The following is a 267,558-nucleotide window of genomic DNA, read 5'->3' as shown; positions in this document are numbered from 1 at the left end:
TTTGAAGCTTGACAAGTTAGGTTTTGCGCCATAACATGACTCAGGGGAGCGGCTATTGGTGGTTGAGATAAACGGTGTCAGTATAAAATTGAAATTGAATGTTGGAATCAAAATCCAACGATTATGATCCAATCAAATAGAATTGTAAATCTGATTTTGACTTCTAAAAATCTTTGCTTGATTTGATACTAATTCTGCAAAAAATATAGATATAATTAATTAATTAAATAAAACTATCTCAAAACCATTTAAATAATAATAATAATAAGACACATATCATCACTTATACCGGTGGGTTATACCCTACATGATTTTTTTTTGAGTAAATATCACTTACCTCCCCTTTTAGCTGGACAAATAGCACTTACACCCCCTCTTAGTTGGATAATAACACTTACCTCCCCTCTTACCTAGCAAATATATCAAGCACCTCCCCTCTGTTAACTTTCTCGGTTAAATTTAACTTTTACCGTTAAATGTTTTTCTAAAGTCCCAAACTACCCTTGGCTAAAAATATTTTTTATTTTAAACCATAAATTATCGTAATCACCCTAACAGTTAAAATACTAAATTGCCTTCAATTAAAATAATAGTTAAAAACCAAACAACATAATTAAACTCAGATTATCTTTAATTATTAAAAGCCCAACATACCCTTTTATAAAAATAAAAAAAAACAAAATTTATCAAACAATTAAAAAAAACCCAAAATAGTAGTATGTGTTAATTTTATCAACATACCCTTTTTTTCAATTGCATTTTAAATTTTACTTGATAGTAGTATGTGTTTTTTTAATTATTTCATCAAATTAAAAAACAAAAAACAAAAAACAAAAAAAGGTATGTTGGGATTTTAATAATTAAAGATAATTTGGTTTTTAATTATGGTGTTTTGGTTTATAATAATTATTTTAATTGAAGGTAATTTAGTATTTTAAATGTTAGGGTGATTAGGTAATTTAGGGTTTAAAATAAAAAATATTTTAACCAAGGGTATTTTGGGGTTTTAGAAAAATATTTAACGGTAAAAGTTAAATTTAACCGAGAAAGTTAACAAAGGGGATGTGTTTGATATATTTGCTAGGTAAGAGGGGAGGTAAGTGATATTATCCAATTAAGAGGGGCTTAAGTGCTATTTGTCCAACTAAATGGGGAGGTAAGTGATATTTACCCTTTTTTTTTTTTTTGTTGAAGATTATAACCTACATGATGTAGCTATGAAAATAAATTTTTCAATAAATCTTTATCATTTTCTGTGGGTAGACCATAATAAGATTCTTCTTCGACACTTTGCTCTCCTAGGTAATAAGGATACGGAAAAATACAAAAGCCCATGGTAAAATTGGATTTAGACAAATGTCGCAAGTTGCTTTCGAACCAGCTTTTTTTTTTTTGTCAATGAAGCGACTGTTCAAAGGACAATAAAGTCCAATAGAAGTTGGTAAAACTGCAATACATACAAAAGAGTCATGGTTTTGATATATTTTTTTCAATGCAAAACCTTGTTGTTTGACATCTTTAATTCTCCTATTGTAAATAAAATTTTAATGTCGGCTTGACTACCTAATTGGCAAACTCTTGAGGAAGAATAAGACTTTCTAACCAAAAAAAAAAAAAATCAAAATCAAAATTTGCAATTTCAAAACCAACATTGAATAATGAATAATCCATAAGGATATAACAAACTTAGATTTAAATATGATAGTTTTAATTTCACATATATTAGAAAAGAATCATATTTTCTTATTTATAACCATCTTGTGTTGAGAGTACTTGAAAGATAACCAAAATTGCACTTGTAATGGAGGCAAAATGGGAAAAAGAAATAACATGGTTTGGTTGAAACTCTCAACTTAGGTCCACAAATAGAACTGTTGTTGTGTTTCTTGTTATTTCAAATTTCAGGTATACAAATACTCTTAGGGTGATGCTCAAGAGGGTTTTACATTGTTACGACTTTGATTTGAATTTAAACTGCTTCGGAAAAGAACTACCATTTTGAATTAATCTAACTGTTGGATTTTTTTTTTTTTTTGGTATTGGTGCTTTTTTAATACTGGAAATATAATGTCGTCCGCATAAATCAAACCCAAGACCTCTCCATTGAAAAGTATGGATCTTTACCACTCCACCAACCCTGCATTGGCGATTGTTCGAATGTTTTGCTTGAGACATAATTCTTCAACTTATGTTCTTGTGATTTGTTGCAATTGAGTTTGTATAGGACTCTAATAGTCTTGTTGTTGTTGAATCCATGTGGGACTCTCATAAATTCATTAGCAAAGAGAATTGAATTTAGTTTCAAGTTTCGAGTTTCAACTCAAGTAATATTCTGAAAATTAAAACAAGATACTCTAGTGATTAGGACATCAAAAAGGGGATTGAAAATTACACTAGAGTAACCATCCAATCGTTTTAAATGATACATCACCAATTTTACAAGTAACTAATCATTGTCACTTTGCCAAACAGGTATGGTCAAAGCTCAGAATTTGTTGGTGGAATCGATCCACAAATCTTATAGATCAGATTTCTCATTGGTTAAATTCAGCAAGAAGAAACAGTTCAGCATTGGAGGAACTCATACAACATTTACTTATGTTGTGGCACATTTGGTTAGCTTTCAATAATGTTGTCTACTCTAGACCAGTGAGTAATCCATATCATATATGGAGATCTGCTCGATCAACAGCTGCAGAGCATCTAGCCCTTCATCAACATAGCAGATCAGGAAACGAGTTCAAAAGCATTAAATGGAGGGCACCTCCTTTGCATTTTATCAAAATTAATGTTGATGGATCTGCAATCAGCAAGGGTTCCAACAACTTCCAGGCTGGATTTGGTAGTATTGCTCGTGATCACTTGGGTCACACTCTCTTCACCTTCTACTGTAAAGGAGGAAACTCACAAGCAATTCAAATGGAAGCTGTTGCAATTCGAAAAGGACTGAAGCTATCTATCTCCTTCAATCTAAAGAAAGTAATTATTGAAAGTGACAATGAAGCTGTTGTTAGTCTGATTAACAACAAGTCAGAGGCTCCACCTTGGAAGATAAGTCATTACATACATGATATCTTCAGTCTTTCCTCTCTGTTTGATGTTTTAATTGTAAATCATACTCATAGAGAAGGCAACTCTGTAGCTGATAGATTAGCTTCTTATGCTGCTGTTTCTCAGGCTTCTTCTTTTTCTTTCTCTCCCCCACCTTTTATTCTTTGGCTTTTGCATTTTGATGTAATTGGTACTTTGTATCCCAGGGGCTTTTCTTTTAAATGAATTCAGCTCTTCACCAAAAAAAAAAAAACTAACTAATGTTTTTTCTTGGTTAAAAAAATAAAGAAAGTGCATCAACTAAAAGAACGTAACAAAATGTTGATTTTCTTAAAGAAAATGAAAAATTAGCTACAAAAGCTTGATAGATTGTTATCATCAAAAAGTTCTATTTAAAAGAACCAACATGAATAATGGGTAATACTGTAGTAATTTATAATACTGTTGTACTGATTGATTTTTCAAGTGATAATGAAGTAACAAGTTATAACTTGTAAGGTATTACTTCTGTGAAGAGAACCGGATATAAAAGAATATGGTACATATACCATTGTAAAAGAGATCTTTGTTAACCAGAAGAAAAAAAAAAGGAAAAAAAAGAGATCTTTGTTTGTTATTTTTAGTTGAAGAAACATCCCTATTATTATAGTTGTTACAGATTTACGTCCTAAAAAATTCACCCCTAACCTTTTGAGAACTACACAATAATAAACAAAAATGTTTTTTACACTCATTTACACTGAGTGAAATTAGTGATCATCCACTATTATGCTTGAGTTTTTGTTGGGGTAATTGTATTACAAATTCTTCAAACACACAAAAATGAAATTACAATACAATTGAGAGATGAAGATCTTTATCCAATCCGGAGAACTTGAAGTTGCAACCGAACGAACCACCGATCAATGAGGTTGAGTCACACCTTGAGTGTTGTCTTTAAGGTAATTGATGCACCCCTACTACCAAGGATTGTTCGTAACACCACCTCCAAGATAAAGCAACATCCAACTAGAATATGAAGTAGTTATTCTAGTCCTTTCAAAGAGTCAAAAGCTAAAGCACAACACTTAGACAAATTCAAAGAAAGAAATTAACTTTGTAACACAAATAATGTGAGAGTGAGGAGTGTTTCAATTGCACACCACATGCAAGAAGGGTTGTGTTTATATAGGCCAAAACCACACCCCCTCACAAGGGGGAGAATCAATTATCCACTAATGGAGAATCAATGGGCTTGTCCCTCCTCCACTAATGTGATAAACCACATTGACCGAACATCCCCACTACTTGAGAAGTAACTCTCATATTCACTTCTTTGGAATGAATTGGATTTAATCTATTAAAAGACCTTAACCCTACTCATGGTATTGGCCATGAATGGTCATGAAGTTGAAATGAGAAATGAAGGTCAAAATTTAGAATTTGAATAAATTCCACCATTCAAGTAAGCACTTCTCATCACCATGACCAAGACCTTTAAGACCCATGACCAATGTCATGAAAAGCCTCATAACCAAGGTTATGAAGGGCCTCCTTTACTCATGGTGCCTCATTACCACCCTTACCTCATGGGTCCCACACACTAACAAAATAAGTAAATAAAAGAAATGCAAAAAACTAATTTTGAAACTTAATATAGATTTTAATAAAAAACCTAACAGTTTTGCTGACGTTTAATAACAAATAAACTACTTAAATGTCCTTACTCTTATTTAAGGTCATTTAAAATAGAGCAAATTGCATTTGCACCTCAAAACGAAGGCCTTAAAGCACTGACATTCCACTTTATGTTTAGAAAGTACAGAGACCCCAAAATTAGATTTTCATTGGATATGGTTGTCCAATTTATCACTGAAAGCCTTTCAAACACTGTTTATTATAGAGATATTTTTTAAATTAACAGTAATTTAACAGCTATTTTCAGTGATAAATTTGACAAATATATCCAACGAAAATCCAATTTTAAGGTCTCAGTGTTTTTTAAACATAAAGTGGAGTGTCAGTGCTTTAAGCCCTCCATTTTGGGGTACCAGTGCAATTTGCTCATCTAGTTTAATTAACAAGTTTAGGTGGATGAGACCAATAATGCCCAACTGGAGAAATCGCAATACATTTGCTTTTAGTTTATGAATAAAGAGATTTTTTTTTTCACTAGTTTCACCCTAATAATAGTAAGTATCGTTTAAAAAACTCAAAACAAAAATTCTTGAGAAGCTGGCTTTTGCTTTTTTTATTTATTGTTGAAACTTATATTTGAGTATTTCACTCTAGAATTCACCAAAAAAAGAAAAGTATTTTACTCTAGAAAAAGTCCAAAGACCATAGCAGCAACCTACTCGGATCTTGACAAGCTCACTTGTAGTTTTTTGGGTAAAACTTGTATTTGAGTATTTCACTCTAGGATGGATTTTAGCAAAGAGAGAAGTATTTCACTTTAGAAAAAGTCCAAGGCCATTGCAGCAAGCTACTGTGATGTTAACCTTTGGTTCTACTTCAACCGGAGACCAAGACGCCACTAGTCTTTCTCGCACCAAACAATACATGATCGTTTCCAATCCAGCGATTCCCTCTCTTCTTGTCCAGAACGAAAAATTTCCTCTACGAGCTCGATTGTTTGCTGTTCTTCCCTGATCGCAAGCTAGGAAGGTGAAGATCAAGAGAGTAGAGGAGTTTCAGCAAAATCTTTTTAATGGGTTCTGCTTCTTTTCCCGTCTTATCCCCATCTAAGCCCAATTCTTCGTCCGCAGAAGAGGAAGACTCAAATAACGCTTCTACTGCTCTTCTTGCCTTTGATACTGACTATTCGCCACCAGATCCACCTCCACAGAAATCTTTCACCACTGTCGGCTTTATTGTTCTTATCGTCATCACCTGTATCTCCCTCGCTTCCTCTGGCGCTTTCGCCTTCTTATTCTTCTCCTCTACTCCTCGCTCTCAGCAACCCTGCACTTCTTCTCACCAAGTTTCCTCATCTCCAGCTTCCCAACCTTCTAAACCAACAGAAATACCAACAGAAACACCAGCAGAAGCAGCTCGACCCCTCACCAAACTCGATCACCCAGTTGTTCTTCTTATTTCTTCAGATGGGTTTCGATTTGGGTATCAGTTCAAAACCCATACCCCAAACATAGGCCGTCTGATCGCCAACGGTACTGAAGCCGAAACTGGTCTCATCTCCGTTTTTCCTACCCTTACTTTCCCCAACCATTACTCGATCGCCACTGGTCTCTACCCTGCCTATCATGGCATCATCAACAATTATTTCGCCGACCCTATCACTGGCGATTGGTTCAACATGGGCAGTCATGAACCCAAATGGTGGCTTGGCGAACCCTTATGGGAAACCGTGGTCAATCATGGATTGAAGGCTTCTACCTATTTTTGGCCTGGCTCTGAGGTACATAAAGGCTCCTGGAATTGCCCTACTAACCTCTGCCAATATTACAATGGTTCTGTGCCTTTCGAGGAACGGGTTGATACTGTTCTCAGCCACTTTGATCTCCCTAATAGTGAGATTCCTGTGTTCATGACTCTGTATTTTGAAGACCCAGATCATCAGGGTCACCAGGTTGGACCTGACGATCCGGAGATCACTGAAGCAGTTGCAGGAATTGATAGAATGATCGGAAGGCTGATTGATGGGCTGGAGAAAAGAGGGGTTTTCGAGGATGTCAACATAATTATGGTTGGTGATCATGGAATGGTTGGTACCTGTGATAAAAAGCTCATCTATCTTCATGATCTCAAGCCCTGGATTGACATTCCGAAGGATTGGGTTCAGTCTTATACTCCTTTGCTTGCGATTCGGCCTCCAGCAGGTGTCTCCACTTCAGATGTTGTAAGCAAGATGATGGATGGTTTGAGCTCTGGGAAGGTTGAGAATGGTAAGAATCTTAAGATTTTTCTTAAGGAGGATCTGCCCGAACGACTTCATTATGTGGGGAGCGATAGAATTTCACCAATAATTGGACTAGTTGCAGAAGGTTTTAAGGTGGAGCAAACCAGATCGAAGCGGAAAGAATGTGGAGGAGCGCATGGATATGACAATGCATTCTTCTCCATGAGAACCATATTCATTGGCCATGGACCTCAGTTTGCTAGAGGTCGCAAGGTCCCATCTTTCGAGAATATCCAGATTTACAATCTAATCACTTCTATCCTTAAGATAAAGGGAGCCCCTAATAATGGGTCCATGTCTTTTCCAGAAACTGTTCTTTTGCCTAGCTCTTGATGCCCAGATATCAAACATGCTTTGGAGGGATGACTGCTACAATTGAATGTGTCAAAACTGTGCTAGCTGAATCTGGAAAATCCCCGTTGCATTGTATCTGATTGTAAGATCTCTGGATATTCCCAGTCCTCATAAATTAAATTATACCGGTTTTGCAGCAATGGAGCAACGTAAGTGGTCATGCAACTCTTCTCAATCTTGTTAATCATTATCAGAATCAGTAAACCCTCATCCCTACAGCTCTTTCCATATATCTTGGTTCTTGCTGGATGTGCAGCAATTGAAATCTAGCACTATATTTGTAAAGAAATTTCTTAGGAAATTATAATAATTGATTTGCTTTATGAACAGAGGTTAGTGGTATTCTTGCATCTCTGCAAGTATGATCTCTCAAATTTGTGATATACTGTCTTTATATTCAGTTCGACATGACCTAGTTCAAAGTATGTGTCTTGCATGATTGAGGTTTTTTGATTTTATGGTGTTCTGATTATTATCGTTTCTTAGTACTCCATTTGGAAAAAAGGATTCTGCAAAAACTGACCAATTTCATGCCTGGATGTCATCTGTTTGCTCTTCCTGACCATTATAATGTGCAAAACAATTGTATAAATTCCTAATTTGCTGAATCTTCAGTTTGTTTACTTTCTCCAATAATATTTTTGCAAAACATTTGAATGGTTTGATACAGCACTGTAAAGGTTTGGTTTCCTGGATGTAGAGATACTGATGAGCAAGAATTTGGCATATATGTAATTTGTCCAGTATAAAGCTAAGAGCCTAAGAATGCTATGAATAAATTTGGAATGCTAAATGCTATGTAAAGAGCAGTAATTAAAAATTTTGACGCATCTATTGATTGCCAGAACGGAGTTAATAAAGTTGTGCTGCCACTTCGTTTCTCATAAATGGTCGTTGCTGCAGCAGAAAAAAATGAAAGGTATGTGAAACATGTATAAAAGAAGCATATTTTGCATATGTGATCATCCTTAGCTAGCATTTAGTAGATACATTGTCCAACCAATAAAAATAATATTCTCATGTTTCCAAAGGTTTTTCATCTTAAAGTGGAGTAACATGAAGTTGTTTGCAGTGTTGAAATCTGCATTCTTAACTTGTGGTCGATAAATAGTGCTTACCTGCGTTATCTTGATATCATATTTTGGCGCCTGTAAGTCTTAACGTTTGTTTAATTATGTCGTATTTGCTAGGACTTAAGTTGTTATTGTAGTTGTTTCTTCTTTTCTCCTTTTCATTAACATGCATTGGATGTTATAGGATGCATTTTTGCCATCAAAAGGTTTAAAAATAATTGAAAATGATATTTACCTCCCCTCTAACCTAGCCTAATGGCATTTATCTCTCCCCTTACCTAAAAACATTGCAACTATACCCAATCTGTTAGCTTTGCTGTTAAGTCATCCTAAGAGACAAATTTACCATTTTGTTCTTTAACCCCTAAAAATGTCCCCATTCGTAACCTCATAGAGGTGGGTGAAGGAGTACTTCCGCCCATCTTGCAGTGCACCGCCAGTTCCTCCCAGCTCCCTGATAGGACCCTCTTAAGCTTTCCCAGGATTCCTGTCTCCTTGCCCCGAATTCTACCAATAACTACTGATTTCAAATAGGAAGAACAGCAAGAACAACAGTAGCATAACAGTTGAATTCATTCAGTGATGCAAGTAAATAACACTAATGGACAGAAACTGATTTCAAATAGCAGATAGTTAATTTAAGATAACAAAAACATCTACGCTACCCTGATAACCAAAACAGCTCCCATACCCAGAACCTCTGCACACCCAGAGCTTCCCCGAGAGGTCTTCCCTCTCCCACAAGCACAGCTTGTTTCTCCTCTTTTCCCTTCTCCCCCTTTCTCTCCCCCTCCCCTCTCCTTACATAGCCCCCTTTCATTCTAACCAACTCTGTCGCATAACAAACTCCTACACATTCATTCAATCAACTCTTGCCACCTGGCTGTCTCTTCTGCTCCTCTGTTCACAGCAGGGTGTTTGCTGCTGTCCATTGGGAGGCTGCCATTTGTATTCTCTATATTCAGATCCCCTGTAACAGCAGTAGGTAATGTTGCATACTCCTTCCTATCGCTTCCCTTGTATACGTTGGATATTAGGGGCTTATCACTCCCCCTTGCCCTGACCCCACCCCCACCACCTCACCTTCAGAACTGTAGCCCCGATCAAAACTCTCCCCTCTGGTTCCAATTTTCACAGTTCAATCCTTTGCCAAGAGGATCCAAAACTTCGATATGGAAACAAACAGTAAACAAGATACAGAGAGAAGGATATCCTGGGTGAGCATTCTCTTTCCTCTCCAGGCTCCAGCTTCTGTCTTTGGCATTGGCAATTTGGCATGGTATGATGGCACCGCACACTTAAGGAAAGGATGATACCATCAATAGGAGACTTCAAAAGTAGCTCTTTTTACTTAATGACTTCTCACATTAAAGTTCATAGCCGACTTGCTTCTTCGATTCTTATAAGTGGGTTTCACTGGATTTGCTTTTCAATAGATAGCTGTCTTCCCTCTCTTGTGGCTTTCTTTGGTAGCACAGCATGAAAGATCCCTTTGACAGGTTTCATACCATTTCAATCTTATTCTTCACCCCTCACCCTACGTTCCACCTTCCGTTGTAATCTCTCTTGCCTCATTGATTTCTGAGCTTTACCCTCATTTTTGCTGTCCACCAACCCAGAAATGGTGATTATGCATTCTGTCTCTTTTCTGACCTTGTCTGTGGGGTCTTGAGGATCTAACTTCTTTGGGGACAATGATCTGCAATGCCATAGAATAATTTTATCTGTTGGATTTTGATTCCATTGGCATTGGGCTATCCTTCCTTCTAATGCTTTTCTCTTCTCTACCACATTATGACCCTCTGAGACCATCAAAACCTAGTAGTCACTAACTGGGATTTCCATATAATTGCTTTCCAAGATTTGGGTTAGGTTTCAGCTTGAGTTAAAATTTCAATCTTCAATAGTTATCTTCAGTTTTTTTTTTTAGGTTTGCATACTTACATTCATGGTTTCTCTCCTTTAGTAGCTTTGATAACCATGTACTTTCCTCAATGTGTACTCACATAACCACTAGTCCCTACAAGCTCAAGTGCTTTTCTTGAACTTATTGAATTCTCCACTTTCTAAAGAGCAGGGGGTAGAGGGGAAAGGGGGTACCGGTGAGGTTGTGTTTGTTAAAAAAAGGAAGAAGTTGGGGTATTCTTCACATACCTCTATGAGATTTTTTTTTTTTTTTTTTTTTTTGGGGGGGGGGGGGTGGGGGAGGGGTTTAAAAGAAGGGTAAATCTGTATTTTTGGATGAATTAAAAGCAAAACTGACAGATTGCTATGATGCAATCTTTTCTAGGTAAGAGGGGAGGTAAATGGCATTTTTTCTGGGAAAATAATATTTACCTGCATTCTTGGACGTGTAACCAAAATTTCCATCACTGATGTTAGTTTTCTAGTGGAGGTTTAGACAAGGGATGTTTCTCACTGGGACTGTAGGGCATTGTTTGAGTTGCAGGCTTGGTTTGGTGCATTGTTGGAGAAATAATGAGTAAATTCAGGTCTGATATCCTCATATCCTCTTGTTGATGTAACTAGGAACCTGGGCAGAATTTGAGAAAATCCTTTGAGAGTATTTTCTATTGTCCCATGTGATGTAGGCCAATATGGTATTTATAATGTGAATCTATTCATCTCATTGATGGACAAGTCCGTTTTGTTCAGGATTCATTAGAGAAGGTGAAGAATGGTAATGTTCTGCTATGTATTCAAAAGTTCCATATTGTTTTGTTGGTTGGAAGATTGTGAATTACTATCCCCTTTTTGTTGCTTCCCAATAAATTGTCTCAGTTTCCTTGATTGGTTTGCCAAGTTTTAAATCAAGGACATCTTCCATGCTTCTTTATTCTACCGGGTGCCTTTTGTGACAACAATGGTGATATTGATGGGCAATCTTTTGTGTACTGTCATTTGGGAAGTTATTTGCATCATGTGTTCTGACGTTCTCTTACTGTGATTCTGCACATTTAGCTGGGTTTTTGGATCTGATGGTGATAGAGGCAAGTTGCAGTTTTCAGGGTAGCACAGTGCCGTTCGGCGTTCACCCGTTGTCACTGTCATTGGGTTGAGTCTCTTCGGAGACATCCCATTAAAATTGGAACGTCATTGGGTTGTAATACATACAAGGCAGATGCAGTGAAAAGTTTCTTCTCAGTGTTCTTGGTGATTTAGATTGTACAAGAACACACATTTACCATGCGATTGAATCTGAACTCTGTCGTGGAATTTGACATCTGAACAGTAACCTATCAGCCTGGCTTACAAAATGGATATTCAAAAGGTTGGTAGAGGTCCTGCTCGGGCAAGGTGCTGGCAGGGTGGACCAGAGTTGATCGTTTAGCCTTTCTACAGTGTTTTGGATGGAGTGGGCGCTCAAGGAATTGAGCCTTTATCATTTGCTGACATCCTGAGCTTTGATTCTCACACCAAAAGACAACCAGTGTCAACGAAGCCATCAGGGAAATCTGTTCTGCACATATGACTTTGTCAATTTTGAGGGTAGTTATCCATAGAACTTACACAAGGACTATAAGCCATAGTTAATTGAAATGGAAATGCAAGACCCAGACCGCAAAATTAGAGGATGCATCTCTTGTGTTGCCTAAATCCAAAAGGTCAGATAAAATTGCTTGCAGCAGATACCATAAGAGTCTTTGTTGCTTGCTATAGATATCTGCACTTGCATTACATTGGAACAAATAAATCCCAATAATCAATAATTCCAAGGACATATTTTAAAAAAAAAAAAACAAACAAACATCATATGCAACGACTTCAATAGGTTTGATTTCTTACCAGAAAATTAAATTACACATATATTTGTAATTTGTCTAACTTCAAGACTGCAACAGCTTTTGAGCTTGAGATCAATAAGGTGGGGGTGGAGATAAGCATGTCATAAGGAACGTGATGTAATTGCTTCTCCAACCTTATCGATTTCTAGCAACTGAGTATAAAAATAGGTGTCCCCCGTGCAAAAAGGAAGGAAGGAAAATAGGTTATCTTTAACCTATGATATGGTGCAATGGTATTTTGATTTTTGTTTTTTTTGGGTACATGGTTTAATGGTAACATTTGCTTTTAATGACTATACAATTCAATCAAAGTTTCCTATTAAGTGGCAACAACAACAAAAATTGATTCCCATACCAATTAGACATAAGGAGTGTTTCTCTTCATGGTGATTTGGAAGAAGAAATTTATATGTAAACTCAACCTGGTGTTACCTTTTCCTTCGTATGTGTTACAAATAAGATATACCCATGTGGACACACACAAGTACATGATCGGATGATCACTCAGCCTATCACCCGGTTTATAGGTTGGGACTAGTCCCGGTTGAATGAAACCAATAAGGAATCCCACATTTACGCTAAGGCAAAAAATGACTGTTAACATGAATGGAAACTCCTAATCAGGGGCTCATCCCAAAAACAGCTAGGCAAGCAAGTATATGGGATTTTGTCGATTCTAAGAAAGGTAACCAACACATTATTTAACAAAGTTCCAATCCTTCGGTAATGACACAAACTTTTTCTGGATCATCTCTGAGCAGACCTTGCTCTAAATCCTAGTCTGATCCCGACTGACTTAGCCATCAGAGACGGTTACCTGGCATCCTAGCCAGCCCAGGTTTAACTTTTTTTGCAATATTCATTCTTCTACAAGTCGGGACATGGATCAGATATAAGACGCAACAATCTTTAGTGCCGTCTGTGGGAAAGAAAAACAAGTCATGACAAAGCGAACGAGCAATGACGGACGAGCTACTCGGCGAAATCCGGTTGCAAGGAATCAAAACCTAAACGATCAAAATCTAAATGGTGGACAAAACTCTCAAGATGATGGAGGTCAGCGTACCACTTGGGATGACACTCGAGCAGTCCCAAACCCTTTTAGGGAGGGTACGTCAGCGCAATCCCAAGGGCCAGCTACCGCCGCAGATTTGAACGAGATTCGGAGAGAGATGCAACACCAAATGCACGAGCTACAGAGAGTGTTACGTGGGCTAATGCACCAGGTAGGAATCCCTCAAGGACCCCCACACAACACCCAAATGGGGAGATTGCAACGAGCTACCCGAGCGACAAGGGGTAGCCGGTCACCGAACACAATCCCGGCTAATGATCAAAGGAATAAGGGGCGTGACACCCAAGCAGATAGAAGACCTGGAGAAGGTACGAGGGTCAGTGCCTTCAATCGACTCTCACACCTCAGGCAAACCCAAAAATTTCCCCCCCCCCAATGAATTAGGTTGACCAAGAGGGAGAGAGTCATCCATAAGGACCCTCAAATGAGTCTTGCTCCACGAAAACCAGATAAAAAATGAGAACATCAATCCCCTGATAGCGTTCAGCTCAGGCAAGTACAGGGTCATCTGGGCAGAACCGGTTGGGCCAGAATTGATTGCGAAGGAGGGGTAGCAGAGGTTGAAAGGAAATTAGAAGACCCGAATCATGATGAGGACTTCTATGTGGTCGATCGGGAACCTTTCTCAGACGAAATAATGAACATGCCAATCCCCGTCAACTTTATTATGCCAACATTCACTTCGTTTGAAGGAAAAACTAACCCGAAAGAACACATAAGTTACTTTAAGTCCGTCATGACCGTCCTAGGTTGCGAAGATGAGTTACTCAATCGTACTTTCTTGGCATCTCTGAAGGGACCGACAATTAAATGGTTCAGTAGTTTGAAGCCCAGCTCCATCAACAACTTCAGAGACTTGGCCAGAAAATTTATAGCCAGGTTCAGGAGTGCGATGGCAACAAGAAGACATCTGATAGCCTATTCGCCATCAGGCAAGGCAAGAACAAGTCCATTCAGGACTATCTGAAGCGCTTTGATGAGGTATCAAAGAATTGGACGATCAAGTAGCGTATAGCGCCCTATGGAGTGGCATCACGCACAAGAGACTCCTAGAGGTCCTGCTGTTGGATAAACAAAAAACTTACGAAACATTGCTTCACAAGTGCCATAAACAAGCAAGCTTGTACGAGGTAATCAACGCCCAAGTAAAAGCCAACAAAGACCGCAAGCCAGACCGTGAGAGAGACGATCACTCCAACGCTCGGGAAAAAGGGACTAAAGGAAAATCGAGAAGAGACTCAGGCCGAAAAGGATACACCCCTCTCAACACCAAGCCTTCGAAAATCCTCATGTGAATTTGAGATCAGAAGTCCTTGAAATGGCTCAGGAAGCTACACTCCCAACCGGAGGATCAAGACATGAGTAAGTATTGTCATTTCCCTAAGGACTATGGCCACCACACAGACGACTGTCGAAGTCTCAGATCCAAAAATAGAGAAATTAATACAATAAGGCAAACTTGGTCAGTTCATTGAAGGCTCGGGACACACTCAAGTCACCCAACAACCTGAAAAGACCCCGATCGTTGAGTCCAAGCAAAACAACGAAAAAAATCCGAGAAGGGAAAGATCGGGAAGAGACTCCCATGTATGTGGTGTTAGGGGGAACTATTGTTGTGTCGATCAAGAAAGCAAAGCAAAAAGCCCGATTTGTGGAGGCCGTGCACTTGCCGAAGAAAAGAAGGAACCAATCTTGTCCCGAGCCAATCACCTTCACTGACAAAGATCTGGATGGGATAGCACTCCTCATGACAACATAATCATCATAAAGCTAAGGTTGGCCAACCGGGAAGTCCACCGCGTCTTAGTAGACACCGGTCTTTAGTCGACTTGCTGTCATTTGAGGCATTCAAGAGGTTAAAACTGGAAGATGAAATGATGACTCCTTGCGCAACCCCCCCTGTATGGGTTCATATGGTCTTCGGCCATAGCAGAGGGAACAATTCAGCTTGATCTAAGGATCAAGACCTCACCCAAGGATGCATCGGTTCGGGCAAACTTCATGGTAGTACGAGACTTGTCAGCGTACAATGTGATACTCGAGCGGCTGACGCTTAACATCTTAGAAGCGATAGTCTCACCCGGACACATGAAGCTCAAGTTCCCGACGAGAGGCGGGAGTAGGAGAATGCAAATCCAATCAGTCTATGTCCTGACAATTTTATGTCAACTACCTGAAGAAAAGGCGGAAATCTGAAGGATCAAGAAGTGCACTTACCATCGAAGTTTGAGATGACTGGGATGAGGAAAACATGCAGAGGGCCGAACTGGTAGAGAAGCTAGAAAGAATCCAATTACACCCTAAGTATCCAGAATGTCGGACGATGATCAGGTTAGAACAACCTGAACTTTTCAAAAAAAGTTGATTGAGTTTTTGAGGGATAACTTAGACATTTTCCCTTGGTCAATAAAATTTATGCTCTGGATTGATAGGAGGGTAGTTGAACACAAACTATTGATTTAGAAGGATGCAATCCTGGTCATCCAAAAGAGACAAAAAATTTCATTGGAAAAGCATGAAGCAATTCGAGTAGAAGTGGATGAACTAGAACGATTGGGCTTCATTGAACTAATCGAGTGCCCACCCTAGCTGGCTAACAGCATAATGATCAAAAAAGAAAACAAGAAATGGAGAATGTGCATTGATTACACTGACCTCAACAAAGCTTGACCGAAAGACTACAACCAATTACCCTGGATAGATGTACTAATCGTCGCAACCGCAGGTCACAAAGTACTCAGTTTCATGGACACTTACTCGGGGTATAACCAAATATTGATGAACTGGGACGATGAGAGGCACACTTAATTTATGATTGATAGGGAGAGCTACTACCACCGGGTGATGCCGTTTGGGTTAAAAAATGCAGGGGCAACCTACCAAAGGGTTGTGAACAAGATCTTCAGAGATCAGATCAGGAAAAACATGGAGGTATACGTCGATGACATGCTCGTGAAAAGCTTGGTTCGAGCGACACATTTGACAAACTTAGAAGAAGCACTCGACATGTTGCGAACCTACCAAATGTGGCTAAACCCAGAAAAGTGTGCATTTGGGGTATCATCCGGGAAGTTCCTCAGGTTTAGGGTATCTCAAAGAGGGATCAGAGAGAACCTTGAAAAGATCAAAGCCTTGGCATAAATGTAGCCCCCAAGGATGATAAAAGATATCCAATGCCTAATCGGGAGAGTGGCTGCACTAAATAGCTTCATCTCCCGGGCAGGAGAAAAATGCAATTCATTTTTTAAAGCTCTGAAAGCCACTTCATAGAAAGAAGAAAACATATGGACCGAAGAATGCCAGATAGCATTCGACGAGTTCAAAAGGACTCTGGGGACAACCCGAGTATTGGCTTGTCCTTCACCTGGCGAGAGTCTCATTGTTTAGCTAGCCATCTCACCAGTTGTGGTAAGTGCAATCTTGGTTAAGAGGGATACAACAAAAAATATGTTCTATTATGTGAGCCACATACTCATTGATGCAGAAACAAGGTACTCAAACATTGACGAGCAAGCTTTGGCCTTGTTGGTAACCTCACGGAAGTTAAGGCCCTACTTCCAAGATCGTTGTGATGACCAACTTCCCGTTGAGAAAGATCTTACATAGACCAGATGTAGCCGGGAGACTAGTCTGCACAGCTGAAAAACGTTGTGAGTGAGACATAATCTTTGGAAGAAAGCAATTAGGGGACTTCTATTAGCAAATAGCAAACAGCAAATTTTTAATATGGTAATGGAAAAAAAAACATATGTTTGGTAATATGGTCTTCATATCAAGAAATTCTACATCGATGACAAGCTTCTATGTTAATAGAGCCTGAATCGGTTCTTTAGTAGCTTGTTTAATGAACCCTGCACTTCCAAGAGACATTAAACATCAAGAAGTAGCTTAGAGTTTATTAGTTTCCTTAGTTGCAACTTGCAAAGCTTATACTTTTTATTCCTTAATGGTGATGAAATCATTCTCTCATTCTTAGGTTGGTAAGTTTCGTTTAAAATATTTTGCCCTACTGAGTTATATGTCGTCTTCTATTAATTTGTGCTGTACCGAGTTATATGTTATTTTTTATTACATTCAGTTCCTTCAACTGCTTTGATTTCTTTGCTTCCATTTTTTTATATTATGTACAACACAAGTGCCTACCATATATTGTCAGCCTTTTCTTTTCCTGTCAAGAAGGGCATATGTTGCATATATTTGTATATTTTTTATTTAGGGATAAGGTTCATCCCTACCACCTCATATTCATGTTTAAATTCATATTATGATTTTCAAAGGAGAAAGAAAAAAGTAAATATTGATAATAACAAGAAGGGAATTTGAAATTAGCTTTACATATTCCATTACATTTTCTTAACGAACATAGTTTCTCACAATTGCTTCCAATCGATCATCTGCTCTTTGAATGCGACTTGTCTCGAGCTGTCTGGTTTGGAATGGGTTTGTTAGGAATCACCGAATCCCAACCTCAGGCTTCCTTGATCCAGATCTTGAATAATTGGAACAAATTTCAATTCCTTGATTCGAAGATGAGCAAAGAGATTTTCGGTCGGTTTGCTTTCACATGCTGGTTCTTCTGGAAGGCAAGGAACGATCTTTGTTTCAATGGTGTATCTTGGAACCCTAAGAAAATCATCGAAGCTTCTTGGAAGGCTTATCAGGAGTTCTGTGATGCTCTGAGTTTGCCTGATGTTCCATCAGAGAAGGTGATTAGGGCTTGGTCTCCACCGGCAGAGCCTTTCTTCAAAATCAATGTTGATTTTTCATTGTCTGCAGATGAAGATCGCGCTGGTATAGGGTTCGTGTTGAGAGACTCTTCTGGTTCCTGCTTGTTCGCAGCCTCTTTTCCTTCTGCCCCTTCTTCCATTATTGCTGGTGAGGCGATGGCGCTCAGGGATGCTATAATTTGGGCAAGTTCTGTCTCCTTGAAGAACGTGGTTTTTGAGAGTGATTCCAAGACCTTGATTCACTGCTTTGATGACCCCTTTCTCCCTGTGGCTTTGGATGCTCATCGTGTGGTTGAGGACATCTGCCATTTTTGTCGCTGGAACCGTCTTGGTCGGTTCAGTTTGTTTCTAGATGGGCTAATTTTGTAGCCGATAATCTAGCTTGGAAGGCCCAGTCCGTGGCAAGTAGGACTCTTTGGCCGCTTTCCACTCCTTGGCTTCTTGAAGTCTGTAATCAGGATGTCTTGGCTTTTGCTTGCCCCCCTTCTAATTGAAAATCAGTTTACCAAAAAAAAAATAATAATAAATAACCCACTTAAATTCTTGATGCTCCATTTAGTCTTGCTAAATGTTTGATTCATAAGTCAATAAGTTCTCGAGGAAGCTTAAAAGTCAGATGATTTCGCATTTAAATATAACTTTCTTTTTTCAAATCATGGATATTTTGTCTAACCTTATTTTGTTTTATAAGTTATATTTATATTTTCATATTTGGCAAGGATAAAATCATACATATCATACTATTACTATATAAAAGGAAAAATTAAAACAGTTGTGGTATGTTTTTTGGTTGACCAAAATACCCATTTTAAATAGACATGTACCCATTCACAAACAACATACCCATCCTCTAATCAAAACAAAGCACTCCCCCAAGCGACATACCCCCTGAATAGATATTTACTCGCTTACAAACAACATACCCCTCCCCTGATCACAAATACCCCATTGAATAGACATGTATCCGTTTACAAAACAACATACCCTTCCCCTAATAAGAACAAAGCACTCCCCCAAGCGACATACTCCCCTGAATAGACGTGTACCCGTTCACCAACAACATACCCTTCCCTTGATCATAACAAAACACTTCCCCAAGCGACATACTCCCTCGCCATGGAACCATGCAAATTTTATATTTTATAAAACCATTGTGAATTTTGATATAAAAATAAAAGGATAATAAATATCAAAACGGTGCAAAACTTATGGTAAAACTTGTATCTATTGCTAATTTATAGCAACTCTAAACGACCGGTAGTCTCATCTATTGGATTTTGATTATTTCATATTCTTAAATCTCATTCTTAATTTAGCATCGACGCCAATGTGGCTAACTTGTTTGCTTGGAAAAATAAAAGGGTTGATAAAAGAATGCATCATCAGTTGATAAAGAGGGAGTTCCAAAAGGAGAAAGAGGAAAACCAAGTGAGAAGAAAGTGACTATCTCAAATTATAGAATTAGAGCTATTTCAATTATTTTTGAAGGGCTTTCATTGGTTGATAATCGATATGTTTAATTTTTTGAGTTCCTTCTATATGCAATATATTCAAAGTATGTCATTTTTAATATCCTACTGTTAGTTTTCTATATAAAAAAATTGCCAAGTATTTTTTGTTTTGTTAGATATTTGGCATTATACACCAACATAATTGAATTAACATATTTTTCTTAGTCGAATTAAAATGATATCTTTTGCCAAGAAGCTCACATTTATAAACTAACTACAACCCTCATTGAAACTGTTTAACAGATGACTCCCAAAAAAAAGAACAAATAAAGAAACTCATTAATTGAGTCAGAATTATCTTAATGTAAATTAATTCACTCATATTCTCCTGTAAACTAGAATTTCTATTAGAAATAAAATAGAGTAGAATTAAAAATTATTTCAACCGAACCATGTATTAATATTAAAAATCAATATTCGATAATCTTCAACCTAATCAAAATATAAGCAAAAACCCACGTGCAACTGCACATGCGTATTTATAACTAGTTATTACAAGTGAACCTTTGTGATGGATTCAAACTAAATATATAGTTCAACCATGGTTTACACTCATGAATTTATTATTTGTTTTGTCCGAAATTTCAATATGCTACACTATGTATAAAATATATATTAAAAAGATTAATAAGTTCGTTTATCAAATGTAACTAAATGTTTGAAAAATATATTTTTCATTTCATGTTGAAGATCACAAATCAGTGCATTTTTACTAGTCATACTATCATATCATACTACTATATAAAAGGAAAACCTCCAACACTTGTGGCACGCATTTTCTTAGACCAAAATACCCCTCCTAAATAGACATGAACCTTCTCAAAAAAACCCGTAATCAAACGACCGCACCCCTTAAAAACGGTTGAAAACTAAGCCCCTACACTCCCATCCGTAGAAAAGTTATAAAAATTAAAAAAAAAAAAAAAAAAAACCCAAGAATGGAAAGTGAACCATCACATGACCTCACTCAAACAACAACAACAAATAATACCTCCCACACATATATAATAAACTGAACCCTCCAACCCTAGATCCACGCATTATCAATCAATTACACATTACACATAGTTAAATATCCAATTACCATCAATTCTTAACTTAACTTTCTTCAAAGTTAAATATTCAAAGACCCAATCCCCAAACACGAGATTCTTAACTTAACTTTCTTCAAAGTTAAATATTAAAAGACCGATTCCCCAAACACGAATTGTATAAACACAAATAGCCACCCACAGAGATAAGTATTGAATTACCACTACCCCAAAGACGAATGAGACAGAAAACTATTAATGAACCACACAGAGTTACAAAATTAATCTTATAAACTACTCATATGGGCTGCTCACCTCAAATTTGGCAAACTGACACCTCTTCAGAAACAGAACGACACAATTGTAACCTGCTGCTCCACGAATCGGCACCTCTAAAACACAGAGCCAACGAAAAGAAGTGATTACCACAAGATGTCCCTAGGGTCCCACGAGCCCACCTGCAAATAAATTAACACATGATGAATGATGCCCAAAGTTTAGACATTACCAACAACTACAACTTCCAAAAGAAATCACTCCCAATACACTCATGGAGACTAACAACAGCACACAGGTATGGGAACTCCACCTATTATTGTACTCACCATGCACAACCAGCAAAAAAACACACTTACTTACAAATCTCCTGCAAGGCTTGACAAACCTGAACAAACTGCAAAACATCAACTCCCTCAAACTTCACCAACAAGAATGGAAACTCAGAGCGACCGTACTACAAAAAAGTTGCATCCACGAATACAACACTGCTAAAGGATTTGGCCGACTACAAAAAACCATACTACTGGATGAAGAGGTCAACAACCCTATCCACTCCTGTTTCCACTCCCCGTCTAAAAGAGCATTCCCTGCACTGGAAACACAACCATTAAAACAATTGCAGATTAAATATACCCACATACCCATCATAGCATAGAAAACATTGAAGAGGCATGGGCTACGTACCAAACCACTGGTGGGAGTGAACACACAACTAAGAGTAAACTGAATCTTCCTTTTAGCTTCTGCTTGACGATTACAAGTTACAGTCAATGTTTCTTTTGTGCTCTGCATTTTTAACTATGCCTGTTCTTCCTAACATGTCAAATTGAGTCCACTAGTTATTCCCAAACAAAATTGTGGAACAGAAAAAAACAACTATGGCTGTAACTAATCCTATATTAACTCTTGACGGACAACAGGGTACTGCCAGAGGAAACAAAAACTAAGTGGAAAAAACCACAACTTGGAAGGCCTGCTTAACGAAAACAAAATTTTAGGAATACAAGAACCAAGGCAAAAATCCACAAGAAGCCCACGGAAATTTCAATGCACAAACAACCCTTCGAACAGAAACTATACTACCATAGTCACCAACAGGCATTTAAACATGCTATCCTAACAACTAAACCTAGAAAATTAGGCAAACATACCCCCAAAAAGGAAACAAAATTTATTTGAAACATAGATATAACAAAAAAACAAAAACATAGCATAAGAACCACAAAATACAGACTGCAACACCCACACAACTAAAACCCAGAAATACCAAAAATCAAAAAACCCGAATGAAGGCATGTCTGAAAAAAAAACATCACAAGCACATAAGCTGCTCATTAGCTAAACCCAATGCACAAGCAACCTTGGTGACAAACACAGCAACTTCAGTGTTGTCCAACTTCTACTGAGTCTCTCTACGATGAGAGACAGATGGGAGTTGAAATTCAGACCACATATCTATCGAATGTGATATGCAATAGAAAGAATACAAGAATACTACAATCCATGATGTCTACCTACATAATATGTTAGGAGTGAAGGATAATAATGAATACACGAAAAACCAAATGGTACGCTCAACTCTGAAGTTGAATTAAAACAGTACTTACGGTCCCCCGATTTTCTCACGATCAATATGTTCGTTTTTCTCCACAGCCAATATGTTCACTAATTAGAAAAGCATGCAATATATGAACAAAGTAGAATAAAGAAGTATAAAAGAGGCACCAAAAATAAAAGAAGAAAGGAAAAGTAATCACATCAAAGTGGAGAAGAATGATATGAAGTAGAAAAGCACAGCAGGGAAGAAATTGTAGAAGGCTGGATAACTATTTGTTGAATAAATCAATGTGAGGATTCATGGATACGTCACTAACCTAATAGGCTCTTGACTCTGTTAACATCTAACCCAATCAACAAGTAAAGAGGAGGACTAAAGTCTGAAACTAAACCTCAAGTTAAACATAGAACTTATGTTCTAATTCTTACCACAACGCAGAGCTTAGGTGTGATGCTCTAAGGGTTTCACCCAGTGATTTATGTAGCCTTAGACTGAATACAAACAGCTAACAGCCAATTCTGCCAAGATATCTAAACAACAACCAACTTCCAAGTTGAGCAACTAAGGTTAGGGATGGAAACATTTGGAACTTATGGTCCAACTGTGGAACTTGGGACTACACCTCAGGTTGAATTCCAATAAAGGGAAATGGGACGTCCTGTCCAGAAACTAGACAGACCTGATGGTTGGATTACATCTGGGGCTAAGGGTTATGTTTAGGAATTCATTAAGAATTTTATGTGCAACCTAATTGCCCATAGTGTACGCCCATAAAAAAAGGGTATTTTATAAAAAACTGTAGGATCAAAGACCCAATTCTTGATTACCTAGCGCAATCAATAGGGAATTTAATTCTAAAATAAAAAGGAATGAGAGTCTACCCTAACTAAAATATTAGGAGATGAACCTGACTGATATAAACCAAAATAAATAAACCAAAATCCAACTGAATAAAAAAAAACCAAATGGACCCAGCTCTCAATCAGTTTGAGTCAACCTATAAATATGCCCCTACATAGCTGAGCCTATCGCATTGTTTACATGAGATGCGTCTATATATAGTGTAGGTGAACGGTAACTAAACAGTACAACTAAAAACAAAGCACTCGAGTAATGTATTAAGATGGATTTCATTTCATGTTAGTCAACCAATTCAAATGAGACAATCAACAATAAATTTAAGATAAAAGAGAGATTCCAAAAGAAGAGACCAGTATGACTGATTGGTTGGGTACCGTATAACTACGCAAATGCAAATGAAGCAAATATGTTTTTGGTTTTTGTTATATGTATATCTCAAATATTGGGTACATTTCATTCAATAATAATCTATAGTTGAAATTGCGTAGTTATACTAGTTCTTTCATTTAATAATCTATATCTTCGTGCTATAATCTTGAATTCAACAATGTGACTGATTGTTGTAGTTACGCTCATTAATTTGTTGCACAAGAAGCCCACTGAAATCTCAATGCACAAACAACCCTTCAAACAAAAACTATACTACCATATTCACCAATAGCTATTTAAACATGCTATCCTAACAACTAAACCCAGAAAAATAGGCAGACATATCCCCAAAAAAAGAAAAAACAAACATATTTGAAACATAGACATAACAAAAACAAAAAACATAGCATGAGAACACAACTGAACAGTACTTACAATCCATGATTCCCTCATAGCAAATATGTTCTCTAATATTTGTATCTCTAGGGACAAACCATCAAACACAACTGAACTAAATTACTGATATTCATACAAGTTTAGGACTACAAAATGGAATGCTTCAGTGAATGAGTGTGAACCAAATGCAGCATGAGTTGCACCATGTTAATTGGGATGTCTGATTGTTTGTTGGTGAATGTTCGTTCATCTATAGCTTCATGTTGTACTCTTGAATTCAACAATGTGACTGATTGTCGTAGTTACGCTAATTAATTTGTTGCACAAGAAGCCCACTGAAATCCCAATGCACAAACAACCCTTCAAACAAAAACTATACTACCATATTCACCAACAGCCATTTAAACATGCTATCCTAATCCTAACAACTAAACCCACAAAAAAGGTAAACATACACCTAAAAAGAAAAAAAACAAACATATTTGAAACATAGACATAACAAATATATATATATACACACACACACACACACACACACACACACTTAGTATGAGAACACAACTAAACAATACTTACAATCCCTGATTTCCTCACAGCAAATATGTTCTCTAATCTTTGTATCTCTAAGGACAAATCATCAAACACAACTGAACTAAATTACTAATATTCATACAAGTTACGTGTTGAATTTGCACCATGTTCGTTTGGGATCTCTATTCCATGGGAGTTGGTTCAGCCGCTCACAAATCTACTTACTTCATTCCCAAGGTACAAAAATCCACATAGTGCTATTCAACGAGACAATTGACAAATTCGAAAACAGCTTGGTTGAAGGGAAAACATATACCATAGCAAGTGGTATGGTCAAGGGTGTGAACACAAAGTACAGGAACATCCATGAAAGGTATGAGTTGTCCCTGAACAACCACACCACAATTGAAGAAGAACGTGCCAACCACACCACATACAACATGAACTACAACTTTGTTGACCTCAAAGACATCACCCAAACCCTCGACCAAGACAAGTCATATGGTAAGAAGTGACAACAACAACCTTCTATACTGCATCATGAAGTCAAAAAACCTTCACCAACAACTCACCATCAACTACTGCCTTGTTCTGCAGATGTGATTGGCGTACTCATACAAGGTGGACAAGCAATCCCACTAAAATCATCCATTGGTGCAGCAAACAAATACAAAAGAGAGATACAATTGGCAAGCCCCAGGCAAGTACTATTGAGACCTAAAACAAGCAGCAACCTACATTATCGTTACATTATGACTTCTACAAACTACCCACTCACTGCATCAAACTGGTTCTTCTGCAGCTGTGACCCAACACTCTTAACACTATGGCGTGATTATGCCACCAACAAAGGACAACAACTAATGAACATACTGCCAAACAAGCCAGTAGTTGCAGTCACTTCAATAATCCTGTCATCATACCAAGGTAAGAACATAAATCAACTACCTTCCACCTATTCTTGACACACCGAACAAACTGTTGCATACCATTACACTAGCATACCAATGACAAATTTTATGTTGTTATAACACAGGGGCATCAATTATGACAACAACTGGTTCAACAGTCCAAATAAACCCACCCATCCAACAAACCCAACAATTGAATCAATGGTAAGGTTAGACCCGAGACACCAACAGCTACACACAACATAATAATTGATACAAAATCTCCCATACCAAAACCATGCAGGACTTAAACTCCAGCGGGAATACAAAGGACATCTCAAACTGTAGCACAGCACATAAAGTACAAAAAGGCAAAGCATGTCTGCATAAGAGATCTAACTTCTAGCCCCTCATCCTCATTCTAGGTAAGCAACTCACGATAGAATGAACCCCCCCCCCCAAATACCACATCCCCCATTATTAAAATGGAATAAAGCTTCCAAAAACTGCATCAAATCCAGGCACCAAATCTGTATGTCGAAGGAGTGATCGAAAATCTAGAGAATGTAGACCCATGCTATAACGCCTGCAAAACATGCAACAAAAAGGTGCAACTAACAGCGCAACAGGCATCATGCAACAAGTGCAACAACACAGACGCTGAGTACATTAAAAAGTACAGCAAATGCCTAATCTCTAGCCCATTTCATGCTATTTGATTCACTGATGTTGTACACAACACTAACCCAATCTCCCATAATTGCAGGTACATGCTACGAATTAGGGTGACAGACACAACGAACACGATAACTATAACACTCTTCGATGGTGTTGAAGACTTAACAGGTTGCACAGCAAACGAGTACTGCAACTCCATCAAAGAGGTAAACTCTAAAACACAATAACTCGACACCCACCTCCCGTATTCCTCTTCAATAAATAAATTTAAAAAAAAAAAAAAAAAACCAACTAACAGTCCTCCTCCTAAAATTGGACTCCCAATAGCATGAAGAAAAGTTGCAGAGCTACATGACCAAAGCATATCGATTCTTCTTCAAGATGAGCCGAGTTAATGAACAAAGCAGGATATCGAAGAAAATAGTGGCGAATCATGTTATAGAAGTCAACAACGAAGCAGCACCCTCTCTGCAAGACACAAAGTAGCAGTCAAGAAAAGAAAGATATTGTGAAATCCCCCAGATTTCTACCCCTTTAACCCGTGGTTTTAAGACCGAGAACCTGGGCCTTGATTCTGCGACAATTGTGGACCATTCAATTCGAGCCCGAAGGATTGGAAATTAAACAAATGTTAGTAGATGATCCTTATAATGACTCAAAAACTCTCCTAAAGTTTAAGTGAAGAGAGAAGATTAGTCTCGATAGTGTAAAAAGGGTAATTTTGGAATATCTGTAGATCAGTGATGGAGAATCCAATTGACGTAAATAAGATATCAAATCGAAGATCGTTGAAAGACCTTTCCAACGAGCCAAAGATCATCAAAATCGGAGTTCGTTTGGGGGTCCAACCATGGACGGAAAGTTGGGCCGGTTGGGTGAACCAATCCCCCACCCTATTTTCTATTTAGGGGCAAAAACGGAATTTCGGATTCTTAAACCCTATTTTATGTTTTAACTCATCCGTAGCCTCATTTTATTTTACAAGAACGACTCTGAGGCTGCGGGAAGAGGAGAAACGAAAGAGGGGGCGATTTCCATTCTTCTGGAGGCATTCTGTGATTCGAATCTTCAAGAAAATTTCAAGAAAGGTTAGTTTTATTTAATTCTTCTATTACTCACAATTTTGTGAGTATTTTCTCTCCTTCCCTTTTGAGGAATCTTGAAACGGAAGCATGTTTAGGTTGATAGCTTATTTCTCAATTTTCTTTTTAATGTCGCTTTCTAATAAATGAGTTATTGGTGCAATCCCATGATAAGGGTGATTCATTTTGACTCTCTAGGTTACCCACGGGTGATTTATGAGAGCCAATTTGGGGGACTTTGATTTAGGTCAAATTAAATCAAATTGAGAACACCCTTGTGATCTCTTTATTTCCAATTAATTTTTCCCCACAATTTCGTTCCATTTCGACTTCAATTAAAGACAAAATTATAACTTTTAGCCGATTTAGGTTAAAAGGGTGAGTTAAAACCTAGAGTTCTATTTGGGGTTGTTACGGGAATATTTTTTTCATATTTTACTAAACCCAAATTAACTCTTATTTTTATTTGGTTAATCCTTTTGCATGATTAGGATAAATTACCCAAAGGTTATTTCCTTGTGGGAAGAGATATTGATCTGTGGAGAAATATCAAAGTAAAAGGTGAGGAATAACCAACCCATTATATTGAATTGATTGTTGTTGTTTTATATCTTTTGATAAATATGAATTGTCATAATATATGTTTATCATTATTACTTATGATGTTGCTTCTTGCTGTGAAATATATTAATGTTGTTATGATATGGAATGTGAATGTATGTGAAGGGAGAAGAGAAATATTATTATTTCTTCTACCTTGTATTATCTGTTTGGGTTGTGGGTTCGCCCATCGCCCTAGTTATGTGATTGCTTAGTTGTGGTTGGAGAATGGGGAATGCCCTTTTGGCATTTCTGCCATAGGATACCAGAGGAGGCGGTATGGGACGCATTCCTATGGTGCCCTTGGCGCTTTCCCTAACTACTGGTTGGCATATTTAGGGCATGTCTAGAAGTGTTGGGCTAGGTGACCTCTTGAGTACTACTACTCTTCCGGCAGGGGTATTGAAGCCGGTTAACCCGTGATGGTAGTGGCTGGGTCCTGTGTCGAGCAGGCCCACTATCATCATTGAGAGGTAGGGTTGCATATAACAGATAAGGGCTCATGGGCACTCAAGACCGGTGAAACGACCCGTGAGAGGACATGGAGATCATCCTGTCTATTATATGTGGATGATCACTGGGTTAAGGGATGTAATCCGACAGATGCCTCCCGTTGAGGATTACATTCATAGGTGGGAAGGTATTGAACCAACAGAGCACTAGGCGTGAGGGGAGATATCCGGACCATTGTAGTACGAGATCAGTATGACCCCGCACTGGGCTTAGGTTTGTCCCTGACACGCGCCAGATCTTATACCAATGGTGATGTGAGAGAGTGGTGACTTAATCCCCAACCATGGCTCGATGAGACTTTACCCAACAACCGCGGAGAACCCAACAGACGTGCTTAAGTGCCGTGAGGGAAGAGTGATGAGAGTCGCCCAAAGAAGACTGGTGTTTGACTTAATGCGTGTCTACCATAGAGACTTCATGATAGAGTTAGGAGCATAATTATTCACATATCATATCATTGTCATTAATTACATTATTGATATTCATGTTATATGTGTGGTGTGAAATCTTGAAAATGAGTGTGTGATATGATGTTGAGTTGACCTCACTGAGTTCTGTTGAACTCATTCCTTTTATATGTCTTTTTCTATTAGATTATACTCAGCAGTTATGAGGACTTCTTCCAAATGGAGGATTCGTTGCTAGTATATCTTCTTGAAGGAGTGACCGAAGAAGAAGTTGACGCACATGGAGCTTCATGCCAGTATCAAGACTATTCTTTTGGGTGGGATTCCATTAGAGAACTAGTATACTTTAGTTTTCCGCTGCGTTGAAAATTACTCTCTTTTCTTTTAAAAACTCTGATGTTATATTTTTATTTTGAAGTAATCGATGATTGTAACCATTATTTCGGTTTTGATAACTTAGTATGATAAACTTGATTTATTCTTGTCCATTTAATTATACTATATCATGTTTTGTATGGATTTGTCACTGAACCTAGATCTTGCGGTGTATCACCCCCACGGGCATTCGGGTATGACCGGATCCGGCTGGGTGGGGTGTGACAGAAAAACATATAATTTATGCAACACACCTTCCAGTGTCATACACCACATTTATAAATGGTTTGCAAATTATAATTTAGAAGCAACTTCAGTGTTGCTTCTACTGAGTCTCTCTTGGGTGGGAGACAGATGGGAGTTGAAATTCAGACCACATATCTATCGAATGTGATATGCAATAGAAAGAATACAAGAATACTACAATCCATGATGTCTACCTACATAATATGTTAGGAGTGAAGCATAATAATGAATACATGAAAACCAGATGGTACGCTCAACCTGAAGTTGAATTAAAACAGTACTTACAGTCCCTGATTTTCTCACAGCCAATATGTTCACTAATTAGAAAAGCATGCAATATATGAACAAAGTAGAATAAAGAAGTATAAAAGAGGAACCAAAAATAAAAGATGAGAGGAAAAGTAATCACCTCAAAGTGGAGAAGAATGATATGAGGTAGAAAAGCAGCAACAGGAAGAAATTGTCAAAGGCTGGATAACTATTTGTTGAATAAATCAATGTGAGGATTAATGGATACATCACTAACCTAATAGGCTCTTGACTCTGTTAACATCTAACCCAATCAACAAGTAAAGAGGAGGACTAAAGTCTGAAACTAAACCTCAAGGTAAACAGTGAACTAATGTTCTGATTCTTACCACAACGCAGAGCTTAGGTGTGATGCTCTAAGGGTTTCACCCAGTGATTTATGTAGCCTTAGACTGAGTATAAACAACTAACAGCCAATTCTGCCAAGATATCTAAACAACAACCAACTTCCAAGTTGAGCAACTAAGGTTAGGGATGGAAAATTATGGAATTTATGGTCTAACTATGGAACTTGGGACTACACCTCAGGTTGAATTCCAATAAAGGGAAATGGGCTGTCCCTGTCCAGAAACTGGACAAACCTGATGGTTGGATTACATCTGGGGCTGAGGGTTATGTCTAGGAATTCATCAAGAACTTTGTATGCAACCTAATCGCCCATAGTGTACGCCCATGAAAAAAGGGTATTTTATAAAAAACTGTAGGATCAAAGACCCAATCCTTGATTTACCTAGCGCAATCAATAGGGAATTTAATTCTAAAATAAAAAGGAATGAGAGTCTACCCTAACTAAAATATTAGGAGATGAACCTGACTGATATAAACCAAAATAAATAAACCCAAATCCAACTGAATAAAAAAACCAAATGGACCCAGTTCTCAATCAGTTTGAGTCAACCTATAAATATGCCCCAGCATAGCTGAGCCTATCGCATTGTTTACATGAGATGCGTCTATATATAGTGTAGGTGAACGGTAAATAAACAGTACAACTAATGACAAAGCACTCAAGTAATGTATTAAGATGGATTTCATTTCATGTTAGTCAACCAATTCAAATGAGACATCAACAATAAATTTAAGATAGAAGAGAAATTCCAAAAGAAGAAACTAGTATGACTGATTGTATGGGGATAATTCTCCATCGCTACCTCCAGGGAAGAAATTTGCTCATGCTTCAATATTAAGCAACTATCACAATCCTCCAAGTGGGAATAATATCTACTTGATCATCAAAGTTCAAATTTATACCATTCAAATAACAGAGAAAAAAAAAAAACAATAAAATGCATACGTAGAAAAAGTAACTCTTATCTTCTCTATTGGCAACACAATGGAAGATAAAATATATATAAGAATGACTTATGTTCTCCACTTACAACAAAGAAATGGAGAATTAATATAAATGAGTAACCCAAGTGTAGAAAGTGATTCCAACTCCAATAGTCAACTATTAAAATTGATCTCACTTCAAGTAGTAGTTTTTTTGGGTCGTATTTGTACTAGACCTGGTGAGGATAATTCTCCATCACTACCTCAACGGAAGAAATTTTCTCATGCTTCATTTAATTGTTGCTCGACAATCTGCCCACCAAGTTTATTTCTTGCAATTGGGTCTGTCTCTAACATTGTAGATCCAATTTCTGAAAGATACCTAATGTCATTCACAAGAATCCTACTTGTCCAAGATGGTGGAATCAAAGAATTGAAAATATCGAGCTATTAGAATCATTGAAAAATCTCGTTGTAAATGATCAACTTCATTCATGGCTAGCATGAAACAACCCTTAGCTGCCTTAACATTGTACCATGTGTTGCCGCTCTTATCTACCGTTGTTCCATGTTCATCTCAAACTCACCTGTTTAAGTTGCTGATGCATTAAAGTTAGTTTTGATAGTACCTCCATCTCCAGGAGACTAGGCAAAACGGCTAAATTGAGGTCTTCCACTCCTCAGCTGGCTTTCACTTAGTGGTGCTTACCATTGCTAATTCGACAAATAAAAAATCAGCAAAAACTAGCGCCGACACCGGAAAGATTGAGACAGTTCCATTGCGCTTGACCTATGCCTTGAACCACCGGATAGCCTGACTCATTCTAAGATTAAGAGCGTACCACCGGTAAGAAAGATGCAAAAAGCCCTAAATCAACAAAAAAGACTAGGTGGAAAAATACTAACAAACTCACAACAGAAGTGAACTGCTAAAAACCCCAAAAATACTAACAAACTCAACATATTGGATGTATTACTGAAACACGAATTAACCTTACCTTGGGCTTACCTTGTTTAAAACACGAACGTTGAAGGAGAGATTCAGGCCGAAGATTACAACACACCACTAACGTGACAAGCTACCGAGCGTGCCCCAACACGACTCCTCAGTAAGCAGCTTGCAACGCTTGCCACAACTGCTAAATTCATGTCTTTCCCTCCTCAACTGGCTTACAATCACGGGTGCTTACCATTGCTTATTCGAAAAATAAAACAACACCAAAACCTAGCGCTGGCACCGGAAAGAGTGAGCAAGATCCATTGCGCTTGACCTACACCATGAATCACCGAATAGCCTGACTCATTCGACGACTAAGAGCCTACCACCGGAAAGAAACATGCAAAAAGCCCTAAATCAACAAAGAAGGCTGAGTGGAAAAGGAAACAACTCATACCCGGTTAAAGTATAACTATCAAACAAAAGAAATAAAAAAACGCAACTCAAGTAATCTCACACTATCACTATCATAGCTCTTTAACCCATGGTACACCATAATTAGAATAAGACAAAGGAATAGAAACAAGAAAGGGAACGTTGCGACCCTAAATAATTAGAAGAAAAAAACACGGAATACCACTAAAGAATAAAATAACACATCTTCAAAGACTAAAGATTAAGTTACAAACTCAAAAAGACCACTACAAAACTAGCAACTGTCACTTCCGATTACATGTAAACCGCCATTAAACAAAACCTGCAACATTTAAGGCCCAAAACGTGAAAGCGGCCATTACGATCTGCAACACTCACTTCCAATTATCTGAAAACCACCATTACTAAATATTATTAAAAGCAAATAGCATACAATCAGGTTAAAGGACTATCAACAACAATAACTTAAAAATTTTAAAAACCAAACACCGAACCCATCAACAATCGTTCATCCGATCGAGTCCACCATAACGGCGCCTCTACAAACGAAGACCAGACACATGCTTATCAAACTGGGAATAACGGCACAAAATGTCACTGATGCACCCACACCCGCAGAGACAAAAACTCGAAGAAAGCAAAAACTTCAGAAGCAAAAAAACGAAAACACCACCAAACCAACGTCTCAGAAGGTATTAACACACAAACAAACTTCTTCCTATGTATGTTGTAGGCTAAATGAACACACACTTTACATCTCACTTTGCAATTACATCTATAATCTATTCATCCATCAATTCATTAAAATTCAATTTTGAGAAATGCATTACAGGTACAACATCTCACAACCCTAGCGGCCTATCCAACAACAGAAGTCAAAAACAAACAAAAGGCACTGGAATTTAAAAGACTTGCTTCAGTAATGCAATTACAAAAATGGAAGACAACAACACACTATAGGTAACAACCAACAACTCACAGTTTACAATAACAATACAGATAGAAATAAAGACTGCTACTCTTGCTGTACACATCAATAAACCACACACTATGCACTACTTGTATAAGTAAATGCAACTACTCTTTCTGCATATGTGAATAAAATAATCATTCTGCACTGCTACCTGTATAACTAAATGCTGCTACTCATTCTGCACACATGAATAAAACACTCATTCTGCACACAGGAGTAGAACAATAGACCAAACCAAAAATGCTCACCAGAACTCTGCTGACAACATCCCAAAAACAAAGGGTTAACGTAAACAGAAGGCGAAGGAGGCAGGAATTACAACAGAGAGGGCAAGGTCTGCAAAACATCAATCAACCACATACAAATGAAGGTTGAACCAATCAATACAATTGTATATTGAATAACAACTTTTTAATGTAGGAAACAAATAAGTAATTAACTCAGTTATTAAAAATAGGTCAACACTCAGGAACTGTGAAGCGCAGGGAAAAGTGGTTGCTTAAAGCTCAGATGACGAAATCCATTAAAGTGCAAACAAACCCGAGGCAAACCACACAACAGCCTATACTAGAAGATAGTAAGGCCAAGAACTATATGAAATGTGTTACTTACATTCCGAACAAAATACTCATAAAGGAAACCAACATATTAACAAACTCTATATTACACTGCAGATATGGAACCTCAATGCTCAGAGTTATATGTGTTACAAACAGTTGAAAAATGCACATATTGGCTCCCAAAAATTAGAACATGAACCACCTTCATTCTGCTGCTCAAATGGGACTATGATTCTACCACCAACAACAGTTCCAGACGAGCTGTTCCAGCTATTCACATTCCAAACTAAAGAAGCCACACAATTCAGAAGATACATACAAGCATACAATAGCATATTTTCATTCACATCCTTTGGGGTACGTCTTGACAAGCAACTAGTAAATGCAAAACAAGGTGTTTACACATTCAGAGCCCAAGGGCAAGTGTACCATGAGCTGCCCCCAATTGCCATTCACAACGACAATAGGCCACATTACTTGCAGCTGTACTTTTATGACATCCATCATGAATTGGGCAACAGAATGAGAATTATAGAATCATCCCATCTCAAAGAGCCAATAGTACCAAAGCTATTGTGGATACTTCATACCAACCCTTTATAGCAAGTTTTTAGAAGCCTCAAGGACGTGCCGTCATTGGAGAGCCATGAGATTATGATCAGAAGCGACATACAAATGGACCAGAGAGTATACAACGCACCAACAATGGACCAAGTTGGAGCAATATGGGAAGAAGGGAACAACCCAAACACACATCAGAAATGCGACATTGTTATCCATGGCCACTCAGGGAAGACACATCAAGTGCGACATTACTATGGTAGTTATGACGCCTAACAATACCCTTTGTTATTCCCAAATGGAGAAGTTGGTTGGCATAGAAAAATCAGGAAAAATTGTCAAACCTATGCAGTAGAAAATGAGATAAGTACAGAAGAAGCATTATTCAATAGCAAAAATGATGACAACGAAGATATGAATTAAAAAGGAGGAAATCCAAAATGACACCAGCTTAAGAGATACAGACTAATAGCTTTCTATTTTGAAATGCAGAATTTAATGAGAATAGAAGAAACATGGTATCACCAAGAGCTTACTATTGCCAAAAGCTACAGATCAATGATGCAAACCATTCAATTCTTTTACATGCGGGGCATCTACTGCATCAATTTGTTGTTGACATGTACATAAAAATAGAAGCAACAAGATTGGATTACTACCGTTTAGGACAAACAAATATTCGGGCTGAACTTTACCAAGGAATTGTAGACAGCATTTTAGTCGGAGAGACAAGAGGAGAACAAGTAGGGAAAAGAATTGTCCTACCAGCATCTTTTATTGGAGGCCCAAGAGATATGTGGAAAAGGTATTTCGACGCGATGGCCTTAGTACAGCAGTTTGGAAAGCCGATCTCTTCATTACTATCACATGCAACCCCGAATGGAAAGAGATATTAGAAGAATTGCACCCAGGACAACTTCCACAAGACCGGCCCGATCTTACAACAAGGGTTTTCAGAGCCAAGCTACAAGACTTCAAAGATCAACTCTTCAAGAAATCAGTGTTGGGGAAAGTCGCAGCACATGTTCATATTATAGAGTTCCAGAAAAGGGGTCTACCACATGCACATATATTAGTGATCCTACAAAAGGATTACAAGCTCACAAGTGCCAATCAATTTGATACAATTGTGTCTATAGAGATACCAGAAAAAGATAGGTACCCAGGCTTATACAATAAAGTCATCGAACACATGATGCACGGCCCATGTGGAGTTCTAAACAACAGGAATGCATGTATGAGAAACGGAGTATGCTGGAACCTGTATCCCCGTCCATTCATAGAGCACACAATCCAAGGACGAGACTCATACCCCATATATAGGAGAAGAAATATTGAGACACGAGAGAGGGTATGCAAGCAAATGTTGGATAATAGGTGGGTAGTCCCCTATAATCCATACCTTCTTACAAGATATGATTGTCACATCAACGTGGAAATCTGCTCTGGACTGAAGGCAATGAAATATCTCTACAAATATGTGTATAAGGATCATGACATAATAGCATTCTCAATGATAAATGAGAATGGGGACAACCAAGTGGATGAAATCAGCCAATTCAGAGATGGAAGATGGGTCTTTGCACAAGAAGCAATATGACGAATCTTTGAGTTCAACCTAAATGAGATGTATCCTCATGTTATGAACTTGCAGTTACAATTACCAAATAAACAAATGGTATGTTACTGGGAAAACAATAGCCTACAAAATGTTATTCAATCAGATAACATCGCCAAAACAATGCTTACTGAGTTCTTCAACCTTAATAAAATCTCTGAAGTAGCAAGGTAGCTTCTCTAAAAAGACATACCCAAGCACTATGTGTGGAACAAACAAGGCAAATGTTGGTCACCAAGGAAGCTACAAAAATCAATTGGTCGTGTCAATTCAGCCAATCCTATAGAAGGGGAACGATTCTATCTAAGGCTACTTCTAAATCACATCAAAGGCCTTACCTCATTCCAAGACCTCCTATGCGTCAACGGCATAGAATATCATAGCTTTAAAGAGGCAGCCCAAAGAAGAGGTCTTCTTAAAAGTGATGATGCAATATTGGAATGTCTTAAAAAAGCAACACATTTCCAAATGCCAACAGTAATTCGAAAGCTTTTTGCACTAATACTTGTGTATTGTGAACCAGAAAATGTTAGGAGGTTATGGGATGAAAACATAGAAGCTATGTCTGAGGACGATAAGAATCAGAATGTCTTGCCTAACCACATCATGCTAGCATACAAAGATATACACAACCACCTATAAAGCATGGGCAAAGACATTACCATTGTTCGAAGAACAAGCTACCGAAGACAAGGCAAAGGAAATCAGAGATGAATATGCTATACAAATACCAACAGAAGACTATGAAGCTCCCCAAAAACTGAACTCTGAACAGAAGGCAGCTTATACATTAATTCTACAACATGTGGAACACAACAAGAATGCCATCTTCTTCATCAATGGTCCAGGAGGCACATGAAAAACTTACTTATATAGATCTCTTCTAGCAACCATAAGATCAAAGGGACAAATTGCTCTAGCAACTGCGACATCAGGAGTAGCTGCTGCTATAATGCCAGGGGGTAGAACAGCACACTCAAGATTTAAAATACCCATAAATATCAATGATACAACTATGTGTAGCTTCTCTAGACAAAGCAGCACAGCAGAGTTGATTCGTCAAGCAAAGCTAATTATTTGGGATGAAGCACCAAGGGTTAAGCGACAAGCAATAAAAGCAATAGAGCGGACATTTTAAGACATTTTGGGTAGCAAAGATACTTTTGGAGGGAAAACAATTGTTTTCGATTTTTGACAAGTACTACTAGTAGTACCTCGGGCGACCAAAGTAGAACAAGTGGATGCAAGCTAAGTGAAGTCGTATTTGTGTCACAAGATGATGAAGATACAACTGCGAACTAACATGAGAGCAAGAACAAACCCAAACTTTAACAACTTCCTATTGAGGGTGGGAAATGGGGAAGAAGGAAGTAATTCAAATGGCCTAATTAACATACCAAATGAGATGCTAGTACAACATTCACAAGAAGCCTCAGGTGAAGATGAGCTAATAAAAGTAATGTTCTCGTCGTTGCAGCATGTTGCACAGTCAGTCACATACATTAAGAATCGAGCAATCTTGGCAACCAAAAATGAATTGGTCGATCGGATAAATGAGAAACTTATTCACCAATTCCCAGGTGATGCAGTAATATACTACAGCTTTGACACAGCGACGAATGATGCAGAAACACAATACCCACAAGAGTTCCTAAACTCACTAGCTCCTAATGGCCTTCCTCCACTTAAATTGGTCCTCAAGGGAAACTGCCCAATAATGCTGCTCCGCAATCTAGATCCAGCACATGGGGAATGCAACGGCACAAGATTAATCTGCTGAGACTTCAGCCCTAATTTAACACTAGCTAAGATTACAACGGGCCAATTTACAAGCACTCTTGTGCCCCAACCAAGAATACCATTATGCCCGGCTGAAATGAAGGGTACCCATTCCATTTACGAAGAACAATTTCCTATAAGGGTATGTTTTGCAATGACTAAAAACAAATCCCAAGGACAAACAATTCCATACGTAGGGATTTATCTACCCCAACCAGTATTCTCACATGGACAACTATATGTTGCACTGTCAAGAGGTATATCCATGGCAACAATAAAGGTCTTACTAAATAAATCAACTGGAAGAAAGGAGGACAAATGCTGCACGAAGAACGTGGTTTACAAAGAGGTCTTACTACCAGCTAGGTACGTTTCTTATTCAAACAACAACCCCCAAACCCAAATGTAACAAATTTTACAGAACAATATTAACAAGCAAAAAACTTAACCAACACATCTTCGATTTGGATGTATGGAACCACGACAACGACTGTTACTTCTCAGAGACCACCACCAACAGACATGGAGAACAACACAAATAACAATTATCACTGAAATGGAACTTCACCCAACTACTCCAATAGCTATCATTATAGCATGACTAGCAGAAGTACTTTGCAAAATGGCGAAAGCCCATCTTTAAAATGCCTAAACTGCTGGTCTCAAACGTAAAAGGTATCTGTAACCGACATTCTTCCTTCCTCTGTGGCTATTGTGTCTTACGCAGATTGGCCCATTGAATAAGTTAATTATCAATAACCAATGTTCCAAAACCATTTTGGATGTGTTTATAAGTAATAAACCTTGTTTCTGCAACTTCACATTATCTTAATTGCAATGTCATCAGCTAAACATCAAAAGAAATGTTAGGATTATTATATTTTACAAAACACATAGTGGAACTTTTTGGGGGTTCAAATTCCAAATGCTTCCAATAGGATTTACAAATCCATAATCAACAAATGGTAAACGAATAGTTAATTTCGATTCGATATTTATAGGATAACTGATCAACTTTAAAAATGTAAATTGGAATTCATAAAGAATTTAAAAAACTTCCATATGACCATCTAACAACTCCATCTGTAGCGGAGGCAAACCTTTAGTAATTAATACATTTAATTCACACACCCTAACCTGTAAACCATAATAAAATAATATAACATTTATCAAAAACAACTTAATCTCTTATGAGATCGACTTCATCATCTCCATCAAATGTAAGCCAACCATGATTGTGCACAGCAGAACACTGAGGCTAACAATAGCTACCAACCCCAGAGACAAACTTCCCCGTGTTTTAATGAGATGGACGTCACATTCATAATGCTTATAATATCTCTTCTCCCACTGCATCCAGTTCTTACCTGGTTCTTAAATCATCTCCATCATATTCATCTCTTCAATTGGCTTCCTTACCACTCTCATGTTCTCATCCACTAACTTTCCCTTCCTGCACCCACCACTCAAACTTCATTCATCTACTTTTCAGACTACAAAGAGAAGAAAATAAATAAACCAAACGAAGCAACAACGTTAAAAATTAACTGTTTGAACAATTCCGTCTTCTTCACAATGTATCTATAAATAAAATCACTAAACAAAGAGGTGATATGAAGCTGAACACAAACAATCAAACAACACTACAATTCTATTACGAAATAAGACAATTCTTTAAAACATTGCAAACAAAGCCATTTAATTTGTGCAGGATAAATTATGTTCAAAAAATAAATTTTATCATTCATATACCTTTTATCATGAAAAATACATCTTCAGCCTGATTAACAATTCTTCTGTTACTGCAACTAATTTACCTTCATTACTATGATAGCCTTCGAACAACTGTCCCTACAAAATTAATCCTGATAGTCTCATTCATGCGTCATTTGTTCAAACATATAATGATCAATTACTAATATGTTACACTTTTTTATCATTGCATATTGTTCTATAATGATATACACTGTAGAAGTGGTTTGTAATAATGCTATTTCGAAATGATGAACATGGGTATCATCTCTTCATATGCTGTGATTAAAACATGATTGTTATACCCCAACTTCTACTAAATTAGTATTATTTTGTCAAATTTACTCTTCATTATTATACAAAAGGGACAATCACATTAATCTTTCGGTATCTTTTAAGGTGTATTAGGGTACCCAAGGCCATTAGGACTCAACAGTGACGTCTAATGGTCAATGGAATGATTGATAATTTACTCCGTCTAAAGATGATTCCAGATAAAAAAGCAGATGATTTAGTTTGTCTTGCAAATTTTATTATAAAATTTAATGAAAATTTGCAAAATATAGTATGGGAAGGTGGCTTACTAAGTGATACACAAAAATATATGACACTTAGATCTGTGTTACCTACACCAACTGAGAAGGACGCTCTAGAATCACTATGGAAAAAAGTTAGTACAAATGGAAGTTATAAAAATCTTGTAAAATTTTTTTTACAGAGTATGTCTCCCTGGTTGCAAAGAGAGCTTCATGTGCTTCTTTAGGATTACTTACCCGTTATCATGGAAGAGGAACAATTTTGGGCCACCCTAAGCTACTTAAAGTGAATTACAAACTTCCATATATACTGAATAACCAATTAATTAAATCCATCATTGTAAGATGTAAGGAAATTTAATTCCAATAAATATACCTTATGTTATTCAATGGCATGTTATTTAGTGTATTTTATGTCAAGTTTTCTTATATGAATTCTTTTTCCTACTATTATTATTCTAATAGTATGACTACCGCCACATTTATTAATATAGGATACATTGAATCTTTGATCAATACGAATTTCATTAAATCATAGGTATTCTCGAGGTTCATAGATATGGGTATTGTACGGTGGAACTGGGTTGAGGATTGAAAACGGTGAACATCTTTGTTACAGGCCTAACGATTGTGTATCCAAATCTAACCTATTCACTTAATAGGCTGGATCAGATCTTGCTCATGTTGTCGGCTCACCCTCCCTTTCTCGCCCTCTTCAATTAGTGAAGTTGATGAACTCATGCATCTTATCCCTATTCCACTATTCATTTTCAATGCCCCATCTCATGGATCACAATTCCATGGATCACCACCATCTCCCTCTGCTCTTCCATGTCCCTTTTGCCTGAGATTACTGATACGGAGCGAAGACATCAACGACAGGCTTACGTTGGTTGGCGCTTCCCGGCTTTATTTCCTTCTTCTTGTAGAATAGGAAATAAAGAAGGAACGCGAAAGGGACTAAGAAATTAAAAGAATTCAATGAATAAAATTCTATCAAATATTCAAATTTTCATTTACAATTATTTATATAAATCCTAAGAATTTCAGTTTGCATTGGAAATTATTCAGTGAGAATTACGAAGCCATTCCGTTTCGATATTAAGCGATCGTGGTATCACAAGGTTTACACGTTACTGATTCAACAACATTTGAAACGTTTAAAAGGGGTCATACTTTGTAATGTTTAAACAGGAAGAAATTTTTTAAACAAAAAAAAAAAAAATTTCTTTTGTTGCCAAAAAAAAAAAAAAAACCCCAAACAAAACACCACTACACCACGTCATTTTCTAGTATAAAATAAAAATCAAATGATTTCATTTGCCCTAAACGGTTCAACCCCCTAAACCCAAAAATTCATACCAGTTGCCAACACGGCAACACCAAATCCCGCCTGTTCACCTTGCCCGTCAGCTTCACAATACTAGTCGAAGCACTGAAGCAGATCACTCGGAGTTGGACTTTGGAACCTAAGCATTGCCGTCTTCTTCTCCGGCTCCGTTCACGAATGATTTCAGTTGTGGTCGGTGGCTGAATGCCCAGACTGTAGAATTCTTAACGGTTTTTGCAGCGGCTGGAAGGCGACTTATTACTCCTCTTTTTCAGCGAGCCCTGCCTGGTGCCCTCTCTTTTCCTCCTTCTCTGTCTTCAGTAAGTCAGTCAAGGCGTCTCTTCTGTAATTTTTTTTTTTCTTTCCCCTTTTCCAGATAGATGCATTTCTCTCTTTCAGACCTATACCAAGTTTGCTTCTCGAGGGCGGGGGGAACAATATAAGTAGTTTGTTTGGGATCTAGTGGAGGATGTAACGCCATTGTGCCACAGCGAGAAAGGAAGAAAACGAAGTAAGGAAAGAGGGAAAGAAAGCACAGTCACCATTTGAAAACTAATATTCTGTAATTCGATGGTCGAATGTTAGTTCTTAGGGAGTTAGGGTACACTTTGATTACAAGAATGTATAGGGTTTGATTAACATATTTGCCTGAACCCACAAGGCTCTGTTGTTGAAACTAGGATACGAGACAAGGGAGCCGCACTTAAATCACAGAAAACTGAGTATTACTGTCAGCAACAGAAACAAGATTAATGATATGATACCAAATCAAGTTCGTAGATAAGTATTCAGCAATGGCAGTCTATAGATATAAAAGTGCCTATTTTGTGCAGAAAAAAACAGAGTGAATAGGCTGAGAAATCCAAGGTTTATCACTCTTCAATCCATTGGTTTTTTTGTTCAGATTCTCCCAGCCATGTTCCGGAGCAGACTTCTTCTTCAACTACCTTTTTATACCCGTCTGAGGATATAGTGTTGTTTTGTATTTTGATATATTAAATGATAATCTAAAGGTTTCCGTTCAATAAAATCATTGTCTCTGCTCTATTATTTTGTTTATTTGGAGATGATTGTCTGTTATGTAGTGAATATATTCCCATATTTTTGCATACAATGTGTCTGTATTAAGCAGGTACCCTATGTCACCCCCCCATTTACTGGAATGTTAGCATCCTATGGCAGAAAACATAGTTTGGTCCCTGATTTTGGTCTTTCTGTTCCTAGTCTATTCTTAATCCCTTCTTTACCTTTTATGAAGTTTGAAACTTATGTTGGCCCATATGAAGTCTTGGGTTCACTGGTGTTGAAGGGCAAATAATGGAAGAACCATCGTCAAGACTTAGCGCCTGGATCAGGGAGTTGTATTTGTATTAGGACTTTGTGTCCTGTTTTGTTTCTAAAACTGTGTAGCTTACATCTGTAAATAAAGAAACTGTTATTGGGAGTCTTTGCTGTTTTGGGTGAAGGTCCAAAGCCTAGCCGGCTCTCTCTTTTCCTCTTCTTGCTTCTCTTTTCTCTGTGCTGACTATAACTGTCATGGTACCAGAGCAGGTTATTAAAGAGTAGCATAAGGCTTCTGTCATGTTTCTTTACCTTTTGATTTCTCCTCTTCTATTTAACAGTGACTGCAGAAGCTCTTTTGAAGATTCTAAATCCTCTTAGTTAGGGTGCAGCACCGTTTGCTGCACTTTTTCATTAATTTTTAAAGACTGGTTTGTAAACTGAGGAAGTACAACTAGGTCTTCCTTTGAAAATTGTTATTTTGATTCAACTGTGGATCACTTGTGTTGGACTTCTTTTATTTATTTTAGAAGATTTTAGGGTTCCTTCCTTGTTTGGTAAAGGTCTCGTTGGGATATATAGCTTGCGAGGTTGATATTGATTGGTGAAAGAGTATTTTAGTCCCTTTACATTCAGTTATTCTCTGTTTAAAGAAAAAAAATTCTGCTGTTTAGGATCTCTTTTTACTGTTGGGTGATTTGTGGATCTGTTTGAAGATAATTTGGATTCCTTTGCTACTCTTGTAATTGATTGATTTCTATTCAATGGGTGAACCTTCACCCAATGATCCTAACACTGCTAGGACTGAGGTTATTAAGTAATAGTGATGAGGGTGGGTTCCTAAGGCTGCCAAAGGGTTGGGAGGGGCTTGGTGTGTCCTAAGATGGAGATTAAGGGGCTGGAATTGCAGAAACTAGGTTTGAGGGTTAGGGGAAGCTTGTGGTTGGGGAGGGAGAAGTAGCTGCAGGCCCTCTCTAGGGAACCCATGACCTTTTTGGCTTGCCTCCAATACTCAATCAATATTTTCTTCATAAATCAACTTGCTGATTACAAGGTTTGAAGGCTTATTTATAGCCAATTGAAAGAAATTAAACTAGGACTCTAAATTGCAATGCTAATCAAACTGAAACTCCTAATTGACTAGGACCTTAACTACACATGGAACCTTAATAACTTACTCTAGAGGAATCCAATTGAATTCTAAGAGTAAATATGGATTCCATGAAAGGTGTAGGACACCTCTAAGGGACTCCTTCATAAACTAGGAATCCAACTCTGATCCGGACTCTGTAATAAGTTGAAAATAAGGGACTCAAATTTAAAAATGAAAGTAGATCTAGGGTCCCACAAACATAATGGACCCAACTATATTGGACTCAGCAAAAATTAGTAAAATTACCAAAATACCCCAGTTGGTACTAGGGGCTGTGGAGGCCCTATTTCAGCCTTGAATATGGTTGACGTCAAGTTGTCTGTTGCGATTCTTATGTGATAGAAAAGGAAGGTGAGAAATCTTGTTGAACAAGCTGGCTGGCCCTGTTACAGAATTAGAAAGTTTAGGTGCTCTACAAAATTAGAAAGTGAAGATTCTGTTACTAATTTTCTAGCAGGTTGTGTTTCCTTTTTTAGAACAGATTTAGAACTTTAGAAAGCTGGTGTTTATTTTTGGAATGTATCTAAAATTAGTAGGTTGGATTCCCATCGCTTTTGGGTTTGGTTTAGGGTTGTAATATTCAACTGTAAATAAAGGAACTCGAGGGAAGAGACAATGCTACAGCAGAATCAGCTCTGCCTCCTCTTCTTATTCTCATTCTCTTCTCTTCTCTTCTCTTCTAGTTCTCTTATTTGTTCTTCTCATCTGTGGCTGCACCTCAGTAGGAGATTTTGGTCTTGTTGTATGGTATCAGAGCTTTTCTAGTGAGGTTGTGGTCACCTATGTTACCATTTGTTGTCCATTTTTTTTTGGTGTCATCGTGTGTGGCAGCAATAGTAATTGTGATGTTCCCATGAATTAGATTCTAAGAAGATAGTTACGTCTTCTATGTTCATGATCATTCGTACTCTGTAACTACTATTGTAAGTTTCCACCATGGCGAATCCTTTGAAAACTTTATCTAAGGAAGGTATACCCTTCCAAATCACAAGTATTAAGTTGAAAGGAGCCAAAAATTATTTTCTTTGGGCAAAGGCGATGTATGCATTTATCTATGCCCAAAGAAAATCAAAGTACTTGAGAAAAGGTTCTCCCGCTGTTGATTCAAAGGACACAGCCACTGTTTCCACACATGAAACGTGGACTCGTGAAGATGCTGTGGTTAAGGTATGAATTTGGAATAGTGTTGATACTCCAATTGCAAATAACATAATGTTTCATGACACATCCTAGCAGCTATGGGAGGACTTGCTCAATTCTTTTGGTTAAGAAATTTTGATTGGATGTTTGATTACTCTTAGAATGGTTGCTCATTGATGGAGTATTATAGTGGATTTAAAGTGATTAGTTGAAGAGTTGCAACAACATCAGCTTACTACTAATCTTAAAACTTTAAAGATATAGAGGGCTGAATTCTATGTTTCAAAATTCCTAGTTAGTCTAATCCAAATTTTTCTAAAGGTAAAAGTCAAATTTTAACATTTGAATCTGTTCCATCCTTTAAGTGATGCTTTCTATAGATTATTACGAATTAGTGGACAAAAAAGTACATAAGGAAGCAAGAAGAATGCAAAATGGTTGCTGGCCATGTCCATGGCTCTTATCCATTATGTGGAAGGGGCAGTGGCCGAGGAAGAGGAAGGGGCAGTGGCCGAGGAAGAGGAAGGGGAGGCGTTTGTACTCCTCGAAATTTATCCAAGGGAAATTGGTTTTGTTCGTATTGTGGCAAACAAAATCACACTGAAGATTTTGTTGGGACGAACATGGCCGTCCTGAATGGGTAGAGGATTATGTTAATCTAACAACATCCACTGTAGAAAACACCATTGAAAACTCATCTGGTCCGCTCCTATGGCATCTACAAGCTCCATGTTTCCTAATGTTGACCTCAATCAAATCCTAAAGTGCCTACAATAGTTAGAGAAGAGTCAAATTGCATCCACTTCCACTCTTGCCTAAACAAGTATAGCTCTGGACACTCTTCTCCGTTAAATAGAGGCAATTTCATCTCGTCTCCCTAGAATTGTGGCTGCTCTGATACCAATTTGTTAGGATCCTTCACTACACTATGGGAATCAACAGCAAAATAGAAGAAAATTCGCAAAGATGAAGCTGGTTTTAATGGTGCTAGTCACCCCCAACACCTCACGGTGCCCTCAGCCAGAGGCTGCCCCGAACTCACTCACTCACATGAGTCACATCACAATCGATAACCCTTCCTCACACTTCCCCTCTATTTATAATTCCCCCAATTAGCACTAGCCCCCCTCCCCCCCCCCTCTGTCTCCCCCCACCACATGGCATAATCTCAAATCCCAGGGTCCTATCAGAAGATGATTAGTAGAAGTAGTGAATCTGGGGTTTTAGTACTTGTTTAAAGACTCCAGCTGAGGCATGTTTGGGCATTTCAAATCCTTTCCAAACTGTTTTCTGGTTGGGCCATTCGTCGTTTGATAATCTTAAACTGTTAGATAATGTTTAGTTCTATTTCCAGTTTACCCTGTAAGTCGTGTCAGTTTGGGAAGTGACACCATGTGAGCTATCCCTCTCGTATTAATACTAGGTTTGGTCAACCCTTTTCTTTATTCCATTCAGACGTTCAGGGTCCATTTCCATTTTGTCCACTTAGGGTTTTTCAATTTTCAAACTTCTATGATGATTATTACAGGGCAACCTGGATTTATGTAATGGAACTGCAACTGGAGTTATTTAATAATTTTGGGTTTGTTGCTGGATATGTACGTAATTTGGGGTTGCACTTACATTCTTCACAGTGATAATATGAAAGGATGTTTTTCTACATCTTTGATTTTTTTATGACATCTAATGGGATTCTTCAGGAGTCCTATTGTGCCAGCTGTCCTCTACACAATGGCATGGCTGAGAAGTAAATGATGTCTACAACGATTTTATCAATGTGCTTCTTTAGTACGGGGGCTTAAACTTAGGTTCAGAAGGGCACTCACATATAGAATTGTTTTTTCATCAATTGAAGGCCACCACTGTGTTTAAAAGGTCTAAAATTGTCTAGACAGCAAGTCTTAGCCCCCAAATGACCCTTATAATTAACTGAATTGGGAGGAAAAATTCTGCCAACTTGCCAAGATTTTGCAAGATCTCGGTCTTTCGGCACAGCTTGATGGCTGGCTAGAGTGAGTTGTCGAACCATGATTAGGTTTCATTCAACAAACCTGCATTCTACATTCTAATATTCAGCTTGCTCAATGAAATACATGCTAAGTGCTAACATGCCCGTTGCATTGTGAGTATATGCCTGTACTCTTGCTCCTAGATTTTTATGGAGGAATTGTACCAACACCTGTACTTTTGCTCCTCGATTTTTACAGAGGAATTGTACTATCCACCTAGTAGATATGTACCATATTATTGCCAGGCATGTTGTTTTAGGATTTTTATCCACTCCTGTTCTGATATGCTACAGTTTGCTCCTGTGAGCTGTTAGATTGCTGACATGTGTAATTTTCTAATCTTAAGGTTATGTTTCTTTCAACGCCTAACCATGTTTGTTCTCTCAATCCTCTCTCTTCTCTGTCTGCCTTTGCCGGTTCTCCCTCTTCTCCGGAATATTCTGCTCGTGTGTTGTTCATCTTCATCGTTGGGTACAATTGGTACTCAAGTTGTGACTATCGATGATTTTGTCTCAGCCAAGACTACCAGGAGAGAACAGAGGAAGAACTTGAGCGGAACTCCTCTTTTCATGTCATCGGAATGTGCTAATGGTATGAATCAAGGAGCCGCCTCTGATATATGAGTTCTTGGTGTCTTGTGGTTGAGATGATTAGTGGGAAACCTGCCATGAATTTTGACTCTGGCATGAGTGTTGATGAGATTCAAACTCTAAGTAAACCCCGCAAGGATTTGTCTGAGACTTCGATTAAGATGTCAAATATAAGGGAATATTTCCTGGAAAAGTGCTTTGTGAAGACTAGAATATGTTTAGATGGACAGCTTTGGAGAAGAAGCTTTGAAGATTGATTTCAAAAACTTAATATGCGAATAGGCTTTGAAGATTGATTCTCAAAAACCCCGGATAAAATATTCAAGATCCCTTTATCTCTTTTCTCTTTCTTGTCAGATTCTGGATCTTTATAACTTCTCTGCCTCCCTTGCTCAATGATTTCTTGGGTTAGCATCTGGTTCTGGTGCTCTGTTTGTGTCAACACACACTCAAAAAGAGGGATGGGTCATTGGATGAACCCCTGCAGAATCTTCTCAGTTTTGTCTTTGTCATCTTGCGTTGCCTCGTTATCCATAGAGATTGGCGGAGGCGAAGGAATCAAAAGTGAGATGAGATAATAGGTGGAACAAAGAGGGAGAAGGTGGAGGGGAGGGCAGGGGAGAGAATATAGATGGTGGTTTATAATCGGCACCGGAGTCGAAGATGAAGACACAGAGGATTGGGGTAAGGTTGGGAGTTGGATGAGGAAAAATGAACCTTGGTTAAGGGTAGGTTACTTGGTGTTGAATTTTTACCTTAGGATTAAAATATTACATGTGTCAGCAATCTAATGGCTCACAGGAGCAAACTGTAGCATATCAGAACAGGAGCTGATAAAAATCCGTTGTTTTATGCCATTTTTTAGAAGTATAATTGAAGTTGTGGCTGTTAATTGACCATACATGTCCATATGCTGAACCTGAATATCTAGTATGGTATAGAGCTAGTGGGTTAGTTCATCTATTGTAAGCTATGTTACTGTTTTTCCACTTCAGCCTCTCTATTCATCAGCCATACTTTCTCATCTTTTTCACAGCTGCCAGTATGGAGTTTCTTTATTTTACTTATCTGCATCTGTGTGCTTGTAATTGTTTCTTCAGATGGAAAGTCAATTGTTACCTGGAATGGAGATTCCCTTGATTGGTAGCAGCGATGTTAAGTGGATTGAGGTATCTGTTCCTTCATCATATTCTCCTGCTGCAACTGCTGTTGTCTCCACTACAGAACCTTGCGCTCCCCTCACAAAGGATGCTGCCTCTTGTCATATTGTCGGGGGTCCTTCCCCATATATTATATGGTACCCTCTGTTTCCCTGATTTCTTACCTATTCTCTTTGAATTCATGTGATATGCTGGCTATTGTAATATTAATTCTCTTACCAATTATTTGGTTTATGCTATTCAGTGTTGTAATATATTGTTTACATGCTTGTGTTGTTCCAGTTTCAGCTATTCTAGTGCAAGTATTGATAATCATTTCTATTATTTGGTGAATAGTTTTAAGTTTTAAAGCCGTATACCCTACTTTCCCCTTAGCTCTTTAACTAAAGTTGGGTTTCAAGCAGCTTTTAAGCCATGATGTGTTATAAGTGTGTTTAGATTTCTTAACATGACTTCTCTCTCTGTTAGACTGGTGTAGTATCGTAGGATCACCAAATGGGATGGAGGTTATTCTTTGCATAAGCCTGCTTACTTTAGCATGGGCTTGATGCTCACAAAAGTTGGCCTGTGCTAAAGAATTAAACCATGCGGTTTGACTAAATGAACCAGATGATGCTTTAAAAGTTTGGGAATGAGTCATTTGCTATTATGTTGCTGTGCTGAAATTTATGCTATCATTGATTTCCATGCAACAGGAGAATTCACGAGAGTTTACCCCATGTAATTGAATTGGTTGAAATTTCTGCATGCAAAGAATTCCCCAAGATTGGACTGCGTCTCAGTTTCCCCCATGCACTAAGTCCTTTTGCATTTATATGCAAAAACGAGGTTTCGTTCTTTTTAGTCTCCTATCTTCCTGTTTTTCTTTTTCCATTTATCTTTGAAGCACGATTTGCTTCAGTTATATATGACTAACTATGGATCATTGACATTACTTAACAACATCCAACACCCCCCCCAAAAAAAAAAAAAAAAAAGGAAAAGAAAAGAAAAGAAAAGAATAGATCATTGACATTATCAGCTGCCTTTGCTTCAGTGACAATTTTTTGAGGTCCATTTATTGGGTTGCTTGATATCTTTAAAAGTTTTTGCTGGTTGGTTAAAATGGGTTGATTTGTTTTGTAGGGTCAAAGCATGGTTGGGAACTCATACCTGCTTTATGCAGTAGAAGTCTCAGGAGTTGCTTACATTCTTAAATTAAAGAACATTTATTCTTATGAATCAAGCTCCTTCTTCCCACGAAGTGACCTTATAGAATTCAGTGTTCAAAGTGGTCCACAAGTTGGAGCAGTAACTGCCATAGCAGCTACTGTTGGTTGCCTAGTTGTTGGAAGACACGATGGATCAGTTAGCTGCTTCGAAATTGGTGCATCTGATCAATATCCTACTGGTTGGCTTTTGACTTGGCATTTATCACTTTGCATGTATTTGTGCATGTTTAGTATCCGTCAAATTCCATTCCCCTCCTGTTTCTTTTTCCTCTTTATGCTTTTATTTTTATTTTGGAGTATTTGGTGTTTGCTAGTTGTGTGTTTATATATGTTGTATAAGCTTCAGTTGAGTTGCATGTAATCTAATTTTTGGATGAAAATTATAGATTTGAGGACAAGGCTTGCCTTGAATAGTTAAATTATTATTGATGGGGGGAAAAATGGGGGGGGGGGGTTTGGGGTGATGCAATATATCGACTATGGCTGCAATGGGGCCAGGCTGGGCTGGGCTTTTTCAAACCCAATCTCAACCTTAAGTGTTCATAAGTAACCCCATTCCTGCCTTGACCCTTATTCAGGGCCTAGAACCCTTGTCCTTGACTTTAAACCCTGACGGGCCAAGCCTGTCCCTGTCCCGCATTGATTGGGCCAGGATGGGATGGGTTGGCCTTATCCCTGTCCCTGATTGGCCTTGTGTCTAACTCTGGCCCTAGCCTAGCAACTCTAATATAAAAAACATCTTAATTAAATTGAAAATAAGATCTCAATCAAATAATGAAACTCCCCAAAATCTAGATTCTTATTAACTTTCAAATAAAAATAAAAACTAAGGAAAAATCAAACTTTCAAATTATTATTATTAATTTGGTATGATAATATCATAAGTATATAGAAAAATAGAACCTCTATAATCTAATTTTCTGTTCAATCCAGACTGTTTGATGTAAAAAAAATGCAAACAACACAACTTCCAAGCTATGCTATCGATATCCTTGATAAATTTGATATCAATAATATTCAATTACATGAACAAAAAAAAAAAAATTGTTAAGGTAGAACTTCTAAAATGAAATTAAATTTTGGACAAACAAAAAATACAATGCGTAAAAGTATAAAACAACTCAAACTCCATATTGTTTCTTTGTCCATAAAATAATAAAATAATTTTTAAATCCATATTGTTGCATTGACCACAAAAGTCAGGGCTAAAAGGTCATAATCATGGCTAAAATAAGGGTCATGATTAGGGCCAAAATCAGGGATAGGTAGGGATGGGTAGGGTCGGTCGGGTCGGGTCGGGTGGGACAAACACTATTCCCAGGCCCGGCCTTGGCCCTAATTTAGGGCCAGAATATTTTGGCCTTGACCTGCCCCTCGGGTCCAAAATCTCGACCCCAGGCCTATTCGGGCTCAGGGTGGGACATGGTGGGTCAGGGCCACCTGGGCCAAACTTGCACCCCTTATCAACTGATGTAGGATAGTGGGGGTTTATGGATTCCAAGGGTGAACAAGAGGGAGTTGGAAAAAACTAGGGCTTGTTGTGTTTTGAAGAAATAGGAAAGAAAAGAGAAATAATAAGAAATAAGGTACAGTCCAGGATTGGGTAACAGTTGTCATATTCATTGACCAGAGTAAGAAAACTAATGCAGGTCTGAGGAATAGGCTGCTAGGTGGGCTGTGTTGGTAGTAAAACTAGAAGAATAGGAAGAAGAAGATGGGGAATAGTATGGAGACTGGGGAAAGAACTCAATCTGATTCTTAAAGAACACTCAATTTATTTCCAGTTTGTTCTAATCCATCTGGGTGATACAAGCAAGCATCTAAAGGAAATTAAACACAAATCTTATTTGTTGAAAAGAGAATAAAAACACACACACACACACACACACACAAATGGTAGTTGTAATATTAAACTTAAAAACAAAGTTCAAACCAAAGTCCAATTCGGTCCTACATAGGAAAACTAAAAGAATAAAAAGATTGAAAATAAAATACTATTTTATCAAATCATCCAATTCAGGCATATGTAGGAAAACTAAAAGAATTAAAAGATTGAAAATAAAATACTACTTAAGTAGTTCCAACCCTTGTTGGACCCATTCTTTTTGGGGTTGGACAAACCCATGGGGCCAATTTATTGATACTGCATCAACTATCCTCTGAAAAGAACTCGAGTTCGGATGAGCTCCAAGAATGCTGTTTGAGTCAACTCATCGTTGGAGGTATGTACCAGTAGTCTTCTTGAGCTCGATAGTTGGAAGATCTTTTGCTGGGAGGAATTTTATTTCAAGTTCAACATGATGGAAGGAATATCTGAATATGTATTCTCATAACCACAGGGCTTGGCTTTCTTGTCATGTAGCTATGAGCATCTTAAAATACTGTTGCAGACTTATAAAAGGAAGAATATCACACTGTACCTGATTAATTAGTCCACCAATAGAATAACAAGCAAACACCTTTCATTCACTTTTAAGGTTTGTGTTGTTCACCCATTCAACCTTGTAAGGGTTTGGATGTAATTCCTTCTTTAAGCCCAACTTTTGAACAACATCTTTAGTGACAACAGTAGTGCCACTGGTTGGGTTGTAGACCTTCTCACATAGGGTGCTGTTACATAGCACTTTGGCTTGTAAAATATTATTCTAATGCAAATCTTTATTTTCATCATCAGGAACTTTATGTCTAGTCAAGAGGGGCTGAATAAGAGAGCAGTATTGCTGCTCATCATCATCCTCATCATTAACGGATTTTTATCTTGTCCATTTCCATTCATTTCCTTACAGATGCGCGACACATGTCCTACTGAAAATTGAATAACTGAAATTAACACAGTAGAAATAATGTTTTTAACCCCAAATCTTTTCTCTCTCCTCTGCCCCTCTTCTTCACTTCTCTTCTTTCTTTCTCTGCAAACAAGACGAATCTTGTCAGAAAAGGGTCGATGAGGTTCAAATCTGGATTTTTGCAAAGCTTATTTTTCCTGATTCGCTGCTTTGGTTGATTGATGTTCCAGCAAGCTTGTGAATGCTAGGACTCTTTGAAGATACCCTCCAAGCACGAATCTTCCCATCCTGATGATTGGTGAGGATATTCCCACCTGAGATTACAATTGCCGGGACAACTCACAGCCCGATTTGAAATCAGAGAATTCTTTCTGGTTCTTCCAAGTGGGGATGTTCTGGCTATCAGTTCCAGTACAGAGAAGATCCCCCATAGCTGCCAAGGAGTATCTATGGCGTTATTCATGGACAAGGGATCTGATGAGTCCATTAGGTGACGAATTCCCATCTGAGGGTTTTAAAGGAGAGATTCTTGTCCATGGAGATTTAATGTAAGGAGAGGAGCTGGTGTTCCATGGGAACATGTTAGTAGGGGGAGCTGTTGGGAACTCACTTGGTTGCATTAGCAATAGCCTGGATTCTCTGCAAAGCATTGCTGTTGTGGGCGCAGCAATTGTCTTTGTTGTTCTTCTGGAGGAAATGTTCAGATCAGAATATAGAAGATTACTGAATTTAGGTCATGCTAGACTGTTCTCCTTGGCGTAAATGGTTCCTCTTATGGATTCTCTCAGTCTCAACCCAAAGGATTAAAAATGTTTTTTTGGCTTTCCAGAAAGATAATGATCTTCAAAGACTTTCACAAGTGTGATGGAAATTCTTTTCCTCGTGATACATGTCTGGATTTGTAGAGAAAGAGAGAAAATTGAAGAAGAGAGAAAGAGGGGAGAGAAAAAAATTAGGGTTAAAAATGTTTTTTTATATTATATTAATTTCAGCCATTGGATTTTTTTTTTGGGATGAATAACCATTGGATTTTAATTAGGCATGTGTTGCACTTCTCTAAGGAAATGGATACGATAAAAATCCCATCATTAACATCATAAGGCTTTGACTTTTAGCCACCAAATTGATTGTTGCTCCTTTGGTTCGGAATGTATGTTGTCCTCAATGTAGGACACCAATCGATTAGGGCACTGAGAAAAAGTCCTCCGAGTTTATGGCTGTTTCAGACTGTCTTCTACCTGACATAACTTGTTTAGGCATATAGCATCTTCCATTGTAGGTAGTTGACTGGAAGCAAGTGCAGTACTAATGTGAGGATGCAATCCACAAAATTGTACTGCCAATACTTCTTCATCCCAATCAAAATCATATGGAAACCCAATTTTAGGGTTAGGGTTTCTTGGAAAGATTCACTAAAATTTAGGGTTTGCCCAAAATCTTCTAGCAACTAATCTCCAAAGTCAATGGGATGATCTAAGGTACCAAGGATGTCCCTAAAATTATTTGGGAAGGTTTTGGGCAGGATTTGGTTTAGCAAAACTAAATGGGTTAAGGGCCTGTTTGGTTACATGAATCCAGAGATTTCAAATCTCTGGATTTATGAATCTGAGAATTATACCTGTTTGGTTGTAAAAATCTCTAGATTCATGAATTCTATAGATTCACCTTTTTACACTAAAAACGTGAATCTGTAGATTTATGGGTAAGGGGTGAAATCCAGAGATTTCAAAAAAGCTATACATTTGCTCATTCACAAAAATCACGTCGATCAAATAGTTTTTTAGGATGAATCTATAGATTTCATTTCACAACCAAACACTTAATTTTATAAATTATGACTCCATAGATTTGAAGTCTATAGATTTGAAATCTCTAGATATTTGAAATCTTCAGACTCATGTAACCAAACAGGCCCTAAAGAAGTTGGTTCACAGAGAAATGTGGGATGGGTTGGGGTTTTAACAAAACCCAAGATGGGATGGTTTACTTGGTAATAGGGTATCCAAACTTACACTAGGCCAGATGGGGAGGACAAGGGAAGCTTGCGGTTGAGTTGGGGAGGGTTTAGGATAATTTTTTTTTAGTGAAACAATCGATAAAGGGAATTTTAAGGTTTTGGGAATGGGTCTTGGATGGGGATTTGATGATCTTGGGCAATCTTTGAATCTTCCTTCCCTCTTTTTTTTTTATAATTTTTTTTTAAAAGAAGAGGGAGGGCAGGGTTGTGATAAAGCAAGAGAGGGAAAGAAGGGGCAGCAGGGTATGGGAGAGGTAGGGCAGGGGTTGGGCAGTGTCACTGGGGGTGGGGGAAGGGTTTTAGGGTATCGTAGGGGGCATTTTTTTTGGTTTTTTTTTTTTTTTTTTGGGGGGGGGGGGGGGTGTTGTGCTGCCAATGGTGCGACAGAAAGGGGGAGGGAATTCTAGGGTTGCACAAACGGGGGTGGGGGTGGGGGTGTTCTTGTGATTGGTTGGGGATGTGGTGGACAGTGCTGGGGTTGCTGCGATTGAAGGGGAAGGGAAGGGGAAGGTGCTGCGGTGGTGGTAGAATGAAGGAGAAGGGGGTTTGTTTACTAGTAGAGCTGCTGTAATTTCTGGAAAAAAATAGAGACTGGAAGAAGAGTTCTAAAGATATGTGCTGATTTAGAATAAGAACTCGGTCCTTACTCAACCATGGCCCCCTCAACAACGAAACCACGATCCTCAACTCAGATTTAATTTTCATTCAACAATCAGACTTAAGAAATATAATGAAAGACTAGGCTTATTTATAGCCTACCAAAGACTCCAACCTTAGTGGGATTGCTTTATAGTTTTGGATCCCCTTTACAATTAATCTAAGCCATCCAAATAAAGACTTAAACATCTAATGGAATCTCCTTGAAACTAGTCCCCTCCTAAGATTCTTAAGACTCCAACAGTGAAGAATGAATATTTCCTGTAAATAAAGTCTACAAGAGTCCTTTAAAGAAAGACTCCTAAGGACTCAAGAACTCATCTTTAAATCAAACTAGACTTCTAACTAATCAAGACTCTTTTGAAAACAAAGAGCCAAAATTCTGAATAATTAAATCCAGGATATATTTAAGGGATGGATTGACCAAACTACCCCTCTCAGCTTGCGTCCAGCCCTAGATGCACCACCTTGGTGGGGCCTTGGGGCCCACAGCAGGGTTTTGGCCAGGGGGCGATCCTTGTTCACATCAGCAGCATAGTAATAAAATTTATCAACATATTCTTCAGCTATTAGGCTCTCCTGTTTTAATTGTGTGAACCTAAGGTGCATGCTTTCAGCTGTTGGGAGGGATGTAGAATTGTTTTGGCTTTGATACCGGATAATGCAGGCCTTTGGGAATAGGGTGCTAGGGTGGGCTATGAACTTGTGATTGAAGTAGAACTAGAAAAATAGAGAGAAGGAGAAGGGAAAAGGGCTTACAATCTGATTCTCAATTAACACTCAATTTCTTTCTCAATTCTTTCTAATTCAGCTACGTGTTACAAACACGTATACAGAGGAAATTAAACACAAATCCTAGTTGGAATATGAAACTTAAACAAAGTTCAATCCGAAGTCTAACTCTCTCCTACGTAGGAAAACTAAAACAATTAGACATTGAAAATAAAATAGTAATTTAACTAATCTCAATCCTTGTTGGACCGGTTTTTTGGGGGTTGGGTTGAAACCCTTTGGACAAATTTATTGATAACTCATCACAAATTCTTTTCTTTAAAACAGATTCTCTCCATACCGTTTTTTTTTTTTTTTGGTAATAACCATACCGTTTCTTCATCTCCAACTTATATGGCATCCAAATTGGAGGGAATATCTATTTTAAAGAAAACAATCAAGACTACAGAAGAGACCCACCCGCCACCAAGCCCTACAGTCCCACTGCAGCTGTAGCACCGAAGTTAACAAATCATATTAGAGTAGAAAATTGTGGGCCAGTCTTTGGCAACAACCCAGGTGAGTGTTTTTACTGTCATGTAAGAGGTCACTTCCCTAGAGAGTATCCTAAGAGAAGAGGACTTACAGTTCTAGAGGTACCCCAGTCAGATCCAACTTCTAAGGAGAACCATTAGGGTCTACCACTAGAGTTTGAGGAGGAAGAGTGCAATGCAGATAAGATCGATCCAGAAGTCCAACTCAACTTGGTCTCTAAAATCCTAGTATCGCCAGGAATTCTATCTTCCATACAAGACTTGGAGCAGGAGAACTCATTGTAATAGCCATAGTGGACAGTAGCATGAATGAAATGTCAGAAAGTTTCATATAGAAGACATGACTCACACCAGAGAAGCACACCCCAAACCCTTCAAGGTAGCTCTACTGAATTACTCCAGGTTGGACTGGTTATTAGTGCCTCATCTCTGTCACTCTACACTCCTACTTTGATGAAATCTGGTCCGACATCATCCCCATGAAAACAATTGACATCATCCTAGGTGGGCCATGGCTTTACGATAAAGATGTAACTATCCCCTGCTGAAAGAACAAGTGCATCCTTGAGCATGAAGGAGAGAAGATCATACTCCTACCCCTGATTCTAGCTGAAGATGCCAAGAGGAAACAGGCCGTGCGCACTAGTCAGTAGAGTCCTCCTCAGAGCCAGCAAGTTATGTTGACCTAGTCCAATAGAGTTTCTTAGAGGCCCTGTGTGAACGTAGTCCCAGTAGCATCCAAAGTTCCGGTGAAGTTCAAGCATTTATCGGGGATGAATGTCTTCAAGAGAGGGAGAACTGATGTGAACACGATTTGACCCCTGGCCAAAACCCTAAGTTGGGCCCACAAGAGGGCTCTAAGAAGCCTCCCTAGACTGGCCAAACCCCCTAGGAGGGGTATGTTGGGCATTTTCTGCCCTATTTAGTTGCTGGAATTGAATTCCAGTTTAATTATTGGGTCTTGTTTAGTTAGGAAATTGTTTTGAGTCAGCAGCTGAGTTAGTTATTGTGTCCTTAGTTCTTTTAAACACTAGCACATGTGGCATTTAGAATTTTAATTAAAACAGAATTTAAGCATGTGCTTATTAGGTTTTAAGTTAATTAATACTTCTCAGCATGTGTCCATTAGGGACCTTTGGATGTTTAGATTTTATATTTCAATGGCCAAGATTATATGGTGGGATCCTAATTTATAAAGGAATCCCATTTAGTGTCTAGTTCTTTTTAGTAGGCTATAAATTAAGGTCTATTCCTTCTTGTAAGTTTAAGTCTGATTATTGAATAAAATTTAGTTTGAGTTAAGGATTGTGATTCCTTGTTTAGGGGGCCACCTTGCGTTATTAAGGGTCTTATTTAAAGAGCAGCATCTCCAATAAGAATTCCAGCATCTTCTTACAGTCTCCATCATCTTCTCAAGAGCATACAACAGCCTACAGGTACTGCAACCCCTAACCCCTTTCCCCTTGTTCCCTCTCCATCCAGGCCATCCCTTCCCTTTTCCCTTCAATTCCAGCAACCCCCAGCCCCTCCCTCACCTTTCCCTAGCCTGGCAAGACACCCCCTGCCCCTCCCCTGTTTTGAGCAGGCCCTCCCATCCCCTTTCCATGCTGCTGCACCTGGGCAGCAGCACAGCTAGACCCCTATCCCCTCCCCTACCCCCCACGACCCCTTTAGGCCCCTTCCCCACTCCTTCCTTCCGTACGACACTCTTCTCCCTTCCAACCCACTTGGGCCCTCCTCTCGTTTTCCCTCTATTTTGTGGCAACAGAAAAAAGAAAGAAGAAAGAGAAGAAAGACAGAAAACAAGAAAAGAAAGAAAGAAAGAGAAAACAAGAAAAGAAAGAAAAGGGGATTAAAAAAATGAGAAATAATCAAGTTGGCCAAGATCTTCCATTCCTTGAATTGTTTTCCCTCCAAAGTTTTCCTAAATTTTCCCTTCAGTCCTTGTGCCACATTAAATCCCTTCTTCAACTCAATTCTATTTAGGAACTCATTCCCATATTGTTTTGGATATATCAAATTTCATCCCATAGAGATTTTTGTTAAACCCATAATAAACCTTAGGATCCTAATTGTGTTTCTTTATATTCCTTTTAATTCCCATCTACCTATTGGATCCCCTAAGATTATTGGAATTATTTTTTGGAAGATTCTGGGCAAATCCTTAATTCTAGGGAATGTTTCCAAGAAACTCTAACCCTAGAACTGGATTCACAATTTCACATCACTCATCCCTTCCTCTGTTTGGAACTTTGGACCAGCTTCTCCATTAAAAGCTCTGTGTCTATCATCCCTTCCTCTGGTTGGACCAGCTTCTCCATTAAAAGCTTTGTGTCTATCTTGCTTCTCATGAAAGTGGCTCTGCTCCTTGCTTGTGCCTGCTGAAAATCTCTGACCCTTGTCTTTTTCTGCATGTACACGGGGTCATCATCAGTTCATCACTATTGTAATTCATCTGGGTTGCATGGATTTATTAAGAACAATTTAATTCCAGGAGATTGTTGATATGTCTTCAATGTTGTTAATATACATATTTCTTCACCATCCAACTAGCACTTCCATATGTGTGTATTATAAATTTTGTACCTAAATCTGTTCAATGTCCAAATCTTCCCTAATAAGCAGCAACTGTTGTCTGGATATGCTGTGGTAAAAATCCAAGTAAGTGAGGCTTTTTGTTCTCCTAGAAGGTGCGTAGGTGATCCCTAGTGGTCAAATAAGCCAGAATGTGTTGTTTGAGTCAGAGTCATTTAGTTAGAGCTATCCAACATTATTTGAGTCAGTCATTTAGTTAGAGCTATCCAACAATTGATGGACTATAATAACTATTATTCAGAATCACCAAAACCCTTAACAGAAAAATATATCCTATTGAAATTCCAAAAATACTCCATGCATAACCGCTGGTTAAAATTCCTATAATTAACTGTAACATTTGGCTCTTGATGTTTGTGGTTTGCCAATTTTCAATTGGAGCAAAGGGTTAGGGCCATATTGCCTCCATGTGTTCACCTTAAGTAGTGGGAATTGATCCCCATCTTCAGGAGTTAGTTGATGAAATGTTCTACTGGCTAGCAGATCTGCATGTGGTTGTATCACCAATGACTTTTTTATGAAAATTTATTATTGGAAATGGTTTTGTGCTTCACTTGACATTTCAGTTGTAATGAACAGATCGCGTGTGCGAACTTCGAGATGATGTTGGGATAGGTCGCTTCTGGGGACTAATGGCAAGGTACTTGTTGCCCTGGTTAAATATAGGGACACTGTAGCTCAGTAGTTTGTTTGTTTTTGAATTATGCATGGTTGCTGCAGAAGTTTTGAGGAAGAATCAATATATGGCTGGAAAATGTAAATTTTTGGTAACCAGTAGTTTTAACAAGTCAACAAATAACAAGTGCTGTAATTGAAACACTGTTTATATCTTCCATAGTTTGGACCAGTTGTTTATTTGCTTGAAAACAGAACTGATTGGAAGGCAAGAATCCATGTAGCCGACCCCATTTAGTTGGGACAAGGCTTATTGTTGTTGTATTTGTTTTTCTCTTTTCTTCCCTTTGTCAAATGGGCCTTTGGGCCAGCCTTTTGTTATATATTTTCTAAGTAGTTGACAAGGCACCTAGGATGTGAGAAGAAATTGACTTGTGCTTGAAGTAGTTCCAGATTGAAGAGTTTCTACCAGGGGCCGGGCTTCCAAGATCTATATCCAAAAAGTTTGGGATTTAGGAGTTTGGTGTACTTGATTGTGAATTTGGGATGCTGAAGAACAAAGGTTGTAGTGGTTAGATAGCGTTTTGACTTGGAAGGAGCTTAGGTAGTAGTATATGGGGTTGAGTTCGAAAATCTGGTACAGTTCTGGTGGTTATATTGGTGTTAGGGCTGCAACAGGGCATGACTTTTCCAATCCCAATCCCAGCCCTATATGTTTTTGGCTAAGCCCATTCCTGCCTTGACCCTAATTCAGGGCCTAGAATTCTTGTTCCTGGCCCTAAGTCCTACAGGGTCAAGTCTAGCCCATTCCTGCCCTAATTGTCCCTTGTTGGGCCGGGCCAGCCTTGAACCCTAACCCAACCCTAGAAATTGAAATTAAAACCGAAGCCACAACTCAGCTGTTCCGCCCCTTAATATTTAAGAAACAAAATGAAAAATTTTCCATGTGTCTCTTAAAACTTTTTCCGTGCATTTGGAATTGAACCTAAGACCTCTTGGATGAAGAGAAAAGATTTTACCAACTAACCAACCTTGCATTGACGTTATAATTACATTTTCAGTAAAACGTAATGAAACTAAACTAACATATGGTTGTTCAGTTTTGTAACCCAAGCCTACCCTTCGGGTTGAAAAAATCAAGTTGACATTGGGCCAGGCCAGGGCGGGTTTGGGGCAGGCTGGGTTACATGGTTTTATTGACACCCCTACTATCTGTGATCAAATTTGAATCATATTATAATTGATATGCATAATCCAACTTGCTGTTAATTTTGAATCTCACTTATTTTTCAATTTGAACCATCTGTCTATCTAATAAATAAAAATACTATTCTATGATAAATGTATTATATAAAAAGTGACTAACAAATACAATGTGATGTTAATTTTTAGAGTTTTACACTTTTCATTATAATTCTAATTTTAAAAATGCCTAGTCAGTGTATAAGACATTGAAAAAAAATCTTAAATTCCTACAAAAAAATCTTAAAGGAATGCAAGAGGGAGTTTTTTTTTTTTATATTTTTTTTATATAATATATAAATGATATACTTAACTTGTTAGTGGCATTTCGTGATTTGTTTTTTAATATCATTGTCACTACAAATCAAATTAAAATATCAATGGCACCCCTAGTGGTCCCTACTAACATAATACATTTTAAAAGACAAAAACTAGTCTAATGACGTAAAGTATCTATCATACCTTGTTAATTTAAACCCAATTCTTTTTTCCTAGAAGAAAGTAGAAATATAAATAACATTTAAAACTTAGAACTTTTTTTTTTGTCAAACATTCATTTTAGAACATAGGTTAGTATAATTTTATTATTTCAAATAAAAAATTTCAAATAATACTAATAATTTTGGTCAATTCCGTATTGAAAAATAGGATTCTTATAAAAGAACTACGAATTACATTTTACCACTGATTTATTTGTGAATTTCTTGGCAAGTTGTCATATTCATTTGACTGATTCATTAATAAAAAGATATACAATAGATATTAGATACTTCACATCATTGAAGGCCGAGGTATTGTCTTTTATCTACAATTAAATAATTAAAAATATTTTTTAATATATTATTTCATATAAATAAAATCAATCTATAGATCATGTCATTCAAATTTTTCTTAAGAACCTTCTATTTTGAAATTTTACTTAGATGCTCCAAATTAAGATTGTAAATTAGAATTTTGATTCTAAATCACCCTGATTAAACTGAATTGGAATTCTAATCATATGTAAGTCAATAATTATTTACATAAATATATTTAATAAGAATGTAGGATGTAACGAATGATTTAGTTTGTTTTTTATCATTTATGGCAAAAAAAATGTTTGTCTTCATCATAGCAGATTAAAGTGAAAAAATAAATCAGTTAATTTTATTGAATGACAACATTAAAAGAAATAAAAAAATTAGTCTGTTTTTATCGTGATATATTAAAAATAAAAAAAGTTAATCATTTATGTCTACAAAATGACAACAATAAATAATGTAAATTTAAGTGTACTCATTGGATTAGAATGACTTTGAGTTTGGATCAACGTTAGTATAAAGCTTAATATTATGATGAAAGTTAGGGTTAGGATTAGGGCCAAAATCAGGGTTAAAATAAGGGCAAAAATTAGGGCCAGAATCAGAGTCAAAATCAAGGTCAGAATTAAGGCCAAAAGCATGGTTAAAATTAGGGCAAAAATCAGGCCTAAGGTGGTACAAACAGTAATCCCAGGCCAGCCCTTGGCCCTAATCCAAGGTTAGAATATTTTGGCCCTGACCCTTCCTTAGGGCCAAAATCTTGAGCCCAAGCCCTATTCGGGCTTAGGTCATGACAAGGCGGGTCAGGGCCACCAATGCCAAGTTTGAGATTTAGGTTTCTTGGGAAGCCTGAAATTCAAGGAAGGGGCTATAACCTTGGGTCTTTGATGTTGATGTGATGTGTACCCTTGATGAGACAAACGGGATGATGCACATAACCTGTGGAATGGATTCTAATGGTTTGTTTAGACTGGAGACAGGTTTTAATGGCTAGGGTTTTTGGAAATGCATAAAAAAGGGAAAATATGGTTTGGGTTACAAGACTATATGAAGAAGAATAGGTGCCGGGGAAAAAGAAGTAACTTACTGTCGTTGAAGATTTTCCTAACTGCCGCTTGAATGATGGAAGGACCTCTTGGGAAATAAAAGAGAAGAAAGGAAAGGATATAATAATTCTAATAGCAATTCGACATGCATCACTCAACAGCGTGAAAACTGAATGAATTAGAAAATTTGTAAACCTAGTGGATGATGGCTGGATGGAAATCTAAAGGTTAGGACTAGGGTAAGGGGAAAGTTGCAACCTAACTAGAAGAGGAGGGGATGGTTAGGGGTTGGGGATCTAGGAGTTTGAAAGGGGGGGGGGGGAGGGTGAGAGGTGCTTCTGCAAGGAAGAAGATGGGGTAGGGAAGTTTGCATGGGCTGGGGGAGAGGAAGAAGGGGGCTGAAAAGGGAGGGGGAGGGGCTTTACTTACTTGCAAATGGAGATATCCAATCACTCTAATGCTGCCTCAGATCTTCCAAGGATGCCCCACAACTTGTTTTCTCCTAACTCAGAAATTTTATTAATCCATCCAAGTTGTGTTTATAGAGCATGGAGGCTTTATTTATAGCCTCAAAAACAAACACACTAATACTTAGACTAGGAAACCTAATTGACATCAAGTTGACTTTCTTATTCTAATTTGGACTCTGACTTGAGTAACAACTTCTCACATAAAAACAAACTCTCTCACAACTTACTCTAGAGAGACCCAATTAAGATGCCAAGAGTATATATGAAATTCTAATAAAAAGTAGACTCGAAATAGGGGATTCCAACCAGTGTGAAATTTCGCGAAAATGGCGCCACCTTGCGAAACTACCAAAACCTCGAAATTTGGGCAATATGTCGCAAAAAATTGGAAATATTTCAGTGAAATTTCGTCCCCTCAGTTTTTTTTTTTTGGGGGTTATTTTGGACTGATTTTTGGTGTCTAGTCTAACTTGAGGCCAATAAATACATTGGGAGTGTTATTTTTGCCTAAATCCTAATCTAAAGGGTTGTTCTTGATTGGCACATGCTCGCCTATATGTTGGCGAAGCTGAAAGTTTGGAATATGAATTTAAACAAATATAAATATGTAATTAAATTGCAAAAAAAGAAAAAAAAGAAAAAAAAAAAAAGAAATAAAGAAAGAACAACTAAAATTCATTATACAAGTATAGAAGTGGTCAAGTATATATCATGTACAACTATACAAGTGTCAAGTACATAGTGATCCCATCATCTTAGTACCAAGTACTATGCCTCGCTGGATCCATCCCTTGCTGATGGTCCATCGTACTATTTATCACGCAAGAACTACCCCCAAATGTTGAAGATCGACACAAAAATAGCAAGAATCAAACACTAGAAGAGAGAGAAGCTCTAGGTGAAATGTTGACCAAATGTTGCCTTTTATAATAGATTTCTTGGCAATATAACACAAGGCGATATATCGTTGACATTTTGGATTTTTTGTTTTCAGTCAGGGTTTCGTGTCGCTACTTACCAAAACATTGAAATATCGCCAAGTTTCGACGATATTTCCTACTATGATTCTAACACAACTAGAAATCACTCTTAGACAAGGACTTTTCAATAAAACACCAACTAATGATCCAAATAATAAAAAATAAAAATAGATCTAGGGTCTAGACATATAACTAGACTTGATGGGACCTAGACTTAGGACACCACAAAACTTGCAAAATTATCAAAATGCCCTTAGATTGAATTAGTAGTTGTGGGCTTTGGGGAAGTGACCCTAGCCCCTATGGAACCCCTAGAAATAGTTTGCATCAGTCTAAACTACCACTTTGGGATTCCTCCACCTCCACAAAGTTTAATGATTCGAAAATTTATGAGATGTTTGAATAGGCACTGTAAACCTACAAAGGAAAAATCCCATTATCTGGCCACCAAACTTGATGTAAATTATTTCAAGGGGTTCCACAGGAACCAGGGTATTTTGCTCATTTTGTCAAAATCCGGGTGTCTTAGGTTTGGGTCCATTGAATCTAGTGTGTTGTCTGGGCCCTGGATCTTTTTGTTTTCTTTTAATTTTTCTGGTTAGTATTTTGCAAGTTGTTTTAGCGTCCTAGTCTAGGTGAGATTCCCAATTATGTTGGGATCCCCTAATTTTAGTCCATTTTAGTTCTTCTTGATTTTAGGACTCCTTATCTACTCTTAGAATTTGGACTAGAGTCCTTTAGAGTTATTGTGTTTTCTTGTTTGAGTCAAAAGTCTTAGTCAAGTAGCAGTTGAGTTAGTTTTGGTTAAGTCAGTTAGAGTGCTAATAAGTTTTCCAATTTAGAGTCCTTTATGATTTCTTTATTTGAGGCTATAAATAAAGGTTTCAAATCATGTAATTTAGTTGAATTGAATGAAATTAAATCTGAGTTAGAAGGCAAGTCAAGTCATGGATTCTGGGGAAGGCCGCATCGGTTGTGTGAGATCTCCCGATGTAACCCCCAATCTAGGGTCAGGTGTAGTTTGGTAATTTCCCTGTATTCTTAGGGTTGCCCAGGATTTCCAGCAAAAGGGGGAACGGATGTTTCAGAGGTTGTAGGGTCTTCTAGGGCGTGCTGTAACTGAGAATAAGATCTGAAGTTCACTGTAGTTGAATTTCCATATTTGAAATTCTAATTGAAACTAAAACTAGGGTTAGGGTATGTTTCGGCCAGGGGGCCTTGGCTCTATCTGCTGGTTTGCAATTCAGAGGGAGGATTGAGGTTTCAGACGTGTTAAGAAGGTCAAGATGTTCTAAGTTAGGGTTTTTCAGAGATTTCAAAATTCTGCAGAACTCCAGTGACAAAGATGAAGTGCAGAATTCCAGAAATTCAGTTAACAGGACCTTTACTTAGGGATTAACTGCAGATTGCTGTCACAGGGGTGGGGTGACCTAGGGAAGTGGAAAGGGGGTCTAACGGGGCTGCGGAAGTGGGTCTAACAGAGGGGGGGGGGGAAGAGGGTACGGTTGCAGGGGGGAGGGGTAGGGTGGGGCTGTACTTACTTGGATAGCTTGGATTAGATGGTTATTGAAGTTTGAAGAGGAAGAAGAAGAACCTAATTACAGAAAGCAATGGCAAAATATCCAGTCGTCGAAGGAATCCCACTACTTCTCTGAAGTCTATTTTCTCAACTCATAATTTACATGCATCAAAACTACCAAACTGCATTGACTCTAGGCTATTTATAGCCCTCAAAACAGAACTTTACTTGGGACTCCTTAACTGATAAGGATCCCAGTACTTAAGACTTGGACTTTACCAATGAAAGATAGTTCAAACAACTACTAAAAGATAAGATAAGGAAGAGGTTGTGGGTTCGACTCTTGCTGAGGCATATTAATATCCCATCCCCCGGCTTAATAAAGCCCCTTCGTACTTCCCCAAAAAAAAAAAAAAGAAAAAAAAGAAAAAAAAAGAGATAAGATAAGGAATCCACAACTACCTAACTTTCTAGTCAAACTAAAACTCTTAAATAACTTTTAATTGGGACTCCAAATAACAAAAGAAAAACAGAAAAGGACTCTAAAAAGATAACTGGATTAATTTCAGCTAATTAGGACTCGATCTGGGGGTGGAAAATGACCAAATTGCCCCAGTGTTGGTTCATCCTCGCCTGGGCTTGCTTCATAACTCAAGTGGGCTTGGGCCCTCTTGCTGTCCTTAGCTAGTTACATCATCTCCTTCTTCAATTTCAGCAAGTGTTCTTCAATTCCAACAGCAATTCAACCATAACAGCAGCCTTTTGCAATCTCCAAGTAAGTGAACATCATTCCCAACCCCTTCCCTAGGCTTCCTTTTTCTTCCCCCATCCATCCCATGCTTTCTTTTTATTTTCTTGAATTTTCGGATTTTTACAGAGAGCCAAATTTCAATGTTTCTGTGCCAAACTTTAGGAGCCTTATCCACCCAACCCAAGTGGCCTTAGATTCCAATTTGACCTTCTGATTTCAATATACTACTTTCTGGAATTTTAGTACTTCCCAAGACCCTACAAATAAGAACCTTAATATCTTTCAATTTAGCCATCCAAACCCTACAATGCTTCCAAGTTTTATCCTGTGTCTCTCATGGGTTGGGTTTCATATCTTTTGATATAATTGACCATAAAACATTATCCTAACCCTTCCCCTAGGAAATATTTTCTTCACAACCCTTATCATAAAGGAACCTGATGTGAACAAGGTTGACACCCCCCCCTCTTAAATTGGGCCCACAACCTAGAGCCAAAGAAGCCAATCCAAAGCTGGCCAAATTCCCCAAGGGCATGTTGGTAATTTTTTCAGCCCTAGAAGATGGGTCTGGTTGGAACCTCCTTGATCCAAGGGTTATGGATCTATTTTTTTTTTCTTTTTCACTTGAGTTAGTATTTTTTGAGTTATGAAAGAGTCCAAGTCCATTTTAAGTTAGTAATTTAAGTTGTGTTGGAATTGGTTAGTTTGTGGGTAGGATAAGACATTTTAGCAAAGAGGGTTCTTATCTTTTAGGAATTTGCTTTTGATTGAGATTTGTCTTTTATTAGTTAGAGTCCCAAGTTTAAGACTCTACATCAAGTGGTAGGATCCCTGTCTATTAGGGATTCTCACATTGGGTCAACGTCTTTTAAAGGCTATAAAATAGCCTTTTATTTCATTGTAATTTTCAGTTTTGATGAACAAAATTATTGAGTTTATTGCAGCTAGAGTGGTATTGACAGGGTTCCTTTGAGGGGGACCCTGCGGTTATCTCAGTCTGCGTTCTGCAACTCCAGCAAGCAATCTCAGCCTAAAAGCAAATAAGCAATAAATCCAGCAACCATAAAAAACCACGCCCCCAGCTTGCCTCATCCCTCTCCTGCAGCCCTCTTCTGCCACTCTCTTGTGTGGCCCCATAGGACCTCCTCAACCCCATTGCAACCTCCCTCACTCTCTTCCCCTTATGTTCGAGCAAGCCCCCACCCCTTCCCCTTGCAACCATAGGCCCTTCCCCTCCCCTTGCAACCATAGGCCCTTCCCCTCCCCTTTCTTCCCTGCAAGAGCAGCAGGCCCCACCCCCTGTTAACACCTCTTCCCCAGCCCCTTTGGCCCTCTTTCCCCTTCCCTTGAATCACACCTAACCCTAGAACTTAGCCCCACTGCTATTCCCCCAAGTAAACCTAGTTCCCTTAGTCCAGAAAATTTCTATACTTCATCCCCTACCTTGGGAATTCTGCAGAATTTTTAAGTTTCTGAAATCTGATTCTTTTTTAAGCTCTGTTGATATTCTAGAGTCACTGAACAATCAAAATTCAAGTGTGAAGTAACAGAACAGCAAGAATATCAGTACTGAAACTGCAGGACTGTCAGGGAATTCCCCTCTCCTACCCTAACCAAATTCCCTCCAAAACCCTTGTTTTCTATTTTAGTACAATTCAGATCTAACTTTTTGTTACAGCACGGTTTTCAGAGTTTTAGAATACCCTGAACACCCTGAATTGACCCTCCCTTTTTCTGGAATTTCTGGGCAGCCCTTAGATCTAGGGAGAATTACCATAATACCTTTAACCCTAGACCTGGGTTTAAATCAGAACCCCAGATCCCTAGTATTCCCAAAACCTATAAAAACCCAAGAATTTCAAACCATAGGTGATAAAATTTACCCATAACCAATGCATTCCATTCAGCTGTAGGGTATTCTAAGCCCTAATTGACTGCTGTCTATTGGAGAGGATCTTTGAGTGAGCCTGATTCTAGGGCAATATCCTACATGCTATACCTGTTTACATCAAAACCATTTCGAGTTAAGCTATGAAATGGACAAACTTTGTGCCCATTTGGTAGATTTTAACAGTATATTTTGACTTTATGGAGGTTAATACTTGTTGAAATTGAACTTGTTGCTCCTTATGCTTAATTTTGGTTCCCAAGATGAGATAAATGTTTACAGCTATGATTGAAGACAAGCCATTGTTAAACAAGACGAACTCAAAACAATATTGAAACTGTAGGCTGAAATCAAACAGTGAAATAGTAATGTGTTTATGAAGATTGACATCAACAGAGCATTGATTCCCTACTATGAGAGTTCATTTGCAATGTCACGATCTGGATGTCCCCTGTTGTTGGATACATTGTTATATTCCCTCTCCCCCTCGTCATTGTCAATAGTTTCCCAACTAGATTCTTCCCCTCTAAAGTTGGTTTTTGTAAAGGCTGCCCTATTTCTCTCTCCTTTCCTCGTTTTCTTGGTTCTTAAGGATTCTTTTAGAAGGATTCAGGCTAAGGAGGACCAATACCTCATTTCTCCAGTCCCAAATGGTTCACATTAATCTCGCCCATCTTGCTTCTACTGATGACCTCATGATCTTCTCCTTTGGCAACTCCTCTTCCATCTTTGTTATGTCCCCCCTTAATCTCTTTAAATGTCTATTTATTACTATTCTGAAATCCCAATTCTTCCTCGTTGGGGTTTTACATTCTATCGAACAACACTCTTTCATCTCTTTGGATTCACCTTAGGGACCCGGATTGTGAAATATCTTGAGCTTCCCCTTGTTCCAGCTAGGTTGCCTAAGTAGTAGGCACCATTGCACCCTTTGTTGGACTTCTCGGCAACAGGCTTCAGCTTTGGAAAATTCAAATTCTTATTCTTTGCAAGAGTTGGGCTAAATAGAACCATCCTTTATATATATTTAATGGTGTGGCACACTGGCACTTATGTTTTTCCAGGACATACCATTTATGCCATGGAATTCTCTTTGCTCCTCCCATAGAAAGGCAAATAATTCTCTAAATATCAGTTGGATAATGGATGGCCATTTGCCTTCCTAAATGTGAATGGCACATGTCTCTGTAGGATTAGGGGCTATAATGTAGCTGGTATCCTCAGGCTATTTCCTCCAAGTGCAAAAGATGTAGGTCATTTTTGTTTGCTCCTACCTTCTTAAGCTAACTTCATTTGTATAGTCCTTAACCCTTGCCGGCATCCTTTGTTTGTACAAAATTACCCTCATTTGCCTCTTGGTCAACTACTTCCTCCTTGATTGCTAATGGTTCCTTGATTTCCTTTTGGTTGGACCCCCTAGGCCCGGTTGAAGTTCTCTTTAACTTTTTGGGCGCCTGCTAGTTCAACCCCTCTAGTATGCCAAAATCCACCACCCCCTTCATCCTTCTTGTAGCTTGGTTGCCCCCTATATCCTTTCCCTCTTGTCCTACTAGGGTCTGAGCTTCGTTTCCACCTCTTCTCTTGATAAGGTGCTAACCCCTCCCTGATGGACTAAATTACTTGGCTTCCTATGCCCTTGGGCCCCTTATGCACTTCCTTTACTTGGGACTTCGTTAGATCATAGTTGTCAAGCCAACAAGGCAAGGCGAGGCGATAGAGGGCAACAAAGACCAAGGTGACACCAAGTAAGGTGACAAGGCGTCTCTAGGTAGCCTTGACCTAAAAAAGGGCCAAGACTCCTGGGCGTCGCCTTTACAATAGGGCATCAGATAATGTGGCCCTTTTGTTCCTTGGTCCTCCTTTTTCTGGTTTAAGGTCATCATCCTTGCCATGGCTTTAACTTTTGGAGAGCTTTAAAGCTATGTCTACCCACCCAATCCTTTCTCCTTCACCGTTGGATCCCTGTCTCCCTTCTTTCATCCTTTGCTAGGATAGTCATGAAGACTCTTGGCCGTCTATCTTTTTTCCTGCTCCCTAGCCTTCTCTATGTGGAAAAAAATGTTTCTCTCATTTGGCCATGTGGCTAGAGGTCCCTTCCTTTTGCTAGAGAATGCTATGGTTAAGTTGGACTTCTTACAGATCTGTGCCATTGTTGGCAAACTTGTCTTTGGTGCTGGTACATCTCATATATATCCATGCAGTGAAATCTCAGACAGTCAGAAGATGGACTTCCAAATCTCACTCTGTTGACCTGATTCGCAAAGCCATCTATTTGATGTCAACTTCTAACTTAACTTGTTCCAGCACATACATTTTCCAAGGAAGAAGCTTATTATTTTAGGTTGGCTTTAGATGTTTCCCTCCTTCGCTCTTAGGGCCAGCCTTCTGTAGGTTGTGCTTGTTTCCTCCTATCTGTTCTCCCCTTTCTCCTTGTATATCCCCCTCCTTTCCCCCCCTCCCCCTTCACTGTCTAAATACTAATATGATTTGCTTATGAGTCTGAATGACCAGAAATTGGCAATTAATTCAGGAAGGAGCTAGAGTCCCCCTTCCTGGGGTTTTGGAAATAGATTTTACTCACCAAAAAAAAAAAAAAAAAAAAAATAAAAATAGAAGGGTTAATGATCTTTGATCTAGTTGGGGATGGGAAGCAAAGAGTGTCTGAAGGAACCTTTCCAAGATCAATTGTACTTTGTTGGATGGTGATACTCTAATTCATACTTCATAGTTGTCATGGCATCTAAGCGACAAGGCATCTGAGGGTGGAAGAAAATCAAGGCTACACCAAAAAAGACGCCTAGCAACATGGCACAACCTAGATGCCTGGAAGGCTAGAACTACCACAGCGCCTTGACGCCTAGGCGGTGCCTTGACAACTATGCTCTAATTAGGTATTCCATGTGTCTATTTTGACATGTCATAAACTAGTCGAACAGTTAATCTACTCCTTTTAAAATAATAATGCAGTTCATTTACTGATGTAAGTTCTATTAACCTAGTTAATCTACTCCTTTTAAAATAATAATGCAGTTCATTTACTGATGCAATTTCTATTAACCTTCACAGTTGTGTATCTTATTCATTGTTGATGTGTACTCAACATATTGAACATGACATCTAGGGTCAAGAGTACTGGAGCTGTGCAGGATCTAGTAATATCAGAGGTGCATGGAAGGAAATTACTTTTTGTGCTTCATGCTGATGGGGCCTTACGAATCTGGGATCTTTTAAGTCATGTTAAGCTTCTCAACCATTCTATTACCATTCCGACAATGACAGGCAATTTCAATTACCCTTGGTTCTTTTTCTTAATTCTTCGCTTCCATTTAGTTGGATTTCTGTTCGTATACATGAAAACAAAAGAGAAAGAGGAGGGTGTTGCGTAAGTGTTGCTAATTTTGCTCTACCATCCTCCTCCTGTTTGAAGTCTGAAAGTAATTCATTTTGTTACAGCATTCAAGTTTGCAACTCCATCTCTCCTCTTTACTTTTGTTATTGCAAACCTAATCGATGTGATATTATAGACCCAGTGATGCAGATAAGAGAGATGGATCTTTTGGTGAGGGATTGTCAGATTTGAGGTATGAGAGAGGAGCAACGAGAGAGAGAAAAGACACAAACCACAACTTAGGGTTAGGAATGCAATACTTCTTCATTTTTTTATTTTTTTTAATTCATCGATTTGTATGGGTGGTTATGTTTTACATCCTTCGTTATAATTTATGTAAAGCTGGTAACTGAAACACAATAGGACTCTAAGCTTGCCAATCAGTTGGCTATTACCCTAACTGAAGAAAATGCTAACAAATTGTATTTAAGGTGAAAATAAAACATCCAGGCCAAAAAAGGGAAGTAAAAATAAGGGTTCTTCACAGCCCCTGATGGGGCATTTATACTTGATAACCAGTAGGTAAACAATTCTGAGTAGAAAGGGAATACATGTTTGATAAGGAAAAAGAAAAACGAAACAAAACACAGTAGGGTTCCTAGCATTTAACCCCACTCAATGTAGGAAACTGAAAGGAAATAGGAGAGGGAAGCATCCCCCTGGATATCTAGTGCTAGTGCTAGCGCTAGCTAGCTCCAATCTTGAGAGAGGAGATGTTTCCCCAAAAAGCCCTTAACAACATCAGCCTTTTGCAGTCTTGTTTTTCTCAGTTCCTTAAGAAGCATAATATTTCAAAGTTCATCCATATAACATATTTCTTTCGATTTATAATCTAATTATACATGCCACTTGTATGAGCATCTCTGTATAGTATAATCTTAATTGTTTTTTGAGGCTTTGACTAGTGAGCACCTCTGTAAGAGATACATTTAACATTCTTAAATGCTTGGTCTTTCTCTGTAGTTAATGTTTATAAGATATATTGTTTTGACTTTTAGGTGTTTCAGCTACAAAGTTACGTGTTGGTGATGCTGATAATACTGGTCTAATTTGTCTTGCAGTCTTATATGGTACTGTGGTATGTTTGCATACCTAGAGCTATTATTTCATCAGAGCTTTTTTATTTTGTGCGGAATTTTTGTGATGTGCATAATTTGCATTTCTACTCCATTCTCATTTGTGTTTGTTGAACTGGCTGTTGCATATAATATCATTTTCTATCTGTAGTTTTACTAGTTTTTAAGAAATCAATATTTTTTCAGTTATGGCTCCTTTACTATAATTAAGACATCTATTTTACTCCAGTACATCATTTATGCAATTTGGGGAATTTATTTTTGCTTAACAGTATCCATACATTCAGTAACTCTTTGTTACCATCTTGTTCCTCACTAGAAAATTTAAAAAGTAAATTAGCTTTATGTTCCTTTTCTTCACATGGTTAATGGTGATTTTATCTGGGCACTTGTTGTATATTTGAAGGAAATGAATGCAACATTAGTTGCAACTTTGAAGCTTTTTGTTACCCTGGGTGAAAAGATCAATTTGTCAGCTGAGTCTTCAATAACAACTATTCCTTTGCAGGTATGCAATTGTATCTGTGCTCTTTGGTTGTAGGTGTATAAATTTCTTTAATTCAACTGATTATTGGATTCTGACAGGGACAAACCATTGATTTTTTTATTTCTTCCAAAAAACTTTGGATTCTTAAAGATGATCGAGTGTTGTTGTATAATATATTCTGCAGAAGTGATTCCAAGTAAGTGTACTGACTTTTTTTGGCAATTTGAAAATCATTCATGGTTATGGCAATTTTAATTTATGATGATTTTTATCTACTGTTTTGAGTATGAAAAGGGCAAATCTTTCGCAGTCGGTCAGTTTTTGGTTCTTTTCTTTTATTTCAAGTTTTAATGCTTTATATTTAGTCATAGCACTGAAATTATTTTGAATGTGGACTCTCTCCATACTTGGTGGAGGAAACTAAAATATGGGTGTGTATAAGTTGCAAGCCCTGCTGGTTCTGGTTGGTTTCTGATTACAGGTAATGATTTGAGCAGAGAAGCAGAAGAAGGCGAGGAGAATGAGGAGAGAGAAAGAAGAGGTCATGGGTAAAACAGTGGAGAGAAATTTAGTCGATCTGTTCTCCATACACTATTACTAATAATTTAAGCTGCTGTTGCCAATACCTTCACAGTTGTGGTCCTCCATAAGTCGTACTTACAGTTCGATCATATCCTTGTAACTAGTATTCTAGAACTTCCTCTTAAGTTTGGGTGTTGATATCAAGATGTGCAGTTTGCTCAAGTTGGCATGGAACTATGAAGAATTGATTCTTTTTGTTTTTAATCACACCAGCCAGTTGAAAACCCGTCACACAATGTGTTTCCATACACTAGAGAGTCAATTTTCTTGTTTTCGAAATGTTGATCAGCCTCTATGCATTTCATACGGTCATGCTGCGGCAATTTGTGTATTTGGGAAATGTTATGGGATCCTCCTTATTGCAATATAGTCTCATGGAGTAATGGAGACCAAAGTGGTGATCTGCAGCGGCGAGCTTCACGAAGAGAGCAATTGAAGGATGGGAAGAACGAAAAAAATGAGGGGGTGGGGTCACCGTTCACATACCCAAGCTGAGGATCTGCACATGAGAGGCTTATAACTTGTTGATGCTCCATTGATAGTGGTTGCAAGCAAATATAATTAGGAACATGTAAGACTAGAAGACTACGTTGCTTGTTACGAACACATAGACACATAGTAGTATCATCGTATGTTAGCACTTCGCTGCCCTGAGAAACCGAGATCTTGGTCGAGATGTGGGGTTTTTTTTGTTGTGTCAACTTGGTGGCCCATCTTGGTAGGTTTTAGGGTCCTGCTTGGACAGAAATTTGGTATTTAGCCTGTTTAATGCCTTTTGAACACACCGGTAGCCTTGTATTTGTGAGAAAATAACCCCAAGTATGTCTTCTTAGTCGACCCTATTTGTGAAATTGAAATGCTAAAGGATGGGGGAATGCAAGGTTAGACAAAATGTAACGTAAAACATTTAAAGCAGTAAAGGAAAAGCTAGTGTATCAACCATCAAATACATCAAAGAACTTAAATGTCTTCACAACCATAAGTAAGTGTTTGTAAGTCATAATCCAAAGTCATAAGTTCACAATAGTAGAAGACAATCATGGAATGAGACCAAATCATAAAGTTTCAATCAAGATCCTCAGCTCCACCATCAGCTCCAGGACCACTGGCTTTAGCAGCACCACGACAACGAGATCCACAACCATGATGTATACAAATAGCTACTTGTCGGCCCTCCATCTCTATGGGGTGGGCTACCATATATTCCCTCATAGGAGTATGGACCAAGGAATTTTTGTTGGTCGAAACAGGAATTTCGACCTTGAAAAAAGCCGAAATTTCCGGATTTTGCTTGGGAGCAGTGCCATGTAGGCATTGCTCCAAGCAGTGCCATGTAGGTATTGCTCCAAGCAGCCAATGGCCAAGATTTAAAGTTGGGTATTAGATTAAATTTTGGCCATGGATTTCATGCATGTGCAAAAATTCAGATTTTAAGTGAGGAGCAGTGTTGGTTTACTGCCTTAAACTCGAATCGTAAACCGGTTCGTTTTGAACTGTGTGAACCGAAATGAAAAAACTGAAATGGCATGGTGCCGTTTTGCAGGTGTGTGAAAGGCAGCATGCCGTTTTATCAGTGTGACCACATAAATAAAAAGGCATGGTGCCTTTTCATCACTGTGACTAGAAAAGTGAAAAGACATGGTGCCATTTTGCAGGTGCGCAGAATGACACCATGCTGTTTTATCACCGTGTGACCACAAAAGTGAAACGGCATGGTGCCATTTTGTAGGTGCACAGAATGGCACCATGCCGTTTCATGTGGTTATGGTTCGTTTGGTTCAAAATGAACCGATTCTACGGTCCGACTTAAAGCCAGAGCAAACCGAGTCAATGCCACTTAAAGAGAGCACATGCAAAAAAACGACAATCAAGATTAAATTCAAGCTTCAATATTAGAATCGAGCCGTTCACTTGCAGTGCCACGTAGGCACTAGTGCCACTGCTCCCAAGCAAAATCCGAAATTTTCTCACCATCATCGTCATTGATAGAGGCCTGAGTCGCATCATCCTCAGTGTCGGACCAGACAATCAAATCCTCACTCTGGGTGGATGCAGTAGGGTGTGGCACGAAGGGACGGGCAAGCGTTGCATGTGCACTCCCTTCCTGGGCCATGAAGTCCTCCACATCAACCCTCATCTCCTTTGCAATCGTCTCACTGGGATGACCTCCCTCCTCATCTAGCAGTGGTTCTCCACGGTCCCTGATCCAATCAACTACTAGGTTATCATCATCATCCATCTCAAATATGTCGGCCAACTCGATACTGTTACTCTTGTTGTCCATTCCCTGTCTAATATGATCCTCATAATGTAAGTAGACAAGGTCCTCTACACGCTTCACACGCAATCGGTTGTGCTTCTTTGAGTGGGTGAGGCTGAAGGTGCTCCAATTTCGCTCACAACCATTGGGGGAACATGTTTGGGAGAGCACTTTGCTTGCAATCGTACTCAAGTGGGGTGAATCACATCCAGATTGCAACCGCCATTTAGCTACAACAGTCATAAACTCCAAGTCATTTTAATACTTAAATAACTAAGTTATAGATAGAATATAATAATTAAATATATAATGAATGAACTTACCCCCAGGGGCGGGTTCTGTCCCGATCTCTGCCATGAAACAATAGAAGTTCCCAGTGGCATCCCTAAATGCCTTTATCTAATATATAATGGAAAAAAACAATAACTAGGTTAGTAACTTAGTATCAAATATGAATTGTGAATATCAAATCACTATCTCACCTCCATAAGGATGATTGCTTGGTTAGATGGATCCGTTTCCAACTTCTCCACTATAGTTTGGACGGCATCCATCAAATCTTGCCTCATCCCAAGATTGTCCTTGTAATGGTACTTGGGATTTAACTAGTATGCTTTGTAAAAAAAGCAAAAATAAAGAGGGAATAGTCAATACTTAAATATTTAATAGTGTGATAACATAATGAAAATTAAATTGATTCCTAGACTTGACAACTAACTAGCTTTATGCAGTGGATGCTACAACATAGACTCCCATCTAACTTGGATGATGTTGATGACTTTCTTGTTCCTTGTGTGGGTACACCGAGCAACTTGCTGCTTCATCCTATCTATTGCAGCCTATATGTGTGGTAGAGTAGGTTTTCTTTGTTGATTTACCATCCTCAACATATGCACCAGTGCACCACAGGCTCAAACATCTTCACCACTATCCTCACATTATGACAGAAATTGTCATCGAATATGGTCAACTGTGCTCTCCTTTCTCCTACGGATGAAGAACCCTCCCAGTTAAACCATTGTTTTGATGCAAACATGTTCCTAAGGCCAGTCTTCCTACTCTAAAAGCTTTGCAATGTTATCCAATTAGTAGCAAATCTAGTTATGCCTGGCCTCACTAAGTCACCCTGACACTTGTCCTATATCATCTTTAATGCATATGTGTGGTTATAAATGAAGGTGCTAACTTGTCGGGCTTGCTCCATGGTCTTCTTCACAAGCTTGACCTTTCTGATGTCCTTTAGCATTAAGTCAATGCAGTGAGCAGCACATGGAGTTCAAAAGAGCCTATATCTGTCTATCCATCAAGGCATCAATACAAAGTTATAAAGTGTCCATGTAATGTAAATACATGTAATTAAAAATGAAATTAGTATTAGAAGTAGAAGCATGTTTTGATACCTTGGGTTCCCATGCATCTTCAACCCAACTTTCTTGTAATTGGAGCCATTATCAGTCACAATTTGGATCACATTCTCCACTCCAACCTCCTTCACCACTTGCTTTAATAATTTATAAATGTAGTTTACATCCTTCTTCTCACTAGATGCATCTATTGACTTGAGGAACACTTGCCTCCCATCACAATTCAACATGAAATTGATGATGGACTGTCTAGTTGGACCTGTCCAACCATCAACCATCACAGTCACTTCATAATAAGCCCATGTGGGATTTAATCCATGAATATACTCATTTAACTCTTCCTTATGCTTAGGCAAATAGACATTATATATCTTATATGGAGTGGGTCCCTGTACACCACTCCTAGCCTTGCCTATCTCCTCAATTATATCCCTATAGTAGGGCCGTTGGGCTGTATGTGCTGGAATACTGTGGTAATAAGCCCATTTGGAGAAAACCATCCCCACTTTCTCCTTCACACTCCCCCATAAGTGCTTCAACTTCCTCTGCTTTTGCTCAGGCCTCCTAAATAGGGCCGGATCACTGCGTAGAATTTGTTGGATGTGTTGATGAAGCTCGACCCCTTGTTGGGGGCCGTGGGATAGGAACCTCTTGCCTCACACTCTAACTCCTCCTCATTGGGATTTGGGAACTGACCTGTGCCTCCCATACTTGTTGGCTCTCTAGAGGTCCCACAACCGATAGACCTCTGTTGCCTCCTCATGTCATCAGCCCTCTGCTGCTCCCTACTCATCATCATTGCCCTCCTGATCTATTCGGCCTCTAGGTCAGGGTCACATCCATTCTCTCTTGACTCCTCTAGATCATAATCCTTGGGCTCTTGAAGGTCATCTAGGCATGCATCCTCGAACTCCTCCCTCTGTGTTCTCTTCTCTTTCTCTTTTGCTTTCCCTTATTCAAGTATGAGACCATTGCCTTCTTGACCTCTTAGGGCACCTTTGGCACCTTACTACATCCTTGTTTCCACCAGCTAGATGCACCTTTCAGTCTAGTGGCCCCACCTCTTCCTATTTATTTTTTGCAGTAAATACACTTGCTCTTCTTCCTATCAGCTATCAGTGGCCTCCCGTGTTGCTAAGCTATGTGTGATATCTTTGAAAGAGAGTGTCTGATACAAAAAATAAACACTAATTATCTTAAAAAACTCCACAATATGCTCCAAAAATTACATACATGCTTCTAATAATAACCTCCTATTTTTAAATATAAAGCAAAAATAAGTAAGCATTTTATTAATAAATTTAAATAATTTAAAAAATATATAAAATACACACTAATTATCTTAAAAGGCTCCACAACATGCTTCCACTACTAATACTCTCCTATTTTTAAATTTAAAACATAAATTAATTAGTTTTTTAATATTTAAATATTTTTAAAATGATTTAAATATATATTAAATATAGTAAAAATAGATAATTAACATAATTTTTTTTAGCAATATAGTGTCTCGACTCTCACATACATTAATTTCAAGCTCATACATCTACTATACATATACATTTTTAGCAGTATGCAATTTGCAAGATAACTTTTAATAACAGAAAAATAAAAAAATAGTAGGAAGAACAAAAAATTTATTTTGACACTACAAATTCATAGATCAACACTCTAAAGTAAACATACATAAATTTGGAAGCAATCCAAGAAGATTTAAGGCACAAACAAAACAAAAATAAAAAAAATGAGGAGGTTGTTTACCTTGCAAGATTTGAGAAAATCGACAAACTGAGGACCAAATTAGTGTTTGAATGTAATGGAGTTCTAGAAATTTGGTTAAATGAGGGATGAAAGCAAGAAAAATAAAAAAATCGAAATATATTGGAATCTGGAGAGTTGATATGGGTCAAAATAGTGGAACCTGTGAAATTTCGCAGGTTCTGTCAAAAAGGTTGATTTTTATGACAGGGTCTGTATTGTTTCTGGTCGATATGAAATGATACGAAATTTTGTGTTGTTTCGCTCGGAATTTCGTATCGTTTCAGTCGATACGAAACATTTCATATTCGTGACCTTGTGTTTCGTTTCGTTTTTGAAAATCGCAGACATTTTGACTGAAATTTTGACAAATTTTTGTCGATTTTTTTTTCTATGGGAGGAAGCTTGGGCCTTCACTTCAGGTCTTAGTTAGTCCCTCATGAGTCATGCTAACCTTAATTGTGATTGATGAAATTTGAATTCCCAATTTTTTTGATCCCATGTAGCTGATGCAGATTCTAGTTATGTACATTCAAACCAGAAGTTACTAAATGGAATCTCAATATAACATATATCAATCTTTCTTTCTTTCTCTCTTCTCTATTTTTTTTCTTCTTTTCTTTCTTTAAATGGCATTAGACTGCCTTTCAGGCTAGGAACGCTCAAGGATGCTGTCTTAACAACTATGGAACTAACACAGTTGCAGCAGCAATACACGAGAATATTCGAACTGAGAAGCTTTATCAATCATGTTAAAGTTGGGTGCCTTCTCATTGAATGGAAGGACTTAACTACACATAATAAGATGGAGTTCCAATCTAATATGTACTCCTAGTTGAATTCTAACTCAAAATAGAAACTAGTTGACTTAGATTAGGACATTTAAACTGAAATAACAATGTAAGATAATATCATTCTGCCCTTATAGCTTATGTTGGCAATTTACATAATTATACCTGTTAGAATATCACTTTCTATATTAGATTAGGTTTTTATTTTAGTTACTTTCTATTTTTCTTATTGCTTGGCTGACAAGTAATCTCCCTAGGATAGTGTCCTTTTTAGTAGATTTGGAGATTTATGCAATAGGTAATTTTCCTTCTTTATGTAACTCAATTTAGGAAACTTTCCTAAACTAAGACTTGATTTTACATTATAAATAAAGTACCAAGGGAGAGCCAAAAGATACACGCACAAGCTCTCTCCCTCTTCTCTCCTTTCTAAATTTCCTTTCAATCCCTAGGGTGATTACAGGTGCTAAAATTCTAATGATACCAATAAAATAGTAAAGTCACTTATTCTTGTACTTAGCCTCCATTAAACTTTTGGGCCCATAGTATAGGCTTTTAACTACACAAACATATTAAGCAAAGGCCTAACACCCATATCTATCAATGTTGGATATGCAGAATTGGGAGGATACAAGTTGTTTAGTATGTAGCCCCAGTTGATTGAGGGCCATTTCCAAGATCTCCATCATGACCAACTCGATGAAGGAAAATAGGGGCTTCTTGGAATTTCCTTGAGGTGTTTAGGGTTAAAAATTGGGCACCTTGAATGGGGTCTTGGTTTATTTGTTTGATTCCAGGTTTGGAGGGTGTGTGGAGAATGGTTGAAAGAGATTGGGGTTCAAGTTTGAAACCAATTGGTTGAGTTAATGATGGTTTCTTTAAATTAATTTGGGTTTTAACCTTAGGGAGATGACATGGGAACAAGAAACATCAATTGATAGTCTATCTAAGAAATGTTGAGAAACTTGAGTGGTCAAAAAGATAGCAAATGAGTTCAAAAAAATGCCTAGTTTCGTGAATCTTCAGTGATATTACATTTCCTGCTAGTACTAGACTAAGGAGCTTTAATGTAAGCATAACACTATCTTTTCAGCTTATGCATGGTGTAACCTAACATGTTACCTAAATAGGATTTTAGGATGAAACTATTTACCCCAACTTTAGTTTACCCAGCTAACCCTAACTTAAATTGACCCAAATACCTTCTGAACCAACATTGACCGGTTCAACTCTAAACTCAGGCAGACTAAATATTGAGCAATTTTTGTACTTAGACTAGATACTCAATTTTCAGGCCATAGAGTAGGCCCATTATTGGAGTGGGCCTTGGCACAATGGTCGGTGGACCACCTTGTAGCCTAAGGTCAAGGTTTCGAAATTGCTTCTCAGCAAAAATTGCTGAGGTAAGGCTGTGTAGGAAAATTGCCTTCCTGATTGTGCTTGTGTGGAAGCCTTCTGCATTGGGTCTGCCCTTTTTCAAGACTAGACCCATTATCATGGGCGTTAGGTACAGAGATTCAAATCTTATCTATCAACCTGATGTTGGTTCAAGCTAAAATAGCCTAATTAGGTTCTGGATCTGCATTGCCCAACTCATACCTTACCTATCATAGCTTTTATGTAAATCCCTTTTGTTAGACTATAAGCAGAAGTAATATGACCAAGGAAGAAAATGGAGAAGAAAAGAGATAACGGGGGAAAAAGAAGGCGGCAAAGGCTAAGGAGAAGATGCACCCTGCAGTTCTAGTGTTCATCTAGAACTACAGGCTTTACTATTTAAAACATAATAACTTAAATAAAAAAACAAAACTACCCTCATTAAATCGAAACGTAAAGCACTTAAAGCAAACTCTAATAAACTCCCCATAAACTGTCCCTATTGCAGATATTTCAACATCTTTTATCTCTATAATGAAGCATGGTCTTTGTTTACATTGTCATGCTGACCTATTCTTCTCAACTAGTTCAATATCTTACTTGTTCTTCTAATTGTTTATTTGAAGTTTAGTTGTTTGTCCTTAATTAATGCTTCTTTAATGAATATTTGTCCTTTATTATTATTATTTTAATTTCTTTCTAGGGAGGAAGCATTGAGCTATGGTCTGCAGGATACCTTTGTTGCTGATCAGCTGTTCCAAGATGTTGAACAGTCTGCTGCTGACCTAATCTGGTTTAGTCCTTCGTTAATTTCTTCACTAAAGGTACTTCAATTATTCTTAATGGTGCACTCTGATATGTTTATATTGTTGTTTTCTCTTTGTTGTCAAAAGACTAGCTATGATGTATGGATTGGCATGTTGGGCTTTTAAGGAGTGTTTTTTTTTTGATACAAAGAAAACAAAGATTACTAAGTAGTAAGATCATTTAAAGGTCTTTCAATCCAGATCCTATCACTTTGTCTATCTATGGCTTCATGGGCAAGTTCTTGTGCCATCTTCAGCAAATAGATTGGCTTTATTTTGATGATCAATATCCCCTTTAGGGATGGTCCTAGTATCAATAGGTCTTGAACTAACTCCAGTGGCCATGGCTTTTGAGGACGTGGTATGAAGTCATTGATTTGGTCCCAATTAGTCCAAATAGATTCGACGTGTATGTTGTATTGTCTTGCTTTCTCCATTCCTTCTCTCAGCCCCTTAACAATAGCCAAATTGAAATTGTCCCCATCGAAAACACCGCTCCAGCAATGTACAACTTGGTTGTTGACAGTGATTCCCCAACAACATCCTGTTTTTTTTGTCCTGTGGTTTACATCACCTGCACAAAAGAGCATTGTAAGAGTAGGGAGAGGAATTGTTGTAAAGTCCGATGTATGATCAATTTGATCATAGATTGGTGTATTGTCGGGATTTAACCTATCAAGTGGTCCCGATGGTGCTAGATGGAGGTCACAGTACCAGTTACTAATAAATTTTAACACTTTCATGGGTTGTGGTAGTTCGTTCCTGAATTTCATTTCATTTCGAACATGCCATATACTGAAACAAGTGATAGATATGATAGCAAACATCCATCTTAGTACAGGTTTTTCAATGTGTGAATTATAAAATAAATCCAAACAGAAGTCAATAATATTAGTGAAGGGTAGCCTTTCTGTTCTCAAGCCTAACGGTCCTGCTGCCCAGACCCGCCTTGTCCATTCACAATTGAAGAAGAGGTGCCAGCTCGATTCACTACTTGTACTACAAAGCCCACAATTACCTAAATTGTGCTCCATTTGGCGAGAATCTCATTGACTGGGATTCTTGCATTTAGAAAGCGCCAAAAAAAGAGTTTAAATTTAGGATGGATATTTAATTTCCAAAAAAATAACCACCAGCATTTATCAGGGAATACTGATCCTCTATTAGCAACTGTAAGCTGCTGATAAGCCAACTCAATTGTCAGTTTTGGGGCATCAGAGAAATTCAATTTCCAAGTATCCATATTCAATGAAAGATGTACATTATGAATAGCTGCAGAAATTCTAGGACAAAAAGTTAGGGAAATTTCAGAAGCAAATCGCCTTCTAGTCCTAATAATCTCAGAACCAGTTACCCCTCTTGGAGCAAAATGTATATTGAACTCCCCAACTGAATTCTCCTGTGGTTCCTTGATCCATGGATCAAACCAGAAGGAAGTCTCATTCCCACTTCCCACCTCCCTAAAGACCAATTTCTTTGGAAAAGTTAAGACAGATCTCAGACTATTCCAGGCAGTGGAACCAGCTTTTGCTTGTACCTTGGGATAAAAAAGGGTGGTATTATTGAAGTACTTAGCTTTGAAATATTTGACCCATATCGAATTTGTTTCAGTAAGAAGCCTCCAACATTGTTTAAGCAAAAGGGCTTTATTCATAATCTCTAGATTTTTCAGCCCTAAACCTCCCATATATTAAGGAGTGTTATATACATATGTTGAGCATTTGAGCAGGCATGACCATGTTAAATGCAGGCCTTCAGATGCTCCTTGTAGACTTCTGGCTTAATTGAGGTTGAAGCTACTAAAAGAGCTAGGGACAAGCATGTGATGACCAAAGGAGAAGTGATGAGGAAACACATTCATAGTTTAGGTCGTCTATTTTATGACTTCAGCTAGAGCTGTGGAGGCCAAGGATTTGTGTAGCTGACCTGAGTGAATTTGCTTTGGGTGGACTTCGACCTTCGGTTTTTGTGTGTGTATGTGTTTCTTTTTATTTTTCTTTTCACTTTGTTTTTGTCCCCGTTAGGATCTGTGTATTTTACCCTGTTTAGTTGGGATATGGTCGGGTAGTTGTGTGGAATCCTGATAATGTAGAAACCAAGGAAGAAAATTCGACCGAAACAGGAATTTCGACCTTGCAAAAGGCCGAAATTTCGACGTTTCGGTCGAAATTTCAATCGAAACTGGATACTTTTTCTGAAAATTGGAACTTCAATTTCGGGCCTCATATGGACTCAAAATGATTTGGATTCTTGTATACTACCTATTTCAAGCATAATAAACACAATGGAACTAGTATTTTGTAAGAAACAAAACTATTGAAAATTTATCATTCAAGTATACTAACAAATGACTGGTTTCCGACAAGTACAAACTGTATTGCATACATGCATAGAATCAACAACATACATGAATTGTTTGGTAGAATGGTTACATATACAACAAGTCAACAAAATAAAATGACCGACTAAATCAAGTGATGGTGTCTCAAATATATTAAGCTAAAGCCTATATATCATATATACATAAAATAAAAATACATAATTTTAGAAAATAATTATTAAAATAAAAAAATGAAAAAATGGTAGCAAATAATTAAAAGATAAGTTTAACAAAACACAATTATAGATCATAGTCCTAGGCTAAACATATATTAATTTCAAGGCAATACAAGATCATTTAAGGCATGAACAAAACAAAAATAAAAAAAGGGGAAGTTTGGAATTGTTGGGTGTGGCTCATGCTTCATATTCTATTGTTGCTGGAGTTTCCTTTGTAGCTGTTGTGGCTTAGGAGGTGTTTGGAGGCAAAAAATGAGCAAAAGTGGTGTTTGAAGGCAAAGGAGTAGTGAAAATTAGGTGAAAATGGGATAGAAATCAACAAAAGCTAAGGAAAAACAAGTTGGAATGCTGATATGTCGAAATTTTGGTTGAAATGGTCGAAATTTCGGTCGATACGAAACGATATGGATACATTTCGTGCCTACTACTACATTTCGTTTCGATTTGGATTTTTGCAGGCATTTCGGTCGAAATTTCAACCATTTCGATCGAATTTTCTTCCATGGTAGAAACAAAGGCTGGACAGAAGGATAAGAAACAAGGCCATGGAAGGCTAAACCAAATGGACCAGGAATGAGCAGGCCAGTTCATGACAGCCCAAACAGCCCAGTCAGTCTTCTATAAAGGCCATAAAAGGCCAAAATACTGGTCACTTGAACAGTATCACAATAATAGATTTGACCTTAACTGGAAGTTTTCAAAGAATTTTGGGGGTTGAGGGGAGGGGGTGGGGGGAAGATCAGATTGCATGAAAATTTTATTCTGGGGAGATTCGGAAGTTCGGTTTAGTTTCCATTTGAATGGTTACTATATGTGTTGGTTTCTAAGTTTTATCGTTAGATACGTTATAAAGCCTGGTAGTTTCTAATTCTAGTTAGTTTCTAGTTTGGGACTGTTACCCTTCTGTTTTTAGTCTTACATTAATAACTTTCCAGCTCTTCTTGAATAGAATGTGTCTCCAGTTTTACTTGAATCTTGTTGGACAGGATTGAAGTATGTTGATGGCTTCTTTGTTATCACCGTAGTTGTCAAAGTGTTTTCTAGGTGCTTTGGTGGTACCCTAAGCATGTAGGTGTTGCATTGATCCCCCATCCCCCCCCCCAAGCCTCGGGCTGATGTCTTGCTCACAGTTTAAATTCTCAGGTAAACAAATAACAAATCTCAATTTCTTTAGCAACATTCTTCATCATAAAATTAAGGACCCATTTGATAACTCCCTAGCATTTCTGCTTTGAACCATCAGAAGCTGTTTTGAGTGTTTCTGGAGGCATAAACACTTTTTAGGTGTTTAATGTTATAAAATATGCTTCTGGATGAAGGAACAATATCTACCCTGCTTTCTTCTTCTTCCTCTCTATCTCAGAGCAATCCTCTGTCAATGGCATCTTCCAAGTCTTTAGCTGCTTATATTGATAAACAGACATTGGAGATTCATTGACGTATTCTATTGCAGTAGGATTGATTAATCTCAAATGGGTTTCTTCAATTTCCTTTTTAGGATGATTATTTTATTAGGTTGATAGATTAGAGTTGATCTCTGATTTGGCTTTTTTTTTTGTTTCCTGGGCGGGTGAAAAGCATATTGAAACACTTAGATTAGGAGAGGAATGGAACTCGAGTTTATAAGCAGAAGCCATATGAAGTATAGAAAAGGAGCGCACATAGAAGATGTTGTGAACATCCTGTGGAATTTCACTGTCTGCCACATATCTCATATGGTACTCTAATACCAAGAGAAGATAATTCCTTCTGCTGTAGTGGATGATTTTCCTTGGGAAGATCATATCATTGTGTATCATTGCTCACCTTTTATAGGTTTCCTTAGAAACCTTCCAATTAGTGGCAGCACTATTTAGGAGATAACCCTTGGCAATATCAGGATCAATAGAGTATAGAATGCAGTACACAACCAATTATGCAGCTGGTCTCCCATTTAATCTGAGGACCAGCAGTAAAGATGCATTGTTTTGGTTGCTGAGTTCTTGTGCTAATTCTTACGATCTGCTTTCATTGTTTTGGTATTTAATTTTTGCTGTAGCTTGTCCTAAAAAACTAAGAGAATTTTTTATCCAATTCAGTTGGTGGATCTGTGAATGAAAGTATCTGAATATATTCCTATAATGCTGTAAAAATTTGATTCAATCAGAAGACATTTGAACTGAAGCTATCGTGAAAATTATGGAAGGTGGCGTACAGACATGAGTGGTTAAGCATCATTCCTGTGCAGTGTTGCTTTGACTTTATTGTGCCATGTTTCTGTCTACCTGCTTGTTTTACTCTTATCTATTTTTTGTTACAAATGTGTGTTTCTTATTGAATATAAGTTTAATTTCTGTCGGCTTTTCATGATGCTATGTTCCTTCCTTTTTTGAGGATCTCCTATGCAAGATGTGGATAATCATGTTCTCACATCTTACAATGATTCATCTTTATTTGCAGGACCAATTTGTGCCGTTTGTATCATCTGTTTTCTTACGTAGGTTGCTTTATCCTGGTGTGCATCAAAGTGTTGCCATGCGTGAAACACTGCAAGAGTACAACAAGCACTGGACTGATTCTGAGTTTCAATCCTTAACTGTTAGTGACTTGAAAAAGGAGATTCTTTATCTTATTGAGAGTCAGGTGCGTTGATGTTGCTTTATTTGTCTCATGATTAGTAGGGTTTTTTTGGGGTTGTGTGTGGCTACTCAAAGCTGCTCTTGTCATTTTCATCACATAGCCCGTGTGGTTTAGCCAAGGGTCACGATTTGTCTCTTACTGCACAAACATTTGTCATCCCTATCTTTCTATATCCTTGAACTTTAACCTACAGTCAACTGTCTTAGCTTACATCACCAAAGACTAAGCCAGTAGTTGGACTTCCCTTCTCTAATCTCCTTGTGGGGCTGCTGCTTTTAGGTTTCTTACAATGCATTCGTTTTTAATCTTTCATTGCCTGGCTTTCTCCAATTACCCCGGCCTCAGTATTTTCATCTTTGTGATAACTGATAATTTTTATTTTTTATTTTATTGTCAGGCAGTTGCTGAATATCCGATGTCTGTAATTTATTGCTGGAAAACTCTTTGCACTCGCTACTTCCATTATTGGTGTAAAAATAGTAGACCATTTGGTTTTCTGGTTGATTCATCAACAGGAGCGATTGGTTTGATAAGGAAAAACTCAATTTCCATGTTCCGTTGTTTGGAGGATATTGAGCTATTAATAAATGGTATGTCTAATCATGGTCTTCAGTAGAGCCGTTGTAAGATCCCATTTATTAACTAGGACTTTCTTATACTTCAAAGAAACTTGAGTTTTAATACATTCCTTATTTTATCTTATCTTATTTGGGGGGGGGGGGGTTACAGTTTCTGATGAACGTGGTGATTTTGTATTCTCTGGCTTGGATTTGCCAGACGATAATCTTGATCGTGAAGTTCTTTTTGAAGTGCTAAGATTGGCTAGTAATATCAGGCAGCAACTAGGGAAAGCTGCGGTTGCTATATTCTATGAGTCACTTGTTCGTGCATCTACTATTTCATCTGAAGAAATTGTTGGTTTTCTGCTGAAGATTCTGGAAACTGGATATAGTTCATCAATGAAAGCAGCCCACATTTCACAACTTGGAGCCACTAGATCTTCAGGGAAGAAACTAGCAGATCAAAAAAATCAGAGACAATTCTCCATTGACATGTTATTATCACTTCATGCTTTGTGCAATAAGGCTACTACTGGGGGCAGAATATTGGATGTGATAGAATTCTACCTTAAGTTTCTTGTCCCTCGTAAAATCCTGGATAGATTGGATTCAGAGGCACCCTTCAGTATCAATACATCAATATTGGTTCAGGCTACTTCGCAAGTTTCTAAAGTGATGTTTGAATCTGCTTTTGACATACTTCTATTGCTGGGCTGTTTGGTGAACAGCAACGGGCAGGTCAGTGCACACCACCTCCCCCTCCCGTGGTGATAACAAATTTGTCTCAATTGTCTTTATCTGGTTTATACATTCAAAGGGTAGCCAAAGATTTTATCTTAATTTTTTTTTTCCACAGGCTGGTTGAAGTTAATGTTTCAAGAAATAGGAGGTTAATGCTAATATCTGTTTCGATTTGATGGTCTTCAAGTACAATTAGACTGTTTATATTTCTGTGAAACTTTTCTTTCATTTGTGTATTAAAAAAATATGGAACCATGCTAGAAGATATCGCTCTCGAGCGAGATTTGCCTCCTAGAAAAACTGAGATCTCGGTTGAGATATACACTTTTTTTGGTGTCAACTTGGTGGCCCATCTCGGTGGATTTTAGGGTACCAATTGGGTTGAAACTTGGTATTTAGCCTATTTAAGGCATTTTGAACACATTGGTGGCCTTGGATTTGTCAAAAAACAACTCCATGTATGATTTCTAAGTCTACCCATAGTGTGAAACTAAAATGTTGTAGGATTAGGAAATGCAAGGTTATACAACATGTAATATAGAATCTTTAAGGCATATAAATGAAAAGCAAGTGTATCAAATGCATCAAGCAACCTTAATGTTATCAAAATTCCATGCATATGAGTATCACAATCTCAATTTTCAAGAATATAATAATAAAATTATACAACCATTAGAAGTTCTATATATAAGTCATTAAATCATAAGTTTATAAGACAAGTAGAGAATGATTGATCTTCCTTCGATGTTGTATATGTGCTAAGAGTAGTTGCAACTTGCAAGTGAAAATTCAGCCGAAATCCACCAAAAAATTCAAAAATTAAGAGTTCTAGCGAGATCCAGGGTGAGATATGGTGAGATCTTGAGCGAGATATCCCAACTCTCTGCTCTCGACCTCCATCTCGTCTCGCCTATGTGAAAAACGAGATATCTCGCGAGATCTCACAAGATCTCCCATCATATATGGAACCATTATTCACGTGGAACCTTCTTTACTAGATTTTGAATGTTCAAAAAGCTATTATTCCCCTTTATGCAACCTCAAAGTTGAAAAGGGGGATACAACCCAAGGAACCTGGTCTTTGATCAAGTGGACCAATTAGTTCTTCCTGTCTCATCATTAGTTGTGCTGCAAGTTGAGAGCATGGGCTCTAGGGAGATAGGGAAAGGAGTCGAACCATCATCAAGAAGTTTATGTTTTAAAAACAGGGGGAAAGAAAAATCCACAGAGAGGGTCTAACACAAAAAAATAGCACTTAAATTATTCTTCTCTCACATAATATGGATACAAAATCAAAATATCCATAAAAGAACTCAGATTAACAACCCCCCCCCCCCCCAAAAAAAAAAAAAATATATATATATATATATACACACACACAAACATATACAACAACAAAAAGCCTTGTCCCAACTAAATGGGGTCGGCTACATGGATTCTTGCCCTCCAATCAGTTCTGTTCGAGGCCATGCTAGATACAAGGCCTAAGCTATACATATCCTTTCTCACCACTTCTCCTAAGGTTATCTTAGGTCTACCCCTAGCTCTTCTAGTTCCTTCAATATGGATTATATCACTTCTCCGTACAGGAGCATTTATAGGTCTCCGTTGAACGTGGCCGTGCCACCTCAAACGACTTTCTCTAAGCTTATCACTTATGGGAGCAACTCCCAGACCAACTCTAATATGATTATTTCTTATCTTATCCATCCTAGTTTTGCCACTCATCCATCTTAGCATCCTCATTTCTACTACATTGAGTTTATCTATATGATTCTTTTTAACACCCAACACTCGCACCGTACATCATAGCTGGTCGAACAACGGTCCTATAAAATTTTCCTTTAAGCTTTAATGGAATATGCCGATCACATAAGACCCCGGACGCACCTCTCCACTTCATCCACCCTATTTTAATTCTTTGGGAAACCTCATCTTCTAAATCACCTCTTTTACTTATGATTGAACCTAGGTACCTAAAACAATCACTCTGAGGAATCTCTTTATCGTCAAGTATCACCACCTCATCATCTGGCCGATCATGACTAAAGTTACAAACTAAATATTCTGTCTTCGATCTACTAAGTTTAAAGCCTTTTGATTCCAAAACTAATCTCCATGATTCTAATTTGGTATTAATCCCCACTTGGGTCTCATCAATCAACACAATATCATCCGCAAAAAGCATACACCAGGGGACCTCATCTTGAATGTCTTTGGTTAATTCATCCATTACCAGTGCAAATAGATATGGGCTTAAAGTTGACCCTTGATGTAGCCCAATTGTTATCGGGAATTCATTACTTTGTCCCCCCACTGTTCTAACACTAGTCACCGAACCATCATACATATCCTTAACTATATTTATATATTTACTTGCAACACTTCTTTTCTCTAGTACTTGCCGAATTAACGCTCTAGGGACTCTATCATAAGCTTTTTCTAGGTCAATAAAAACCAGAGTGATTGTTCATATATAAGCCTAAAAATTAACATTTGTACGGCTGCAAATCATTATCCAAAAATCTAAAAAACTTCATGATTTTGAGCCTGAATATACAAGGATTTCAGTTGCTTGTTTATGAGCCTGCTGTATTCGAGAGCCAGTTAGAGTTAGTGTTCCAAATCATATGATCACTATTGCTCAGACCCATGTGCCTCAAGAAACATATGTTTGCCTTTTGACATCACAAACAGCTTTGCTGCTACATTGGCACTACCAGGATCGTGGTTCTCCCAGATGCCTCAACGCTTCCTGCTGCTTGAGAAACTGCCATTGTCTCATCTGGAGTTCATCCCCTAGGTCGCTTATAATTGTAGGACCCTTTAAAAATATCCTTTTGGGTGCCAGAACAGCGCTTGCAGCACCACTAGGTTTTATCACAATGAAGTCAGCTGGAGCCACTGATCAGTCTTATACAAGTATTGCCCCCAAAATGGAACCATCCCTTTTACCCACTATTACTTGCACCACCTTTTGTATGAAGGGAATACAATCTTTTCTCCAAACTCAAATTATGTAGTACACAGCAAGTTAAGACTAAGAACAAATTCAGGAAACAGTATAAACGAGGATACATTACTATGGCATTCCACCAAATAAAAGGAAGATTGCATTCTAAGCTACTGATTCCTCATGAAATTGCCTTAAATGCATTCATTTATGATTTTATACTTTTTACACCTAAGAACCTTGTCGCTTCGTTCGTGAACCCGATCTCGATGGCCATCTTAGTAGACCAAAAACCCGATCTTGGTGGGTTTTAGGGCTCCTCTGGGGCTATAAATTGGTGTCCAAGCTATTTTAGGCCTTCAACACATAGTGGTGGCTTTAGACTCATGAGAAAACAACTCTATATGTGAGTTCCAATTTGACCATAAGTTTGAAATCACTGTGCTAAAGAAATGCGAAGATGCAAACTTAGAAGATGGAGTCTAAGATATAATAGAGCCATTTACAGAACATTAGTATTTTTGATAATATTTTAATTTTAATCTTGGTTCAAATCTCCCCAAGATTTTGGCGAAATTCCTCTGAAATCTCGGTTCTATAAAACCGAGATGAAATGCATGGTGAGAAAAAGAAAAAAACCAAATTTTGACCAAAATGGTGCAGCCACAAGCTTACTTTTACCATGTTTCAAGCAAGATCTGCACATTCTGCAAATCTCGACTCAATACCTCCAGCAGGGTTCCCTCATTTTGATTCTTAAACTCTGTTTTTGGCCTCAAATCCCTCCACTCCTTCGTCAAGAAACCTCTACTTTGATGGACTGTTGGGGATTAAACATCATTTACAGTTAGGTATGGGTATTTCCTAAAATTTAGATTCTTGATGTTTGATGCAGCAAAACATGTTTGTTCCTTTTCAATTCGATATATGCTTAAATTAGGAGCATGATGTATGGATGTATGCTCTTCAATTTTTTTTATTTTTCTGTGGAGGAGTCCTAGTTATAAGACTGGTCCACAAAATATGAAGTGTTTCCAAATATTTTGATCATTCATGCTTCCAAGTTAATATTGGTGTTGCTAATCAAGGTTCGAATTTTTGTCTTGTCTCAAGGTTTTGACCACCTCGAGATGACTGACACCTTAAAAATTTGGCAAAATTTTGCTGAAAGCTGGATCAAGATTGTGCCAAGTTTTTGTGCATTTTATGGCTGTTTTTCACCCGGTTTTTGTTGGACAGCCTATTTTAAGGCAAATAAACACATTTCCATGGTTATTATTTTGACCAAAACACAACAAAAATTGGTCTTCTTCGCACATGCTTGGTTATACATGGACGAAACTGAATCTATTTTCACAAATCTAAACATGGTTGAAGTATAAATCGACATAAATGAGAAGCATTTTCAATTGATAATCAAGAAACATTGAAACTTTATTAAAATATGGATAACAAACACGTAAAACATAAGTGTCTTGGAAGGAGTCAAATCTCAATTACAAGTTACAAATTACAAAACACCAACTCGTAATTCATACCTCATAACACATCAAATAGAAAACTAATGAAAATCCTCAAGACATCGACTAATAAAAGCTGCTATCTCGGCCTTCTTCAATCCCACTGTATGTCCATTGGACTTGATGTGCATTGTGCTCTGACTGTGCCACATATACATCCCACAACTTAGAATGTAAGAAGTACTGAATATAATCACATATTCACATACCACCTCCATGTATGTGGCATCATCAGTATACTGAAGGTAATCCATCCTAGGATGTGGGTCATCATACTGCAAGGTACTACCCATTCTGCCGCCAGGTATGGCTATGGTGGCTGGTGTGCAGGGACTGGAATAGGGACAGAGTATGAGAACATCTCATCAATAAATGAAGATCCATATGACCATACTGTAATTGTGAGTGGGAGCCATAGCCAACGCTGGAATATGATGGAGCAGGCATATACTCCCCCATCCTAACCATCGGGAGCCATAGCCAACGCTAGAATATGATGGAGCAGGCATATACTTCCCCGTCCTAACCATCTGACTATATGGTTTGAAATATGATATACTCTGCTCTGAGGCCTTCCTAGATGAACTCTGATTAGTGAGTCGGTGACTGGTCTACAATATATATGTCACACATAAACTTTAGGGGATGCTTGAGCAATTTATCATTTTGGTTTGCCTGGATTTTCGTTCTTAAGGATGGCTTTATTTATTTATTCATAACTTTGTTTTGCAGTTGTCTAGGTGTCTTAGTTTGTAATTATTTCCAAGATTTGGTAAGTTGTTATTTACTTCATTTTCTCTCCTCTGATTGCAGGTTCTCATGTCCCACAATGATATCTCCAGAATTAAACTTGAACTAATTCCGATGATATATGAAATTCTTGCCGAGTGGCTTATCCTCTATTTTTTGGGAACTACTCCTTCAGAGTCTCCGGCCTTGGAAGATTTCAGTTCTCGACTTTCTTCACTGCACATTGGTGAGACCATGCTGATATCATCACAGAATGTTATCATCATGTTTATTTCATGATAGATTGTTATGATTTATTAGTGGACATTATTTGTATAGTTTTGCATGTGGCCAAACATATTGTAGGTTAAAATGAAGCTGGTTTCTTCATTTTAATAAAAAGGAAAGAGACATTATGGCATGCAATTTATCTTTATTAGAATTCACGTCTTCAGGTAGCCACAATGATACGACTTCATGGAACAAAATGCTTGGCACATGTGATTTTACACTAGCGTGTATACTCGTACCCAATTTCAATAGTTCCTTTGAGGAGCATGGCTATATTTCTTCAAGACATTTCGGTAACCCTGAAAAGATCATCAGTTCAACACGGAACTTCTGCAGCTGGATTATCTGGGGCCGGACTGGAGAAGAAAAAACATCTATGTTTAGCCGTATTTCTGAACTTGCGCTTGTTCTCCTCAGGCATGGCCAATTTGTAGCTGTTGAGGTTTACTTCATCTTTCATTCTTGTATTATCTTTTTATATTTTTAATTTTTAATTTTTAATGAGAATATGACGTGTGTTGTGTTTACTTAAAGAACCTGCTTGCGATTATCGAGGCACATTCACGACGAGAGAAGATATCCCAGAGTGTTCAGACTACCGATGGTGAATGGTGCATGCATCTTCATCTCCTTGGATGTTGTCTTCTTGCAAGTTCACAATCTGGATTGCCAGAAATTTCAAAGCAGAGAAAAATTCTTGAAGCTGTTCGCTGCTTTTTTAGGTATCTGTATTCTGACATCTCTTTATATTATTTATTTTTAATTTACAATGCTATTGAAAAGGTAAGTGTAGTAACACCAAGGAATGAAATGTCAAGAACAAGGAACTACTTGAAGATTGAACTAGACAATTATGAGGTACCTTCAATGAGTTGTCTAGATGTAGAGATAAAACATTTTTCACTCAATACTCTTGCAGGATTGCTTATACATTAGCATCTGTGTTCATTTTGATTTGCATACTTTGTGTAAGTGCATATCGACATGTCTGCTGATCTTATCGGTTCCTGATTCATATCATTACAATAATCTCTGAATGCAGAGCTTCATGTGGACAAGGGGCTCACCAGGCCTTGCAGACTTTTCCTTTGCAAACAGGCTTTCATCCTGGTTACAGTGAGTAACAACTTGAATTATATGTTTTCTTTTCCATTAACAAAATGACATTTATTTTCTGTTCCTTTTTATGTTCTATCAGGTGGTGACTCTGAAGCAGCGTGGAAGCTTCATTATTATCAATGGGCAATGCAGACTTTTGAGCAATATAATCTGAGTGAGGGTGCCAGCCAGTTTGCTTTTGCTGCCCTGGAGCAAGTTGATGAAGCCCTTAGATTGAGCAATGATACTGCTGAAAGCCATCTTTCTGAGCCTGCAACTGCTATTAGAGGGAGGCTTTGGGCAAATATTTTCAAGTTCACATTAGATCTAAACCGCTATTATGATGCGTATTGCGCAATAATTTCCAACCCAGATGAAGATAGCAAATATGTCTGTCTAAGGCGTTTGATAATTGTACTTTGTGAGCATAGAGCCAGTAAGGTAATAATTAGAAGCCATCCTTTTCTATATTAGCAATCTGTTGATATTGTATTTTCTCATGAATTGGTTGATCCTTGTGCTGCTTGATGCATTTGTTTCTTGGAGACATCTGATCTTCTTGGGTAGTGGACTAGTGGTAGGACCATAGGATCCTCAGGATGAAAGGATGAGGGAGACAGTGATTCCCCCTTTTTTTGGGTTATTTTTGAATATTTTCCTTATCTCTTGTTGGTCATTCCTTGTCATCTTTCCCTTCTTGTTATTTTCCTTTTATGGCTAATGCATGTTGGAGTTATAGGAGGAGTCGACTCTTTTGTGCGGGTGAGTAAATATTTCATTACTGAGATGAACAAGAGATGCAAGGAGCCCCTAAAGAAGGGAAAAGGAAAACAATAAGGAGAGTAATGCATTTAAGATTCTCCAATTGGTTAAAGTTGATCTAAAAATATCTCATTTTTATCCCTTTTTTTGGGTAGATTATTTTAGCCCACTATTGGATTCTGTAGGCCTTGGGCTTTTAATCTTTGAATTTTTTAATGTAATGGACCTAATTCATTAGTATCAAAAAGTGGGGGTAATTTTAGTATATGGAATCAATTGCAAGGAGTTTTGGATTTTACTTGATTCTTTTATTTAAGTCTTATGTTGGGGGGGGGGGGGGGTGGAATCTTGATTAGGATTGACAGTTATGTGTCCTAGCTTTAGTTGTGCCCAACTTATAGTTGTTTTTTAGTATCATTAGGGTGAAATTTTGTTAGTTAAATTTGAAATTGCTGATTTATATGCATGTACTACATCCGTCTGAATAAAGGATGTCTATTCTCTAAGAGTTTTGGTGTTGTTGAGCATGTATATGGGATTGCCATCCCATAATTGATTTCTTCTCAACTTTTTTATTTGTTGCTGCTTTTTCTTACCCCTCCCTCTAAAGCATCATCAACCAATCAAGCACTTGTTCATGATGATTTTCAGAAACGGCAGGTTTGAATCATACCCAGCCCCTTTTGTTCTTCTTCTAATGCTCTAACACATCAATCCCAGCTTCCCCCTTTATGTTCAATTTCCCAAGACTTAAAATCACCCATAAACCATTCTCACCATCAGAAACAGCCAGTTTTTTTTTCTTCTTTTTAATCAAGTATCCCCCTGCTCCTGGAGGAAACTGGATTCTACATGTGGCAACCCATCTCCTACTCAAACAGTCAAACCACAGAAGGCCCCATCCCTTGTATTTCATGGGAAACCCCTAAAAATTCCACAGCCCAAACTTAACCGTCACAGTTCTCTACAAATCTGACTGATTACTCCCTGCATCCTTCTTATAAAACCACTCAAATTTGGTTGAACTTTGACAGGTCACAACCTTAGATTCCCCAATATTTTGTTTCATGAAACTAGGAAACTGAGCCCAGGTCACAACCTTGGCTTCTTTGCTGCATGATTTGGATTTTTTTGATTGTCTTCTTATAGTTATTTCTTGACTTATAGATTCCTCGGTTTTGGTGGATCCAATATCCATTGTAATGTTACTCTACGGAATAAAAAATCATGCTTTCTTGTTAATCTCCCCCTTCCCTCCCTGTGTATTCCCCCCCCCCCCCACACACACACAAAAAAAAAAGAGAAAAAGAAAAAAAAGGGGGGCCATTTTTCATATACTTCTGTGTTGATTTTAAGAAAAAAGAAATGGTAGCTATATTTGTTATGAGAACCTGAATGTCGTCTTCTTTATCTTTTCGTGGGAGGATTTTTGTGAATGCTTTGTTGTCTGAGGTTGTGTTCCATACAGTTTGTCCAGTGACAAGGATGCCATTAAATTGCCTCGTCACTGATATATCCATTATGTTTTAATGAGATACAGAACTAATGTGGAACTAAACCTTGCTTCCTAGTTTGACATGTGGTAGTGATGCATTTTTTATTTTTATTTTTGCAGGCTCTTTGTGATGGTCAACTACCATTTATTGGGTTAACAGAAAAGGTGAGGCAAGAGCTTATGTGGAAGGTATGTCCAGTACCAGTTGTTATGTATTCTTTTGAGCTGCTCTTGGATCTGTTATTTATTAGGAAGGTTATTAATGGCCCTAGGATTTGGGAACTTTGCTTTATGCCAACTTGCCATATTACAATACAGGGATCGGTCCAAGCAATGACGAAACCTGGGTAGAACCAGGAACTAGGGGGAGCTATGCCCCTCAACCATTGGATATAATTGGGTAGTTGTGACTTGTGAGAGGATGAACACCTGCTGCCCAATCCCATTCCCCAACCAAAGTATTAAATTAAAATAAAATAAAATAAAAAAAGAAAGAAAGAAGAAGAAGAAGGAGCACCCTCAACTCCACAGAAGGGGAAAAATGGATTTTTTGAATTATGTTAAGTAGACTGAAAATACACCCTCAGAATTTTATTCAAGTAAGCTAAAGAAAAAGAAGAGTTTAATGTAGCTTAAAAGTTAAAAAAGAAGCTTGTTCTGTGGATCCAAGGTAATATAACTATCTTATGATAACGTAGGGTGTAGTTGTCTAGGACTCTAGGAGAGCTCCTAAAGTGCAATGTCTAAGTCAATAAGTGCATGCTTGTTTTTTTTTTTTTGGGTGAATAAAAACTCAGTACCAAACCCCTCAGTAAGGAGACAGAAAAAAATAAAATGATTATACAAAGAGAAAGCCAAACAAACAAAAGAAGGGGGAGGTGAGGGGGCCATAGAGCTAATAACCAGTAGGGATAGAAGACTTGAGATACCAGATAACAATAATACGCCTATTGCTTGGGGAATTATTGAAAGTGTGAAAGGGAGCATCTAAATATGTAAGTCCACATCAAAAGATATGGCTTTCCGAATCATGTTTACAGTCCTAGAATTGGAGGTCCATCTTTAAGATTTTGCTCCATCGAAATATGCATTACTGATACCCCCCAAAAACCAATTCCAATAGTTTCATAAATGGAGTTGCTTGCAAACGGTCTGAGGATCCACGATCCTTTTTGGGTAGGGCAACCAAAGCAACGAGAACAGGGCCAAATGGGGGCTAGACTTACCAAATGAGAGGGATAGGGAGCTAGAGGAAAGATGGTTAATGTCTTTAGCATCATTTCAACACAAAAAGATACCATTAGCGAGGACAGTTATGTAGCAATGAATGAGAAAAGCTTGGGCTGAGATGCGAAGGATTAAGGGTTTCCAAACAGTGAAGGGATGACAAGTGAATTTGATAGGAGGCCCAAACCATCTTGTGCCAAGTAACCATGAGGCCAAGATTGCGATCCGAGCTCCAAGCAGATGAGGTGAGGTGGTGAAAAAGCCAATAGGGGAGGCTAACCAAATGGTGGGGTGTGGGTTGGTATGGTTGTGGGAATGGTGGTGAGGTCCAGATGTGTGTGAGACCACCAGAGGGGGTGGAAGACCTGAGAGAGATGAAAGAGGGGAGAGAGTATCTTTAGGGAGGCGCACGCAGTTCATTGACTTTACATGCACTAGAATTATACGAGATGCCAAAGGGTGCCAAGGGTACAACCAAAACAAAATTGAGGATCTGTTAGGGATCTTTGTGGAAATAGAGGTGAGGGCAAGAGGCCAAAGAGAAATGAGCTTTCTCCAAAGCCAGGAAGGTTTGCTAGACAACAAAGCAGTCAAAATGGAGTCTAACTTGAGAAGATAAGGGTTGACCAAGTTGATCTAGATAAGAGTCCCTTTTTCAAGGAGATTTTCCAAATGAGCTTGAGGAGGCTACCAATATTATAGTCTCAAATTTTGCAGATACCCAGACCTCCTTTAACTTTGGGGAGTCAAATGTAGGACCAACTCAAGGACTGGAAAATCTAGAGGTATTTTACCTTTCCAAAGGAAGGAACAAAAGGACTTCATAGATTTTATAGTGGAAGTGTGAAAAGAAAAGATCCCACAGCCAGTAAACGTAAGATGATCGGAGGACAGCTGATAAGGGTTGTCCTACTAGCAAAAGATAGAAGCTTGCCTTTCCAGAGTTGGTGCCTCATACCAATGAGACCAAGAACAGGGGAATGGTTAGACGGTAAGCCTCGCAGGGATAAGAGGGAGACCAAAAAGGTAACCTAAAGAGAGAACACAAATGAAAAATAGTGAGGTAGAATGGCCTTACAGGGACAGAAACACCGACCAAGAAAAACTGGCTTTTTGGAGGTTGATATAAAGGCTGGAGAGGGATTCAAATAACTGGAGGAGAGAATGGAGGACATGGAGGTAGATGTGGAGGAGGCCTTTGAGAAGATTCTTGTGCATGCTTCTATTTGCCACAGGGACAAAGAGTCAAGAGTTCACAATTTTTAGAGTGATTGTCCACATCACCCTTCACTGAGTTTCAGCCTGAAAGTGTGATGCCTTAACAGTGCAATTGACACATGATACTAAGCTAGGTTTGCAAGACAACTATCAAGCAGTGGCAGTTTCTCTATATTTTTAGTTTGTATGACAGAATTAGCTTTGAGATTTACTCAGTCGTCAACAGACATGATCTCTTATAGATCTAATTGTAAAAAAAATTTCAGCTTGGTTCTCCATTCATGATTAGAAAATGAAAAGAAACAAGAGGAGATAGTCCAACAAAATAGCGGACCACTTGACAATGTTGAGATGGACAAATATATTCAGCCGTAAAATATCCATCCATCCGATGGTTGGATTGGTTACATGATGTAACCCAACTCTAGAGATAGGATTAATAATTCCCATAAGTTTAGGGTTACCGCAAAATCTTCCAGCAATAATCCCCCAAAATAAGGTGGGATTGTTATGGTTTGTAGGGAAGGACAAGGAGATAAAATTGGGATCCTAATGGGTTGGTAGGGAAAAGTTAGGGTTGGATCAAATCCCTATGTGATACACTTGGGAGACTAAAGTTATCCTAGGATTGATGGAAATAGGAACGGGGTAATCATGGTTGTCAAGGCGGCGACGTGTCAAAATGGTTGGGGCTCCGCCTAGGCAATTAGGTGAAAAAGTGGTGCCTAGGCGGCGATGAGGTGATCAAGGCGGTTTGGTCAATTTTTTTTCTTTTCTTTCAATACAACTACTTTTAAACTGATAAATTTCTACTATCCAAGAAGAACACAAACATAAGTTCATCCCATTAAATATCATAACATACGACTACAAACTATATCAAATTATAAGTTCAAAAATGAAAGTAGTAATTTTACATTTTAACTTACCTCTATGATAGTGTGATGCTAAATAAGTGCCTTGTACATAGACCCTACGAATTGTTTGACTTTTTTTAAATAAATGCATAGTTTTTGAATCCGAATAAGAATTGATATGTCTGCTTTTTACCACCTTTTTAACCAAACGCGATAAATTAATAGATCACATCATTCCAATTTCCAAATCATTATCCATTTAATGATTCATTGATTTTCGATTCCGAAATGATTGACTATTATATTTGTATGCGACTCTAGAATAAAATTTGATTTTAAAAAATGAAGAAAAAATGGTATCATGTACAAAATGTCAATAAAGTGACCGCTTTGGCGTCTAGGCGCAATAAGGGGCACAATGCGACAAAGCGGTAGTTATTAGGCGAAAAAGTGGCTGAAAAACTGCATGTCAACAAATGGTGGTTGAAAAACCACCTTACCGCCTAGGCGGGCACTTTGAAAACCATGAGTGTAATTTGGATTGGTTTGGTATGGTCTAGGTAGATTGTGGGGATTATTCCTGGATGAAACAACAGATAAAGAAAATTTTGGGGTTTTAGGAAAGGATCTTGGGTAGGCATCTGAAGATCTTTGGCAATCTTTCTTTTCTTTTCTCTTTTTTTTTTTTTTTTGGTCTCTTCTTCTTCTTCTTCTGGTTGCCACTAGTCAGAAAAAGAGGGGAGAGAGAGAGAGGGTGCTGCAGGTTTTGGGGAGGAGGGGAATGGGTCTTGAGGGGTTGTAGGGGGTGGGGAAGGGGATATAAGGGCCTGCGATGGGTGGGGGAGCAGAAATAAGGGTCTGCAATGGGAGGCGGTGGTTCCTAGGGGTTGCGCAAGAAAGGGAAGAGGAGGGGGAGAGCTGAGACGGGTGTAGGATGAAGGGGGAGGGGGCTGGGGGTGTGTAGTTACTTGGAAGGCTGCTGGAGATGGAGGAGGGCTGCTGGATCTTGAAGAAGGTTGCTGCAAGTGAAGGCAAGAAACTCAAAATTCTGCTGTGGCCCTCCCAAGAAAGCCACAACTTGTTTCCCACAACAATTCTTAGATTTTTATTCAATGCAGACTAATCTTTCAATGAAGAGAATGGCTTATTTTATTGCCTTAAATCATGAAAGAGAGAATTTGACTTTGACTAGGAAATTGACTTTTTTTTTTTTTTTTTTTTTTTTTTAAAAGAGAAAGAAAAAGATGGATGACTAGGTAATTGACATACGACTCAACTAGGTTTTCTTTATAAGTTGCGATTCCCTTTACAATTAAATAACATACACATACTAAAAGAGTTTATCCTGAAATAAAAGACCTAATTTTCCATAAAAAATCCTACTTAAAGATAGATTCGTTATGTCACTAGAACTCAAACAGCTAACCCAAGCTAGGACTTCAGAATTGTGCTCAGAAAAAATAAAGCAAAATTTCTGCAAATAAAATAAGCAAGTAAATCAAACGGGAAAATGACCAAATTGCCCCTTTAGGGGTTCGGCCAGCCCTAATTGCGCCCCATTGGTTGGGCCTTGGGGCCCATACCAGGATTTCAGCTAGGGGGAGGGCCTTTGGTTACATTAGCCCTTCTAATGGTTAGAGTGTATAAGAATTCTAACCATAGTTGTCAAGGTGGTTAGGCAAGGTGAAGTGATAGACAGCGAAAACCAAGGTGTCAAAGCTGACAAGGCCACACCAGGAGACCTTGACCCAAAGAATGGCCAAGATGCCTAGGCATCACCTAGGTGACGCTTAGGCGATGCCTTGGTGACCATGATTCTAACGGAGTGTTGAATAATAGCCCCAATTTAAAGCTGAAAGACTTGACCTGTTCTTAGAAGTTAGAACAACTGATAATCACCTGTTAAAACCCAGCAACACCCTCCCCCACATACACTAAAAAGGAAAAATGGAACATAAATTACTGGGTCTATCCTTTGATGGAAGCCACACCCATTTTATTTATCAAGTTTCAGCACCAGGCAAGTAAGATAAGTATTCCAAAGTGATGAAATATCAGAAAAATTTCCACTAAATTCATTCCTTGTGCTTGTTTTCTCTGAAATTTGATGGTCTGGTGAGTTTTGGGTTCTTCTCATTGGAACCACCTTTGCTTGCCCGTGCTGCACATTTCTGTGACACATCTAAGGTCTATAATCTTACAGCAAAGTTTACAAGCCCTTGTACTGTTTATTTTCCCCTTATTTTAAACCCTGTGAAAGCCTTGTGGACATCTCTTGCACTCTGCAGGCTGAGCGCTCGGATTCTTCTGCAAACCCAAATGCATACAAATTGCTTTATGCTTTTGAAATGCATCGAAACAACTTCCGGAGGGCTGCTAGTTACATATACCGATATTCAGACCGTGTGAGAAGTGAAGCAACCTCAAAAGCACACCAGCTGGTTCCGATAGCTCTGCAGGAGAGAATAAACGGACTCTCTGCTGCTATCAATGCTCTGCATCTTGTTCATACTGCTTATTCATGGATTGACCCTCGTCTTGAAGACTATTCTTGCATGGATGAGCACCACCCAAGTAAAAGGCCGAGAAAATTTGTGGATGAGAGCTGTAAGTCTTAGCATTCATTCACTGTTTTGTATTCCATAATTGTTCTAGTTGTCAACATGGGCATGTGTTGTCGGCTCTGTAACGTGCTATTCTTTAATTGGCATGTTCGATTGAAGACTCAACATATTTTTTCAAAACACAACTGTGTACATCCTTTAGTCAATAATTCCATGTTACATGTTGCAGCTTTTCACAACGATGGGTTTCAAGCTCAGCGGCTGCAAAAGTATATTGATATTGAGAAAATTGAAAAGGAGTTTCTGTTAACATCAGCCCAATATTTACTTTGGCAGGCAAATGTGAAATCAACATTTACAGGTTAACTTTCAAAATTTGTGAAACAGTGAAGCCCTTAAGGGGTTTCTTTTTATAATATTTCTGACTCCCCTGGCTTGCTCCTCCTTTCTGTGCCTTTAGGAAGTCAAATACTCCCATCAGATGTAGTGGATATGCTAATCGAGACAGACTTATATGATATGGCATTTACAGTTCTACTGAAATTTTGGAACGGTTCAAGCTTGAAAAGGTTTGAATTTACCCGCAAGACTTATATGATATGGCATTTTACAGTTCTTTCTCTATGTTTGAAATATACACCATGATTCATGCAGGGAGCTTGAACGAGTCTTTGTTGCTATGTCGAAGAAGTGTTGCACAAATGGAGTAGTTTCTCCATATAAAGGGTACGGAAGAGGTTGCTTGTGTGCATGCTCTCCTTTCTTTTATTTTTTTTGGTTGCTGTCAGTCTGACCTGTTCATATCTGAATATTCTTGTTAACCCAGTTGCTCATGGAATAGGGATCATAACAATAATGTGATTTTGGTGCTCATGTGTTTAGGAATGATATCATAACACATCGTCCTTTATTGGCGTCGTCGGAGGATGAAATGTTTACTCAAAGTCCTTTTCTTTCCAGCCATTCTACTCATCAGTTGAGTGTGAATTCTCAGTGGGAAGCACTTGAAGTTCATCTGGTACGTAGATAATGTAATCTCATTCATGCTTCTCCACCCTAAGGTGTGCTTATAGAAGTATAGAACAACCAAAAGGATGGACTAACCAATAAATGTCACAACATGGTAATCATCATAATGGTGATAATTAAGAACTGCATACCTAGATCTTGTCTCATCTTGGTATCTTGACCCTACTGAGATGACCGATACATCAAGATTTCGGTCGAGATCTCACTAAAATCTGGCACAAGGTCTACTAGATTTCAGTGGTTTGTTTTGGTGGGTTTCAGCCATTTTGGGGTCTGGTTCTTGACATGAACACGATTTCACCCCTTGACCGATACTCTGTGGGCCCACAAGATGCCCCTAAGATGCCTCCCTAGGCTGGCTGAACCCTCTGGGTGGGATGTTTTGGGCACTTTCTGCCCTAATTAGTTGCTGGAATTTAATTCCAGTTTAACTCTAGAGGCCAATTTGGTTAAAGAGTCTTTGGTTTGAGTTAGTTGTTGAATCCTTGGTTCTTTTAAACTCTAGCACATGTAGCAATTTGATTTTTAATTAAATAAGAATTTAGCATGTGTTTATTAGAGTTCTAAGTTATTTAAACTTTTATTTCATCATGTGTCCATTAAAGATTTTTGGATGTTTTAGATTTTATGGGTCAAGGTTGAGATTTTGTGGTGTGACCTAATTTATAAATGAATCCCACCTAATGTCAAGTTCTTTTAGTGGGCTATAAATTAAGGCCTACTCTTTCTTTGTAGGTTAAGTCTAAATTAATAAACTTTGATTATTGCTTGTGGGAAATAAATTGTAATTTTCTTTGGGAAGGCCACACGGATTTTCTGCTCTTTCGTTTCAACTACAGCAGTACATCTTCAAGCTCCAGAAACCATTCATCCTCAATGGCAACTTCATCAAGTAAGTTTACAACCCCAGCTCCATTCCTCCTTCCCTACCCTAGCAAGGCTTCCCACCCTTACCCCTTCACCCCAGCCCCTCCCCTGGTCTTGCGCAACCCTATTTCCCCTTCCCCCATTGCTGCCTTGAATTGGCAGCAACCTGCGCAATCCCCACGACACTCCTGCACCTTTACCCCACCCCCACGATCACCCCTAGACATCCCCTACCCTTCCCCTACCATGCAACACCCCCCTCCCTTCTCCAACCAATTCAGCCTGTGTCACCCAAGTAATATAGAAGTAAGAGGGATATCGTTCCCACGAGGATCGAGTTGAGTCAAAGTGTCAAACTACATACTAACTTCAAAAACACTTTTAATTATCTAGTCGAACAACAATGAGAATAATTAAAATTTAGCTACTGATTATACTAACAAAAACATGAATGAGAATACTACACAAATCAATTAACGAAAATACTAGAGTTTCGATTTCACCAAACATGTAATAAATTATCAATCCCTTCCTTTCATATAATCAATTTACTTTCTACTCTTGTTGACAGGACTACTAAATTAGATCACCCCACTTGTTTTGCTTGAGGGTCCCTAACACACAAAATCTCTTCTACCTTTTATGCATAGAAGATCAATTCAATGCATTGCTTGAAGCACGGAATCCCTAAACAATGTCGAACAAGTTGTCTAACCTATCACGCGTTAGATGTAATTTATCAATCTTCAACCCTAGGTCTAGCATGCATTCTCCACTGCTACATGCATAAAAGCATACCACGAGAATGCATTGAAGCACAGAATCCCTAAACGATGTTGAACAAGCCGTCTCACCTATTACGCGTTAGATGTAATTTATCATTCTTCAATCCTAGGTTTAGCATGCATTCTCCGCTGCTACATGCATAAAAACATACCACGAAATTCATAAATGTTGGCGAGGCATTCAGACATTGAGAACAAAATTGAAGAAAGCAAATAGTAGAGGATTGTATTGCATGAAAGAGAGAAATCAATAAGTTAGTTCATGTTAAGGATCCATCTACATTATAGCAATAGAAATTTAGAACATCATGAGAGAAGAAGAAGTTAAGGGAAACATCACTTTAGACGGAAAAAAAGAAGTCCAACCTGGGTAGTAGCTCCTCTGATTCTTATGGTACTAGTATGATACTCCTTTGATGCTCCTCAAAACGTCTCCAGCAGCTACTCCTCTGTGAAATTCATCTCCACCCTTCTATAAACGTCCCTTATGACTAGAGTTTTTTCCCCTTTTATAGAGTGATTTCCTAGATTACATGGGATATGATTCCTTGAGTCAATCGGACATAGTTTGAAACAAACTCTGAGATCCTAATTTGACTCAACCAAGAAATTTGCTTGTCTAGGTGGTGTATAAATCGCATTGATTTCGAGACTCAAATGCACAATCCCACCATTGGATTTGAAGATCAAGAAGTCATAAAGGTCCTATCCAAAAATTAGCTCGATCAGACGCAGGATGACCATTTGATGAAGGATTTGATTGAAACTATACTAGCACATTCAAAACCGGGATTTTTCACTCTTCCTTCTTTGAATAGGATTTCTTTTTTTTCTTTTTCCTTCTTTGATCAAACTTCAGACTCTAATAACTGCTCCAAGCAAATCCTAGTTGTTGAAGGAGTCCAAATACTAAGATGATTCACTATAAGAATAAATAATAAATTTGAATAAGGATTTGCTAGAATAAGTGTAAATTACCAAAATTACTTAAATTCAGGGAGAGTGCATCGATGCTTATTTGCATGCGATATTAGGGTAAAATGATAAAAACAGTTGTGAACACCTAAAATATAGCCAACTAACTAGTCAAAATAATATGCATGAAATGAACTTATCACCTCTCTGTCTCTTCTTCCCTGTGGCTGCAGTGACATCCCTCCTCTATTAGGTCCCTAATCCCCACTACCTTGCCTCCCCTTTCCCTCCTAATTGTATTCCACCTTACCTCTCATCCCATCCCTACCCTTAATTCCACCTAAAGATTAATACCTCCAACACTTCTGAAAATTCTGCACCTCATCTTCTTCAATAAATTTCTGCTATTCTTCTTCAACCTTTAGACCTAAACCCTAGTTCACCCTAAATCCATTAGCCTAAATCTCAAATTATAAAACAAAAACAAACAGCCCCATCCCTCACCTAATTGAAACCCTAAGACCCTAGTTTCCAAATTTACTGTTAACTCCAGATGTGAAACTATTTTACAGCAAGATTCTAGGTCTGAAACCCACAGACCCTTCACCCCAAGCCTGTGGCTGAATCCCTCTAGGCCTTGACCAGTCCAAACCACCCCATAAATTAGACATTTGCAGGAAGATTCTGGGCAGCTCTTAAATTTTAGGGAAAATCCACAAAAGCCCTGACCCTAAATTTGTGTTTACATCAATTCTTCTAGCGCAGCCTATTCTATGACACATATTTATGGTTAGTTTTGTTAAGAAAAGGACCCACAATGGTATTTTAGATTCACCCTCTTGTTTGCTTCTATGCAATCAAACTTGAATGTGTTTTCAGACATCCAACATTCGTGAAGCATAAAATAACATTCATGAGCTTCCTATTTTAGGTTATGTTAACACATTTAAACGATCTTATTGCATAATTAGTTACCTATTAAGTGTTTTGTATTCACCCTTGATTGGCAATATACTATTGAATCCTCATGTTTGATTACACATTTATGCATTGTTTAAGTACTCAAGGGCATAAAGATCAAACAATTCTGAAGGGAATCATTATTTTAAAATGTTAAAAGATTCATAATAATTAAGTACATAATTTCAAGCTAGGTTCAAGATCTCGCTCGAGTTGGCGAGATCTTGCTTGGGATCTGGTATTCTTTTTGTGTGCTAACTCGAGGGACCATCTCAAGGGGTTTTAAGTGTCAGGTTGGGCTCAAAGTTGGTTTTAGCCTATTTTAGGTCTTTTAAACACATGGATGGCCTTAGATTTGTGAGAAAACAACCTTAAGTATGAGTTCTAACTCGACCCTAAGTTTAAAATCGAAATGCTGCTAGAATGAACATGCAAGGTTATAAAATATGAAATATAAAACAATTAAGACATATAAATAAAAACAAGTGATAAGATGCATCAAAGAACTCAAATACAAACAAAATTCCATCCATATAAGTATAATAGAACATCACATTTTCGACACTCAAGAATACAATAATGCAACCATTATGAGTTTCATATAAATCATTAGTTCATAACTGAAGTGTTGGGTATGGCTCATGCTTCAAATTCTATTGCGTGATCAGGGGTCTGAGGGGGCGGGGGCGGGGGCTGCCCAGTGGGGGTGCAGGGGGCCTGGGCATGTAGAGGCGTTATATCAGTTTGGGCCTTAGGTTTTCCTTGTAGGTTGGGCTTGGGCCCATGAATAGCTGTTGTGGGTTAGGGAAGCTGCTGGCTAGAGGAGGCGACAATCTGGAAAAAAATAAGCTTGGGAAGTTGTTAGGGAGATGGTAGGTAAGAGGAGGCGAGACTGGTTAAGATCTTGTCCGGTCTCACTCAAATTGCCTGTCTTACTCAAGTTATGGGACTAAACAGGGATGTTGGACCGAGATCTCAGGTCGAACAAAGATCTTGGTTGAGAATGGGTATTTTATGAGACTTGACTAGAGTCTTGTCTCGAGCCTTCAAAAAGTGTTCTCGCCGAGATCTCGCGAGATTGCATACCTTGATTTCAAGGACATCATGGCATCATACTCTCCTAAAGTCTTAATACAATTGTTTAGTATTTCATGAAAGTTTGATAGCACTAATGTGTATTGTTCTTTGAGTACCTATCATAGGATATGGATCACCAAATTGTGAAGAACCTCTTCATTCATTGTGATAACTCATATGATGCTGCTAGTAGAATGTACAGCTGGCATGTTGGGTAGGGAAGATGTCCTAAAGATTGATTCGATACATCCCTTTGAGTGGGATTCACTCATAGAATAAGGTCAAAATTTGGTCAAAACTTCAGTCAATATCATTTGACCCCACATCAGTTTTGGTGGGGTCGAAGTTGCTGAAATTTTGTGAAATTCTGCAAAATTTTCTTCCATGGTCCTGGACACATGCATGTCTCTAAGAAAGGAAATTTAAATCCAATTAAAATAGCTATATATGAAAATTTCAGAAGAAAAAAAAAGGACAATTTCTGTCCTTACTGAACAATCACAAAAGAATTCCAAGAAGAAAAAAGTCCCTGCAGATAAGATATAATCACCAACAAACTCAACTCCTGACATGGATCTGGTTTAAATCTTCCAAAAAAAGAAGGGGAACATACATACCTCATAAGTAGGACAAAAAGCTTTTGCCACAAAATGAATCACGAATGATACCTAGTTCCTTGAGTCAAATCATAAAACAGTACCTAAAAATCACAAAATTTCAGCATTGTGTGCTGTTCCCTTTCAATCAGCAGATGGAATATCCTCAAAGCAACTTCAGTGGGATTTCCCAACAGAAAATTTGAAAATAGGGGAGAAATAGGAGCATGATCTCTGTAGTAGTTTACCTATTCGTACCATGTGAGTTACAGACTGAATATGAAGAAACAGAGAAGTAGAAGAGAGGACAATAGAGGCTTTACATTATTTTTTTAAGAACTCCAACCACTTCATAAATATTTAGAGGAAACTAATACATGATTTTAAAGAGTCCAAAATGGAAAGAGAATTAAATTTGGAAGAGAAAAAGGAGTCAGCCAAATTCCCTCAGGGTAGGCTTGAATCCCAAGTTTGGCACTTCTCCATTCTTTTGATCCTTTTACCTCTTAGTCTAACAAATAATAATAAAGAGAGCCCAAATATGAAAATATATAGCCTTAGGTTGAGTAGGCAGCAAAGAAGCAAGAAAAGAACCCAAATAATCCTGTTGACTGATCTCTAGATTAGCATCTGGCCAAATCTTGATAGCAATTTCCTATTCCTTTCTTGCCCTTCCATTCTAACAATCAATAAAGTGCACCGCTCACATAATAACATATGTCATTATTCTCCAAGTCCTCTCTATTACATTGCGGTTCAAAGCAAAGATTATGTTGGGGACCCCCAAACCCTATTGCACAAAATCATATCATCAACAAAAAATATGGGCTAAAAGCTGGTCCTTGATGTATCCAACTATAATAGGAAATTCATTACCTTGCTCATTAATCCCTACTTGTGTCTCATCTGCCAAAACAATATCATCAACAATAAACATCACCAAGGAATCTTATTGTGAATGTCTTTGGTTAAATCATCCATTATGAATGCAAATAAGTATAGGAGTAAAGCTGATCCTTGGTGTAGCCAAACTATTATAGGAAATTCACTACTTTGCCCCCCAACAGACACTTGCCATTAAATCATCATACCTATAACTATGTTTTCATATTTACTTACAACGTTTCTTTTCTAACTATGTTCACATATTTACTTGCAACATTTCTTTTCTCTAGTACTTGTTAAATTAACTCTCTGGGGACTCTATAGGCTTTTTCTTGGTCAATAAAAACCATATGAAGATCTTTCTCACACTCCCTATACCTTGCTATAATTCTCCTAGTAAGATAAATAGCATCCACTATAGGTCTTGCTAGCATAAAATCAAATTGGTTTTCCATAATAGTGGTTTCTAATCTTAAAGAAGTTTTAGTTACTCTCTCTTGTATGGCTCATCAGTTTTATGCGACTATATCTATTATAGCTTTAAAGAACTTTGTCAACCAAGCTAACCTATAGGTTACCTAAGCTCTTCTATACTTCTATTGGGATTTCATCCTCCTTAGAGCTTCTTTTGCTTTGGACGTCGTAATTATCTGTCTATATGTTCAAAAATTGGTGCCATAGCAAATAGTGTAATCATCCATGTCACATATATCTAAAGTATGCTCTTTTGGTAGGGCATTTTCGGGGAGTAGCCCGCTTCTTCATACACTTCCTGGCACATACATTAAAGGAGCCATTGAAAGGTGACTGAAACACCAGAAACAGGGACTACCCAAGCTAATGATAGAGGCAAGAACACTTTCCGGCCAAGTCCCATTGATTGATCATAACGATATCGTGGAAATGCTGCACGGACCCATATATATAGGAATGGAAACAGAATCACCTTGATACTAAACCGGATCGAGCCCGGGATCTTCTTGGAAATGGGAAGATCTAGGATAGGCGGCCAACCTCCTGGAGAGAGCGATGTGCATGGACCAGGTGAGTGGGGATGCAGCTCCGTGGTAGGCTAGAAGAACAAACTTCTCATCTCTTCTTGATGTCCTCACCACATACGAGTATTTTACCATCTTCATTTTTAATACATTAAATGTGGTATGGATCTCTACTCTTTTTGTTCATTGTTTTAGCCATCTAATAAATAGTTTTCCCCCTTTCCTTGTGCTGAGCTTTAATTTTCGTACTTCTTCTCCCTTGCTTTTTCCACATTTTCTTGGCTTCATTTCTAGCCAACTTATACTTTTGTAGGTCCTTTAAATCCTTAGTCCTTTGTCATGTCTTAAAGCTAACTTTTTTTATTCTAAATGGCGGCTTGAACCTTACCATCCCACCACCAAGTCTCCCTATAATAATTGTGTCTTCCTTTCGATTAACCTTTTACATATTTAGCAACCTTTTTAATACATGTAGCCATCTCATTCCTCGTCTTATTAGTGTCCCCCTCAAGTTCCCACTTCCCTTGTTTAACTACTTTTCTAGTGAAAGATTTCAAGCAATCTCCTTTCAATTTCCACTTGGGACAATTTTCCTCAAACCTTTTATAAGCTTGTGGAGTGAGGCACACATCCAAGACCACTAGTCTATTTTGTGTGGTGCTTTCCCCTTGTATCACCTTGCGTACCTGTACAACAATTTGTCTAACCTTCTAGTTATAAATAATCTATTAATAGTTGTCAAGGCATTGCCTAAGTGCCGCCTAGGCGTCCTGGCCCCCCTTTGGGTCAAGACGTCCTGATGTCGCCTAGTTGCCTTGTCACCTTGGCTTTCGTTTCCCTTTATCACCTTGCCTTGCCTCAGCTTGTCGCCTTGACAACTATGATCTATTTGGCTTTCATATTGTCCACTTTTGTAGGTAATTAAATGCTTCTCGCTCTTTTTTAAGCAAGTGTCTACCATAAATAAATCAAAAGCAACAATAAAATGTAAAACTTTATTTCCGCATTCCTCCCTCCAAATCCATATCCTCCACGTACACCTTCGTAGCCTCTTTGGTCTTTCCTAATATGTTGATTTTGATCACCCCCATTGTAGTCTTTTCTCCTTAGCGAATTCCTTGCTCTAATTCATCCATATGTTTCAAAAATTGTTACTTTAGACTTTCATCCTATATGAGGTGCATATGCACAATTATATTATAATTTCTTTCACCAGCTGAAGCTTGATAGCTATAATCTTGTTGCTTAATATTTTATCCTCCACCACATATTCTTGGCATCTTTTTTCCGCTATTATGCCTACTCTACATTAATTAGTTTTATCCCCAATGTACCAAAGTTTAGAGTCATCCAACTCCTCAACTCTTTGTCTTTCCATCTAGTTTCTTGAATGCAAGCTATATTTATCTTTCTTTTCCTCATTACATCTATTAATTTTAAGCTAACCTGTTAAAGATCATGTGTTCCAAGAGGCCAATTTGATCGTTCATTTTTGAAGGAGCTTCTTTACCTGCGCTAGTCCACAACATGGAAACCCTATCCTACTTAACACCACCATCACGCCAATGCAGCGCTATCCTCTATAGAAGGGTTTGGCTGGGCTCTTGTTAAAGTGTCGGCTGCCAACCTGACACACCAACGCTCCTTTTCCCAGGTTGGGACCATCAACAAACATTGGTGGAGTTAAATAGGTGACTTTGCACCACCAAAAGAACTAGAAATGGAGAACCTGAGAAGGAGAAAAGGTTAGTAAACAGAGATTCACCAGTCTTTATCGGAGGGGCTTCAAGAAGAAGATCTGGATCACAAAAGGCTTCGATGAGGCTTTGAGTTCCTCTAATGTGTAGTAAAACAGCACTCGAACAGCACAGTTCCATCAAGAGACAAAACATAGCACAGGTCTTTGAAAAAAAAATCCCAGGTTAGGCTATTGCAGTCATGTATTACATACAGAATCAGACTTTGAAGACTCCACTCCTCATCTATGCCATTCTCTGTTTCAGAAGCAATAGAATTAAGCAGCAACTGCTGCCATGGCTAAAGAAGCAGAGATACGAAGGACTCTCAAAATTGCAGTTCTTGTCTCCGCGTAGGACCAGACTTCATGCTGTGATATCATGTTAGTTTTATGAAACCAGAGCCATAGAAAGAGCAAAACCAGATGCAAAGTAGAAGAAGTGAAGAAGGGAGAGTTGCAAGGGATAGCTCTCCCCGTCACATGTTGTTTTATCAATAGCTGAACAGAATCGAGATCTAGGTTGCTTCCAAAATCTGGTTACACTCAATACAACAAAAAAAGAAACTAATCTCCCTAAGTATTTGTGGGTTGAGTTCTACTAGGAGTTCAACTCTATTAGAGTTTTTGTTTATGTAAATTTCAATTTCTTGTTATCCAAGTGAGGGTATTTATGTAATAGTGTTAATTCTACTTTATTATAAATAAAGGGCTTGAGATCACACTAATCAAATGAGCCATTCTACCAACATCGTGTATCTCAACATGGTATCAGAGCCTAAGCTCGATTAGGGAAGAGAAGAAAAGAAAAAGAAAATCTTCGCTGAGGAAGACATACCTCCATTGCCGAGACATCTCTTCACCTGCAACTATTCTTGAAGCCATCAACCCTGCTTCCACCATTAACCCAAACTGTCCCACACCTATTGCAGTAACATTCACTGACGAAGATCTACCACCTCCGCCACTGCAATTGCACCATTATCGCTGCAACCCAACACCTTCTTCTTTATCTGCAACATTCCATCGCACCTAACAGACCTGCGACTGCTCCAAAACTTTCGCTTAGACCTAACAAACCTGCAACTGCTCCAGAACCCATCACCTCTTCTCGCTTTCACCTCCATCCTCGCTTCTGCCATCCACCTCCAACCTTGCTTCCGCCATCGACCAAAGAGAAAAAAAAGAAGAAAAAAATACTAGGGCCATTGACTCTGTTTCCGCCATCAACCCTGCTTCTAGCGCCTTCTCTCTTTCACTTGTGGAGACTGCATCGCTCCATCACTTTACCTACCAAGGTAAACCCGGGACGATGCTTCTAATAACTTATTAGCCCATCACATGGACCAAATCAGATCATTACATCCTTTAACCGAACCATATTTTGGTTTTTCCCCTCCAAACCTATGGTTTTATTAGCCCAAAACCTAAATAAAAAATTTGATGTTTTAGGGGCTTAGTTTGTAAATTTGCATATTTTTAGGGATCTAATTGAAAATTTGCATTTTTAGGGAGCTATTTGCAAATTCATATTTTTTAGGGCTTATTTGTGATTTTCCATAGTTTTAGGGCCTAAAATACAAAAAAAAAAAGGTGTTCTTTATATGCACCTTTTGAATCATATCATTCCATAAAATTGTGTGGGTGGTTTGCTATTGCATTCTGCGACTTTTCTGTTACTTTGAAAGGGTGAAGACTGAACTCTGAAGAACTGCAGACAATTTTGTCAACATGACAACTACTGATGGTACTCTTGCTCTCACTGGCTTTGAACATTACCCCACTCTTCTTCCTCTTTCGGTGAGATTTGATGGAAAAAATTATTTGATCTGGTCTCAATCTACTTACCTGACTATTACCAGAAGAGGACTTGTCGGACACATTGCGGGCGCCACTATCAAACCTATTACCATAGGTGTTTCACATGATAAATGGATATCGAATGACTCTCTTATTATGTCATTTCTTTTGAATTCCATGAATCCAAATATTGCCTGTGGATACCTATTACTTGATGCTGCAACCGAAATCTGGAAGGCTACTACTGAAACATATGGACAGTTGGGGAATGTTGCACTGGTTTGTGAGCTATAAAAGAAGCTTCATGAGACTACCCAAAAGGAACTGACTGTGGCCCATTATTATGTTGAGTTGCGATCTCTTTGGCAAGAGATGGATCATTATGGGGATTATCACCCCACTAATCCAAATGATGTGGCTACTTATAGGAAGCACATTGATAAGATTTGAGTATATGAATTCTTGGCAGGTTTGAATGTGGAGTACAATCAGATTAGAGTGCAAGTATTAAGTTGTTCTCCCTTTTCTACACTTGAACAGTCTTATGCCCTTGTTTAGTGTGAGGAAAGCCATCGTTTAGCCATGCTTCATGTTTTTATTGTGGAGAAATTAGCCTTACAGTCTATGAGCACTGTTGCAAATCTTATCATACCAAGGCCAATTTTTGGAAGCTCCATGGGAAACCTACTGATGTTGAGCAAAAAAGAGCACAAAGAAGGGGAAAACCGAAGGCTAATCTTTCTTACGGTTTCCACTACACCCTCTATAGACATTGGTTTTTCATAGGAGGAATTAGCTACTTTGCGACGTATTCTACAGTCTCCTACTACCAGTACAGCCTCTACTATTGGTTCCTCCACTACCCATACCAATTCCTACCTTGCTACTTTAGGTAAAACTTTTACAGGCTTCCATGTTTCTTCAGTTTTTGCTCCTTGGATCGTTGATACATGAGCCACATATCATATGATAGGTTCATCCTCTTTTTTCTTACATTATGCCCCAACTTTTGGAAAAGATAAAGTTTGAATTGTTGATGGATCCTATTCTTCCATTGTTGGAAAATGAACCATTCAACATTCTCTTTCACTTTCTTTGTCTAAAGTTTTACACGTTCCCTCTTTCTCTACTAACTTGCTCTCTATCAGTAGTCTTACACATGCCTTGAATTGTAAAGTGATTTTTTCCCATCTTACTGTGTTTTCCAAGATCTGGTCACGGGGAAGGAGATTGGACGTGGTAAACTCAATGATGGACTTTATCTGTTGTAGCCAATTGGAGGATCTACTTCTGCTCTGACTGCATCTTTTAATCAGGTCCATTTGGTCTTATTAGAACTTCATCAGTGGCACCGTAGACCTGGTCACTCCCCTCTAGGAACTCTTAAGAAAGTATTTTTTGATTTAGTTTCTTGTAAAAATGATGAATTTTTTTGTGAAGCTTGCATTTTTGTGAAGCAAACTCATTTTACTTATTTACCATCTCTCCATAATAGAAAATCTATTCTTTTTGTGCTAATTCATACTGATGTGTGGGGCCCCTGCTGGCGAGTGTCTATTACTGGCCATAGGTACTTTGATACTTTTATTGATTGTCACTCTCATTCTATATGGATTTATCTTTTAAAACAAAAAAAATGAGGTTTTCTGATGTTTTTGTGATTTTCATAATATGATTAAAACACAGTTCAATGCCACTGTGAAGATCCTTCGCAGTGACAATGGCACAAAGTATACTAATTGTGAATTTCATAAATATCTCTGACTCTGGCATAATACACTAGATCAGTTGTGTTGATACAATTGCCCAAAATGGGGTTGCTGAAAGGAAGAATCGGCATCTTTTAGAGATAGTCCGTTCAATTATGATTGCTATGAATGTCCCTGACCAATACTGGAGTGATACTATACTCATTGCTTCTTACCTTATGAATAAGATGCCCAATAGGATACTTGGTTTTAAATGTCCTAATGAGATTCTCCAGGAGCCTCCTTTTTTGTTATTCCCCTAAAAATTTTTGGATGTGTGTGTCATGTTAGAATCACAGCCCACCAGAGCAAGCCGTGGCCTACGCTGCATTTCTAGGGTATTGTATTACTTAGAAAGGGCACAAATGTTATCATCCTTCTTCTAGAAAAACCACTGTCTCCATGGATGTAATTTTTAATGAGTCTTGCCCATACTATACACCTCTCTATGGGGAGAGTCCTAATGGAGATGTGCTTTTTCCAACTCTTGACCTTTCTATCACACCACCACAACACAACTTAGGAGTTAAAGAAGTGTTTTCTAACCAGGGGGAGACTTTGGCCAATGTACCTGAGGACTCCAATTCTCCCCCTCCGTTTTCTGAACCATGTGAAGTACCTGGTCAGGGGAAGACCACTCCTGTGAGGCACACTATTGAGGTCTTTCAAAACAAAATTGACCAGGATAAGGAGGCACAGACTTATCAGAGGAAGAATTACAACCGGCCAAAGCAGGTGGAGAAAAGTGACATGCTACCACTTCAGTCTCCTACTTCGGAATAAGATTCTATTGAACCCTTGAGGTATCTTCTTCTGATCTTCCTATTGTGTTAGAAAAGGAGTCAGATCTTGTACTCAGCATCCCATAGCTAAATATGTTTCTTATAACTCTTTGTCTAACTCTCATCGTGCTTTTATCTCCTCTTTATCATTTATATATGTTCCTAAAATTTGGTAGGAAGCCTATGCTGATAAGAGATGGAAGACAGTTATGGTAGAGGAAATGCATGCAATGAAGAAAAATGATACTTGGGAGCTGGTTACACTTCCTTAAAGAAAAAAACTCATGGGTTGCAAATGGGTGTTTGTGGTTAAACAAAATGTGGATGGATCAGTCTACAGGTTGAAGGCTAGATTAGTTGCAAAGGGGTTTATCCAGACCTATGTGATTGATTATCAGGAGACTTTTGCCCTTGTTGCAAAACTAAATACTGTCAGAGTTTTGTTGTTTGTAGCTGTGAACAAAGACTGGAACTTGCACCAACTAGATGTAAAGAATGCTTTCTTACATGGGGAATTACAAGAAGAAGTCTATTTAGAAATCCCTCATGATTTCTCCGATGACAATACTGCAAGGAAATTTTGTCGGTTAAAGAGGTCAATTTATGGGTTAAAACAGTCTCCTAGATGCTGATTTGGACGCCTCCTGAAGGCAATGACTTTTATTGGGTACAAGCAAAGTAATGTTGATCATACACTATTTGTCAAGAAGTCAACTACTAAAGTCACAATTCTTATTGTTTATGTGGACAATATTGTCATCGAAGGGAATGATGGTGAAGAAATTCAAAGGTTGAAGGACTTCCTTGGCAGAGAGTCTGGGATTAACGATCTAGGGAAGTTACAATACTTCTTAGGGATTGAGGTGGCTCGATCAAAGAAGGGTATATTCCTATCCCAAAGAAAATATGCCTTAGATTTATTATCAGAAGTGGGAATGTTGGGGTGTAAAGCAATTGATACCCCTATTGAAGCCTGGAGCTAAACTTAAGGAAAAGAGGGAGAACTAGTGGACAAAGAAAGATACCAAAGGCTAGTAGGGAAGTTTACTTACTTGTCCCACACTAGGCTAGACAAGTCTTTTCTCACTCGGTGCCCTCCCTCTCTCTCTCTCTCTCTCTCTCTCTCTCTCTCTCCGACTTGTGGCACATCTGGAAAAAAAAAAAAAAAAAAAAAAAAAAAAGAAGAAGAAGAAGAAGAAGAAAGAATTCTCTTTATCAATTATTTCATCTGAGAGATTTATCCCAAACTCTCCCATACCTAACCATTGGCTCCTTGACCATCCATTGGTAAGTCTGGATACCATAAGTTCACTTTCATCTTGATTTGATAAAACCCTAATATTACCCTATTCCCCAATGGATCCCAACCCATTTGATCTATGATAATTGAGCTTTCACACATTAATTTTAGATTGATCCTTTTCATTCCATATTAATTTAAATGGCTTTTACCTTACCATAATGATCCAAAGTATCTCCATGGGAATTTAGTAAAATCCTAAATTTTCCTTGACATCCCATATCCCTTTTCCATAAATATTCTTTGTACTCCAAATCAACCCATATAATATTAGAATTAGTTTTTAGAAGATTTTGGGAAACCCCACATTTTAGGGAATTCATCCTAGAAACCCTAACCCTAAAATTGGGTTTACATCACACAGCTACAGGTCATAACCAATCTCCACCCCCATAGTGCACAAGGATTATGTTCCTTCCCTTACATAGTATTTGTTAACAGGAGATACGTATCAAATGGTGCAAACATGCATGGAAATAGTCAAAATACACATGAAAATATACTTTTAGAACAAAAGTCAATATATAACAAGCATCGTGCATCAACATAATCTATAACCAAACATAACAAGTATCATGCATCAACATAATCTATAACCAAACAAGTGTATTAAGTTGATATTCTCATAAAAATGAGGTTTCTTACTCGTAGTTATAGCCATGAATAGTATTGCATGATGTGAAGGATGATATTCTAAAGTTCTTTAATCCAAAAATGAAGAAAAACTCTAAACCAATATCATAAAACCTTCCATTGATTCTTGGTTTTCAACAATTCTTGGTTTTATCAAATAAGTCAGTGAAAACCATTTATTGTGGAATGCATCAATGGTACTGGTATGTATCCAAATGTATTCGCCAATAAATATCAACAAATATTGGTGCCTCCATAGACCATGTACCACATGTATCAATGGTATCAAGATGTGTCAGTTGTATTATATCAAGTTGGTGCATATTAGCTGATATATTTCAGTACAATCTAATACATGCCATTTTTTAAAAAAAATAAGAGATTTATTGATCTGTATGACGTCGTATCCGCAAATACTTTAATCTGAAGATGGCTGCCATATTGCAATGTTACAAGTTCCTGCCCTAGATCAGTCTGCTCTTTTCCTCAGAATTTTCCTCGTCTCATGGAGGAAATCAACCTCTGGTGGTAGTCCTAGTTCCAACAAAGGCCCTATTAAATGTGAATATTATCGGAAGGAATGCCAGATGAAAAAATTTTCTTGGAGCTTAAGGCCGACGACTTGTGGTGGTAAAGATTGTGGTCATGGGTTTGGTTGGGTTCAAGTTCATCGATTGATTCTGCTGAAAGAGCCCCTGTTGGAGCTGCTTTCTATCTCTGTGGATGATTTGATGGTTCAGCTCCACTCTTCTTAAACTAAAGAGCTCTTCTCTGTTTGCATTTGTGGTCAGTTAAATGCCAGCCTATTATTTACATTTTTCTCATGAAAGTATTTCTATTAGTGATTGCAGTTCCTCTCCTGCATCCAACCCTTGGATCATTGGTTCAAGGTAATGCAGGACTGGGAATGGCCTGCTATTTGTGGGCTTTCGTGAAGGTGGGGTATTAGAAGAATAGTCAAAGGAGCAAGACAGAAATCGTGTACGAGACGGAGGAGGGAAACGGATTATGTATCAAAGCATTTCAGGGAAGCTTATCCTATGAGAATTATGCAATAAATTCCTTGAGATGAGGCACTTGAGTCTAAAGATTTCAAGATGGGCTAAAACTTGGAGGGAATGTAGTTAACAATATAGCATTATGATCCTCCATGTTCGGTTGGGTTTTGATGGTTAAACTGAAAGATGTGGATTTTTTGTGTTGGGGTTTTTGGGGATTAGAAAATTTCTAGATATTTATAGTTTTGAGATTGACTGATCATAAGGGGGTCAACTTGGGATTTATCGTCCCTAGGGTTGGGGGATTGATGTGCCTAAGGTTCAGAACTGATCTAATACTTAGATTGTTTTAGAGATGACCTAGAATTTTGGGAGTCTTGGTAGGTCCTTTAAAAAACAAAATGAAACCAAATAAAAAGGAGTTAGGAGATGAGGGATGGGGTGTAGACTACAGATGCTTGGATGGGGGAGCCTTGTGAAGCTTTGGATTGAGTCGTAATGGAGTTCTGAAGGTTATCCGTTCAGCCACATCAGGAATCTAGCTTGATTTCATCAAGAACCGTACTCTTTCTCAATCTTTGGAAGCTCCTAAGGTTGACAAAAAACAGCATTTGCACTCAGCAAATATACATATAAAGCCCTCAAGCTTGATAATGAGATTCCTTCATATTAGGATCGAACTATATTTGCACCCCTTTTACATTCCTCCCCCAACATCCCCCCCCCCCCCCCCCCCCCAAAAAAAAAAAAAAAAAAAAAATAAAAAAAATAATAATAATAATAATAAATAGAACCTATCTTTGCACCCTCGCTGTTCGACCCTTAAAGTTAAGGAGGACTGCAAACCCTTAAACCATAACCTCTTCCTTTTGTAACCAAAATACCCAAAGTGTTGATTCTGAATTTTGAGATTTGGCAGTTTGTCCCTTAGTTGCTCCTACCAATCTAAGGCTACAACACTTCTCATCATTGATGAGTCACCAAATAATCTCATAATCTTATTTACTGTCTGTAATTATCTAAAATTTGTGAGGGATCGAGAAAATGTAAACATGAACTGTAATGCAGTGATCCATAGATTGATGTGCCAAATGGCTGAGGTACTAACTTTGCTTGTGACCTTGCATTATTCAGCATTCCCTATTCACTGGTTTTGACCCTAAAATTAGTGCTTAATTATGAAATGATATCGGATATCATGTACTAAAAAAAAACTGGAGTCAACATGTAAGTTCTGGTTGATGGAATTATCAGCTTTGTTATCAAATTTCACATTTGCTTGGACAAGGATGCACTCTCAATTGTCTTCACTGCAATAGTCATTATTTTCAGGAAAAATATAAGAAGTTGCACCCACGATTACCTGTTATTGTTGCTGAGACACTTCTGCAAACTGACGCTCAGATTGAATTGCCTCTATGGCTGGTACATACGTTCAAGGTAAATTTCATTTATTCTGCACACCCAGTTTATGTTTCAAATTTTCAGGAACGTGATGAATGCTGCCCTTATGTCCTTTAAAAAATAAATATCCTTATTTGAGGGTGCATGTCTCTCCCCAAAAAAACAAAATAAACTTCTTTGGATTATATTTTTTAGCTGTCTTTTATAATTTATGCTCATGTGATGAAACAGGTTGGTGTAAAGGCAACCTGCTGGGGGATGACTGGACAGGAAGCAGACCCTGCATCTTTATTTCGACTATATGTTGATTATGGCCGATATGCTGAAGCTACAAATCTTGTCCTTGGGTTCATCGAATCTCTTGCATCGCTTGTAAGTTGAAACTACCATCTTTTTTCTTTCCAGTCAATTCAATGTTTATTGTTGGTTAGGGTTGAGGAAGACAAGTGGTTTGCATTTTCTTTTGCTATCGTGCTTCTCTTCTCCTACAGGCTTGTCGCCTAATGTTTTCTGCAGGATGCAGATAAATATTCTAGCCTCTTTGACCAAATATTTTATAACTAGAATAATTGAACTTTCATCATTGTGAAGGCCACAGAAACTCTGTTCACTCCTAGATAAACTTCTGGCTAATGAGTTCCAAACATGTGATATATTAAATTTTTGTACCTAAATTCTTTTTTTGGATTTTTTTAAAACATCAAATTTTATTTTATAAAACCATATACGAATATAATAATTATTCATTGTGGATTCAAGAATCTTTAGATGAAGAATTATTTGGAAGAATGTAATCTATTTATTTATCTGTTTATTAAAATAAGCGAACAAATTAATTTCCTATTTGGATTCGAGAATTATTCGTTTACTAAAAAAAAGTTAGATAAAAAAATCAGATGTTTAAATTGAGCAACAAGATAACAACTGGATATATTGTAGATCGCATCATGCATATTTTTTTCCCATACAACAGAAAATATTTTCCCCATTCTTTCATTTTCATATTTATAGTTCTATATATAGTTCATAATCATATGTTATATTGTTATTACATTATGTCGCTAATTGCTATTGTGTATTATATTATGGTGAGATGGACTTATGTTCTATTTATTTTTATTTTTGTTGTTGTTTTTTTAATGACAATCTTTCATAATTATGATTCTTTAATATTTATTTTAGCTTATAGAAAACTATATTAGTATATTAGTTTTTGATATATAATTTGTGCGACATAAAATAGTTGTATAAAAAAAGGTTGCCCAACTGCTTGGGTCACCTTGTCGCCTTTACAACCTTGATGAGACATGTTGCTGTTGCTTTCACAACTTGGTGTTTTGTGTGCCTTTAGTTAGATTAGGATTTGGAAAACTATATGTTGTAGGGATCTATTATTGAACTCAGTTCCAATTAGAGTAGGAAGAGTCTAAAGACAATTTGATATAGGATTTGAGTTTTCTTCTTTTAACCATGGTTCCAATTCCTAACAAGATTCCCTAGTTTGGGAAGAGGTGACCTATGGTTAGAAGCTGTGGATTACAAATTCGTGTGACATTGGGTTTTCTTTCTGGTCAAGTGCTCTTGTTGAAAGGTTTGTCAGGGATTCAAGTCTTGGAAACAGCCTCTTCGGGAACATGTGGAAGACTGGTTACATTCGACCATCCCCAGGCCTTGCTAGACTTGGGAGCCTTGTGCACTCGTTGTTGATCTTTTGTGTTTGGTGGGTGATGAAGAATCTTTGTTTATGTATGTCACTTTTTGAGTTTCTTTTTTGCATGAATGATCTTGTGAGGTAGTTTTTGTAGTCTACTTTCTTGATGACATTACACTACTAACTGAAGTTACTGAACATGTTTACCCTCTTCTGTTCTGTCATGTTTTTTTACATGTTCATTTTATATGTGCTCTGTTTATTCAACAAGTACTAAAGGAAAGATGCTGCTATTGATCTCTACAGAGACCAGCAGATATAATTAAACGGAAAAAGATATCTGCTGTTTGGTTTCCATACACTGCAATTGAGCGCCTCTGGTGCCGCCTCGAAGAGTGGAGCAATGCTGACCAAATGAGTGATCAATGTGACAAACTCAAGAAGCTGCTACATGCAGCTATGTTGAACCATCTCACTCTAGTATATGCTCCTTTCATTCTTTTCTTTTCATCTTCTTATTCATATGTAACTTATCTGCTGCAATCATGTAAAATTTATGTTGTTTTCTCTGGTTTGCAGATGAAGGTGGACTCACACGATGCCTTGTCTTCAGCAATTGGTTAAGAAGCTTCAGGAAATTTGACTCTGCAAGATCAAGATCCAGAGCCAACACATGATGGAAATGACAGCGCATATCTTCACCCAAAGGTTGTAACATTTTGACACCCCCCCCCCCCTGCCCCCAAAACAAAAGGAAAAAATAAAAAATAAATGTGGTAAATGTTCATGTCTAGACTCTAGAGGTTATTTGAGATTGATATTAGAATTAACAATTACTGTATAGCACAGTTAGTTAAATGTGGTGTTCCTAGAGCCCATGCTAACCAGGTTGTCACGAGTTCAAACCAGTTGGCTGCTGCCATCTCTTACCCTTGCCTCTTCCAATCTCTTTCCTTCACTTTTTAATACTTAACATGTTTGTACAAACGTAACCTGTACACTCCCAAATAGCAGACATGACAGTGTTCAACCCTTGTGGGCAGACATTACAGTGTTCAATTTCATTTAGTATTTTGTAATAATAAAATCTAGGAAATCCTGAAACATGTTAAATGATCAAGATACACAAGTGATTTAGATATGATTGCTTTTGATTTTGTGGAATTGAATTCAGGCCAACGTGTCAACTAGGGATGCAAGTTTGGCCCTCATGGCTTGAACCTATCCTTGCCGGCCTGAAACCCAACCTGCCTGAGTAAGGAGTGCTCAAAATTCTAGCTTTAAGAGTGGATCAATTAGGAATTTTTAGCCCTAAAGCAGTGTCAAGGCAATTTGGTTTTGAGTGCTTAACAACCCTACTCCGTATCATTGTTTTGGTGAATGTAGTAAAACAATATGAGATTATCAACTGGTTTATTGTTTTATGGTCAGAGGTTGGTTCTGACGAGCATGGCCTAAACCCAAGCTTGTTTCCTACCTGGTGTCAGCGCTCTGAAGAAAATGATTGGCAACCAAGACTAGCCAAATTTTGAAATGTTTCAGTGATGCATACAAGCAGCTTTACGTGCTCCAAGATGTTATTGTAAACCGAACACATAGCAGATCTTGGCTAGTGCAGCTTCTAGCTCATGAAGTATTTACTCCTGTAGCTTATGATACTCCCAAGCGTTGAGGTAGCAGTTGTGCCTCTCATATGGGTGAAGCACATCGCCTGCTTTTTGGGTGACATGTTTCTTTGTGCTACTCGTGACATTTTCACCACTTGCGAGACCAAATTCTTGACGTTCAAAGGAATTTTTATCAAACCAAATGGCTTAAATTCTAAACCCGTCGGAAATTAGAATGAAAAATGGTCACTGATCACTCTGTGAACTAACTTGGTGTTGTTGCAGAATCTCTAGCTTTTGGCTTGGCCACCTTAATTGCTGAACCAATTACCTGCAGCCAAGTAGACAAGTGAGAGTGGGCTGCCTCAGAGGGTGGGAAGCCACCTTCAAAAGTAAATCAGATTCTGGATCACATGAACCCTTCAAGAGAAGGGGAAATTAAAATGAAATTGAGAATGTTTATTTTGGTAGGTGTAGAAGTTAATGCCCTTATTCATTTCTAGTTTACTTATATAGAAGAAGCTGGATCCAAAAGATCCAGCCTCCTCTCCTCCTTAAGGCAATCTTCCAGAAGAAGCCTGGTGCTTGATGGTTCACTTTACGAGGGTGGCAAAGGGTTTTGACAGGTGTTCCCTTTAGACGTGATTTATGTCTCTTTGTGAAATGACCAAAAACCAGATCTGGAGATCTATGTGCAATATGCATTTCCTCTATTAGTTTGTCCATTCAATGTGTTGGTACAATGCATTAAATGCCACATTTAATGCCTAGGCACGCGTATCCTCATTTGGGGAAGATCAAGACTTGTCACGTCCCATCTGTGAAGTGAGTGCCGACAAGTACATCCGAGATTGAGGTAGGGCTTATCCCCGCCAAATGGTGAACACATAATGGTGGGTCCTTTCTCAGTTTAACCAGTCTTGTTGATTCTTGAACCGTCTCCTTTGTCTCATCTTTGGTCCAATTGGTTTGGAGCTCCTGTTTAGACGCATAAGGAATTTCTGATGTAACACTTGGGCATCATGAGCCCTAGCTTGATCCCCTTTAAACTCTCATACACGACTATAATGACAGGTCATACCCACAAACTGTACTGGAACTTCCTTTCTCTCTGTAGTGAATGAGTGAATGGTTTGAACTTTAAAGTGTTTTTCTCTTGGAAAAAAAGAGAGTAACATTTTTCATTAAGGTGAGAAGAGGGAGAGAGTTTCTTTTCCATCGATTAATGATACTGATTCCTTTAAATTCCTAATTGCTGAGATGGATACAAGTCTGTGTAAGACTTGAATCCTCAAGCCTTAGTGCTGAAGCCAATTTTCTAGCAGCTGTCTTTAGCTCCACTGGCTTTAGGGATCAACTCTGCAACTTCTTTTCTTTGCTATTAGAGCAAGTGGATTTAATCCTTTGGCTTCTGTTGTTTCTTTCTTCTTAGGAGAACACAAGTGTGATACCTGCAATTGGCAAAGAAGATCGATTGGGTAGTTCAAATTTGTCAAGCCCAAATCTCCCTTTGTTGTTGAAGTCATCTCTGTAGAAAATGCAGGCTTGTGTAGTTGTGTAGGACTACTGCTGCGGTCACTCTTCTTTGTCTTACACTATTATTGCTTCAAACATCTTAACGGTGTGGATTTTTTTTTTGGTACTGGTACTTTTCTTTAATATTGGAAGTAAAATACCGTCTGCAAGGGTTAAACTAGGGGTGTCAACGGTGCGGTTTGGAGAGGTTTCGGGCCGGGCCCAACAGTTTCGGGCTGAAAAGCCTTCAGCCCAAACCAGCCCATTTAAAAGATAACGGTTTCGGTGCGGTTTCGGTTTGGTGCGGTTTGGGTTCGGGTTGACTAACAGTTTGGCCTAATGATTTGGATTCGGTTTGGCTAATGGTTTGGACTAAATTAAAAATCAATATTGAAATTTATTTTTATTTTTTCCTCCCCAAATCCTAGTTTCTCACACACAAAACTACAAAAGATAGAGGATGAAGACTCCAAGTAGATCCAACGATAAGTGATGGCATTAGCTTGATCCAAACCACTTAAGAGTTTTTTTTTTAGGTAAAGACTTAAGAGTTAAGAGTAATCAATTAAGACTTTTAAATTTTAAAATAATAAAACTAAATGAAATTTGAAAATTAAAAAGTTAACGGTTAAGATTAAGAGTTAAGAGCTAAGAGTTATCAATTAAGACTTTTAAATTTTAAAATAATAAAACTAAATGAAATTTGAAAATTAAAAAGTTAAAACTTAAAACTTAAACCGTTAAACGTGGCAACACTCAACTCTCAACTACTCAAACTCGAGTCTCAAACACCCAAATTCAAGGATCATTAATTACATTTAAACAATACAAAAAAAAATTTAATTACATCTAATATTTTAATTTTATTTATGTAAAAGACTAACGGGCTGACACACGGGTTGGGCCGGGCCAGCCCGAAACCGTTCGGGCTGAGGACCCTCAACCCAATTACAGCCCATTAAGGATTGGTTCGGGCCGGTTCGGGCTATAATAGGCCGGTTCGGTCCGGTTTTAACGGTTCGAGTTGAAATTTGACACCCCTAGGTTAAACCCAAAACCTCTCCACTGAAAAGTATGAATCTTATCATTCAATCAATCATGCATTGGCATGATCTGGGTTATTTTTCCATCGGGGGAAGAACGTTAATGTGCTCACTTGACATTTTTCCACTAGTAATATTATATATATATATAAAAAATAAAGTGAAATTTCAGTGGGACCCAATCCGGTCCCACTCCTATTGCATTAATTCAAATGCATGAAGGACTCACAGGAGCGCAAAGTGATACCCATAAACTACGCATTTTGGTAGATGATGGGCATTAGCGAAAACTGCTGAATTCGAATGCTATGATCTATAATGCCTGCACAGCTGCACTTTCTTTTTTCCATTCTTTTAACAATATCACTCTCTTAGCGTTCATTTACCTGTTATTATCACTAGCAATCCTTTCTCTTCTTGTCTATTCATCTCTTCTGTTACCCATAAGTCCAAAACAAAATGAAAGCAAAACCTAATTTCAGTTATATCGGCAATAATAATATAAAAAACATTTCACAAATCACAATGAATGTTAACTGAAACTATCTAATTAATTTTCCACGTCTTCATTATGGTCGTTTAAAATTAGAATATTGTTCCTTTAAATTAAAAGCAAACAAATAAACAATTTATTCGATCAAAACTTATTTTATCCATGAAAAATCTACAAATATTTTTTGCCAAAAGTGATAACTTATGCCAAGGTATGAGTAGCACAACTCCCCGACGACTTTATAACCACAAATATTTGGGCTCCTGTCAAGAAAGAGGATCCAAATACCCATAAAGTACTTAGTTTAGGTAGACGGTGAGCATTATTGAAAAGTGATGAATTGTAGTGTTGATGAGGCCTTTAGTGCTTGCAACTCTTTTCTATTCTTTTTGCAATACAACTCTTTTGGCATTCATTTACCGCTTATTATCAGTAATCCTTTTTGTTCTTGTCAGATCATAAGTTTTATCTCCTCTATTTTTTTATTTTTTTTGATAACCCTTTCATCTCCCCTATTACCCATAGCAAAATAAAAGTATAACCTAATTTTAATTATATTGATAACAATGATACAAAGATCATTTCACAATGATCCACAATGATCGTTAACTGAAACTATCAAAATTAATTTCCCCCAACTGATATTCATTTAGGTCATTTAAAACTAGAATATTATTCCTTTAAACTAAAAAAAATAATAATAATAAAGAATTTATTCGATCATTATCCACAAAAATTCTAGAATTTTTTATTTTTTATTTTTTTTTTTGTAAAATGAAATTCAACAACCATGTCACACAACAAAATCAATATAGGAGATCCGAGATGTGGGTGTTGACTTGACACCTGAGGCGTGATTGATATCGTTGGAGGGGAAAAATATTGGATAAATGCCATGGACAAATGGACGGGCTCGATGTTTCCTCTTGCGGGTAGCACTCTCTCAAATTCAATTCTAAGTAAGTTGCATAGTGTATTTTTGTTGGGTGAAAGTGAAAGCTACTTGCAATCTTCCACTTCATCGAGGGTGGGTCAGAGAATGGAGATGAGATATGGGTTTGTCGGGTAATGCAAGTCAGGATTTTAGGTTGCCGATAAGATTTGTTTTTGTTTTGAAAAGGAAAAGGAAAAATTCATTTTTCATCCATGGCTGAATTTCTTCGTCTACCTTGTCATCTACTGCAGAATTCTTCTCCCCTGCTACCTTCTGTTGGTTTTTTCAAGCTGGGTCATCCATCCCAGAGATACTCAGATGCCTGGTTTTGTTCCGCTGCAAATTCTTCAGCTGCTCCCGTCTCATTCTTCGTCAGGCAGACTAAGAGAATGCTTTCTTTTAAGGTAGGTCCTCGGTTGTCTGCTCTCTTTTTTTTGCTCTTTTTTTTTTGGTTGAATCTTGATTCTTGAGTTTTACCCACGAAAAGGAGGAAGAAAGGAAAAAAAAAAAAAAATGAATCCTGATTCTCGAGCACCCAATTGAATTACTTGTTTTTGTGGTTTCTACCGTCTCTTGGAAGTTTGTGAGAGAATCTCTTGTATCCATTTATTTATGATCACATGCAGCTTCAGGTTTTCTTTCCTGGGTAATTCCATTTGGATATTAAGCACCCTTTTTAGTACTGTTAAATTATGTTCCTAGCCCATTTTCTGTCATGGAATTCTGGTTTTTATCCCTGCATTTGTTAGCTTACATGGGTAACTTTTCAACATAGTTAATGGGTTATTATTTGTTGCCCTGCTTTTTGAGGGGTTAGCTAGTTTCTGCTGCCGTCAAGTAAAACCATTCTATCCTGGTAATTGCATTACAACTTTTTACGCACACATGAAAATAAAAACTTGCAATATAATTAGAAATGCGAAGATCTTTAGCTTAATTGAAGAGCTTGATCTTGATTTTGTAACCAAGCAGAACCAATTGAGACGAGGTTAAATAGAGCTGCCTTTGAGGCAATTGATTCACCCTACTATCAAGTTGTTTCGCATCACCACCTCTAACATAAAACAACCTCCCCTAGAAGATGAAGCAGTTCTTCTACTACCTCCAACAAGCCAAAAAACTACAGCCGCAACACCTCTAAACTTGGTCAAACTAAAAGAAGCTTGAAAAAAGAAATGAAACCATCAAATCCTTTTTCTTAGATTGTTGGTAATTATATTACAACTTCTTATACGAAGATCCTTAGCTGAATTGAAGATCTTGATCTAGATGTTCTAACCAAGCACACACCAAGATGAGGTGGAATCAAACCTTGAGTGCTGCCTTTAAGGTAAATGATGCACCCTATTGCCAAGGTTGTTCTGTATCACCACCACCTCCAAATGATGTGAATTGGACCTAGGACCACCCCAAAGAAGGCCCAGGGAGGTTAGTATCCCGCAGCCCTACCACTAGCCCAGGAATCTTTGGGGCAACATAAGGTCATTTTGGGTGTCCCTCGTCTAACCCCACTTGATTTAAGAGAACCAGAATTTTATTAGGATTCTAGTCCTTATCTTATTTTTCTGTTCGAGTCCTTTGGCAAGATTTGAAAGAATCTTAGATTAAGTCAAGAGCCCTACTTAGTGAGGGACTCCTTTTAGTTGTTGTCTTAAGTTTTACCGGGAGACTACTCCTACCTTTGTGTTGAGGTTTGAATCATCCTAGGATTAGTTAAGTTAGAGCCCTTAGTAGAATGGAAGTCATGAATCAAGTAGATATCCTAGTTTGATTTGCTTTATAATTTTGAGTCCTATTATGAATCCTTCATGTAAGGCTATAAATATAGCCCATTGCTTGTAAAGAAGACAGCTTATGACATATTAAACAAACATTGAGTTGAATTCAATTGAGTGGAGTTGCAGGGTTTCCAAGGAGGAAGCCTACAGCTGCTTGGTTTGCTGGTTTTGCTCCAATGATTCAACTTCCCTCTCCTCTACAAGTGTACAAGGCACCCACCCCTTCCTCTACCCTCTTTCTCTTCTTCCACCCTATTGCAGCCCTCTTCCCTCCCCTCCCCCCGGCCACCTACGGCAACACCTCTTCTTCCTTCATTACCTAACCCTAATTCTTCTAGTCCCCCATCCTCAACCCTATCTCCCATCTTAGCCCTAGAATAACCCCCCCTTCAGTCTTCCCTAGTCTTACCCCTATCAAACCTTCCCCTTTATCCTCTTTTCCCCTCTTGTGGCAGCCTTACTTTCTTCCCAAACTTCTAAACCCTAGGTTTCTCGTACCCCCATCCAAACCTCAAACCCTAGATCTCACAAACCACTCATCTAAATCTAACCTCATCTAGGATTCATCAGCTTCTCCCCTCCTAGAGCTTTCGATGCCCACCGTGGCCCTAACCACCCACATAAACCCTAGAAAAACCAAATCACTTCTTCTTCCCCTAAATCCTTATTCCCATATCCCCCCCCCCTTTTTTTTTCTTTTCTTTAATTATTCTGGAATTTTCGTACTTTGGTAGAGACCCAAAATTTAAGGTCAAATCTATGGCAATCTAACCATTAAATCTGTCACAAACTATAGGAACCTCATCCGCCCAACCCCAACGCCTCTTAATTTTCGCCCTATCAGACCAAGCAAACCCTAGTCTAAAGACTTTAAACCCTAACTCCTTTGCTGCCCTAAATTCCCAAAACCCCTTACCCTAGGACTTCTGGAATTCAAGCTTGAACCCAAATAGCAAGGTTCAAGTTTGTGTTTCAATAAACCCTGCCGACTCTATTGTCCCTTGCCCACAAGCCATAACAACCCTATTCAGCCCTAAATTCACAATTTCAAACCCTAAATTTACTACTGATTCAACTTGATCAATCCTTTGACTAGAACTCAGTTTGGGAGTTACATCACCAAGATAAAACAACCTCCACTAGAAGATGAAGCAATTCTCCTAGTACCTCCAACGAGCCAATAACTACAGCCACAACACCTCTAAACTTGCTCAAACAAAAAGGATTGAACAAAGAAATGAAACAATCATACCTCATCATCTACTTTACATTGGTCAAGGATTCTGTACACAAGAAAAATAGACAATAGATTCTGTGATGGCTCTTGACATGTCTCCTCTCCTTGCAACCCCCTTTCCCGGTATCCCCGGCTCTCCTCCTCCTTCCTCCTCCACCACCTCGGCCAACCCCATCCGCTCCAATAAGCCTTTATCTCCTTCACCTCCCTTAGCCTAGAACTCACTTCTTCCTCGTCCAAATACCCACTCCCTCTCTTCAAAGTGCACCCTTACGTATATACCTCCCTTATCAACTGATTCTATCCCTCTGATTCATTGCCCTTCGTCTGCTACCAAACCTGGTATTCAGCTCTGGGAGCTGGCTGTGATTGGTTAATTCCTTGGCCCCCTTGCCCTCCTTTTAGTATTGTTAAAGCATGCCTGTCCAAGCTATGGCATTCTCGAGGATTGATGGAAACCTTTGCTATTGACTCTGGTATTTTCTTGTTCAAGTTCTCCTTTGCTGCTTGAAAAGAAAAAGCCCTGAAGGTTCTCCTTGGTTTGTTGGCTAGTCCCCTATTTTCACCAGATCTTGGGAACCCTAAAGCCTCTTCGTAGGGTTGACTTCAACTCCCTTCCCCTGTGGATTAATCTCCCCGGTTTCCCCTTAAAATTCTGGAATCAAGATTGTCTTAGTCTCATCGGTTCAGCTCTAGGACGACCTCTTCGAATTGATTTGAAGACCCTCAATTTGCAATGCCTCTCCTATGCTAGAATTTGCGTTGATGTCCTTGCTGATAAGCCTCTTCCACCTTGCATCTCCATTAAAGACAATCTTGGTCTCCATTATGATCAAATTATCGTTTATGACTGGATCCCAAATAGATGCGCAACTTGTTCTTCGTTTGGCCATGATGACTTAAATTGTTCTTCATCCTCTAGCTTCCTTGCACTTGCGCACGAAAGTTCATTGCAGCAGCCACCTCCTTTGGAAAATTTGCCTCTAATGCTTTTTCTAATTGGAATCTCTCTCAGGCCCCATCCTATTGCTCGACTAGACCCACCTTCTCCTGCTCAAGCGATGCTGCCTCCTGAAGACCAGCTACTGACGGATTCTATTCGCAACTCTGCGCCAAGACTCTTGATCGACATATTAGACAAATGCTCTATGAATGTGATCGATTCTTCTCCAGCCATTCCTCCAGTTGGTAAGACTTACCAGAGAAACAGAAGGGAAAAGAAAAAAAGATCAAATCTCTGAAAATCTGGAAAAGTTGCTTCTAAACCCTTTTGTTGTGCCGATGATCTCTGCATCTCTTGATTCTTTGCTGCTGACAATGATGTCCTCTCTCACGCCTGTACCTGTGACGTCACTCGACAACGCCTTTGCAGTTTCGATAAAGAAGACACAAAATTCCTCTGTTGCGCCAAAGTTGTCTACTTTTCCAGATCTCAGTTAATGACAATGAAGACCTCTCTCCTTTCAAAAGTTGCACTTCCACCTGACCTTGCTTCGCTTGCCACTGCTAGTTCCCTAGCGCCCCTTGGTCGTCACACCTTGCTGAACCTCAAATCACTGCCACTCAAGCCACTCAGGTACGCTTCCCTTCTTTTGCTTGCACTGAAAATGTCTCGACCACTGCCCCTTTGAAAACTTCCTCTTCAATTAACCACCTCTCCCCAACCTGACAATTCCCTGTCTCCTTCAACTTTACCTAACACACAACCTTTAAACCCCAACCTCTTAATCCCTATTGGATTGCTTGTTGGGCCCAACCTCACAGCCTCTCCCTGATGAACCATCTCACCCTCCCTTTTTGGCCCAAGTAACCAAACCCACTTAACATACAGCCCAAGCTCACCTCCCTTATCTTATGACCCAAGCCCATCGCCCAACTTTAAACCCATTGACCACCGCTACCCAACCCTCCCACAACTTCTGGAATACACTTTCACCCACCCCCTTTAAGCCCAATCCTAGTGACCAAAACCTAAGCCTCATTACCCCTTGTGAACCTAACACTTCTTGCTCTTGACCCAATATATTTGAATCCCCCTCCCCCCTGAGTTCCCCCTTGTGTGAGTTTCCGGCCCCCCCTCTAGTGTTAACCTTTTGGCTAACGTTGACACTCACTTTGTTGGCTCCCCTCCATTAGCTTTATTATTGCCCCATACTCCCAAGTAAATTTAAATGACTGACCTTCTCATTTGGAATGTCAGGGGTCTCAATTCCCTTGCTAAACAAGCTGAAGTTAAAATTGCTATTCGAGAATCGAAAGCTTTTTTTTGCACCCTCTTTGAAACCCATGTCCATCTTGACAATGCCCGACGGATTGCCTCTTCCATGGCTCCCTCTTGGTCCTTTCTCTCAAATTCCAATATTACCCCCAACGGGCTTACTAGGATCTTATGGGATCTGACCAAATTTCAGTCTTCTCTCCTCTCCATTACCTCTCAACTCATGCATCTTCGTATCACCCCCAATCTCTCCCCTCGAATCCTCCTTTCTTCCTCACTATCATTTCTAGTCTCAACCGCTCCCCCGATTGACACCCCCTTTGGGATGATCTTCTTATGATATACCCCTCTACGGTGGGTCACCCTTGGGGTATTGGTGGAGATTTCAATATTGTCCGCTTCTCGCACGAGATGGTGAGTGGTTGCTTGCCAGACCCAGTAGCGATCGATGCATTCAACTCTTGTTTTGATGATATGAGTCTCTCCGATCTCCGGTGGCTTGGTCACCATCTTACTTGGCACAATTGAAGGTTTGGAGACGCTCGCATCGCTTCTAAACTCGATCGCTTTCTTGTCAATGAGCCTTTGCTTTCCTAATTCCCCTCTTCCTTTACCACCTTCTCCCCCCTCCCTCTCCAATCATTCTCCTTGTCACCTCCACATCCTCAATCCTCTCTTCTTTTGGTCCTAACCCTTCAAAGTTTTCGACATGTGGACCTTTAACCCTTCCTCCCCACTGTCCAATCTACCTGGGGTCAGCTTGTCTACTGTCATTCCCTCCCCCTAGTTGCTTTTGCTCGTAAGCTCCGAAATACCAAGATTGCTCTCCGATCATGGAACTCATCCTCCTTTGGCAATATCTCTTCCTGGATCTCTTCTTGTCGTTTTGATCTTACTAGGGTAACCCTTCCCTTGCGGACGACGAGAAATCTCTCTTTGGACTTGTCCTTATTTATTTCCTAGGAGGAAAACTTTCTTCGTTAGAAAGCTAGAATCAAATGGCTTGAGCTTAGGGATGCTAACTCTGCTTACTTTCATCGTTTCCTAAAAGCTCGTCTTAACTTTAATTTCATTCCCTGTCTCCTTTCTAGGAATGGCTGTTGGGTTCATGATCCCCTGAGTATCAAGGCGGAAATCATCTCTTTCTTCTCTCATCTTCTCCCCCCTCCCTCCTCACCACCTCCTTGCCCCCTCTCTTCTCAACAAATTTCTTAATCCCTCCTTAAATTCTCTCGAGCTCCATCCTTACCTCCGAAGAAATCATTTCTGCCATCCGCTCCCATAAATCCAACCATGCTCCTGGCCTTGATGGTTTTAGCATGGGCTTCTTTATGGCTACTTGGGATTTCATCGAGGAAGAGCTTGTCTGAGCAATCCATAGCTTTTTCTTCAATCCCTCTCGACTTTCCTCCATCAACCAAACCTTCATTTGCCTTATCCTCAAAAAACCTGGAGCCACTTCTCTCTCTGATTTGAGCCCCATTTCCATTTGTAACCTCGTCCACAAATTCATCTTTAAGGTCCTTGCTAACCTAATGATGCATGTCATCCCCTCCCTTGTGTGTCCCTATCAATCTGCTTTCATCTCTGGTTGTAGTATCTCGGACAACATTCTCCTTTGTTCGGAGATTGTTAGAGGGTTTGATAGAGTTGCCCACTCCCCGGCGGGCCCTTCTTAAGGTTGACCTTCATAAAGCTTTTGATTCCATTCACTGGGATTTTATTAGTGATGTCCTCTCTACCATGGGATCCCCCCCTTTGTTCACTGGGTTGAAATCTACATCTTTACCCCCTCATTTCTCTATCATCACTAACGGGTCCCCTGCCGGCTACTTCCCTTCTTGAGTTGGTATCCTCCAGGGTTGCCCCCTCTCCCCCTACGTCTTCTCCTTGGCTTTGGAGGTCCTCTCTCACCTCCTTCAAACCAAAACTGACCAACATCTTATCTCCCCTATTCCAAAATGTAAGTCCCTGAAGCTCACCCATCTAGCCTTCGTGGATGACCTCATGATCTTCTCTAAAGCCGATCAATGTTCGATCTCTTTCATTCTTGAAGCCCTCTCCAACTTCGAGTCCCTTTCTGGACTCCGGGTCAACTTGGATAAATCTTCCCGCTTCCTCTCTGGGAGTCTCTGATTCGTCCGCTCCTCCCTTCTTCTTCTTATTGGTTTCAAGCCTGGCTCCTTCCCTGTCACCTATCTCGGTCTCCCCCTCATCTCTAGCCAGCTCACTCGCCATCATTGCTCCTCGATGCTTGACCACATTCGGAAGAAGCTCCAACTCTGGAAGGGTAAGCTCCTTTCCTTTGCTGGTCGTGTGGAGCTCATTCGCTCTGTCCTCCAATCCTCCTACCTTTATTAGTGTGGAATCTTTTCCATCCTAAAATCTACCATTCGAGCTATGGAATCTATCTGCAGCGCCTTCTTATGGAAAGGTCAAGAATCCACCTGTTTCCTCCACCCCGTCAGTTGGGCTAATGTCTGTCACCCCAAATCCGAAGGAGGCTTGGGCAACCGTAGAATCTCCGATATCAATCTTGCCTGTCTCTTGAAATTTATCTGGAAAATTTCCTCTAACCATCATTATATCTGGGTAACCTGGGTTTACTCTCACATTATTAAATCTGACTCCATCTGGATGTACCCTTATCCCTCCCAACCCTTCTTGGATTTGGAGAAAACTTCTCCTTCTCCCTAGAGCACTCTCTACTATCTTTATCCAAATTTCTTCTAGTTCCTCCACCTCTTTTTGGCTTGACCCATGGCATCCGTCGAGTATCCTGTTCACCCATTTTGGCCCCTGCATTGCCTATGAAACTTGCATCCCCAAATCCACCCCCTCTCCTCCATCTCTAATGGTTCTTGGATCCCCCCCCCCCCCACCCGAGTCTCACACAAGTTTGGAACTCCCTTACCCCCTTACATCCTCACCTAGTGATGTAACCATTTGGCTCCTCTCCCCCTCAAAGTCTTTTAGCACCTCTTCTACCTGGAATCTCCTTAAAAACCCCTCTGCCTTTATCCCCTGGGCCCCTTGCTTTGGTTCAAAGGCCACTTCGCCTGCTACTTCCTCACCCTATGGAGAGCCCTTAACCTAGCCCTTCCCACCCAAGCTTTTCTCATTAGCTGCTATATCCCAGTTAACCATAACTGCACCCCCTATTGGAATTGCCCTGAGAAGACCTTGATCACTTATTTTTCTTATGCCCCTTCTCCCGCTCTCTTTGGAAGAAAGCCCTTGCTTCCATTTGGCCTAGGTCGAGGCGTTCATATGGCTTTGCTTGAGATTGGGAATGGTGCTTGAGAGTATTTTCTTGTTCATCCCTGTGCGACCAAGTTGGTAAGATAGTGTTCGCGGCCTCTATCCATCACCTGTGGTGAGAGTGCAATCTTAGGAGATGGTCCTCCAAATCTCAATCTCTTGACAAGATTTGGCACGCCATTTGTTTTGATGTCTCTTCTAGATTCCTTTCTATTCCCCATCCCCCGGTGGTTGACTCCCCTAGGAATAGGCTGATTGTTAGTTCCTGGAGTCTCACCTCTTCCATTAGGCCTTCCCCTTGATGGGCTTGTCCCCCCCTGGCTCTCTCCTTTGTATTTTCTCGGTCCTTGTCTTTAATTTAATTATTTAGTCATCCAAAAAAAAAAAAAAGAAATGAAACCATCATATCCTTTTTCTTAGGCTGTTATTGTATTACTACTTTTTAAAAACGCATGAAATAAAAATTGTAATACAATTGAAATGTAACGATCCTTAGCTGAATTGAAGATCTTAATCTTGATGTTCTAACCAAGCAGACCACTAATTGAGATGATGTTGAGCCACATCTTGAGTGCTGCCTTTAAGGTAATTGATGCACTTTGCTATTATGGGTTGTTTCACACCACACCTCCAAAATAAAACAACCTCCACTAAAAGATGAAACAGTTATCCTAGTACCTCCAAAGAGCCAAAGCTACAACCATGACACTTCCAAACTTGCACAAACTAAAAGAAGCTTGAAGACAGAAATGAAACTTTGTTTGCAAGGAAGTGAGTAAAATGAATATGCAATGTTTGTACCTTTGCAAGGATGGGGTTGGATCTAAATAGACCCAACACCAAGCCATTCACCCCTTGAATTTCTTAAGGAGATGTCCAAATAAAGGCCAACTTAATTAGTGAATTAACAAAGTGTTCTACCAATTGATTTGTCTCTACAAATAATTGAAATTTCATTTCTTGATCCGTATCTTCAATCTTTGGAGCTTATAAAGTTCTTTTGTTAAACCCTGATCAATGAACCTACAAAGCCCTCAAATTGTATCTAACTAAACCTAGGTACTGTAGACATTACCTCATTTCCATCCAAATCATCTTAAGTCTCCCATTTCTCAAAAAATCCCATTATTGGCTCTTGCTTCCTTGAACCCTGCAAGGCGATTTAGCTGCGATGGAATGTATATTCTGTTTACTCTATTGAATCACATAAAATTTTATCCGACTCCGGATATGTAATTTATGAATGCGTATGAACGGAAGAATAAAGAAAAGAGAACTTTCTACTCAAATTCGAAGTTGCGGGAAATAAATGGATAAAACATTCCTGGAAACAAAATTATGTCACTTAAAATTCTGTTATGGAGTCAACATTAAAACAAAAATGATCAATTTTTATTTTGGGATATTACAATCCAATTGGGTACTAGAACAACAAATCGATTTGGGAGTTGGTTCTGTATTCTATAAATGAAATGAAAATAGAATAACCAAGAAGAGTATAGGGTTGACTTCTTCTTGGCATTTGCTTTACTTTTTTGCTGATTCCATTTTTCTAATATTTGCAGGACTGAACAAAAAAGAGATATGTTTTAACCATTTGTTAAAAGAATTCGTAGAATACAATTGAAATGTGTACAAGGGGTTGTATTATGGTGATGAGTTGGGAATTAAACCCAGTGAATTAATGGGGAATTAACCCTATAGCATGAGTCGAAATTAAATCCATTCAATTGCATTGACCCACATTTCCACTCATGGTAATGTCCGTGAATGGTCATGAAGCACTGCCCATGATCAAGGCCATGAGTGGTGTTAGAGCCCTAATTGCTGTTACCTTAACTCACGCATCCCATACATTAGCATAGCAATCAAAATCAAAGAAAATGTAAAAAATTAATTTTGAAACTAAAAGGAAAATTAGATTAATCTAACGTAGATTCATTTCTTTTGACCAAGTTCCTCCAATTTTACTTTGAATTATTTTATAACCATGCATGATCACAAAGGTTTTTGAGAATTTGCGTACTCTTTTCTTTACTGGTACTTTTTAGTTGTTAGTCATATATGTGAAGTTTCTATGGTTTCTCAAATTGGGAAAGTTAACAGAAATCTTTCTGCTTTTCTTCTCTTAGTTACAGCCATAATCTATGGGACTTACTTTATGTGCTCAATTGTATTCTTTTCCTTCTGCACGTCTTCTACTCTTGACATTCTTCTATTTAAGAAGATAATGTCTTTCATGGTTACACTTGGCATGCTCATCGGTACCAGATAAAAATTCAGCCAAAACTTTCTTGACAGTTTTCTGAAAGTTGCATTTGCTGGTTCATTTAAAATTTGCTCATGGGCATGTACCCAAAAAAATTTGCTCATGGGATATTTTCATCTTGCTTCTGATTGTCTGGGTTGGATATTTCACTGCAGGCTCATGCAACTATTACTGAAACTGATCAGCCTAAATGGTGGGAAAAGAATGTAGGCCCAAACATGATCGACATTCATTCAACTGAAGAATTTTTGAGAGCTCTAAGTGAAGCTGGAGATAAATTGGTTATTGTTGACTTTTATGGCACATGGTGTGGCTCGTGCCGGGCTTTGTTTCCCAAGGTTGCACACCTCATGTTTCCCCTTTTCGGTAGATAAGTTTACATCAGTTCTTTTCTCTAGAATTTTTTTGCTCCCATATTCCTGCCAAACTTGAAAATAGTTGCCTTTTATTCCCACTGAAATTTTAAATCTAACAAGTGTTTATATGGAACATCACATAGAATTAAGATTTTGGGTGAAATTGGGGTTTTTGTAGAATATAGAGTTTTAGAAATTGGATGAGGCTGTAATGAGGATCAAGTTTTTAGGCTAGGTAAAGGCTGTGTATGGTTAAAAAAAAAAGAATAAATTAAAAAAAAAATGAATATATACATAGTAAGGGAGTTTGATAGTTGAAGTTTTTGGCGAAGCCAATATTTCAAGAAGAGGGTGGATTTTACGGTTCCATGTGATAGGGACATAGGGTGGATTTTAGAGTCCCATGTGATGGGAGGTGGAATTGGGACCAAAGGCTAGGACTAGGGACGAGATGCTGTGGCTGGAGTTTGAAGAAGATCATATGGCTGGACTGGGCTGGCAGAATTCTCCTCAAAAAAGGTCCTTGCTTATGTTCATCTAGGAAGTTGTCAAAAGTATTGCCGAATTCTTAAATTGTACTTACTGTAGTTGCAGTCCTTAATGGTCACAGCTTGCTTGAACTTGAACTTGAACTTGATGTAGAATCCTTTGATTTAAATTTGATATTTAGACCAAAATTACTGTTGAATGAACCAACTGAACATCTAGGCCAGGGTTCATTCAACTAGGTTTAAATACACTTTTGAAAATAAAAAGGGGGGGGGGGGGGGGGGGGTGGAATTAAGTATAGGAGCTATACTACTCTACTGCTGGGCAGCAACTTCAGGGCCCTATTAAGTCGTCTTCTTGCTGAGGCCCACATCACTTGTCTTGTTAAGATTTTCTAGAGTGAGATGGAAAGATACATGATCTCATTGTCTTTTACAAGTTAAATCCAGTAGTGTCCCTAGATTGTTGTTTGTCTTCAATAAATTCTAAGACATTTATATGTACCTTCCACTGTTGGTGAAAAACCTGCTGTGTCGAAGTTCTAAACATGACAGGGTGGAAACGATATATGTTTCTAATGTATAGACTGGCTCTTGATAATTTTTTGGGTGGGGGATAAAAAGTTCATTATCAAAAGGTGAAAGGACATTACAAGGGGTCCTGAAAGGGGAAGGAAAGAAACAAGAAGAAATAATTAAATGCAGACATAAGCCCATGTCTCAGGATGAGGAAGAGCGCTGCAGAAGGAAGAAAGACAGACCCCAGGCACAACAATATGTGTGTTCATTGGGGACTCGATACAACTAGAGTATACCACAGATAAACTTGCTCTAGGTACTATAGGAGACAGAATCCCAAATTTGCTGAAAGGATCTAGAGTTGGGAGGACCATTTATGTGTACCCTTCTAATGTGGTTGACGTGACACCATATGCTAACTTGCTTATAACAAACACCACATGGAGATTATCTGGAGGACCACCATGACCCATTCCCTTGTGAATGAAAGATCCTTTGATTGCAAGGCAATTATTTTGCCAAAAGCCCACTAGAAATGGAAGTGGGAAAAGGACATAGCAGAAAAGTGGTGACTTGCATCATCCCAAGCATTCTAACAGAGGCCACTAGCAGTGGCTAAATCCAACGTTAGATGAAAAATTTTTGCATTTCCAGAGGGCCCACTAAACAATGAAACTGTGATGGGGAATATGTCTTTCGAAGCACATTCATATCACTTGAAGGAGATAAGTACTCTTTGAGATCTGAGCAAATCTCAAGTTGATTTGGAGCTGAAGAGGCCTGAAGAAGATGTGGACTGAACAAAATTATCTCCCTCTACCATGTGGTCTTCTAGGAATGAAAGATAAAAGAACTAGCATATGATGAGGGAGAAGAGGATGGCTTTCTCTCTTCTCTTCTTTCCTTGTCCCCCCCCCCCCCCCCCTCTTTTGAGGGGAGGGGCATTGGGGGTGCAATCATTATGGTTATGGATATCTGACACCATAGATTGCTTCTAAAGACCCAATCTGTAAATGGCTTTAGCACCCAGCCTGTGGATAATTTCCATAGGCCAACAATCAAGCCAGAGGAAGGTGAACAGCCCATCATCAACATGACCTGAAATGGCCTCAAGAGAAAAAGGCCTAAGCACCAGACCCCTGTGTTGATTATGTTACAGCATTTCCAAACAGAACCTGTCCACCTGTCATCTCAAGTTACTAATTTTTTTAGTTGAGATTTTGATTTTAAGGAAGCTGATGTTGGCAGTGGTATCTATTACAAATAGAGATGGAAGCTGTTTTAAAACCTTTGCTTTATGTTCTACCAAAAAGCCTTGTGACTGCTTTTTCAGAATCTGGAGATATTACAAATTGAACAGAATCCCTTCATGGATGGAGTGTTTGTTCCCATGTATTAATTGGGGTGTAGTGAATTAGTGATTTCATATGTTGTAATTTGTGTGTAATGCTCAAGTGAGGATGCTAGAGATGTATTCGGCTTTCTTCCTTTATTTAGGGTGAACTGGATACATCCCAAGGAGCTTGTGAATTATTAGCTTATTTGGCATCATCGAGTCTAGTGGGAATCTGTGGAAGAGTACTGTCTCTTGCAGTGTGTTGGATAATTTGTAAGGAATGATTATGCTTGATATGTGTCCCTTTATGCCTAGAGTCTCTGAAGATGTTGGGTCCATAGTTGTTGAGACATTGGTATGCATCCAGGCCCCCTCCAACGCCTTGAATTGCCTGGATACTATGACAACTATCATTGGGGTCTCAATTACCATTGCATTCAATGAATTTTGCAATGTCAATCACCTCGCATTGGAATTTTTTGTTGCTGTACTGTACATCTTGCAAATTTTAATACTTGCAGGGTGCTTTCACCTCACTCTTTCATTTATTTGATTGATATTGTTGTGTAAACCCCCTGCTTTCAGTAACTCTGCTTTCTGTTGGTTAGATTAAAATGGGCAGTTTTGGTGGATCATATTTTTCTTACTGTTGAAGGGCGGGCCTGGCGCAATGGTGGAGTCTCTCCATTGTGCGCTGGAGGTCGCGGGTTCGAATCAGCCTCTCTGCAAAGCAGGGGTAAGGCTGCCTAGAAAGTCCCTTCCCCAGACCCCACAGTGTGGGAGCTTCGGCACTGGGTACGCCCTTTTTTATATTTTTCTTACTGTTGTTCTCTAATGCTTCTCTTTTCCATGTGTTTTTTTGTTGTGAGTTTGAATGACTGATTGTTTTGCATCTCTTCCCGACAAATTATCGCGATAGAATAGATTGCTGATGTTCTAATTGCTTCCTAGGGACTTCCGATATTATTTCATTGTTACAAGGTGACTGCTTGTGCTGACGTTAGCTTTTAATTTGATGTCAGCTCTGCAAGACTGCTGAAGAAAACCCCGACATTTTATTTCTAAAAGTAAATTTTAATGAGAACAAGCCTCTGTGTAAAAGCTTGAATGTAAAGGTGCTTCCTTATTTTCACTTCTATCGGGGAGCGGATGGGCTGTTGGAATCATTTTCGTGCTCACTTGTAAAGGTAGGCATCATACTGCAATATTTTGATAGGTCCATGCCTATGAATTTTGCCTGAGCATATTTTTTAACATCTTCAGCTGCCTTTTGCCATCTCCAGCCTCTGTGTTTCATGCATTCAAATTAGACATTGTCTTAAAAATTTTACATAAGTATCTTCTGATGAATAAGCAAGAAAAGAACCTCTGCTGGTTGAACTGGAAGTGCTCAGATGCCTTGTAGAGGACTCCACTACTATAAGTTTGTTCTCTTTTGCTTTTCCTAGTTCTTGACTTGAAAATAGAACAAATTTAAGTGTGTTCAACTGTATGGAATCAATTCTTCTCTATTTCACTCCAAATTTTTCTGGACTCCAAACAGTTTCTTCATTCTTCTATTCATAAAAATGTTCCCACCACAATGATTTTTTTTTAAATAAAATAAAAACCAAGAGTAGATAGACATTATTTGTGTATGCTTTTGATGAACCAGGACATTATTTGTGTATGCTTTTGATGACTTTTGTGCATGGAGAGATTTACGAACTATTCGCATTATTAGCAATCCCTAATATGAAACTGAATGCCTTCTCTTTTGTTTTATTCACATCCAGAATACCTGGACATGGGCAAACATAGACATGCTGACTTGCACAACAAATTTATAAACCTGATATTATTCACTGATCAAGTTGTTACAACAATCTGCAGTTTCAAAAAATAAAGGATGCCATTGAAAGACATAATACGGCCCGATGTAGCATTGGTCCACCCAGAGGCATTGGAGATATAAATTTTCCTGAAACCAACACTCTAGCTGTAGTGGCAAAGGACAAGACAGTAGAAACTAACTCAAGATGATCCTTGTTTCTATCAACCAATCAGTGATCTTGTTGTGTGCACCTGTTGCCCAAATGTTGATTGATCCACAAGCAGTTTGTCGAGGAGGGCTCGCTGCTTATAAATTGTATATGCTTATCCTTGAGTTCTTGACAAGTGCAGGTTCTTGTTTATTCTGTGTAATTCTTTCTAGCTTGCAGGATTTACCATGCTAAAAATCTTTGAAAGGAGGATTCTATGTTCTAAATAGTCATTCAATACATTTCTTATATGCTTGGTGTTGCTCACTTCATTTCGTTTCTCTTTTTCTCTTTTAGCTAACAAAGACTAAGTTGTATACTACAAGAATGGCAAGGAACATGAAAAATAAGATATTTTGTTTTATTAGAATAAAGAGGGAAGAAAGTTATGCCCAAATGACGAACTGGACCCAGAAAAAAAAAAAAAAAAAACTCTAGCTCATTTCCTTGCTTTGTGAAGTCTTCTTCCTTGCAATTACATCCGATCATTCACTGCATCTATGCTCACATTGAGGTACTCCTGTTCAGCTTTCTTCATTCGCCTCTCAAATTCATTCCATTCAGCAAAGCACCTCTTCCGAACCTGGAAATATTAACTTGTTTCAGATATGGCAACCTCACATTTCATTTGAAATTAATGTTAATTGAGAGTCCTGCATATACTCAAGATAAAAGAAGTGGAACTTGGTGGTATTAGACGAGTGTATTCTTCTGCACCAGCAATGTCAATTTGATAGATCATTGCCATGACTTTCATCATGCAGTGAAGGAGAAGGAAAATCTCAGATTTTACATGCAGGTACAGATTACTCACCCCTTTCCATGGGGCCTTTCCATCAACAGCTTCACCCTGTAAGTATTTCAAGTTTTGTGTCAGGTAAATGTTTGGTGAATAGATGCCTAAATGGGTAGAGATGTCTTTGCTTTTTATATTGAAGTAGGGTGTATTCTTACCTGGTTTCCAAGAGAAGGTACACCTTTATGTTCTATCCATTGAGCATCAACCACACCTATCTTTTCATGGGATGGCTGCACAGAAACCCAAGGCAAAAGTCATTTTTCAGAAATTCTTTAACTGAACTGAAGATGGAAAATACTAAAGCTGATGCTGTTTCTAGTAATATTCAGGGACTCGCTGCTGTACAGTGGGCTCAACCCTGTATCAGCAAGGTTCTTATGCTTGTCAGGCAGCAATATCCCGTCAGAGAAAAGCATGTTTCCCAAATGTGATGCTTGGTTTCCCCCTACCCAAGCCTCTTACCAGCCTCTACTTTCTCAGTATCACAATGGTAATTTTCTATCTTCTTTCATGGTTGTTTCTCAATGCAGTTTATCAAGTCCATATTGATTAAGAGTTGGTTCAACTATAATTGTAGGCTAATTGAAAGAAATGGTGCAGTTTCTAATGGGCGCCAGCATAAATCAATTGGTACCAACTCCTAAACATGAATCTTTGGAAATCTCTGGTTTTGAATTTATGCTGGGTTAATAAGGCAATTAAAAGGACAAATGGGATTCATGTGGTTGATCAAGGCTTCAGTGAGTTGAGTTGAACTGTGCAAATGTTATCTAACTTCAAACTGACATATGTGAAGTTGAACAGCTTCCAGAGTAAATAATGCTCCCAGGATTTCAATGTATCTGAAATAAAAGATTTACCTTCGCACATTTTTGCAGGGCGAAATCCAAACCCCAACCATGTACCAGATCATTCTGCAGTATACCAAATATGTTTAAAAGGTAATAAAACTTAAAATGAAGAATCTGCTTCAGTATCATCTCTGCTGCAGAAAGGAAATACAAACAATCATGTATAACAATGGTCTAAACTAGCAAAATACCTGAATCATGTGCCAGAAACAACGCCATGACTCTCTTGAAAAAACTGGAGCCATTATCTCGACAAACCTTCAACAGTTTTGACCATCAGTGATTCCCCAAGAATGTAAGTCAATTTGGAAAATAAAAAGTTAAGAGAGAGAGTTACTAAATTCGTCTGAGAATGTCATTGAAGCACCCAATGCAACTAACTAGCTCTGTGTTAGCAAGCTATCATTCAAAATATAAACTCACCCTGCACAGGGTGGAGAATGCTGATCACGGCACCAACTGCCTTCCTCTTCGACCTCCCTGCAATGACCGTACAATTAATTAAATATTTGATCTAAAGGCCATATTAGAGATGCTTCAGAATAGGAATGCAATCTTCTACTTGTGAACTTCTACATCATCCCTCCTCCTTGTCATTGCCCATTGCAAGATTTCAGCCTCTACTCCTGGTTGTGATATCTCTAGACCATGCTTCCTTGCAAGTTTAATGTACCTGTTTGAGAAGCACAAGAGTTCCCAGAGTTAACTATATTAGAGAGAAATCAATGACTTAGAGGTAGTAACGAAACAATGAGGCAAAATATTGGCTTTACACATGACAGAAGATTTAAATACTTCGGAGGGCAGTAGAAATAGTGGTGTAAATGGACAATCGGAATCCACTTCCGAATTCGCATTAATATCCGTTAAGGATATCTGAATTCATGAATGTGAGATTTGAAATCTCTGGATTCATGAATATGAGATTTATACCCGTTTGGATGTGAAAATCTCAAGATTTATGAAATCTAGAGATTCATCTTTTTACACTAAAAACGTAAATTTGTAGATTTATGGGTATGAGGTGAAATCCAGAGATTTCATCCCTACTATAAAAAAGCTAAACATTTGTGCATTCACAAAAATCACTGATGAATCGACAGATTTCATTTTACATATTCGATTAATCAAATAATTAATTTTATAAATTATGACTCCATAGATTTGAAATCTCTAGATATTTGAAATCTCCAGTCTCATGTAATCAAACAGGCCAAATAGAATGGTGTTTTTTTTATGTTTATAAATTTTTCACTTGAGATGTCTGAGTATTTTCTATATTTTCTATTAAAATAAATACAAAGTTGCTAAGTTCTTAAATTCCAAACCTAACCTCACAAAAAAATAGTTGAAATGTCAACAGGTAGTTGAAATTTGAAAACTTGCATTCAATTTGTATTTACAGCCTAGTGAAATAATTATTTAAAAAAACAATAAATAATTAAATAAATTTTAAAAATAACAAAAAAAATCCGAATTTGGCTGAATCTGTTAGACAATTGATACGATATTATCTAAATCCGTGAGAATATAATAGGATACGGATATCATATTGCCACAATCCGATCCCAATTCAATCTGTTTACTCCCCTAAGGACATCATATCTTGATATACTGTTTCTCATTTCTTTTTTTTTTTTTTTTTTTTTTTTTTTGGGGGGGGGGGGGGAGTGGGGGGAATTAGTATTTCCAAGTTTTAACAAATGAAAGTTACTTCTTAAAGATACTTACTCTTCTGCATCAAAGTTTTCTACTCCAAGATCTTCATCCCAGAGAAATATGTACTCATATGGAGCTATGATATCTGGGTGGAGGAATCGCTTGGCATACCACCTGAAAGTAAGATTACACTTAACTGAGAAATACAGACTACTCAACTATCTAAAGTATTGTCAAAATAAGCAGAATTGTGCCTAACAAACTAAGAGACAGATAATAAGGACTTGTTTGAACCATTGAACCTGGAAATTTTATCTAATGGTAGTCTACAAGGGGAAATAAAAGCAATGGGATATGCGTGAAATTGTAGTTCTAAGTCTATAATATAAGGGAGAGAAGTAAGATTTTAAGGATTTTGTTCTGAAACAAAAACAAAGTTAAAAGGACAACCAAAATTAAATGGAGAGTGTCCTACCACTTTGTTTGTCTCCTTGCACTGACATGAATTGCTCGATGAGACCACTCAAATTGGTCCCAATCACTTGTCCTCCCATCATAGTGAAATAGAAGAAAGGAAAAGTTTTCTGAAAACTAAAACAACAGCAATGGGATGAAGAGTTACCACCATCGGAAGTATATCAAACAACAAAAACCAAACCAAACTCCAGTACCCAGGAAGGATTACAACCTTTGAGATTATATCATCAACCATAGCATTTTGAAGATATCCAACAGTTAAAACCAGCAGGTACTTTGGTTTTGCTACCAAATTCTTTACAAGTGAAGCAAAAAGGGAGGAAAAGGTCAGAAATTTTATAGCACATGAACAGGTTCTATGTGAAAAATCAGACACCACATAGAAACCAAAGGCATTAGCTAACATGATGAGCCAAATTTTATTGAAGAAATCATACCTCTCTCAGATTTCCTCTCAAGCCATGAAGATACAGATCAGACATAGATTCAATAATGCCAGGAGGCAAGGTCTCTGCTCCCCGTGGATTTTTTGACTCATTTATCTGAACATGGATTTCAAGTTTACAAGCTTAGATATCAAACAGAGCCAGTCATTATCACTCATAAATCAAAACTGAGACATGACATTTCATTCATTGTTTATATTTTTGAGCAACATCATATTAGAAAGGTTTCAAGATTACATATGAAAAGAGTTTTCGGATGAAAGATATTCTAAAAATCACCAACTATCCAGAGAACTTGAAAGTCATACCAGCCATCAGACTCAGTTTCTTACAGTTTCACATAGACAGGGAAACCAAAACACATACCTTTATGCTTTGTATTGGTTTAGAACCCAAGTTAGCATACTTGGTACCTGTACGACCCCATGTATCCCTTTTTGAGTTCCCAAAAATCTGTTCACAGAAGAACTGTGGATCAACCTTCTCTGAATATTGTTCATCCCATGCATTCAGCCGATGCCTAGGAAACCCCACCTGAGAATAGGGAGGGAAGCTTGTTTTCAATCCAACACTATCTGATTTCACATTTCTGTCACATAGGGAAAACTACCTTGAATGTCATGACTCTAAGAAATGAAGAACCAATAAAAAATCCCATTAAAACACCACATATTGGTAAAAGGGTCAGTCTAGATGCTGCCGGTCTCCTACGCGAATCAATCCTCCCTCTGAAGTAAGAAAGACAAGAGAAAAGAGTTAACATGGCAGAAGAAAGTTGATTATAAATTAAACCGAACAAGATGGATGGAATCAAACAGTAAGTAACCTGCGCATGTTGACTACTATTTACAGTGCAAAACCAAAGGATTCATATCTCCATGTTTCAAGCCAATTGCTGTCTGTCTCTCAAGGGTTACTGCCAATGTTTGCATACAATAATAGATTAATAAGAAAATTGCCTTCCACACTCATAGCAAGAAGTTACAACAATTGAATTCACACTCAATTCAACCTAGACCTCATGGTTTTACCAAAACAGTGTTCAATGGAACTTGTTCAGATTTCAGAACAAAGATTTAAAGAGTTCTTTATTAGGTTACTTGACCTTTTGATCAGGTTCCTTCTACGCACTAACAGAGCAGGAATTGTCTTTTCAAGAATATATAGAAAAATATGAAAGATTTTTACCATTAAGACGATTGTTCTACTTACGGATTTTCGGTGAATTTGGTTCTCTTTAGAACACGTATATGATTTCTATCAAGAGTTCCTAATGAATTTCTAATCAGAAGATTCGCCTATTGCAGAGTAACAAAATCAGACCATCCCAACCAACCTAAATTCCTATCTTTCACACATGAATATAACATTATCGATTGGATTGTACCTGAGACGAGAAGATGAGTTCTCTGGAGCCGAAAAGCTAAACCTGTTGGATCAGAAACAGAGGATTCAAGGTACACAAGAGCAGATTCCATGGAAGCATTTAAGTAAGAAGATTATTTGCATTCATTTCTTTAGGAAGTTTCCATTATAATTCTCGATTACTCGTCCCGCCACTTTGCTGACTCACTTGACTCTGGGATTCTCTGTGTATGTAACGGTTTTCGAAATCCATATCAGACCATCGACCCAGGTCTGATTAGAGTTCCGGATCACGAGTCCGGATCACATCCCTTGAGGGGAGCACATTTATGGCCAAAGAAATAAGGGTGGGGTCACTGGGCAAATGTTAAAAATTAATTAAAAAATAAAAACCTAGTGGGCCTCACCCCTATTCCTGTGGTGACAACCCGTTAGGGAGCACATTCGTCAGGGCAGGTAATCTGAACTCATCTTATTGGGTCTCAATTAGAATTTTACGTTAAAATTCTTCAATAAAGCCCCGAGGGGTGGCTCAGTTGGCAAAAGATCAACGCTTTCACATAGGAGGTCAGAGTTTGAATCCATTCGGGCTCTGAATTCTTGAATGGGAGATTTGTACCCGTTTGGTTGTGAAAATCTCTAGATTCATGAAATCTAGAGATTCATCTTTTTACACTAAAAATGTGAATCTGTAGATTTATGGGTTTGAGGTGAAATCCAGAGATTTCATCCCAATTATAAAAAGGTTAAACATTTGCACATTCATAAAAATCACAAATGAATTCACAGATTTCATTCCACATATTCGGTTAACCAAACAATTAATTTTATAAATTATGATTCCATAGATTTGAAATCTTTAGATATTTGAAATCTCTCCTATTCATGTAACCAAACAGGCCCTAAAGCTCACTTGAGGACGTAGTCGTGGTGCACGCAAGCTGGCCCGGATGAACCTCTGATAAAAAAAAAGAAGGAGATATTATTGTTGCCCCTTCGTACTATATCTTGAATATTGTTCCAATCATGTTCTTTGTGAAACTATTATTGTCTCCTTCACTTTAACGGTATTAGGAGGCTGTTAAATTTGTTTTATGTTAGATTTACTAAGACCCCTTATACTATAATTTAATTACAATCTTATTTCCTGTACTTTTTTACATTGCTAACTCCCAGAGAGTTTGCTTAAAATAACTAATGCCCTCTAATTGATGCTGTGACATCTTTGTGTTTTTCAAAACCCCCTAAAATATGTTATGACTATTGATCCTACATCATCTCGTTGGGATTTGACTCTTAGAAATAAAAAGTGACTAGAATATAAAGGCATAATCGATATTCTATATGATTATTAATTCTAACAAAAGACAAAATTGACATTGCACATGGCTCCTTAACAGTTTTTAAGCATCATTAGAAGTGAGGGTAGCAATTATGATTTCATAAAAGACATGTTTTTGATTAGTAATTAAGTTATACTATAAAGGGACATCATTATTTATCCCTAAATAATAACAAACCTCAAGGTTATTTTTGAGTTATTGAAAAATAAGAAAAGTTCATACCATCAATTAACTAATAGAGCTTAACAGTAGCGGGGTGTTGATCGTGTCGCTAACCAATCAAAAATAAAATCCTATCATGTCTAGCAACTAGGGTGAATTTTGGGAACGAATTACAAGTCACTAAGATTGAATTCAACAAAACTAAATTTAAACTAAATCTATTAATTAATGTAAAAACTTAAACAATGAATATGTGAAGATCTTTGGGATTTTGAATCCCCAATGCTTTTCCCTAACCGATATAACTCTACACTTCAAAGTAAATTAGGGATGATATTCCTAGGTATGCCCTATCTTCACAAGACTATTGTCCTTCGCAGAAGCTTGGCATGCTTAGTTTTCTAAGCTATAGAACATCTTTGGCCAAACTCAAACACAATCAACTAGAAGAGATAGAACAATCAAATTAATGAAATAAGCATGGTTCATCTACATCCCAAAGAAAAGGAACTAGCTACTCATTATTACAAAGTTCATAAGAAAAATAAAGATGAAAAATAAGGAGAGAGAGAGAGAGATGTGGTCTTCTTCTTCAGCAATGGGAGATGAGAGCCGCATTCGCCGTCTTCTTTTCTGTGGTTGGCTTCTCTTTTATGTCTCCCACACACAATGAATCTTCTCTCTTTACCCGTCGATTTGACCTTTATTCTTTCGGATTTTGGAAAAACTCAAAACTGAAAAGTTGTAGATATTTTCAACCATAGCATCTTGAATCACCGAAATCCAAGCTCAAACGAGAGAGATATGTCCAAAATACTGAAGGTAGGTCTGTTTACCCGATTTTCACATTTATTACCAATTTTGTTCCTTAGACCTCCACCTATTTCCAATTTGGCTAAGATCTCACTTTTCATGATTTCTTGGGCAGCAAGATTGAATGCCGTGATTTAAAATCCGCCAATATCTAATATATTTGCCAACTTTACTCCATATTATCTCTAATACCCAAAATCACCTTATTCCTAAAAAATACACAAAAATACTCAATTAGCTCCCTTTAATTAAATAAGTATGGGGAATTAAATTAAATAAATAATGGTAAATGCATGCTTATCAGGTGTTAGTAAATTCAAACAAAGTCTAATGTTAGACTAGTAATTTCAAAAATTACAACAAAAAATATGATAATTAAACTATAATATAATGGACACAATAATTATTCCTAAAACTTTTCCATTTAAAAGAAATCTAGATGTAAGAATTTACTTATTAAAATTCAACCAGAAAAGAAAAACGATTTTACTTGTTAAATATATTTAAATTTGTATTCTACTATGAGAAAAAACATTAAAAGAATTTTTAAATATAAAAAAAAATTTCCAACTAAAATTTTATCTCAAAACAAACAGAATCCTTTTTGGGATAAAAAAAAAGCTTAGTATAGTGTATTTACTCTTTTAACCCTTGTCCATGTCAAATTGTCAATTTCATAACTATTAAATTGCTCTAAATTTACTAATATAGATCGTTTTTAATTTTGATACAAACTGGTTGAGGGCTTTTTTATATTTTATTATTAATTTTTTATGTGAGGTTCATTGGGTCCACTTTACATGTACGTCTACTATATGCTCAAGATATTTTTTTTATAAATAGTTTAAAAGTGTGCCAGAGCTTCACCCTTGACCCTGTATTGATTGATTTTATACCAATTCCACAAACCATGTTAGGGCCTGTTTGGTTATATGAGTTTGAAGATTTCAAATATCTAGAGATTTCAAATCTATGGAGTCATAATTTATAAAATTAAATGTTTGGTTGTGGAATGAAATCTGTGGATTCATCCTAAAAAACTATTTGATCAAGCGTGATTTTTGTGAATGTGCAATGTATAGCTTTTTTGAAATCTCTGGATTTCATCCCTTACACATAAATCTACAGATTCACGTTTTTAGTGTAAAAAGGTGAATCTCTAGATTTCATGAATCTAGAGATTTTTACAACCAAACGGGTATAATTCTCTGATTCATGAATCCAGAGATTTCATATGTGGCATATTTATCTTTTTTCTCAACTGAAAACTGAACAATTATTAACCATATGAATCCAATATTGTTCCTCTTGTTTCTATAAATATACTTTCCTTTTGGTTACCAAAAAGGAAAAGTATATTTTCCTTAAACATATATAATATTTAATAATTTTTATGTACAATTATGATTATGAAGTGTGGGTTTCTTTCCAAGGAAAAAGAATGAATCAAGCATCATCTTTTTATATTTTTGAAAGAATACTTGCTTTTATGTGAATTATTATCTTCTTCTCTTTTTAGGTTGTATTTGATTGTAATGATGAAAATAAAATAAAATAGAAATAATTGTTGTTGCCTCTCTTTTATTATAACTTAACTATTAGTTGAACCTTACTTCCTATAAAATTACCATTGCCCCTCACCTTTTAAAGGTATTAAAAGACTGTTAGAGTTATGTAATGTTAGTTGTCTTTCATTAATTAGAATTACTAATAAGTAAAATAGCTTAATTACTACCTATCCCTTGTACTTTTGTGAATTATTAATCCAACCTAAGACTTTGTCTCAAATTCTTGATGTCTCCTTCTACTAAGCTCTATTATTTAATTGATGACATGACATCACTGTGTTTTTTAAAAGCCCCAAAATGACTTGTTTTTCCTTTATCATCATCTCATTAGGATCCGACTCTTTGAAATTCAAAATGACTAGAATATAAAGGCAAAATATGGAATTGTCTTTTGTTATCTTAATTCTAATGAAGGATTGCACACCCAACCTTAAATACCATTAGAAGTGAGGGTCAATAGTAATTTCATAAAAAACAAGGTTAGATTAGTAACTAAACTATACTATAAGGAGGCAACAATAATTATTTCAAAATAATAAGAAAAACTTAGGGTTATTTTGAGGTTTACGAATATTACAATGATGCTAGATCATCAATTAACTAATGGACCTTAATGGCATAGAAGTTGGATTAGTAATTTTAAAAGGACAAAGAATAAAGTAGTAGTCCAGCTATAGTACAACAAGCATTAGTAATTATCCCTTTCTTTTAACTTCCTTATTTGAACACTTTGATCTCCATTTAACTACTTAAGACAATAAAAAAATAGTATTTTGTAGAAGACATTGTTATTTTAATCGAATTATAAAAATTAACCATCATTTTTACAAATTATTATTTTTTTGTAATATTTACTTTGGTAAGTTGAATAAAGGAAATAAAAAATGTACCACCAAGGCATTTTGATCATCAAAATGACTAAACTAACTAAAACTGCTTGGTCATTAAGAGTGTGTTCTTAGCTGGTCTTTTTTGGATACCATAAGGAAAATACAAAATATCATTTTTTTTTTTTGGATTAATAGTGACTTGGACTAAACCTTAGAGGGTCCAAGTAAAAATTTTCCCTTTTTTTTATTTTATTTTATTTTAATTTATTTTAAAAAGATTTTAGATTTAGAAAAAGGAGGGCAAAATAGGATTTTCAAAAATACAATAAATGAAAAGGGGTATACTATATTATAAGTAGACTTGTAAACGGACCGGATTCAGCTCGGATACACTAGTATCCGAATCCGATTAGCAAATCCGCTATCCGAATCTGAATTTGAATCCGAAACTCTATCGGATATCCGATAATAATCCGATCCGATAAAATATCCGATTATTGATTGATAATTGCCACTTTTTTACATTTTTATTATAAATTTCTAATTTCTGATTACCGAATACCGCTATCCGAATCCAATTTCCGGTATCCGAATCCGATTATCATCTATTTTTAAAGAAAAAATGTTAAATACTTTACTCTATCCGGATAAAAATTTATTCGGATATTATCCGATCCGATAAGCAATTATCCGAATCCGAATGCTTAGCGGACGGATACGGATATTTTCTGGTAAGAAAATTTTCGTATACGGATACCCTTAAATGAATACGAATGCGAATGCGGAGGCGGATTTCAGCTATCTATTTACAGGTCTAATTATAAGGGGAAGGTGGGAAGAAGGTGAAGGAGGAGGCAAAGTTGGAATGGATTCAGTGGTGGGAGAGTGCAAAGATGGGGTTGGCTGAAAAGTGGAAGACTTAGTTGTGGGAGGGGAAGGTGTCCTTTGTGGAAAAGAAGGTGTGGTTGCCCTAGAGGAGGACCTGGTAGAGAGGGTATGTTTTGAGGCTATTGGGAATGGGGTCTCACGGGGGCCTTGCATATAGGGAAAGTGCCTTTTTATCAAACACAACATGGCACGAAATCAATATTTTCCTATGGTTGGATCAAAACATTTGTATTCATGATGATGAGAACTATAACCAAAGAATACATGGAATCCATATCGAAAGTCCTGTTTATTATTATTATATTGGCAAACACAAGGATAATAGTCACATCCAAAAATTCTTGAAGTACCATAATCAAGCTGGACATTAAATAACTCATGATGTTGAGAAACATCAGCAAAACTTGAGCTCGAATTCGACTAGTTAAAGAGAACGGTTTCAAAAGCATGATTCTAGAATTTCTTAGGGCGAGAGGGAGAGTCTTGCTTCGACAATGTGTCTATGACAACATTCCATAGCCCCATTTTGCTCATGTATGTGAGGGCAAGGGAAGCGATGTTCAATCCCAGATGCAGTAAGAGAAGTTAAAACAATTCTATATTTTCCACCCCAATCACTATAAATCGCTTAATCTATTGGAAAAATAAATTTAGTTTCCACTAGCATCTTAAATTTTTGAAAAACTCCCACAACTTCAAATTTCAAATACATTGAATAGAACCAATTATATTTTCTAAAATTGTCCACAAAGATCATATAATAACGAAAACCATCAATAGAAGTCACCAGAGAGGGATACCTGAAAATATTAAACCTGAAGGTCCTTTAGACGTGGAATCCAAAGAATAAGAGCAAAGTTTATGGCTCTTCCCATGCTGACATGCATCACAAATAAAATTAGTCTTTTCTGAATTAAATAGTAAATTAAAATAAGAAATTAAATGACAGACAATTTTAAAAGTAGGATGGCTTAGTCTAAAGTGCAAATAAAAAACTGTATGTTCACCAATCACTGCATGGGGAGAAGAATAATCATCCAAGAAAAGTTGGTGTAGCGTACTCTTAACATTGCCCTGAAGGAGACAACTTCCCATAAAATGCATCAAATGAAACTCAAAAATAGCATTGTTATCACAAACTAACTGAGAAATGGGTAGTAAGTTCTTTTGAATAGTAGGAACATGAATAACCTTATCAAGATGTACTCAAGATAAAGGTGTTTGAATATAGATATTAACAGTGTGAGCAATCGACACCTTGCACTATTACCAACTTGAACTTGATTAGATCCATAATAATGATACCAACTCTCATTTGTAATAGAGGCACTGCAAAATTTAGAATTATTAACAGAAGGAGGAGCACTAGTGGTACTTCGATAATCATAATAGAAATGCTAATAGAAACCACAAGCTTTATGTGATTACACCCATGATCTTGACCCAAAATCAGAATTGCAGGTCCGAGAACCCAAGCATCAAGTGGGAAGAAATTGTGGGCCATTTGAATCAAAGACCATGTTTTGGCCTCGGAATCCATGTACCTGGATGGTGAACATGGTGATGTTCCTACCTTGTTGGGCACCAGAACAAGATTCATTTTGAATCTTGATGGTTTGGGTAGGTGGATTTCCAACTAAAGAGAAATAGAGTTGGGAGATGCCATTGAACCAAGTAAGAGTCCTTAAAATGGTCCATAGGCCTATATTGGTGTTTGGGACCAACTGAAATGGCAAACCACTCTTGTATTGCAAAGTACTAGGGGGCAATCGGTTAGGGCGGTCAATTTACCAAGCAACCGCCACCCTAGGCAGTTGATTGAACATGTAGGGGCAAATTTGTCCTTTTCACCCTTGTCAATCCTATTTAATCTCTCTAAACACTATTTTCGCTTTTATTTATTTATTTTTTATTGCAAAGACCAATATGGACTTCAGAGAAGTCAGAAAGCACATGGAAGTGAGAAGAAGATTTATTCTTGCGGAGATTTCATGCATCATCAGCAATTTTTAGATCTTAATTAAAGGTAAATAGACTAACATACTCTCTTCCTCTTCATTATTTTATAGTTTTGAGAGATTGTTTTTTGAGGAACCTTTGCTGGAAGAAGATATGATTGGGAAAATAATTAATTACAATTGATTTTTTCAGATCATGCTATGAGAATAGATCTTATATATATTTTAATGGTAGATTCTTTCAGAGAAGGTTTTCAAGGCCTATCTCTGAATTTTATATTAGATCTTCTTGATTTCAAAGTTGGGGTTTGTGAATTAGACTCGTGGTTTAGGCCTATGATCATCCCAAAACTTATCTGAGATGAGAGATCAGAGGTTAGAATTTCAGATCTAGAGAACTGCCAAACGGACCAGGTGGTCACTAGAGGCAGATGGTTGGCCAACCAACCGGCTTAAGCAACCAGCCGTGTTTCTGAATCTATTTAGATGAATGATTTGGTTTGCTTGATTCTTAAGAATGAATGTAACTATATGGACATGTTCATAGGACTTAGAGGAATTTGCTAAGGTGTTGGGTTGTGTGGAACCAATTCATACAACAGTCTTTATGCATTAGTCAGGCAAGAAAACAATTACACTTATGCTTGATTGTTTGATATGCCATCTTCTTTGTGATTTTAAGCATGTTCTTATCACTTTAGTATGTTGAGACTTACTGTTTAAACATGGTTACTTTATGTGTATGAATCATGATTACTTACTACTATTCTTTACTTAGTTACGTAATATAGTATGTTGGAATGTGTAACTTTGACTTGGGGAATGCATGGGTTTATATACTTAACATCATACATTAGAGATTGTGGTCTAGGCCATTGCCCTTGGTGCTTTTAGTGCATCATAGAGCTTCTTTATGCATGTCAAGATGTCTAGATGCATGGTTAGGTTACACATATACATGTTACTACCCCTTCGGCATGGGTATTGAAGCCGAGTTACTCGTGATAGCAGTGGCTGGGTCCTGTGAGGGTAAAAAAGATGACTTGGGTGTCGTGAGAAAACACATGCCCACTTTCGTATCATTAATAGTAGGGTTGCATATATTGAGGGTTGGGCTTATGGGCATCCAACAGTTGTAACCATCTTGTGATGAGACATGAGAGACATCTGCCCTATCATATGCGGATGACCATAGGGTTTCAGGGTGCCAAATTCGACAGTAGTACCCATCTCGGGAGGAATAAAAAGTCCTTAGTGGATAAGGATACTGGATCAAAAGGGCACTAGGCATGAGGAAAGTTATCTGGACCACATTTAGTATATTACCTTATGACCTTGCATTTGGTTAGGATACCTTGAAATGCACCAGGTTTGTACCAATGGCCATGGTGAGAGAGTGTGGCCCTAAAACCTCAATTGTGGTTGGATTTTACTTTTATCCCATACCTCGATCATGATGCCTAAAAGTCGGTTGGAGGCCAAGAGAGGTATGTGTGAGACTACCTAGAGGAGGCTAATGTTCATCCTAATGTGGCTCTACTTAGGTAGAGAACAACATGGTTAGTTTATTTCTCTTAGCTGCATGCTTAGTATACTACTACTCTCATAATATTTCCGCATCTCATGCTATCTTGGTATATATGGATTGTTGCCTTACTAAGTTATATGGAACTCATCCTTGGGGATCTCCTTGTTTTTCTTCAGATTTCTTTGCGCGCAGGTCATGAGGGAATGTTTTTCTTGGAGAGTTCAGCACCAGTGGAACAATGCGATGAACCCTCAAAAAAGTACTCCAAGGCACACAAAGACTTGTGCCCTTGTTTGGATTGCTCCTACAGAGTCCAACCCTTCTGAGCATCAAGAGATTACCTACGAGAGTGTGATGTCATTGATTGGGGTTATGCACACACTTGTTTGTTTTGTTAGGATATACTGAGAGCTTTGAACTAAATGAATAGTTTGTGAACCTTAGTTAGATTATTTCCTTTGCTTTCGCTTACAGACTTCCTTTGAGATTCATTTTCGGATTTTGGACACTTATTTCTTTCATTTATTGATGAACATATTATCATTTGCTTTCGATTATGGTTTTGTGTGCACTACTTATTATGGTGGCCTTAACCTGATCTTGTGACTGTGGATCACGTCCACAGGTAATCGGGGCACATTCGATGCGTTTGGGTGGTGTGTGACACTTTATGTCTTGGCCAATGGATGTTGTTGTCTTAACCACTATATTGATAGGAATTTGGCAGAGCATTATTTTAGGGATCAGTAGCATTAGATCATATAAATGTGATAAGATCTACCTTGGTGATTGGTGTGACCTCTATAAGCATGCCATGGAGGGCGAACACCACTAGATTTTGTATTTTCCAGATGGACTATCAGTTGAGAGGAATCTATATAGGAAAGTTCACCCTTTAAATTATTCTTGTGTAATTAACAACATTCCTTGTAAATCACCAAAAGTAACGGGAAAACCACAAGTAGATATAGAGGTAACAAATGACAAGTCATTTAATGACTTTACTAGCAACTACAAGTTGATCAATAATAGAGTTAATTCGAAAAAGATAATCATGGATACTGTTGTTATCTCATTTCATATTTCGTAGTTTAGTCAGAGCTGCATTATACAGGCAAAAGATGAGGTTGTATAGGTGCATTTAAGTTGTTGCCACACATCCTTCGAAGTTGTACAACTAATGATTTGAGCATGGATAGATTCAATTAGGGATGCAATGAGCCAACATATGAGCAACTAGTCTTGACGAGTACACTTTTGATAATCCAGGTTCAGTTTAGAGGCTTCTATAGGAACACCACTTGAAGGAGTGGTGACATGGCTGGTGGGCATATAGAAAAGCCATCCACAATACCATAAAGGCCATAAACCATTTATCACACCCCACTCAACCGGTGTTAGACTCACCCAAATACCTAAGGATGTGATTCATGGTAACAAAGATCGGGTCTACGTTCAATCCACAACATAATCCAAGAGCAAGAATAAAAATATAACTGTCAAATACTATAATCAAGGATGTCAGCAGAAGTCTACAAAGTATATTGCATCAAAAGTGAAGGAAATAGAAAGAAACATTAGCACAAGTTCTCAATTTCTTGAATGGCGTGATAAACATCCCAATCAAAACTCTCTATATCCATAAAAATAACTAGATGGCGGTCAAAAGGTGGTGTATGAACACTCCAAGCATGGACACACATCACCTTGAGCCTCAATATCTCCTACAACTGAAACGTCATGCGAGTCCGATGGTACCAATTACTCCTGAAGCGTCTAATTTTCATATCCTGTAGTACAATATAAAAGAAAGTTTCCATAAGGGATGAGTTCGAATGAACTCAGCAAGATCAACAATATCATATATCCACGCATTTATCACATGCATATATGAATTATGAAATGTAATGTACTTGTAGATGCAATGCAAGGATGTTGCTACGAATCTAACCATGCTAGTCTCAATCTAGGTAGAAACACATTAAGATACAACACCAGCCTCCTTTGGTGAGTCTTAGACAAACCCCAGTGGCTCCAACCGAACTGGGCATCACGACTGAGGTATAGGAATAGCAGCTCAATCAACAACCATCGCTGGGGATTAGGGCCACACTCTCTTACCATGACCATGGTATAAGAACTGATGCATGTCAAGGAACTACCTATCCCAATGCAAACAGTCATCTACTAAATCATGTCATACTAGGTTTGGATTCCCTTCCTATGGCACCAACCAACTCGGTCAGGTATCTTCGCCTATCGAGGGAATAACAATTCTCACGGAATGCTACTACCTGTTAGAAAGCATTTGTAACCCTATGGTCATCTATATACGATAGGGAGAATGCCCCCATGCCCTCAGGGGATGTTTATCAACTGTTGGGTGCCCATGGGCCCAAACTCTATCATAGGCAACTCTACCATGAATGACTCATGGTCTCTTGTATCTTCTCACAAGATGGTTACCAATTGTTGGACACCCACAACCCATCATCTTCGTCACGGTTCACTCAGGCTCAATACCCATGCCGATAGGGTAACAACATGATAATGGGAATACTAGCCATGCATCTGAACACTTAAAGCAATGCGCATAGGATCTATATGATATGCAAATGTACCAAGGGCAATGGGAGAACTCACAATCGTAGGTAGATCCCACCATAACATATTCAAGTATTGATAATTCAACATGTTGCCCATGCATACATGCTCTACAACATTAGTCCAACAAATAGAAATAAAAATAAGATATGATAGTATATAGTAGAGTATGAATTAAAAACATGTATATACAAGATTGTATCCCTCACTTGAGAAGAGTTTGAATGTCTCCAAAGAATCTAAGAAGTCCACAAAATAATAGCTAGCGAATTACACAAACCCTAAAAAATATGTAAGTTAAATTATGATTAAGTTTGAAACAAGAGTGGCACCAAACTAAACAGGCCATACCAAACCCACCCGAATAAGGGCGGTTTGTCAGCCTACCAGGGGAAGTCGACCACCTCTGAGTGACTTCCCTCGGTGCGAACAACACTCAAGCTCTCCTTTGTCCGCTTTGAATCTCCTGCTCCGGTGGTTTTGGGGCCAAACTAGGGTAGTGAACCCGTCCCTAAAACATGCTTAAAAAACCCCGAACAATCCCTTTTCAAAACATCTCCAAATATCAAATAGTATTCAGTGTTAAGTTTAAGAGCTGAAACTTTTGACTTGTGAAGTGTTTTTGGGAGCCATAAATTTTTTTCAAGTCTGGCAAATAACACCCAATAGGCTATCCATGCAATCTATTCATTGGACGAAAATAGGTCAAATTCACAAATTTAAGGGTTGTGTTGAACTGATGAAAATGTTGACTTGGGTAGAATTTAGAGCCATAATTGCTATTTAGAAACGTCTAACCGTGTCTTATAGGCTATCCATGTAACCATTCATTGAGCAACATGTTTTCTGCTTTAAATTAAAACATTTTAGGAGTGTACCAAATTTCTAAAGATTTGCGCACACTTAGAAAATTTTAGTTTCTAGAGTTTCTTTCTATATTAATTTGTTTCTTGTTTTATTTAGTTTTTCTTTGACCTGTATGGCCTAAACCCCCTTATATAAGAGACATTTTGGACAAACTAAGTCTCCTAAAGTTAATGAATGAACACTGCCCTATTTCCCCCCCCCCCCATCCCATGGAATTACGATTTCCTTTACCTTGAGATCTTGAAGATGAGGAATTTATAATTAGGTGTAAACCACCTACTTTTTATTGCTCACACTCTTTCATTAATTGCAATTAAAGCCCCATTATAATAATGATGGATATTATAGAATTGTAATAAATGTGAATGATAATAATGACTGGATTTATGAGTTGCCTACTCCTAGACATTGACACATGAAATTACCATCCTATCCCTCATGAAAAAAGAGTGTCATTTTTTTAATGTCCTTTCATGCATTTCTCATTGAACCTAGTGCTTTGCATGCAAGAAGTGATCTCTTCCCCAAAGATAAAAAGTAAATAATAAAATATAATATAATAAAAAATAAAAAGTAATGTGAAATTAGAAAAGGAAGTCAACCTCCATCCTCCTTAGGTGTTTCTGGGATATCATGGTTTCTGAACAAATCTTTTTTTTTTTTTTTTTGGGTGAAGTTTTGAACAAATCTTTTGTGCCACTATAAATTGCTCCCCTAAGAGAAAATGCCAAAACCCCTCCTCGTTCTTCTGGTTGGTTTGTCTGAAGGAAGTTAGAGCCATCACTTTCTTTTCCTTTGGTTCTTGAACTAGACTTCTGCAATTTTTTTGTTATCTTGTATGAATTTTTTTTTCACGAAAGAATGAGAAAGGGCAGATCTAAAATTTATCTGCGGAAGATAGAGGATACTACTAAGAGTCAAGTGACCTTCTCCAAGCGTAGAAGTGGTTTGGCTAAGAAAGTCGATGAAGTTTCCATCCTATGTGATGTTGATATTGCCTTTATAGCATTCTCTCCTACTGCTCGCTCTGTTCATCTGTACAGCCATAATAGGTTTTTTATTATATTTTCTTATTTTTTTGAATTCTCGTTTCTTCATTTTCTTCTTTAATTTTTTTTTTAATTTTTGACCATATATGATCTGCATCAATGATAGATCTTTTTTTATTATTTTAATTTATAGGTTTGAGGATGTGCTACTTCGGTATATAGATGTGCCTATTAACAAAAGGAATTAGTATGATCTGTTATACCCATTTTATCTTCTTCTCTTTTCTTATTATCCCTTCTTCTCTTAATGGCTTTTGGGTTTTGCTTGGATTGGAAATCTTGCTGATGAAATTTACTCGTATGTTTTTCAATGGTGATGATCATGCAGTAAAATAGATAACCCAGAGGTAAGTTAGTTTGGCCTGCTTCTTTAGTTCCTTTTTGTTTTTGATGAGAAATCTTATTGTTAAACTTGGAATTTCAATATTTGCAGGAAAAATTAAAGGAGGTTGAGCACATCACACAACAAAGAGATAGAGTTGCATTTTTGAAGAACAGGTCTGCCCTCTCTCTCACTCACTCAGATTCTATTTTCATTGGATGAATACATAAGATTCTATTCTACTTCCATCTTTTTCAATTTTTTTTTTTCCGAAATTAATGTGATGTGATGTGATGCATAAATGGGCATTCGCGGTCTCATGATGTGGAATTCAACTGAAACAGAATCAATGTAAGTACTTTACTTATTTATTTCCTTTGTCGTCAACTCTGTCATTCGTGGTTGACCTTTTTCCCTCCAACTCAATGGATTGAGCTTCAATAAATGCCCAGGACACGTTCAATGAAAATTGTGGCTATTGGATCCGGATCTCGAAAACACGGGGACGAGATTGAAAATCTCGACCGAAATTGATCTCGATCCAACGAATGTACTTTTCGAGCTGAACAGTCATGCACATTTATTGCAGAGGATTAAAGAAAAATCCCAACTCAATTATCTGACTCAGTTATGGTTCACTTGCCTAATAGGATAGGGTCTTGATAGAATTTCATTTAAAAAACAGGTGCTCCGTTCAAGAAGATGACGCATTTTGGTCGGTAGCAATTGAGTCAACAGGTCAATTTGGTGATCATGGATAAAGGAAAAATTACTGAGAAACTTAATTAATTAGAGTCTGGATCCTCTATCCATAAGGGTAGAGGATTATGCTCCCCTTATACCCCTCTACCATTCATATAGAAGGGGGCCAACCTCTGAGCATTGTGAAGATGAATCAGAGATGCACATTCTTCCTAAATATATAGTTGAGGAATGTGAGAGAAACACAATGGATAGAGAATCTTAACTCACCTATTTTATGTATTCACGTAGTTTTCACAAATAAATATAGAATAAAAGTAGGTAATTGGTACAATCCCAAAAAGTCATCCAACACATGCAATGACATGCAACTAGATAATGCTTCTATCGAATGATATCTACTTTGAGTTACTTCTATCTTAATTTATTGGTTATAGCTCCTAATCTCCAGACCGTGCGATAATGTCGAATGAATTATAATTCTTTTAATGAGCTCCATTATAGCTCTTCTAGCATCTTCAAGAACTATTACGCAATTTGAGAACAAAGATAGAAGTCCATGAAGCAGAAGCTAGGTAAGGTTTCCATTGGATAAATTGTTGTTTTTATTAATATGATCTTATATTTTGTCTCGTCTCTCTCGTCTTCGTGTAGAATTTTGTCTAAAGTATTACAATAGGCCACATTATCGATTATAATTCCCTTTTCTCGTAACATTTTTTACACTTTTCGAAGGAGATAATAATTTTGGAATCTTTGTTTTATGTTCTTGTTATAGCAATTTCCAGCCAGGGCTCCAGGTCCTATCTTTGAGTGAAGCTTTATGGAGAGAGCAATATCTAGAAGCAACTTTGAAAATAGTCAATGACATAAAAGTATGATCTATATATCCAACCAAGCTTCCTTTTTTTTTAATACTAAATAATTAAGATATTTTCTTTTGGATAAATAGATAATTAAGATGATTATTTATTATTGTTAAAATAAAACATTTAACTAGAGAAATTACTTAAGTCATCTCTTAGCATATTTTTCTCATTTTCAGATACAGATGATGAACAGGAGGAGCACAAACCCATTCTCATACAATCAAACAATGATCAACCAGGTAAAATTTACATAAATACTTGACTTATTATTAAATGTCTCTCTATGTGTATTGCTTGAATCTGAACTAATTAAAACAAAATGGTCTAAGACAGACTTCATTTGGCTTCGACACCCCAAATACACAGGAAGTGAATAATGATGGGCTTCCAACAACTTGGATTTCTGAAAGTCAACCTCAATGCCAGACACCTGTTTGGCACAATGGCCAATCATCACAGAGGTTAATATGATATTTTCTTATTTATTTTCTTTATTATGCCAAACACACCCTTGGTATTTTTTTTATATGTATCTATATATCTTAATTGAGCTCATTTGAATTAATCTTGGCTAAGGCTTGGGGAGGAAAATATCTGGAATGAGATTATAAATGGTAATCAGCATGAAGAGGCAATGGGAATGAGATTAATTGACCAAAATCATACTTGGGTCAACCCCATGCCATTGTTTACCAAGTCAAAGTCTCTAATTAACCCAATGCTGACACCTCCTCTTCCTATGCTTCCATTCAATCAACAACTGTTAATCATGGGCGACAAAAATTATATTCCAAATCCAGAGCAGCAAAAGGCCTATGACCCATCCTCCTTCATGGTAAGCTGTAAACTTCTGATATTGCTATATGTTTCCTACCTAGTTCATTAATTCTATTATTTTGATGGTTGTGATTCATTAATATGATCATCTGCAGAACAACCAAAACTGGCAAGAAGGGATTCAGTTGCCAACAACACCTTCCATGTCTAATTTCAATCAACAAGAAAGGAATTGGTTTCCAAATGCATCCTCCAGTTCTTTTGGCCTGAATCTGAATGCACCAGGATTAGCAGCTAATCCTCCAAGGTTTGTTGTATTCTGATTCTATGTATCAACTTTTTGAAGCAGTAATTTCCAAGGTTTAAAGTATCGAGTATTATTCTATTGCATTGGCAAATGTATTTTAGTGCAATCCGATAGAGATGTATCAATATGTATCATATTGATTGTATCCAATATGGATACGTATCGACTGATATCGTATTGTATCATGGAATGACTTAAACCTTGGGACTCATTTCTCACTTAAAAATTACTTTCTCTGATTTGTTTCTTCGATTTCTGTTAGGATTCCATCAATCTTATCAGTCTATGATCTGAGTTATGGATCACATGTGGATCCATCCATGAAAGTACTCTTGGAAAACCCTAACATTGCCTTTGCCACCACCACCATCAAGAACAACAACAGAATTGCTGCTAGTAACAACCCTATCTCCACCCCCACCATTAACTACCATCAAGCTGCTGCTGCTGCTTGTAACAACTCTGAGGAATACAACCACTCAATCCAGAACCAGGACACTGTTCCACCACCAGCAGCAGCTCAAGCTCATGAAAGGGCCTCGTCATCAGACAGTGCAGCTGATCCTGAAATTGAGGTCTGGATCCAAAAGCATGAATAATATATGAGAGATCACGGTCACAACATTATTGTGTATATATTGCAATCTTCTATCTTTTTCTTTTCCTTTTCCTTTTTTCCTTTTTAATATAAGTTCAGCTTTTCTTCTTAACCTTCTTGAAAAAGAAAAGAAAATGCAAGATATACACAATAATGTTGTAATAGACATGTTTGACCACTCTACTTCTTTCTTTTTCTTCTTCTTCCCTCATCTAAACGTGATTTGCTCACGTAAACCTGATCCTTTCTGTTTCAATTACAGGCATTGATCGATAGTCTATTGGCAAACCCAGAAGATTTTGAGGAAGATGGATTCTAATACAAAGTTAACAACCACATCAACAGTCCAAACAATGTCAAATCGGAACCCTCGAAGGAATTAGGGATTTTCTCTTGAACAAATATTACTTATTGATGACTCTTATGTCTTTGTAATTCAGACTAATATAGATCATAGATAGATTGTTTAAACTGGTCGACTGTGAACATTTTTGTGTAGGCTCATATGAACTTTTATGTTTTCTTGTTGTGTTTAAAGATAGTTAGCTAACTATACTTTATGCTTTGCACTTGTTGTAAGTTTTGGCTAGTATGGTTATCATTTAATTAATGATTTTCCATTAGTTAACTCTGGTTATATATTTCATGCGGCCGAAAACCATTAGTTCTGATCCATCAAGAAGTCCTAACCAATCATGTACTTATATTTTACAAGTAGATTCTCACAGCTAAAACTATGCAGCCCCCCATGTGGAATTTATAAGAGTTGATGACCCTTTTTCAAAAGATCCAGTGTCTGTAATTTCTAAAATTGTATTTCCTATTTTAACTTTATATACTATCTTGTTTTTCCTGTTTCATTCAGGTTTCTGTTTACCTTTGTAATCCAATATCCTTGTTATTTTTTTTTGGTAAGGAAGTCCTTCATTGAGAAAAAGAGCGTGAAACAGCCACTAGATCTGAGGCAACAAGACCAAGAATCCAGGGATCAAAATCAGGCCAGACCATCTCTCTCGCTAGAGATAGGGCCCTCCTAGCTAGGGAGTGAGAATATAGAGCACAGAGCAAAGTACTAATTAATATAACAATCTTTATGCATGAGTCAAGTAAAAAAACAATTACACTTATGCTTGATTGTTTGATATGCCATCTTCGTTGTTATTTTAAGCATGTTCTTAATACTTTAGTATGCTGTAACTTACTGTTTAAATATATGAATCATGATTACTTACTACTGTCTTTACTTAGTTACCTAATATGGTATGTTGGAATGTGTAACTTTGACGAGGGGAATGCATGGGTTTATATACCTAACATCATACATCAGGGGTTTTGGTTTAGGCTATTGCCTTTGGTGCTTTTAGTGCATCATAGGGCTTCTTTATGCATGTCAAGATGTCTAGATGCATGGAAAGGCTACCCATATTCATGTTACTACCCCTTCGGCATGGGTATTGAAGCTAAGTGATTCATGATAGCAGTAGTTGGGTCCTGTGGGGTCAAAAAGACAGCTTGGTTGTCGTAAGGAAACACATGCCCATTATCTCATCATTCATGGTAGGGTTGCATATATTTAGGGTTAGGCTCATGGGCGTTCAAACAGTCGTAACCATCCTGTTATGAGACATGAGGGGCATCCATCCTATAATCTGTGGATGACCATAGGGTATTAGAGGCATCCATCCTAAAATTGTTGGAGATTCTAAAGGAGTAATTGTCTACCTTAATGGCACCCACTAACGTGTTTGATCCAGTCTTCAACACACGAGATTCACCAACTTTCTCACCAACTCCCTAAAGCTCTTTGCCTTCTGCACAATATAAAAATCGTTCTTGAGGCAAGGAGGCTAATAAAATAGGGTTTCTAGGGCCAAATTCCCATTTTACCCTTGTAGGAATTGGTCAATTGCATAAAGATGGCAGTCAATTGATCGACCTACTACCACCTCAATTTTCACAGAAAGTGGGGTTTTAGATGGGGTTCATTCGGGACACTCATCTAACCTTATAAAACAAGATGAGAGCTTTTCCTTGGGTTTGAGGACCTTTCAACCTCGATTTTCATGCTTGACAAATCCATTTTCCAAGTCTGTCCAGTTTTGATCTAGACCTTCTGCCAAAGTCCTTCAAAGTGACCAAATCACCATCTCCATCATCTGTGTCCATGGGTTCCAATTCCGATCCAATGGCCTCAATTTGGATGACCCACAACTGTCTCCTACTAGCACTTCAAGTTCTTGGACCTGCAAGTTGGATCCTTGAATTAGGATTCTAGGGGATTTCACACCTTCAGCAGCAACAAAGGTTGAGATATATAATGTAATTTGTCTCCGTTAGCTTCATAGAGAGGAAATTATTGAGGGAGGGAAAATAATTTGGGGTTTGGGAGACAACCTTGTTCTCTAATCCCATGTTAGATTCTTGCAATTAGAGTTGGAGACCGAGACATTCAAGAGAAGAAGAAGGAAGATGACATAGAGTCTTATGTGGTTTGGTTGATTGAAGTAGCTTATGTCCATGGAAGAGACAAAATTATTTTAGGTGTCTAAGATAGACCTACTAAGTCCATATATTTATGCTTTCTACATGATTTCTGAGAACTTAAACTTTTGAGTAGGTAGAATTTATGGGAGCAATAATACATTTTCTGAAACATTAAATAGTATTTGTTGTTAAGTGTAAGAGCTGAATCTTTTGACTTGAGAAGAGTTTTTGGGAGCCATAAAATCCTTTCAAATCTGGCAGATGACACCCAATAGGCTATCCATGCAGTCCATCCATTGGATGAAAATTAATGAGGTCAAATTCACACTTTTAAAGGTTGTGTCGAACTGATGAAAAGGTTGACTTTGGTAGAATTTAGAGGCATAATTTCTATTTAGAAACATCTAACCGTGCCTTATAGGCTATCCATGTAACCATCTATTGAGCAACATGTTTAGTGGGTTAAATGAAAATATTTTAGGGGTGTACCAAATTTCTGAAGATTTCCGCACACATTGGAAATTTTAGTTTTCTGGAGTTTCTTTCTATATTAACTTGTGCTTGTTTTATCTAGTTTTCCTTTGATCTCTGTGGCCTAACCCCGCTTATATAAGAGACATTTTGGACAAACTAAGTCTCCTAAAGTTAATAAAGATTACGACCTCAACTTGTTCAAGTAATCCAACTATACCTTCTATATTGAAACATACATAAAAACCTTTGGCCTTGTTTCCCATCTAGAATTTGTTGCTTTCCTGTTAGTCTAGATTTGTAGGTCCCTGATCTACACAAGGACTAGTAAGGTTACTAAATTTTATCTAAGGTTTGCCAATGCCCTAATTGATGATTGTCACATTGACATTGCCTTATTCGTCCTTTCAACCTTTATACAAGGGATGCAATAAGGCCACCAAAGATGACCTACATCATACTGGTGGCCCTTTCTAGTTGTTGTAACTTTGGTTTAGGGCTCACTTTCTAGAGTTTTACCCTATTCGATAAAATATCTCCTGCACTGTTTCTACGACTTTGTATACCAAATGCCTAGAGCCAATACCCTCTTTAGATGATAGATACACTTCCACTCGTTTTTTCCAAAGTCCTGACAGATTGGACGAGGCCTTCACCCCCTACAAGCTCAATAAAATCCCTTCCTAGCTAAGCTATGCTATTACTCATTCTTAGAGTGACCCAACACTTGTGAGCTAAATACCTAACTTGTAGGGACCTCCACTATGGAGTTTACTTCAAGAAATCAAGATATAATATGTGTAGTACTGAGGTGCATAATCCTCAATTAGTAGCACATCAATTCGGAATGGGAGAGGGTAAGGATGGGATTGGCAAAGAATTGGAAGACAGCCACGGGAGAGGAAGGTGTCCTTTTTTGGAGGAGACAATGTGTTTGCCCTAGAGGGGTATAAAACTAGAGGAGGACCTAGTAGAGAGGATATGTTTTGAGGTCATGGGTTGGGGTCTAACTATTAAGGCCTTGCATGAAGGGAAAGCACCTATATAATTTGGCATGAAATCAAAGCACTTGTATTGACGATGATGAAAACTATAACCAAACAATACATGTAATCTAGATTGAAAGTCCTGTTTATTCTTATTGTATTGGTGAACACAAGGATAACAAGCACATCCAAAAAAATTTCAAGTATCATAGTCAGGTTGGACGAAGTTAAATAGCTTATGCTTCCAATAAAAAGCCTTCAATCACCTCAAGCTTTGCTCCAATGAGCTTGCTTAAACACCTTAGTATGTTCTTCAAAGGTGGAGTAAGGGTGAGAGGCTAAACAAGTGTTTTCTTGTAATTTGAGAGCTTGAAAGTGTTTGGGGAGTAGTTCATCAATTGTCAAGGTTCAGGGTCTAAAATGGGGTAAATTGGGCTTATATAAATGGCCTTTGAGTGCCTTAGCCCAACCCCCAACGGATAGAAAACGGATAGATTTTAGTCCAAATTTCAGTCCAGACAGACGTCCGTCTGAAAATATAGTCATTGTAGATTTTTTACTCAGAAAAACGTCCATCTGACCAAACTGATGTCCATCTCAGAAGGATGTCCGTCTAATTAGACGAAAAATCCATCTGAGCTTCTGTGACCGGACGGACGACAGTCTTGATCAGACGGACATCCGTCTGAGGCACATAATGCACATTTAGGGGCATACAGGGACTTGATGGGTTTTAGTATTTCTAACTAACCCTAAGCCTCATACACTCTCCTAACATGTCCTAGGTCAGTCTAATGACATGATATATGTATAATTGAGTGCAATTACATATGAATGTACATGAAGTGACTCAAGTGTGAAACTCAGCCCTATCCTAACCCTGACCCGACCCGGATCCTTTGATGTTTGTAAGTCCGAAGACCCAAAGTGGTGGAAGAAGAGACATGTGGGCCCTCGTAGTTGAAGATTTGGTGTATGAATCAGAGCCTATGGACATTGACAGTGATGCCCCTTACTTGGATACACTGTCAGTGTTCAGTGAGAAATTGCACCTAGAAGAGGGGAAGCTTAGTTGAAGTACTTGATGCACTTCCAATCTTGTTTCGAAGGTATTTCTCTAATCTAGACTTGTTGATTGACTTGTTGGAGAAAACCCAACTCAATTTGGATCAATCTGGCCTTCTATTTCCCTGTTTGAAGTTGTTGTCATGGCTTGGTCAACTGCTTGGTCGACTGGCCTAGTAAACCAGCAGTTTAATAAATACGAAAATTCCAAAATTCTTGATTATTTTTAGCCTACTTATTGAGACCTCGAGAATAAAACCCTACCCCAATCATTTGGTCTCCAAAGAACAAAGAGTGCCCTTCCCAAAGCCATTTCTTGAAGTTGGTGAAGAATATTTGCCTCAATCATTGCATTCCATCTCCATTTGCTTCCTCAGGGTATGTTTTCTCTCTCTCATCCTCTATTCTACTCATTCCTCTACTCTTTCTTGCTATTGAGACCATTACTAAAGTGCTGCAACCTTGCAAACACTTGGTTATGTGTTTCCCCTTTCATTTCCATTAATTTCCTCTCATCCTTGCTATGCTATGCTTCCATTTCAATCATTAGCATTGCATTTCCATGATTCCTTTCATTCCAACCTTGTTTCTTTGATATAAACTGATGTGTAGATGTATGCTAGGTCTGATTTATTATTGGTTTATGATTCTAATCTAGTTCTAATCACTTCCTTAGCTGATTCCCCATCATTCCTTGCCATTGCAACAAATTCCAATTCAATTATTGATGTTTAGCAGATAGAACATAGGGTTTCAATTTGGGTATTCATAATTGGACCATTGGATCATGATAATACTTGTTGTATAGTGTTCTTATACTGTTACAATAATTCCCTCCAAGTTTCGGATAGATCCGAGCCCCGGAAGATACGTTTTGGGCCAATTTCTCTATTCAGCCCGTTACTGTTCATCTTGGTCGACTGCTTGGTGGACTGAGTCAGTTGACCAGTCAGTCGACCAAATGAGGACAGCAACTCTATACTTGTTCGATTTGCTCCGTTTGATCTCCGATTTGATTATTTTCTTCTCTAATGTTGCACATATGTTGTCTAGGGTTCAAGCACTGAGTTGGGGACTATTCTAAGTGGTACTTGCTATTATTTTCGATTCGATTCAGGTAAGGACGGTTATACCCATATGACATAGAGTATGTGATTATTACAATGATGTTGACAACTTAGTAGGCTCAGCTTATTAGTTGTATTTAAACATCATATGACTATTGTAGTTACTTTATGACAGTAGCACCATGTTTATTTACTTTGTTTATCATGTCTATTCCTTCTTGTTGTTTACTTATACACTTGATCATGCGATGTTTTGACGTATCTTTCAATATGTTGATGTATCATGTATGTATGATATGACAAATCTGAGAATGTAATTGGATAAGTATAATTTGGGATTGGGGAATGTCCTTCTGACATTTCTGGCCTTGGACATCCGAGGGAATAGTATGGAATCTTCTCCGAAGGTGCCCATCGACACTTTTCCGAATTATTGGATGACATACATAGGACTTGTCTAGATGTATGGCTAGGATGTCCTTGTCGTATCAGACCCGAATCGGAAGGGTATTGAGACCGAACGACCCGTGGTAGTGGTATGGTTTGATGGGCGCTCAAGATTGGTAACCAACCCGTGAGAGGACATCAATCATACTACGGATACCTGAAAGGGGCCATTTATTGGTAGGTTTGCAAATAGCTAGACTTGGGCTCACGGGCGCTCGAGACCGGTGAGTCATATCCGTGAGAGGACGTGAGAGCTTCCCGTCTACTATTTGTGGATGACCAATAGGGTTGATGAGTCCGGCGGGTAATATCCGTGACTCTAGTGTGAAGGATACCGGAAAGGATCGCCAGGGGCGAGGAATGGACGTATTTGGATCTGACATGATATGACTGAGTAGATGACTTGCATTAGGCTAGGCTTTACCATGACATGCGCCAATACTTATACCAATGGTGATGTGAGAGAGCGGTGACTTAAACCCCAGCCATGGATTGTCCCGAGGGATGCAGGACCCAATTCCCACCGGAGAACCCAAAATACCAAGATGGTTGAGGGAAGAGTGATTTGAGACCTACCCAAAGAAGTATGGTGCTATGACTTAAAGCATGTCTACCCTAGAGACTAGCATATGTAGAGTTAGAATCATATTTGCATCATCTGGCTCATATCATTTCGCATCATGTTATGTCTTGTATCATATGACTTATGTATTATGGAATAATTGCCTTGTTAAGTTCTTTTGAACTCAATCCTTTATGTGCAATTGTTTTATTAGACTTCTCTGCAAGTACCGAAGAGGCCGATGGCTCATACTTTGAGACGGACCAGAATCCGCATACTACATTGAAGGTCTTGGCCATTACGAAAGTTACGGGGAAGGTACCGAGGGTGATTACCCTTCGTACCAAGATTAGCCCGACTTTGGTGTGGGAGAGGCCCTGCTTAGTTTCCTTCGTGTACACCTATCAGGACACATTGTATAAGACCGAGGAGATCTTAGCTTAGGCTTTTATGCTGTTATTTTGGAACTTGGATCTATAATTTAAACTTTCATTATTGATATACTCTTTAGATGTTGGTTCTGCAACTTAACTTGATTTGACTACTTACCGCTGCCACAGGGGGAGTGACTTCCGATCGCTCTCTCTCTTTTTGGATTATATATATATGGTATCATCTTTTTTTGCACTCTAATTATCTGTCTTAGCTTATTCATGATTATTTTATTATATGCTTTTACCTTGATTATTATTGTCCATGATTGTGTTTTCACGTATGAAACATCAGCCTAAACTTGAGTTGGAATTTGATTAATTAATTAAAACGACAACACTTCTTAGGGAAAGATGTGTAAGCGAAAAGGGAGAGTCATCTTTCGATAATGTGGTCAATGTCAATATTCCACAGCCCCATTTTGCTCATATATGTGAGGGTAAGAAAGGCAATATTCAATCCTAGATGTAGGCATGGTTGCTTGATACTTGATCCTTGGGACTGTGGATCACATTCCCGGGTATGCCTAGTAGGGTACCGGCTGAGTGGATGTGACATCAAGTCCTAATTTGCTAAGTCTTCCTGCTTGAGCTTGTGTTGATGATCATTGATGTTCTTAAGTCTTCTTGTACTCCATTCTTCATGCTCATCTTGACTTAGTGTGAAACCCGGCCCTAACCTTAACCCGGATACTCTTTGATTGTAGGTTCGAAGACCCGAAGTAGAAGTGAAAGTCAACTATGGGCCATATTGGTAGTAGATATAGTGTTCGACTCCGAACCTATGGAGATTGAAGATGATGCCCCATACTTGAAGACAGTGTTGGATATAGAGAAGAGACTGCACTTTGATGAAGAGAAGATTAGTTGATGACCTTAGAGCTTGGTGGGATATGATTTAAAGCCATTTTTCCATGCTAGATATGTTATAGAATATGTGTTTAAAGTTTCGTTTGATTTGGAGTAGTGGAAGGCCCTCAAATCCCTATTTTTGGCTTTGCTGTCAGCCCGAGTCGAGTGCTTGGGTCGACTGGGCAATGGTACCCAGCCAATCGACCCAGAGATGCTGAACTCAAACAGAATCTTCTGTTTTGAGTATCTTGCTATATATACCCCATGACTTTGTGATTTTAGTATCCCTAGCCTCCATAACACTTAGAGAACGAAGGGAAACCATCTCTAAGCCTCCAAGAGTGAAGAAGAAGACCTAATTTTGCAATCTTGCAAACTCTCTCTCTTGTTTTTCAATTAAAGGTTAGTAATCTATCTTTTATGTTAATGATTTATTCTTTCTAGGGATAATTACTGTTGCCCCCCTGTAGTTTGATTTTATTATTAATGAAACCCTGTCCTTTACGAAATTACTGTTGCCCCCCTTCCTTATAACGGTGTTAAGTTGCCGTTAAGTTTGAATATGTAATGTCTAATTTGCCCTTCATTAAAATTAATAAATCAAAAGACGATGTTACCCCATTTATAAAACCAGATTAAATGTCAATTTTACCATAGACTTCATTTATTTTGAATTAATGAAATGGGCAAAATCCAAATCAGATTTGGTTTCCCACCTTCACAAAACTTCATCTATTTTGAATTAAAGAAATGAGCAAAATCCAAATCCGATTTGGTTTCCCACCCTCACTAAACTTCATTTATTTTGAAAAATTGTAGGTGATATTCAGTTCCAATTTGAGTTGAATTCGATTTTCTTTCCTCTCCGGTTTCTATTTGAGTTTTATTCAATCATTCTTTCTTTATTTGGTGGTGGTTTTTTTTTTTTTTTTAATTACTTTTTTTTATTTAGAATAAAACGGATTATAGTTATTTTTTTTTGTCCATAGTTAATTAAAGGTACTATTGTAACTTGACAAAAGGGTAAATAAGTAAAGAGATAAGTATAAGGGTATTTTGGGGTTTTTGAGAAAAGATAAAGATGCCACATCATCAGTTAACTAACGGAACTTAACAGTAGGGGGCAATAGTAATTATAGACAAAGTTGAAGGTTGGATTAGTAATTTTGAAAAGTACCGGGGATACAATAGTAATAAAATCAAAGTACAGGGGGCCAGTAGTAATTATCCCTTCTTTCTATGATCACTCTCATCTCTGAATTGAGATTATGATGAAGATGCTGCAACCTTGTAGTCATATCTTTACAATCTCTTTTCATTCTCTTGTACTATGATCATCTCATTCATTCTTGACATGATTCTTATGATTTCTTCTTAAACTATGATAATATTCCTATTAGAATCTAGCATTATAGATGCTTCTCTATGATTATTCATACCTCTGATCTATTGTGTTATTGTACTAGAATGAGATCTAATCATCTCTAGTTCATCTCTTTCATTCATAGCATGTTTCCAATGAAGACTATGATTTTTACCAAAATAGAAACTATGGTTCTAAATTAGTAAGTAATGTTTTAATGGTGGTTTGATGTCTAAATTATGCTTTTTAGTCTTAGACTACTGTGTTAGACAATCCCTCCAAGTTTCGTCGCATTCCGGTTTGTGTAGCATAGGTTTCGGATCAAGATTCTCTTTTTATTTTCGAAATTTACTCTTGGGCAGATTGCCTGGGTCGACTAGAGCACTCAACCCAACCAATCAACCCGCAACAGCAGAATCTGTTTTCTTCGTCCGATTTGATTCGATTCATGCTTATTCTTTTAGGACTACTTCCTAATGATTATATGATGCTATTCTAGGGTTTATTTGCTAACTTTGGATTCATCCTCTTGTCTGTTTGGAATATTCTCGAATCTATTTAAGGTAAGGAAGTTGTTACCATATTAACATAGATTTGCATAGATTTAGTTTCTAATTTGGGAACTACTTAGAATTGCTATTGTTATGTTAGTTTCTATTATGATATGAATGCTGCAATTACATTAGGATCTTATTTCCTTATTTACTTTATGTACTTGATTATGTATGAATACTTACTCATGTATGTTTTCTTATTATTTAATCTTGTCTTATTATACTCTTTCATATGATGAGATATTTGTCGTGGATGATATGATTGAATTATGATTGTGATTGCTTAGGTATGATTTGGGATTGGGGAATGTCCTTTTGACATTTCTGTCCTTGGACCTCATTGGGAGTAGTATGGGATATTTCCAATGTTGCCCTTTGACGATTTCCCGGATTATTGGTTTTCATACCTAGGACTTGTCTAGCAGTGTTTGGCTAGGATTTTCCTTGTTATATTAGACCCGATTTGGAAGGGTATTGAGACCGAACGACCCGTGTTAGCAATGGGGATTTATGGGCGCTCAAGACCGGTAACCAATCCGTGAGGAGACATGAATCACATTGTGGGGGGCCATTTATGGGTAGAGTTGCATATGGATAGACTTGGGCTCATGGGCGTTCAAGACCGGTAACCAACCCGTGAGAGGACATGAGAGCTTCCAGTTTACTATATGTGGATGACCTATAGGGTTGATGAGTCCGTAGTCCGAGTTGGTTGTAGCCATAGGATACGCTGACTCTAGTGTGAAGGATACCGGAAAGGATCGCCAGGGACGAGGAATGGACGTATCTGGATCTGAGTTGATGTAACTAAGTAGAAGACTTGCACTGGGCTAGGCTTTACCTTGACATGCGCCAATACTCAGACCAAACGGTGATGTGAGAAAGAGGTGACTTAACCCCTAACCAAGAAATGTCCAGAAATGATGCAAGACCCAACTACCACCAGCAGACCCAAAATGCCAAGATGGCTGACCTACCCAAAGAAGTATGGTGCTATGACTTAAAGCATGTTTGCCTATAGAGACCAGCATACATAGAGTTAGACTCATACATGCATTGTTTGTCTCATATCATATTATCTTATGCCTTGTTCGTGTTACTATGTTATTTATGCTATTATGAAATAACTTGTCTTGCTGAGTTTCTTTTGAAACTCACTCATTTTTGTACAATATCTTTTGTTAGACTATTCTACAGGTTTTGATGGCTATGAAGCGCAATATGAGAAAGCGCAAGATGAAGAAGCGTACCATATGCAAAGTGTTGGCGATTACGAATATTACTGTGAGGTTCCCTTGAGTGGTCTCACTTATTACCAGGATTAAGCCCTACTGTGGAGTGGGAGCGTCTAAGCATCATCGATGAAGTCTACGTTTATGAGGACATCCTTTATAAAGTAGAAAAGACTCTAGTTTAGATTATATCTTTCTTTCTTGTCTTTAGAATCAGCTATAATCCCATTTGATTTTCGAACTACATTCTGCTGTACTCGTGGAGTGAGATTCCCCCTTACTCTACTTTTGATTTATATATCTATTGGTATCTTTTCCGCACTCTGATGATTATCTCGTTACTTATCTTTGATTCATTTGAATAATACTGTTAACATTGATTTAGTCTTGTTCTTGATTATATTGTTGTGAATGTGGGAGGATGATTTCACTAACTACTGGATCTTGTGGATTGTGGATCACACACTCGAGTATGCAAGATAGAGTACCGGCTGGGTGGATGTGACACTTAGACTTCATGTCCATCTTGGCTTGGTCTTTGCCTTGACTTAGGCTTAGGCATTTGGCATTGAGTTGGATTTGGTCCACTTGCTCTCATATTGAACTAGACAAACACAACTCAGTATAGCCATTAGTAATTCATATTTGTTATCGTCAAAACTAATGGAGGCTTATGTGGCAATGCTGATATGGCATTTCCCAACAATCCCTAACACCAAATCAACTTAAACCAACACGTGGGGTCGGGGGCTCTTACCTTGTTCATGGACTTCTTCCAACTCAACTTGTCTCATGTTTGAAATCCATATGCCCAATCCATTCGGGTTTTGACTGGATCTTCTTTGGGTTACTAGTAAGGCAGGTTCTTCACCAGCAGTATCCTGATCCATGGGTTCAAGGTCTTGATCATGGGCTTCAATCCAGATAGCCCACAGCTTCTTCCGGCTAGAACTTCGGGTACTCGGGCCTGCAATATGGATTCCAGGTTAGAAATTCAGGGGGTTATTACATGATAACCATATTTGCAGGTATGAGAACCCGAGGTGCTAGTAGAAGGCAGTTGTGGGCCATCCAAATAGACAACCCTAGATTATGACAAGAATCAATGGATATGGATGGTGTAGATTAAGGATCCGACACTTTGCTGAGAAGAAGATCTAACACGAACTCGGATGGATTGGGAATTTGGATTAATGGCTCACAAAAGATGGAGGGGGAAGGCACCCTAGTCCAGGTAAGAGCCCCCAATGTGGTGTTTAAGGTTGTGTTAGTGTGTGGGCAAACCAAACCAAAAGAGACCACCTCTGTAAAAATTGGGGGTGGGGGTGGGGGGGTTGGAGGTTGATGAGAGGTAGGTGCCTGGGGTGACCACCACCTAGAACCCTGCAAATAGCTTGAGGGAAATTTTGGGTTTTTGGCTTCTAAACACTCTATTTAAAAGCATTTTCACCTAAACATATTATTTTCTTGTTTAGCCGTCAAAGAGCCCTAACACTTGCCGAGAGTTTGTGTCAAAGAAGAAGGAAGTTGCGTTTCCATGAGCTATTAATCCAAATTTATTAGGTGAAATTCACAAGGGGTGTGTCGAACTTATGAAACAGTTGACTTCGGTAGAATTTATTGGAGCTACAAGTCACAGTTGACTTCGGTAGAATTTATCGGAGCTACAACTATGACTTAGAAATATCTAACTATTGTGCTTTTAGGCATTCCATGCAAAACATTCATTGGCCGACATGTTGCGTGGGTCAAATTAAAGCATTTTAGGGTTGTGGAGATTTGCACACACATTAGAAATTTACTTTCATGAGTTCTTATATTGTGGCCTAAATTATTGTACCCAATTTTGAAGATGGACCCGCACCGACATATTTTGTTGGACGACCCAAATGAACCATTTTTTTAGATTTGTGGTGGAAGCGAGGGGGAGCCCACCATTGATCTCAGTCTATGGATGGGGTGTGAGGGCATAGCTCCAACGGCACAATACTAACCGACTTGATGAATTGACCCATTTACCCTATTGGAGCCTATATATATATGTATCTTATGTTCACTTACCCGTTTTCCTTTGACCTCTATGGCCCAACCTCCTTGTATAAGAGACATTTTGGACAAGAAAAAGTATTCTAAAGTTTATGAATGAAAATTCCTCGGTTTTTTTTTTATATATATTTTTTAACATCCCCTGGATTATTTTTACGTTGAGACCTCGAAGATTACGAATCTTAATTAGATCTAAGGCCCATACCTTTTATTGCTCACCCTCTTCCATTTAATTGCAATTAAAGCTCCATTATGATACTAATGGATATTAGACCTTTAATAAATTTGGAAATAATAATAATCGAGATTTATGAGTTGCGTTTCGAGCAATTTTTCTATTTTTGTTAAAAAAATATAGGAGAACGGATTCGCTGTGTTGTCCATGCACCTAGACATTTGACACATGAAATTACCATCCTATCCCTCATGAAATAAAGTGTCCTTATTTTAATGTCCTTACATGCATTTCTCATTGGACCCCAGTGCTGGAATTTTATAAGGTCCATTTCTCTTTGGATGGAGGACACATGTCCATCAGTCACATCCAAAGGTTAAGATTAAATTAAAATAAAAAATTAATTATCTTCTAAATCTTACCTCAACCGCTGGATGTCACTAATGGACATGTGTCATTCATCTAGAGGAAAATGAATGGTCCATTTCTAACACCTGATAAAATTCCACCCAGAGCTATGCATGCAATGATCACCCAACCAAGAAGTAATTTCTTCCCTAAAGACAAAAATTAGATAATATAATTTAATATAATAAACAAGATACATAAAAAGTAATGTGAAATTAGAAAAGGAAGTCAACCTTCACGCCCACAAGGTTTTCTTGGCACATATGGTTTTTGAACAATTTTCTTTTTCCCTATAAATTGCTGTCCGAAGAGAAAATGCCAAAACCCTTCGTCTTTCTCTTTCTTGTTGATTGAGAAGGAAGTTAGAGCCATCACCTTCTTTTCTTAAGGTTCTTGAATTTGACTTCTTTTTGTTATCTTGTGTGGATACTTTGTTTACAAAAGAATGAGAAAAGACAGATATGAAAGAATGAGAAAGGGCAGATCTAAAATTTATCTGCGGAAGATAGAGGATGCTACTAAGTGTCAAGTGTCTTTCTGCAAGCGTAGAAGTGGTTTAGCCAAGAAAGTCGATGAAGTTTTGATCCTATGTGATGTTGATATTGCTTTTATAGCTTTCTCTCCTACTGGTCGCTCTGTTCATCTTTTCAGTCACAATAGGTTCTTTATACTCTTTTCTTATTTTTGCCAATTCTAATTTCTTTCTTTTCTTGATTTTTGACCATATATGATCTGCATCTATGTATGATAGATCTTTTGTTTTAATTTATAGGTTTGAGGAAGTGCTACTTCGGTACATAGATGTACCTATTAACAAAAGGAATTAGTATGATCTCTTATACACCCATTTTATCTTCTTCTCTTTCTTTCTTTCTTTCTTTTTCTTTTTCTTTTCTTCTTTTTTTTTTTTTTTCTTCATCTTTTAATGGCTTTTGGGTTTTGCTTGGATTGGAAATTTTGCTGATGAAATTTACTCTTCTGATCATGCAGTAAAATAGATAATCCAGAGGTAAGTTAGTTTGGTTTGCTTCTTTAGTTGTCCTTTTTCTATTTTGATGAGATTTTCTTTTGAAATTTAACAAAAAAAAATCATATCTTATTGTGAAACTTGAAATTTCAATATTTGCAGGAAAAAATAAAGGAGGTTGAACACATCATAAGTGAACAAGATAGAGTTGCGTTTTTGAAGAGCTCTCTCTCTCACGTTAGATTCTATTTTTCTTCAATTTCTTTCTTCTCCTTTCTTTTTTTCTTTTTTTTTTTTTTTTTTAATTTTTTTTTTCTTTTTGGAATTAATGTAATGTGATGTGATATGGTGCATAAATGGGCATTCGCGTCTCATGATGTGAAATTCAACTGGAATAGAATCAATGTAAGTACTTTACTTATTTCTTTCCTTTGTCAATTCTGACCTTCATAATCTATTACGGTATTACACCTTGCCAACCCCCTAAAACAAAAGGGTTGGCAGGGGGTTGTCAACGCACTGAGTTGTGTATGGTCACCATCGATAGGGGTCGAGGTTGAAATCTTGACGGCTCATTTTACATTTTTTTTTAGATAGGTATGGTTGAAAAAGTTAAACAAAAAAAAACAACATACGAAACAAGTGGTCAAGATTTCGACCGTGACCACTCATTCCATCCTCACCGTATACAGCTCAGGCATAAATGAGCTTTGTCAGATTGTTTCTACTTAAAAAAAAACACATAAAGATTGTGCTTCCCTCATACTCATCCACCACTCATATAAGAGGAGGCACACCTCTGAGCATTGTCAAAATGAACCAAAAGTGGACTCCTCTTAAATATGTGGTAAAAAAATGTAAGAGAAATACAATCCTCTACCCTCATGGGTAGAGAATCTCGATTCACCTAGTAATGTATCCATGCTTTTTCAAGCCTAAATATAGGATAAAAGTTATTGCCCCAATCCCAAAGAGTCATGCAACACATAAAATGCATGGCGCATGCAACTAGATAATGTTATTTTCCTTTATTGAAAAATATCTACTTTTTGGCTGTTTCTATTTTCATTTATTGGTTATAGTCAATCTTTTTGACTGATATGTAGGATAATATGTTGAATGCTTAATAAGCTCTTAGTTACTAACTTCTCATTTTTTATTTTTATTTTTTGAAATTTATAGCATCTTCAAGTACTATTAAACCATTTGAAAACAATGATAGAAGTCGAGGAAGCAGAAGCTAGGTAAGGTTTACGTTCGATAACTTGCCATTCTTATTGATAAGATCTTATATGTCCCATCTCTCTTGTTCTCTTATAGAGTTTAATCTAGTGTTTGTCTCTCTCTTCTCCTCAAAACAAGACAACAGTGTCTTGTTATGTAGGAATTGAGAGACAAAAGAGAAATAGACTCATGAGAGAATTACTGTAGGTGATACTATTGATCAGAATTCTTTTTCCACGTAACAATGTGACACTTCTTAAGGAGATAATAATATTGCAATCTTTATTTTATGTTCTTATTACAGCAATATCCGGCCCGGGACCGAGATCCTTTCTCTAAGTGAAGCTTTGTGGAGAGAGCAATATTTAGAAGCCACTTTGAAAATAGTCAACGACATGAAAGTATGATCCATACATCTAACCAAAAGAATTTTTTTTTGGGTAAATAGATAATTAAGATGACTTACTATTGTCAAAAAAGCATTTAACTAGAGACATTATTTTATCCATCTCTCATCATATTTTTCTTATTTTCAGATACAGATGATGAACAAGTGGAGCACAAAACCATTCTTGTACAATCAAACAATGATCACTCAGGTAAATTTACATAACTATCCAACTTGATTATTAAATATCTCTCTATGTTTATTACTTGAATATTAACTAATTGATTTAATTAAAATTATTTATGGCAGCCACAGCCACTATCACATCCAAGGGAGACTAGCCAACATGGTCTGAGACAGACTTCATTTGGCTTCTTTACTCCTAATGCTCAGCAAGTGAACACCCCTTGGATTACTGAGAGTCAATTTCAATACCAAACGCCCCTTTGGCACAATGCTCAATCATCCCAGAGGTTAATATGATAAATGATTTCTTGTTTATTTTCCTTATTATGCAAAACACACCTTTGATATTTATCAATGTATCTATCATAATTCAGTTCAATTTGAATTAATCTTTGCTTAGGCTTGGCAAAGCACCTATCTGGAATGAGATTATACAAGGTAATCAGCATGAGCAGGCAATGGGAATGGAATTAATTGACCAAAATCATACCTGGGTTAACACCACCCCTGTGTTAACCAACTCAAATTCGCCAATTAATCCAATGCTGGCACCACCTCCTATGCTTCCAATTAATCAACAACCATTAATCATCGGCAACAACCATTATATTCCAAATCAAGAGCAACAAATGGCCTATGATACATCCTCCTTCATGGTAAGCTGTAAACTTCTGATAGTGCTACATGTTTCCTAGCTAGTATTTTTTTTCTTGTAGTAAAGTTCCTGCATGGCTAGTTTATTTTCCTTCTTTCTTTCTTTTTTTTTTTTCTTTCAGGTGAAGTTCCTGGCTAGCTAGTTTATTAACTCCATTAATTTGATGATTGTGATTCATTAATATGATCCTATGCAGAACAACCAAAACTGGCAAGAAGGGATACAGTTGCCAACAGTATCCCCCATGTCTAACTTCATTCATCAAGAAAGCAATTGGTTTCCAAATGCATCCTCCAGTTCTTATGGCCAGAATCAGAATGCACCAGAATTAACAGTTAATCCTCCAAGGTTTGTTGTACTCTACTTCTATAATATCAACTTTTGAAATAGTCAATTTCAAAGGTTTGAAGTATTAGTATCAAATATCATATCGGTCAACTGATTTGAAGAGATACATCATCTCGTATTGAGTATTGTTTCGTACTGGTTAATTTATTTTAATGCAATCCAATAGAGAGAGTTATCGATATGTATCGTATCGGTTGTATCTAATGTGGATACGTATCGGCTAGTATCGTATTATATCTTGGAATGCTTCTAAATAACCTTGGGACTCATTTCTCAGTGACAAATTACTTTTTCTGATTAATTTCTTCCATTTCTGTAGGGTTCCATCAATCTTATCAGACTATAACCCAAGTTATGCTTCACATGTGGATCCATTCATGAGAATACCATTGGAAAACCCTAACATCGCCATTGCCACCACCAGCGTCAAGAACAATAACAGAGTTGCTTCTAGTTATCAACCTATCACCACCACAACCGTGGCCACAGTTAACAACCACCAAGCTGTTGCTACAGCTAGTAACCACTGCAACCACCCTATTACCACCGCCACCAAAACCATCAGTGACAACCATGAAGCTACTCTTGACGCTGATATCTTCTACCACCCTCTCACCATCAACAACCCCAATGTATACTGCCTCCCAATCCAAAACCGGGACACTACTCTAGCACCACCACCACCACCAGCTCAAGCTGATGAAAGGGTCTCCTTATCAAACAATTCAGCTGATCATGAAATGCTAGACGAAGAAATTGAGGTCTGGATCCAAAACATGAATAATATATGATAGATCGTTATAATATTATTGTATATATCTTGCATTTTTTTTCTAAGTCTAGATTTTCTTCTCAACATTTTTGCGGAAAAAATGCAAGATATAGACAATAATATTGTAACAAACATGTTTGAGTACTCAGCTTCTTTCTTCTTCTTCTTCTTCATCTAAACGTGATTTCCTCAAGTAAACTTGATCCTACTTATTCCAATTTACAGGCATTGATGGGTCTATTGGTAAACCTGGAAGATTTCGTGGAAGATGAAACAACGTTAGATGGGTGTCCTCGAAGGACTTAGGGATTTTTGCTTGAACATGAAGATTCTTATGTCTGTTTAATTCAAACTAATATAGATCATGGACAGCTTGTTTAAACTGGTAGACCGTGGACATTTTAGTGTAGGCTTATATGAACTTTTATGTTTTCTTGTTGTGTTTAAACATAGTTAGCCATGTATGGCTTATGCTTTTCACTACTTGGAAGTTTTGGCTAGTATGATTGTCATTTAATTAATGATTTCAGTCAACTCTGGTTACACATTTCTTGCACCCGAAAACCTTCCATCGATAACTCCTAACCATCCATGTACTTGTATTTTACTAGTAAATTCTAAGAGCTGAAACTGTGCAACCCATGTAGAATTTATGAGCCCGATGATACTTTTTCAAAAACATCCAATGTCTGCAATTTATAAGATTCTATTTCCTATTTTAATTCTATATATTAATTTGTGTTCCCTTTTTCTTCATAGTACTAAATTTCACGATTTCACCAAGATCTTGTCATTTCAGTAAGTTCTGAAACAAATCTAGGGGTGATATGAAAAATGCAATATCTTCTACTGAAATTCACTATAAAAGGCTCATTTCGTCGAAATTTTGCCCCATTTTGAGCGAAATTTCAATAAAGCCTATTTTGGGTGATTTTTGAACACAAGATAAAGGTGTTCGGATAGAAATATCACAGTGCGATCAATCGGCAGACATGTGTCATAACCAACTGAACTTGATCAGATCTAGAATAAGGTTAAACAATGTGGAGATTCTCAAGTGCATTGGTTACATGATTTGTTGCTTTAGAGTCATGATACCAATCTTCATATGTAATAGAGGCGCTAGAAAATTCAGTAATATTCATGGAAGGACGAGCACTAGTGGTACCTTGATAAGCATGATCGAAACACTAATAGCAATCATAAGCTTTATGTCTTGGCCGATCACAAATTTGACATTACACTTGGGAATGCTACTATGTGTAACCACCAAATTGACAGGAATTTAGCCAATGCAAAGCTGTTCTAGTGGTGAAACCAACACCTCTTAGTGAATAGGTCGTGGGTTCGACTCTTGCTAAGGCATATTAATATCCCATCCCCCGGCTTAATAAGCCCCTATGTAAAAAAATAATAATTGACAGGAATTTGGGTAAGCATTTTTTGAGGGACGTGTAGCATTAGATCATTCATGGTAAGATCTGCCTCGGAGATTTGTGCGACCCCTATAAGCATGGCATGGAGGGCGATTGCCACTAGATATTGTATTTGTGAATTGACCATTGATTGAAAGGAAACAACATAAGAAAGGTCACCCTTTAAACTAAATATGCCACAAAGATATTGTATTTGTAAGAGTTGAAACTTCTGACTCGAGAAGAGTTTCTTGGACCCATAAATCTTTTCAAAAATTTTAGATAATGCCAAGTAAGGTATCATGCAATCCATGTTAGGGTTAGGGTTTAAGCACGAGGATGCTTAAAGCATTACACCCTTAGTATCTAGATTGGAATACCCAGATCACTGCTTCTAGCTAGTATTTATAGAATAAATACTGAATTATATTGGTCATTGGACTCTCCTACAAAGGCCCATTACACCGTTAGATCGTAACTAATCTGATGGCCCATATTAGAACATAAGTTGAGTATGACTCAAATACCTCAACAATAAGTTGGGTATAACTTGAGTACATCAACATAAGTTGGGTATGACTCAAATACCTCAAGAATCTCTTCCTATGTTCTATATATGGCTCTAGCATTAGTCCCAGAAATGTAATGTTCAAACTCAATACAGAATCATTCATAATTTTTCAAAAGAGAATAGTATTCAATAAAATCCAAAAGAACACTTTGAATCAAAACATGAGTTTTAGAACAAATCTAAACCCAATCTAATTAGAAACCCAATATAATTAGAAGTTCTTCTTGGATTGAATTACTTATTCTCACAAAGAATAATACAATTGTTCCTCTACATCCTTGAACGATTTACTCTAAAAGTGAATCTTTCCTATTAAGATCCATCCTAACAGCTTTGAGTGATTTTACTTGTCAAGTAAATCTTTTCATCAAGTTAGAGGATTGGATTTGCTCCTCCATTTTCGCCATCCATTGCAAATTTACCAAAATATGAATTTCATAATATATGAATTCAATCATTTGCATAAGTATCTAGCTCCATCAAAAGAACTCAATACAACCCACATGATGACTGAAAAATCATTTGCATTCTCATCAAGTTTCTATACAAAAACAAGATCTAAACGGTTTCTTTACAAGAACCATTCATGTTTCTATTTGGAATTATGTTCAACATAATTTACATTCTCATCAAATTTCTATATAAGAACAAGATCTAAATGGTTTCTTTTACAAAGAACCATACCATGTTTCTATTTGGAATTTAGAGTTATCGTGTCCAACACAGTTTATTGGTTATATCATCAAATTTAGAATGATAAACCTTCTATGGAAGACATATAATCAGTTAGGTATGACTCAAATACCTCAACAATCCATTCATTGGACCAAAATTTATGAGGTCAAATTCATGCATTTAAGGGGCATGTCAAACTTATGAAATGGTTAACTGTGGTCGAATTTATGGGAGCCATAATTGCTATTTAGAAACATCTACCCCATGCCTCATAGGCTGTCGATGCAATCTGTTCATTTTGGCCACATGTTTCGCGGGTTAAATTAAGGGCCTGTTTGGTTACATGAGTCTGGAGATTTCAAGTATCTAGAGATTTCAAATCTATGGAGTTATAATTTATAAAATTAGACGTTTGGTTGTGGAATGAAATCTATGGATTCATCCTAAAAAACTATTTGATCGACATGATTTTTGTGAATGCACAAATGTATAGCTTTTTTGAAATCTTTGGATTTCACCCCCTTACCCATAAATCTACAGATTCTCGTTTTTAGTGTAAAAAGATAAATCTCTAGATTTCATGAATCTAGAGATTTTTACAACCAAACGGGTATAATTCCTAGATTCATAAATCCAGAGATTTGAAATCTCTGGATTCATGTAACCAAACATGCCCTAAAACATTTTAGGCATGTGATGAAATTTTAAAGATTTGGACACGGTTTAGATTTTTTTTTTTTTCCCCCTCCTTATATTAATTTGTTGCTATTTTATCAAGTTTTCCTTTGACCTTTCTGGCCCAACCTAGTTACATAAGAAGATATTTTGAACAAATAATGTTTTATAAAGTTTATGAATGAACGTTGCTCTTTTTATTTTTTTTTTCCCATCCCCATGGAATTAGGATTTTCTTTAACTTGAGAGCTCGAAGATCAAGAATCTAATAATTAGTTCTAAAGAGCATATTCTTTATTGTTCGCCTTCTTTCATTTAATTGCAATTAAAGCCCCATTATGATACCGATGGATACTACGAACCCTTAATAAATGTAGAAAATAATAATGACTCAGATATATGAGTCGAGTTCGAAAATAAATTCTCTTGTTAAAAATAATATAGGAGAATGTATTTGTTGTGTAGTCATGCACCTAGACATTGTGACAGATAAAATTAATTACCATCCTATCCCTCATGAAACAATAAGTGTCATTATTTTAATTTCCTTACATGCATTTATCATTGGACTTAGTAGCATGCAAAGATCACATGGCCAAGAAGTAATATCTCGCCCAAAGACAAAAATTAAATAATATAGGGATAATTATTGTTGCCCCCCTGTATTATAATACTATACTTATTTTGAAAAAATCATACCAAGTACCAATTTTGCACTTGTATTCTTATCATTTTGAATTCCAAAGAAATTACCTAAATTATTTTCTTTCTCACTAAGAAAAAGAACTCCTAAAAATCGATAATGCCAAATTAGATAGTAAATAAATGAAAATCTAATGAGAATGGGAACTTCCAAAAATTAATAACTAAATTGGAAAGTAAATAACAAAATCTAAAAAAAAAAACACCAAATTGAAATGTAAATATAAAAAATTTTAAAAAAATAAGGAGCTACCAAATTAGGGATAATTTTTTCCTGATTACTAAGGTAATAATGTAATTTAATACAAAGTGTAAATAAGTAGAATAAGATGTCAAGGTTATTTTGAAATTTTGAAATAAATAAAAATCTCCACATCATCACATAACTAACGGATATTATCAGTAGGGGGCAACAGTAATTACAAGTAAAAAGTAAGGTTGGATCAGAAATTTCAAAAAGTATAAGGGATAAAGTAGAACATAAGATATTAACAATAGGGGGCAACAATAATTATCCTTATAATATTACATAAGATAAAAATAATGTAAAATTAGAAAAAGAAGTAAACCTTCACACTCACAAGGTGTTTTTGCCACATCATGGTCTCTAAACAAACATTTCTTGCCCCTATAAATTGCTTCCCGAAGAGAAAATGCCAAAACCCTTCTCTTGTTGGTTGCGAAGAAAGTTAGAGCCATCAACTTCTTTTCCATAAGTTCTTCAACTTGACTTCCATAACTTTCTGTTATCTTGTGTGAATACTTTGTTTATGAAAAAAATGAGAAGGGGTAGATCCAAATTTATCTATGGAAAATAGAGGATGCTACTAAAAGTCAAGTTTAACTAAGAAACTCGAGTCCGATTGATGTTCAATTCGATTTTCAATTGAAACCTAATTTAACCCTTCTGTTCTTTAGGTTAATTGTGGATTATTGACACTCTTTAATTGTGGAATTCTTGGGCTTTGGAGACTAATTTGTCACTTACAGGTGAGGGCAACATTTCATATTTGTTGTGTATTAAAATTGATTGTAATTCATTTATAAAATGTCGAATTTCTTCTTGTGAATTGCGTGAGACTTTGCATGGATAAATCATAAGGTGATATTTTGTGTTTATCTATTATCCAACTCATTTCGAATTATGGTTGTGAATGTGATGTGTTGGGGAATTTGGTGATAATGCATTGCATGTATATTAACCTAGATTTGTAGTTCACCCACCACCCCTGGAACCTTTGCTTTTATCTAGTCATTTATGTACATTATATGTAGGTGTTTAAATGCATGGCTAGATTACCTTTTTGCACCCTACTACCCTTTTCGGCATGGGTATTGAAGCCGAGTGACCCGTAATAGCAGTGGTTGGGTCCTGTGGGCAACCAACAGAGGTATTCAGTTTGTGAGGAGACATAGACTCATTGTTATCATACAATGGTAAGGTTGCATATGTGAAGGGTTTAGGCTCATAGTCTTCCAAAAGAGGTAGCTAGTCTGTGAGGAGACACAAGAGCGTCCGCCAAAGCATATGTGTACCACCATAGGGTTACGAAATGTTAATCTAACAGAGATAGTCAATCCATGAGGAATAACGTTTCTAGGTGAAGAATGACATCGGACCAACAAGACACTAGGCATGAGGAAGGGTATCCGGACCGCATGTAATATCCAACCTAGCTGACCTTGCATTGGGTTAGATTTATCCCCAACACGCGCCAGTACTCATACCAATGGTGTGGTGAGAGAGTAATGACCTAATCCCCAGCCATGGGGTAATGTGACCGAACCCCTATATTATGGGATCCCAACAAAGGTAGCCAGTCCGTGAGGGATCAGAATGATGAGACTTCCCAAAGAAGGTTGGTGTTACGACTTGATGCATTTTCGATCATAAAGACTAGCACTTGTTAGAGTATAGAAGGCACACTTGTCACACCCCATCCACCGATATCGATCCTGCCCTACAACCCGTGGGTGCGATCCACAGTCACAAGATCCACGATTTAACCATCAATGATAATAAATATATTATAATAAATCAAGAACAAGAATAATTCAATAATTAAATGGAAAGGGATATACATGTGTCCAACATCCAAAAAAGAAAGAATCAAGGAAAAGAATAAAGTAAACATGTCCAAAAGAGTGTCTCAGTGAAAACAAAAGGAATAAAAAAATTTAATGGGTAAATATCACTTACCACCACTCTTAGCTGGACAAATAGTACTTACACCCCCTCTTACTTGGATAATATCACTTACCTCCCTTCTTACTTAGCAAATATGTCAAACACCTCCCCTCTGTTAACTTTTTCAGTTAAATTTAACTTTTACCATTGAATCTTTTTCTAAAATCCCAAAATACCCTTGGCTAAAAACATTTTTAATTTAAACCCTAAATTACCATAATCACCCTAGCAGTTAAAATACTAAATTATCCTCCATTAAAATAATTGTTAAAAACCAAAATACCATACTTAAAACCCAAATTATCTTTAATTATTAAAACCCCAACAGACCTTTTTTTTTAATTTTATCAAACAACTAAAAAAACACGAACTGCTTGATATCAAAATGCAATTTCAATACTAAATTATCAAAAAGGGTATGTCGGGCTTTTAATAATTAAAGATAATTTGAATTTTAACTATGATGTTTTGGTTTTTTAACAATTATTTTAATTAAGGATAATTTAGTATTTTAACTGATAGGGTGATTACGGTAATTTAGGGTTTAAACTAAACAAAATATTTTTAGCCAAGGGTAGTTGGGGTTTTAGAAAAATATTTAATGGTCAAAGTTAAATATAACCAAGAAAGTTAACAGAAGGGAGGGTTTTGATATATTTGCGAGGTAAGAGGGGAGGTAAGTGATATTATCCAAGTAAGAGGGGGTGTAAGTGTTATTTGTCCAGTTAAGAAAGGAGGTAAGTGATATTTACTCAAATTTAATTGTTATTTTTTTCTTTTTCAAGGATGGCAATCTTCTCTTCTAATTTCTCAATTAACGGGGTCATCCAACCTTCCTTCGTTGATTTATCAAAATGGCGAGCCACCTAGATTCTTTTGCCATCAATAGGAGCTGTAAGCACACTCCATGCACCCACAGGTGGCTTCATGTTGTGCAACGCTATCTCCCACTAACGCCTCCAGAGTTTCTTCACTGGGGTTCTCCTAGTCATACATAATTTCTCTCGACTCAATATTGCCTCTGAATAATGTAACAATAATCCACAAAAATGATGAGTTTTAACAAACTCAAGTAGGCAACAAATTCATATACATGTGAACATTATATCATGGTAAGTAAGATAAGTGAAAGATGATATGCATAAGTATGAATGCATCTAGTGGCTAACCATGCAAGTCTCTAGTATGGTAGACATGCTTTAAGATATAACACCAGACCTCCTCTAAGTAGGTCTAGTCACTCTAATCCCTCATAAACTGGTTACCCTATTGGAATCCCGGGCAAGGGGTACAATCCTCGTCAAACAACCATGGCTGGGGTTTAGGTCCACACTCTCTCACCACAACCATTGGCATAAGTATTGGTGCATGTCAGTGATTCTAACCCAATGCAAGGTTATACAATAACATACTACATGTGATCCAATTATTTCCCCTATGGCACCGACCAACTCAATTCAGTATCCTTCTCCACCTAGGAATGAGAATCTTTATGGATTGGCTAACTCTGTTGGACTCCATCCCTAACCCTATGGTCATCCACATATTGTTTGGCCGGATGCTCTCATGTCCCCTCAATACTCCTGAGCCACTTATTGGATGCCCATGAGCCCAATCCTAACATATGTAACTCTACCATTGCATGATCAACAGTAAACCACTGAGTCTCCGCAGGACTGGCTACCGCTGTAGGACGAAACAGAGTCACATCACCATTATCACGGGTCATTCAGCTTTAATACCCCTATTGAAAGGGTACTAGCATGTATGGGTTTCTAACCATGCAATCTAGACCTCCTAGGTATGTAATCCAACAACCATGATAAAGCTGGGGGCATCATAGAACAGTGTCCCATACCACGGTCCCTAATATCACAAGCTAAGGATACCCAGTAAGGATATATACACTCGATCATAGTTACAACATCCCATCATTCAACCTCATATTGTAATTCAAGTACATTTAATCATTCAAACTACTGTAACAAAAAGTTATATAATTGCTTGTGCATTCAAAGTTATACACAGTTCATCACATTACATGACATATCATATATATTGAAATGTTACCTTACCTGTCGAAGTGAAAAAGCTACTGAAAGTGCAATCAAACTTCACAAATAACAAGTATAGTAAACCTCAACGATCACCTAGATTAGGGTTAAAAAGATCCATTAAGAGAAGAAGTCAAAGCAGAGCAAAACTCACACTGACATGGCCATTGTGAACCAACCGGTTGCTTATAGCGGTTGGTTGGGTCAATCAACCGCCTTGACCGACCGCCCCCCTTTCAAGCAGACTCTCAAGTCCGAAATTCTAACTTTTGATCACCCATCCTCGATCTGATTTTGGATGATCCAAATCCGAATTTCGTTCTTAACATACCAGAGAGTCTATCTCAATACAAAAACCACAACGAAGGAAGGTTTATAATCCACTTCATCTCCTTTAACTAAATCAACCCTCGATCTGGATATGAGAATCCATCTTCGGGTGTGATATAGTTGCAATCATCGATGGAAAGATTCTAACCATCAAACTCATTATCTACAAAATCATGGAGAGAAGAAAAACACATTACTACTCAAGAGAGATAAGTAAGAAGAGCATGTGCTCAACTTACCTCCAATCGATTCGTAAGACAGATAAAAAATCGAAGCTTCTTTGTCTCCTAACTGTCCACAGTAGCCTTCACGAATAAAATAATACAAAATTAAGTCGTGGATGTCTATTTATAGAGGGTCGAGGGCAAATTAGGATTTAATCCCGCAGTTTGACATGGCAGGTCGCTTGGGGCGGTTGGTTGGGTCAATCAACCACATTAAGCAACCACCTCCTAGTACTTTTTAATACTTGGGTGCTTTGCTCAACTAGTTGATCTCCAACACTAACCTAACTTAAATCAACACCTCAGGGATTCTTACCTTGATCACGAACATCTTCGAATTCAACTTGACTAAGACTAGAGATCCACCTTCCTAGTCCATCAGAGTTTCTACTGGATCTCCTTTGGGTTCCCAACATGGCAAGTTCTTCATTGTAGAATTCAGATCCATGGGCTCAAGGTATAGATCATGGGCTTCAATCCCTATGTCCACACTTTATTCTAGCTGGAACTTTGGATACTCGGACCTATAATACCAATCCCAAGTTAGAATTACAGGGTTGTTTCAACACTTGCATAATACATCACTCCATTTCATTTACATTCATATTTCACATTTGGTATATGTATTGGATGCATAATATGATCTTGTTGACCTACTGAGTTCTATGGAACTCATTCCTCGAAGATGTATTTTTTTAAGACTCTTTTACAGGTTATGAAGATTCTACTATTCCGTAGCATCCACCAGCAACCAAGTCGTATGACATCCTGGCAGGTAGAGATGTGGAGACCCATGGGGACACGTGTCCATGCTTGGACTGTTCATATGATGTTCAACCCTTGTGATTACCGTTTGATTATTTGAGGCATGATAGAGTCTAACAGAAATTGTATAACTCTCTTTTGGGAAATCGAAAGGTTAAACTAATATCTCTTAAATTTATTAATGAATTATCCTTAGTTAACTCTAGTTATAGATTTCTTATGGCTAAAAACCATTAGCTGCAATCTATCTATGAGTTCTTATTATCCATGTACTTATATTTTACAAGTAAACTCTAAGCGCTGAAAATGTGCAAACCCATTTAGAATTTTTTTGAGTGATTATACTTTTTCAAAAACATCTAATGTCTACAATTTCTAAATTCTATTTATTATTTTAATTTTATATATGAAGTTGTTTTTCTTGTTTCATTCATAGTACTAAATTTTGCGATTTCGGCCAAATCTTGTCATTTCAATAAGTACCAAAACAAAACTAAGAGTGATATAAGATCATGCAATATTTGCGACTAAAATTCACTACAAAAGGCTTATTCTGTTGAAATTTTGCCCCCATTTCAAGCGAAATTTTGGCAGAGCCTGTTTTAGATGATTTAGTGCTCCCAAGTGCGGTTTTTGTGATTTTACAGTCGATCATCATTTTTCGTTGTTCTTGCGTGGACATTGGTATGGTATTGTCTTTTGGCTTTTTAATTTTAGTAGGGTAAATAATGTCCAACTATAATGGTTTCTTAACACCTTTAAAAGTGCAGGGGCAATAATGATTTTATAAAGAGCAAGGTCTTTTTAGTAATTAAGTTGTAGTACGGAAGACAATAATAATTATCCCTTAAAAATATTATTTTGTGGAACAAATTATTTTTTAACTTAATTATGGAAGTTAATCATAATTATTATTTTTTTGATTTTATGCTAGAAAAGTATTTGTTTCGATTTCGAAAAACATTTACTTGATAAGATATTTTTAAAATAGTTTTACTCAAATAGATTCTATTTTTGAAAATAATTATTAAATCCCAAATTTTATGATAATTTTTCCCACCCAACTAATATTTTACGATGAACTATTCAAAGTATCCTCAAAGTCAAGTATTATATATAAATAAATTTAATTAGTATTTTTTTTTTCAAATTCAATTATTAAAAAATAGTTAGACAATCTCACGTAACTCTTTTACTAAAAAAAAAGTCACTTTCCTATGTAAACACTTGTTGAAGAGAGGAAGAATTGAAGAATCTAATTATATAATTGGAATTCTAGTGAAATGTTTATCTAATATTTAATCCTCGGCCAATTCAAGTTGTAAAAATAAAGTCATTAGAATAAAAAAAGAACAGATGATGACTTTAACATGATAATCTATCCACGATACACAACAAAACTTCTATCATAGCAAGAATTGTATTATTAGTGAAAAAAGAAAATACAACATCATAAAAAGAGAAAGAGACAATACTCACTGGTTTTATGAGAATCAAAGATTTAATGATAATGATTTACAAGTGAAAACAATAGGACTTCTACACCTCTTTGTAAATTGTCTGCAACATAGAACAAGATGAATAACAGAAGAGTCTCTCTCTAAATTTCCTGCCTCACAAAATAATAAGAGTCGTGAGAAATCTTTTTTTTCCTTTCTAGTAAAAGAGTCACCTAGGATTGTTTAACTACCTTTTAAGAATTGAATTAGGAATTTTTTTTCTTAAAAAAAAAGGGTAAAAAGATACAAACTAAATTTAAATATATAAAAGACTTGACATTGAGAGTAATTTTGGTAGTTCACAATAGATTACTAGTTATGCAATAAAATTATTAAAAAATTTAGCATTTGGTAATTATTTTTAAAAATAGAATTCATTTGAATAAATTTTTTAATGAATTACAACTGATGTGTAAGATAATTACTGACTTCTCATTCTTTTAATTATAGCATCTTCAAGAACTATTAAGCAACTTGAGAACAAAGATAGAAGTCCATGAAGCAGAAGCTAGGTAAGGTTTCCATTGAATAAATTGTCGTTTTTATAAGATCTTATATTTTGTCCCGTCTCTCTTGTCCTCTAATAGCTTTTTGTCTAAAGTTTGTCTCTCTCTTCTCCTCAAAACAAGCAAGACAATAGTGTCTGCATGTAGGATTTGAGAGGGGAAAGAGAAACATATAGACTCATGACAGTATTACAATAGGCAACACTATCGATTATAATTCTTTCTTCTCGTAACATTTGAACACTTTTTGAAGGAGATAATAATTTTGGAATCTTTGTTTTATGTTCTTATTATAGCAATTTCATGCTCGGGCTCCAGATCCTTTCTCTAAGTGAAGCTCTGTGGAGAGAGCAATATCTAGAAGCCACTTTGAAAATAGTCTAAGACATAAAAGTATGATCCATAGATCCAACCAAGCATTTTTTTTTTTTAATACTAGAGAAATTATTATTGTCAGTTTTTGTTTCTCTTTTTTATTTCTGGAATAAAGATTTTTCCTCATTAGTTACACCTAACTAATAAAACAAGAAGTCATAAACTAATAGTTTCTTTTAAGATCCAAATCACAAGAGAAAATGTAATTACATGGCAAATTTTTTTTGTAGACAATAAAACAATCAATTGGCGAAAAGTATGAAAAAGAGATATAGTTCTGTCAAATGGTTGCAAAATCAGTAATAACCAACACCTCTTATTGAAAAATATATATGATAGCATAATTATTACCTTAATTGTTATACATTTTGAAAATTTTAATCTAGCCTTAGACTTTATCTGTAATTATATATTGATGTTCCTATGGTTAAACTCCGTTAATTAAGTGATAACATGACATCTTTGATTTATTCGAAAACCTCAAAATAATCTTGAGGTATTATATTACTTAGTTATACTTTATATTATGTTACGTTACAGATTTGAAATTGACTGTTACAGATTGTTTACAGCAAGGGGAGTGGATATTTCCGTCAGTGGACAATGCCAAATTTCAAGAGGTAATCTCTCTTATTATGTTATATCATGTACCTTGTGCTGGTTTTGTTGATGTTTGTCATTGGCAAGGTTCGGTGGGGGGAGAGTTTAGTTTTCGATCGGCATGGGATCTCTATCGTAGAAAAGGAGAACAACTGAAATGGGCTAAAAGTATTTGGAAGACTTCTTTGCAACCTAGACAACAAGTTTTCTGTTGGAGACTTTTTCATGATAGGCTACCTGTTGATGCCTTATTGACTCGGAAGGGATTATGCTGGCCTCTCATTGTAATCTATGTGGTAAAGCTTCAGAGGACATAGGACATCTCTTTCTTCACTGCTCATTTTCACGTGGATGTGGAGAAGCTTTTGCAACAAAGTTTGGTTATAGTTGGACAGTAAAAGATTCGATTGTAGAGTCGTTCAAGGCTTGGAAACACCAGGCTTCACAGTCTCCTTTACAGATTGCTTGGATTAATGGATGTTGTTTGCTTTTATACTTTCTTTGGATGGTCCGCAATCAAATCCGGTTTGAAAATTTAAATTTCAGGACTGATGAGGTGATGAGTTTAATTTTTTCAGACTTAGTACAGTTTGGCTTTAAAATGGATGGAAGAAAAGTAACTCCTACCATTTTTTCGGATGCAAGAAGACTGGGCCTTCACTTCTCTGTTTTTAGTGCTGCTCCTCCACAAGAAATTTTTTGGTGTCCTCCTGCTGTAGGTTGGGTTAAACTAACTATTGATGGGTCTTCTGGCAGTGGAGGAGTCTTTCGAAATGAAGTTGCTGCGGTGGTTTTCAATTTCAGTATTTTTTTAAATGTTAAAACCAACTTTGAGGCTGAATTGGAAACTTTCATTCACGGATTACGTTGGGCAAGGCATTTACAAATTAATAAGCTTTGGGTAGAAAGTGATTCAAAAGCTGTGGTGACTTTAATACAGCAGAAGAAAATACCTTGGTATATCTTTCATATGTGGAGAGAGTTACAAGAATATTTATTGACTATAGATTGGAAGATTTCACATTGCTATCGTGAAACTAATACAGTGGCAGATTTTTTGGCAAATTCGGCAGCTAGAACAGGAATTTCTGATATTAACATTCCTTGGTCAACTTCAATCCTTAATGAACTTGATATGGATGCCTCTAGATGTCCTAGATTTCGTTTTATAAGTTAGTGGTTTCTAATCTGAGCAGGAACCAGTGAGGAAGGGTGTATTGGGGGCAACAGTTGTTGCGGGTAAGGGAGGTTGGTTCTTTATACGGTATTAATTGATGTATTTTTAATATTTCTTCTTCGCTTAATATAATGATCATTTTAGCGAAAAAAAAATATTATGTTACGTTACTATCCTTATTAATTAGGGAAAAACATAATCTTAAAGTGTTAAATTGTTTTCTTCTCTTATCAAAATAAAAAAAAATGAAAAAGAAAAAGAGTTATCTTCTTTTCTTTCTCTTGTTAAAATAAAGGTCTTTCTTCATTTTCCTCTTGACTATCAACTTTAGGAAGTTCCTACTTCCGATAAGTTTCATCTCATTAAGATTTAACTTTTCACAATAAAAATGACAGGAATACAATAATAAAATTCGTATTGCATTTTTTTTCTTCTTTTCCACCATAAATGATGATAATATTATTATTCGACTTCCTAATTCTAGAAGTACAAAACATATATTAAGCATCCAACCCAGCAGTCACTTAACACCATTAACAATGAGAGAGACAATAATAGTTTCATAAAGAATAGGTCCCTTTAGTAATTGAACTATAATATACGGAGGCAACAAAAATTTTTCCCAAAAATACATAGTTTCGCATTCAGTGATTTATATAATTTAAATGTATTATTAAATTTTAGGGGGGAAAAGAGGAGAGAGACCAAAAAAAATTAATAAAAAAACTTGCATGATCCTTCAATATACAAGAATTTAATTCATGGATTAACAACCGTCCTCGTGTCGGATAAAAAGAAAATTTGTCGAAAAAAGGAAAATTTTCAACACCACCCCTTAATATTAACACCATCCCTTAAGTTATCCAATTTATCAATCAGACCCTCTATTGCTAACACCAATTAGTCTCAATTAGTCTATTTGTTCAATTCTTATATTATCGTCACATTTTAAAGGAAAACGATGGCAAATGAGAGAATGGAGTTAATTTAGTCTCTGTATGGTGGAAGTACAATGACTGCTGGAGTTAAAGGTTGGGATTAAAAGTTAAATAATCTAACGGTTGAGATTGAGGGAATGCTGAGGCAATGCAACAACTCGCCCTTATTATTATTATTTTTGGATAATAATGAGATTTCCATTATTCTTTGGGTATTAATGAGATTTCACTAATTTTCAACCCCTTTTTGTTTCCTAAACATTTCACTACTTCATAACTATGATGCGTACAAAGCCGGGGGATGGGGATATTAATATGCCTTACCGAGAGTCGAACCTACGACCTCTTCACTAAGAGATGTTAATTTCAACCTCTAAAATAGCTCTGTGTGGGCAACTCTGATGTGTACTTTATATCTAAATTTATTCATTACTAGTAAAAGTGTCGCGTGCAAATGCACGAGGTATTTATCAATCACCTTGTATTGGCCATGGAAGTTGAATGGTCTATGCATAAATTTTAATTGACCATTATAGACATCATTTATTACTAATACAAAGGTCTAATTGATTGAATACAAAAGGGTATTAGAGAGTCCAAATCCGGATTCCTTATTTATTCAAGTTTAAGTCTTGAATTTTTCATTTTATAGTTCAGTTTTTTGAGTCACTTTTATGAGGCTTTTAATTCAGTTTTTCTTCCTTTTATTTATTTTACTTATTTAATTATTTCTTTGCTTCGAACATAAATTGGAGACTCTTTTTATGTACCAAGCATCAAGAGATGAAGTGTAAAGCCTCTCCTTGAGTCTTGCAAAAATTCTCCTCGTTTCATCTACACAAATGGAGTTATACTTGTGTATGATATAAAAAATTGTTTCAATAGAATTATCTTTGGTCATACATAGCCCAATTGATGCCTCAATTCTCCAAACAACTAAATACTGTGTGTTTTTTTTTTTTTTTTTCTATGTTAACCCAAACTTGACATAACCATATACAATATAATTTTTCATATCGTTCTAGGTTAGAAATCGAGTCTGGATCACCTTCTCCTAGGGGAAGCACATACTGCTCCCCAGAAGTTTCTTCGCCACATGACATGGGTAGGGTTCACATCTGAAACTGATAAAACTATGGGGAGTCAATGGGCCGGGTTGGGTGGGCTAGCCCCGAACCCTAACCCTACTCTAGAAACTGAAATTGAAACCCATGCCTCTCATCCCTGTCAAAGTTTAAAAATCCCCAACCCTAACCCGGCCATGACAGGATCGTCCCAACCCAGCCCGCCTTGATTAATCTTGATAGGGGGGGTAGGGTCGGGTTGGCCGTGATTAGTTTAATAGAGTCGGGTGACCATGATTTACCCTATCCCTAACCCTAACTTTTATTTTTGAAAATTTATTTAGATATTTAGGGAAAACATGCATGATTATTGATTTGGAAATGTGAGATTTGTGGAAATACATGATTATGTATTTGAGAATGTGAGATTTGTGGAAATATATTTATAAATTTACCATTGATTTCTCTTATTAAATAAATATGTTTTTAGTATTTACATATGATTACTCCTATTATAGAAAGCCTTTACTGTTTAAATTTTTTCACTGGCTTTGAGATTTTAAAATTTTTCACTGGCTTTGACACCTAGCCCATCTTGCCTTCACTGTTTCAATATTAACTCTTGAAGTAGATATAATATGTGGACAACAAATGGACCTTTCAAGTAAATCCATCTGTAATAATTTTTTGACATTTTCACTTATACAGTACAATGAGACTCAAAAGTTTATTCTAATTATCTGATTAAATCTGAAAAACATTAATTTGAACTCGAAGTTTTTCAAATATTTTAATGTTTATTTATTATTTATTCATTGGTAGTTAGCTAAATACTTCATGTAGGACAAGATTTACAACCGCAAGATATGGGCTTAAATTCACATCTCTTTAGGCAACTGATGGTATAAATGCAACACATTTGGGCACACAAACTCTTGTTCTTATTGCAACATGTACATTTTGCACACCTCTGTGTTACTTTCTATTGTCCATCTTGTCCTTCATTGTAGTAGGTCTCATGTTGCATCGTTTCAATGGGTACAAGCAGTTCTCCTTCTGCTAATTAACCCATATTTAATGGAACCATGAATTATGAATAGATATTGTATTAAGAATATTTAAAGAATGCATTATATATTCTAAGATATATTTTTATACAAGCAAGCAAGATTGTCTTTGTTACCTGAAGTAGCATTAATACCATTAGAGGTGTAGACTTGGGCGACCAAGAGAAGAAGAAAAGCTATAGTTACTATTCTTGTTGCATCCATTGTTGCAGAGGACTGAATGAATTTATATGTGATTTGTGGCCTTCTTGATGAGAGAAGTTCGAGAATGATTTTATATTTATATTAGAGTACTAGTGCAACAGCTTACACCTAAAAGTAACAAACAATGTGATAATTGTTATAAAATAAAGAGAATATATCAGAGACAAAGAAGAAAACTAGAACAAAATCAATCAGAAGTGATTCATTCAGTTGAGTGCATTACATATTTATAGTAGAAGGAGCATCTACTCTGATATGGAAATATAATATATGATTCTTACACACAATAAGATATTCTTGATATGGAAAGATAGATTGCAACCCAAGATAGAAGGTGCATGGAATGGAAATATTGACTACCAACATTGTGTATTGAGATCGCTGTAATCTTCAATTAAGATGGGAATGTGAATCACCAAGATTGTATGCTGAGGTGGTTGAGATCTTCAATTGGAAGTATTGTCTATTGGGGGGTGATGGATATCCATAATCAATATTATTTATAACACTCCCCCCTGGATGTCCATCAATAGATAATGTACCTCATTAAAACCTTACTAAGAAAAAACCCTGTGGGAAAAAATTTTAGTGAAGGAAAAAGAGTATACATATCTAAATAATACGTATTGGTAACTGCCTCATTAAAAACCTTACCAGGAAAACCCAGTGGGACAAAACCTTGGTTAAGGGAAAAAGAGTGCAGCACGTATTTTACTCCCCCTGATGATAACATCATTGAGTATCTTTAAGTACGTACATTCCAATATCATATACCAGCTTCTCAAGATTTGAAGTATGCAACTTCTCAGTAGATAAATCTGTCAAATTATCACTTGAACGAGTTTGTTGAACATCGATTTCACCATTTCATTGAAGACCATGAATGAAGAAGAATTTCTGTGAAATATGTATCGTTCCATCTCCTTTGATGTATCATCGCTTCAATTGAGCTATACATGCAGCATAATCTTCATATAATATTGTTCAAACCCCTTTTTTCTAGTAGAAGACTCATGCTTCCAGAATGTGTTGTATCATTGGTCTAAACCAAATATAAAATAGCTAACATTCACTTGTGAATAAATAGCCCGTTTGAGATCTAGTTGTATATAGATCAGATAAAAATCTTGCATCTGCATAACAAGTAAGTTGATGTCCACATTCATAAAATAATATCATGTCAATAATTTCTCGAATATACTGAAATATATGATTTATAACATTTCAGTGTCTTCGTATTGAAGAAGAGATAAATCTTGCTAATACACTTATAGAAAATGCTATATCTGGTTTTATACTATTAGCAAAATACATTAATGCCCCAATTGCACTAAGTATGGTACTTTATGACCAAGAAATTTTCCACTATTTTCTTGGGGGTCGAAATGAATCTTTCTTTATATTGAGCGATCTCACAACCATTGGGGTACTCAATGGATATATTTTATCTAGATAAAATCTCTTCAAAATATTCTCTATATAAGTTCATTGATGAACGAATATTTCATTCGTCAAATGCTCAATTTACAAGTCAAGACAAAACATTGTTTTTTCAAGATTTTCATTTCAACTTTCTTCAAATAATCTACTGCTTTTGGAAACTTTCAGGAGTTTCGATGATATTTAAATCATCATCATATACATTTACTAAAATTAGATCCATATCCTTAACAATGGCACAGTAATAAATTGGATCGTTTTTATACTTTTCATTTAGTAAATATCCACTAAGGAGATTATATCATATATGTCATAATCATCTCTGAAGCCTTATTAAACAAACTTCCTAGGAATTTTTATGTGCTTCAAGCATTTTGAATCCTTCAGGGATTTTCATATATATATTTCACACTCGAGTGAGCCATAGGCTGTAATAATATCCATTAAACGCATGTCAAAATTTTCATATACTGCCAGATTAATAAGATATCTGAAGGTGATTGCATCCACCACAGGAGAACATGTTTCCATATAATCAATGTCAGGCATCTGAAAAAATTCTTGTGCCATAATTCATGCTTTATATATCACGATTTCATTCATTTTCTCATTTCATTTTTCGCAGAAAACTCAATTGTACTCCACTGGCTTTATACCTTCAGATATTGGACTATAGGTCCAAAAATTTTATTTTTCAAGCAAATTCAATTCTGCTTGAATTGCGTCTCTACATTTTGGCCAATCATTTCTTGATTTATATTCATCAACAAATTTATATTCAAGATCCTCGTCTTGTTGCATTATTTCAACAAAAACATTATATGCAAAAATTGTTGTCGACAACTTTATATTTTCGGTTCCATCTTTTTCCTGCAATGACATAACTAATCGAGATCTCTTCATTATTTTCAGGTACCTAAACCTCTTATGGGGTTTCATAGAAAGTTATGTCTTCAGGATTTTCATAATCAATTGTCTCCATTTTATGACCATCTTGATCATTTGCTCCTTTCTTTTTCTAGGATTTTATCATTGGAACCGATTGATCTTCCACGTTTTAAACGTGGTTTAATTTCATTTGCACTGATAGATTGTCCTGCTGGGACATCAATTCTAATTGGAACATTTACAAGGTGGAATATGAGATTTAGTAACTCTTAGCAGGTGTCGACAAATCGCAGTTGATTTATAATATTTATTGCATTATCCTTTGAACTTCAAGTTCACAGTGCTCAGTGCGAGGATCTAATGAGATAATGATAATGCATACAATCAATATCTTTTTCCAACTGTTTATTCTCTCCCCCTCATGTTGGAAAAACTAATTCATCAAAATAATACTCAGCTAGTATTGCATTAAATAAATCTCCTATCCTTAGTAATATATTGAATTATATAAGGAGATTTATATCCAACATATATTCTCAACTTTATTTTGGGACTCATCTTTGTGCGTTGTGGTGGAGCAATTGGAACATAAGCCGCACATCCAAAAATTTTAAGATGAGAAATATTTGGCTTTTGACCATAAGCCAATTGTAATAGGGAGAATTTATGACAACCTTTTGGCCTGATGCGTACAAATGATGCTTTGTTCTCATAACCAATGGTTTAGCTATTAATTGGAGACATTTGATAAATGATTTTGCTAAACCATTTTGGATATAAACATAAACAACAGGCTATTCAATTGTGATCTCAGTTGTTATACAATAATCATAAAGCCTGAGATGTAAATTCACCATTATTATCAAGACAAACTGTCTTTATCTTATAATCCATAAATTATGCTCTTAATCTCATTATTTGAGCAAACAATCTCGCAAACACCAAATTGCGAGTTCATAATGAACATACATGTGACCACTTTTTAGATGCATCTACTAAAATCATATATTATCTGAATGGTCCACATGATGGGTGAATGGGCCCATATATTTCACCCTCTATACGTTTTAAAAACGTAGAATGTTCAATCTCAACTTTAGCTGGTAAATATTTAATAATAAATTTTTCTTGAGAACAAGCAATTCAAGAAAATTCACTTAATTGAAGAATCTTCTGGTTCTTCAATGGATGACAATTGAATTTTCAATAGTTTTTCGCATCATACTTGATCCGGAATTGTCCAACCGGTCATGTCAAATAATAAAATTATTGGAATCAATGTTCATTTGATTTACCCAAGCATGTATTTTAACCATGCGATGTTTATGTAGTACAAATTGGGAGAAATATCTAATACATTTGTATAGATATTTACTTATACCATTATTTGTAGTCTCAATCTGATAATCATTTTGGCAAATAGCTTTGAAACTTAATAAGTTTCTTTGAGAGTTACTACAAAATAATGAATTATTCATAGCCAATTTTATCTCCTAGATAATAATAGATTAGCTCTTCTGGAGCTTCCAATCAATGTTGTACTAACAATTCTTGTATGAACATTGGCTTCCGTGTCATCAAATAAAATAACCATAACCAAATCTTCAACTATTATCTTCAAAGGAGTTTGCAGCATCTAGATGTGTAGTATCTATGAAGCCATTAAAATCATCATTTTTTTTTATAGGCAAAAATTGCTCAAGTATCATGATTTTGGAAAATCCAATTTATTCCACATTATTTTTATTTCTTTAATTAAGGCTTGACAAAGCTTAATTAAATATTGTGGAGTACGACAGATACATGTCTAATGGCTTTCATACCACATCGGTAACAAATATTATCTTTACTCCTTGAATTGTTATATTGAGAATCCTTATTATTCTCTTATTTATTTCCATAATAATGACGATAATTATTCCGTCTTTTGTCTCATCCTCTTCCACAGTCATGACCATAATTTTAATTTTGCCTTCTTTCAAGCATATCATAAATTGTTGCATTCACTTTAGGGAATGGAACAGAACCAATAAGACGAGCTTCATGACTTTTCATTAATAGTCCATTATTTTACTCAGCCACAAATAGGCATGATATCATTCAGAGTATTTCTTAAAACTCCTTTTACAATATTACTATTGTAACAACAAATCTGAAACTTGAAAATTTGCTGGGATATTTTCATGAATAATATTTTCTCCTTATAATTTCAAAAGAGAATTAATTTCAAAAACTAACTGTATTTATTTACGCCCTCTGCACTTCATGTGCATCTCGGGTATTTATTTACAGTTTCAAATCTTGCAACTTCATGTGCATCTGCAGAACTGTATTTATTTACAGTTTCAAATCTTGCAACTTCATGTGCATCTGCAGAACTATATTCATTTACAGTTTCAAATCTTGCAACTTCAAGTGCATCTGCAGAACTGTACTTATTTACAGTTTCAAATCTTGCAACTTCATGTGCATCTATAGAACTGTATTCATTTATAGTTTCAAATCTTGCAACTTCAGGTGCATTTTACAATATTTGTGGTGCAAAGCTAGCAACCACTATATACAATAAATAAAACCACAATCGTTAAAGCAACATAATATATTATTATTTGATTGATTCTTAGATTCAATAAAACACATACCTTTTTATCATGATGTACTTACATTTCAAGATGGACAAGGTAAACTCCATTGTTTACAAAAACGTGCGAGGAGGTCAATCATTCTTTTCACTTTGGAATAGAAAACATAATGATACATAGTCTGCTGTCTTTCTTCTCAAAACGCAATACTTCGAGCGGATTCGTTCTTCGAGCGAAATCGTGCTGATAACGTGTTATAAAATAAAGAGAATATATCAGAGACAAAGAAGAAAACTAGAACAAGATCAATCGGAAGTGATTCATTCAGTTGAGTGCATTACATATTTATAGTAGAAGGAGCATCTACTCTGATATGGAAATATAATATATGATTCTTACACACAATAAGATATTCTTGATATGGAAAGATAGATTGCAACCCAAGATAGAAGGTGCATGGAATGGAAATATTGACTTCCAACATTGTGTATTGAGATCGCTGTAATCTTCAATTAAGATGGGAATGTGAATCACCAAGATTGTATCTTTGAGGTGGTTGAGATCTTCAATTGGAAGTATTGTCTATTGGGGGGTGATGGATATCCATAATCAATATTATTTATAACAATAATGAAAATGAAATAACTGAACTAAGTCAAAGCACCACTCATTCTAAAACCAATGATTCGAGTACATAAAAACATTTCATGGAGCTCTAACAATAATTGGTTTGTTTTGAGTTTTTCTTTGTCAGTTTTTGTTTCTCTTTTTTATTTCTGGACTAAAGATTTTTCCTCATTAGTTACACCTAACTAATAAAACAAGAAATCATAAACTAATAGTTTCTTTTAAGATCCGAATCACAAGAAATAATGTAATTACATGGCAAATTTTTTTGTAGACAATAAAACAATCAATTGGCGAAAAATATGAAAAAGAGATATAGTTCTGTCAAATGGTTGCTAAATCAGTAATAACCAACACCTCTTATTGAAAAATATATATGATAGCATAATTATTACATTAATTGTTATACTTTTTGAAAATTTTAATCTAACCTTAGACTTTATCTGTAATTATATATTGATGTTCCTACGGTTAAACTCCGTTAATTTAGTGACCCATGGCTTCCAAATGGTCCGATTGCTAAGCCAAATGACCTTATTGTGGAAGCCATTGGTCGTGGACATCATGATGCAGTATCTAAAATCATATATGCCGCCAATCAGTGGTTCAACCCTTGCAATGATCCTTTATTATGTGGTAGATGGGAGGAGATCGAGACAACCAAAAAATGGCAGCGGCTTCAACAGGATTCCCTCATATGGTTACATACTTCCTCTGGTCATTTTTCTATGCAAAGTGCACATGAAGTTATCCGGCCTCATGCTCCAACCGTAAATTGGTGGTCTCTGGTGTGGCGGTCCATAGCACCAACTAGGTTCATGTTTGTTACTTGGATGGCTGCTCATCATCGGCTCCCTGTGAGAAGTCGACTGTTTAACTGGGGTGTTGCTCCTGACCCAACATGTGTTCTCTGTCTTGCTGAAGACGAGACACATGACCATTTATTTTTTTGCTGCATATATTCAAAGCAGATCTGGAATTCGATTCTTCGATTACATGGTTTTAAGCCAAGTGATAGATCTAGCTGGGGCAAAGAGTTGACCTGGGCAGCTTCTCATTTCAACAACCAGGATTTGATGGGTAAACTATTTCGGTTCAGTTTTTGTTGCTTTCTCTATCGTCTTTGGATAGAGAGGAATAATCGCATTTTTCAGGGGAAGTCGGAGACTCACACTGATGTTTTAAACCGTATTATTTATGATACGAGGTTGAGATTCCTTGGGACAGAAATTCCAGTCATAGATAATGAACGCAATCGGTCTCTGTTTCATCGTTGGAAGATCAAGGTGCAATATAGGATTTCAAGACCACATGCTCTAACTTGGAATAAACCACCTGCGGAATGGGTTTCTCTCAATTGTGACGGCTCTGTCATGGGGAATCAAGGAGGATATGGGATTCTTGCGAGAAATGAGATGGGTGAAGTTATCTTCATTGCTGCTGGTAGATGTCTGGAAACAAATGTTCTTTGCATGGAGCTCACGGCCATTCGTCGAGGATTAGTACTAGCTTTGGAACATTCTATCCAGAGAGTCCAGATTCGCTCTGATTCATCGAGTGCTATTGCGATGATTTTAGGTCGGTTTACCATACCATGGTATGCAACAGAGGATGTCTGTGACATCCGAGACTCATTGAGACGGTTATGCCAATATGGGCTTCATCATGTTGTCTGTGAGCTTAATGCTGGAGCAGATTTTTTGGTTGGGCTTTACCCATCTGTACATGAAATTTCTTTCTCTCCTCATTCTTTACCTGAAGCGTTGTCTCGTATTATAAAAGATGACGCTGAAGGGAAGACTTATTTCAGATTCTAACTTTTTCTTTTCTTTCTAATACACAGCTACCTTTTACAAAAAAAAAAAACATGACATCTTTGATTTATTCAAAACCTCAAAATAATCTTAAGGTATTATAATGGTTAGTTATACTTTATATTATGTTACGTTACTATCCTTATTAATTAGGGAAAAACTTAATCTTAAAGTGTTCTCTTGTTAAAATAAAAATCTTTCTTCATTTTCCTCTTGACTATCAACTTTAGGAAGTTCCTACTTCCGATAAATTTCATCTCATTAAGATTTGACTTTTCACAAAAAAATGACAGGAATACAATAATAAAATTCGTATTGCATTTTCTTTTCTTTTTCTCCATAAATGATGATAATATTATTATTCGACTTCCTAATTCTAGATGGACAAAACATATATTAAGCATCAAACCCAGCAGTCACTTAACACCATTAACAATGAGAGAGACAATAATAGTTTCATAAATAATAGGTCCCTTTAGTAATTGAACTATAATATACGGACGCAACAAAAATTTTCCCCAAAAATACATAGTTTCGCATTCAGTGATTTATATAATTTAAATGTATTATTAAATTTTAGGGGGAAAAAGAGGAGAGAGACCAAAAAAAAATTAAAAAAAATTAAAAAAACTTGCATGATCCTTCAATATACAAGAATTTAATTCATGGATTAACAACCGTCCTCGTGTCGTATAAAAAGAAAATTTGTCGAAAAAAGAAAAATTTTCAACACCACCCCTTAATATTAACGCCATCCCTTAAGTTATCCAATTTATCAATCAGACCCTCTATACCTAACACCCGTTAGTCTCAATTAGTTTATTTATTCAATTCTTATATTATCGTCACATTTTAAGGGAAAACGATGGCAAATGAGAGAATGGAGTTAATTTAGTCTCTGTATTGTGGAAATAAAATGACTGCTGGAGTTAAAGGTTGGGATTAAAAGTTAAATAATCTAACGGTTGAGATTGAGGGAGTGCTGAGGCAATGCAACAACTCGCTCTTATTATTATTTTTTTGGATAATAATGAGAATTCCATTATTCTTTGGGTATTAATGAGATTTCACCAATTTTCAACCCCTTTTTGTTTTTTAAACATTTCACTGCTTCATTTATTACTAATACAAATGTCTAATTGGTTGAATACAAAAGGGTATTAGAGAGTCCATATCCGGATTCCATATTTATTCAAGTTTAAGTCTTCTAATTTTCCATTTTATAGTTCAGTTTTTTGAGTCACTTTTATGAGACTTTTAATTCGATCAGTTTTTCTTCCTTTCATTTATTTTACTTATTTAATTATTTCTCTTCTTCGACCATAAATTGAAGACTCTTTTATGTACCATGCACCAAGAGATGAAGTGTAAAGCCTCTCCTTGAGTCTTGCGAAAATTCTCCTCGTATCATCTACACAAATGGAGTTATACTTGTATATGCTATGAAAAATTGTTTCAAAAGAATTATCTTTGGTCATACATAGCCCAATTGATGCCTCAATTCACCAAACAACTAAGTACTTGTGTTTGTTTCTATGTTAACCCAAACTTACCTAACCATATACAATATCATTTTTCATATCGTTCATAGGTTAGAAATCGAGTCTGGATCACCTTCTCGTAGGGGAATCACATACTGCTCTCCAGAGTTTCTTCGCCACATGACACGGGTAGGGTTCACATTTGAAACTGATAAAACTAGGGGGGAGTCAATTGGCCGGGTTGGGTGGGCTACCCCCGAACCCTAACCCTACTCTAGAAACTGAAATTGAAACCCATGCCTCTCAACCCTTTCAAAGTTTAAAAATCCCCAACCCTAACCCGACCATGACAGGATCGTCCCAACCTAGCCCGCCTTGATTAATCTCGATAGGGGGGGTAGGGTTGGGTTGGCCGTGATTAGTTTGATAGGGTTGGGTGACCATGATTTACCCTATCCCTAACCGTAACTTTTATTATTGAAAATTTATTTAGATATTTAGGGAAAACATGCATGATTATTGATTTGGAAATGTGAGATTTGTGGGAAAAAATGATTATATATTTGAGAATGTGAGATTTGTGGAAATATATTTATAAATTTATTATTGATTAAGAATATATGTTTTTAGTATTTACAATTGATTACTCCTATTAAGAAAAGCCTTTACTATTTAAATTTTTTCACTGGCTTTGAGACCTAGCCCATCTTGCCTTCACTGTTTCAATATTAACTCTTGAAGTAGATATAATATGTGGACAGCAAATGGACCTTTCAAGTAGATCCATCTGTAATAATTTTTTGACATTTTCACTTATACAGTACAATGAGACTCAAAAGTTTATTTTAATTATCTGATAAAATCTGAAAAACATTAATTTGAACTCGAAGTTTTTCAAATATTTTAATATTTATTTATTATTTATTCATTGGTAGTTAGCTAAATCCTTCATGTAGGACAAGATTTACAACCACAAGATATGGGCTTAAATTCACATCTCTTTAGGCAACTGATGGTATAAATGCAACACATTTGGGCACACGAACTCTTGTTCTTATTGCAACATGTACATTTTGCACACCTCTGTATTACTTTGTTGTCCATCTTGTCCTTCATTGTAGTAGATCTCACGTTGCATCGTTTCGACGGGTACAAACAGTTCTCCTTCTGCTAATTAACCCAGATTTAATGGAAGCATGAATTATGAATAGATATTGTATAAAGAATATTTAAAGAATGCATTATATATTCTTAGATATATTTTTATACAAGCGAGCGAGATTGTCTTTGTTACCTGAAGTAGCATTAGTAGCATTAGACTATTAGAGGTGTAGACTTGGGCGACCAAGAGAAGAAGGAAAGCTATAGTTACTATTCTTGTTGCATCCATTATTGCAGAGGACTGAATGAATTTATATGTGATTTGTGGTCTTCTTGATGGAAGAAGCTCGAGAATGATTTCATATTTATAGTAGAGTACTAGTGCAACATCTTACACCTAAAAGTAGCAAACAATGTGATAATGAAAATGAAATAACTGAACTAAGTCAGAGCACCACTCATTCTAAATCCAATGACTCGAGTACATAAAAACATTTCATGGAGCTCTAACAATAATTGGTTTGTTTTGAGTTTTTGTTTTTATTTCATTTTTTTATTTCTAGAATAAAGATTTTTCCTCATTAGTTACACCTAACTAATAAAACAAGAAGTTATAAACTAATAGTTTCTTTTAAGATTCGAATCACCAGAAATAATGTAATTACATGGCAAATTTTTTTTTTTTGTAGACAATAAAACAATCAATTGACGAAAAGTATGAAAAAGGGATATAGTTCTTTCAAATGGTTGCTAAATCAGTAATATCAACACCTCTTATTGAAAAATATATATTATAGCATATTTATTACCTTAATTGTTATACTTTTTGAAAATTTTAATCTAGCCTTAGACTTTATCTGTAATTATATATTGATGTTCCTACGGTTAAACTCCGTTAATTAAGTGATAACATGACATCTTTGATTTATTCGAAAACGTCAAAATAATCTTGAGGTATTATATTGCTTAGTTATACTTTATATTATGTTATGTTACTATCCTTATTAATTAGGGAAAAACTTAATCTTAAAGTGTTAAATTGTTATCTTCTCTTTTCAAATTAAAAAAATGAAAAAGAAAAAGAGGTGTCTTTATTTTCTTTCTCTTGTTAAAATAAAGGTATTTCTTCATTTTCCTCTTGACTATCAACTTTAGGAAGTTCCTACTTCCGATAAGTTTCATCTCATTAAAATTTGACTTTTCACAATAAAAATGACAAAAATGCAAAAGTAAAATTCGTATTGCATTTTCTTTTCTTTTTCTCCATAAATGATGATAATATTATTATTCAACTTCCTAATTCTAGATGGACAAAACATATATTAAGCATCCAACCCAGCAGTCACTAAACACCATTAACAATGAGAGAGACAATAATAGTTTCATAAAGAATAGGTCCCTTTAGTAATTGAACTATAATATACGGAGGCAACAAAAATTTTCTCCAAAACTACATAGTTTCGCATTCACTGATTTATATAATTTAAATGTATTACTAAATTTTAGGGGGAAAAAGAGGAGCGAGAAAGAAGAAAAAAAAAACTTGCTTGATCCTTCAATATACAATAATTAAATTTATGGATTAACAACCGTTCTCGTGTCTAATAAAAAGAAAATTTGTCGAAAAAAGGAATATTTTCAACACCACCCCTTAATATTAACGCCATCCCTTAAGTTATCCAATTTATCAATCAGACCCTCTATTGCTAACACCAGTTAGTCTCAATTAGTTTATTTGTTCAATTCTTATATTATCGTCACATTTTAAGGGAAGACGATGGCAAATGAGAGAATGGAGTTAATTTAGTCTCTATATGGTGGAAGAAAAATGACTGCTGGAGTTAAAGGTTGGGATTAAAAGTTAAATAATCTAACGGTTGAGATTGAGGGAATGTTGAGGCAATGCAACAACTCGCTCTTATTATTATTATTTTTGTTAATAATGAGTTTCATTATTCTTTGGGTATTAATGAGATTTCACCAATTTTCAACCACTTTTTGTTTTTTAAACATTTCATTGCTTCATAACTCTAATGCGTACAAAGCAGGGGGATGGGGATATTAATATACCTCAACGAGAGTCGAACCTATGACTTCTTCACTAAGAGGTGTTAGTTTCAACCACTAGAATAGCTTTGTGTTGGCAACTCTGATGCGTACTTTATATATAAATTTATTCATTACTAGTTAAAGTGTCATGTGCAAATGCACGAGGTATTCATCAATCACCTTGTATTGGCCATGGAAGTTGAATTGTCTATGCGTAAATTTTAATTGACCATTATAGACACCTTTTATTACTAATACAAAGGTCTAATTGATTGAATACAAAAGGGTATTAGAGAGTCCAAATCCGGATTTCTTATTTATTCAAGTTTAAGTCTTCGAATTTTTTATTTTATAGTTCATGAGGCTTTTAATTCAGTTTTTCTTCCTTTTATTTATTTTACTTATTTAATTATTTCTCTTCTTCGACCATAAATTGGAGACTCTTTTTATGTACCAAGCATCGAGAGATGAAGTGTAAAGCCTCTCCTTGAGTCTTGCGAAAATTCTCCCCGTATCATCTACACAAATGGAGTTATACTTGTGTATGCTATGAAAAATTGTTTCAAAAGAATTATCTTTGGTCATACATAGCCCAATTGATGCCTCAATTCTCCAAACAACTAAGTACTGTGTTTTTTTTCCTATGTTAACCCAAACTTGACCTAACCATATACAATATCATTTTTCATATCGTTCCTTGGTTAGAAATCGAGTCTGGATCACCTTCTTGTAGGTGAAGCACATACTGTTCCCCAAACGTTTCTTCGCCACATGACACGGGTAGGGTTCACATCTGAAACTGATAAAATTAGGGGGAGTCAATGGGCCGGGTTGGGTGGGCTAGCCCCGAACCCTAACCCTACTCTAGAAACTGAAATTGAAACCCATGCCCCTCAACCCTTTCAAAGTTTAAAAATCCCCAACCCTAACCCGACCATGACAGGATCGTCCCAACCCAGCCCGCCTTGATTAATTTTGATATGATGGGGGGGGGGGGGGGTAGGGTCGGATTAGCCGTGATTAGTTTGATAGGGTCGGGTGACCATGATTTACCCTATCTCTAACCCTAATTTTTATTTTTGAAAAGTTAATTTAATAATTTAAAACACACTCTCTAGTATCTACCATTGATTGCTCCTAGGAAAAAGTTACTTGATTGGAAAAAAAGTATAAAAATTATAAAAAGTATAGCATGAGATTAAGCAAATGCAAGATTTGTGGAAATATATTTGCATATTTAGGAAACGCATGCATGATTATTGATTTTGAAATGTGAGATTTGTGGAAATACATGATTATTTATTTGGAAATGTGAGATTCGTGAAAATATATTTAGAAATTTACCATTGATTGCTCTTATTAAGGAAATATGTTTTTAGTATCTACTATTGATTGCTCCTATTAAGGAAAGCTTTTTGGAAATATATTTTTAATATCCACCATTGATTGCACCTATTTAGTATTTACCATTGATTGCTCCTATTAAGGAAAGCATTTTGGAAATATATATTTTTAGTATCTACCATTGATTGCTCCTATTAAGAAAGCATAATTAATTATTGATTTGGTAATGTGAGATTTGTGGAAATATATTTAGAAATTTAGGGTTAATGGGATACTGAAATTGTTACTTACCAAAAAAGAAGGGATGTTCGGTTGTAACTTACCGGAACAAGTTATGGAAGAAGATGGGGGTGGTGGTGGGTGGTTTCCGGCAGGCAATGGGAAGGAAGAATATGGGTGAAGGGAGAAGAATCTCTTCACCCACTTAGGGTTGAGTATGAAATGAGAGACAAGGGTAGTTGCTTTCGCGGTTTCTATCTAACTCTTGAAGCAGATATTATATGTGGATGGCAAATGGGCTTTTAGATCCATTTGTAATTGTTTTCGACATAGGCTTTTAAGCTTCTAGGTACAATGAGACTCAAATGTTTTTTAATAATTGACTGATAAAATCTGAATTTTTTTTTTTTTTTGGCTACTAAGGTAGTTACTTCATCCATGACAGGAGTTACAATAGCAAGATGTGGGGGGTTTGACGACACATACATGAGGATGGCATTCCAAGGGGTAGAGGCAACACATTTGCCTACATTTTGTTTTGTCGTTCTCTAGGCAACATGTGCATTTCCCACACTTATGTGTTTGCTGCTGTGTTTGTCCATCTTGTCCTTCATTGTAGTAGATCTGGCGTTGCATTGTTTCAACAGGTACAAACAATTCTCCTTCTGCTAATAAACCCAAATTTAGTAGAATCATGAATTATGAATAGAAGAATATTGAACATAAAAGCGAGCGAGATTGTCTTTGTTACCTGAAGTAGCATTAGTACCATTAGAGGTGTTGACTTCGGCAACCAATAGAATAAGCAAAGCTACAATTACTACTCTTGTTGCATCCATTGTTGTAGAGGACTGAATGGATTTGTATGTGGTTTTGTTGCCTTCTTGACGGGAGAAGCATTCTTATGAGAGAAACTCAAGAATGCTTTTGTATTTATAGTAGAGTATATGTATTTGAAATCTAAAGGTCAAACTAATAGTTTTAAATGAAAATTGAAAGCTATTTAATATTCCAAATATGCTTATTTATGAATCCGGATCCGGCCTTATTTATTCAAGTTTAAGTCTTCTAATTTTTCATTTTACACTTCAGTTTTTTGAGTCACTTTTATGAGGCTTTTAATTCAGTTTTTCTTCCTCTTATTTATTCTACTTATTTAACTATTTCTCTTCTTTGACTATAAATTGAAAACTCTTTTGTGTACCAAGCATCAAGAGATGAAGTGTAAAGTCTCTCCTTCATCGAGACTTTAAATTGTTATTAAGTGTAAAGTCTCTTATTTTATATTATATTACGTCACTATCCTTATTAATTAGGGAAAAACTTAATCTTAAAGTGTTAAATTGTTTTCTTCTCTTTTCAAAATACAAAAAATAAAAAAAGAAAAGAAAAAGAATTGTCTTCTTTTCTTTCTCTTGTTAAAATAAAGATCTTTCTTCATTTTTCTCTTGACTATCAACTTTAGGAAGTTCCTACATCCGATAAGTTTCATCTCATTAAAATTTGACTTTTCACGATAAAAATGACAAGAATGCAAAAATAAAATTTGTATTGCATTTTCTTTTCTTTTTCTCCCTAAATGATGATAATATTATTATTATTCGACTTCCTAATTCTGAAAAGACAAAACAAATACTAAGCATCCGACCCAGTAGCCACTTAACACCGTTAACAATGAGAGAGACAATAATAGTTTCATAAAGAATATGTCCCTTTAGTAATTGAACTATAATATACGGAGCCAACAAAAATTTTCCCTAAAAATATACAAAAAATTGTAGAGGATGTGAACCCGTGTTGGACTTTCATATTGATATACTTAATGTAACAACAACAACAAAAATTCCTCATGAGTGTGTAACATTTTCTTAAAATAATTTGAGGTCCAAAACCATGATATTCATTGGTTTTCAAGATGGGACCACTTGAAAATCGCCACCAACTTTGAAAATTCAGATACCAAATTGAAAATCGCCACCAACTTTGAAAATTCAAATATCATTTAAGAATTCATTATTTCCAAGCTGCCAGCCCATGCTGAAATTAATAACTGAAAAGCATGTTTGGTTATTTTCCCATTTGTGAATCGAGATGCATTAATGTAACCAAACGGGCCATAAAGAAGTCTACAATTGCGATTAAAGAAAACTATGTGGTGTCATCTGACAACTGGACAATTTAAATTTTCCATGGGCTTTCAGACCAAGCCCATCTTGCCATTACTATTTCAGTCTAACATTTGAAGTTGAAATAATATGTGGATGGAAAATGGGCCCTTCAAGTAGGTCCATTTTTAATTGTTTTGGACTTGGGCTTTACACTTTTACAGTACAATGAGAGAGTTTATTCCAATTAACTGATAAAATTTGAAAAACTTTAATTTGAACCCGAAATCTTTCAAATATTTATTTATTTATTTATTCATGGGTAGTTTAGAATTAGTTAGTTCCTTCATGCAGACAAGAGTTACAATTGCAAGATGTGGAGGGGGACCAATAGAAGAAGCAAAGCTAGAGCTACTAATCTTGGTGCATTCATTGTTGCAGAGGATTGAATGGGTCTATATGTGATTTTATAGCTTTGTTGTTGGCAGAAGCACAAGAATGCTTTGGTATTTATAGTAGAATATGCAAGGTCCGACATTTCGCCGAAATTTCGGGGGGGGGTTCAACTCCTCTCCATAGAGAATATTTTCCAGAGTGTGCTCAGTGAACCATTATATTTTGCCATGGGTAATATTCTCATCTAAGAGTGATGGTAAAAAACCTATTTCTGATAACAATTAAAACCCATTTTCTATCAAAACTGGGTATGCTCCTCTGCTCAAACCTAATAGATAAGGATTCGATCTTCTTCCTTTCTTTCCATCTTCCTCTGCTTCATCGAATTCGATTGAACCCGATTAAATCCATATGCCTTCTTTCTTTACTGTCTTCTTCATCTTCGCTCTCAGGGCTCCAAAGCAGGCAAGTATATTGCATCATCACTCCTTGCATAATCAAACAGATCAAATTTAACTCTTGCTGGCGAACATGCCATTCAATGGAAACCTCAACGGAACCTCTTGTGAAGCACTCAAAATTTTCAACACCAAGTTAAGAGAACGTGCTACTTTTCAACACCTGCCGAAACTTTAATGTTCACATTTAAGTTCTTATTATGTTATTTGATTTTTTGAAATAGTTTTGATTTGTTTAGAGTTTTGGGTGGGTGATTTCCGGTAGGGGTATGGAGGCAGTGGTTTCCGACAAAGGGAGGGATGTGGTGGTTTCTAGCGGTGGCGGGTAGTTTTCAGCAAGGTGTAGGTAGAAGATGGGTGAAGAGAGAATCTCTTCACCCACCTAAGGGTTGGATAGAAGGGTAAATATAGTCATAACACCCTTTTAGTCTTTACAGACAATATGATCATGTACATTTTAAAATTTGAATTCAGATAACAGACTTACGTGATTTACGGTTGAGTAAAATGTATGTATTTGAAATCAAAAGGTAAAGCTAATAATTTTAAATGAAAATTAAAAACAATTTAATATTACAAATATGCTTGTTTATGAGTATGAATCCTCCACTTAATTACTTGTTTATTCAAGTTAAAGTCTTAATATTTTCATTTACTAGTTCAGTTTTTTGAGTCTCTTTTACAAAGCTTTTAATTCAGTTGAGTAAAATGAGTTATCTTTATGTATGCTCTTCTCAAAATACCAAATCTACTCATGGTACCTACTGATATAAAAGTAAAATCTTTGTAAATTATATAAGAATATATTTTTTTTCCATGACTATAGTGACTATCAAAATAATTTCCATGTCCCTTCCTATCAATCGGCAACTTTTTAATATTGTTTATAAAAATGTGACTACAAAATCGATGTTAGAGGCAAAAATGGTTTTTGATCAGTCTAACATAGATGTCTTTCCATCTAGTTTCATTCATTTACTTTATTATGATATGATGTGATGACTACCTCCTCTTCAGCCCAAAAAGATGTTTGGAAAACAAAAACACTTAGTATTATATTTAAATTATGTATTAAAGCTACCCTTAATGAGACTCAAAGTTTATTCTAATTAACTGATAAAATCTGAAAACATTAATATGAACTTGAAGTCTTTCAAATATTTTATTATTTATTTATGGGTAGTTAGCTAGTTACTCATGGAGGACAAGAGTTACAATTGCATGATGTGGGAAAAGTGACACATTTGGTAGGTAGGCAATCAATGGTATAATGCAGCACATTTCGGCCACTACTATTGTTCTTATTGCAACATTTACATTTTCCACACTCGATTGCGCTTTGTCCACCTTGTCCTTCATTGTAGTAGATCTCCGTTGCATCATTCAACGGGTACAAACAGTTCTCCTCGCAATTAACCTAGATTTAACAAAAGCATGAATTAGGAATAGATAACATATAAAATAATATTTAAAGAATGATTTATATATTCTTATCTATATTTTTATACAAGCGAACGAGATTGCCTTGTGTTACCTGAAGTAGTATAGTGCCGCTAGCAATATTGACTTGGGCGACCAATAGAAGAAGTAAAGCCACAGCTACTACTCTTATTGCGTCCATTGTTGTAGAGGTTTGAATGGGTTTGTATGTGATTTTTGGCTTTGTCGATGGGAGAAGTTCAAGAAGAATGCTTTCATATTTATAGTAGAATATGTGTACTTGAAACTAATAGTTTTAAATGAAAATTAAAAGTAATTTAATATTCAAAATATGCTTGTTTATGAGTCTGGATCGAAATTGAGCAAAATCATACTTGGGTCAACACCATTCCTGTGTCTACTAACTCAAATTCTGCAATTAATCCAATGCTGACACCTCCTCCTCCTATGCTTCCATGCAATCAACAACCATTAATCATTGGCAACAACAATTATATTTCAAATCCAGAGCAGCAAAAGGCCCATGAGCAATCCTCCTTCATTGTAAGCTGTAAACTTCTGGTATTGCTGCATGTTTCCAAGCTAGTTTATTAATTCCATTATTTTGATGGTTGTGATTCATTAATATGATCATCTGCAGAACAACCAAAACTGGCAAGAAGGGATACAGTTGCCAACAATACCTTCCATGTCTAATTTCAATCAACAAGAAAGGAATTGGTTTCCAAATGCATCCTCCAGTTCTTATGGCCAAAATTTGAATGCACCAGGATTAACAGCTAATCCTCCAAGGTTTGTTGTATTCTAATTCTATATGTCAACTTTTTGAAGCAGTCATTTCCAAGGTTTAAAGTATCAGTATAGATCAATATCATATCGGTCAAGTGATTTCAAGAGAGACCCATCATCTCCATCGAGTATCATTGTATTGCATTAGTAAATGTATTTTAGTGCAACTAGGAATCTACTCTTAACGCTGATATCTTTTACCACCCTATCATCAACAACAACTCCAAGGAATACAACCACTCAATTCAGAACCAGGACACTGTTCCGCCACCAGTAGCAGCTCAAGCTGATGAAAGGGCCTCCTCATCGAGCAGTTCAGCTGATCCTGATATGCTAGACGAAGAAATTGAGGCCTGGATATATCCAAAAGCATGAATAATGTATGAGAGATCACTGTGACAATATTATTGTGTATATATTGCAATCTTCTATCTTTCTTCTTAGCCTTCTTGAAAAAGAAAAGAAAATGCAAGATATACACAATAATGTTGTAATAGACATGTTTGACCACTCTGCTTCTTTCTTTTTCTTCTTCTTCCCTCATCTAAACATGATTTCTTCAGGTAAACCTGATCCTACTTGTTCCAATTTACAGGTGTTGATCGATAGTCTGTTGGCAAACCCAGAAGATTTCGGGGAAGATGGATTCTAATACAAAGTTAACAACCGCATCAATAGTCCAAACAATGTCACATTAGCGTCCTCGAAGGAATTAGGGATTTTTGCTTGAACAAATGTTACTTATTGAAGACTCTTATGTCTATCTAATTCAAAGTAATATAGATCAGAGACAGATTGTTTAAACTGGTAGACTGAACATCTTAGTGTAGGGTCATATGAACTTTTATGTTTTCTTGTTGTGTTTAAAGATAGTTAGCTATATATGGCTTATGCTTTGCACTTGTTGTATGTTTTGGCTAGTATGATTATCATTTTGTTGTGGGAGGATCTATTTCTTCGTCTGGTTCGGGTCCTCCTTGAGTCCGGTTCTCCTGAAACCAAAACAGAAGTGAAAGTGGGCCGCCTTTGGGGACGGGAAGCCACCTTCAATGATTAAGTCAATCCTTGAAGAAAACACTGAGAATCACTCTTAGAAGAATTAATGCTCAAAGACGATGCAGGAGATTAATGGAAGGAATGTTTTTGGTGGAGTAAAGAATGAGAGTAATGGTTGGAGAGCGTGTGTTTCTACCTGGGTGACTCGTTGCTATTTATAACGAACCTATGACCCTTCTTTGTTTGCAATGGCTAGTTGATTCCTTGAGAAAGGATTCGACGGTGGAGATGGCTTCTGATCTAGGATGACGTTGCTCTCTGGCAGGAGCAGCTTTCTGGATAGCTGTTGATCTCCTTTATGAAGTTGAAGATCATCTCAAGTATCTCCCTGATGTGACGTCGTTCGTTGGCTGGGGGGACAAAGAGTGACCTCGTGGTACTCGAGGCAGCTCCAAGGCGAATAAGAAGCTTCCAAGCTATCCTGATCATTAAATGAGGCTCAAGGCATTTATTGCTGAATTTAATGCTGAGGGACGACGTCTGAGAGGAGATATTTTAAATCCCCTATTTGCAGCTGGCCTAGCTGAAAAGCTACTAGGCGGCAGTGCTTGTCATCGAGCTCTGCTTTGCCTACTGCCATCTGAGAAGCGCCTCTGCCTTGTTGGCAAGTCTAGCTCACATGGATTCTGGAGCCCATGAACCGTTCTAACTAACCCATCCCGATCCAGTGGTTCGCTCCAGATCACCCATAACACATTTAATTAATGATTTTTCTTTAGTTAACTCTGGTTATAGATTTCATGCGGTCGAAAACCACTGTGATCCATGGATAAATCCTAATCAATCATGTACTTATATTTTACAAGCAGATTCTCAGAGCTAAAACTATGCAGCCCCCCATGTGGAATTTATGAGAGTTGATGACCCTTTTTTAGAAAGATCCAGTGTCTGTAATTTCTAAAATTATAATTCCTATTTTAACTTTATATAGTAATATGTTTTTCTTGTTTCATTCAGGTTTCTATTTACCTTTGTAATCAAATGTCCTTGTTATTCATTTATTTTTTGTATTTGGTAAGGAAGTCCTTCATTGAGAAAAAGAGCGAGAAACAGCTACTAGATCCGAGGCAACAAGATCAAGAATCCAGGGATTGGGATGAGGTCAGACCATCTCTCTCGCTAGAGGTATGGCCCTCCTACCTAGGGAGTCGGCACAATCGTCTACCTCCCTAAAACCATCGGTGTCCTTTCTAGCTTTGCATTTGCTTCTAAGAACTCTCCTTGATCTCTACCGGCCCTGCTAATCACCTCCTCTGGCATCCACTTTGTCTTCCTAAATATTAGGTCATTTCTTGCAGCCAATAGGTGCCAACAGAAGAATGTCATGGTCCTGCTATTCTTTCGATCTCTCCCGAGCCCCTTCCTGGTATGTTCTTCCATGATTTTATCCACTCCTCATCTGGCATGCAATAAAATAGAGGGGACCCAAACCAAACAATATGAGCAAAAGGACAAGTCATGAAAATATGGCTAACAGTTTCGTTATGCTTTCCATACTGAGTACAAGTTGGTTCAACATTAACTTTTCTCTTAATGGGTCCATCAGCTGAAGCCAATCCATTTGAAATTATTCTCCACAAGAGTTGTTTCATTTTTGGTGGGGCTTCACTCTCCCAAATTGCTTTCTAGACCTCACTTTCAATATGTATACTATTACTCCCATTTGAGGAAGATGGTTTCTTCTTTTAAACTGACTTCTTTAATGGTGCACAGTGCTCTATATGCTGATTTAACATTGAACATGTCGTTTCTTGATGCTGCACAATAAAGAGAGTCCTCCGGAGGAAATAAACTGAGATTGATTTTCAATATTTCTTCCCCATCTTATTTACTAAATATTGCATCAATCAGCTCTTTTTTTCCATTTCCTTTCTCTCCCATGAATAAGATCCTCCACCCACTCAACACTGCTGCCAGGGGGCTTCCGTGACCTTATATAGTGGTAGTGAAGGCACCCAACCATCTTCCCATATTTTTATTTTACTCCCTCTCTCAATCCTCCAGCATAGAGCCGCTTCCAGCTTCTCTCTCCCAATTAAAATACTTCTCCAGGCCCATGATGGTGAAGCTCGAGCTTTGGTCTCCATGAAAGAATAACTTGGAAAGTAGATACTCTTCATCGTTTGTTCCGACATCGAGTTTTGATTCTTCCATGATTTCCCTGACAGTTTAGTTAGCGGGGCTTTGTTTGCACATCTGGATCCTTAAATTCAAGTCCTCCTTTATCCATTGGCACACTCATTCTCTCCCATGACACCCAATGAATCTTATGATCTTTCTCATGGTTACCCCAATAAAATCTTGCAGCATCCTTCCTCACCTCCAAATGTATAGTTTTAGGTACTCTAAAATGTGAGCTAGCGAAGTTTGACATAGAAAAAGCCACTGACTTCAACAACACCTCCTTTCTTGTCTGGGATAGTAAATTGTTTTTCCAACCCTTGTATTTTTCCTTCTACCTTCTCCTACACATCCTTAAAGGCTTTGATTTTAGATGTTCCGAACTCATATATCAAACCCAAGTATTTACTAGCTCCCTCCCCATATGGAATCTTTAGGACCTTGGAGGACCATCTTTTGAATTTAGCATGTGTGTTGCTGCTGAAGGTTAATCTTGACTTCTTTAGATTAATCTTTTGTCCACTAGCTTTACAATAAAGCTCCAAACATGCCTTCAAGTTTTGAATAGCATCTAGTTTTACTTTAGAGAATAGGAGGCAATCATTTGCAAATATAAGGTGGGTGAATTTTTGCCCTCTATTTCTAATCTGGATCCCTTTGATGCATTGCATTTGCTCAACCTTCTGTATAATCCCTGTTAGAGCCTGTGAGCATAGGATGAAAATCGTCGGAGAGAGAGGGTCCCCTTGTCTAATTCCCTTGGAGGGGAAAAATTCTCTCTACACTAAACCATTGAAGAATATACTAAAGGTAGCTAATAAGATGCATTCAAGAACCATTGCCACAAATCTATGATAGAAACCCAACTTGAGAAGTTGTCTACTTATAAACACCCAATCAACTTAGTTATAGGCTTTCTACATATCGAACTTTAGTGCTACAAATCTTTTCTTCCCCTTGTCTTTCCTTTTCATATAATGAAATACTTCATAGGCCATTAAGATGTTGTCAAAATCTGTCTTCCTTCAACAAAAGTAAACTGGGTAGGGGCAATAATTTCATCAAGTGCAATGTTGAATCTTTTTGCCATAATTTTAGCGATGATCTTGAATATCACATCACACAAGCTAATAGGTCTGAATTGGTCAATAGATTTTGGGGCCTGACACTTAGGAATAAGTAAAATGAGAGTTTTGTTCAACTCTGGGGCCATAACCCTAGTCTTGAAGAACTCGACCACACAATCATACACATCATCTTGTAGTATCTCCCAATATGGCTAATTAAACAAAGGGGGAAAGCCACTCAGGCCAAGAGCTTTTGTGGGTCCCATAGAGAAGACCACTTCTCTAACCTCTTCCTTAGTAGGTATAAGACATGGAGACTCATTCAAATCCTCATTGATAATCGAGTCAACACACTCTAGAACCATATCAAGTGCTTTGGGATCAACCCCTTCAGATGAAAATAAATTCTCAAAATGCGATTGAATAAGATCAACTATCATTCCTTCATCTATGTACTGTCGCACAAGATTATGTTTAAAGCGTATATGCCTCCTTTTACCATTGTACACCTTATTCTTTTTTAAAGATAACAAGATGTCAGCATCGCTTCCCCTACATATCAAGTGGTACATTAGAACTCAACAACATGGAGTTCATCATCTCTTTAAGAGATATATTTTTCCTTTCCGCTAGCCCATTTGATTCCGGTTGGTAAGGAGCGGTTGTTTCATGGATAATTTCATTTTCCTCAAAAAACTTATCAAGACTAAAATACTCAGTCCCTCTATCAGTTCCAAGTCTTTTAATCTTCTTGCCAAGTTGATTTTCAAGTTCCGTTTTGTAAGATATAAATGCCATTCCGGCGTCATCCTTTGATTTATATCTAGAATGATCATCTATGAAGGTGATAACATAATTGTTTCATCTCCTTCACTCATATGACTTATAGTCACTTAAGTCACTAAGGATAATTCCAAGAGATCACTATTTCTATCCATAGTCTAGTGAGGCATTTTGGTTAACTTAGCCTCCACACAAGTTTTACACTTGTCCTTGGGAGATTCCATCTTATCGGTGATCATCCCTAACTTGCATAGTTTGGTGATATATTTCACACTACTATGACCTAACTTACCATGCCAACGAATGTGTCGTCTCCTTGTTTGTTGATTTTTCCTTCAACGGTATTGTTTGAAGGATCTCCTCAGGTGTTAACTCCATCAACAACCTCAATGTTGTTGTTCTCGTCTTTGTTGAAGTCGCCATCTCCAAGACTTGCCATTGGATCTTTCAGAATTCGATTACCTTAAACTTGTTGGGGTAATTGTATTACAAATTCTTCAAACACATAAAAATGAAATTGCAACACAATTGAGAGATGAAGATCTTTACCAAATTCGGAGAGCTTGAAGTTGCAACTGAACAAACCACCGATCAATGAGGTTGAGTCACACCTTGAGTGCTGTCTTTATGGTAATTGATGCACCCTACTACTAAGAGTTCTTCGCACCACCACCTCCAAGATAAAGCAACCTCCAACTAGAAGATGAGGTAGTTCTTCTAGTCCCTTCAAGGAGCCAAAAGCTAGAGCACAACACTTAGAAAAATTCAAATAAAGAAATTAACTTTGTAACACAAATAATGTGAGAGTGAGGAGTGTCTCAATTGCACACCACATGCAAGGAAATGTTGGGTTTATATAGGCCCAAACCTCACCTTACACCCCTTAGGATTCTTAAGGCAATGAATTGGATTTAATCCATTCAATAATCTCAACCCCACTCATGGTAATGGCCATGAATGGTCATGAAGTTGAAATGACAAATGATGGTCAAGAGTTAGAATTGAAGTAAATTCCACCCTTCAAGTAACCCCACCACACCACCATGATCAAGACCATTAAGACCCATGACCAATGTCATGAAGAGCTGCATAACCAAGGTCATGAAGGGCCTCCTTTACTCATGGTGCCTCATTACTACCCTTAACTCATGGGTCCCACACACTAACAAAATAATTAAATAAATGAAATACAAAAACTAATTTTGAAACTTAATATATAAATAATATAGATTTTAATAAACAACCTAACAATTTGTTCAATTAACCATTCTACAAATTCTTCAATTTGATGGTGGTGGTAATAGGGTGGTTGCGGTGGGGGGGGAGATAGGGGGGAAAACTCTTGTGGTTTTGGGTGGGGGTGGGGGAGAGAAAAACTATTTTTTTTTTTTTTATTTTTTAAAAAAATTTGAATTTGAAAACCCCCGTAAAAATTTTTTTTTGTAGTCCCCCCCCCCCGGGGTCTTCTGTGTTTGTTTTTTAGAGGTTTCTTTTTTTTTTTTTTTCCCACCCCCTGGGGGGGGGGGGACAAAAAATTTTTTGGGGGGGGGGGGGGCAGTAGAGGGGGGGGGGGGGGGGCTTTTTTTTTTTTTGTGGAAGGTGTTGGTTGTTTTTTTTTTTTTTTTATTTTTTTTTTTTTTAAATTTTTAAGTTTATAAAATTAATTTTTTCTTTTTTTTTTTTTTTTTTTTTTTTTTTTTTTGGTTTTTTTTGGGGGGGGTAGCCAAAGAAAGTATAAAAGCAAACAACATCCATTAATCCAAGCAATCTGTAAAGGAGACTGTGAAGCCTGGTGTTTCCAAACCTTGAACGACTCTACAATCGAATCTTTTACTGTCCAACTATAACCAAACTTTGTTGCAAAAGCTTCTCCACATCCACGTGAAAATGAGCAGTGAAGAAAGAGATGTCCTATGTCCTCTGAAGCTTTACCACATAGATTACAACGAGAGGCCAGCATAATCCCTTCCGAGTCAACAAGGTATCAACAGGTAGCCTATCATGAAAAAGTCTCCAACAGAAAACTTGTTGTCTAGGTTGCAAAGAAGTCTTCCAAATACTTTTAGCCCATTTCAGTTGTTCTCCTTTTCTACGATAGAGATCCCATGCCGATCGAAAACTAAACTCTCCCCCCACTGAACCTTGCCAATGACAAACATCAACAAAACCAGCACAAGGTACATGATATAACATAATAAGAGAGATTACCTCTTGAAATTTGGCATTGTCCACTGACGGAAATATCCACTCCCCTTGCTGTAAACAATCTGTAACAGTCAATTTCAAATCTGTAACGTAACATAATATAAAGTATAACTAAGTAATATAATACCTCAAGATTATTTTGAGGTTTTCGAATAAATCAAAGATGTCATGTTATCACTTAATTAACGGAGTTTAACCATAGGAACATCAATATATAATTACAGATAAAGTCTAAGGCTAGATTAAAATTTTCAAAATGTATAACAATTAAGGTAATAATTATGCTATCATATATATTTTTCAATAAGAGGTGTTGGTTATTACTGATTTTGCAACCATTTGACAGAACTATATCTCTTTTTCATACTTTTCGCCAATTGATTGTTTTATTGTCTACAAAAAAAATTTGCCATGTAATTACATTTTCTCTTGTGATTTGGATCTTAAAAGAAACTATTAGTTTATGACTTCTTGTTTTATTAGTTAGGTGTAACTAATGAGGAAAAATCTTTATTCCAGAAATAAAAAAGAGAAACAAAAACTGACAATAATAATTTCTCTAGTATTAAAAAAAAAAAAAAAATGCTTGGTTGGATCTATGGATCATACTTTTATGTCTTAGACTATTTTCAAAGTGGCTTCTAGATATTGCTCTCTCCACAAAGCTTCACTTAGAGAAAGGATCTGGAGCCCGAGCATGAAGTTGCTATAATAAGAACATAAAACAAAGATTCCAAAATTATTATCTCCTTCAAAAAGTGTTCAAATGTTACGAGAAGAAAGAATTATAATCGATAGTGTTGCCTATTGTAATACTGTCATGAGTCTATATATTTCTCTTTCCCCTCTCAAATCCTACATGCAGACACTATTGTCTTGCTTGTTTTGAGGAGAAGAGAGAGACAAACTTTAGACAAAAAGCTATTAGAGGACAAGAGAGACGGGACAAAATATAAGATCTTATAAAAACGACAATTTATTCAATGGAAACCTTACCTAGCTTCTGCTTCATGGACTTCTATCTTTGTTCTCAAGTTGCTTAATAGTTCTTGATGATGCTATAATTAAAAGAATGAGAAGTCAGTAATTATCTTACACATCAGTTGTAATTCATTAAAAAATTTATTCAAATGAATTCTATTTTTAAAAATAATTACCAAATGCTAAAGTTTTTAATAATTTTATTGCATAACTAGTAATCTATTGTGAACTACCAAAATTACTCTTAATGTCAAGTCTTTTATATATTTAAATTTAGTTTGTATCTTTTTACCCTTTTTTTTAAGGAAAAAAATTCCTAATTCAATTCTTAAAAGGTAGTTAAACAATCCTAGGTGACTCTTTTACTAGAAAGGAAAAAAAAGATTTCTCACGACTCTTATTATTTTGTGAGGCAGGAAATTTAGAGAGAGACTCTTCTGTTATTCATCTTGTTCTATGTTGCAGACAATTTACAAAGAGGTGTAGAAGTCCTATTGTTTTCACTTGTAAATCATTATCATTAAATCTTTGATTCTCATAAAACCAGTGAGTATTGTCTCTTTCTCTTTTTATGATGTTGTATTTTCTTTTTTTCACTAATAATACAATTCTTGCTATGATAGAAGTTTTGTTGTGTATCGTGGATAGATTATCATGTTTAAGTCATCATCTGTTCTTTTTTTTTTCTAATGACTTTATGTTTACAACTTGAATTGGCCGAGGATTAAATATTAGATAAACATTTCACTAGAATTCCAATTATATAATTAGATTCTTCAATTCTTCCTCTCTTCAACAAGTGTTTACATAGGAAAGTGACTTTTTTTTTAGTAAAAGAGTTACGTGAGATTGTCTAACTATTTTTTAATAATTGAATTTGAAAAAAAAAATACTAATTAAATTTATTTATATATAATACTTGACTTTGAGGATACTTTGAATAGTTCATCGTAAAATATTAGTTGGGTGGGAAAAATTATCATAAAATTTGGGATTTAATAATTATTTTCAAAAATAGAATCTATTTGAGTAAAACTATTTTAAAAATATCTTATCAAGTAAATGTTTTTCGAAATCGAAACAAATACTTTTCTGGCATAAAATCAAAAAAAATAATAATTATGATTAACTTCCATAATTAAGTTAAAAAATAATTTGTTCCACAAAATAATATTTTTAAGGGATAATTATTATTGTCTTCCGTACTACAACTTAATTACTAAAAAGACCTTGCTCTTTATAAAATCATTATTGCCCCTGCACTTTTAAAGGTGTTAAGAAACCATTATAGTTGGACATTATTTACCCTACTAAAATTAAAAAGCCAAAAGACAATACCATACCAATGTCCACGCAAGAACAACGAAAAATGATGATCGACTATAAAATCACAAAAACCGCACTTGGGAGCACTAAATCATCTAAAACAGGCTCTGCCAAAATTTCGCTTGAAATGGGGGCAAAATTTCAACAGAATAAGCCTTTTGTAGTGAATTTTAGTCGCAAATATTGCATGATCTTATATCACTCTTAGTTTTGTTTTGGTACTTACTGAAATGACAAGATTTCGCCCAAATCGCAAAATTTAGTACTATGAATGAAACAAGAAAAACAACTTCATATATAAAATTAAAATAATAAATAGATTTTAGAAATTGTAGACATTAGATGTTTTTGAAAAAGTATAATCACTCAAAAAAATTCTAAATGGGTTTGCACATTTTCAGCGCTTAGAGTTTACTTGTAAAATATAAGTACATGGATAATAAGAACTCATAGATAGATTGCAGCTAATGGTTTTTAGCCATAAGAAATCTATAACTAGAGTTAACTAAGGATAATTAATTAATAAATTTAAGAGATATTAGTTTAACCTTTCGATTTCCCAAAAGAGAGTTATACAATTTCTGTTAGACTCTATCATGCCTCAAATAATCAAACGGTAATCACAAGGGTTGAACATCATATGAACAGTCCAAGCATGGACACGTGTCCCCATGGGTCTCCACATCTCTACCTGCCAGGATGTCATACGGCTTGGTTGCCGGTGGATGCTCCGGAATAGTAGAATCTTCATAACCTGTAAAAGAGTCTTAAAAAAATACATCTTCGAGGAATGAGTTCCATAGAACTCAGTAGGTCAACAAGATCATATTATGCATCCAATACATATACCAAATGTGAAATATGAATGTAAATGAAATGGAGTGATGTATTATGCAAGTGTTGAAACAACCCTGTAATTCTAACTTGGGATTGGTATTATAGGTCCGAGTATCCAAAGTTCCAGCTAGAATAAAGTGTGGACATAGGGATTGAAGCCCATGATCTATACCTTGAGCCCATGGATCTGAACTCTACAATGAAGAACTTGCCATGTTGGGAACCCAAAGGAGATCCAGTAGAAACTCTGATGGACTAGGAAGGTGGATCTCTAGTCTTAGTCAAGTTGAATTCGAAGATGTTCATGATCAAGGTAAGAATCCCTAAGGTGTTGATTTAAGTTAGGTTAGTGTTGGAGATCAACCAGTTGAGCAAAGCACCCAAGTATTAAAAAGTACTAGGAGGTGATTGCTTAATGTGGTTGATTAACCCAACCAACCGCCCCAAGCGACCTGCCATGTCAAACTGCGGGATTAAATCCTAATTTGCCCTCGACCCTCTATAAATAGACATCCACGACTTAATTTTGTATTATTTTATTCGTGAAGGCTACTGTGGACAGTTAGGAGACAAAGAAGCTTCGATTTTTTATCTGTCTTACGAATCGATTGGAGGTAAGTTGAGCACATGCTCTTCTTACTTATCTCTCTTGAGTAGTAATGTGTTTTTCTTCTCTCCATGATTTTGTAGATAATGAGTTTGATGGTTAGAATCTTTCCATCGATGATTGCAACTATATCACACCCGAAGATGGATTCTCATATCCAGATCGAGGGTTGATTTAGTTAAAGGAGATGAAGTGGATTATAAACCTTCCTTCGTTGTGGTTTTTGTATTGACATAGACTCTCTGGTATGTTAAGAACGAAATTCGGATTTGGATCATCCAAAATCAGATCGAGGATGGGTGATCAAAAGTTAGAATTTCGGACTTGAGAGTTTGCTTGAAAGGGGGGCGGTCGGTCAAGGCGGTTGATTGACCCAACCAACCGCTATAAGCAACCGGTTGGTTCACAATGGCCATGTCAGTGTGAGTTTTGCTCTGCTTTGACTTCTTCTCTTAATGGATCTTTTTAACCCTAATCTAGGTGATCGTTGAGGTTTACTATACTTGTTATTTGTGAAGTTTGATTGCACTTTCAGTAGCTTTTTCACTTCGACAGGTAAGGTAACATTTCAATATATATGATATGTCATGTAATGTGATGAACTGTGTATAACTTTGAATGCACAAGCAATTATATTGTTACAGTAGTTTGAATGATTAAATGTACTTGAATTACAATATGAGGTTGAATGATGGGATGTTGTAACTATGATCGAGTGTATATATCCTTACTGGGTATCCTTAGCTTGTGATATTAGGGACCGTGGTATGGGACACTGTTCTATGATGCCCCTGACTTTATCATGGTTGTTGGATTACATACCTAGGAGGTCTAGATTGCATGGTTAGAAACCCATACATGCTAGTACCCTTTCAATAGGGGTATTAAAGCTGAATGACCCGTGATAATGGTGATGTGACTCTGTTTCGTCCTACAGCAGTAGCCAGTCCTGCGGAGACTCAGTGGTTTACTGTTGATCATGCAATGGTAGAGTTACATATGTTAGGATTGGGCTCATGGGCATCCAATAAGTGGCTCAGGAGTATTGAGGGGACATGAGAGCATCCGGCCAAACAATATGTGGATGACCATAGGGTTAGGGATGGAGTCCAACAGAGTTAGCCAATCCATAAAGATTCTCATTCCTAGGTGGAGAAGGATACTGAATTGAGTTGGTCGGTGCCATAGGGGAAATAATTGGATCACATGTAGTATGTTATTGTATAACCTTGCATTGGGTTAGAATCACTGACATGCACCAATACTTATGCGAATGGTTGTGGTGAAAGAGTGTGGACCTAAACCCCAGCCATGGTTGTTTGACGAGGATTGTACCCCTTGCCCGGGATTCCAATAGGGTAACCAGTTTATGAGGGATTAGAGTGACTAGACCTACTTAGAGGAGGTCTGGTGTTATATCTTAAAGCATGTCTGCCATACTAGAGACTTGCATGGTTAGCCACTAGATGCATTCATACTTATGCATATCATCTTTCACTTATCTTACTTACCATGATATAATGTTCACATGTATATGAATTTGTTGCCTACTTGAGTTTGTTAAAACTCATCATTTTTGTGGATTATTGTTACATTATTCAGAGGCAATATTGAGTCGAGAGAAATTATGTATGACTAGGAGAACCCCCGTGAAGAAACTCTGGAGGCGTTAGTGGGAGATAGCGTTGCACAACATGAAGCCACCTGTGGGTGCATGGAGTGTGCTTACAGCTCCTATTGATGGCAAAAGAATCTAGGTGGCTCGCCATTTTGATAAATCAACGAAGGAAGGTTGGATGACCCCGTTAATTGAGAAATTAGAAGAGAAGATTGCCATCCTTGAAAAAGAAAAAAATAACAATTAAATTTGAGTAAATATCACTTACCTCCCTTCTTAACTGGACAAATAACACTTACACCCCCTCTTACTTGGATAATATCACTTACCTCCCCTCTTACCTCGCAAATATATCAAAACCCTCCCTTCTGTTAACTTTCTTGGTTATATTTAACTTTGACCATTAAATATTTTTCTAAAACCCCAACTACCCTTGGCTAAAAATATTTTGTTTAGTTTAAACCCTAAATTACCGTAATCACCCTATCAGTTAAAATACTAAATTATCCTTAATTAAAATAATTGTTAAAAAACCAAAACATCATAGTTAAAATTCAAATTATCTTTAATTATTAAAAGCCCGACATACCCTTTTTGATAATTTAGTATTGAAATTGCATTTTGATATCAAGCAGTTCGTGTTTTTTAGTTGTTTGATAAAATTAAAAAAAAGGGTCTGTTGGGGTTTTAATAATTAAAGATAATTTGGGTTTTAAGTATGGTATTTTGGTTTTTAACAATTATTTTAATGGAGGATAATTTAGTATTTTAACTGCTAGGGTGATTATGGTAATTTAGGGTTTAAATTAAAAATGTTTTTAGCCAAGGGTATTTTGGGATTTTAGAAAAAGATTCAATGGTAAAAGTTAAATTTAACTGAAAAAGTTAACAGAGGAGAGGTGTTTGACATATTTGCTAAGTAAGAAGGGAGGTAAGTGATATTATCCAAGTAAGAGGGGGTGTAAGTACTATTTGCATGTCCAGTTAAGAGTGGTGGTAAGTGATATTTACCCATTAAATTTTTTTATTCCTTTTGTTTTCACTGAGACACTCTTTTGGACATGTTTACTTTGTTCTTTTCCTTGATTCTTTCTTTTTTGGATGTTGGACACTTGTATATCCCTTTCCATTTAATTATTGAATTATTCTTGTTCTTGATTTATTATAATATATTTATTATCATTGATGGTTAAATCGTGGATCTTGTGACTGTGGATCGCACCCACGGGTTGTGGGGCAGGATCGATATCGGCGGATGGGGTGTGACAAGTGTGCCTTCTATACTCTAACAAGTGCTAGTCTTTATGATCGAAAATGCATCAAGTCGTAACACCAACCTTCTTTGGGAAGTCTCATCATTCTGATCCCTCACGGACTGGCTACCTTTGTTGGGATCCCATAATATAGGGGTTCGGTCACATTACCCCATGGCTGGGGATTAGGTCATTACTCTCTCACCACACCATTGGTATGAGTACTGGCGCGTGTTGGGGATAAATCTAACCCAATGCAAGGTCAGCTAGGTTGGATATTACATGCGGTCCGGATACCCTTCCTCATGCCTAGTGTCTTGTTGGTCCGATGTCATTCTTCACCTAGAAACGTTATTCCTCATGGATTGACTATCTCTGTTGGATTAACATTTCGTAACCCTATGGTGGTACACATATGCTTTGGCGGACGCTCTTGTGTCTCCTCACAGACTAGCTACCTCTTTTGGAAGACTATGAGCCTAAACCCTTCACATATGCAACCTTACCATTGTATGATAACAATGAGTCTATGTCTCCTCACAAACTGAATACCTCTGTTGGTTGCCCACAGGACCCAACCACTGCTATTACGGGTCACTCGGCTTCAATACCCATGCCGAAAAGGGTAGTAGGGTGCAAAAAGGTAATCTAGCCATGCATTTAAACACCTACATATAATGTACATAAATGACTAGATAAAAGCAAAGGTTCCAGGGGTGGTGGGTGAACTACAAATCTAGGTTAATATACATGCAATGCATTATCACCAAATTCCCCAACACATCACATTCACAACCATAATTCGAAATGAGTTGGATAATAGATAAACACAAAATATCACCTTATGATTTATCCATGCAAAGTCTCACGCAATTCACAAGAAGAAATTCGACATTTTATAAATGAATTACAATCAATTTTAATACACAACAAATATGAAATGTTGCCCTCACCTATAAGTGACAAATTAGTCTCCAAAGCCCAAGAATTCCACAATTAAAGAGTGTCAATAATCCACAATTAACCTAAAGAACAGAAGGGTTAAATTAGGTTTCAATTGAAAATCGAATTGAACATCAATCGGACTCGAGTTTCTTAGTTAAACTTGACTTTTAGTAGCATCCTCTATTTTCCATAGATAAATTTGGATCTACCCCTTCTCATTTTTTTCATAAACAAAGTATTCACACAAGATAACAGAAAGTTATGGAAGTCAAGTTGAAGAACTTATGGAAAAGAAGTTGATGGCTCTAACTTTCTTCGCAACCACAACAAGAGAAGGGTTTTGGCATTTTCTCTTCGGGAAGCAATTTATAGGGGCAATAAATGTTTGTTTAGAGACCATGATGTGGCAAAAACACCTTGTGAGTGTGAAGGTTTACTTCTTTTTCTAATTTTACATTATTTTTATCTTATGTAATATTATAAGGATAATTATTGTTGCCCCCTATTGTTAATATCTTATGTTCTACTTTATCCCTTATACTTTTTGAAATTTCTGATCCAACCTTACTTTTTACTTGTAATTACTGTTGCCCCCTACGATAATATCCGTTAGTTATGTGATGATGTGGAGATTTTTATTTATTTCAAAATTTCAAAATAACCTTGACATCTTATTCTACTTATTTACACTTTGTATTAAATTACATTATTACCTTAGTAATTAGGAAAAAATTATCCCTAATTTGGTAGCTCCTTATTTTTTTAAAATTTTTTATATTTACATTTCAATTTGGTGTTTTTTTTTTAGATTTTGTTATTTACTTTCCAATTTAGTTATTAATTTTTGGAAGTTCCCATTCTCATTAGATTTTCATTTATTTACTATCTAATTTGGCATTATCGATTTTTAGGAGTTCTTTTTCTTAGTGAGAAAGAAAATAATTTAGGTAATTTCTTTGGAATTCAAAATGATAAGAATACAAGTGCAAAATTGGTACTTGGTATGATTTTTTCAAAATAAGTATAGTATTATAATACAGGGGGGCAACAATAATTATCCCTATATTATTTAATTTTTGTCTTTGGGCGAGATATTACTTCTTGGCCATGTGATCTTTGCATGCTACTAAGTCCAATGATAAATGCATGTAAGGAAATTAAAATAATGACACTTATTGTTTCATGAGGGATAGGATGGTAATTAATTTTATCTGTCAATGTCTAGGTGCATGACTACACAACAAATACATTCTCCTATATTATTTTTAACAAGAGAATTTATTTTCGAACTCGACTCATATATCTGAGTCATTATTATTTTCTACATTTATTAAGGGTTCGTAGTATCCATCGGTATCATAATGGGGCTTTAATTGCAATTAAATGAAAGAAGGCGAACAATAAAGAATATGCTCTTTAGAACTAATTATTAGATTCTTGATCTTCGAGCTCTCAAGTTAAAGAAAATCCTAATTCCATGGGGATGGGAAAAAAAAATAAAAAGAGCAACGTTCATTCATAAACTTTATAAAACATTATTTGTTCAAAATATCTTCTTATGTAACTAGGTTGGGCCATAAAGGTCAAAGGAAAACTTGATAAAATAGCAACAAATTAATATAAGGAGGGGGAAAAAAAAAAAATCTAAACCGTGTCCAAATCTATAAAATTTCATCACATGCCTAAAATGTTTTAGGGCATGTTTGGTTACATGAATCCAGGATTTATGAATCTAGGAATTATACCCGTTTGGTTGTAAAAATCTCTAGATTAATGAAATCTAGAGATTTAAATCTAGAGATTTATCTTTTTACACTAAAAACGAGAATCTGTAGATTTATGGGTAAGGGGGTGAAATCCAAAGATTTCAAAAAAGCTATACATTTGTGCATTCACAAAAATCATGTCGATCAAATAGTTTTTTAGGATGAATCCATAGATTTCATTCCACAACCAAACGTCTAATTTTATAAATTATAACTCCATAGATTTGAAATCTCTAGATACTTGAAATCTCCAGACTCATGTAACCAAAGAGGCCCTTAATTTAACCCACGAAACATGTGGCCAAAATGAACAAATTGCATCGACAGCCTATGAGGCATGGGGTAGATGTTTCTAAATAGCAATTATGGCTCCCATAAATTCGACCACAGTTAACCATTTCATAAGTTTGACATGCCCCTTAAATGCATGAATTTGACCTCATAAATTTTGGTCCAATGAATGGATTGTTGAGGTATTTGAGTCATACCTAACTGATTATATGTCTTCCATAGAAGGTTTATCATTCTAAATTTGATGATATAACCAATAAACTGTGTTGGACACGATAACTCTAAATTCCAAATAGAAACATGGTATGGTTCTTTGTAAAAGAAACCATTTAGATCTTGTTCTTATATAGAAATTTGATGAGAATGTAAATTATGTTGAACATAATTCCAAATAGAAACATGAATGGTTCTTGTAAAGAAACCGTTTAGATCTTGTTTTTGTATAGAAACTTGATGAGAATGCAAATGATTTTTCAGTCATCATGTGGGTTGTACTGAGTTCTTTTGATGGAGCTAGATACTTATGCAAATGATTGAATTCATATATTATGAAATTCATATTTTGGTAAATTTGCAATGGATGGCGAAAATGGAGGAGCAAATCCAATCCTCTAACTTGATGAAAAGATTTACTTGACAAGTAAAATCACTCAAAGCTGTCAGGATGGATCTTAATAGGAAAGATTCACTTTTAGAGTAAATCGTTCAAGGATGTAGAGGAACAATTGTATTATTCTTTGTGAGAATAAGTAATTCAATCCAAGAAGAACTTCTAATTATATTGGGTTTCTAATTAGATTGGGTTTAGATTTGTTCTAAAACTCATGTTTTGATTCAAAGTGTTCTTTTGGATTTTATTGAATACTATTCTCTTTTGAAAAATTATGAATGATTCTGTATTGAGTTTGAACATTACATTTCTGGGACTAATGCTAGAGCCATATATAGAACATAGGAAGAGATTCTTGAGGTATTTGAGTCATACCCAACTTATGTTGATGTACTCAAGTTATACCCAACTTATTGTTGAGGTATTTGAGTCATACTCAACTTATGTTCTAATATGGGCCATCAGATTAGTTACGATCTAACGGTGTAATGGGCCTTTGTAGGAGAGTCCAATGACTAATATAATTCAGTATTTATTCTATAAATACTAGCTAGAAGCAATGGTCTGGGTATTCCAATCTAGATACTCAGGGTGTAATGCTTTAAGCATCCTTGTGCTTAAACCCTAACCCTAACATGGATTGCATGATACCTTACTTGGCATTATCTAAAATTTTTGAAAAGATTTATGGGTCCAAGAAACTCTTCTCGAGTCAGAAGTTTCAACTCTTACAAATACAGTATCTTTGTGGCATATTTAGTTTAAAGGGTGACCTTTCTTATGTTGTTTCCTTTCAATCAATGGTCAATTCACAAATACAATATCTAGTGGCAATCGCCCTCCACGCCATGCTTATATGGGTCACACAAATCTCCGAGGCAGATCTTACCATGAATGATCTAATGCTACACGTCCCTCAAAAAATGCAAAAAATGCTTACCCAAATTCCTGTCAATTATTATTTTTTTACATAGGGGCTGGGGATGGGATATTAATATGCCTTAGCAAGAGTCGAACCCACGACCTCTTCACTAAGAGGTGTTGGTTTCACCACTAGAACAGCTTTGCATTGGCTAAATTCGGGTCAATTTGGTGGTTACACATAGTAGCATTCCCAAGTGTCATGTCAAATTTGTGATCGGCCAAGACATAAAGCTTATGATTGCTATTAGTGTTTCGATCATGCTTATCAAGGTACCACTAGTGCTCGTCCTTCCATGAATATTACTGAATTTTCTAGCGCCTCTATTACATATGAAGATTGGTATCATGACTCTGAAGCAACAAATCATGTAACCAATGCACTTGAGAATCTCCACATTGTTTAACCTTATTCTAGATCTGATCAAGTTCAGTTGGTTATGACACATGTCTGCCGATTGATCGCACTGTGATATTTCTATCCGAACACCTTTATCTTGTGTTCAAAAATCACCCAAAATAGGCTTTATTGAAATTTCGCTCAAAATGGGGCAAAATTTCGACGAAATGAGCCTTTTATAGTGAATTTCAGTAGAAGATATTGCATTTTTCATATCACCCCTAGATTTGTTTCAGAACTTACTGAAATGACAAGATCTTGGTGAAATCGTGAAATTTAGTACTATGAAGAAAAAGGGAACACAAATTAATATATAGAATTAAAATAGGAAATAGAATCTTATAAATTGCAGACATTGGATGTTTTTGAAAAAGTATCATCGGGCTCATAAATTCTACATGGGTTGCACAGTTTGTTTTTTTTTTTTTTTTTTTTTGCCCAAGATTTGCACAGTTTCAGCTCTTAGAATTTACTAGTAAAATACAAGTACATGGATTTTTAGGAGTTATCGAGGGAAGGTTTTCGGCTGCAAGAAATGTGTAACCAGAGCTGACTGAAATCATTAATTAAATGACAATCATACTAGCCAAAACTTCCAAGTAGTGAAAAGCATAAGCCATACATGGCTAACTATGTTAAAACACAACAAGAAAACATAAAAGTTCATATAAGCCTACACTAAAATGTCCACGGTCTACCAGTTTAAACAAGCTGTCCATGATCTATATTAGTTTGAATTAAACAGACATAAGAATCTTCATGTTCAAGCAAAAATGTTGTTTGGACTATTCATGGGGTTGGGCTTTCATCTTCCTCGAAATCTTCCAGGTTTACCAATAGACTGTCCATCAATGCCTGTAAATTGGAATGACTAGGATCAAGTTTACTTGAGAAAATCACGTTTAGATGAAGAAGAAGAAAGAAGCTGAGTTCTCAAACATGTTTGTTACAATATTATTGTCTATATCTTGCATTTTTTTTGCAAAAATGTTAAGAAGAAAATCTAGACTCAGAAAAAAGAAAAAAAAAAATTCAAGATATATACAATGATATTATAACAATCCATCATATATTATTCATGTTTTGGATCCAGACCTCAATTTCTTCTTCTGGCATTTCGGGATCAGCTGAAATTGTTTGACGAGGAAGCCCTTTCATCAGCTTGAGCTGGTGGTGGTGGTGGTGCTAGAGTAGTGTCCCGGTTTTGGATTGGGAGGCAGTATCCATTGGGGTTATTGACGGTGATAGGGTGGTAGAAGATATCAGCGTCAAGAGTAGCTTCATGGTTGTCACTGATGGTTTTGGTGGCGGTGGTGATAGGGTGGTTGCAGTGGTTACTAGCTGTAGCAACAGCTTGGTGGTTGTTAACTGTGGCCACGGTTGTGGTGGTGATAGGTTGATAACTAGAAGCATCTCTGTTATTGTTCTTGACGCTGGTGGTGTTAGGGTTTTCCAATAGTATTCTCATGAATGGATCCACATGTGAAGCATAACTTGGGTCATAGTCTGATAAGATTGATGGAACCCTACAGAAATGGAAGAAATTAATCAGAAAAAATAATTTGTCACTGATCAATGAGTCCCAAGGTTATTTAGAATTATTCCAGGATACAATACGATACTAGCCAATACGTATCCACATTAGATACAACCTATCTCTCTCTATTGGATTGCATTAAAATATATTAACCAATACGAAATAATACTCAATACGAGATGATGTATCTCTTCAAATCAGTTGACCAATATGATATTTGATACTGATACTTCAAACTTGGAAATTGACTACTTCAAAAGTTAAAGAGTACAACAAACCTTGGAGGATTAATTGTTAATTCTGGTGCATTCAGATTCTGGCCATAAGAACTGGAGGATGCATTTGGAAACCAATTGCTTTCTTGATGAATGAAGTTAGACATGGGGGATACTGCTGGCAACTGTATCCCTTCTTGCCAGTTTTGGTTGTTCTGCATAGGATCATATTAATGAATTACAATCATAAAATTAATGGAGTTAATAAACTAGCTAGCCAGGAACTTCACCTGAAAGAAGAAAAAAAAAAAAAAGAAAGAAGGAAAATAAACTAGCCAGTAACTTTACTACAAGAAAAAAAATACTAGCTAGGAAACATGTAGCACTATCAGAAGTTTACAGCTTACCATGAAGGAGGATGTATCATAGGCCATTTGTTGCTCTTGATTTGGAATATAATTGTTGTTGCCGATGATTAACGGTTGTTGATTAATTGGAAGCATAGGAGGTGGTGCCAGCATTGGATTCATTGGCGAATTTGAGTTGGTTAACATAGGGATGGTGTTAACCCAGGTATGATTTTGGTCAATTAATTCCTTTCCCATTGCCTGCTCATGCTGATTACCTTGTATAATCTCATTCCAGATAGGTGCTTTGCCAAGCCTAAGCAAAGATTAATTCAAATTGAACTGAATTATGATAGATACATTGATAAATATCAAAGGTGTGTTTTGCATAATAAGGATAATAAACAAGAAATCATTTATCATATTAACCTCTGGGATGATTGAGCATTGTGCCAAAGGGGCGTTTGGTATTGAAATTGACTCTCAGCAATCCAAGGGGTGTTCACTTGCTGAGCATTAGGAGTAAAGAAGCCAAATGAAGTCTGTCTCAGACCATGTTGGCTAGTCTCCCTTGGATGTGATAGTGGCTGTGGCTGTCATAAATAATTATAATTAAATCAATTAGTTAATATTCAAGTAATAAACATAGAGAGATATTTAATAATCAAGTTGGATAGTTATGTAAATTTACCTGAGTGATCATTGTTTGATTGTACAAGAATGGGTTTGTGTAACTCGCATAAATCGAAGGTCCCCCCCAAATCCCCTTCCCCCAACCCACATAAAAAACCCCGCTGTATGGGGGGGGTGTACCCGGTGGGGGGGGGGGTGGGAAGGGGGGGGGGGGAATCTGTTGTAAGCATACCATGAGACCAGCGATTCATCCCTTCCAGCCTCCAATGCGAGGACAGAATCCCCGTTTACTTCCTTCATCTACGCAGGGTGCTAGCTCTTCTCACATGCCACAAAAAACTGGGAGGAACTTCATACCTGAAACGTTAGAGGAAGACAACTCATCAGATGATGAAGTTACGTTGCAGGACAAAGGTGCAGACCAGAAACAAGCAAAAAATGAGACGACGCTGGTAGGTTGGATTCTGGAAGGCAAGCCATATCGGAAACAAGCAGTGGAAGGACTGTTGAAAGCCTGGAATCCTCAGTTCCCAGTGGAGATAACCTATATGAAAGAGCGACAGTATATGTTTCAGTTTCATCATGAAATGGATATGAGAAATGTAATCATGGAAGGACCCTGGACAGTTTCAGGTAATCTTTTGTTGCTGGAGAGATGGAACGAAGAGCAAAGATGGGCTTTCACTCACTGTGAGATTTGGGCACAGCTTTATGGCATTCCGAATGATATAGATGATATGGAGAACCTTATGACGATGGCAAGAAAGATTGGAACACCTTCAAAAATCATATACATCGAAGGTATACAGTTCGGTGACCGATTAAACTATGTCAGGGTAAGGACTCAGGTGGATGTTCGGAAACCCCTCCGTTTCACTATAAAGGCGAAAAGAGAATCTGGAAGCGTGATACAAGTAGCGATCAAGTTTGAAAGGCTGCCATTATTTTGTTACTATTGTGCTATTATGGGTCATGAGGTAGAGAGGTGTACAAAACACTTTGAGGACATGAGAGAGCATCAACTCACGCATGGCTGCAGGATAGTGAATGAATGTGCTTTAGCTCCCCGGTGCAAATGGGGTCCCAACCAGAAAGGTTATACTCCGGATGGGCGATTGATTCATGAGGCCAGGGTGATCATGGCATCTGGGAAGAATATCGGCAGCGAAGGCAGTCAGGAGCAAGCTCCGGTAGAAGCTGTTTCACCGGTGGGCTGCCCTACCGGAGGAAGAGGAGGGAGGAGGTGGGGGGGGAACGGGGGGGGGGGGGGGGGGGGGGGGGGGGGGGGGGGGGGGGGGGGGGGGGGGGGGGCAGAAAAGCTGAAGGGGGGAGGGGGTAGGTGGGGTGGTGATGGGGGGTGGGGGGGGGGGGGGACAGGATTTGTTTTTTGTTTTTTGGGGGTGGGGGGGGGTGGGGGGGGGGGTGTCTGGTTGGTTTGTTTGGTTTGTTTGTTTGTTGTGTTTGGTGGGGGTGGGGGGGGGGGGGGGGGGGGGGGGGGGGGGGAGGGGGGAGGGGGGGGGTGGGGGGGGGGGGGGGGGGGGGGGTGAGGGGGGGGGGTTGTGGGTGGGGGTGGGGGTGGGGGGGGGGGGGGGGGGGGGGGGGGGGTAATCGGACGGCTTGGATGATCCTTCTCATTAAATAATGAAAAAAACCCTTTACCTATATACGTTTACCGTGTGAACAGAGTTCCATCTGTTGGGTTCGGTCGATGCAAACCAACCGGTCCATCGGGCGGTTCGATTTGGGTATAGTATATGTTATTAATGGTGTATTCCATACTACCAATATACGTATATACGGTTGTACAGTAACCGTATATACAACTAGTTCAAAATCGTAACAAATATACGAAGCTAAAAACCAACCCGCCCATTTCATTTTCATTTCTGTTTTCGTTGTTGGCTGATCTGAAGTTACAGAGAAATCGCAGGAGAGAAGAAGAAGAAGACCCGTTAGGGTGTTTTCGTTTTGGTTACGGCTACTCGAAGCTTCCGTAAGAAGCATCGTTAGTTGAGATCGAAGAGGAAGAAGAAGCAGCGGAGAAGAAGAAGAAGCAGCGGAGAAGAAGAAGAAGCAGCGGAGAAGCTCCATCTGCGATTTAGAGAAATCGATTTCAGATTCTGGTATTGTCTCGTCTCGTCTCGTCTCGTCTCGTCTCTGCGATTCTTCTTTCAGAAAGGTAATAACCAACTCATAAAACCCTTACCATGGAAATTCCTGATGATGTGGTCGAAACCCTGATTTGGTCGTTGATTAAAGATTAAAAATGCTCTGTAATAACTTGATTTGGTCGGTTTCTTTTAGTATTTGTTGTTTTACCTTTTTGTGGGGTTGTGGAGGGGTTTAATGTTGTTGTTCTTTTAGCCTTCAACTGTAAGTATAGACATTAATGTTTTTCTTGATCAAACAAAGATTCCTGATCAATGCAAGGTAACTGTAAGTTTGTAAGTCAAATAATGACACTAATGTGTGGAATGGATATTGGAACTCCAAATATAGACAACAAATACTAGTCATAATACCAATGATTCAATATTCTCAAGCAATAGGTGCAGACAATTAGTAGACTGTACAATGAAAAAGAAACATATAAAACCACCTGGAAATAAGGAAGCAATGCCTCTTCTACGATATCACTCCCACCAAACTGACTTGTCTTCTCTGGAGGCATTTTTGACTCATCAAAATCCCGAGCCACATTTGGAGACCTGGTCTGTTGATGATCCTTTACCCCCAAAGAAGTTGATTAGAAAATCAAGTTGATCTTCATGAAGATGCACTAGCATAGGAAGGAATGCAATGGTTAACCTGGATCGAAAAACCAAAACATAGCCATGCTTCAGAAACTTATAATCAGTTCATTGTCTACTGGACAACGAGGTTGGAATCTATATTGTACATCCAAAACTATTGTCATGGTTTTCACTAGGTCATATGGTACTCTATTATTGTTGTAAATGGAATCTGAAATCCAATTACACTAGCACCTTTATGTGTACTGCATAAAATTGATGCATTTGGGTAAACTTTTAGAGTGTCTTAATGGTTCTCATTTCAATTGGTAAATCCTGTAGAGAGAATGGTTAGTTTAAATTTTTCGAGATGCTATTTTGAACGGTGACCTTGTATAATGAAGGGTCACTGGGTGTATCTGGGTTGTCATTTGTCTCCTTGTTCAAGTGGGTTTAATTGGTGCAATTTGTTTATCTATTTATTGTAAGTCTTGTCTTGAACAAGTTTACCCCCTGGGTCGGTTGTTTGATAGGTGTGGTTAGTGGCACATTTCCTTTCTAAAAGTATGTCAATAACACTTGTGCATGACTAGCATAACAGTCTTTTCCTTAGAGACGATGACATCTATTGTGAGCTTGATGAAGTTTTATCTTTGCCAATTAGTTTGAGTTGGTATTATTGATGAAGTTTTATGCTGCCAATTAGTTTGGATTTGCATGTTGAATGTGATTAGCCAACTTAAAGTGTTCGAAAGTACAGATTACCTTTTTGGGGATAATTTTCTGCATCATCTTTAATGGAGCATCATTGTGGTCCCTTCCGAAAGAAGCTTGATCGGCTTATCTTGAGATACCCGAGAGATTTGCTGCCAATTCTATTATGTATGGTTGATGCACATGGTTAGGTTGTTTCTATGAATAAAATTTTATGGTGCCAGCCTTTGAATGACCCCTTTCCTCCACCACTCTTCAGATTGCCATCGTTCTCCGAGATGTTTAAATATGAGTTGATAGTGACCAAACCTGTTTTGTCAAGTAGTAGTTGTTATATATTGTATTCCAAGATCTCTTACTTTTGTGATATTTTTCTTATTCTTCTTTAATGTGGTGTCTTGTTTAACCATGTTGTTGAAGGAATGTGGTTCACTTGTCTTTGCAATCTTTAGGATTTGTTTTCACCTTTGTATTGCTCCCTGCCCTTCCACCAAAGAATAGAAAACTTATCAGGCTTCAGAAGTCAGTAGAATGTTTGAGTGGAATAGAGCTGTATCATCCTGGTCCTTGTATCGATTCTGAATTTATCCCTAACAAGTTCTATTTCCTTTGCTTTGCTGTTTCAGTGCGAATTTTGCTTCTTCTTAATTTTTTTTTGTTCATTTGAAATTGTTCACTTCCGGCTGCTTTGGTTTCTCAAAATATAGAAGTGGTTACTTTTGTGTCTATGTTAGTTTGTTAAGTTGTAGAGGTTATTCTACTTTTCTTGAGTGTGATTCGAGATACGTGTGTTAATGATTTTCTGCTGTGTTTTCTTTTATGTGGATTTCATTTTTTGACTTAAGTTTAAGCGAGTTGACAGTGTATTTTGTTGAGTCGATTACAATGTTCACAAATATAATTTGTTTGTGGTTTTTAGACCTCCTAAATGAGTACGACTTGTGGTTGAATTAGTCTAAAATTTTATATTTCACTCGCACAAAGCCACAATTAGCTCCACCAAAGTTGTTGTATGTGAGAATTAGTATGGAAGCCTTTGCCGCCTCACTTTTGCCTCCCTCTATTCTTATTTAGGAAAAAGAAGGTTGGAGCTTCAACCCAGAATTCGTTTTTGAAAACCTTCCTCCCCATTGTCGTTACTATGAAGTCTTTGATCCACCCCGCTTTTGCTTGCTCTAGTAAAGGCTGGCAATTAACTGTTCCTCCCTAGTCCCTTGGCCCCTGATGCCACTACAAACCATTCCTCCCGTAAAATCCATTAATCCCTCCCTGTACCTCCCTGAACCACTCCCTTCACTGCTGTAGACCCACTCGGAATCTCCCGCCTACTTGTCACCCCTTCCCTATCGGAGAGTCGAGTAGGGGAAGCCACTGACACCGTTAATGCCAGCAGAGTCATTGTCCATGGCTAGAAACAATGCATGGCCACTCTACCATTGCTTATGATTAGCTGCTACCCCCTGACATTGCTCCATAGGGCCTTATCTCTTCAGCTGACTCCCTACGTATCCCTAAAAACAACCCTCTAGCGTACTATATAGAAGGTTGGACTGCAACAGTTTATTGCAAAGTGCTGAGGTCAATCAGATTCCGGATTGCACCGCCCCTGCTGCCAGATTCCCCCGATACAAGTGTTTTTATCTCTTTGTAGGTTGTGACACCACTGAGTCACCGGCCTTTACTCTCCTTCAGGAAGACCATATTGCTATTAATTATCTCGTAGGATCTATTGCAATTTCAATTTTCAGCTCTCCCTCTGAAGAAATCAGTTCTACCTTATGAGACATCGTTGTGTCTTTGACCGAAGCACTAGTTATAGATGCTCCATTGGCATCTGTACCCTTGTCATCCACCTCAAAGAAGAATATCATGTTGGCCTTGTCGCCCCTGCAATCCTCAGTCCAGCACAAGGTTCGTGCAAGATTATTGTTGCTCCCCCATCCCTCCTTTCTCTCTCTCTCAAACACCCTATCTAACTTCTCGGGCTTCTTCCGTGTTGCGTACTGTCAATGGGCGTAACCCACAACCCCGCTCCTCCTCCCAACCCACGCATATTCATTTACAAAAAGTGTGTTGAGTAGGTTTGGTTTCAGTACACTTCTGTTGGATTCATAAACAGTTTCTTGTTCTATTTGGAGTTTATACAGTTTAATAGACCATATTTATAACATATATATTGGTATGTTCTACTTAAAATCACTATACTATACATGGTTTGGTTAGGGAATAAGTAATTTAGTACTTTACGGTTTGGCTTTTGCCTTAGATCTTTGAATCTATAATGAATTGTATTTGGTTTGGTTTTTGTTGGTTTTTGTTTTAAAAAGTCAATTCTGGTTCCAAATTTACTCCCATTGAATTACCTAATAAGAAGAGGTAGGCATCATTGTGAACACTGGAATATGTCATTTTCATGGAAACCGAGGTTGTCAAAATCGTTAGCATACTTCTGAGCAAGGGTGGGCAGATATACATACTTTTGTGGGATCCAATTGTATGCAGTGGGCAGTGTCTTTGTTTTTCGCATTCTGGTATTATGTAAATTCATGGCCTCCTTATGGGGTCTATTTAACTGCATTTCATGTATTCATGTATAGGTTGACATCTTTGCTTTCTGGCCCTTGTCTGTTACTCTATCGGGAAAAGAAGAAACCCCTTTGTGGGCTGTATCCATTCTTTTGTTGTTTGTTGGTTGTATTTGGCATTTCTCGAATAGAATCAAAAAAAGTGTGTGTTGTTTAATAGGGAATACTTTTATCTCAGCCTACTGAATGTGTAGTTGAACTGTTGTATTGCACAAAGCAAGAAGCTGTTGAGATTGTTGGATGCAAAACCTTGACTTATTTATTGTGATTAGGCACTTGGAAATCTTTCCATCAATTTCTGCAAATTGGAAAAATTTTACAGTTATTTAAGTTATTTAAGTCTTGATGTAAATGTCTCAACTTCTAGGGATTAGCTCATCTAGCAAGGACATACCTCATAATTAAAGAGGTCAAGAGAGAGAGGGGAAAAAAGATGTAGGCTTTTGATGTGTGCTACTAACAAGGTTCGAAATTTCGGTTTATCCTGCCATCTTGCCCTTCAGCGAAATGACTGAACCTTTTGATGATGCAACTTCTGTAGGACAATATTGAGATATATGTGGTTTTCATTCCCAGGGACCTTGGTCATCACCCATGCACTCATATTCTGGAAATTTTTATTTGGATGAAGTCCTTTCATGTCGATGGCTATAGTATAATTGATTTCTGTTAATGCATACCTTCGTATAAGATCCTATCTTTAGCATATTCATTGTTCAAACCAATGCATTTTATTATTTTGGATATACAACTATTTAGTGGAGTGTCGTAATTCTCAATGGAGTCATTTACAATGACGAGGTTATGAATAAATTTTGAAAACAGAATATTTGAAACAATGATAACATCCATTATTGGGCAAACATAAGTTGGTTTCCCAGCAGGGGAGCAATAAAAATGGTGGTGACGAGCAATGTTGATGATATTGTGGCATTTAATAATTTGGTTGTTTGTTGTCATACTGATTTTGTGATTTGGACTTCCTTTATTATTTGCTTTTGATAGGTGATGATGCCGTGGATGTACTTTGGCCTAGGTTAAGATTATTATAAGTGCGAATAAATGTTTTATGACCTACAAATTATAGTGATGTACCTTTAGTATCATGTGGAATGCTGAAGAAGTGGGGCCTCAGCCTAAGATACTCAAATGCTGATGTTGTTATGCAATCTGTGGATATTTTATCACTTCATTCGTTAATGTTTAGAACTTAAAGTACTTCACTTTGATAATTTTGTGATCAAACCCGTTTTTGTGTTAATGGGTTTTATTTTAACTTGGTAGGGTTTGTACATTTGAAGCATTTTTGGTGTTAACATTAGAGGGTTATTTCCCTGTGTTTGTGATGTGTTGAGTGTGGGTGGACGCTTGGCACATGGGCGTGGAAATGTTTGTCTATAATATGACTTGTTCGGGCTAGGTTTCAATCCAGGCCAATGGTTGGCATCCAATTTTGAATAACTAATGTCTAGACTGAATGTTTTTCATGCTTAGATTGTTTGTGTTCTCTCTTTAATGTTGTCTCATGACTCTCATCTGTATAATTAGTATTTGTTTTGTTATACTTTAGTTTCATCTTAATAATATGTTGTTTAGCTAATATGTTTTGTTGCATCTATGCAGGCAAAAGCACCATAAGTCTCACTTGGAAATGGCTCCTAAGGCAACCACTCAACAGAAGGCCAAAGGGGCTAAAAAAGGGAAACAAAAGCAACAGCAAGGCGAGGCTTCATATTTGGTGGATGACGAAGCAAAAGCGTCATTTATTCTGATTAATAAGCTAAGTATAGAAGAAGGAAGGGATGTAGACATCCCTTCTTTTCAGAGAGGAGGTGTAGCAGATAGGTTTAAGCAGATTGGGTGGGATAACATCCTAAAGTTACCTCCTAAGTGTTATTACCAGTTGGTTAAAGTGTTTTATTCCAATTTGAGATTCAAGGAGGAGGAGGGAAACTTATATGCCCTGTCCAATGTTAAAGGGGTGGAGATTGCCTTGAATATTCATGAGTTGGGTGAAAGGCTAGGAGTCTCAAGTGAAGGACAATTATATTTTTGGGAGCCTAGGAAGAAGTTTGATCACCTCATTGATGTTGGTCGGACTTATAGTGATATAATGGTTCACTACACGGGTAACACCAGCGTGAAGTTGAAGGACCTGAAACCAATTCCTCATGCAATTGCTTACATAGTGCAACACAACATTATCCCACGAAGAGGTCACCGTGAACGGCTGAGTTCTTTTGAAGCCTATGTCACCCATTGCATTCATTCAGGGAGGCAGCTCAACATGCCGTACATTATTCTCAGAATGATGAAGTATGCAAAAGATGCCCACAATCGTGCTCTCCCATATGGTCGGCTGCTTACCCAAATCTTTACTACCTATGGGATTGATCTTGAGGGGGAGGATTGTGAAAGTGGGAAGAATAAGAAGAAGAACAATGAAGTTAAAATCCATGGAAAAAAATTCCATCTTGAGATGGCGGATGTAGGAGTGCAGCCTCCAGGTGTAGGAGCACATCCTGCTGTTGATCCATACATGACTGGAGATGATTTTGAGCGTGTTGAGAACAAATTTTCAAATATCTCAAGACATGTGCGGAAGATTCTTCGGCGCGTGGATCAAGTCGCCAATAAGCTGGGCATCCCAGATATTCCGGACTCCTCACCACCTTCTGCTGAAGCTGAAGGATCTGCATCTGAATCTGAATAGGTTGACTATTCAGATTAAATCTAATTTGGATGTTTTGCTGAATGGGATTCTTTGTTTCAATCCTTAGAACAATGCTTATTTAATAGACAGATAACAAGTTGTAGTAAGGTTCCCAGTTGCTGTTTCTTTATATTCCTTATATTTTGATATTTGAGTATACTATGTGTGATATTTCTTATATTTTGATATTTGAATATACTATGTGTGGAATTCATGGATTACATCCATATACACACCCAAAATTCTGTTAAGCTAAGATTAAATGTAATGAGATAGGTTGATTGAGTTTATCTCCCCATACGGAATGTATGAAGTAATTTTAGGCAGGTTGGGGTTTGTTACAGGTTCAAGTGGTGTTTGGTAATTCGTATGGTTGGCAGTGATGAAACTGTGCATTAACATGAGACTTTGACTACCTTGTCTGATTTCAGAGCAGATTGTCTGATTTTTTCAAATTTATTTGCAATAAAATTCTGTTCTCCATAGAATTGTATGTTTTGCTTATAGTGATAGACGCGTCAACGCGGAAATGGAATTTTTTTCCTCCTCTTAAATGCGTTGTGTTATTTCTTCATACGCATGAACTCGGAAATGGAATTTATTTTAAACTTGTGTAGTTAACACTAACATTGCTCCGTTCTTAAACGAACTAACCCCTCCGAGTCTACGTGATCCGTTAAATTAATATGGTTGTTTCCGTTGAAAAGGGAATCAATAAGATACTCCCTCTTTCCATCAAAACTCCTGGGGTTGAAACAAGACTTCAAACATAATCACTCCATTTTCCACTTCTGTGTTGAGAGTTATAAATACGTTGAGGAACTTTAAAAGGGAACCACCCCCTTTCATCGATGAACACGAGAGAGCAAATGGGCCAGTTCCCTTTTAAAGGGAACCAGCCCCTTTCATCCGATGAACACGAGAGGCGAAACGGGCCGAGTTCCTTTTAAAGGGAACCAGACCCGAAAGAAACACAGACCTGTAATATGATGAACACGAGAGGCGAAACGGGCCAGTTCCCTTTTAAAGGGAACCAGCCCCCTTATATGATGAACACGAGAGGCAAACGGGCCGATTCCTTTTAAAGGGAACCAGCCCCGTAATCTGATGAACACGAGAGGCGAAACGGGCCGATTCCCTTCTAAAGGGAACCAGCCCCACCATGATGAACAACGACGAACACCCTTAAGGGAACCAGGGACGAAATGGGCGATTCCCTTTTAAAGGGAACCAGCCCCTTTAAAATGATGAACACGAGAGAGCAAATGGGCAGTTCCCTTTAAAAGGGAACCAGACCCGTAGTCGATGAACGCGAAGCGGGCAGTTCCCTTTTAAAGGGAACCAGCCCCTTTTAAAATGATGAACACGAGAGAGCAAATGGGCAGTTCCCTTTTAAAGGGAACCAGACCCTGTAATCTGATGAACACAGAGGCGAAACGGGCCAGTTCCCTTTTAAAGGGAACCAGCCCCTTTTAAAATGATGAACACAGAGAGCAAATGGGCCAGTTCCCTTTTAAAGGGAACCGGACCCGTAATCGATGAACACGGGAGGCGAAGCGGGCCGGTTCCCTTTTAAAGGGAACCAGCCCCTTTTAAAATGATGAACACGAGAGAGAAATGGGCCGGTTCCCTTTTAAAGGGAACCGGACCATGTACCCGATGAACACGGAGGCGAAACGGGCCGGATCCCTTTTAAAGGGAACCAGCCCCTTTTAAAATGATGAACACGAGAGAGCAAATGGGCCAGTTCCCTTTTAAAGGGAACCAGACCTTGTAATCTGATGAACTCAGAGGCGAAACGGGCCGGTTCCCTTTTAAAGGGAACCAGCCATTTCATCTGTGAACACAGAGACCAAATGAGCTGATTCCCTTATAAAGGGAACCAACCCCTTTATTCAATGAAGAGACATGGTACAATATGACATGATGTCTCCTCCACTCTACTTATCTTTTATGGATCAAGAATCTTAAAATCAATATGAGTGCTTCCTTTAGCTTGTTGGATATCAAATTTATTTTCTTGACATTGCTAAATTTGGATAAGATGTAACCAAAATTCCAGGCCGAAAGATCATCGGAATGCTTTAACGGTGTGTTTGAATGATACTGAGATCATCTTGTCCCTCATCCTTAGATACAAAGTACTACCACTATGCATATACAAAAAAAAATTGTGAACCAGCCCCAATATAGTTGAATGATCGGATATTGTCCCTCATCCTTTGATACAAAGTACTACCACTATGCATATTAAAAAAAAAGTGGTGTTGTAACCAATATAGTTGAATGATACAGATAATGTCCGTCATTGTTTGATACAAAGTACTACCACTATCCATATACAAAATAAAGGGGAATACAAAATGTTTGAATATGATAAACCCATGTATGTCCCTCATTGTCTGAAAATGAGACACTCGTTCTGCATCCTCAAATGTCACCAACGCTGATCTTGAATTTTGGGACGATGGTACGTCTTTGTATAATCCAACGACAAAATAGAAGCAAATAATAAGTTTGAAATTAAGATAAAAGAGCAATACAAACGACAGATTATCAGTTAATGCATTTACCTTATATGAAGAATTATCAGTACTTACACCAAGTTGAACTGAATTTTGGGAGGAAGGTACGTGCTGTATAATCCAACGACAAAATAGAAGCAAATAATAAGTTTGAAATTATTTGCATAAATGAGCAATAGAAACGAGAGATTATCACTTAATGCATTTACCTTAGATGAAGAATTATCAGTACTCACACCAAGTTGAACTGAATTTTGGGAGGAAGGTACGTGCTGTATAATCCAACGACAAAATAGAAGCAAATAATAAGTTTGAAATTATTTACATAAATGAGCAATAGAAAGGAGAGATTATCACTTAATGCAGTTACCTTAGATGAAGAATTATCAGTACTTACACCAAGTTGGGCTGAATATTGGGAGGAAGGTAAGTCTTTGTATAATCCAACAACACAAATAGTTAAGAGTAATTGTGCAACATCGGTAAAATTATATGAACAATGTCAATGTTTGGCTGAAAAATAAAATAAATTTTACGAGTTGAGCATGTGTTATAGCCGTCAAACATTGACAAATAATCGGACTACGGCAATGATACTTGTATGGAGCCCCTGTCCTTCAACTAGGTTGACAGTCCTCTTCTTTTTACTTTTTTCATGCCGGGGCTTGATTCTTTTTCCGGATCCCCTTTTTCGAGGCTGTTTTGGTTTTAAGCTGTAAAATTCTGTACGCTTCACCATTTACTTCGGAGGGTTGGTCGGTATGTGAAGGAACGTCTACATGTTCTAGATCGTTGACAATCCCATTCGGATGCTTACATAGTATGTTATAACCAAAACTTGTTTCACATGCTTGGTTAATGACTTTCAAAAATGACGGAGTAATTAGCCTAGTTAGTTTGTAAGCAACTTACTTCTCCATCAGCCTCAAACCTTGCATCCCCTTCTCTTCGTGTCCCGTCAAGTATGTGCACATCTCGGGCTGATTTTCTCCATCTCATTAAAAAATATTTTATCGGAATGCACATGAGTTGGAGATAATGGAAAACTCTTAACATATGGGCACAACAGATCCCAACAGTCTCAAATTTCTTACAACTACATGTTACGCTTTCGGTCTCTGTATTACGCAATACTACTGTATGCTTTCCCACAGTAAAGGAACCAGTTGCATCTGCCTTCAAAATCACATATTCAACATACATATTTGCGACATTTCGGCTGTTGATAGCGTGACTATCCACCAACTCAAACTCCTTCAAAAACTCTTTGAATATAGTTGGAGTATATAAGCGGTAAGCTTGATTCAACATAGGTTTCAACGAATGTGCACCCCCAAGAACTTCGTTACGTGCATCAAATTCCTTTTTCAATTCATTTGCACGTTTTGCGTCCACAACATCCTGGAAATGTCTCATAAACCTTAGAAGATCAAGTTTGCGGCCAAGACATTGTTTCAAATCAGCATTAAAACTTTCAGCCAATTGTGTGCTCCTCACACCTAGTGTGAAGCAGTTCTTCATGTAACAACATGCCCATTTCTCCCTTATTTCATATGTTCTATCTAGCCAACTAGTGTTTAGAACCCCTTGATTTTCTCTTAAATTGGTCCATGCATATTCAAATTCATCAACTTCGTATAATGGTATATGCATTTGTTCAAAATTTTGAAGAAGCTGTGACTTGTCACTCATCAAATATCCATGGTGTTTCTTTGCATTTTGCAATAGATGCCAAGTGCACAATGCATGGCGTGTATTAGGTGCAACCTCGGTTAGTGCCCTCGCCATTGCGGCATCCCGATCGGTGAAGATTGTAATTGCCTTCTTATCACCGTTAACTCCAAAAAAAGTTGAAATAACCATACAAATGACTCGGTGGTCTCATCATATAGCAAGGCGGCTCCAAATACGACCGAGTCCTATGATGATTAAATCCCACAAACACACCCAATGGTCTATTTTCTTTGTTTGTGCAGAAGGTAGTATCAAACACAACCACATCACCAAATAGTTGATAATCACATTGCATCTGTGGATCAGCCCAAAATATATTAGTCAATTTGTCCTCCTTTGTCCATCATGCTGAGAATAAACAAATGCAGGGTTTAAGTTTCGTTGATTGTCTAAGTATAGCATCAAGCTCCCGGCATCCCCATATGCCAAATCACGCTGCCGTTTGTTATTCAAATAGTTTTGCAAATCTTTCTTTGTGAAGCCAAGATTTTCATTGCCCCCTGCTTGCAAACCCATCAAATTAAATGTCATTCTTGTTCCCATTCCAGTTCTGTCAGCCATTGCTATTTCCGTGGCTTGGGTACTTGATATTGCACGTTGGGAGCGCATCAAATGTGCAGCTTCTTCAACATGAAGAACATGGTTGTGTTCATCCACAAATTTGTCAACTACTAATCGTCCTTCATGATCTCTTTTTACAATCATCCTTGCTAAACAGCCTGTTCTAGTTTCAGGACGATGTTGTTTCCCTTTCCCCTCTCTTTCTATTCGGTATCCTTCTTTACTACACAAGAAACAGCGTTGCACGATGACACTCTTATCTGTCGTGCTCTGTGTAAATAACTCTTCCGAACACCGAACCCACTCATGCGCCCATACTTATTATAACAGTCATACGCTTCATCAAATGATTTAAATTCCATGCCTAATCGAGGTGTCACATTGTCATCCATTGTTTGATGAAACTTTGATAGTAAACCACAAGTACACATTAATAAAAGTTAGGAATGGCCCGAAGATTTAAGATTCATAAACAACAAAGATGAAGCCTTAAGGTACAATATGACATGACAACATCCGGGAACACAAATTTCTCGATGCATAAAAACGATAAGTAATTAAGTCGATGAGACAACGGTGCAATTTAAAATCGTATCACAAATTGATTTAATAAAGCTGAATAACAACGACTTACACAGTACATATGGACCCAAAACCAGGAAAATATAGAAGTCATTCGCTTTCATATGTAATGTGCACAATAAATATGGAAATGCATGAGAATTATAAATATCAAATTATCTAATATGAGAAATTTCCTTTGTAATGGTAGCTCAGCTACAATATAACCATTTAACCATGATATAGTAGTAGACAAAATTGGGTTGTAGAAAGAGTAAAAGTAGAATAACTTGAGTCTGAGATATGTTGAACACAAAATCCAAATAGATGTATAAACAATCCTACCGATACTATTTACGGTCATACAAAGAATTAAAACAACATTGTACAAAATGGTCATACAAACAATTCCCACAGAACATATATATAAATTGTTGGTCATGGCGAGATTTGCGAGGGAAGTATAACATACCAATAATGGTCGAGAATAAGATGCGGACGGAAATACAACTAGGTGCAAACGTATATGTGTATTCAACATCAATAAAATAGGATACACATATATAAAATTCAATCAAATAACAAACCATATCATTTTGTTCAATGTTAACTAAACGAAGTGATGTTTAAACTAATACATGCAACATCAACTTGGTCTACTTCTATTATCTACGAAAATAAATTAATCTTCTTAATCCTTAAACCAAGCCATATATATATATATATATATATATATATATATATATATATATATATAGTAGAGTATCAGAAATCACATCATATATTATTGTCCGGCAAAATCATTTCATGTGAATAGACGAAGTGAAAAAGTTGGGCATGTTGTGGACCAACGAATCAATGGATATTTGAAGTTTCATGGGTCACATTTCATAATATGTGGATTAAAGACAAATATAAATATGAGCAGCATAAATAGTGGCGTTTGTTATTCAAATATCACAACGAAGCCACTCTCTATACCAAATAACAGAAACAAAATGATCGGACTCACCAAGTGCAATTTGAATGAGGTAAACGCCACCACCGAGTTGTTACTGGTCTTGCTCTGCTTCAAAGCAGAGGCTCAAATGGAGTTATGTTAAGATTTTAGTGGTACTTGAATAATATTGTGGGAGAAACGTGAGAGCGGTGATACTATCTACGATTTTGTTGTGTAAAACTTTCTTCCAAATCCGAGTGACACCTGAATAACCACCCATTGCATTCACTTCTTTTTTGCTTCAACGAATACAAGTTTACCCGGATAACCAAAACCGAGTGCTTCAATCGATTCCGGAGAGCAAATGGAAAATCACTAATGTGCTTATCAGACGGGAGAGAAGAAAATTTTCATTATCCGAGAAACCAAGACCAAAAATTGCAATTTTGCTTACGAGGTGACAAAGCGACAAGTAATGGCTCCCAGTTATTGGCGCCATTTTTTTGTTCACATCATTGTAATAGTGGCTTACCATGGTTAGTGAAACCCAATCAAATTGATCGAATCACCGTCGGCCGGTCGATGAGGGTAAAAGAGAGAGAGGGTGGACTAAATTTGGGCTCAATAGAGTTCACGGGTATGTGGACACATGAACAATTTGATTCGGGATTCATATGGGCCCGGGCCTAGCCCATATTTACAACAAATAAATAGCTCATTTAATGTTTCCTTCTCCATTTGAATTATCAAGTTCAATCGTATCCTCTCTCTCACCAAAGTTGCAGATTTCAGCCCTAGAAGCAGCAACGAGGAGGCTAAGAGAAATATTCCCGGTTACCATATACAAGGAGAAGAAGAATGGTGTTAAGGTTATGAAGAAGGGGTCGGAACGTTTTAGAGCAAACGTTCCAGGTATCTGGTGTTAAGGTTATGAAGAAGAATAAACAGTCTCCACGGTTTCAGTTCGACTCTTCCATCTTTCCTTGCAGTTCTTACTTCCCAGCTTCTTCGTGTCTCACTTGTTAAGAATATTTTGTTCGAGTTAACGGGTAAGATTTACCTTATCAATCCACATGTTTATCGAGAATTTACGGAATGTTAACCTAAATTATTTTGGGTGTTGTTCGGGTAAATGGAATCTGGTGTATGGGAATTCTTTGTAAAATAGCATGTTTTATTAAGTACCACCAGCATAGTTGTACATAGCATTCTTTAATTCCCATTACTTTTTAATTGATTACAAAGTTAATCAGTATGAACCAAAGTCAGGTAGGTTTAAAATTTGTAAAAAAAGTGTTTTTGTTCTGGATGAATTTTATAGTAATAATAATAATAATAAAATTACTAATAATTATAAACCAGTTCACTCATGCCTGTCATGGTTGTTCTTAAACTTCCCCTTGTTGGTTTAGTATTTATGTTCTTCGTACATAGTTGAAGTGGATTTCAGGGTAAATGAGGGCAGGACCAAAAATTAAATGCTTCAATAGAGGCCAATCTAGCATATCACATTCAATGAGGGTTCAAGTTGTTGTGTAATTTATCTCAAACAATTACTTGGAATTCACTTCTCCTGATACCTGTGATTATGAGTCTACCAATATCAGAGCCAATCACATCCACTTTTGGTACAAACAATCTTCCCTTACTTTCCGTTGTGAATCTGTATGCTTTTTGAATAATGTAAACCAACTCCCGTTGCATTTGGTTTCGACTTCTTACTATCCTGTAACAATTCACCTTTGGGTTTACTCGCAATATCTACGTATATGTGTACTTGAAAGTCTGCGTTTAAAATAATACATTGTCTTCGCAAAGGGGCAACATTTGTATAGGTCTATATAAAACTCAATAACTAATGTGTTTTCAAATATTCATTTCTGCTTGCAGTTCGGTGATCCGAAACAGCGGAATGGGTGGATGCTATTGTGAAGATGGGTCATCTACAAGTATGGAGCAACCCACTCCATTATGCTATTGCGGGCAAGGGAGGATGTTGCTCCTCACTTCAAATACAAAAAAAAATCCAGGTCGGAGATTTTATAGGTGCCCAAATGGTGTAAAGCATCCATTTTCTTTTATTTGGGTAGATCGGATGTGTGGCGGTGAAGCGACAACGTATGTACATTCTACGGCTTCAACGTCTTACGAAAGTGTGAATAGTCGAGGACATGAGGTGAGATTGCCACCAAAATTTGACGACCGACGTCGCAATCCGATGAATTTGGATCTTTGCAAGGCGAACCCTTAATCATCAACGGCAAAATCAAAGGTTGTTGGACAAAATTACATTGGAACATCTTGTAATTTTGTTCTTATGTGTTTGGCTATTCTTACTTTCTTGTTATGTACTTTATTCAAGAAACATTTAACCCCGTACGTTCAATGTCCCTCTTTGTAACATATACGGTAGGACAATAGTAAAGCTGGATGGGTAGTTCGGGTACTTTATTTCAAAAAAATGTACTCTATCTATGTCAAACACTTATCACAATGTATTTGAAGGGTTGGAAGTAGTTGTCAAAACAAGTTCACCTCTAATGTATGATATTGTGCCGAATCAATTATATAATACGTTGATATATATTGTCCATATGAGAGTTAAGCGGTGATGAAACACATAATTCAACCCATATATGGTTTAATTTTTTTAAATTATTGATTCCCTTTTATTAGTGTTACATCTGTGGCTTTAAACATTCTTGTAAGTCTTCAATTTATAATTTCGAGTGACTATAACAGTGTGATGGAACATATTAATTTGACTACGAACCCAAATCAATTCACCGCCGTTTTGTTATGTGAACACATACCAAAGGGAATGATTCTCTTTTAAACGGCAGCAACCCGTTTCGTGCGCAGGAACACGAGAGAGCAAATGGGCCGATTCCCTTTTAAGGGGGAACCAGCCCGTGTCGATGTGAACACAGAGAGCAAACGGGCGTTCCCTTTTAAAGGGAACCAGCCCGTTTGTCTGATGAACACGGAGCAAATGGGCCGATTCCCTTTAAGGGGAACCAGCCCGTTTCGTATGTGAACACGAGAGAGCAAATGGGGCGATTCCCTTTAAAGGGAACCAGCCCATGACCCGTTTCGATGTGAACACACGATGAACAGCAAATGGGGCGATTCCTTTTAAAGGGAACCAGCCCGTTTCGTCTGAGGAACACGAGAGAGCAAATGGGCCGATTCCCTTTTAAGGGGAACCGGCCCGTTTCGTATGTGAACACGAGAGCAAACGGGCGGTTCCCTTTAAAGGGAACCAGCCCCGTTCGATGAACACGGAGGCAAATGGGCCGATTCCCTTTTAAAGGGAACCGGCCCGTTCGTATGTGGAGAGAGCAAATGGGCCGATTCCCCTTTAAGGGGAACCAGCCCGTTTCGTATGATGAACACGAGAGAGCAAATGGGCCGATTCCCTTTTAAGGGGAACCAGCCCGTTCGTCGATGAACACGGAGAGGCAAATGGGCGATTCCCTTTTAAAGGGAACCAGCCCCGTTTCGATGAACACGAGAGAGCAAATGGGCCGATTCCCTTTTAAAGGGAACCAGCCCGTTTCGTCTGATGAACACAGAGAGCAAATGGGCCGATTCCCTTTTAAGGGGAACCAGCCCGTTTCGTATGTGAACACAGAGGGCAAACGGGCCAGTTCCCTTTTAAAGGGAACCAGCCCGTTTCGTCTGATGAACACAGAGAGCAAATGGGCCGATTCCCTTTAAAGGGAACCAGCCCGTTTCGATGTGAACACGAGAGCAAATGGGCCGGTTCCCTTTTAAAGGGAACCAGCCCGTTCGTCCGATGAACACGAGAGAGCAAATGGGCCGATTCCCTTTTAAAGGGAACCAGCCCGTTTCGTCGATGAACACAGAGATCAAATGGGCCGATTCCCTTTTAACGGGAACCAGCCCGTTTCGTCTGATGAACACAGAGAGCAAATGGGCCTGTTCCCTTTTAAAGGGAACCAGCCCCTTTCGTCTGATGAACACACAGAGCAAATGGGCCGTCTCCCTTTTAAAGGGAACCAGCCCGTTTCGTCTGTGAACACAGAGACCAAATGGGCCGATTCCCTTTAAAAGGGAACCAGCCCGTTTCGTCTGTGAACACAGAGAGCAAATGGGCCGATTCCCTTTTAAAGGGAACCATCCCGTTTCGTCTGTGAACACAGAGAGCAAATGGGCCAATTCCCTTTAAAAGGGAACCAGCCCGTTTCGTCTGTGAACACAGAGAGCAAATGGGCCGATTCCCTTTTAAAGGGAACCATCCCGTTTCGTCTGTGAACACGGGAGAGCAAATGGGCCAATTCCTTTTAAAGGGAACCAGCCCGTTTCGTCTGTGAACACGAGAGACCAAATGGGCGATTCCGTTTAAAAGGGAACCAGCCCGTTTCATGTCTGTGAACACGAGAGAGCAAATGGGCCGATTCCACCTTTTAAAGGGAACCAACCCGCTTCGTTTGTCAACACAGAGAGAAAATACGTTGACGAACTTTAAAAGGGAACCAAGTACTTTCTTCATGAGAACACATACACCAATGGGGTTGGTTCCCATTTCATCCGGAGATCAAAAAGTATCAAATTCCCTGTTACGAAAAAATAAAAAGGGAACTAGCACATTTTCACGTTCATACAAAAGAAAAAATAACACTTTGAATAGGCGAAAATGCCGTTCACATATGAATGTATGCTTTATTTGCATTGTAACAAAAATGCGTGAACCTGTCGGTGCGGCAAGATATTCAATTCACTTGTTAACAAAGAAATTAACCGATCGGACAATGTAGTCAAATACTAATGTGAATGTGTTGTTTCATCTAAGTCCATGTAAGAGAATTTATTTACATTAACTCCGGGGATATAAAAGAAAAGAATCCAGTCAGTGAGAAGGTTTAGTGAACATATTAAAATGGATCCTAGATCAACTCAGAGGGGTAACAACGAATTGCACACATAGAAGAATCAGCTGTGGTGCCTTTCATGGGGTGGTGATTCAACGTGGTGTTGTATCTCGGCCACGAGTGCAACACAAGTGCTGATCAAATATCCACAAGACAAATATTGAACCACATAAGGTTTTCCATGGAGGTTCAACTTTCTCTCCTCGTGTGTCACCATCAGATTCACCACCTATCATAGAGAAACAAGGTAACCGGTACTAAATTGTTAGTACACGTAATGAATAGAAAAATCCAGTCAGTCTGAAACAGAATGTGTCCGTATTAAAGAAACGCCTGCAACAGCAGAAGAACATTCTCACCACAATATCAAAGAAGAACATAGTCACCGGGCCGATTCCCCATTGGTGCCCGAACATGTGTTAGCAAAAATTGGATTTTATAAATTAGACATATTGGAAGTATCATAATTGTTTCACTATGGCATTGAACATAATGATTTCTTCTATATTTGATAATTAGGTTGCTTTTTAGTTCCTACTTCTTAATACCAGACCACGAAGGATGACAATATTGCATGGCAACAAGGATTCCTGATCAATGCAAGAAAACAAAAGACAATGTGTAACAACTATAATGAAGTCATTGTTGGAGGAAAGGCATGGTTGAAAGGGGTTGGTTCCCTTTAAAAATACGACATTTGACGATGTTGATCCTTGAATAAATATATTGGAGAAAATAAGTGATGCTCCTACTTATCACCCAAATAGTAGATATCATGGTTTACCGCTGAATTAAACAAACTTTGTGAATGACTGGACCAAAAGCGGCAAGTTTAATGCGGTAATGCGATGAATAAGCTCAACCAATTGAAATAGCAAGAAAAGGGCAAAAAGGCCAACAATCACAATAACCGTTTGGATATTTGAAGATGGGGATAATACAATCCTAAACTGTAAGTTTGTAAGTCAAATAATGACACTAATGTGAGGAATGGATATTGGAACTCCAAATATAGACAACAAATACTAGTCATAATACCAATGATTCAATATTCTCAAGCGGTAGGTGCAGACAATTAGTAGACTGTACAATGAAAAAGAAACATATAAAACCACCCGGAAATAAGGAAGCAATGCCTCTTCTACGATAGCACTCCCACCAAACTGACTGGTCTTCTCTGGAGGCATTTTTGACTCATCAAAATCCTGAGCCACATTTGGAGACTGGTCTATTGATGATCCTTTAACCCCAAAGAAGATGATTAGAAAATCAAGTTGATCTTCATGAAGATGCACTAGCATAGGAAGGAATGCGATGGTTAACCTGGATCGAAAAACCAAAACATAGCCATGCTTGGAAACTTATAATCGGTTCTTCATCTCTTTGGACAACGAGGTTGGAATCTATATTGTACATCCAAAACTATTGTCATGGTTTTCACTAGGTCATATGGTACTCTATTATTGTTGTAAATGGAATCTGAAATCCAATTACACTAGCACATTAAGGCCAAAAGTTGAAGGTCATAAATCACTACTCTTAATCTAGGGCCTTCTAGGATCAAGATTCCAATTAAAATGCTTCAGGTGTTTTAATGATGCAAAACACAAAACAAGTTCAATTCGAAATAGCCATTACTGTAAACAAGAATCCAATACCAATTCAAGCCATTATTGCACAACAGATTATCTTTCATATGCCAACTACCCCAATGGGGAACATTTAAGTATCTAAGCAAAAGATTTGAAGTAGAGGCTTTCAAGAGAAAACCTACAAAGTTAAGAGCCGCCCAAGATTGATTTTTATATGACATAATGCATTGAAAAATGTATTTAACCATATTAGTTATTGAGATGATGCCTCCAAGGTTCCAATGATGCAAAGTATTTATTATACCGTTTTTATAAAAGGACAAATCAAAAGGACCCCAAAAAAAAATTAAACCTCACAAGCAGTTGTGAAAGGGATCATGGCCAAAATGGTATTTTGTTTTACGGTTAATGTTATTTACGTCCGTGTTTTCTTCTACGGTCAAACAATTGACTTTTTATGTTACATTTGGCGGGGCTAGGAGTAGAACCAAGGCTAGGGATAGGGACGGGGCAACTTTGTCCGACTGGCCCTAATCAAAGAATATCGAGCGGGGTTTGGGCTTGCTTGGCTCAAATGCAGGTTCGGGGAACAAAGACAAGAATTTTAGGCCTTGAGTCAAGGCCGAGGCTGGAATGGGCTTTTAGCTAAGAGCATTTGGGGCTGGATTGGGTTTTAAAAAGCCGGACCAGCTGTCCTGTTGCAGCCCCATATTCATGTTTTTATCATTACTTAAAACCCGGAACCGCTGGTAAATGCCTCAAAAATTGCACTTTACGAGATGAAATTTTAAATTAAATATATCCGGCATCAAAGAGGTTAAAAGCTAAGTTGAGAGCGGGAGAATAAACGAAAAATCTAAATCCGAACATACCGGTACTCCTCAACGGGAGTAGAAGGATCCGGTATGACTGATTCCAAATCCAACTTTGAAAGCTTTGGAGAGGACTCTCTAGGGTGATCCTTTGAATGATAATCTCCTAAAACCTTCAACATTAAAAGGATAAGCATTATTCAAATGTCTGAATCCTATAAATGAGAGTGTCAGGTATAAATTAAACTTCAAGCATAAAATGTCATAGAGCTATACCAACTTCCGGGGTGCTCTCTTGCTTGCTATCAAGAAGATGAAAATCCTGAGCCGAAAGAGAAAGTTTTGACATGCATATTTCACCATCGGAAACATATCATACCGAAGATCCATCTTACATAATTCAAGCTCTAAACAAACGGTAGCATCTACTGCCACTTGTATTCATGGTGCTTGTGGTAGCGGTGCACTCCTCCCTGAGTCATCCCAGTCAGTCCCATCATACATTCGCCACCTCATGCCAATATTCTTGAGAAGTAGTCTTCCCTTTGCCTTGGAGATTCCACCAGAACTTGTAGATGGAACCTCACTTTCTAAGAACTGGAATTCTTCAGGATGGTCACCTACATGTGAAATATGGTTTTCTAAAATTATCAGTGAGGTATCCCTGATACCATCCACTACTTCCATTTCCACCTTGGGCCACCTTTGCTTGATTTGTATCCGGGCATTCGAGGCAAGGACTGGTTGGTTGCAGATAACTCTGATGGAGGGCATGATTCGGATAAGTAATAGCCTTCTCTAAATTCTGGAAAACCCTCACCATGTAGGGATGATGCATGAGGGATTCCCACCCCTCGTCCTGACATTGATTCATTAAAAGATAAACTATGTGAAAAAGCTCCAGCATGACACATATGTAAATCATCTCCAACCAGCGCTCCATCAAGGGAAAAACAGATTGGGATCCACGGGTATTACATGTGCTTGAGACTGATCTTGTCAACATGAAATGCATCCTCACATATCTCATCCATCGGACCCACCACGGAACCCACGGTTTGAGTCTAGACTTGAAGCATGGTTTCCGGGAGGTGATGAGGGCAGCATGCCTTCGAGAGGTTATTGTCTCGGAAATCAAATCATCCCTATCAAGTGCCCTGCTGAACATCATTCCACCTAGACTGCAAATGCACAACTGATTCATCCACATCGGGTGCAAAAAGGTGCTGCGGTTGAGCAACCAAATGAAGAAGACCGGATGTTGTATCATGGCAAGTCTCCAAGTTAATATGAGATTCAGAACATTCTACTTCCCATAAGAGGCCATTCTTACGGTTTGTTCTCAACATTGCTTCTACAAGTGCCTCCCTAGCCACTTTAACATAACCCATCTTGCGAAGATGTTCCACCTTTGTAGGTACTTTTAGCATTCTTGGATCCGAGATAATGCACAAAGAAGAAGCCCTAGATCTTGCACCCTTATTTTGTAATCATTGTCTATAGAATTTGGCGTGGTTTGATTAGAAATATTCAATGAAGCTTGGTGCAACCAGGAGACATGCCACATACGATTCTCGACTCTTCACCGGTATCATCCACAA

General features: G+C 37.3%; 6 protein-coding genes and 1 long non-coding RNA gene across 8 annotated transcripts; 5 read left to right on the top strand and 2 right to left on the bottom strand.

The window, feature by feature from the left end:
* The first annotated feature begins 5,439 nt into the window (after positions 1-5,439).
* LOC149016688 (nucleotide pyrophosphatase/phosphodiesterase 1-like) lies at positions 5,440-8,834 on the top strand. Its single transcript, XM_089154753.1, has one exon. It carries the CDS (start codon positions 5,741-5,743, stop codon positions 7,280-7,282), a length of 1,542 nt encoding a protein of 513 aa, XP_089010879.1. The 5' UTR covers positions 5,440-5,740; the 3' UTR covers positions 7,283-8,834.
* Positions 8,835-17,765: 8,931 nt separating this feature from the next.
* LOC149016687 (uncharacterized) lies at positions 17,766-18,332 on the top strand. Its single transcript, XM_089156803.1, has one exon. It carries the CDS (start codon positions 17,766-17,768, stop codon positions 18,330-18,332), a length of 567 nt encoding a protein of 188 aa, XP_089012929.1.
* An 18,926-nt stretch (positions 18,333-37,258) lies between these two features.
* On the top strand, positions 37,259-37,735 carry LOC149016686 (uncharacterized). The gene has a single exon (XM_089156801.1). The coding sequence runs from the start codon at positions 37,259-37,261 to the stop codon at positions 37,733-37,735; it is 477 nt and encodes a 158-aa protein (XP_089012927.1).
* A 3,630-nt stretch (positions 37,736-41,365) lies between these two features.
* SAR1 (SUPPRESSOR OF AUXIN RESISTANCE1) lies at positions 41,366-125,625 on the top strand. 2 transcript variants are annotated; one of them, XM_089154751.1, is made up of 28 exons: positions 41,366-41,672; positions 48,626-48,822; positions 49,381-49,513; positions 49,811-50,075; positions 59,796-59,856; positions 71,649-71,806; positions 72,914-72,993; positions 73,398-73,499; positions 73,577-73,674; positions 82,314-82,434; positions 87,415-87,597; positions 87,992-88,184; positions 88,372-88,892; positions 94,182-94,344; positions 94,553-94,830; positions 94,923-95,110; positions 95,431-95,504; positions 95,587-95,927; positions 97,864-97,932; positions 103,334-103,652; positions 103,839-103,970; positions 104,070-104,178; positions 104,264-104,335; positions 104,492-104,627; positions 122,050-122,157; positions 122,353-122,493; positions 124,079-124,252; positions 124,352-125,625. In XM_089154751.1, the coding sequence occupies exons 2-28, from the start codon at positions 48,626-48,628 to the stop codon at positions 124,394-124,396; spliced, it is 4,461 nt and encodes a 1,486-aa protein (XP_089010877.1). In that variant the 5' UTR covers positions 41,366-41,672; the 3' UTR covers positions 124,397-125,625. The 2 variants fall into 2 exon arrangements, with proteins under 2 accessions (XP_089010877.1, XP_089010876.1); XM_089154750.1 differs by having other exon boundaries at positions 88,324-88,892; positions 124,352-125,624.
* Positions 125,626-129,510: 3,885 nt separating this feature from the next.
* LOC149016684 (thioredoxin-like 2, chloroplastic) lies at positions 129,511-144,902 on the top strand. Its single transcript, XM_089154749.1, has 4 exons — positions 129,511-129,768; positions 140,283-140,465; positions 143,849-144,013; positions 144,699-144,902. Exons 1-4 carry the CDS (start codon positions 129,577-129,579, stop codon positions 144,846-144,848), a joined length of 690 nt encoding a protein of 229 aa, XP_089010875.1. The 5' UTR covers positions 129,511-129,576; the 3' UTR covers positions 144,849-144,902.
* Positions 144,903-145,299: 397 nt separating this feature from the next.
* On the bottom strand, positions 145,300-149,506 carry LOC149016683 (uncharacterized). Its single transcript, XM_089156800.1, has 12 exons — positions 149,486-149,506; positions 149,071-149,175; positions 148,845-148,928; positions 148,632-148,747; positions 148,229-148,330; positions 147,060-147,170; positions 146,921-146,977; positions 146,689-146,755; positions 146,507-146,560; positions 145,802-145,876; positions 145,662-145,697; positions 145,300-145,430 (listed from the first exon to the last, which is right to left on the bottom strand). The coding sequence occupies exons 1-12, from the start codon at positions 149,504-149,506 to the stop codon at positions 145,323-145,325; spliced, it is 936 nt and encodes a 311-aa protein (XP_089012926.1). The 3' UTR covers positions 145,300-145,322.
* A 23-nt stretch (positions 149,507-149,529) lies between these two features.
* On the bottom strand, positions 149,530-150,628 carry LOC149016682 (uncharacterized). The gene is made up of 4 exons (XR_016173352.1): positions 150,467-150,628; positions 149,906-149,995; positions 149,690-149,807; positions 149,530-149,613 (listed from the first exon to the last, which is right to left on the bottom strand). It is a non-coding gene; the product is annotated as an uncharacterized LOC149016682 (long non-coding RNA).
* Between the last annotated feature and the right edge of the window lie 116,930 nt (positions 150,629-267,558).

Source organism: Hakea prostrata, chromosome 5 (genome assembly GCF_041222555.1).
Source record: "Hakea prostrata isolate BN-2017 chromosome 5, UWA_Hpros_2, whole genome shotgun sequence".
Classification (NCBI taxonomy): domain Eukaryota; kingdom Viridiplantae; phylum Streptophyta; class Magnoliopsida; order Proteales; family Proteaceae; genus Hakea; species Hakea prostrata.
This window is presented reverse-complemented; position numbering and strand designations above follow the sequence as displayed.

Excerpts from the sequence above, each read along its gene's own strand:
- LOC149016683 (XM_089156800.1), bottom strand. The coding sequence starts at position 149,506 with ATGGGGTCGTACAGGTACCAA. Across the intron at positions 149,176-149,485 it reads TGGGGTCGTACAGGTACCAA|ATAAATGAGTCAAAAAATCC; the intron begins GTATGCTAACTT and ends ATCCATGTTCAG. Across the intron at positions 145,431-145,661 it reads GAAAGGCCCCATGGAAAGGG|GTTCGGAAGAGGTGCTTTGC; the intron begins GTGAGTAATCTG and ends TAATATTTCCAG.
- LOC149016686 (XM_089156801.1), top strand. The coding sequence starts at position 37,259 with ATGAGAGCAAGAACAAACCCAAACTTTAACAACTTCCTATTGAGGGTG.
- LOC149016684 (XM_089154749.1), top strand. The coding sequence starts at position 129,577 with ATGGCTGAATTTCTTCGTCTACCTTGTCATCTACTGCAGAATTCTTCT. Across the intron at positions 129,769-140,282 it reads AGAGAATGCTTTCTTTTAAG|GCTCATGCAACTATTACTGA; the intron begins GTAGGTCCTCGG and ends ATTTCACTGCAG. Across the intron at positions 140,466-143,848 it reads GCCGGGCTTTGTTTCCCAAG|CTCTGCAAGACTGCTGAAGA; the intron begins GTTGCACACCTC and ends ATTTGATGTCAG.
- LOC149016688 (XM_089154753.1), top strand. The coding sequence starts at position 5,741 with ATGGGTTCTGCTTCTTTTCCCGTCTTATCCCCATCTAAGCCCAATTCT.
- LOC149016687 (XM_089156803.1), top strand. The coding sequence starts at position 17,766 with ATGAGCAAAGAGATTTTCGGTCGGTTTGCTTTCACATGCTGGTTCTTC.
- SAR1 (XM_089154750.1), top strand. The coding sequence starts at position 48,626 with ATGGAAAGTCAATTGTTACCTGGAATGGAGATTCCCTTGATTGGTAGC. Across the intron at positions 95,111-95,430 it reads GCTGTTCGCTGCTTTTTTAG|AGCTTCATGTGGACAAGGGG; the intron begins GTATCTGTATTC and ends CTCTGAATGCAG. Across the intron at positions 103,653-103,838 it reads AAAATTTGTGGATGAGAGCT|CTTTTCACAACGATGGGTTT; the intron begins GTAAGTCTTAGC and ends TACATGTTGCAG.